The sequence below is a fragment of the Pholis gunnellus genome (assembly GCF_910591455.1).
Source record: "Pholis gunnellus genome assembly, chromosome: 15".
NCBI lineage: Eukaryota > Metazoa > Chordata > Actinopteri > Perciformes > Pholidae > Pholis > Pholis gunnellus.
The window spans coordinates 13,933,611-14,216,524 of NC_136542.1; the positions used below are offsets into that span (position 1 = coordinate 13,933,611).

A 282,914-nucleotide genomic window follows, 5' to 3' on the forward strand; every position below is an offset into this window, starting at 1 on the left:
TAAGCTGGAGTGTCATACAAAACTTCAGTTCATGTGCTTTAACAAGACATAGAAATTTCAAGTCTCAATATTTCATGGTTTGTCCACACTGAGTTTTGCACTAGTTTAAGATTTCAGTGAAATGATTCTGCCAACTGTCAGACCGAAGTGAAAAATCTGTCTGGTTGAAAAACAGAAGAATCAAATATATGACTGAAATATTTCCATAGGGGTCATTGAGATAATATTGATCTTGATGTTTATGTGATATTTTAAAATCCTCTTTTAAATACGAGGTTTGATTTTTGTTGTTCTTGTGCATCAGCTTTTTCATTTCAATCACTGGTATCTTCCCTGTTGATTTCAAAAATGAATTAATGAATGACGTTTTTCTTTTGTTTGGCTATAAAGCTTTAAATAAAACGTTTACGTCCGGTCTTTAGAGTTGGGCTGTGTAGTGCGCAACTTTCTCACAACTTTTTTTTCTGCCAAACTAACTGAACCAGAAGAATCAGAGGTAAATACAAAAAAAATGACAACATAGGCATTTGAAATCGCTGAATTGCTCGCGACAGACTAAACATATATTTAAGCGTATCATTAATGACACGTTACTGCATATAGATTACATCTGGTTCAATTCCCAGAGGATGCTTTAGCATGCGTTTTAAGCAGATCAAAATTCTAATTAACTGAATAACTTTGTAATGTCACGTAACTGAAACTATAAATACGCTTAAACGGACCTTGTAGAACTTTAATTGTAAGCTCCGCAAAGAGTTGGACAAACCGTATGCAACCAGGGCTTTTTCTTTCAAGCCAAAGTGCGCCCGCTGAGTCCTCCGCAGCTAGAGAATAAATCACGTTAGAAAGATACACTTTGAAACGCAAACTCTGCCAGTCCTCCAATTAGCAAAACAAATTGACTCGACACGTTTCCTACTGAATCGGTCACCAGTTGCTGACTCTGTTTTCTCTGCAGCGGACAGCGGTGGTTCACGCTGCACGCTCACGGTGTCCCCTCGACGCTCTCAAGCGCGCGCCTCCAAACGGCGAGCGACAACGCGGAGATGATACAGTGGGGTCTGCAGGGCTACCACAATGGGAGGAGTATGGAAGTTATCCTGAGCCCTGCCCACCAACAGCAAAACATATAAGAAGCTGGAGTGAAGCAAAACGCAGGCACTTAAGCCTTAAATCTTCATGAATAGACTGACTAAAGACAACAAAAACTTCACCTTTACTCACTTCTTTCACCAGTTACTTTAGGTTCTCATCTCTATGACCTCACTGGCTTTTGATTGAAATATCTTAACTATTTTTTTCTCATCTGATATGGATATTTTGATTCATTTCTTCTAAGCATACAACTGAACAACTCTCTCTCTCTTTTTTTGTGTGCAGAAAATTTTACAAAATGGCACTGGACACAGAGTTTGGTGTGAAGGGCAGCAGCATCATCAGGGAATGGAGTGGACAGGTCCAGCCTGCTCTGGTCGCCTCCTTTGTTTTCCTCTTCTGTCTGGAAGCCTGTCTGTGGGTCAGAAACCTCAGGCTTAAGAGAAGACTGCCGGGACCCTTCGCCTGGCCGGTGGTGGGCAACGCCATGCAGCTGGGCCAGATGCCTCACATCACCTTCGCCAAACTAGCCAAGAAATACGGCAACGTGTACCAGATACGGCTGGGCTGCAGCGACATTGTGGTTCTGAATGGAGACAAGGCGATACGAGAGGCTCTTATACAGCACAGCACTGAGTTTGCAGGCAGACCAAACTTTGTCTCTTTCCAGATGATCTCTGGAGGCAGGAGTTTGACATTTACTAATTACAGCAAACAGTGGAAAGCGCACAGGAAAATAGCCCAGTCCAGCCTCAGAGCCTTTTCCTCTGCAAACAGTCAGACCAAAAAAGCGTTTGAGCAACACATCATAGCCGAGGCCATGGAGCTGGTGCAGGTATTTTTGCGCCACAGCACTGATGGACGGTATTTTGACCCTGCTCCTGAATTTACAGTAGCTGCTGCGAATATCATGTGCGCTCTCTGCTTTGGGAGGCGATACGAACATGAAGACCTGGAGTTCAGGACCATGTTGAAAAAGTTGGACAAGTTTGGGGAGACAGTTGGGGCAGGTAGCTTGGTAGATGTCATGCCCTGGCTTCAGTCCTTCCCTAACCCAGTTCGCAGTGTCTATGAAAACTTCAAAAACCTCAACGAGGAGTTTTTCGCCTTTGTGAAAGACAAAGTGGTGCAGCATAGAGAGTCCTTCAACCCTGATGTGACCCGGGACATGAGTGACGCCATCATCAACACGATCGAGCACAAACAGGAAAGCGGACTGACCAAAGAGTTTGTCGAAGCAACGGTCGGAGATCTGATCGGAGCAGGTCAAGACACAATGTCAACTGTCATGCAGTGGATCATGCTGCTCTTGGCCAAATACCCAGACATGCAAGCCCAACTGCATGAGCTCATAGACAAAGTAGTAGGCCAAGACAGACTGCCATCAATCGAGGACAGGAGCAGCCTGGCCCACCTGGACGCCTTCATCTACGAGACCATGCGCTTCACCAGCTTCGTCCCCGTCACCATCCCCCACTCCACCACCTCAGACGTCACCATCGAGGGTCTCCACATCCCCAAAGACACGGTTGTATTCATCAATCAGTGGTCCGTCAACCATGACCCCCTGAAGTGGAAGGACCCTCACGTTTTTGACCCCGCACGCTTCCTTGCTGAAAACGGGGCCCTCAATAAGGACATAACCAGCGGTGTGATGATTTTTTCAACGGGTAAAAGACGCTGCATCGGCAACCAGATCGCCATGGTCGAGGTGTTTTTATTCACAGCCGTCCTGCTGCACCAGTGCAGCTTTGAGGGTGACCCCTCTGAGCCCCTCACTCTTGACTGCTCGTATGGGCTCACGCTGAAGCCCCTCCGATCCCGTGTCAGCGCCAAGCTCAGGGGGAAGCTGCTTGGCTTGGTTTCCCCAGCATGAACAGCGTGTCCCAATACTGTGACTCAAGGCCAGCAAACACTTTTCCACCAATGACGTTTAACAGTGAGTATCTCAATATCTGCACTAAATCCTACTGTTGTATGATTTTCATATTTAATAATGGTATTTAATGGCTATGCTAACATGGTCTGTATTTGAATTCTTGTTGGTGCAGGGCTGAGAATATGATGTCAAAGATGTAATATTAGCAACAGGTTGGATTCATGGTTGTGGAATGAGAGCATAGGTATTACATTTCTGCTTCACAAATTATTCTGTACTTGATCAGATTTTGTACATAACACCGAGTTGTGTGCTTGTATTACATCCACTATTGCGCATGTACATGTATGATGTGTTTGCAGGACATAGCTACATTCCTTAAATGTCAATTTAAACTAATATAACTGTATATGAAATGCTCGTGAATGTTGTAAAGTCACTTGATGACTTCTTGTTCTCCTTTGTAATATGTAAGAATATATTTCACCTATGCCACGTAAAGCAGTAACAAAATATTTTTTTATATCTCCAGATTTCAGATGTGACAATCAATGTAATGAAGTTTAATGTATTTCACTATCTACTGTACTTAAATCATATGAACACATTAAACAAAGAATGCCGATCAAAAGTGGAGGAAATGGGCTGGCACGTTTGTGAAGGAGGAAGTCTTTCATCACGGGGCATCCATCACAGTCTTCAGGATGAAGAAGAGACACGGCCATGAACCACGAACGCTTCACTAACTCTATGCACCCAGGGTTCAGACTTACTGTATAAGCACTGCAGCTACCCCGATCCAAACACACAAGTCTCACCAGTACAACAAAACCACATGTGCAGCAAATTTCGTTCACTTGTGAGGCATTCTCAAAAACATGTTTGTTTACAAAGTCACTTTTTTCAAAGCTATACATGGATGTCACTGCACTCTCTTTAAGCCTCTGCATTCAGGAAATGATGTGTTTCTCTGCCTTGAATGTTTAAGCGTTCCTCATAGAGGATATTATGTTATCAATATGTTGCTTTATATGGTGGAAAAGTGGAACAATAAGCTATACAGGAAAAATAATAAAGTGAATTGTCAATGGTCAGTGTGTCTGTTTAATTGTCACAAAATCTCACAATACACAAACTTGCTGAGCCAGGTGTTCATGTCGAACTAGAACTACATGTTCAGTCTCAAAGCGTTTTTTTTTAGCGAGTGTTGGCACTGTCAGATATGTGCAACTACTGTTTAGATGTCGGTCATTACTCATTGTTACAAAAATACAAATCTCTGGAATACTCAACTTGTGGCTGAACATCACTAAAACCAAAGCTGATTCTTCCTTTTGTTGCACAAGCACCCACATAAGCAGATTTACATGGAAACTGAACTCTCTTTAAAACTATTTTGACGCAGCCACAACTCTGCAGCTACATTATCTCGGTGACTTCTGTTTAAAGAGATATTATGCCAACAATAATGTTGTATATATGTTTTTATGGCGCATAATAAATCGTGCTGTTTGGATCTGTTCAGAGTTTGGATCTGAAGCCCTCAGCTTTCCTGGTGATATCACAGAGCCCTTTCCCCTGTATGGTTATAATTAACAGCTTGTCTGTAAATAACAGAAACCAAATCATGTTTAAAATGGCCACGGAAAGTCCAGTGCAAACAGCAAAGTCATCCAACCTCAGCAGGAAAAACAATCAACTCCAGCTTATTGTTCATTACTTAGACTGTGCGCTACCAGTTCCCTCAATCAATCAATTCCATCAAATAGCTAAACGTGCTTTTAACAACTTTATATAATACATTTCGTCACAAATACCTCTCAGGCCACACATGAGTAAAGTGTCATGGTAATCTCTATATATTTCTGTAGATTTAGTTATCTGCTCTCCTTTTCCATCATTCTACCAGCGACCCTGCTGGAAGGAGGCCTGAGTGAGAATAGGAGTCAGGTCTGCAGGCTGTGGTCAAAGTGGGAGGGGAGAGATAATAAAAAACCTGAGCTGCTGACTCCTCCCAACATGGAGATACATATAAGAAAGTGTTAAGGCTCAAACCTGATAAAGCCCTTCTCACTAGCTTCTGTGGCAGATGGGTGAGACAGCATGTGAGTGCTGCTTGCAGTAATTTTATTTTGGCTATTTCGTCAATCCATTTATAACATAGGTAGAACCAACATTAAGAATTTGTATTTTAACGTATGGAAGACTGCACAAAGAGGGACTACTGGAAATGGTGCTCCATTTTCAGTGAAAATTGCCGTTTTATTTGACGCAGTCGATGATGAGTGGACGATAAACTACAGGATAACAAAATGGCTCAAATGGACACAGAGTTCGGTGTGAAGGGCAGCAGCATCATCAGGGAATGGAGTGGACAGGTCCAGCCTGCTCTGGTCGCCTCCTTTGTTTTCCTCTTCTGTCTGGAAGCCTGTCTGTGGGTCAGAAACCTCAGGCTTAAGAGAAGACTGCCGGGACCCTTCGCCTGGCCGGTGGTGGGCAATGCCATGCAGCTGGGCCAGATGCCTCACATCACCTTCGCCAAACTCGCCAAGAAATACGGCAACGTGTACCAGATACGGCTGGGCTGCAGCGACATTGTGGTTCTGAATGGAGACAGGGCGATACGGGAGGCTCTCATACAGCACAGCACTGAGTTTGCAGGCAGACCAAACTTTGTCTCTTTTCAGGCTGTCTCAGGGGGGAAAAGTATGACTTTCAGCAATTACAGCAAACAGTGGAAGATGCACAGGAAAATTGCTCAATCAACGATCAGAGCATTCTCATCTGCCAACAGCCAGACCAAAAAAGCCTTTGAGCAGCAAATTGTTGCTGAAGCCACAGAGCTAGTGAAGATTTTCCTTAAACTCAGTGCTCACGGACAGTATTTCAACCCTGCTCATGAGCTGACAGTAGCTGCAGCTAATGTGATTTGTGCCTTGTGCTTTGGAAAGCGTTATGGACATGAGGATGTTGAGTTCAGAGCCTTGTTGGAGAAGGCAGATAAGTTTGGAGAGACGGTAGGGGCTGGCAGCTTGGTAGATGTGATGCCATGGCTTCAGTCTTTCCCCAATCCAGTCCGCAGCATGTTCAAGAGCTTCAAAGACCTGAATCAAGAGTTCTTTGGGTTTGTCCATAACAAGGTGGAGGAGCACAGAGAGACATTTGATCCAGAGTTAACGAGGGATATGAGCGATGCCATTATTGGCGTGATTGACAAGGCTGACAATGACAACGGGCTCACCAAAGGCCACACAGACGGGACCGTGTCCGATCTGATCGGTGCAGGTCTGGATACCATCTCCACTGCTCTCCACTGGATTGTTCTTCTGCTGGCTAAACACCCTGAAATGCAAACCAAACTCCATGAGCTCATTGATAAAGTGGTGGGGCGAAACAGGCTACCATCTGTCGAGGACAGAAGCAGCCTGGCACACCTGGACGCCTTCATCTACGAGACCATGCGCTTCACCAGCTTCGTCCCCGTCACCATCCCCCACTCCACCACCTCAGACGTCACCATCGAAGGTCTCCACATCCCCAAAGACACGGTGGTCTTCATCAATCAGTGGTCCGTCAATCACGACCCCTTGAAGTGGAAAGATCCACATATCTTTGACCCCTCGCGCTTCCTGGATGAAGAGGGCTCCCTAGATAAGGACCTCACCAACAATGTTATGATCTTCTCAGCAGGGAAGAGAAGATGTATTGGGGACCAGATTGCCAAAGTTGAGATGTTTTTGTTCTTTGCAATTCTACTCCACCAGTGTAGATTTGAGAAATGTGCCAACGAGGACCTGTCTTTAAACTGCTCCTATGGTTTAACGCTGAGGCCTTTACATTGCAAGATTGCTGCCAAACTCAGGGGAGAATTACTGGAAGGCGAATAGAACTCTTGTAAAACTGGTTTTCCAATTAAAGAACAGCAATGCAATATAAGGTATGTGTTCTAAAATAAATATCTATGGACGTTTTATGCAATAAGACTAAAACATGCAAAAGAGAAACTTTTTTTTACTTCTGCTGACATTTAAAATCGTGACACACAGACAATACATGTCACTCTTTTTCAAAATGTCTGCCAGTAAAAAGTATAAAAAGTCAGCAACTTGTAAATGGTATTGGAAAGCCTGAGTCATATCTGGACCCAACTGCAATTTTACTCCTCAGCTCTGAAAAACTGTGATTGACTGAAAACCTAAATATATCTGCAATGACTTATGTAAGCAGCAGAAACAAAATGTAATGAAAGTTTTGATGTGTTTGCCCTAAACCACAATTCATAATAAACCTTAAGAATGTATTGTTATTTAAATGAGGGTATTTAGTGGAGTTGCCCGAAATTGCAATATAAACTGGTGGTGGTGAATCAGTTTCACTTTAAGCATTTTGTTTTTCTCGCTGGAGGAATTATGTGCCAGCTGTGTGGTCTCAACTAAGCAGTTATTCACCCAGACACTAATTTATCTTCCCGTGTATTAAAGTTGTTCATATTTGAACTCAATACAAATACAGCATGCAAGCCATCTACATTCATGTACTCTTAATCATGCATAATGCTGTTGTATTCTGGAAATAACTCATGCCTCATATAACAAACTGTATGTCAAAAAACCTCGAATCTAATTGTCAGTTATACTGTCTCCTTCCTTTACTGCATTATACATCACTGTTCAACATCATTTGTTTGGCACATGACATTGTATGAATAATAAGCTGTGTAGAATAGCTAAATAGGGTTTTCATAATGAACCCAGTGTAATACAATATATACTCTTCGATGCACAATAAACATTTTGTATTGACTTTTTTAACTGAATCGGTCAGATTTATCCATCAGAGTAGCCAAAGTGTTGGGACAGTAGAGCGGTCAAAGAGATAATAATAGATCCTGATGTCTGGTGTCAGTACTATTGTGAAAGGTTAATATGGGTCACAGGCCCTGCATGCTCTTGTTCTCCGCCCCTTACAAGCTGTGAGTCGGTACATCAGCACAGGCAACAGTAAGAAGCCACAAGGTTCACTCGTCAATATTTAAGAGGGAGCGCGCTGTACTTTTGACGGCTGTCCTTTTTATCCCCTGAACAAACGCATTCAGTTCAAGCCAGCAGTGTTGTCTCTCATTTATCAATGAACTGAGCAGTTTGTTTTTTCTTTAACTGACATCGTAAGCAATAAAAAGTATGAAATAATAAAGAATAGAGATATAAAACATGCCAATGTGCGCATTAGGAAGGATTAACTAAATCAACATTGTCACAGAGGGTGTAATATTTTTTACTTTGAGTACTTTTGCTTATGGTACTTCTGTACTTACAGGTCCAATTTTGAATAAAAGACTTACACGTTATGGAGTATTTTTACATTGTTGTATTTCTACTTTTAAGATCTGAGTACCTTTTCCACAAATTAGGTAGTTGTCACACACAAACTCACATGAAAAAGTGATGATGACCAGACATTTTTCATGGCTTTCAAATGCTGCTTACTGGCATTCAACCTGACATGACCCACCTGTGTCTGCCATGAGGATTATTATGCTTCACATATACAGTATATGACCTTCAGTATCATAGGATTTACAAACAATTACCATCAAACACAGTCGACAACCTTTCGAAAATTCTTCCTCCTGACTCACTTTATTTATTTTGGAATAACCAAAACCACCCAATGCTCAACATTTATTTTTGCAGTAAGTATGGTCCATAAATATTAGTTTAGATGTGGGTTAGCAGCTTATCGTATCCCCCCCTCTTCCTTTTATCACCCCTTCCATGCCACATGGGAGCATTTCCTCAGTGTCTGGTCCTAGTCTACCTGCGTATTTGCAGAAGCAGCTGTGGCTGAACTCTGAGGGAGGCTTGTTTTCACTGAGGTTAATACAGAGCAGGCTGAAGACATTCTGTACTGCAACAGGCTCTCTCTCCCCTCTCTCTCTCTCTCTTTCCTTGCTCTGACACAGCGAGGACCCTAGAGGGGAGGAATGGGCCGCCTAAACTCCCCCGTTTCCATCACTGCTTCCCAAAACGTCCTTGAAATGTGTCCAGCTGAAAGACTCCCTTTCACCCCGAGTCGCCCCACTCTCCGCTCCGCATACCCCGCAGCCTTCGACCTGCCGAGTTTCACTCCTTAAAGGAAAACAGAAAAGTGTACAGGCCGAGCTTATTCACATTCTGCACGTACACGGAGCCACGGAGTGACCTCCCACAAGGTTCTCTCCGCTACCACCAAGACACAGCTCAGCACTAAAAAAAAAAAAAAAAAAAAACCCTCTCCTCTGCTCGAGGTTTGACATGCAAACTGCAGTCACTGTATGGTAGAGGACACAAAGTGAGGTAGAATTACTTGGAAGCAGACAAATACAATTCTCCAGAAAATCTCTTCCCCTGCCATCATCTGCTGCAACACAACAGAACATTGTGTCGGAGCTGGAAACGGCCTCATGCTCGTATTCAGCCAGACTTTCCCATAACGCCGCCCTCAACACCAACACACTGACCACTGCTACATTACTAATAATATAACCCACAGCATCATTAATCACTTGAACATTTTTATTTGAACAACCAGAACCAACAGCCGTTGTGGGGGAAAAAAGATGCTAATGCTTAGTAACTATGAATCAACTTTTTCCCAGAGAACACATTGGACGGACAAAGGTGACATTTCCAACAAGTCGAATAACCGTCTCTCCTCCGTCTGTTTACAGTAGCATATCTTTACAGCGTGATTTTCATAAGATATTTTTGCCACAGTTTATAGAAGCACTCTAATTGGAACCCAGAAGGGAAATTACATATTTTTCCTGACTCTTTAGTCATCCCATCTCTTCCTAGACTGAGGCGACATGTTTTGAAAGACTGTCATCCTGTCATCGGAGCACGTTGCAATGTGCAAAGCACTCCACGGTGTCCAAAACAAAATGGAAATAGCTGTAATTTGCATGCTGATTCAGTGTAATATATTCCACAGTATATGTGTGATGTTCCATTTCTTAGCTCAAAAAAAAAAAGTTTCCCCTCTTTTCAACCCCCCTGTGGAATTATGTCATAGACATAAACACTGAGCAGGGGTTATAATAATGTTCCAGTTGACATTATAATCAACTCATGCCACCTTCAAGCTTGGTATCCCGCTATACACTCTGTTTTAGCACATTACTGACATGGTGTGCAGCAATTAGTAGTCCTTCACTTTGAGTTTTGGAAAAACATAACCATAATAAATACATGTGAAGTGATCCTTTTCAATACACAATTACCCAACTCATTATTATAGGGCGGGACGGCTAGCGCTTGATGTTTTGTCCGTGCCGGGATAGTGTGTTGGAGCAGTGGAGAGGAGAGGACCTTTGATATTAAACAACACAATGTGCGGTACCATTTGCCATATTTCTTTCCATATAACAAACAATTATTTTCAGGAAGTGCAGGAGGAAGTGATCCGTGATGGTCAGTATGAGAACACGGCTAGCATGTGGTTTTTGTTCATGGGTGGGAGTGTACACCACGATCTGAGACAGTCACTCATATTAACTTTGTTTCAGTGCTCATTTTTGGTTGGTATGGAAACTGAGCAACCCTGTCCAGTTTGATTTACGTTAAATAGCAATATTTACTGCCAGCGCAGGAAGCACTGTGGTGTGATGTACATAGCGTGTAGTGAGACAAAACGGACGTTACTTTATTATCAACAACGGGATTTAACACAAGCAAACAAAAAAAAAACTCTTTACCTGCCAAACCAAGAGAAAATTAGAGTACTATAGTATGTATCCTGCAAATAGCTCATAATCTTATCTATCTCATGATAACCTCTGGTGGACCTTTCCGAGTGAGTATTTGGTAAGTAAGCCCCTGTAGGTCCAGCACCTTCAGGAGGCCATCAATCTTGTGCAGTGTCAGAGATATAGCGGTGTGTGCTCAGACGATAACAAGCCACTGGCACCACCCTTGTGTAATCCAGACTGGAAGATCTTTGAGATGCACATACAAGTATCTCTGAGAAGCAGACATAGCTGCTTTGTTTTGAAAAGGGAGGAAATAAATCAGATTATTGCTCTGTGTATTTGTTCAAGTAACATGAGAATGTTGGAAACACTCAACAGAGTGACATCGCATGCATGAGTGGGGGAGAGACTTACGATAACAAGAAGACGTGCAGATCAGTGTGACTTTTAACTTTTTTGGAAGAGAAATGATATTGATGATTTATTTGTTCCGATTAAAAAAGATTAATAGGAAGAAAATCTTGGAAAAGTTGAACTAAAACCTCAAACATTCTCTCTTTGAACAGTGAACTTTCTCACAACACAAGCATAAAAGAGGGAATAAATAAAATTGTATTTACAAGATGTTGGACCCTGGAGGCTGATGATGAGCAATAACGCCTGTTTCACAATCACCAATTCAACCCAAGGGTTTTGGATTGGGGTTTCGGGCGCGGTGTTCATTTGGTAAGTTATGGTCACATTTAGAGTAAAAAAAAGACAATAAAGCAAGGTATGCTTTAGGGTGTGGCTACCTTTTGATTGATAAATCACTACAGCGAGGAGTTGTCTGTGTTTTTGTCTGACAACTTTAACCCTTCCACAATGTGTTTTTAATTCATGAAAGTTAACTGTAACACTTTGGTTGCCAAACAATGCCTCGTTCAGCGTTCAGTTGTACTTAGCTACGCCCTCTCCAGTCACCTCTGGTTGCACAAAAAAGTAGATGGCAACGGCCAAAATGCCGAAATCTTCAAAACCGTAGTCCACAAACCAACGGGTGCCGTCATAGAAACTACATACACTTCTTATATACAGTCTATGGTTGGAAGCCACAATTGTCCAAAATATTAAATTCATTAAGATTTCCATTCATTTGAGCAATCGCAAAAGCAAAAAGCAAAAGTACACAGGAAGAATAAAAAGGCTGTCCATAAACTTTCGGCCACAAGGTGTACAACAGACAATAAATGGTTAATCTTAGACTGAACATCCTGAGTCAATACCAACCCAAGAGTCTGTGTCTGTGGTCTGAAACAGTGGCCTTTGGCACAGTGCAGAGGGTAATCATCTGAATCCACAATCAATATGCAATATTTTATATTCACTGGTAAGAAGAAAAGAGCAACATACTCCCATCATTGACATCGAGGCTAATCGAGGTGCGGTCGTTCATATCCACTGAGAGAAATGACAAGAGGAGTCTGGCAGAAGGTTCTCTGTGTAATCATCATTATTCTTGATGAACAATGGTGAATGAAGAAAGACTAATGACTCTATTATCTGTCATAATCTGCATAATAGCGTCTGTGTGTGAAATTCTAGCAGCTGTATTGGGATATGAAATGTCATGTAACCATCTCCCTGACATAAACAAAAAGGTCACATGCTCCTGTGTCAAACAAGCTACCCATAATTCCTCTCTCCGCTGCGGCAGAACCCTCGTCCTTCCATCTTTCGCTTTCACGCCATCCCACTTCAAGCCCTCTTCTTGGCAAAGCTTTACGCCAGACCAAAACAATTTAGCAATAAGCTATTTGCGTTCGGAGGGATTCATTTTCAGTTGTTTTTACATTCTCCTCTGATTGCCTGTCAGAGTTTCCCCACTCGCGTAGAGAAGAAGGGTTTGCTGGAGCTGACCACTCGGCTGAAAAGACTTGGATGCTTGGAGCATGTTGTCTGTTGTTATATTTCAGTTCCTGTTATCCTGAATGACAATTTCCCATATTCTACACTGAGAAAAAAATCTAAAAATGACGATGAGGACTCCACATTTCAACATTTTTAGGACTTTTTCCTGAACATTTTAAGTTGATGTGCTTATGCATAGGGTTGTTTTTGGTTTAGAATTGTATTTCTTTGCAACGGTCTAATAAAAAAAATCAGCCTTGATGATGCAGCTGACAAATCTGTCGCAGTCAGTATCTGGAGTTCAATTCTGTTCATGTGGACACGCACGTACAGACATGCTAAGACGCTGTGTACCCTATGCTTTATTTAGCACTCATTTGCTTCATGACAGTACACAGAGTACCAATACAGCAGTACATAAGCAGTACGTATGCACCGGGAGAGGCTGGTGTGTCTTTCCCAGCTCAGTGCTCTCAGAATCTGTTGATCATGTGTGTGTTGATGGGCCAAATAAGGGCTGCAACAACTAATCAATTAAACCGATTCAAAATCGATTAGAACTAGAGACCATCTTGCGGTGGGATCACACCAGTTGCGATACCAAATCGGGCCATGGTCGTAAAGATGGGGAGGTGGGGGGGCAATGGCCTTGGCCTTTCCCCACTTTCTACCCCCTCACTTCTGGCACCCTTCCTCAGACCACACCCATTTTCAAACTTTTTTGATCTCAACTAAACCTGTAAAGTTTTCATGACTGCATCGTGCACGGTTGCGATGCTATCGCATTGACAAAATCTGTCCACAGGCACACAGGCATTAAAACACCTGGCGAAGTACTCAAAACGGCTTCCGTGGTAATTCCAGCCAAAGGAGCAAGGTTGCCAACTCTTGCGCTTCTGGCATGACACACACATTTTCAAGCTCCGTCTCACACTCTCACTCTGCCAAGGCCCATCTCACGACAAATCATGCCACCACTGACGCCGGCTTTATGCTCCACGCAGTGTCCAGGGAAGGCGAGCTGGCGGATCGGATGAAGTCATCTGCTGTCACGCGTGCTCCGCAAGTTGTCACGCCACTTGGTCGGGGCACCTCCCATTGTGCGCAGGGGACAGAGGGAGAGATGGTAGCAGAGAAGGAAGCTGGAGAAAGGGCAGACACAGGTAACGTGGAGGAGGTCAGCTTGAATAAAAAAAAGACACAAAGTTACTGACAATCTCATACTTGCACCTGCTCATTCAGGGAACACAGGAAGAAGAGGAAGAAGGTGACAGCAGGGCAGGCACATACAAAGTCAGAGTGGTGAAAATAAGCTTAAAAGGGATTTTAACAAACAACAAACACAGTTGCACAAGAAAACCTTTTTCTCAGCACCTATAATTTCCTGAATGTTTGTGATGGAACTCTCAATTTTGACACAAGGTACCCTTATGTGTCGACTACAAATAGCAATGTTTCCAACATCCAGTTATATCAAATCATTTACAAATTGATGTCAAATACAAGGAGATCCATTGTAACAAATAGAATAGATGAAATGTGATGAGACAACAAAACAATTTCGCCAAGTGGTTCGCAAAGACCAAGAAGAACTCAGCAGTGGCTTTTTGGCCGGTAAAATAGGCTGGTTGGCAAAGAGTTAGTTGGGTCTAAGTCATGATGCGCAGCAACGTCTCCTAAAGTTGGTGCAGTAGGCCAGTCAATGCTGCGCCTTGACGAGTGAATTCTACTCTAATTTAATCTAATTCAATTTAGAAACAAAGACAGAAACACCTACCGTCTGAAGACGGCAGATGTATTAACGCTAATTGGCTGAAATTAGGGTGGAAAGACACTGTAGCTTTTGGAATATTTCATGCCATTAGTCAGAGACTTCTCAGTGCATTGTTGCATCCCCAAAGTCCATTTATTTATTTTCTTTTTTTTATTGCAGTAAAAGTGGATTGTAACAGAAGATGAGGAATAAGATTTGTTTGTTGAACAAAATCCTGGAAACAATAAATCTCTTCTTATTTCTGTTTCGCAGCCCGTCTTTTTGGGACACACAGGCCCAGCTAATACTCGGTTAGACAAGCATCCAACAATTCCTAGAAAACAGATGTCGAGAGGGTGTCAAATGTGTGGGTGAGGGTGACTCTCCTAGTCGCATCACACTATAGCTATCAACTGGTTTGCAGGACAATACATCCGGTGAACTCCACGCTGTAAACAGGCATCTGAGTGGGTGCAGGGGGCCACTCGGGACAGAGCGAGAGGTCCTGGAACACAGCTTGAGCTGGAGCGGAGGTGCGGATCATAAAGAATAACAGAGCGGGGATGAAGGGTGCTTATGGAAATGCTGGGGCTAAAACAAGGTTCCGGAGACACCGTTTACTCAGCCTGCCAGCGTTAGAGGACTTGGCCCGGCGGTTCCTCTCCGAACTCGATCCCACGTAGGGGGAAAAAACGGAGAGGACTCAGAAGCCGATCGTGTTCAGAGTGTTTGTCCGGTGGCATCGTGTCCACTCAGTATTCCAGAGAGAAATTACAAGTCAAAGTCATGGCAATATTTCGGACTTTTTGCATACCGGGACATCATCTCCAGCTCATCACTTGAAAGGATACTAAGTTCACTTGAGTGCAAATCCATGCAAAGCGACTGATGACAAGAAATACGAGTTACAGCATTACATCTTTGGTGGGTGATGTCATGGCGTTATGTAAGACAGCGGTGCCCGTGCCAGACCCTCAGACAGAGTGCAGGGGAGACATTCAGGTGCATGCCGTTGAGCACGCAGCTCTCTTCTTTGCCTGCCATACTTGGAAATATTTCTTTTTGAGCTTGCTCAACTTGTTTACCCCAATAACAGTCCCAAGCCAAGCCTTTTAAAGAGGTAGGGTAGTAAAATGTTTTTTTAAATAATTATAGCTTTCATGTTTAGAATAAAACAAAACCATAAATTGAAACAGTTTCAATAACAGAACTCTCATGCATCAGTGCAGCAGCTCCTGGTGAACTGAACCATAGTGGCTGTGGGACCTCTCACATAAAGGCTGCTTTCAAACACATTTACATATTTGTGCAATTTATAGCCACTTGTCCAAAAAAGCATTTGATTCTTCTTTCTTTAGATGAAGATAAATGACTTGGTTCGGAATCATAATAGCGTGATGGATGGTAAATTATGATTTTCCTCTCGTCGCTCGCACGAGCTAGAACACGGAAAAGGACTATGAAAATAAAGAAAGACATCTGGTGACAGTGAGAATTCTTACACCCGAGCACAACCAGACTGGAGTCCAAGTAGCAGCTTGGACAAGACAGGAAACAATTGACAGGAAATTTATGATTAAAACAGCTTCACCATGCGTGCTCTTCTTTACGCATAACGAACGGTGTCGCTCTGTAAACCCACCCCAGAAACAGCGACTGGCACGATGTGCTCTCATCTGGCTGCAAGTGCAGTTTCACTCAGGAGTTGTAAAGCTGGAATTAGAAAAGTGCCATTTGATGACTAAGAGGAAGGGGAAGCGCTGGTATGAATGACAGCCAGTGACTCAGATTGCTGCACACGCACATTGGTGGTTTTTTGTCAACCAGTGCCTGTGACTCGGAGACACCAGACAGAAGCATCCACAACCCCTCATCTCACCCCTCCACCACCATCCACATGCCAAGCTCCATCGCAGTAGGCAGAGCTGGCGAGACAGGAGTCGGGATGTCTGCTCTAATTCTCAAAACTAGGATCACATAGCAGAGGAGAGCCCATTAAGCGAGTCCTGGACTTTGGCTGACTCCCCAACAGCATAGGCCTCTCATCACACCCCCCCCCCAATTCTCTCTCCGCTTTTACTCCTCCCACGCACACTCCCACCCCCTGCCGGCTCGGGTGCCAGGAACTGAAGATGTATGGGCCTCTGCAGAGAACCGCCTCCAAGGTAGCACTTCTCTCCTCTGCCAGCAAAAATAAGACATTATGCTCTCTCTCGCCTTCTCTCCCTCCCGTCTCAGCAACACAAGTCCCCCCGCATCACAGTGGGCGAGAGAGCTGCCAGGAGCTGCAGCCAACAGCTACACTCTGCTTTGCCCTCTTTTTTTCTCCACGTATGGCTCTGAGGGAGATTTACTTTACTTAGCAAGAAAAATGTACGTCGATAACTGAATTTCGTTGTGCATCCCTGTGTTGCGTAGTGACAATGAATGCCCCTTGAATCCTGTCCATTTGAAAGGCAGTGCGTGTTCCCTGAGATGTGTTACTATACACAGGAGCAGACCACTAGTTGCATTTTTTGTTGTTCGCTTGGAAATAGGGTATTACATGGGCTGTAGAGTATCTGGACTTGGCCATATTTCAAAACAGATACAAATGTTGGTTGTGCAGATACACTTGGAGATGGACATGCACACACCCAAACTCAGTTGTGGGAACTTGCATTTGACTCGTGCTCATGCTGTAACCCCAGGCACTAATCGTAACCGTATCAATGACATGCTCTACAGTAATCCTTACCCTCGCTTTAACCCGGGTCTAATTATAACTCTGCTCCAAACCCCTAATCCCAGAGTGGCCCCTTTTCAAAATAATGACAAGACGTTCTAATTTTAGAGGTTATATTCTTTTTTTGGGAATGTGATCGCCGCACAGATTGGAAAAGAAGAGAAAGAACACATAAATGTCACTATGGTCGAAGCATTTGTTGTAAGGAGAAACACGGATGTCCTGCAACCCTGACAGTTCATTGCTTTTGCCTTTTGAATGATCTTAACAACCAAGTCTAGCCTATAATTAGTTCAGCGTCATGTCTTTTTATGTCTGAAAGTTTTACAGACTTTAACATCCAGTGAGCAAGTTTCTAATAAAAAATCTAAAAGCGCTTCGATATCAAATCGGTACCAACAAACGGACATGCATGCGTATTTGCCATCTGTCTTTGTGCTTGTGGTAGGTCACCATTATTGGGGCAGTCCAACTTGAATCTATCGTAGCGTAAATGTTCACTGACGTAATGGACACATCTGTATTTTAAGTCCAGTGCAAACATGTGGACATTTGAGTGCAAAGGGACGGCTGCCTGAGTCCTCCTGAGTGGACCAGCTGAGAAAACACTCCTCGCTACACACTGCGCAACATAAAAAACGTTAAATTCCATCGCTCACTTCCCACGGCACCCATTTGGTTTGGCCCGGTGCTGACATCACACCTACTCCTCATTTCATAACATACTACAGGGGAAGAGTTTAGCATGCAGTACATCACCGGCTGATTTATGACGAGTCATAAAAGGCAGGACAGATTCTGGTGCAGCGTTTGAGCTTTTGAGTGAGATAAGGAAGGACGTCAGGTGATTTTGCAGCAAAAGTATACTTAACACTTCAGTTCAGTCATATCCAACTCCATCATTTAAAGCGGATGACATGGGAAAATGCACTGCGGTGCTCTACCGCACAACCGATATCGGTTTTGAACTCAGCAACACATGACAGAAGAAACACAGCGATCTATTACTGGCCCACATTCATGATTCATTCTTCCCCACGGTTGGGGACAGTGCCCAGCCTGAAATGGTTCAGGATTTTTCTAATAAGTAAATATTGCTGCTGCACTTCAATCAATATATATTAATAACAATGGATCAAATGATTATGAGGAGTGTAATAACTGAACTTCATAAACACAGATGAAACCTGCCTAGCAGTTGTATGTGTTGCAAAGGAAACAAGCCTACCTGTATGAAGCATAGTAAGCTCGCAAAAATAACTTTGACTGGATGTTTGACCCGTTTGACTGGATTTTGTGCTTTCATTTGCGTGAAAACAAAGCGGCCAGTCCAGGATAGACATTAGAGCATTATTGTTAGCATACTGTATATAATGCTCTAATGGCTGTGGTGACTTGTGTGACCATGTCCCTACTCGTGAGGCTCGTGTGGTCACACAGTGGTTTTAATAGCATGACAGTGGTGTTAACCATTATCCCGTGACCTTATTAAAAAACTTTTTTAGCTTTTATGAAACACTCAATTGTGTTCTCTAACACACACACACACATCAAGTTCAACTTTAAGATTTCTCCAGACATTGTAAATACAATGAACAAAAGAATGACTCGAGTAGTACAAACAATGTAGACAACATAGTAACGTCAAATACTGTAGACTCAACAACAAATCTAAATTATTTAAAAAATAGGGCTTCAATTGCCTCGGGAAGTATTTTCACAGATTGTTTATTTTTCTTACAGTCCAGTATTTAGACTTGTGTTAATTTAGCCTATTTAGAAAAGATTAGTGGCTCAATGGGAGTGATGTAGTACAGACGAGCTGGAGAGAGAGCAAAAGCATCTCTGTGACTCACCGTTGTTACCTCCTGACCTTACACAGACAGTAAGCAGGGCATTCATTGAAGTATCGCGGTACAACGAGCAGCCTTCTTGATGACATCTGACATCTAGCGTAGATGGATCAGTTGGGTAATAATGCAGTGTTTTGCGACGTTGTTTCTTTCTTCAGAATGCACCAGAAATGGAGGATTTACAGAAGAGCAGGCTGAAGAAATGAATCAAAATAACAGACGAAGCCGTGAAAAGAATACAGTAAAAGGAGAGCCGGCACCATCCACAGCTTACAGTATTCTGGGAACTGCGCTCACTCATGCAAAAGCAGTGTTAATTTGTCAGCGTGCTAATTAGATGTAAGCAGACCTTGTTGCTCAGCATGCCAACTACAACACACATGGGAAACGGTGCACTCGCACCGAGGAAATGACTGAGCTGGATTGATGGAATTCCATAAAGGCCGAGGGCATTTATCACTGGTTGTAGAAGCTAAACACAAGAGCAGCTTGATGCCAGCAAGAATCATGTGCAGCCAAAACAATTGATTGAGTAGACATGGGTTTGTGGAACCGGATAGGGAAGTAACTCACTTGAAGGAAAGAAATAAAATCTTCAGGCATATTCAACTTTGGCAGGTCCTCACCTTGGTAATATAAGAACGGTGAACCAGCAGAAGAAATATGTTTGGTTTTCAAGAATCTGGCAACAAGTCCAACAGAGCTTTTGCTTGCATTTTCTTTGCATTTGGACTGAAATTCAAAATGCCTTGGATGCCACTCTTTAGCCGCTACATGCCATCTGATGTGGTGAAATAGCTGGCAATGAAAATATTGTGTGTGATTATCTTGACTTTAGCTTGTGTTGTATAGGACATTTTGAGGCATAACAAAGCAGAACCATATCTTTAGTACATTGCTTTACCTAAGCCTCACTGATGTGGGAAGGGGGAGCAGCAACTCTGACCCAATTTTCTGGATAAGCTCGTGACATCTCTTTCAGACGAGTGTTGGGAGGAAACAGATAAAGCTTTCCATGTGGCATGTTCTTTTTCTGGCTCATTCCGTTTGCCCGGCTGCCAGAGAATGGAGTTTAATGGAGGGGTACAAGGAAGACGAGGGGGAGTAAACGGAGGAACTTCGGGGGAGCACTAAACATGCGTGAAGGAAAATAGTCCTCCCAGATGACCGTAATGACTGGGACACAGAATGTGTACAGATCTAGGCGAGCGGCCAAGACAAACGGCCCGAGGGGGGCAAAGTGGAAGCCATAGCCAGGTGAGGGGGGGGGGGAGTTCAAATAAAGTATATGGAGGGTTGTACGGGACAAGGCGAGACAAATGCCATTACAGTGCAGAAAAGAAGAAAAAAAGCCAGGAGGGAACCTGGGAGTTGGAGGAGTGTTTCCTCCGAGGGAGGGGATCAGGGGTCTGGTTGCACAGCCGTACGGAGCCACCTGTTAAATGGTGCTTAACATGCACAAACATGCTGCATACACCAATGCGCTCGCCCTCGTGTGAAAACACACTACTGCACAGAGCGAGCGCTGTGTCTACTTGCTGCCTGTTCCCCTCATTCTCACATCCACACACTCGATGAGCTCCTGGACGCTGTGTTTTCTGCGCCGCCGCGGTATGTACGGCCAAGGCGCACAGCTTGAGCTGCAGGGAGGTCCAGAAACCCAGAGGGAGACGCTACGTGACAGAGCGCAAGGCTGTGTGTGTGTGTTTTGACACTTGTGTGCATGCCAGAATTTGTCAGAAAAGGCCCGAGAGAAAGACGGCACAATAAGACAAGAGGGCACAGCATCTGATATCCATATGTTCATTTGGCCAAAACCATTTTCATCACGTTTGTGGCTTGGTGGAGCCTAAGTAGCTGCCTGTGAAATAAAGAGTACAACAAGAGGCACACAACGTTCATACGACCGGTCACACGGCCTCTCTGCTGTATCCACACGTGTAGACGCTGCTGTGCCTGGCTCCCACCACGCAGCAGAGAGAGGGCATACGAGACTCATGCTGCATCGATTGCTTGCTCTAAACTCTGAAAGTGATTTTCTCACTGTATCTTGAGGAAATGAATCATTAGGCTGTGGCCCAGTTGGGATGGCTCTGACATGGAACAAGAAGCAGCCACCCACCCCATGGGGCATGGTGCACTCGGAGTGTGCACCGAGACGAAGGGGAAGATGGGAAGCAGCCCACGAGGGCCCCGTGACAGGAGGGGGGGGGGGGGATTCAAGATGGCAGGGAATGGATGCATGCGGAGGACTGGGAGGAAGGGAGAGCTGGAGGAGAGGAGGGTTGGAATGAAGGAGATAGGGAAGGAGATGGAGGGACGGGGAGGGGGAAAGGGGAGCCTCTCTGTGGCTTTTGAGTCAACAGTACAACAGCTCAGAGTCAAGCTCGTCTTTCCTGGAACACCACAGGAGCACTCAGCACGAGAGAGAATAATGCCTCGTACTAATCTTTCTGAGGTCATCTTGCACACATCTTTGTCAATTGTTCCTCGCCCAGAACTGCAGCACTTGGAAAACTAAGGCCAACAGAATGCTTCAGATGAGTATATTGCGGATTAATTCAGGATTCAAATCTGAAAATATTTAACAGAAATGCAGCCACTGACTGCAATCAGATGGCAGCACAGTTAGATGTTGCATCCATAGCTCTTCTTTGTAGTTTTGTCCCTTTGTTCTATTGTGTCACTTTGTCACTGATCAATCATATACAAGCTGATTTAACTTTACACTGTGTCTGACACGTCTAACTTGATTTGTGTGCAACATCGGAAGTTCCCTGTTGAATTTTCTGACCTCTCACCTCTGTGATCCCCGGTGTACGGGCGTAGAAGAAACATCCGTGCGATGTTGAACAGCTGCACTTCCTAACTACTTCCCACTTGTGATTATGCTTAGTTTTCCTTATTATGCTGCAAATTCAATTTAACAGTGTACTTTGAATAGCTTCAAATCACTTGTTACCATTCAGTAGTCAAAGCCCAGCGTGTCACTGTGTGCTGTTGTTTTTTTGTGAGTGATCAACTTTTGATTGATATATTTACTGATGCAGAAAATTAAATATGATGATAATATAATAAAACCAAACAGGAAGACCTTCCAACAACAATATGTCACATACATATGTGTCAGCAGGGCTACCCAACAGCGAGTGGTTAGGGCGCATACCACATGGGTGCACGTGTGTCAGCATGATGAAAGAAATGATGATTTCGCCTTAGTTGTGAAGATTTAGCTTCTTCTTAATGGTGTTAGTTAATATTCGCAGAACCCTGAGTTAAACGTCTCTACCACTAGAGACCATCTAGCGATGGGATCACACCAACAGCGATGTCGAATCAGGCCACGGATGTAAAATGGGGAGACAATGGCCACTTCTCCGCGTCCTACACCCTGTTCTTCCACGGCCTTGCTTGGACCACTCCCACCTAGTAGCGAACCCACCTCATCAACGGCCACGGCACCGCTGGTTGTGATGCCACATTTTTCCCTGATGACACACACACACACACACACACACAGACTCGCAAGGTGAAAACAGTTCCAGCCACACACTATCGCAGCTGGTAAACATCAAGTTGTATATGCTTGCGGAGGATTACAATGTGAAAGAAAGTGAAACATACTTCATCATCCCTTTTGGAAAGCAATATTATGCTGTTTTGCATAATTCATTAAACTGCGTCTATCAGTGAAATGATGGTTTTTGATACTGAATGGTGTTTCCATGACCATTTCTAAGTAGGCTGGGTCTGGGAAGCCAAATCGAGGAAACCGCCATCGCTCCAGATTTTCCAACAACCTAATTTACTGCTCTTGACTCGAAGGCAACATTTGAGTTATAATTCTGCAAAAGCTCCAAGCGTGTAACTCTTAACTCCCGTCTGCAAGTGTTCATGAGTTCATGAGCGACACAGGAGAATGCAAAGCTCCATCTGGGACATCCCAGCATCCGAAAGTGAGCCATGAACATGAGTGCTGATAGGAGATAAGGAGGATATGACTTATGTGGAATGCAATTTGGGTTAAGATGAAAAGAGGAGTGTTGAAGATAACCCAGGCTTTTCCAAGAAGCGGTTAGAAGGTAGGAGGAGTGAAAACAAAGAAGAGAACAAGCAAAGATAAGAAAGGGAGGTCTGGATTATATGTTAAGCCTCATTACTCAACCTCCCACACGGTTTAATACAGAGGGAGATAGAGACAGACAGAGAAATGGAGTGAAAATGCAAACATAAATAGCAAATATACTTGTGTGCGTGTGTAACAGTGTGGGTGTCCATGTCTCCCCCGTGACCCCGTGCTTTGGTCGACGCTTATAATAAAGCAGCAAATTATGAATTAGATAAGTGTCAGTGAGCTATTGGCCTGGGAACACAGCAACCATCCCAACCACGCTACATTTAAGAATGTGACTTTCTGCCCTCGACTCCATCGATCATCTAGTAAAACCATAACATTTCCACTTTCCACTGAGTCGAGACCATCTGAACGTACCTCAAAAACCCAGAAATCGTGTTTAAATGGTCAGATGTCGGATGGGTTCCCTTCAGAGCCGAGATGGTAATTTACTTGTTATCTGTCACAACAAGACAATAAAATCACACTGCCAGATGTGATTTTATTGTCGTCCCGCGTTGAAGTGGTGTTCTGCATGATTGCGGCAACGGCTTTTTTTTTTTTTTTTAATATAACTTGTTTTTACTGTTATGTCTGGGGTTTGCAAACGCTGCACGTGATTTGTACACGTCACCTGAACTCCCAATCACACTCAGCCTGAACACCCAGTTTGTGGTGTGAAGGACGCAGGGCACGGAGAATAGCAAGGGAACCCCATAAGACATATGGTCTTGATCAGAGCCAGTACTACCATGACATCACTGTCACATAATTGACTCTCATCGCCCGTTGCTCTCTTTCCCTCCCCCCCCCCTTTGTTGTCGGGGCAAGTGAAGGCCACAGCTCTTGAAGTTTTCCTCCTTCACGTGAGTATGCTCAGACCACTTTGCATCTGGATATTCTGTTCATACCGTTCTTTCCCGACCGGATATGTAGCAGACAGTCAGGCTCTTCATTTCAAGGTCCTCCTGATTTATTAATGGAAAAATCATTTCAGGGCTTTGAATTGGACAGCGTCATGTCTGCTTCTATAGCCGACGCGCGCTCGTTATGGATTTAACGGTCCTAATAAATCACAAACACTGCAGCCCTCGCATTAGGTCGAGTTTAACATTGGATAGCGATCACCAGAAGTCATTCCCAGGAAGTGGGTGACGAAAAAGACAGGAATATATGTTGATGTGAACCACTAAGTAAGGTACGCAGCTGTGGCACAACGGTATAGCTGAGGAGACGCGTTCCAGCTTAAATCAACTTCTCAGAGCTCCCTGTAGGATATAGGGGAACTGCCAGGGCAGCTTTTGTGCAGTCTGGCTGTTGTTGTTTTGTAATAAACAAAGTCAAGCTGTCCCTTCGCTCCTGCCAAGCTCATTGTCGTAGTTGTTTTTCTAGGAGCAGCCCATTCATCGTGGAGTGAGGCTGCGATGATACACTGAGCAGATTACCTCTGCCGGACTTGTTCATAAACAACAACCACATGCTGCAACATATAATAAAAAACATGATAATAACCACAGGCCTGATGGGAATCATGATGTGACTCAGTCCTAGCGGTATGCATCCATGTTGTCATTCCTCTCTCTCTCTCTCTCTCTCTCTCTCCCTCTGTATGATTATCCATCTCCCTGTCCTTCTATATTGCTTTACAGATGTACCGACATGCTGTGACGGTTAATAAACTGTCAGCCCTATTCAGATTAGGACTTGACGATGCACTGAGATTATGTATGTTGATGCCTGTGAAGTAATCACAATACAATTTTGAAATATAATTAATTCAAGGCCCCAAGCGTTAACGCCCTCTCTATCCATGCAAATCTCAGTGAACATTGAGCATAACTAATTTCTCAGACATACTCACAGTTGCACCTCAGACAGAAGCTCTACTGTATATAAAAGTGATTATTTAGGAAAAGGTGTGTTTAACTACTGTAAAATGTACTGAATTTAAGCCATAATTGACTGTTTTTTTAATAAAGCTTTTAGGCTATAAAAGTTTACAAGTATCAACATTGTTTACTTAGTTCCCTCTTTTAATTTCATGATATTCAAACAAATGTTTGACTTTGGGGGAGAGTTGGCAATAAACACTTTAATGATCTGGTAATAGCAGGAAATAAAACATAACGAATGAGCTGAAAAGTGGTGGTGAGGCTGGGTTCTTTAAAAGGGAATGGTTTAGATATTTAGGAAGCCTACCTAATTTCCGAAGAACTGAGCGCAAAAATAAATAAATAATATAAGTCATAAGTTTATAGCCACTGATTTGCTAATAAATCCCAAAGGATCTTGAACATTTGCTCCTTTAGCTTTCTGGGAAGACCGGAAATTACTCCGAGGTCAAAATGATTCACATTCACAAAGAGGATAATTGTTTCTTCTATTTGTCTAAAACATCCAGAGAAAGCTTTGTCTACTAAATGAACATTACTGTGGTCAAACTCCCTGGGATGCAACACAGATGAGGATGAGGAATGCTGAACCTCAAACTAGGCTGTATGGATACGTTCAAGCCGTCTGAAATCTCTCCTCTGTTCCTCTGTGTTTATAATGCATGATGTTGTTTCCTGTTACTAATAGTCCAATCGATCCCAGTCGTACAGCTGCCCATAGAGACACGCTCCTTGCACAAAATCAAGCTCTGAATCGAGGTGATGAGAGGAAAGGCCCACTGTGTAACGACGTGATGTTCCAAACCTTGATGATGACATTATTCTTAATCACTAGAGAGAAAGTCTCCCTAAACAAACCCTCCCAGTATGCACAACCGCTGAAACCGCATCCTGGTTTTTCTCAACAAAATGTTAACCTGGTGACAGCGTCCTGACATGTTTCACAGCGATGCGCGTATACCGCGATGTTGGGCTGTGTAATTCCTCGAGCCAGCGGTCTCATCTATCAGTCAGCGCAGCATGAAGAAGTAGGAGGAGAGGTGAGGCCGGGTGAAAAGAAGAGACAAAGAGCGCTAAGGCTGCGGGGTAATATCTCTGCAGCTTGCAGACACTTTATGTAAGCTGCTGGGTGCAATCTGGAAAACTGCAAAAGGAAAGGAGGTCAGTGATGTATCTACTTGCAGAGGAGGGACTGTGGAGCGCTGCAGAGGAGAACTGCACCTCACAGGCAGCCGCAGACACACTGAAGTATGAATGCAAACGTCTCGAGAAGAAATGCAGGGCCCAACAATACAGTGATTCATCACAATTAAGCAGATGTAAACCTATACAGAGTGTAAGCCTAACACCCAATCTATCAGAGAGCTGCCTGTTGTCTCTGCTCTCCCACAGTTTAAATCGCTCCGCTGAATAATGGAAATAATACTCCCAACACACACCTACAGTGAATCACCGTGCACACACACACACTGCCTGCTGTATAATTCATCCCCGTTCAGTCCCCACTAAGCGATTTAAAGCGATCGCTTTAGCAGCGCAGCTATCCTGTGCAGGTCTTCAGCAAAAAAATGCACATTCACAGCGAGTAAATCCATCAGACACATTTATCACAGGGAGCTCGATGTTGTGTGTGGGATATCTGTGGCCCGGGGATTTAGACACTGTGCTGATCTGACAATGATTTGTGTTTCTATGTCGAATAAATACCACATGTTAAATAGATTTAAATAATTGTTTTTCACTTTCTATTTTAATTTGTACGCTTACAACATACATTACAGGGTACGTAAAGACGGATATTTTAATCAATCCCGAACCTGTTGCAGGATAAGCTCCAGTTAAAGCTTTCATGTCAATAATTATATAATATAATATGAAATATTTTGCAGTATTTACAGTGCCACATTAATAGCTGCTATTGTATTTAGTTGTGGTATTTACATTATTATGACTATAGTGTAGTAGAGAACAAGTTACATGTTGAACCCCATAAGGTTTTATTTCTTAAATTGCACAAGATTCTTTGTACACTAGTAGCTCATTTGACGGAAGCGCTGCGGCAACACGCCATCACACTTGAGCCGCGAAGGTGAAGGCAAAGGCCTCATCAAAAGATCAAACTGCTTCCTGTGGACCCGCTAGGGATGTGCTCCACTGTCACCACAGGTCACGGAGGAGGTGACCCCGCACTTCAATAACTAGCAGCAGATGAGCCGGCACAGGAAGACACCGCTGGAGTCCAGGAAGTGGCTCGGGTATGAACAATGTTTGGAGAGAGTGTTCTTTTGGCAAGAGGGGGGTCTCTATAGTTTATTTTTGGGGCCTTGGCGACGACCCTGCTGCTTTCCTGTTTTCTTTTGCTGAAGCAGGTCTCAGGTTAGCGGGGACAGATAAAACAGTGGAAAAGCGGCATTCCAGAGGAAAACGCCTTTCTATTTTCACACCACGGAGGATTCAGATGGAAGCTCGTTCATCACTAAAGACCACCGAAAGCCAAAACAACAACTTGTTGATCAACATGTGGCAGTTTTTTACGAATTCAAATGTTCAGTAAGTGAACGTCTTTTTAATCGTGAAAGATGTGGTGGAAAAAAATCAAAGAGACAAGCAACACAAACTGGATGACAATCATCTTGGAAGCCAGTAGGTGGCAATCTTCTCAGCAATCCTCACCAAGCACCTGTGTCCCTCTGAGCGAAGGGGCCCCAGATTACAGGCTCTAGATCATCTCAGGCGGTAATGACACTGCCAGGGCAGACACATACTCGACACTCGAAAGTATTCAGTCGTTCTCACAATGCAGAGCTGTGTCAAATGTGGCAACAATATATGATAAAATCTAAAACATCGTATCTAATGGTAAACCACTTGGGTGAGGATGATGTGTTCACCATTGATACTTCACTACTGAACGGGCCCTGGTTTGCTCGGATTCATGTCTCACAACATCAAGCTGCGATCAGGCTTTAAATGACCCCGCTGAGCAGGACATGCAGAGCCTTGCTGGATGTCTGTCAAGCTCCTCTGGCATCAGTGGGACATCACATTCATATTGCTGATTTTATCAAAGGCCTCGCCATTGTTGTTTGCCCGCCTCACCTCTCAACAAGGCTGATCCAAAAATATTACTGTTTTGCTGAGGAGGAAATGAATAAATCTCTGAGGAGGAAATTAGAGTTCCAGACAGCGTGGGGGGGGGGGGTTCTTAGCAAAGGTATTGCGTAAACTGAATCCTCGTTAACTTATAGGCAGTGTGAGCCAAATTGTAATGTTTCAAAAATGTAAATATGTCTTTGCAAAAAGCCAGGCCTGGAATAAAAAGGAAAACGCTTCATGCAGGTGGCTGAGCTGTCATTTTGTAGACTCGAGCCTTCTGAAGCTTGCTTAAAAAGGACATCACGGCACTGCAGGTTAAAATACTAGACGACACATCTACTTTTATCGGCCACAGAATAATGATGAGATTGTACAAGGGACTGTGCGGAGGCCGTGTAATGGCTCAATAATGGGAACTCAGCATAAAAGGCATTTCCTCCGCTGCGCTTACATGCACACTGGCCAACATTTCTCAAGTCAACAAACAAAGTGATCGCATCAATTGAGCAAGACTTCAAGCACCGAGCGTGCAGCGCTGTTGACAGATGCCGCGAGGAGAGCTGCGATTGGTCCGTGGCGGTGGGTGTTTCCGCATTCCGGGAAGAGCTTTTCGTCAGGAGCGCATACCGGAGAGGGGACCGTCGCGTCTGTGAAGAAGCCTCCTCCTCAGTGATCCCCGGAGGAATAGCGGTCCGTCGCCAGGGAGCAGGGATGCCTTACATGTTCGTCAGTACGCAGATCCGACTGGTGTGTATCTCGCATCTGTAACCGACTCGTGTCGCGCTTTTAGAAGAGACGCGCTCGAGCCGGAGATTCAGGGATTTGTTTATTTGCCAGAGCAACGTGGCGCAAACCAGTACTCAATCAGATCGCAGTTCTGCAGTGTGCTGTAATATTCTGCTTGCTGGAAACAACAAACAGTCAAAGCTACAAGCGGAGAACGCAATGTGCGTAAGGTTTTTCTTTTGGGTTTTTTTTTTTGCCAGGGTGCCCTAAATCAAAAACACATGTTCCTCAGTTGTTGAGCCGTTCATTTAATTGAATATACGACTCGAGCAACCTAATTCTATAGCCTGATTATCTGGTGATCTATTTTTAGCCTGTCTAGTTCTTCGAGATTATGATCAGAGGGCTGCAGGTGAAGCCAGTGACACGCAGCCAGATAGACGCACACATAACATATATTGTTTTTTTTCCAACAGCATTCATATCTCAAATCAATCTTAAGCAAGCCATCAGAGTCAATGTACTTCATCACTTCTTACAGGAGACTGGTCCAACAAATGTGGGAGATGAATATTCGGATCCAGCTGTCATGAATTACCTGGGAGCAAGGAAAACAACCATGCTGGGGAACAATTTGTGAGTATTGCACACGGGGACATTCAGTAAACGGGGCAGGTAGCTAGTCAAATGTGGGCAATATCTGACGATAAAGAGTAAACGGAGAGATTTGTCGGCATTGTTTCGGCTCAGGGCGTCAGCCATAAAAGCACCAAGATTTAAATGTCTCACAGGATGAAGTCGTTCTATCCTGATTTGACCATTTTAATGAGAAAATCTCACAAACGGGGAGAGTAAGCTGTAATGGTCACACCATGTTTCCACATTTAGGCACTTAACACTGGTTTTTCTTTCATTTTGGCAGTTAACGTGTACATATTGATGACAGAACTGAGATCAGGTCACATGGAGGAGAAAAAAAACTATCCAATGTGGCTGAGAAAGGCTGCTGCTCTGCAGATTTAGAATAAACCGTTCAAGCTGATGTAATACAGATCAGGGAAGTGTTGTCATTGGCAATCTGATTCAAATGCTGCTGGGAAATGAACCAAGGTGTGGAAGGAAGTGAACAAGCACCAGAACAATTAACAGCATTCTACTTTCCAAGCAAAGTTTACTGAAACACAGAGAAATCCCACATCTGTGGAAAGTTGAATGACTTTGTGTTTATGCTCATTTAGTTCCGAGTACCATGTGGACGACCCGCCTCGCCTGGTGTTGGACAAGCTGGAGGAGATGGGCTTCCGCGTGCTGACGATGACGGGGGTGGGACAGACGCTGGTGTGGTGCCTCCACAAGGAGACGGAGTGATGGAGCGAGTATATCGACTGTATCGAAATGCCTCTAGAAGCCTTTAAAAGGATGAATGAATCATGCTGAAGGACTTCGTCAACCTCTGACAGCTATACACAATCAGCCTTTTGTCACAGTCAAAATAAAAGTCCTAAAATTGAGATTATCCCAGACGTAAGGTTTCAGATTACCTTCAATAGGTGACAGGTCACCAATTTCAAGGGAATACATTCCAGGGCATTTTACAAGGTCCTTTGCTCATATTGTTTGCTATTTACTAGTGGTGACCAAGTGATGAGAGAGTGAGGTCCAGTTTAACTGTTAATGTATCATTTGCCAGTAAAAGTTAAAGGAATGTCTCTAAATTCAGCCTTAGCAAAAGACCCACAATACGCCAGATAGAGGTATTTGTACTTAAAGCACTGTGTAAAGATGTTTTTGCAAGTGTATCGTATGCGTCTGATTAAATGATCTAATGAAGTGGACTGATTGTGTACTTATGAATAGAGGAAAACAATTTGAAATCCTGCTGCAAAGGATACTTCTGATCATCCGATTAAACCGACAAATGACTAAACATGCTTTTATTGGGAGCCCTCGCAGCTCCGTGGCACCTTACGGGGGATGCTGCACGCCCCAAGATGAGGCGCTAGCACTGCACGCACACCGAGTGCAGCAGTCAGCCTGTGAGAGCCAAAAAACACTGGGTGGTTTCAGTACAGCCCCCAGGTCTGTGAACACATGTCTGGGGCCAGCCCGGATCACTAACCCACAAACCAGAAACTTTTCCAGCCAGCTTACAGCCAAACTCTTACCAGTCCATGCTGCCTCACACATGACTTAGCTTCCACCTCCGTACGAATGATCAAAAGGCGCTGGTGCTTCCCAGTCCCGTGACCACGGAGATTCCATAATGCTGTTTGCGTACAAAGACGCGACAGCTTCTGACTCGAACGTAATAAGGAAAACGGGACGGAAGAAGACACTATGAAGATTCCAGGGCTGTGCAGTAATGTTGGTAGGACACGGCAGGGTTGGTGGTGAATGCGTTTCCGGTAATTGTATTTCCTCTGTTGTCATTTGGACAGAGTTTGTGTGTTCCTGGGCTCTTTTTTTTTTACATTGCCGGGATATGAAAAAAGGCTACGCATAAACAAAACCATGTGATGAGGGGATTTTGCAGGAGGAGAGGAGCAGATGTCTCCCACCACACCGCTCCGCTCCACAGCTGGACATTGTGTAACCGAGCCACGGCAAGGCAGTGCAGGAGCGGTAGAGAGATGGGATGACTGGGTTGGACGGTGCGGAGCTGCCATGTGGCTCCTAAATAACACAATGACAGGAGAAACACGGGCCCACAAACACAGACGCAGCGTTACGCCATAGCCCCCCCCCCCCCCCGAGGGACAGGAAAATGAGACTATTTGGATGGATAGATGTTCCACAGGCAGAAGACCATGCTGCAAAACAAAAACAGTGACCGCAACAGTTTGGCACTGTAGCGTCTGACTTAATGTGGGTCACAGAGCGGTAGCGTGACACTTCAGAGCGCATAAATAAGCAATGCAGAGTATGTCCTAGGCATCTGTTGCATAGGCCTATTGGAAAACAGCTTAGAATGATAGCCTGACTTTGAGACAATGTGTTTGTTGTTTTTGAAGCAGGAGGCGTGTTTTTAAATTAAAGATGGTCCACGACATGTGACGTGATCCATCAGGACCGAGGCTGGAGTGAAGTGAATGAAATGGAAACGCTGAGGTGGGTAGGTTGCCCCAAAAAACAAGCAAAACTATTGCTGCAAAATCACGTGCGACGGCTAAATGGAAGTTAATTTACTGCTCGTGCTTCGTGTAGCAGTTATCACAAGGTAAAAGAGCGTTTCAGGACTCCTTCAATGAAAGCCTTTCAGCTGGCGACCAAAGCAACAGTTATTTGCTGAGAGTTAGATGATAAAACCGCTACTACTCTCATGTCTGTCCGTTCAATCTCAAGCTGGAGCCAGATGTGGTCGTATGGGTTATGTGTCAAGACAATTGATTTGGCGCGAGCAGTGACTTCCTGGAGTCTCTGGCAGTTGCCTGGCAGTCTCACGGTGACAACAAGAAAAGTCACTTCTCCCTGCCAAGAAAAAGTTCAGCACATTGTCCCGTCAAACCGCAGCGTTTCGTTTTTTAGAGTTTGGTTTTTGAACTAAATAGACCAAATGTATTAATTAGTGATCTTTAAACGGTGCTGGGACTGTAGATGTCTTTTTTTACTCTCAGCTAAATGTTGATCTATTCCTTTAAGTCAAATTAGTCGAAGAAAGTTTTGCACAATACATTTTCTTGGGATAAATTAGGTTTTATCTTCATCTTTTTTAACAAGGGTCTTTTCTCCATCAGATACTGATGACCTACTTCAGGGGCTGCCAAACGTTTTGGCTTTGGGGTCCTTAAATGAAGCCATGCCTACTTGCTATTCCCTAATCACAGGTGTGCGATTAGTGCGATTGGTTTGAATCTGTCCCAGATTGTTTCATTTGAAGGGTTTTCAGAGAACTGAAGACGTAGTATCCAGTATTTCACAAAGGAAAGAAAAAAAATGTTGTGATCCAAAATGTGTTTTCTTTTATCATCCCTTTGAGTCTGGAGTAGAGTTAGATATATTGTATACAAAGCCTAGGAAACAACCATTTTAACCACCAGACCAACGACGCAGGGCCTTCAGGGTGTGTCTTTTCATCACGTGAGGCAACAAGAAGTCTTACAAAAGCCGATCTAGTGTTCCGACCTCTGAAAGCCTGATTACTGGTTTAACTTCCACGTATTCGCACGGTCTGTGGTTTGGAATGATACAACCGTTACTGAACGTGTATGCAGACAACCGAAAGGAAAGGTTACACTCGGCACCTGGCTACAATAAGGAAGGAAAGGAGGTGGTCACGTCTAGCCAGACAGATGCAAATGACATCATTATACAATCATTATCATGTATCATTATATATCTCCTCTGGCTCGTTCACAACATGACGAATAAAGACAAAATGCTCACTGGGTGCCTCGAATCTAGAACTAATTTATCAGTTCTCAGGGTTATTATAAATACTAATAAGACAGAAAAACTAATGAGACAATGTGGAAATTTAAATCAAATGAATTTGGATGAAATTTCTGTTCATCGCAGTTTATTGCAGCGAACAAAATAATCAAGTCATCAGACTAAATTTTGTATCCATCCGAAACGGATGGAACTGCAAACATACAGCACATAATGCAAACATGCACTGTTTATTTTGAACAAAACATTCAGTTTGGAAATAAAATATTGATCAATAATGACACGATATGTGACGCTGGATAGTGAGCAGCAACGAGTCACCCCTGCAGCCTCAGTGTTAGGACTCATACCTCTCTGTCCGCACTGCAGGAGCCCTCACTTCTTCTCTACTCTGCACCTCCCTCAGTCATCCTACGCTCTTAATACAAGGAAAAGACAGAACACGCCGATTAACACCACAGATCCCTTTTCAGTTAATAAAAAGATTTATTTTGCCACAGAGCGTATTGCATACAAAAACATCAATAAATGACAAAAGAGGCTTTATGAAACTAAAGCCCGAGACCGGTATTTCTTTAATAGGTGCAGCGTGGTACCGAGGCCGGTGCTGTGCTATGACCTGGCAGCCTCCTCATCATCCTCTCTCTGCATTTGTTCTATGAGCTTCTGACGTTCAGCGGCCTGCCTCATCCTCATCATCACCACGCTCTCATAGTCCCGCTCGTTTGACATGGCGCCCTGCAGGTGAGAGAGACAGACGTACAATGTTAAACAAGGTGACACAGGGAGGTTATTATAACGGTTATCTGAAAGCACATATTATAAGTTAGTCACAATTCATATCTGTAAATACAGACAAAATAAGACTTTACTGTAAGTATTTGAGCCCAAGAGTTCAGACTTCTTTCTTTGTACAAATAATTGGTGCACAAAGACATGAGCAGCAGAACATTTTCTACTATTTTGGTAATAGATTAATCACTCAGGTCATGTTTCATGCAAAAATATGTTTTACAACTGAATAACTTCTTTTTATTTGCGTTGTTGGTCGGCCAGCAATTGAAGACATCGGCTTGAACAGATCAACTAGATGTCTAAAATCAGCCAGCGTGGCCCTTTAATCAATATTCAAGAAACATTTCTAGTGAGCCGTCACACTGGAAGTCAAAACATGTCTGTGTTTCACATCATGACAACATCGACTCTGGCAGCGCACGGAGCGAATGACACCACTGTCCCCGTCCACTGTGTTGCTTTCACCACAGGGCCTGTGGGCGCACGGCGGAGGAGAGGGGGACTCCTACCGATGCCTTCATCTCGGTTACCATCAGCATGACGGCAGGGCGAACATGTATGAGACGGCAGCCCGCAGAGCCAACTGTGACAGGGTAATTCCGCTGCCTGAGGTCATTAAACCCCCAAAATGAGGGCTGGGATTAAGCCTGGCAGTCGCCCCGGCCTCTCACTGTGTGTGTTTTAGTTCTTTGAAGGGCTTGGCCTCGGACGACGATGGCGACATAGTCTCTTACTGCCGGGGGGAATCGGAGAGGGCAGCCACTGACTAATGGCTAATCAAGCAGGGTGGAACACAGGCCAGACGTCTAACACACACACACACACACACACACACAGGTCACAATCTGTGCGGTCACAAATGCCACACACATCCTCTAAATAAGCATGAGAAATTATATCAAATATATATATATATATATGTACCTAGGATGATGCCATTACTCATAATGCACTCGCAGAGACCGTCATCTAATTTTGAAGCGGAAGGGCACCATGTGTCCACAGAGTAAGCCATTGTTTTATAGGATTGTATCCAGGAAGTCTGCTGGGCCAAGGAAGTGTCTCTTTACCAAGACAGTGAGCGAGAAAGCGAGTGAGTGTGCGTATGAAGGGACTGGGCGAGTGAGAGCAATCTGAGGAGGAGAGGTAGATTTTTGTCAATGCGCTCGCTGAGCATCTGGAAAACATCACGAGGACTCCAGCATCCGTGTGCTAAGAGAACGAGGGTTAGCATGAAGGAAGACGAGAAGAGAGGGTCGGTGAGGGGGAAGTTACTCCTCCTCCACCCCAGGATTGAGGAAAGCTGCTATTATCATTCCAATAATGTGAGCTCAAGCCCTCGTCTGACACATAACTCTGAAATATCACGCAAACGCCATTAGGTAAATAAACAACCCTTGCATCTTCAAATCAAACCATACACAAGCAAGCGAGCTGGATAAAAAGGCTCCCTCTTCCTCAGCAGATATATCTCCACTCTACCCTGCCCTCTTCTGGCCACTACGCAGAAGTGCAGCGAGAAATTGGTCTGACCAACACTCGGTGTGGTCAAGGACGGACTGAGGCGGGCGGGGGGGGACTCTGAGCATTAGCAGGTGCTTTGTGGTCGTGTGACACATTCCTTCCCAGGATGAGGGATGTTTCCTTGCCTAGAGTGTTAATTTACAATGTACATGTTTAGCCAGTGCATCACTCTGTAACTAAACACTTGCTTGTGTACGGTGTGTGTGTGTGTGTGTGTGTGTGTGTGTGTGTGTGTGTGTGTGTGTGTGTGTGTGTGTGTGTGTGTGTGTGTGTGTGTGTGTGTGTGTGTGTGTGTGTGTGTGTGTGTGTGTGTGTGTGTGTGTGTGTGTGTTGCAGTAACCCTGGGGCCCAGGGTGAGTAGGAAACCACAGAACATAAACAATGGGCCTGCGTACAAAGCCACCGCAGAGGTAGGATGGTAGTAAAACACACACAAACAAGCTGAGCATTAGCTACGTGACATCAGCACATGGCTAGGCCTCCAACCAGCACACCCCAGCCCGACCTCGGGCCAGTAATGACATCATGAATACCACCAGCGCTGTGAGTCAGGCAGTGTAAAACACACACACACACACACACACACTCTCTTACACTCTTTCCCACACACACAGCAGGAGGCATCTCGCTGCGCAGGTGGCCACTGTGTTCCCCCGGCACAAGTTGTCGGATCAGCTGCACATTACACCATTCCTCCATGTGTGTTGGTGTGAGCTGTGTGTGTGAGTATGTAAGCTTGTGAGCACGAGTGAATGAAGACGTGAGGAAACGAGTGTGTGTGTGTGTGTGTGTGTGTATGCAATAGAGAAGGGAGAGCGTAGACTCTACTATAAGATTACACTATCGCTATAAAATGGAAAGAAAAATGAAAATAACTCAATGCATATGCAGACAAATGTCATGCAGTGTCTTAAGTAAGATGTTGGACTTCCTTGAGCCTCCAGTTTAGCTTCAGTGCTTCTTGGCACAGATTCTGCAAATCTCTGGAGCTCTACTGGAGGGAAAAACACAATATTCCTGTATGTTGTTTCGATGATGATGGTGGTGAAGATCAGGTCAAAAATCAACAAAAAATGTTAAGGCCATAGCATAATCTTCACATCATGTACTCGCCCCAACCATCCGGTGTCTTTCCGTGCCCTCCATCCATTATGTTTCCCCCGCTGTTTTATTCAGGTTTTCTACTTAATTTATTGCATAAACACAAAGATTACTACAGCGGACGTCCCCGTCCTTTGTTACCGAGCTCCATTGATGCGTCCAAATGGAAAACCACACCACGACTTTATTGCCAGAAAGGGGACGCACAAGAAGCAAGAAAATAAAAGCAGCTCTCTAAGAACATTTGGTTTAATTGTATTGCTCCAGGAACTGAAATGACACTGGAGTGACTTTTAAACCTTGCAGCCTGAGATTGGATTACTCATTAACACCGCCAGCCATCAGATATCTCTAACTAGACGGCCACAATGAGCCAAGAAGAGACTCGACAGACTTTGCTGCCAGGAGAAGAAATGACTTCTCCTTAACAAGCCTCCTCTGTGGGCCGGGCTGACATGTCTGCCTCTAACGCACTCTGGTAAAGTTAATCAAGGAACTATTTATCCCGAGCGTGTGTGGTGGCGTGGTGTGTGTGTTTCTATGTGTGTGTCGCAGACCTATGGAGTAGGTGATTTATGAGAGGTGAAGACCTATTTAGAAATCATTTGTGTTTGTGCGTGTGTGTGTGTGTGTGTGGGGGTGGGGGGGGGTTAGCACTCCTGCTAACTCAAACAAACAGGCAGTGGTACTGCACCACGCAACACTGGAGCCAAGGTGAAATTCCTCCGCAGCGAGAACTCAAGCTTTGTAAATGGTGAAGGATTAATCATCATTCGTTATAAGACTCGGCAGACATAAAGCCCTGAAGGGCTGGTCTATTATACTGTTTTTGTTAGTGAAGGACAAGCACTACACAGAGATTAAGGCCCAAATCTACTTCCTGTACTTAACCCTTTTAAGGCACATGTACTGCAAACATCTGGCTTTTGAATTGAACTCCAAGACAAGACCTCCTTATATTTGACAATGAAGGCCAAATGATGTGCGAGTTTTTTGGTGAATACATCTAGAGATCACCGACTGTGACAGTTATTGTACGTGCAAGCTGCACAATTTACAGCCATCCTTGAAATTACAACGGGAAAAAATATTTACAGCCATTCAAAATAATCTAAATCACAAAGTCGAGCCGCGGCCGTGACAAGAACCTTGAGATAAAAAGCCAAAGCTGATTTCTAAACCCTTTCACATCATCAGGTGCAAAGGAAGCTCTCGCGTTGGTTCAGTGACGACGACTATTCCTCTGCATGCTTAGGCCTGTCGTTTATTTCTCATGCATCCTGCCATCCACTCCTCTCATGAACACTCACTCACAATTTCCTTGCCGCCATTGTTATTGTCTGTCAATTGTGTTATCATGTGTTCTCATCAGCTGCTCACGTCTATGCAGCAGCAACAGCGACACACCCTACATTGTCAGCCTATCCCTCTTGCTGCTGTCTCTTTTTAAATAGGATTCTAAGCACCAAAGACCTTGTTATCACAGATAATCTGTTACTGTAAACAATTATCTTTACTACTATTATCTTTTCTTCATTCGCGTGTTTCTCCTGATGGAAATGCAGTGCAGTGCCTGAATGAACACTGTGCAGATAGTGGTGGTTGCGTGTGGACTGTAGATTTAGCCAATAACAATCAAAGGGAAAAAAAGGCAGCAGTGGATGTGAGGTATCGTTGGTGTGTGTGCGTGTGTGCGTGTGTGTGTGTGTGTGTGTGGACGTGTACGCATGTGGTTGTACGTGGTCACGGTATTGGACAGAAAAGAAGCCTGTTGGACGGAGATGGAGAGGGCCTTTGGAAACTGTTAAAGTTAAGGAAACAAACAGTGAAAAGAGAAATGGCAGCAAAGACCTGAACTCCTGGTGCCCTGGCATTTCTCTTTATGATGGATGAGCTCAGGGATCCTAGAATAGGGAGATGTGGGGGGCTTGGCCTCTTTAATATCCAACAATACATCGTTGTAAAAGCAAAATTATGTCTTTCACGTCCCGGGCCTTCCGGGAAAAAGCCCTCTGATTGCAACAGATTTCCCGTTAACCACAGGACTGGTAAGAATGCAGTCTGAGCCTTGGAGATGTCAAAAAGAATCCGGGCATTATGAGGGGAGAAAGAAATGAAGTCGAGGTTCCAAATATGAAATTTGAAATGTCTGTGCTTTCTGTACGGATGTGTTGCCATATTAACTCTTGAACTGTTTAATGTGCAGAACAAACTAGTGGGATGTATCCTCCTGTATACTGTTTACATCATATCTCCAGTCTTCAGATAAAACTCAATATCCCAAACATGATGTTATAATCATTCATGATTCAGCGCCAGGAGACACAGCTGTACATTCCCAGCTATCCCCGCCCGCCCACATTAACTGGAAAGAAATACTATGTTATGAGTTATGCATGTGTACATTATATATATTTTTTTTTTAACCGCGAAAAACTACATGGAGAGCTCTAAACACAGACGACATTTTATAAGTCTGCGGGCATTACAAAGTGATCAACACAAGCACAACATTTCAGTGACAGTTGAGAATGAGAGGAGAGGGGAGGACCAGGTTCAAACACAAGACATGGCTCCTCAATAATATGTGTTTTACATCCATAGCCCAATAGAATTCCCCTCTGATAGATAAAACTATGCTGAGATGTCTTGCTTTAAGTCTATTGTAGAACAATGGAGCTCATTTGTAAATGTTTAACAATGGATGATGGCGCAAGAAGGCAAAAACAGGCATCACACCTTTATGTCTGAAACATATATTACCTCATCAGAAATGCATGTTTCTTCATTATCATCCAGCCTAAGCTTCGTCATGTGGTAGTGAGTCGGCACTCGGTATTCAATGACTTGACACCTGGACTTTGGCTGGTGTCAGATCTCTGTCATGAGACAGTCATTGCCACTGAGTGACTGCGCTTCCTCTTAACAGCCTGCCAAGTTTCTGTTGAAGCGCGTCGTAAAAGCTTTGCAGACAAACGGTCATGACGACGGTTAGGGTGATGACGGACGCAAACTTGGATGTTCTCACCAGAATTGGGTGACAGCACATTACAAAGAGTAGCTCCTGGAAACTGCTTTAGAGACAGGACGGCACAATAAGTCCTAGGTTTGTCGTAATCGAAAAATTCATACGAAAGAATCTGTTTTTGCTGCAGATCTAGTCTAAATGCTGGCAGACTGAGGGCCTCGATACGGCGGAAGCTGGAGAACACACAACAAAGGACCAGAAGAATATCCACCAAAGCCTCAGTTTGGGCTTCTAGCGCCAGTCAAAGCAATATCTGGAAGCACTTTTTATCCTGCAACAACAGAAAACACGCAGCATCCCAGATTTCAGGCCCAGCATAGCTGCATCAAACCACACCGCCCGCTATGGTCAGGCCTTAGACAAGAAGCCTGTACAGAAATCCAGCTAGGGATTAACACATCAGCCCAGAGGCTACATAGCATGACAACCGAACTAAAAGAGTGAGCCGAACCGGGGTCAGACACGAGGTCTCGTGAGGTCACTCCAATAGCACTTCACCCTGACTGTCTCGTAGCATTAAAGCAGTTGTGTGGCTGTAAGTGGAAGAAGGAGGGGGTTTCTCAGAAGAGAAATGTTAAAAAATGTTCTGTTTCAGTCTTGAGTAAATGTTATGGTAATTTCATTTGCGTGAGTAATTGTGTCTGGTCTCGCAGACTGCTCTGGCGCTGGGGCGCAGAGCGGGAGAACAAAAGAGTATCAGGCGGCACGCCCTTTGTTTATTGGACCAATATGAAAGGACTGCAGGAGCAGTGAAAGATACGATTTGTCCATTTCATTCACATCATGCGTGTTCCAAGTTTAATGAGCAAGGAGGAGCGTTAAGACTCTGAACAAAGGGATCCACAGCCGTGACCTGGTTTCTGCTGGAACACAGTGTTCATTAGAAGACTTGGATGGCATGTTCGTCTTAATATATTATCTTTAAACCAAAGAGACGCAGGTCGTATACAGTTGAAAAAAAAAAAAGAGAAGAATCTCTCCAAACCATAAGACGACCAAAAGGGCATGATCAGCACAAGTACAAATGACTGCCTGTGAGAGCACAACAAAATGCTTTGAACCCTGCCATTTTTAGCACAAACAAATTCCACAGAGCAGAAAAAAAGTTTGCTGTTCTGACACAATTTCCATTCCTGTGTTGGTATAGCATTCCAAAAGGCAAAGACAACACGCTGAAGGCGTGAGAAGTGGAAACGCAACAAGTTATCTTTCTTGTGCAACCCAGCGTGCCTGTTCATACATGTCCGTTGGTGAGAGTGTGCTTTGACTGCACAGAGAAGCTATAGGCCTCCAGTCAGGCAGAAGGGCCCGGTGCAGTGGGCTCCACTCTGGGGGGCTTTAGACATGCCAACAGCAGGCAGGAAATCAGGAAATCGGCAGAGCACGGGGACAATGACATGGAGATTAGAGATCAGTTAACCCCCTCCTCTGAGAGGGCCGACCTGTTTGCTCACCGACTATGACTTCCTTTTAGACACAAGCACACAATCTATGAAACACACACACACACACACACAACCTGCTGTACACTCACTAACCTATTCAAACCCAACTTGTCTCACTCTTCCCCTCTCACAAACGGCTCTTGAAATGAGTTGGGTGCCTTCGTTTGTCCCACATTTCAATATCACAGGAATTAAATCAGCACCCACAGGTAATGGGTGCAGCCAACCAACCGGCAGGACTTATTTTAACACTTGTGGCTAAATGGCCAACTTGCATCGCAACCACGATGATGATGTCATCTGATGGCTGGCAACCGTTTCTTAAGGTGGGATGGCTGCAAATATAAAGTAAGAAAACAAATTCAAGAGACGCCTCCACCTAGGATGCCTTAACGCCTTTGTACTCTGACCTCACCTGGCTTATCTCTTCGACTAAGAAGAATTTCACCGGCAACACACCTGGAGAGCTCTGCGATGCAAGACGGAGTTGACACTGGGGAAGATTAGCAAAAAAAAAAAGAAAAGACGGATCAAATGTCCCAGAACTGAAAAACACTCACTGAAGCAACAGCATAGGACAAAGGTAAGAAACAACTGACGGTTAAATGCTACAGTTGAATGTAAGAGTTGACTTGGTTGTGACAGTAGGGGGAAAGTCGCTCACTCGGTCTCTGTCTCAAGGATGTGCAACGTAACCGTTGAACAAGCCCCATCACGTCAAGAGAGAGTTTGTCAGGGTGTGCAGGTAGACGCTGCCTAGTTTCCTGACAGAGACGTGTGTGCATGTGTTGGATTCAAACATCCTGTTATTTTCTCAGCCGGACAGGTAAGAACTAAATCGGTGTTTATCTGTGCTTTTGTATTTTTTTTATCCTACAAGACAAACGACTGCATGAAAAGGAAAAACCTTGTAACCAATTTCTTTTAACTAGTGGTTACCTTTTTCATCAGACAGATTCCTCATCTGTCTCAAAGATGGATTGTTTATGGCCGCATTTAGGAACACCATTTAAAAAGTGTTTCGTGGCCAATGTGTTTTAATGGGCTTCTTTAATTTATACGTGTTTCCTGAACATGATACTCGTGGCTGAAATCCTAAGACGCCTCCTCGGCCAAACTGACATGTTTGGAAAGGAATGCTGTTGTGTCCACGCTATCCAACCTCCCGCTGCTACTAAAGTGCCGATAAAACCTTTACGGGCCAACAAAACCTGTTTGCTGTAGTGGCGTACAAATTTACAGAGTGAGTGTTTCAAGTCACGAACACAGATCTAATGTGGGCAAAGCTGTTTGGGAGACCGTGAAATCACAGACACTGGGCAGATTATCTAATCGGTATGCCAGAGTTGATGAACTAAGTTCTGTTTTACTCAGTAAAATGATTACAGGTCACGGAACGCAAAATTACTGTTTTAAGACTTTCATTTGAAGTATTATTGTATCGTTTCATTTTGACTAAGAATGTTTCCTCTCAAGTTCTGCTGGTGGATGTAAAATTTGTAAAATATTAAATCCCCTAACTACACTGCAAAACAGATAACTTAGTAATGCCTACAGTGTGATTTATGGAATAAAATATTTAACTATTTTTCCATATCCAGAGTCACTGCATAACTCTCACACTACAGCAACATAAACTGACTGCATCCCGGCTATTTGTGTTTTTCACAAAATCAGAAACGTGTGTTCCAAAGTCAAGTTATCGCGATTTCTGACGGAAGTTACGGTAAAACCTCGTGAAAAAACAAAACGTGATGAGATATAATTCACAATTAGGCCAACAATTACCATTTGGGAATCTGGGAAAGCTTTTGTTACTGGAAGTCTCGTGTCGGCTGATGGACTTCCTTTAGAGGAAAGGCTGCAGACCACACCTGCATTTATGGGAAAAAAAAAACTGAGATTTAAAAAGTTAATATTTAGAAACGAACGCTTCAAAGCATTGTTGGAACATCCGTGTGCCGCAAAATGATATCGAATTTCAATAAATCAAAATCAAGTGGAGCAGGTGCAACCTCTGAACATTGGCTGCCGATTCACATGAAGCCGACTGATTCAGTGGAATACTTGGATCTGTTGCTCATTTAGAAGCGCAAGCACAGACCTGCTCTCTACTGAAGCATGGTGTGAGGGAAGCCTCGGTTATCAAAAAAGGGATTCGTAATGCAGCATTGTGAACGTGGTATTAGACTTGGATTGGCTGAACTATAACTTCTCTTTTCTTGTGTTTGATGCAGATGGAGTTATGTTCATAAGCTTCAGCCCTACCTGAGGATTCACTGTCGAACAAAGGAGGAAAAACGAAAGGATATAAAGACTGAGGATATATAAAAAAGGACAAACAGAAACATTTAGGTCTATCTCAACCAGATCTGCAGAGATGCCACTTAGATCATCGCTGCAGAGGAAGCCGTCCTCTGGCTCTGGTCGTTGGCTCAGCAGGAACACCAAGCGCCGGGAGGTGCTGTCCGTCAACATGATTAGCCTGCCACTGGCGGATTTCCGCCACATCTCGCATATTGGCAACGATGCCCACACAGACAGCTTTGGAGACCTGTCCTTCTTAAAGATGGGCCACAATATGCTTCTCCAGAGCTCCCAGAGTGAGCAGAACCTCTTCCTGGCCTGCTCTCCGCCGCCAAAGCCCCCCCGTCTGAACCTCGGCGAGGCCGAGGGCTGCGTGAGCCCCGACTGGAATGTGCGCCACAAGCACAACGCGTCGCAGAGGAGAAAGAAATGCAGCTCTATGCCGCTGCTGGACAGTGAGGAAGGGGAAGCAGAGATGGAAAAGGACGGGTTCCAAAGTGGGAATAATGTTGCTCCCAGTCTGCCTCGCAGGCTCGGACGGGGCAGCCTGAATTCAGACAAGGATGAGGACTCCACAGAGACCTGTGACAAAACTGTTGGACAGCATGAGGAGAAGGAGGAGGACAGTGGCTTTTCATTCAGCCTGGATCTGGGCCCTTCAATCCTGGATGATGTTCTCCAGGTGATGGACAAATGCCAGTAGCCAGGCGTTACAGGAAGGCTGTACTTAACGTTTGGAATATGGGGGAGAGCCACTTCCACGCACGCCTGATTTCATGGACAAGTTAATATCCTCAAGCTATATGGTTATCGTTGAAATAGATCCAGAGATATATGATTTTATGGTCCCTGGCTACCAAGTATAGACAAACAACCCTCGGGGAGAACTTGCCTCACCTACGTTTTAATGGAGGTAAACGACACTGATAAGGATGAGTCTTTGATGATTTCTGTAAATCATGTTACTTTTGAAAACTAAAAGCACAGCAGCTTCGCTTCACGTTTTATAGAGCACCAGATGTTTTGTCTATAGCACACTGTGGTCCACGGCATTTGTTAAAAAGTCAACATATTCTCCTTTAAAAAGGTTAAAAAAAACTGAACAAAGTTAATGTCCTCCTTAGATTCACCCCCTGTAGAGGTGGGTACAAAGTTAATAATAAGTTAATAATTGAACTTTGACTTTCCGCTGTTGCTATTGAAATTCCCCAAACCACGCAGCGCAGCACTGACGACGGCTGTTAAGACTTAAGAGTGTTGCGTTTAAGAAAAGAAAAGCTGCGGCTGGAGTCCAAGGTCCTCGAGCTGTGATGTCTTGGCTCTTGGCGTGCCTGCCAATCTATTGTGTGCAGAGGGCAATTTTTCCTCCGCACGCATCCCAGAGGCCCCACTCAAAGGTAGACCAAGGTACCCCCCATCTCTCATTCCCAACAATGCCGTGAAAACAAACACTTAGCCCTGCTTCCAATAAAAGCCAGCCAGTGGTGGCAGGTTGGGCTGCAGACCAAGCCAGGCCACAGGTCCAAGACCTCAGACAAAAAAAATAAAAAAGCCGAAGCAGGCTGTTTTCTTAGCTGCAAATCAGAGACTGATGCTCTGGTGAGTGGCGCACGAGAAGGAAAGTGGTAAAGGGTAACGTGATACTTCCACACATGCAGGGGGTGTCGAGGGAGGAGGACCAGAGACATCCATTACTGCAGCAAAAGTCCTGATGAGGGTTTAAACACTACCTTCTGACCAAACAGACACCCGACACGTGAAAACAGCTCGCTTGACTCTCACATACACACACACACATGCACTGCATGTACATGAAAGCATGCAGCGTCAACCTGAGATGTGTGCAGACAAGCGAGGTCCACTTTGCCCCCCCGGGAGAGTCAGGACAGAACCTCAGTCTGTGCCTTAGTGGGGGGGGGGGGGGGGGGGGGGTTGCCAGGAAAGGCTGTGGGGCAAACCCAGAACTGGTCGCATTCCTGCGCTCCCCACGGGTCATGCTGCAAAATATACGAACCACAAGTGTCCCACTTCCAGCGATAGATTTAGACTTCTATGTATGTCCAAACAGAAACGGCAATGTTTGTGGATACGTCTGCAGTGTATATCTGTTTTGCCATCTCCAATTATTGTCTCAGATTTCACTGACCATCTTTCTCGAATATGTTACGACAATAACACATTGTGAAACCTTGTGTGTGAAAAAATGTACTGTTTTGTATTTTTGGGGAAGTAAAGACAAATATCTTTCGCATTCCGAAGATTGGTGGTTTTTGTGGCGAGAACTGCTCTCGTCAACATTTCAATGGAGCTGTTTACACATCCTGATGGACAGACGTACGTTTGGCTTTTCAACCGTCAGAAGCCGCTGCGGTGCGGCAGTTAGCCTTGCCTAGCAGTTTCTAGAGAATGTACAGCCTTGGATTATCCACCCGCAACATAGAGCACAACACTATTTCAAGGTGGGGAGAAACACGAGCCCAAATCAGACCGGCATGACGAGCGGGATTTCATGTCGAGTCACAAAACGCTGCGTTCCGCTGAACTCCACTTTGAAGCAACTGCTGAGTTGTTATGTATTCCCAGCTCTGAGGCGCACCTGTATCACAAAAGAGGTGACATTCAATAGCTAACCAGGGTGTGTCGGCAATTTGTCACCCTTTTCCAGACAGGCTACCTTTTCCAGATAAGCAGGAGAGAGAGCTATCCAGTCATTGGACAGTCTGTAGACAATGGCCCTCAACAGTCACAGCTTCATGTGAGACAGACACTGTGGAAACAAATGATTGCGCTAATAAGGGTGAAACAAAAAAAAAAAAAAGGTATTTCATGCCATTCAAGTATAATTAATAAAGTAAACCACTGACACATTTTATGATATCCCGTACTTATTCATTATAATCTTCAAAATGTCTGACGCGAGACCTTGGCTGCTAGGACTCGTCTACACAAGCGCTCTCAGTGTGAAGAATCACATAAACCTAAGCTCAACAAGTGTTCAGCTACATGACTGATGTGAGAAGAAAGAGCCCATAATTGAAGACAAATTATCTTGTCTGCGCAGCACAAACTGACCGAGCTGTGAAGTATCCCCTTCCCATCTGGTAGCACTTCTCTTCCTCCAAAAAAAACTCAACTTGCCGTCATACAGAACACCAAGAAAGCCGGTCATCTCACTGAAGAGTAGCTCTTATGAGTTATTTATTGTGTCAGGTACCAGCTAAAAAACATTGTTTTGGCAAATGAGAGATGTGTCCGTCTACTGTAATTGTGTCTCCCAGTACAACCTGATGTTACTGAAATATACTGCATGGTTTCACACACACACACACACACACACACACACACACACACAAAAGGGGATTTTGTGAAACCGATATTGTTTGTGCTCTCTGTATCACGTCAGGATGTATTATCAAGCTATAGACGGTGAGGGCCAAGCCAACCCATAACAGCTATCCCCTCTCATGATATGCATGATGAATTGGGCGTAACACCATAATCATGAAATTCTGACCACAACATAATCACACCCGACTTTTCCTTTCGTGCCAAATGAGAAAATACGAAAGTGCGTTTATATATATTTCAAGCGACCCTAAACCTGTGTATCTTTTCTATAAACTGTCTGGTCTTCTGTTCCTTGAGGGTCCCATTTTACAGAGATGACTCATCACCAACGACTCCAACCTCGTGTGTTATGAGGTGCACCGCCTGTCTCTCTCGGTTTAACCCCCCCCCCCTCGCTCCCTGCAGTCTTCATCAGCTGGTCTACTGGCACCACCAGCCATCAACCTCATCACAATGGGTGCCAGGGCCACACATCGGCATACTGGACTCCTTTACAGACCTTAAAAGCTGTCCTTTTATATGGTGATATGAGACCGAAATGAGACTATATCTAGTCTTATATCACGATATCAATTGAATATTGATATTCTGCCAAGATTTATACTACAGTATTGAACTGTTAGAGACCCACATGACCCAGTTTTTGTCTTTTAAAAGGGGGGAAGGGGGATCTATAGGGGAAGACGGCAGGTCAACAGTAAATGTCACATAGACGTGGTGTACGTCATCTGAAAGCTGGGAACCCAAAGATGAATGAAAAGAAATTGTGAAAGTGTAAAAGTAGTAATTAAGTTGTTGCAGCAATTTTTGGGTTGATATCCTTTGTTACACAGATTTGGTGCTAAATTTTAAAAAATATATATTCCACTCAAAATACCAAATCAATACTTGATGAACATCATAGAAAAAACATTTGGAGATTTCTGCAGGAATTGCATTTTTGGGTGATTGGATGGTAAGTACTTGTGTTCTGAAAACTGCTCAGAAAGCCCTCATTGTCACTATACGTAGGAAAGCCACACATCTTCTAAATGCCCTTGGTGTCTAGTTTATAATCTAAAGTTTTATGAAGCTGCGATTATTCTAGAAGTCACAGCATTTTATTTTATACAGCGACGTCAATGTTCTCACTACATGAAATGTCTGCTATGGAGACTAACATCACCACATATTAATACAAACGGGCTCATTGATTCCACAAGAGTCTTTCCAGTCACACCTAATTCATGAAATATGCAAATCATCCAGTATTCAAATTCACCTTTTTAGAAAAGAAACACATCTACACTACATGCAAAAAACAGCCTGGGATTAGCAGTGGGCATGTCTGTCAAGGGGAGACTCGTGGGTACCCATGGAACCCATCTTCAGTCACATATCATGAGGTGAGAGGTCAAGGGACCCCTTCCAAAATTGCCATACTAGTTTTAACTGGCTAACCTCACTGAGCATTACTCAGTCACCTCACTCTCGCTTTAAGACCGTCGGCTTCAGAGTGTTAACTCATTGCTGAACCATGCTCTGTTGTTTATTGTACTGTATGATTCATTTCATCTTGAGTGCCATGAAAGGTGCTATTAAATCAAATTGATTATTATTTATCATCATAATTATTTATTATATCCGATCAAACCTGACACATAATATTAATATCAAGTTCTAACCAATAATAATAACATTATCATGTCCTCCTTTCGGGTCAGATCACAACAAAATACAGAAGCCCGGTGGTCTCCCTAAACAGAAGTCCCTTATCTCCAATCAGAGAGCGGTCTGACCGGGGTCGACTGTGCCAAAAGCACGGCAACACACAATGCTTCTCTTCCAGACTCGGGGGCTATTTTAGATGAGAGTGCACTTTTCGAGCACTAGCAAACCGGCGGGCTGGAAAAACAATCCCAGAATAGCTGATCTGCTGCATCTGGTTTGTCTCGTGACAAGCCTGTGATGACTCTCCAGCTCGAGATGGAAGAAGCAGAGCTGCAACGCTCAAATACAAATCCTTTATGATGGGTTCATGTTAAATAATATGGTATGTTAAACTGAGCAATAAACGGAATAATCTCTCCAGCGGCACAAAAACAAATGGTTGGATAGCGATTCCTTTAACCAAGACAGTCTGGAAGGCGAGTCGTGAATCATTAGTCAGACTCTGTGAAATCAAATATTGATACAGCAGCCATTTACAGCTCTCATTAAACACTGCACTTACATGTACAGTATATGAGCCCTGCAGTGTTTCTGTTAGCACACAGGCCACAATTATACGCCACAAAAAAAACAAGCGTTTATGTTCAGTCGGGCACCGTGACTCATTCAGAATTCACTGAGATTTGCAACCGTGCACAGAACAATAGTAAATGACCTCAGCACTTCTTTCATAAACATACCCATATCCCAATCTGTCACTTTGACAGTTTATTATGTCAAAGGGTAACGACACAACAAAATAACATCTAGAGATGAAACTAGATCCCAAAAGAGGGGTTCAAAATTGAAAGTCAGGAGCATGGGGAGCAATTCCACACGGTCTGGAAGATGGAAGATGTGGCCCTTTACTATTTACAAATTTGTTTAATTGGGCGCGAGTATAAATAGAGGAATGCAGTGGGGGGGCCTCATAATTCATGGACAAGGTCTCTGGACCCTGCGGGGGGGTCTTAAGGGGAACTTGTGCCCCCAGTAAACTGGAACTGAGGCTGAAGTCATACGTCTCCATCTCTGAGCTCCCTGTAGTGAGACCCTGACTCTCTGAGCTCCATGTTTGGATTGATGAGGTTAAAGAAGCAAGTCCTTGACCAAGCTGCTCCTTTGTGATTGCAGCTGGCTGGTGTGGGGTTGCAATGGAGGGATAGACAACAGGAGAGGAATCAGATTTTCAGATTTCAAATAGAGTCTGGGGAGAAGGACCTCCAAGGCTCTGGCTTCTTATAACCTCCATCACTCTTTCTCAAAAAAGGCCAGATGGGGGACAACATTACTAATATCTACACTGGTTCACCCATTATGTAATGTGGGGCCTCCTGAGCAAGAACTGTTCTCGCTGAGGGCTAATGTGAAAATTACCCGGCCAAAGGTGCAGGACAAAAAGAAAAAAAAAGTATGAAGCAATCAGCTTTGGATATCTGTAAGGCGACCCGGGTTACCATAATAACATTTAAAGAGATTAGTATGACAAGTCCCAGTGTGCAGGCCGAGTCTCACATGCTAGCCTTGACGAGGGGGTCTGAGACACCGCACCGAGTTTAGGGGTGAAACCCAGTTCAGCAGCAGCTCTGGAGACACAAACAAGTAGAAAGAGTCTACCGAGCTGAAGTCCCTCACAGGTAAAGATCATAACATCGGAGAGGTGAAATGGACACGGTGGGTAAAAAAAACATGACTTCATACTAATCGAATGACAACGAAGAAAAACGTTGGGAGATTCTCAGCGGATTCGGCTGAAATTAGATTATTCTCGAACAGGAAAAGAGTTGATGTGCCTCTGGTGTGTGAATGTGGCCTGGCAGCTGAAGACAAAATATCAGGCGTGCAAAATCAATTAAAAGAAGTTGAGGTTGCAGTACGGACTACTGTGATTTTCACTTTACAAGAAGCAACACTTACACATCAAAGGGAACGTGTTTTTGTCAGTGAAGCATTTTGGATTTGTGCAGCAAAATTAAAATCTAAAAAAAAAGAACTTATATTATGCTATATCAATATACAGACAAAGGCACCAATCACTTGGCACCAATGCGGACATTTGGTCAGACTCACGTGCCAGGCTACCATTATCGCACACTGCTTCTTCTGTGCCGCTATGTGAAGCGCAGCATTCCTGGGGTCACCCAGGTCAGGCCTGTTAATGAGTAGCCGACCGGGGGCTGTGGGCCAGTCCCAGGCCAGCGCCTCACCTCTCCAAATCAAATAAACTGAGGCCCATTTAACCAAACACTTTGTTCTAGAGCATGCAAGGGGAGTTGCAAGCACTGGTGCAAGACTCACACCACTGACACAAAAATAAAACCTCTAAAAAGGTTTGCATACTTCTCTTTGTGGGACAGTGTTTAGGCAATAGTATTGTTGTTGGAAGCTGTGTACATGCTTTACGAGAGAGAAAGAATGGTTGTACTGGTACCTGTGAGGACATGAACTGGCCAGGTTGAGATGCTGGAGCAATAACCTCGGGCTGTCCTTCGAGCCACGAAATCTTCAAAGGGTTTTTACTCAGGCCAATTTCATTTTTAGCTGCCAGCTCCTAAAAACACAAAAAAAGTTCTATGAGTGGATCTTTGAAGTTATGTTTCTCTATCGGTATTTTATTAGGACAAAAAAAACACTCTCCGTGTCCTGATAGCTGTAAGAAAGTGTGTTGTATCCTTCTTACACCTGGGTATTATATAAATATGAAGAACACATGTACACAAGGACAACGGTGGATTGTAACTGGGCCAACTCCCAGAGCAAGACTGGGACCTGGAGTTGGACAGACAGAAACCACAGAACCTGTGCCCAGATCCCTTTAGACTGGCAGGCATGCTCTCTGCAGGGAAACCACACGTTGTGGGGAGGAAACACCAACAAAATAGTACACCATCAAGACAAAGGGCCTGAGGATCCAGACAGTGTGGAACAATGAAGCGGCTCAAGTTCTTCCGTCCAATGGTTCCCATCAGCGCAGAGAACTCCACGCTACAGAATGACTGAAACATTAGTTTAGGTTGCAGAAACTGTCCTGCGGCTGGGAAATCTATGACAGGCGTCACTCTTCATAATAACCAAACTCAGCAGGTAACCAGAGACTTTGAGGAGAGTAAGTGTGTAAACAAATGTGGCTGCATGAAAATGTCTTGTTTTGAAGATGTCTAGAATTGAACAAACAGAATGAGGACACTGACCGGGGAAGAGTTGGGTACTTACAGCTGCTCTCACGGTCGCAAATTCAACCACAGCGCTTCCTCTCTTCTTACTCGATACGATCACATTCGAAACATCCCCATACTAGAGGTAAGAAACGGGAGAAGAAAAGAAAAGTCAACCGGAGGAAGAGGAGAGATGCAGAACATTCATATTAGTACTTCCTTTCACAGCGAAACCCATACGCATGAAAACATGAAGCATATGCAGACTGAAGAACTGAAAACACGGGTGAATATAAAAGACTTCTGGAATAAAAGTTAGGATTTAATGTGCGTTTGGTTATTAAAACTAAACTCTAATGATAGGGTTTGTGTGTTTGGGCCTGAGTTAGTAATACTGCAGTGAACATCATGTACAAAAGTGAGACAAGAGGCAATAATGGATCATTTTAGCTATTCCTTGTGCAATTGATGAAAGCTGAAAGTAGACGTGTCTCTCATCCAACTTCCTGCCACAAATCAAAACAGGAAGAAAAGGTTGGCCACAAAGGGGAGCCGGGCAAAGAGCATCTCAGGCATTCCCACATCTCTGTCCGAGAAGAGGAGGAAGAGTAGAAACCCGCTTTAGCAGGGGAGACAAAAACCTGATCCCTACTGAAGGCAGCCGATAGCAGAGCAACGTTGTTTTTTTTTAATCCCTCAGGGTTTTCTTCATCATTTATAACTGAGGCCTTTTGTCTGAAACCTCTCCCCGCCTAACGCAGGGCCTTGTGGGACAGGAGGAGGATGGACGTGGCCTTAGAGAATCTCATCCTGTAAAAATGTAGCTTTCTGGGAACGGGAAAGTCCAGGAATGCTAATATCTACGAAGGACATTCTGGAGCAAGCCAACAGTGACAAAAGAGATTCTCAGAAGGCCCGTTTCATAGAATAGAAATGATTTTAACATGTTTTGTTCCCCTTTAAATCAACAAATTATTTTTAGCCGCCAAAGTACACAAGTCTGGACACGTACGTACGCACGAGTACACACGTAGCACACTTTCCCACACAGCGGTGCTATTTTGACTTGCCCAAAACATTAACTGTCACTCACTGGAGCTTGCCATCTCAAACACAAGCTTTCCCCGAAATGTGCTCCCTATGCTTAAGAATTTAAAAAAGGAACAACAACACTTTTTTTTTTTTTTCTTCCACAGTATTTATGATGACACAGCCCTCCTGCCTGGAGCCATATTGATTGAGTTCGTGCAAAGGAGCAATTCATACGCCTTTTTACGGCCAGCTTGACGTCACTGACACTTGCCCTCTCCTCATTTCAGGCCAACCTATGCCCCCAACAAAAGCCCCCTGTGACGGATCAGAGCGTAAGGTGGTACTGGGTTGCATGAGAAGAGCACATTTCCTAATGCCTCCCTTGGCACTGCTCAATCACCTGGTAAGAGGGGCACAAACAATGGCGTGCATGGCTTTAAAAGGGCACTACAGCATTGCCCTCAGCACTTTCACAGCAACAAAACTTAATGGGCCTCGTTTAAGGGGAAGAATAAAACAATCTACAGCGCTGATGTCATGCAGACCTCAAATACGGCCGGACTCTGCAGGCAAGTTTGTTACTGCGGAGCTCTGCTTTGGTCGTTACACAATTCGTGGAATTTTATATTTCAATATTATTTATCCTTATATATTGAATTTCAAGAACATTTCATTGTCAGTCGATTATATTCCTCACATTTATACTTCATCACATTAATGCAGAATTCGTGTGAAGCAGTCTTGCTCATTAATTTAAAACTCTGCCTACAATGTCCTAAAACGGATATAATAAAGAGGTTATTTAATTATATTATTCAATCCAAAATGGTACCTTACTGATACTCTGTTGTGTGAGAGGATAGATGTTTTGCTGTAACATTGTGGAAGTACTTGTTTACATTTTTAGGATGTGTACCTTTTGTAGGAGTGTGAAAAGAATGTCTTGAGAGTAGCCTCCATTCGTCTCGTCGTCTTTTTTACACTTCCACTTTAACTAGAATGAGAAAGAAGACAAAAAGGAGAGGCCTTTATTAGTCACGAGGAAAAAAAAAGAAGTGCACGGTATGCAGTAGAGCACGATCGATTAGACTGATGAGACAAAGTACGCCAAGTAACCTTGGCAGTGATAACACACAGACTAGCATATCAGGACAGGCTGGAGCTATGGGAGAGAGACTTTGTTAAACTCTTGGAACATCACCCTGGCACCACCTGTGAAACCTGCAGTCAACTTCCATCCATACCAAAAGGTGACTGCTGGAAAGCTACAATGTTAAGAATCAACACACGGAGTCCTGGACCAAAAAACACAGGATGACCTGCTGAACTATAGCTCCACAGAATAAAGCACAACACCAAGAGTGACAATAATAAAGTCGGCTCCGATGAACAGCCTACGCAAAAGACAACAAGATTGTGTATCAAATTATTGTCTAATAGTCCCAGAGATGTGTTCAATCTAAAAATCAGGTTTAATCTTTAAAGGTGCAACATATGGGAAAGGGAGCATTTTGATTGCCTCTCAACAGCTCTCAACATGGCGACGGCGAGCTAGCAGCTCAAAGCTAAAAGGTGCTAACAGCGCTAACAACCGAGCAAGCCAGTGTGGCACGCCCACGTGCACTAATAGCGCCGCGGCTGGCTCCGGCTATGTCAACAAAGCTCGGAGCAGCTCGGACAAAACACACAGAGGGAGAGCGACCTCGTCCTCTGCTCAGGTAGACATATTACTCCACTAAACCTTTACATAGCAAACAGTAGTTTGCTGCTTTATTAATGTTGAGAATGTTAAATAATCTCCTGTAATGCCATATCATTTAGAATCGGGTTAAAGATACATTACTTTTACCGGACAGGAAAAACGTTGTTCTCAATCTGAGTGTAGAGACGACATAAGAACGTGACCCGTGATAACGTCAGTCTTACGGCTGCTGTTTGTTTTTCTAACTGAACACACAAATGTCGGGGAATACGCTGCTGCACTAGATGGCTATCAACTTTTAAAACCAGATTTAATGTCTAAACACATTAGCTAACATCCCCAGTGTCCGTTAATATGCACAGGCTCGGCCGTTTCCAGGAGGAAATATAATAAGCTCTCTCTTGGCATCGTTACAGGTCTCCTGAGGACGTCAGGCCGACTCTGGAGGAATGGGCGTCAGAACAGCCTGTGCGCTCAGTGGTGAGACAGCGTTTGTGGCCTCCAAAATAATGAATTACAAAATGTCTTAGGCTCTGTCAAAAACCCCCGTTGAGGTTCCGCCTGCACTTTCACTCAGATGGAGCCGTTCCTGTTTTTCCATCTCTCGGCGTTACTCTACGAGCTGCAACCCTCATCCTGACCTCTCCGTATCGTCCACTGACTAGAAGCCCATAGCCGCAAGCCTTACCTTCAATTTGGGGGTCAGATTGCTCTTAAAACATCTCTCCCCTCCTGAATCTGATGAAAGAAAAAGAACACGAGAGGGGAATAAGATAAGTGAAGTGAAAAGACAAGGAAACAATTGTTTTGTTGAGGAAAGAAACGCGGCACTCGAGATAGCCGTCAACTCAATCAGATCAGCACTTTCTGTCTGTCGTATGGTAGAGGTAAGGCCCCGAGTGCAGGCTGATGATCCACCGAGTGCCTCTCGAGAACAGACAGAGCACTGATCGAGTGGAGGGCTGGGGAGGCCTGACTGCGTGCAAATGGAGGAGACTCAAAAGACGAGCTGACGATGCATAAGTAATTGTCCAGCCACAAAAATGGATCGAAGTCCAGGGCCAAGAATCAGTACTTCCCCTTAAATACACACACTTCTATGGTCTTATTTTACAAGAGTCTCGCTTTTTTTTTTTTTTCATGTCTCCGAAATGGAGACACTCTCGCTTTAAAGCAAAAGTATTATCAGGCGGTTAGAAGTTAGATGGAAAACTGTGTGTGTGTGTGTGTGTGTGTGTGTGTGTGTGGTGCTTGGCATTGCTCTGTTACCAGTTTTCTTACTGCCAAGAAACTAAAATAGACCTCTTCAAAGTGCAAAACATAAATTCAAAAATACATTCAGTTATTTTTATTGTTTGGGAGCCTGGTGACTGCTGTGGTTTGACTGACAGTGTGACGGTCGGGAAACATAGGGGTTCACTCAGCGGAGGTTTTTCAGGATTGTGAGAGGACTTCACTGGATCAAACTGGATTCATCCGAGCAGAACGGGCCTGCGCTGAACCGGTTCGGTTAACCCGGACCCGGAGCAGACTTTGGCTCGGGTTAAATCTTGAAAGTGTACATACGTCCGTCTCCCGCTTGCTGCTGCTGTGCTTCTCTCTCTCTCTGGATCTGCTCCCTGATGAGCCTCTGTTCCTCCTCAAGCTGCCGGGATCCCTCCTCTCTCAAACGGGCTATCTGGTAGAAACACATGCGATATACAGTAACGTGCTCAGGCAGACACAGCGAGTTATGAATCTTTGTTCTTCTTCTTCTTCACTTATAATACACACTGTCTGCTATTCTGTGTTTCCAGGAAAGTGTGCAGACCATTTGATTTCTTCCATTAAGGCAACAATCCCTTGAGATGAGAAAGAAAATGGAACAGTGCCACCTACTGGTTACCTCCTCTCCCACAAGGCACGTGGCCACATATTTATATGCATTTAGCACATTAAGCACAGGCCATGACTCAACCTTCGAAGCATTCGCACCATTTTTTATTTATTATTGGCTTTCTGAACAAAGTGCACCAAGTCATGCAATATCACCTAATGGGTTTACTGATCATAGTGATATGGCAGTAATATATGCAGCCTTTGTTCCCGACCCAAGTCTTTGGAAGATTTCAACTAAATCAGAAGAGAGTATTCGACGAAGAACAGAATAAAAACACTTGGGCGCGCTTCAGAGATTCCTGGATGCACTGGAATACCTTGTTCCCAGTACACAGTGACATTTTGTATTTACATTTTTTCGACATCTTTCCCAGGTTATGTTTGGTGCATTTATCATTTATCATACGGTTTCTATAAATTCTCTTACCTCTTCTTCAAGTGTTCTAGTGTTTTGCACCTCATCCTGGCTCAGAGCGTCTGCTTGTTGCTCTCTGGTCTCCAAGTCTGTCAAAGCAACACACACACACACACACACACACACACACACACACACACACACACACACACACACACACACACACACACACACACACACACACACACACACACACACACACACACACACACACACACACACACACACACACACACACACACACACACACACAGTCAAGTGTGAAAACAGACAAAGCTGTGCAAAAAGCTGCTCTTCTTTAATTTCCTGCTGGACCAACCACGCTGTCAAAATATATTAGCCGGTGTTGTGTTAAACCTGGAATACGTCTGACAAAAAAATGATTTAATATAACCTTTTACAATCCCAACTGCTGTGTAATGAAAGCCTCGAGATGCTGTAGGAAAGGGACTCACCAAGCTTGATTTTCTTTCTCTTATCATCTAACTTCCTGTGTCTCTCTTCTGCTTGTTTCTTGGCAGCGATGATCTTGTCATAGGCAGCCTGACAACAGTATTAGACACCAGGATGAATCATGTCTCTGTGAGAGTGGGTATCAGCAGTTATGACTTGTTGGGAGCCATCAGTGGCCCTTACCTTGGCAGCAGCATCAGTTAACACCTCGAGAGCCTGGGACAACTGGTAGAAGAGCTCCACTATAAAAAAGAAAAGAAAAAGTGAAGACAATGAAAATTCAGCTACTGGATGCACGTGGAAACACTTTTTCTTTTTGCATTTCACACATGGATGTGTGGCTACAATTAACTGCCAATTGTTATACAAAAGAAGATGATGTGGCGTGAAGAAAGACAAGAGAACATTGCATCTAGAGGGGGCTGAGGCCAAAAGAGGCGTAGTGTGCTCAGCATTATATCTTTAAGCTGAAGCGTGGACACGGGGCTGAAACAAACTTTTTATGCTTTTAAAAAGGTGCCACGAAAACACTTTTCTCCAATGACACAGACGTGCATTCCGACGCGGACCCTTGGCCTCTCGGTCTATCTTTCATTAGAGCACCTCGAGGGGCCACTGCCGCAATCACCACACATGACTCTGACTCCCTTGTTGTCATCGAACACACACACACACACACACACACACAAATGTACGCAGGGAGACCACAAGCCCAGTCTCCATCATATAACCGCCGCACTACTGCACCATTCTAGACAGGCCTAATCATTCACTGATGGGAGGCCTACCGGACCGATACTGTTACTCCCTGTGGGGACTGGCAGTGCACACTAACAGGGGGCTCTGGAGAGGCCGGTTACCTACACGCACATAATGGGCTGGAATGAAATCCAACTGGGGGGGGAGGGGCCTGCCATGCCCACTAGGCAGCTCAGTGTGTCACAACATGGGGGGGTTGAGGAAAGTGAGGAAATATTATTGGTGGTGGGGGTGGTGGTGGGGGGGGTCTTCAGTCAGTGAGGAATCATGACCCCCCAGTCACCTCTTACATGAGTACAACCTTCCCCCGAGGAGCAGCAAATCCCAAGACTTGCTCGGCTCTCGTGCGATAGAGACGGAGTCTGTCCATGTGTGGGTTCAAGTGTTGAGGCCCTCCAAACCACTTCTTTTCCATTTCAGGGAAACCGACCCCCTGCCTCTGCATTATCCCTCTCAACCCACCAAACCAATTTCCCAGTTTTTTTTTCTCTTGACATAATCAGAAATTGAACTATCCAGAAACCACATAAACCTCACTTGAAAACACGCCTCATGACCAGTCCTTTGTCCAAGGTGCCTTTTCTTTTTCTTTTTTTTTACCCTCCCGACAAAAAAGAAAAGCTACATTGGGATTTCCTGCTCTAATTGTTGACATGCTGGTTGGCGACAGGCCGCAGAAGGACTCGAGCCAAAGAGGAATGGAGTGTGGAAAGGCTGGTGGTGGTGGTGGTGGTGTTTGGCTGGTCCCGTCTGGCTAGAAAGCCGGCAGCAGAGACGGCCGCTGGTTAGACGTCCTACAAAGTTCTGTGGCTGGGCCGTCTGGCAGGGTACGACTTGCAGAGAGCGCTTACTCGAGAGCATTCATTTTCTGGTTTTGGAGCACGATGGCCGCTCAAGTCAGACGATTAACGCCAATTCTTCAGAAAAACAACGCAGAGATTGCATAAGCAAATAACACATCTGGGAGACTGACAAGAGGTCAGTGGCTCAGAATGGAGAGACGGTGAACACACCAACGCGCTCACTCACCTGCTTTTGGGTCGTCTGGGTTCTTGTCCGGATGGCACGTCAAGGCTTTCTGTCGATAAGCTTTCTTGATCTAGGAGAACAACAGAAGAACCCCCAGAGTTATGTAGAGTGGAAAACGTTGATTAGGACCCAAAGACAACGAATCATCCACTCAAGCACAGATCTTGGCAACGTGAAATTTAAAATTCTTACTCTCGGTAGCAATTATCTTTATCCTGTCGTCCTTGGCCCAGAAAACCAAAGTCTGAATAAAGAAATGATGGCACAAATGGTAACGGTCTGACATGAAAGCACTGGGGGTGAAATGTGGTCTGCATTTACATTTTGTTTTAAAACCCAGATTGTATTGTGTGGATCAAATCAACACCTGAGCTGATCCTCTGCTTCGTGTCTGTCTGACATGTTGTTAATGGACTCTAACCACCTCGGCACAAACTCCACAGTGAATTACCCGCAAGCTATTCTCAGGCCCGCTGCCAGGGAGCAAGATGAATGCGACCCGGGTTGCAGCCTACTATTAGTCCACCTTTAATTCAAACTTTAAAAAATGTTACAATAACATGCACAAACAGAGTGCCATTGTCTATAACACATCGGAGAAGGCTGCCATTAATATCTTAGGCAGGCAGCCAAAACTGGGTTTTTTTCCGGGGGGGTTCAGAGAACCGACGTGGAAAAAACTAAACAATACTTCGGAGTATTGTAATGTCATATGAGGTTTTGGTTATAGCTGATTTTTTTTAACTCCAGGTCACTGCTTGGAATGTTAACCATTCATTGGTCCTTCTAGGGACCGGTTAATGACAAGGTGGTTTTCATTAGATCTCTGCTCCTCTGGAGAAAGAAGGGAAGCGGGGGAAACTTTCCGTGGAGAACCAGAGGGGGCTGAAGCCTCAAAAATAAAAAAGCGCACGCTCATATGCGTTGCATGCTAAAGGATTTGGCACACACACACACACATCCCCCCCCCCCCAAATATCCGAGCTCAGACACACCGACGTAATCTTTCTCACCGGTCTTAATCAGTCATGCCCGCTCTTCTGCACGCTCTCACATTTTTAGTCTCCGAGACGGTCGGCTCCGGCACATTGGGCTGAACGCCTGTTGTCCACGGTACCAGAGCTGAGACACCCAGCCTACAGTGAACCCTCTGGAGCCGACCATGGCTCAGATAGCTCCGAAATGTCACAAGTCCTTTCTTCTCTCTCTCTTGCTCAACATCGGGTTATTTTTCTGATAGTTCCAGTAAATGAGAACCTGGTTCATTGAGAGGGCTTTGAGGGACTAGAAATCCTTTTTAGATTTGTAGTCATGCGGCTTGGCGCACGGAGCCTTCCTACGGATCGAAACTGACACATGGGGCTGTGGACCGGAGCCAAACACGTAGAGTATATGCTTACTGTTGGCCTCCGAGCACTTCCCCTTTTTAGCCTCCGTGTCTCCTTCTCCCTTTTTCTTTTCTCTGTGCTCTCCATCACACTCTCAGGGCTTTGTCCAAATTTCTCCAAAAAGACTTTTTGGTGAGGTCGGTACAAGAAAGGAAACGAAAACTCAAGCTCAAGTTCTAAGGTATCGTCAACCATTGGTCTGTACCAGTGTGTTAAACTGTTTTAATTCTATGTACATTTCTTTGCTGACCATTTCCTAAAGAGTTCAGGGAGGATTTTCTTTCACGAACACTTCAAAATGTTCAATTACAATAAAATCCACCACAGTGAACAAGCCTGCATTATTTCTTACAGTCCTTTAAGTGCTATAACGCCGTGTCCTGGGTTCACACCCGCTCTACTTCTCATGCTCATCGTCACCTGAAGCCGGCTGATAAGATAAACACATCTCCACATCTGCTGGAGACACAGCAGATGTTTGACTTTGTCGGGACCAAAACGTCTGGCCGACAAGTACGACCTGTCATCATTGATGCTGTTCTGGTGGAGAGCGGCTATGCTGCATGTCATCACCTCTGTCTCACCGAGTTCAGCTCAGTTAAGGATCTAGTTGACATGTACTTTTCTATATTCCAGTTAATTATCCAACCTCCCTTTCCCTCCCCCTCCTCCTCCTCTCTTTTCTGTTTCGCTCCCTCTAGCATCCTTCACGACGTCTTGTCTCCGCTGCGCCTCCAGTGCCGTTTTGTTAAATAATACATGATTACTCCCATCGATGCCGTAACACGCAAGCCTTAATTGATGCTGGAAGACCCTGAAGCCCTTTGGTCCTACAAACTATAGAAGCCGAAGCGGGCCAACTTCTGAAGAGGTTAGCACATGTGCTGGATAAGAGCGCTCAGATTGAGTGGCATCTTCCTACAAGGACTAGTCAATTACTGTCGTTATTATCTTTGTGCAGTTCACCGTGAGCTTTTCGGGACCGTGTAAAGGGAAAACCACAGGAACCCAGATGCTGTCCATTGCCCCCTAATATGAGCAGACATGTTAGTATTTGATTCTGTTGTGACATCTATCTTTTTTTATATTCAAATTATTTAAGATTGTCACATGCCTTTGCAGAAATGTCAACTATTTCCCACGCTTTAGTTTGCAGGAGGAGCCAAGAAACCGAGGACAGAGTGATCACACAGCAGCACAGCAGCAGGCCTACAGTAGCCTGACGGTTAGTGCCCGGTGAAAAACAGACTCTCTGTACCCGCTTGATCCCCGCATGCACACATCTTGTCCTCATTACACCAATCTTTGGTGGCAATTATAGCTGACAAACTAGTCCTAGTGCAGCCTCAGCGCAGCCCCCTCGTCTGTGTGGCTGATGAGCTGCCTGACCTGCCACGGGCCCATCCTCCCTAATTACAAACGCTGCGCTATTTACAGGGACGCTATCAGCTGGAGGAAAATAATAAGAGGTGCAGCTGAGGGAAACGGAAGAGGGGGAACCAGAGACGGGGCAGAGATGATGTGACCACAAGTAATAAGAAAATGACGTAATGAAGAGAAACAGTGAGACTCTGTGATGGACTTTCCACGTGTTGGTGAACCTGACGAAACAAACTAAAAGTTCATCTTCACATCTTGATTCAAGACTAGATCACCATGTGCTGTCGTTCTAATGATTTCAACCACATTGCAACTGAAAACTAACACATTTGTGATTCTGGTTTTTGTTTACATCATATGTGAAATAGGTTTGTCTGGTATGTAATATCTGTAAGAACTGTGGAACACAGATCAATGCATTAAATCAAACCGTATACGCTGCAACACATCAGGTACACTACAATGCAAGTATAGCTGAATAAACCACAACACATTTTGTGTGGTCTTGACCGCTACCATCGTCTCATCAAGCAATCTGTGGTAGGTACACACACTTAGCAGTTATTACCCAAGTCCTGCTGATACGCATGAGAATGACTCTTTAACTGCTGGATAGCCTTCAGCGTCAGCTTCCCGCCGCACGGGGATAGAGCAGAACCCCCCCCCCGGTCATCCGTAGTCATTAAATCAGAGACTCCGACATGCCGGTTCCTCCAGCATGTATCAGCCAGCCACGCCCATAAGAAGGTCAGGAGCAGTGATAAGAGGAAAAGGATTGCTAAATAGAACCAGGAGGAGATGCAGAGCGTAAATCTCCTACGTCAAGACAGTGTTTTACAAGCTGTGGCAGAGCCCACATAAACAGGCTGTGGGATGCGCTTCTTCCCCTCAACAACATGCCCGATAGTGGTGGAGCAGCAGCGGGTAAAATAACTGGGATAAGTAGCCCATCTGATGACATCTGTCTTTACACACTTGATTGATTTTTGACTCTGTGCACTGCGCGCACACACACACACACACACACACACACACTCTTTCTCTCTCTCTCGCTATCGCTCTCGACCATCACCAGACCTCACAGAACCAGCCTTCTGCATTTTGGAGCCTCAGTTCTACCCAAGCCATAACCGCTAACTTCCTCCAGGATAATCCTCCGGGGAGGACAGGACTTTGAAATCCAATTAAGAAATTACATTCGTCCCTCATTCTGGGCCGCAATTTTAATTTCCCATTGGGCTTGTGGATTCTAGATGCTGGAAACTGTGATGAAAGGGGGTCGGGGGGGGGGGGGGGGGGGGGATTCAGAACATTATGGTAAACCACTCTGGACTGGGGAATGAAACACAGAGGAGTCGATTCAAAATCCATGCAGGCACTAAATGTCATTCAGGCTAAATTCTGCTTGTACTGTGCAGAGGTGAGCAGACCTGGGTTGTAGAGAAGGCCTCATATGTTTGTGATCAGACATGTTGGTTTAGTTTTAGATAAAGAACATACATTGACTTGGCAGACTACAAACCAAAAATGAATTTAGCATCCATGCATCCATGCATCCATTTATTAAGAGCTGACATAATTAGTCTATTAATCGATCGGTTGATCAAAGGGAAAATAATTGTCAACCGTTGTGATATTTAAAGATAAATGCCATACACTCCATATTTCTCATAATTTGCTGCTTTTCTCTGTTTAACAGTATTGTAAGTTGAATATCTTCGGGGTTCTGGACTATGGGTCATCCAAAACAAGCAATTTGGCGACGTATCCTTTACATGTGCAACAATTGTGACAGGCATCTTTTACTTAATTTAACATTTAATTAACCAATCAATTATTTATTTATTCGGAAAAATAACTGGCAGGGTACTTGATCAAAAGTGATTGCAGCACTAGAATTTAAGGCAAAGACTAAACTGATGCAACACCGCCACCATGTGGCCTTTTCGTGCATCACATCTGTGTCATTCAGTCATTCAGTCATTAGCCGGTGTTTATGTCTTTTTCTACATGTGTCTCATTCACTGGACCTAGAAATTCAGTCCTCGTTTTGCTTACTTGGCATTTCTGTTCACAGAAAGAAAATACCCATCTAGTTAATATGCACGAACACACACACACACACAAACACACACTCACACTGCTTTAAGCTCCATGGTAGCAAGCTAATATAGCCTCCAAACATGCCACACAGTCTCTCCTGCTGCAAACACAACTGCTGTGACATTCAACGTTCACTTAGCAGACAGTCCGGTAAGCTGTCTACTAAAATAACGTCCTCCAGTCTGTAATGCGCCTGTAAAATAGCGACTTTATATCTAGCTAACTAGCTTAACAGCTAGCTTATTTACACACCTCTTTCGATGTAGCAGTGATTTCAATGCCGAGTAAACCATACAGATCCATCTTCAGGATATCCTTGGCCTTTCCAGACATGTCTGCAAACAACGGGCAACGATACCAACACAGAAAAATAAGAAATGTCAACGTTTGGCGAATGCAGCTGTTTGTTGTTATTCCCCGGGTCCAGGCAGCATGTGTTTTACGTCTTCGACCTTTCAACTAGAGCGCGCACTGCAACCAGGGAAATGTAGTTTTTGCTCCGTTGTTCTGCTCTTCTTTTGGGTAAATGCAGAAACAACCTGGACATGTTTACCACATCTTGTACATCGAGAAGTAGGTTTTATCAGTCCTAATAGTGTTAACATTGTTGTTGTGTCTCGTGGGCTGAATCCTACTTTCACTGCACAGTTACTTTAGACTTCAAATGTATTCCAGCTGTGAAATGGTTTTACAGCATGTCATCACAAATAGATCGATTTGTAGAGCTATTGTAGTTTCAACAATGTATCTGTATTTTTTTGTTAACAAACTTTTTACAACATAACGATTCTTTGGTTTTTGAGGCTGTTACAAATATTCATATTTGGGAGTAAAAATGACAGTAAAGAATGTATTGGTCTTCATTATTTTCTCACATAAACCGATGCTCAAGGCTCCCTCAATTCTGTAAAGAGTTGTGACATTTGATATTTGATTAATTAAGTTATGTGTTAAACTTCTCTTGTTGTAATGAGTACAGAGTGCTCTCTGGTGGACAAATTGTGTAACAGCGACACTGTCCTCAAACTCATTCCAGTATTTTATCTATTACATTTAGTTATTGCACATTTGCCAACATAAACACCAATTCTTATACATAGATTGATATCAGTTTATAGCCTGGCGATGGATCAGTTTGGCTGTACAGGAATTATTACAACAGTTTACACCTTTGTTTTAATTTTGGGCAGCTGGGCTCCACCTTTGTTTACATTTGAATCAGTCTGCTTTTACTTTACCTGCATGACAACACCTTGTATCAATTGTTAAATGTAAATAGAGACCTCTGCTGTTTAGACCATTTCGTTTATTAATTTTTAGTTGTAAGTATGATTATGGCTTTTCTGGGACAGCCTCGGGTTGTCGGCTAATGTGGTGTCCAAACTGGGATCCATGTACTCTTGACTCTTGATGGGTGTTTGATAGCCACCAGGGGATCTCCAGTAAAAGGAGGAATTCTTAGTTAAATACTAATAATACTTTGATTTGAAAAAGAAAAAAAAGCAGCTGTTTTATCTTTTTCCACCACTCTTATCACTCACTACCCAAAAATCATATCAACATCTGGTAGCTTGCATGAGGGTCCTTGGGACAAAATGTATAGTATTTTGGACAGAATTAATTTTCTTTTAATAACCCTAATGAAACTTCTAAAAGAGGGATGAATTGTTTTTGTTTTCCAAATATGGGACTGTTGTTGTGTGGTTTAGTAATAACACAGCCACTGTTGGCACTATGGATCACACCACAGTGATGCAGTGGAACATGTCCAACAGCTCTCTTTATCTAAAATACAAATAAATTAAAGGTTATGAAAAAGCTACATGTTTTGTGCAAGCTGTTACCACAGGTTGTTCAAAAACATTCCCATCTCTCAGGATATTCATCCAGAAGAGCTTTGTTACAGCCTCCTGTTGAGCATTTTTAATGACGCTGTTCTGGGAAACCTTGGACGAACACATAGAACTAAATCCTATAATCACGGACACACCTTTATAGAGATCCTTGTGGTAAAAGGTTTGACAGCTAGTGAATTAAGAGTTAGTTTGTGCCTTGAATCATGGCTGAAAATCAAAATCACTCTAATGTGTAGGCCTATACATGTATACACAACAATAAATGATAATTATGTTGACTTTTGGGAGCTTGTTACCCACTGGGTTTCATGATCCTGTTCAACTAAGCAGGAGTGTTGTGGACTTTGATGAGTAGGCCTATAATATTTGCTCAATAGCTTTTGTTGTTCCATTCAAACAAAGTGTGGTCATTATTTCCCTGTGGCAGACTGATCCTGCTGATCCTGCTGATCAGCTATCCTGCATATTCTTTGATGTTGTAATTTAAGTACCCATGCTGCTGATTCAAGCCCCATTTTCTTCTGGATAAACAAAAACATCTTATGGTGCTGGCAATTTGGCTCAGGGGACCTAAAGCAGCATCATTTACCATATAGATACTTTTCTCTGAGGCAGTGAAACTCCAGCAAGCTCAATTGTCATTCTGACAGTGAAGGTTGTTCAATTCAGATACGGAATGAAAAAGTCTATTGAAGATGTCTTTGTACTTTGCAGAATTATATGCATACAAACAGTGACAAGAGACACTCAAAACACCAAATAATAATAATAAAAAGACTATAACACTATTCCTGTTCATCCCAACTTTACTGTCCTTAAGGATACATGCAAACACATTCAAGGCAGTTATTGATTTGATGAACTTCTTGTTATTCCAATGTTTTTAGTCACAGGAACATTTTGTTCATTAAAGCACATTTTGACTCCCAACTCCGAGATGATTAAGGAATTACTGAATTATCTCCATGCACTGTTGGTGCTGAATATGCTACAAGCTATAGCTCATGTCCTCTCATATCCTATTTCTATCAAGTAGTGGATCAAAACTTTGTGGGAGATTTTTACATTTCTAAACCCCTGGAGCCATGTAAACAAAATCATAGAGGAAAGATGTGGCCTCCACCTGGGTGTCTCCAGATTACGTCTGGATCCTGAATTCTGATTTAAATAATTCAAAGGATAATTTTGGATTAAGTTAAAAAGTAAAGAATGTTGGAGCATGTTGTGATAAGGCTCTTCAGGGCAGTCAGACTCAAACACCCCGAGGGTCGGACATTGTCTCTGCAATAAACAAAACGGTATTAATTCAGAATGATGCTGCTTCGTTACTGCAACAGGCATCTTGTACTGTCAACATTCGTTGACTGGCTTGGATTAACTCGGGTTAACTGTTCGCCTGAGGTCAAATCCAGTTGATGGGATGGGGAGTATGGGAGGAGGGCCCGCAACCACTGGCTGCATTCCGCATCGCAATCAGCTTCAAGCCAGAGAACGGCAGACCCACCAAGTCCGGAAATTAGGCAATTCTGCCTCCAAAATAAAACGCTGTACATGGAAACCTCTTTGAGTGTGAATATGCAACAAAAAGAAAGACATTTGAAAAAAAAATGCTTTGATTTAGGTAATTCCTCCAGCCGTTATTTTCAGTTGAATGCTCTAACCGTTAGTAACGTTAACCCATCACTTACATAGCAGTTGCAGTTCAACTGACATTGTTTCAGTTTTGTAAGTTGGGACCAAGTTAACGTGAACTGGTATATTAGCTTTATATCGAAATACCTTGGTTGGAGCCCTTTCTACAGGTAACGTTACTCCATTTATAATAACTTGTTCTTTGTTTGTATTTCATTAAGATTTTCTGTGATTAGTTTACTGCTTAAGTAGCCATACTAACGTTAACGGTTTTTTTGTAACCACAGTCTCTTCGAGTAACGTTATACATTTAAAGGGCTAAATCCTATCTTGAGCCCAGAACTGCGTAAAGCTTTTAAGCTTTTAATCCGTACCGCAGCCACTCTAACGTTACATACATGTTTTACTCTGATGGTTTCGACCGGATGTCAAAGCGGAGTAATGTAGTAAGTTTAGTTGTTTTGATGATGTCCGCCTCTCACAAGTAAATGAAAGCTCAGAGACCGTAACGTTTTGAAAACGGTGCCATCCGCACTCCACACAGGGTTTCACTTTGCCCCACAGCGCCGACATTTCCAGGGCTCCATGCTTATTTTTTGGTTCGATTAAAATGACCGGATGACTGCAAAGCGCTCCCTGATTTGAAAGCACATCAGAGGACGCGGTTCATCAAGTGTCTTCATATTGATGGAATAAAAGCAGGTAAGGTGTCATAGTCAGATTATAGGTGATCTATAACGATGCACTAAGGATGGGACATGTGCAGTGCTGACAGTAATCATAACGGTTAGGGTTTGTTTTCCGGTGTCAGTTACTAGTCCCGTTATGCCCCTTCTTGGTATGTGGGGATATAAATCGCAGCGCAAAGTAATGATGTTGCACCGTTAATGTTGCTACTAAGGTCCGTTTTGTTATCATAAAGGACCAATATTACAGATTGGCAAACTGGCAATTGCATTCTGCTATGAAAATATGTTCGATCCATGCTGGAGGTGGCAATCGTCTGTCTCCTATTTACCTCCTTTCCCCGGACAGGAGGAGGAGGAAGACGGCGGCGAGGAAAAAACTGTGTTGTCAAAATCCACTTGAACTGAGGATTCCAGTTTTGAGGCTGTGTGCTGGACCATATGGACTGTCTCTGTCAATGCGTTTGTCAATGTGCAGATGTTTAAATCAGTCTGGCAATTGCTGAAGGAATTCTGCAGAGAGTCTGGGAATACAGGAAACTACAACTAAAACATTTAAACTCCACAATGTGCTTGTGGACTTAGCAGGCATTTCGGTCACTCCCTTAAATAGCAGAGAGTAGAAGAGAAGGTTAGGACATCAGTTGAATGACTACCAGATGTTCTATGTTGTTATAATCACTCTGGGAATTCTGTAATAGAATTTACAGCATTGATGAAGCTTGAATAATTATCTACGATTATGCAATCTCCAAGCAACATAATGTGTGTTAGCTGTACCATGAAATCCACTATTATGTCAGTGCTCAAAAGGTAAAATATGACATTATGTATCCCCATTGTTTATTTCCAAACCAAATGCAGCGAGAGATACATGTTTCAACTGGCCCATGATGTTTATTCCTCCTGAAGCTTTTATTGTTATTTCTCATGTATTATGACTCACTTGCACCATTTATAGGAAAAAAAAGTAATCATGCAAACAAGCTTTGCATATGTCTAATAGGAAAAAAAATCTGGAGATGGAGATGTTCCTGCGTTTCCTGAAGTGTTGATGCTGTACAGTAGCAGTGGGCTGCTGTGTGTAGGCGGTGTAAGCAGAGGACAGATGAGTAGGTTTGTCCAGTGAGCAGTGAATCAGCCTGCTATTAGTGGTGCATGTGGGAGACCTGGCAGGCAAGGTCGGCGAATCAAATTTCCTTGGTATTTGAGGAGTGCAGAAAAAAATGGTGCAAAAGGTTTTTCCCATCACAGTTGATCTGTGACACTGCTTGCCATGTTTGCACATGAAAATGTACTTGAGTCATCGTCCACAACAACCAAACCGACGTTTCGTTCCAAAGAAGAACATAATCTGTCACACCCTCGTGCTTATCTCGAGCCAAGTTTCCTGTCCAGGGAAAGTCATTTCCTTCCTTATGAAACGTTCCCGAGCCGTGCTGCCTGAGTCCTGTTTCTGCACACACCATTTCCCTCGAACTGTCTTCGTTGTAACTACCGCTTTGCAGGACGTGAGTCCATTTCACAAGTGTTCCTCTCATCGTCAGCTTTTGTTCCTCACACTGAACATGAACGCCAAATGTACTCGAGAATCAGAAAGTGTTTAAGTGGTGTTCTGGCTATAACTTCCATTAGCCTGAAAGGGGCCAGGGAGCCATCCATCCATTTTGTGTCCACTGAACACTGAGCCCTTTGAAGAGTATTGAGAAAGCAGCCTGTTGTTGTAAAACACCATTGTCTGTCTGCTTGCTGCCACGGTAACACTCTCACACTGGCAGCAGGACTAAAACGCTGCAGTCAGAGTATGTGAGAAAAGAGAAAGACTCATTTTACCTTGATTATGCAGAGTGAATAGAAATCCAATATGTCTTCTGCGAATTACCTTTTGAAAAGAGAGAAATCCCCCATTTATCTTTCGCTGTGTTAAGTTTACTAATCTCCTAAAACACGTAGAATTCAAATGAAGCGTCACAAAAAGCAGGATTCCAGAGTATAGGGCCTCATATTGTCTAGATGGTCAAATAGAAGACTTGTAAAAGCTATAATTCCTTCCAGATTGGCTCTATGAATGACCTTTTTACAGAGCATTGTGTTTGTACATGCTCATCACTCAATGCCTCGTCTGTACATCTTATGTTTGTGTGAAATCAACAACATGAGACAGAAGGACCACTCACGCTTGTTCTTTTATTCTGGACCACCTCATATAACAACTCCAGCACACTGAGAGAAAGTATTTTTAGACTTCTGGAGAAATTTCTTTTCCCATTTTTGGCCCGAGCTCTTACTCTCGTTAATTTGATTAAATTGTGGGAACGTGTCTGTACTTGTAACATGCATTGCAGTGGATAGTTTGGAGAAGCTCGTGGGTGTGGCAGGCTCGTAAAAGAGGAGACTGTGCTCTGAGGTTATACCAGAACAAGGGCTCAATGTGTGCATTCATGTCACAGATATGTTGGTATAATGTTTGTAAAATGTTAGTCCTAGACAGTTGTCTCTATGTTTTAGCTTGTCACAAGTGTTCCTGTTTTCCAATGTTTATATCCCAGCAATGAGCTTGAAAACACATTCATGTACATGGTGAATTACGAAACACGCTGTCGTTGAGCCGGGCTTTCCAGAGAGTTTTGACAAGCTGACAACTAGTCTCTTTCCTTTTTTAAGCAGGATTAGATAGGAATGTTTGGCAGAGCTGGTGGTGACTGGACTGCTGACATATCTTTTAATCGCCCACAAAAATGCGGCGTTGTCGTTTCCTATTCTGCTTTCCTTTCTGAGAAGGCCTTATTTTGGCCTGCTTCTGCCTGTCTGGATAGCAATGACAACACTGTATACTGGACAAAATCTTCCGATATCGTTGCAAACAGACGGCATCCACAGTCCAAAACAGGCTGAATTTGTTTCCGAAAAATTATAGCTGAAAATTGTCTCTTGTCATCTGCACACATTGAAAAAAATCTGAGATCGTTTTCCCTTCTGTCCTCCACAGCCAACATGTCGGGGAAGTCAGATGGGAAAAAGAAGTGGGCGGCTGTCAGGGGTCGCCTCGGCTCCTCGCAGGACTCAGATACCCAGCTGGAGGCCAACCTGGAGAGTGCTGACCCAGAGCTGTGCATCAGACTGCTGCAAATTCCCACCGTGGTCAACTACTCGGGGCTGAAGCGTCGCCTGGAGGGCAGCGACCAGACATGGATGGTCCAGTTCCTGGAGCTGAGTGGGCTGGATCTCCTCCTGGAGGCCCTGGACCGACTTTCGGGGCGGGGATGCTCTCGCATTGCCGACGCCCTTCTGCAGCTCACGTGTGTCAGCTGCGTCAAGGCGGTCATGAACTCCTCTGCAGGGATCCACTTCATTATAGAGAACGAGGGATACATTCGGAAGCTCTCCCAAGGTTGACCATACCCTTTATTTTGGGAAAAATCATCACATCTACTGCACTCATCGTTCCATTTAGTGTCAAAGTAGTTTTTTTTTTATATATTATGTAAAAGTTTGAATTAAATGGGTCATAACTCTATGTGACTCACTGTGCTGAGCTGAATTTTCCGGCCTTGTACTCAGTGTTGTGCACACAAATTATTCAGTAAGGGTTGCTTCAGGACATTCCTAAAAATGTAGTATCACAGTGAGTTATCAATATTGGATTTTCCCACCTCCAGACACACACACACAGACACACACACACAAACACATGTTTATCTGCAGTACGACACAACATCATCAGGGGGCAAAGTTCAAGAGGAGTTGTTAAATACAGCATTTTTCTTGAGTCCACACTCAAGAGGGGATAAGCAGAGATAGAGGGGGTTTTGCTTTAAGAGAAACTGATGGAAACTATGAGAGCCCGACCTGTACTGATGTGTGTGATCACGATGCTCCGCAGCTTTGGACACTTCCAACACCATGGTGAAGAAGCAGGTGTTTGAGCTACTCGCTGCCCTCAGCGTGTTCTCTGAAGACGGACATCGGCTGGCACTGGATGCCCTGGACCACTACAAGGCAAGAAGATGTAGAAGTTGTACTTTCTTTATTTTTTCGAAAAATTCAAGCTGTTGTGGGATTGATACTGCGCTCTAAATGATGAAGTTAATTAATGAAGTATCTTAACGATGCCCTCTAGTGGTGTATTGCATGCACAAGCTTTATAATCCCGTGGATTCACACTGTTCCTCAATGATGTTGATGACTTACACTGACTGTGATTTCCCCTTCAGGGAGTGAAGACGCAGCAGTACCGCTTCAGTGTGATCATGAATGAGCTGCAGGCCACAGACAACGTCCCTTACATGGTGACACTCCTCAGTGTCGTCAACGCCCTCATCTTCGGGAGAGATGACCTCAGGCAGAGAGATAAGATGAGAAAGCAGTTTATCGGTAGGTTCTCCATTCAGCTGCTACTTAACAATGAATTGGGAGTCTAGGAGTCCCATCATGAGGAAGGTCACATGGTGGTGAACTACAACAGTGTCTCCTCTCTGGGCTGAATGTGAATGCAGATGGGAAAGCGGGCCATCAGCAGGAGCTCTGTTACAAATATGTCTGTCACTGGCGCTGTCTAAGAATAGGCTTAATGGCCTCATTCTCACTCACAAAACGCCCGAGAACCAAGCAAACCTCAGGTGTATAAAGCATTGTGTATTCATGCATTTTACACCAATAACATTGACTATCAACGATTTCAGTCTAGAGAACATGTCATCACTCTTACACTGATTAAATCACACTGACCTAATGTGATTTTTAATGATATATTGTGAGTGAAACGCCCTATCCATCCAGCCCTCCATCCATTTTTCTGTAGTGGATTCTTCTTTTTTTATGTGGAGTCTGTCCCAGCATATACTGGACAAAAACAGGGTTAACCTTGGACTGAAACCAGGAGCTTTTTTCAAAGAGGCGTTAAGCACTGAGCTACATCTGCCTGAAGATCACCACGGTCAAGATAGTTTGACAAATATGTCATAGATGCAGCAGCTATATAAAAAAAACATTCAAATGCCACCCACCACCTTTAACCAATCAGCCATTTGTATGGCCACTCCTCTTGTGTGATTGCTCACCTGTGACTTCCTGCCAATTTCCCCAAAGCTAACATATGCCACTGTGAATAGGTCAGTGACACTTTCTGGAGATAAACTTTCTTAAAATTCTGATGATTGAGTGTTGTGATACTCATGGATGTTTTTTATCGTTGTCTTGCAGGACTCCAGTTACTTGATATTCTGCCAAAGTTAAGGTGAGCTTTCTTTCTGTTGTTCTTACTTGATTTTGTCAGTCTCCAAGTCTCCAAAGCAGATTTTATGCAACAAAATAAGTTCAAATTTAGAGGTAATTTTAAAGTCCATAATCATTGAGTGTAAAATTGTGCTTTTGGGATGCGATGTTGCAGTTTGTATGCTTAAATAGGCAGTAATTTGAGGCCCTTGTCATTGCTTATTCAAAATTCAAAATGTCCTTTTTAAATGTGATGAAGTGTCCCTCACCACTGATCTGTATGAGTGTCGTGTGCAGGGACCAGGAGGATGAAGACTTGATTATTCAATGTGAAGCTTTTGAAGAGGCAATGGCTGAAGATGAGGAGGAGCTGCTGCGGGTCTATGGGGGCATTGACATGAGTGATCACCTGGAGGTTTTCACGACACTCTTTAACAAGGTGTGAGAGCTGACTGTTTGGCTTCATCATCAACCTGAAAGAACTAAGATAGTCCAATGAATAGGAGACAGAATGTTTTGTTACAGTAAAGAAAACCCCTCTTGTGGTCTCTCTGAGTAGAACAGTTTTATGTTGTTGTGGTGCTGGCACACATTATTAGACTTGGGTATGCAAACGTGACAAACTCACTTCATTTGTGCATATTTGTGTGCAGGTGAGCAGCTCTCCAGCCTCCCTCCAGCTGCTGTCCATCCTGCAGACGTTGTTGGTGCTGGAGCCGGGCCGCTCTGATATCTGGCTGGCTCTGGAGGCCATCACTAACAGAGCCATACTGCTGGCCCAGGACTGTGAGTCAGCACTGAGGCAGCATTACATTCACTTTAGGTCAAGTCTCCGGAGAAGCTAATGGGTAGCTAAAGGCCTCCTCTGTGATTCATGTGTGAAGGGGTGTGATTATCCAGGAAAAAAACATTCGTCGCAATGAAATGGAGGCAGCTGTTGACAGGATGGCTGGAAGCTTTTGTTTTAGTGAGAGGAGTGTCAAATGGGGTTGATGTGTGTTTGTTTGGATTTGTGCTTCAGCTCAGATGGAGTCCTGTGAGAATATCATGCAGCGGCTGATGTCCTCCAAAGGCAAGAGCTGTGAAGGTCATCATGAAGTGGACGGGCAGCGTGTGAGACTGGATAGGGCCGCGCAGACCGATCTGCATCATCAGGATGACGAGAAGTCGGACAAAAGCATCGCATCCTCTCAGAAGCCACTGTGTGCCTTCCCCCCACCACCACCACCACCTCCTCCTCCTCCTCCTCCTCCTCCTCCTCTACCCCCTGGCATGATGGGGCTCCTGCTCCAACCTTCTAACCAGTGCCCACCTCCACCTCCGCCCCCACCACCTCCGCTACCTGGAGGGTTTGGTGGACCACCACCACCTCCCCCCTTGCCCGGAATGCCACCACCACCGCCACCACCACCACTATTCGGCGGTCCAGGCATGCCACCCCCACCACCTCCGCCGCCCCTATCGGGGATGGGTGGTGGACCACCGCCACCACCTCCCTTACCTGGCATGCCAGCTCCACCACCTCCTCCCCCCGGCATGCTGTCGGCTCAGAGTAGCCAGGCTCTCGGGTACGCTGCACCCAAAAAGGCAAGCCGATGCCCCACCCCCACCCTGAGGATGAAAAAGCTCAACTGGCAGAAACTCCGCACTGTTACTGGTGAGTGGGTTAATCATTCTTTAACTGCAACTTCACAACTGCAGTCTGTCATTTATGTATAACGGCAGTAAACCCTGGCTGAATCTAATTTGAAGAGAATCATGAATATGCTAAATTACTTTTTTGCCTCTATCCGTCAAGATATCATTCACCCCTTCAGGCCATTTCTGAAATAGAACATTATTATGGGAAATGTGAGTGAAGACATTGGCAGAAGGCCTCTGTGTAGAGTATAGTTGCTGGGGATGGAACATTAATGACCAGAACCATTCTTCCAAATTTGGGTGGGTAAACGGAGTTTTAAAAAAACTGTAAAAACGAATTTTAGCCATGGCAGGATGTTGATACAAATGGAGCCACATGAGCTCATGACGGGTTCCTCTCTTCCTGCGCTCACACAGATGGTCACTCCATGTGGTCCGCGGTTCAGACAGAGCCTCCTCCTCGGGAGCCGGACTACGGCAGCATCGAGCAGCTGTTCTGTTTCCCGGTGACCGAGCACAAAGACAAGGGGGCAGCTGCTCCTGTCAAGAAGGAACCTAAAGAGGTGTGCTTGGTCAACACTCGACACTGTTCCTCAGCGCTGTAGTACTCGGAACAAACGCACCTGATTATCAAAGCTGAGTAATCAATATGCCTCTCTTAACGTCTCTTTTTATTCTGTAGATAACATTCATCGATCCAAAGAAAAACTTGAATTTGAACATATTCCTAAAGCAGTTCAAATGGTAAGAATTCGTACATTATTTAGATTTATTTTTATTTTTTAATGTTTTTTCCAGTCAAGTTTTTTTTTTCATTTTTCTCTTTCCAGCAAAAATGAGGACTTTGTAGCCATGATTCAGAATGGGGACCGTACTAGGTTGGATGTAGAGGTGCTAAAGCAGCTCATTAAGCTCCTACCAGAGAAACACGAGGTTTGTACTAACTATTCTCCATCCTTACCTAGTTTTATTTGCCCAAGTATCTCCTATCAAGGGCACACTTTGAAATGGCAAATGTCTGAGTCACTGTCTGGTGCTTTCTCGTAGATTGAAAATTTGAAGTCCTTCCAAGGAGAGAAAGAAAAGTTGGCAAATGTTGACCGCTTCTACACCTCCCTTCTCACTGTGCCATGGTAATTTATTACGCCAATTCTATTTTTCACTGTTCATGTGTTTGCTGCGTATTCTATACGCTCAAACTGGCCATCTTATTTATCTTTGCTTTCTGGCTCGTTTCTCCAGTTATCAGTTGAGGATTGACTGCATGTTGCTGTGTGAGGAGACGTCATCAGTGTTGGATATGCTGAAACCTAAAGTCAAGCTGGTGGAGGAGGCCTGCCAGTGTAAGGAAACCCTAGGCGTTCAGCTATATTCGTATGCACGCAGTTGTCATTCTTTCTCAAGATATATATATATATATTATAATGAAATTAACGCCATGTAACAAATCTCTCAGCTCTCAGGGCGAGCACGCTCATGCCCATTTTCTGCAGGCTCATCCTTGACGTTGGGAATTTTCTCAACTATGTAAGAACCTCTTCTGTCGCATGTATATTTTACTTTTAAGCTGACATTTAGACGGCGCTTGCATTTTTAATCACCGGTCTACTTCCAGGGAAGTCACACAGGGAACGCCGAGGGGTTCAAGATCAGCTCTCTGCTCAAGCTCACAGAGACCAAGGCCAACAAGAGCCGCATCACGCTGCTTCATCACATCCTGGAGGTACACAAAGTGGCTCACAGCGGCCATAACTTTTTTTTTCTTTTTTTTTTTTTTTCCTCTCAGTTATGAACCTGTTTAATTACTTAACTACCCACTGCGTGACTTGTTTTGCAAAGGAAGCAGATGCGAACCACCCAGAGCTGTTGGCGCTGCCAGATGATATAGAGATCTGTGAAAAAGCAGCAGGGTATAGAAACCTTTCACATCTACTTTTGCTCATGTGCTTCATTTTTTTTTTTTTAATTGCTTCTCTGTGGATTTGTAACAGTCTTATAAGAAATTGTTTTACACTTTGTCCTCAGAGTTAACGTGGACTCTGTTCAGTCAGAAGCCAGTGCCTTACTAAAACGACTAAATGAGGCGGCCAAGAAGGTCTCCGGCTCTGTCGAAGACCTGAAGGAGCAATATGAAAAAGTTCTTGAGGTAACGCGATGGTCTCTGCTTTGCCTGCAAATGGAGCCAACGTGTGATAACTCAATAATCCAAATCCCTCCATTTTCTCTGCTGCAGGAAAGTATTGTGGCATGTCAGGCTTTAGGTGAAAGGCTCGCTGCAGTAGAGAAGAAGAAGAGTGAGCTGGCTGTTTACTTATGTGAAGATGTCAATCAGCTGTCTCTTGAAGAACTCTTCGGAACCATCAGGACTTTCCGAGGACTTTTCATCAAGGCACTGAAGGTCAGGGAGGATTATTTGTTTACATTAGTGTATAAAATACTATAAATGCACAATCACAGGGAAAGTCATATAATAACTGTCTTTATGTTGTGTAGTTTTAAACCTAGAACTTCAGAACAACGTGCATGCTGTGCCGTTTGGGATATATATATCTCAATTGAACATGGGTGTTATTATGTACTGTGGAAAAACGGGAAAATGTTGCTATATCTCTTCCGAAATGATACAAAAACAAATTGCCACGTACATTTTGTACTTGGCAGTGACATCTTTACTTTTATGATAACAGGAAAACAAAACCAGAAGAGAGCTGGCAGCCAAGGCTGAGAAGAGGAAGAGGCAGCTGGCAGAGGAAGAGTCCAAGAGACAGAAGGGAGAGAATGGAAAAATCAGTAAGTTGTGAAAAGCCCTCCTTTTTGTTTACTGTGCCCTAGAAATTCCTGACCAAGATGTCATTTGAGTGGTGTGTTTTAAAGCCTTCTTTATGCCTCTCCGTTACCAGTCAAGAAAGGCTTTGTGCCACAGAACGATGACTGCATCATCGACCACCTCTTGGCGGATATCAGGAAAGGTTTCAGCCTCAGAAAGACCAGGCCAAGGTGCGATTCGGAAAGCCTCCCTTCTAGTGAAAAGCGTAGGGATACCTGCCCATCTGGTAAGGACAAGAAACTGTGGCTTCCATCCGCAGTTCCTCGCTCCACTCCTGAGCCACTTAACTGCAACACAGCTTTGCTGCTTTATCTATTTTATTTGTGCCTAAACACCACTGCCACCTTAAAATAGCTCCATCGCTTAGTTGCTTTGACAAGCTGTGTTTGCATGGAGAGCATTTTCTTTTTAATGCAGCTTGGCTCGCTGTAAAATATCAATCCATTTCAAAGATAATAATTGTCTTACCATCAACACTACCTACTTCTCCCCCCTCAGGATCAAGTGTGAAGCCTGTAAACGGAAAAGCCGGAGAATTAGCCGCCGTTTCATCTCCCACCAAACCTCAGCCAGAGGGTCACCAGTCCAGCACAGGAAAAATGAACGGCTTCATCAGCCCATCAGAAGATACTCTTCCAGCACCGCAGAGAGCGGTGCAGGACGGGCCAGCTCTACCTCCCAAGGCACTACCAGGAGAACCAGCCACAACGATGCAGGCACCCCTCGAAAAACCTGCTTCGCTGCAGGAGGGGCAACACCCAGAGAAGCCTGTAGTGTCTTCACCAGAAACGACACAACCTGAGCCTCAGGTTAAAGCAGAACATCAGCCGTGCCTCCCCACAAATGGCTTTTCATCGGATTCAACTGAGACGAGCGTCCTCAGCCCATCTTTCCCCTCAGAGTTCGACCTCCTAGAAGCTGTGTTCGATGGCACTTCCGGCATGGTATCTGAGAAGCTGATGCCTGAGGAGCCAGCGGACATTAGCGTTAATGTTCAGATAAAGGAAAGTCCTTCACCTTATATGGACAATGTGACACGGAGCAGTGAAAGCACTTTAATTGGAGATGGGAAAGGTGAAACTAGTGATAAAATAAGCCGCTCAGCAGAGACTGTTGAACAAGAAAAGGCTCGAGACGAGTGGAAATGCGTTATTGTTAAATCATCACTCAGTGAGGGCATCGAGGGGTGCGATGTCCCAGATGGACTGGAATCGGCAGATCTGCCATCAGTGTCTGAAGCAGTGCCTCCATCCCTTGAGCACAAACCAAAGACACAGAAGAGCATCTTCAAACGAAACAAAAAGAAGAGTACTCAAGGTAACCGATCTATTAACTTAAATAAAGATGTTTGGAATGCAAGTCGCTTGATGTGTCTTAAATGGAAATCCTTAGTTTTGTTTTTTACTGCTTTTAACATTTTATATTTTATGTATGTGCTATTGTAGTGTATAGTCATGTGTTTTGCATGACGACATGCATTTTAATTAAGAGTGTGGATGTATTTTATTTAAAAGTATGGATGCAGTGTGCACGTTGTGATTTGCTGATTTTAATATTGACTGAATTTGAATCTATGGACGGTTTGTTTGAATGCTCTGTTCTCGTTCTGACTCTCTGAAACACAAGGTAACAGTGGGAACGGACACACTAAACATAAAAAAGGCTGTGTGTTGCAGTGAGGTAGGTCGAATCAATGGGATGGCAAACTGTAAGCAGGAACATCATCCTAATGAACTCAATCACCGTCGACGCTTTGTCTCAATTAACACGTCATTTGTTGGTCTAACTGGTTAAATTCTGGATTTCATTTGTCTCTGTTGTCCAGCTTTTAACACGCGCTCTCTCTTTAAAACTTTTTCCAATTCTGTTATCAGGCCGAAATATTAACACCACTGACCAAAACGCAAATGTGTCTTGCGGTGATTTTAATGTCCATCAAACCTGGGGAAAACCCTAAATGTACAGCAATTAATCAGTGGTCAAGTAACCTCGCATCAGTTTTCTGATCTCAAACAGCCTTGCAAGTTTGTGGAGTCACTGTGACGTCATCGTGGACTGAGTTATTTCATGAAAGCCACCACTTTTGTGTCTTTCCTTCCATATTTTTTTGTCCATTACCCCAGGTCTGCAACTGGGACTGTTCAAACGTACTAACGCAGTCTTGTGTGCTTCCTGTAAACTGCTTTAATCTGATTTTGATGAAAAATGCTGTATGTGATGTAAATACATTAAAAATGTTTTCACCACAAAAAAAACTTACATTTTAAAGCCGATCTAATCATGCTTGCAAGCCGAAACGTGAATAGATTTCACAATGTGAAGTGTTATTGAGCAAATAGTTTTATCCCCATGTAAATATATAAACTATAGATGGTATTAAAATACTTTATTTGAATTTGGGTTTTTTTTACCACCTATTCATTTTAGTCTTTGTTTCCGTAGGTGACTCCAGAAAAAGGAACTCAAGAGGAAAAAGAAAATGTTAATTTCACACAGGAGTTGTAAACCAGAAGGAATACCATTTATTTTATATGAGCATTGACTCCTTCAAGAGGATGCAGAAGTCTTCCTTTTGCAATGATTTGTTTTTCAAGACCAAGAAGAGTAAACACATCTGAGGCTGTATGGATGTCAACATGTCACTTTATGTAAATTAGTTAGTTTTTGTGTATATTGGTTTGGATTCAGACCTATTCAAAAAAAAAAAAAAAAAGTTGAATAAGCTTTATATGTTTTGTATAACTGTTGTAATAAGCAGTGAATGTGTTTTTGCTATGTACTCTATTTACCTTTTCAGCACCAACAGAATGGAAGAAGATGCAGTGCTGTCGGTGCAAGATATTTAACTCATTAAAACCAAACTGCTGTTTATTTCTTTATATATTACCCAGATGATCTCTAACAGGGAAATATAAGAAAAGCATTTAACGGATTGTAACTTTTAATGTTAAATATATTTTAATAAAAGTGAATTTAGTGTTCAGCTGTTTGTTTTTAATCAACCAACTCATGGCGGTAATGTGGCAAACATACATTTGAAAAGCTCTTATGCAGGCTGCATACAATATATGTTATGAAGGGCTTTGACTTGGTGAATCTAACATCAATCATCCCTTCGAGTGCTGCGTAAAGGCTATTTTCTCGTTTCTCGAACAGCCCTGGAGACAAGTTGCCCGAGCACATGCTACGCACTTCTGTGCGTCTGGCTCTGACATCATCGGCTATGAAGTTACAGATATGGCAATGCCACTCTCGGAGACTGCTTAGTCTTCTTGAGACCGGGAGGCTCTAGCAACGCACAATCATGTCGCTCACCTGGTCTGCGAAAGACCACAAAAACATGACTCAACCCGCCGCGACCGGACAGAAGCGATCGCGCAACGACACTGGGAACAAAGTGGCGGTGGTGCTCGGTGCGCAATGGGGAGACGAGGGCAAAGGGAAAGTCGTCGATTTGTTGGCGACTGACGCTGACGTTGTCTGCAGATGTCAGGTAGATGTTTTGGATTCGTGATATCAGACGAGCATTCACAGGGTCGTGCTGTGAATGTCTTGCTAATATTGCTGAATGCCGTTTTTTTCCCTCCCGAGTTCTTTACGAAATCTGGCACAAACTGTGCAGCCTGTTAAAACGCAACCGGTGCTCAGAGTGAAAACACTTTTATTAGAGCTTTTTTGTCTATTACAGTTTAACCGTGTTGAGAATGCACTGTGGTTTCATAACTGCACTTATGGGTTTAAGTGATGGGATGGGAGAATTGTGACCGTTAAACAAAAAATTAAAATCATTTTACAGACTCTAAATGTCTTTACTGATCATTTTAGGAACAGGCAAGTACAATTTGCTAGCCTGACTGTTCTCTTAATTATTGCATTCACCTCTAAACCTGACTCATTCAGCTGATCACAAAGATGTTGATTTTCAGATGCATTGAATTAATAAAAACAACTCCATATAGGTCAGTTGCTATTCATTCATGCAAGACACATAACCCTCTGGTCAGATATCAGAGGTCACTCCAGCAACGGGGTCACACGGTGAAACCTGCCAACAGTTGCTGTGTTGTACTCTCTCCGCTGACAGGACTAGCACCCTGTGTTCTGGAGGCTTGAGAGCCCCACCCACCGGGCTAGAGAGAGGTCACATTCTCAGGGAGGCTTGATATGTGAGAAGGCCAGGACTTAGCCAGGCCGGACAGAGTGGTTGATCCACCAGCACCAGCCAAGTCTGTTAAAATAAGTGCTGGAGAAGCTCAGTGAATTGGAAAGAGGGGGGCTTATCACCGTCTCACGAAAATATAATGAGACGGGTGCATGTGGCTGGATGTTTTTTTGGTGGTCTTGTGTGTCAACGTCATACCGTATTTGATCACATCATCATTAAAACAAGACAGTGTAAACTATCACATCACAATATGGGCCCTGCTTGGATTTACAGGGGGGCAACAATGCAGGACACACGGTGGTAGTGGACGGAAAGGAGTATGACTTCCACCTTCTCCCCAGTGGAATCATCAACTCCAAAAGCATCTCCCTCATCGGTAATGGCTTAAATATTCAGCTTTGTTGAGACAGCATGGTTAAGAATATTAGTGCAGTTACATCTTCCTCTTCCTCTGCTCTTGTAGGCAATGGAGTGGTCATACATCTACCTGGCCTGTTTGAAGAAGGCGATAAAAATGAAAAGAAAGGTATTTTAAGAGAAAGAATGCCCTTTACACATAATGCACTCGTGTAAATTAGGATTAGTGTATACTCACATAGATGTCCTTTCGATTCTTTGACCAGGTCTGAAAGGCTGGGAGAAGAGACTAATTGTCTCAGACAGAGCTCACCTTGGTATGTATACATGATATGATATTGCTTAGAGTGGTTTACTTTAGTCAAATAAGTACAGCCTGAATAAATCATCAATCAATCGATACATTTTTAAGGGTGTGAGGCCTTGTTTGCCGTCTCTCCGCAGTGTTTGATTTCCACCAGGTAGTCGATGGTTTACAGGAGACTGAGAGGCAAGCACAAGAAGGAAAGAAGTAAGGATAGCAGAGCACAGACCTGCCAGCATTTTACACTATAGTCAGTACAAATCGACTTTGATTCCATACGTTGTTTTACATCCCTCCCTTGTGTTTCAGCATTGGAACAACCAAGAAAGGCATTGGACCCGCATACTCCAGCAAAGCAGCTCGCACCGGCCTACGTGTATGTGACCTCCTGGGTGACTTTAAGGACTTCTCTATGAGGTAGGGATCCTATTAATATGCCAAACACCCAAGACTAATTCTGCGATGAACAGTTGCGGCATGATTCGCGATTTCCTTTCCTTTCAGGTTCAAGAACCTTGTCCGCCAGCATCAGTCCATGTACCCAGCCTTAACAGTTGACGTTGAGGACCAATTGAAAAAACTCAAGGTAAACCGACTATTACGAAAGTCATGAATTATGGTCAATCCCAACATCAACTAATCATGTTTTTGGTTTTCCTTGTTTTGTGCAGGAATACTCTGAGAGATTGCGGCCGATGGTGAGAGACGGGGTCTATTACATGTATGAAGCTCTTCATGGATCTCCAAAGAAAATTTTGGTGGAAGGGGCCAATGCTGCTCTCCTTGACATTGACTTTGGTATTTTGATTTTAGTTTTTTCTAAATGCTTATGTGTTTCTTTTTGTTTATCTGGGAGGGAGTCAGTGACATAAACCTATACATTTTTTTTGTTCTAAAGGCACGTACCCTTTTGTGACATCATCAAACTGCACTGTGGGCGGGGCGTGCACTGGTCTTGGCATCCCTCCGCTGAATATCGGCGATGTTTTTGGAGTATCAAAGGCCTACACTACCAGAGTGGGAATCGGAGCCTTCCCCACAGAACAACTCAACGTAAGACCTTAATGTTACCGAAGGAAATCTGTGAGATTACTGGCACGTTGTCACACGTGCTTGCTTTCTCGGCCTTCGTATTTGTCCGAAGAAGAGACACATGACATGTTGTGTAACTCACTGATATTGAGCTTGACATGTACAGTTTGAATGTGATCGTGTTGCTCACACACAGGCAGCGGGGCTGGTGGAGGGGGAATGGGGGAGTTCTCTGGCTGAGTGCAGCTGTCAAGTTTTGTGAGACACGGGTTCAAACGCTCTTTACTTCTTATGCAGGTCACATGTTCACACGGATAAATTTAGGGCCAGAGTCCGGGTTCAGGATATATTTACTGTGTGAGCTGGGTTATGTTACCTGTCACGGGAGCTGAAAATACATACTTTAAAAAAAGACTAAACTTAATCCCCCCCCCCTCCAGTCCATATGGTGTTTTATTGTACTCAGCTGTGTTTAACTAGTGTAGTGATTGCACATTTTTAGGTTTCTGTAGAATTATGAAATGCCCAACATAGTTTAAGTTCATGAATAATAAAGTAACAAATAGGGCTGTTGTGCCCCCTGTATGCCGTAGGCAGTAGGAGAGCTGCTGCAGACGAGGGGTCATGAGGTGGGTGTAACCACAGGAAGGAAGCGGCGTTGCGGCTGGTTGGATCTTGTCATCGTGAGATACGCTCACATGATTAATGGCTTCACCGGGTGAGTGGCTGGAACAGTTTAAGCAAATCATCAGGTGTTTCGTGATCATTTCAATAGTGAAGGAAGCCTAAAATCATGTTATAATAATGACTAACGGCACGCATTAAACAGCTCTCCCATGACATGTTTCCCGTCCAACAGCATTGCTTTGACAAAACTTGACATTCTGGATGTGGTGGATGAAATTAAAGTCGGAGTCGCCTACAAAGTCAATGGAAAAAGAATTCCCCATTTCCCAGGTAATTTAACAGAAGAAACCATATGTAGAATAATTATCATAAACCCATTCTGCTTTCATTTAAAGATTGGTAATCATGTATTGCTTTCAATAATAGCCAACATGGACGTTTTGCACAAAGTGGAGGTTGAGTACGAGACCTTCCCCGGTTGGAAGACGGACACGTCTGCAGCCAGGAAGTGGAACGACCTCCCAGCCAAGGCACAAAACTACATCCACTTCATTGAGAACCACATTGGAGTTCCCAGTATGTTTGACACAAAATAACAAACTTACATATTTCAAGTTTTACTTTGCAGAGCACACAAACAAATAGAAAGTAGAGCAACTTCCCATGAAGGCCTCCAAATCAAAACAGAGAAGAAATGCAGAAACTGCATGATATCCTTTAGGTGGCACTGTTACACATGGCAAAAATAGCAATATGGTTTGTTATGATTTCTACAGTTTTGTCAACTTTTCTAATCGTTCTCTCTGTTTCTCTTTCTCTTTTAGTCAAGTGGGTTGGTGTTGGAAAGTCCAGGGAGTGCATGATCCAGATGTTCTAAAGGGAAACCTTTAGCTCCCCTTGACAGGAGCACAGAGGATGTGGCATCATTGCATCATCTAAACTGATTTTCTCCTTATTGGTTAATAAACAAAACATACATGTTACCTTTGAGCAGTGTTGTCTATGTTTGTTTAGTTACAATCAACTAGTCTTGTTATTTTACTATAACATTTATTAGAATGTATTTATAGTCGTTTGGGTCGTATCACCAATTAAACTAGCACAAATGTTAATTAATTGATTCATGGAAAACGTGATCAGTTGATGCAATAGCCCAGTCAAACCATGCACAGCTGGGACAGTGTTGATCATTACTTTAAGATCATAATTACTTTCAATATGAGGAAAAGAGTAGCACGCATTCTTTCAGACTTTTAATTACTTTCTGTCCTGGGTTGTAATCACGCTGTGCCCATTTACTGCACCGATCTCCAGCTTTTCGTTTCTGGGATTTAAAAGATAAAATACAAAATCCGTGGCCGCACATGAAGGCAGCACCGTGTGGATAAACTAATAGACAACCAAACATCACGTGACAGATTCATCGTTATCGGATTGGCTCGTAGCTTTCATGTGACCATAAAGGATGCGTGCGATTGGTTCGTTGACGTCTCCGTTTGCAGTTTTCCCGCAACAAACAAGTGTCGAAGTCAGTACTAGCACGTCGGGAGTTATTTGCAGAGAAAATGCCGAAGCGAGCTTGTCCTTTTCCGGAAACCTTCTCCTCTCAATACAAAATACACGTCGGACAACAGGAGCTGAATAATTATGGCGTGTTTGGGAACAAATACAGGCAAGAAATATACGGTGAGTGGCTGTTAGCTCGTGCTAGCTTCGTCGTTGCGCACATTGTGTTTGTTGTTTGCGTAGCAGGAATCACCTAACTGTATACACAACTATAAAACAGTCGCGGTGGCCACTTTTTGTGCATGTGTTCATGTTCCTGATCGCATTAGTTGGGCCTGTTGACGGTAAACACATTACGGTGAGTAACGTTGTAGCGGCTGCTAAATAAGATAATCATGGTTTTAGTGGCCGCTACTCCCAGCTGGCCTCTGAACTACCACAGCACAGTCCTACTGGCTTTAATGTACCGTGAAAATCAGCTTCTTGCGCGGTCACGTGTCATTTCACCTAAGAGTGGGTCCCATGTTTCACAGCAAAGACGAAGAACTTGCTCTTCAGCGGTGCCAAGGCTGTGATGGGCACACTGTGGACCGGAGAGGAGAGGTCCACTGAACCCACTGGAGAAGCGGAGACTCCTGCATGCAGCCAGTCTCTGCTGAGAGGACAGACATTGATTGGACACGATGGGAGACTGACGAGAGCAAACGCTGCACAAGGTGAGCCCAAACTGACGAGCAGGGGAAGGGATGGCTACACTCCAGGTGTATTTAGAGCAACATATGCTGTCACACCCAGCAATGACAACACTGAAAGATGATCTATTCTGATGTGTCAAATAACAGGATCTTATCATGTTTCTCACCTTTGGCCATGTGCGTGCGTGTGTGTGTGTGTGTCAACAATCAGACAGTAGTCAGCCAACAATTCATCCATCTATTTCAAGGATTTGTTCTTGTCATGTGTACAGGATTGCACAATGACATGTAGTTGTATCGGGTAGACGGACTTTGGCCTGTTCCACAGTCTATGACTGGGCAGACGGTCGTCACTGATATAAAACCTTCAGTAGTACTAGGTTGGTCCTCCAAAGCATGCTGACGCAAACCGATGATCGTGCATCGTTTGGAGCACCTGAAGCTCTCCCTGAACCTGCTCCTCTCTGAACAAGATCTCACAAAGTCCAGACCTGAGGGTGCATTCAGCAGGCTTCATGAGCTTTAACTATAGAAATGGTCAACCGTGTAAAGTAAAGGTTGTACCTGCTGACAAAATGGAAATCCCAAAGAGGACAAATATTCTTACAACTGAGTTTGTGCTACAGGTCTACTAATGCATAATGAACACATGGGATTGAGCTTAATACGATACTGATATTGAAAAAGTTGTTGGTGATCCCGTCCTTAAGCAATTAAAATGTATGTAATAGGGTACAAAACCCACAGTTGTTTTTCTGTGTACAAAAGATGGAGGGAGAGTAGTTGTACACGTAGCAAGGCTATCCGAAAAGGCCTCCACTCTTTCTCCCCGCCAAGTTAAATGATGACGTTTCAATCCTACTTCGATCTTCCTCAGGTCAGAATAAAAAAATATTTCCAAAGTTCAGCTGAAGCTAATATGATGCTTCAGCTGCATGAATAAGAAAAATCAAATGGGTATCTTACAGGATAGTACAAAAGTCCAACTGTTACGACCCCTACAACACCACTCGGCACAGAAACACTGTTTAGAGGAGCACAAAGAGGGAATTTAATCCTGAAATAACTAATTTTGGAAGAAACGCACTTGATTTGGATCTCTTTGTGGCCAGTATGAACAGGATAAAAGATTGCACCAAAACATGTGCGTATTATTCAAAGATGGGTTCACAGGCTGTCTGTTATTGACCACTCAAATGCATGCTAAATGTCATGTGTTCACATTTTCTCATTTTACTGGGTTACAAGTTTCTGTTGCATAATAATCGTTGGGTACTGAGGGCTGCAAAGCACATACGTTTTAGTTGATGTCAACTTCTTTTAAATCAGCAAGTTATCTGACCTTGAAGGTTATGGTTAAGTCAGTTCATGCTTTTCACCAGCAGATGTCAGGGTTTTGTCACAGATTTGGTTACTTTTTCTTGTTTGTTGCGTGTCTAGGTTCACCAGTGGCTCTCACGTGCTGCTGTGTGTGTCAGAAAAGCCAGGGCTCCAGGACGCCATGCTCCCAATGCGACCGCCTAGCCTGTCCCTCCTGCACACGTCAGTGCTCCTGCTGCTCCAGCCGCTGCTGCTCCATCTGCACCATCATAGAGTAAGTCCCAAAACCTGATTTCCTTTTCACTCAGCTTCTGTGTTATGGTTCATTAATATGCAACGTCACCATTGTCTTACGTAGGCAGGAAAATATTTGCCTTAAAGACATTTCAGGGCATCCCTAGCTGGAATCCAGCTGCAGTGTTTGTTTGTTTTCTTGTCCCAGCTTCAAAGAGCCTATAAAAGCAGAGACCGTTCACGCCGAGGTTAATTAGGTGTCACTTAAAAAAAATTAATTACTTCGACATTAAAAACATGTTGATATGAGGCGTGGGGTGCAGCTGTTTCTCATCTGTTCTGTGAAAGACATTCCTCAAGACTGCAGTACTGAAGGGTTGTGTGCATCAATGTCACTGGACTGAAAAAGTCCTGTGAATGTATTGTATTTGACAAAAATTAGATACTTTAATAACTTGTAGACTGGCCAAAACTCAACCCTGACCCTTGTTGTGTTCTAATCCGTTTTGGCCGGTTAAGAGCAGAGCTCTGAAAGGGGATTCGCTGGATGTTAAGATGTCAAAAAGCAACATAGGCAGGAAGGAAAACCGCTGCTTATTCATCTTTTAAGTCTGAAGAAACAATCTACGCACTTTTACAGCCACCGTACAAGCCAACACAATGAGTTTGCAGATTTGATGCTTAAAATAACTCCTAGAACTTTTGGTGGGCGACCTCGGTACAAGAGCTATTTGAGCAATCTGTTGAACGTTTTATATACCAGTGACTCATGTTGGCTGAGCAGGATCCAGCATCATTGCTTAAAATGTAGGCATACGTTTTCCATTGGTGAAATGGTTCACATCGTATTTTGCGGCCGTAGCTAAGGTGGTAGAGCAGGTCTGCCATCATTCAGAGTTGGTGGTTCAACATCCGGGTCCTCCTTTCCACCTTATGCCTTTTTTAATGAAAGTCTGAAACTAGACACGAGTGTGTAGAATGAGACAAAAAATATTAACCATTTTAATGTCATATTTTCTTTTGTGTTCCACAGTTACAGCGGGCAATACGATGAAGTACTGTGCTGCAGTTGCTCGACGTAGAGGAGGACCGGCGGAGGGATCAGGAGTTTACGCTTCAACATAATAGTTGCCTCACATGATTCTTCTAAGACTGCATTTTATACCTGTGATTTTTTTTTTTTTTTTCTTTTACATGTAATCCAAATGTTTTCTTGTGTATATATGTATTGCATTCTTAAAGTAACTGAAATAAACTTCAACACTTTCATATACAGTTGAATGTTGTCGTCCATTCAGTGCATCTTTAATACAGTCGCAGTATGAATTTTTATTAATTAAAGGGGCAGAGTAATAGTTTAATAAATGAATAATAGGCTGTTGAATAATGCAAGAATCGAAATTGCGTTGTCTGAACAGAAATCATCCAATTAGCTAAAAGGTTAGCCAACTGTCTTCATGTGTTGTAGACTCATCAGCAGGTGGCAGCACACTTCAAGGTCTCTGCTGTGAGGCGAGTTCCTTTCAGACTGGGCCACATTCAGCATCCTACTCGGACCCTGCGTCCTCGCTGCTGGAGGAACGCATTTGTCTCCGTATGCTAAAGAAGCACATTTTCAGCCTTGTAGCTGAAATATGGAAGTTTTGTCTTGGCAATGAAAACACAATTCCGATCCAGCCTCCCTGGACTGACCTTGAGGATCTGCTATCAAATATATTTATTGAAACAAGAAGACCCAGAGGTTGAGCGGAACCAGGGCTTTGCTGCAGACTGTTTGGCTGCAATTATCCCTCCTGGACACGACCTTGCGGCGCAGTCATCACTTTCTCTTGGCTGAGGCTCGTCACTGATGATGACTGGTTTCAGGGTCAGGCATTATACACTGTGAGTAATTGTTCTTGGTGGCAGAAGTCCTGAACACCGCCTCTATAGAAATCAATCACGTGAGCTGGTGTTGGGATATTGGCTTGGATGAGTGCACTTCCTGGAGCTCATTGCAAGTGTGCCTCGGAGCTTGTTGAGTCACATCCCCTGCTCAGCAGGCCAGTTGTGGCTCCGGTCTTTGGGGAGCTCTGCAGTTGGTGTTCGAGGGCACCGCTTGATTTCCGGCTGAATGAACAGACAGCTGCTGGCAGGAAAGGCGTCAAGTTGTCTGCACACTTCTTGATAAGGCTTTAAGGAAGTCTGAGGTGGACATAAATGACATTTATATATGTTTGTTGTGCTTTTATTGAAGATAAAAACAATCCTTGACTCATGAATATCAACCATGTCCATAACTCTGAAGCTAGAGGGAGTGTTTTGAGCCAATTAATAGTAATTCAAAAATCTATTTTCTTTGTCAATTGGCAAAATTAAGGGTTTCAGTAAAGTCAATTCTCAACATATTTGCAATTTACTGCTTCTTAAATATAAGAGTTTAACTTTTTATTTAAAATCAAATCAGCAAGTAAACCACAACTTTTCCAACAAAGTATATTATATGTATTGTACCGTTTGAAATATCTAATTATCTACGAAGCTGCGCAGCCTAATCATAATTTTTTTTTGATATAGAGCTAAGACAAGCACTTTTAAACTCACTGTAAATGTATTGTTTCGCTTAACAAACCTAGTACATTTCTTTAACGTGTTGTCCGTGGACACACCTATTGTTACCATTACAAAAGAGAAAAGAAAGTCACCTCTTGTCTCTCCTCCAATGCCGGAGCGAGCCTCCCCCTGGTCCTTCTTGACCTGCAAGATGAGTTTGTCTTAACCAGCTGAGTTAGGAATAATGAGTCAAAGTGACCCAAAAGTATCCAAAGCCCGGACTAAAGGTAACTTCATTACCCAGCTGTTTGAGCCAATTTCCTGTGATGCATCATTGCATCAAACCTCCCTTTAGTATGCTTATAGTAACCTAGAAGAAAGGAAGTGATGTAATACATGACGGTGGAGGGGGGCGGCGGGGTGTTGTCTGCAAAGAACACAATCTCATGATTCATTCACTATTCCCTCAGCTGTTGCCTCAATACTAATAACATTGGTGATACACTGTAGGCCTCGACTGTGTTGTATCAAAATATTACAGTGGTCACCTGAATATTACAGTGGTTTGGTCTGCCTGTCCAAAACATTTACTATATTCATTTCTATCTTGTTAGAGAGAAGGATGCTGAGGGGTAGTCCCCCTTCTCCCCGCTGCTCTCTGTTAACTCCATAATGATGTGTTTGTGTAGTGCAGCTGTCAAGGTTTTCAGCACATCCCCATCCGTGACATTCAAAGAAGAAGAAGAAGAAAAAAAAGGTCACAGTGTGCCCCCTTCCCTCCCTCCCTCCCTCCCATGCACGAATCCTCATCATCTCCTCCCTGGTGCATGTGTGGACTGGGTGTCTGCAAGGAGAAGGGGGCCACATAATCACCCACGGCGCTCCGGCGCTCCAGACAGGACCAACTGCAGTCGGCCAGCGGGAGCACGTGGCTTTGTCTTTCACCCATTCTTGTGGGGACCAGCTGTGGTCTGAGTGCGGCGAGCGTCAAGCCCAGTGATGCTGCTGCTATAAATATGCGTCAACGAGTGTGAGTAAGTGACAGCTGTACAGTGGACCAAGGACACACTGTCTTGGCTCTGTCGGGGCGAGCCACTCCAAAAAAGGCAAACCCAGTGTGAGAGCACTAGTTGATATGTATTTATGCACTTGTAGCAATTGATGTGTGGTATATAAACAGCTCAGATTGTAGCTTTAGGTGGTGGCTGAGAACACAAATGCTGCTTCAAATGTGGATGAAGCCTTAAAAGTTGGCAATAATGGTCGCTTATTACACCAGACTATGATATTATTAACTGGGAATTAAATTATTATTCTGAAAGTCAAAAGAATTGCTCCTCCAAAATTAAGTGGATGTTAACCATATGCATGTGTGTTCATACAGAGAGAGAAAAAGAAAACTGCCCACGTATGTGTGTGTGTGCGCGCATTGTCTGTACACAAGCGCATGTGTGACTGTGTTTGTGTGCCCTTTTCAAGTGTGACCACCTGTCTTTTGTTAAGAAATAAATAAATAAAAACAGGCCACACCAGCTGTCCCTGGCAGTCCGTCCCTTCAGAGGTCAAGGGCTCCCACCGCTGGCCTTGGTGGTGGACACTTACAACTTTCCTCTCAACTTCTCTCAAGTACCTCTAAACACACACACACACACACAAACAAAACCTCTCACAGCCAAATCAGCCAGGCTTTGAGCCTCTAAGAGAGGAATGTTTTATTACACCATCGAGTTACATAGCACATATCCCAGCTCGTCACCCTGCAGCTAAGCCCTATCACATGGCCCCTACTTTCCATGTGAAGGTTTGGGTCCATAAGAAAAGCACACACACCAGGCAGTCTTAAGCCCTCGATCCCGTTAGGCAGATGTGAGATGTTGGTGCCAGCGAGCGCTCTGAGGCCTGCTGCTGTGGATGTTTACAGTGCGAGGTGGCCACAGCGTTGCAGTGGGCCCTTATTTACTGTGAGCTGGCTGCTGCTGTTCAGGGTGTTTATGAATGATCTTGGGAGGACATTGTTTTCTTTATGTCGGAGCTGCCTGGCTAGCGCCGCTGTGTCGTCTGTTTGTGCATAAAGTACGTGCTGGGGAGCTGGGCCAGACAATAGCCTGGCTGAGCGACTACCCACGCACACAATAGAGTGGTGGGATGAGGCCGCGTTTTGGGGCCGCGGTTTTGGGGTCTGTGGGGGTGGAGGTAGGATGGATGGGGGCAGGGGCAGTTGGATGCGGCCCTTGTCTGTATGGCGTTCCCAGAATGGGTGAGCGGGGATTGGGGGGGGGGGGGGGGGGGAGGGCGGTGGGAACCCGAGCACATCCCCATTGGGATCACGTAGCAGAGCAGCTGGATTTCTTTCATGGTGCAGCGGGGAAATAATTAAAAGTTCTCGCCATTGTAAATGTCCAGTGAATTGGCATGAAGCTCTCAAGCTGACACATGTTTGGTTGGTTTGTTTACTTACAAATAGATGTGTGTGTGTGTGTGTCTGTGTGTGTGTGTGTGTGTGTGTGTGATATAAGGATATAAGGTTTTAGTTACAAAGTTAGCTGGCTTTGTTACCCGCGGTTTATCTTTTTTGGAGAGTATTGGCAACAGGTCAGGGACAATGGGAGCCCATCTTGAAATTGCTCCGTCCTTGGGCTGAGTTTATGGTTTCAGAGGGATAGGGCCTGTAAGACCAGCAGTATTATCACTTTCTGTTGTCTCTGTACACACTGCAGTGCTGCCCACACAATCGCTATCTGGCTGATTGTTGCTGCTGCTTGTCAGACGAGGGCTCTTCTACAAGGTTCTTTTGTTGTTAGTGTATCAGAGCTGACTTTACTTACTTTGACTGCTGTGTGAAAAGTAGTGTGAGTGCACAGAAAAAGTAAGAGTAAATGAATAAAATCCACACGAAGAGAGAAAGTTGTTCCATTTAATTCTATGCATAATCTTAAGAAAGACCTAAATCAAGATTGTCACATTTCCACAGCACACGCACACAAGCACACTCCAAAAGCGCAAACAAAGAAAATGCACAGACAGTTATAGATCAAAAGTAAATTGCCTCAATATCTAAGCAATGTCAATTCTGCATAAAGATTGTCCTCTAATCTCTACACCACTAACACTGAAGCAATCGATTACTATAAAATATACCTTTATTATTAAAAAATTATATTAAATTCTAATGGCACTTCTACAAATTCTATTAAAAAGAGTTTTCGTTCAACATTTAGAAGCTTTTTTTTTTTTTTTTTTTGAACCAAATTAAAACTGAGACAGTCAAATGTTGCACAAGAAGCAAATGCAATAATAAATATTTCTCATGATTATACACAATTTCACAGTTGTAACCTGCAGAGGACACAATTCCAGTATCAGTAAAGTCGTTTTTTTTTTAGACTTAAAGATCATACAGCATGAGTTAGGCAAACATAGCCCTCAATCAAGAGTAGCGCTGTTTCCACAGTAGTCAACAATCAAAATCTCAGTGTTTCACATTCAACAGTGACATTAACTAAAAGGAACAGACAGTTAGCTCCCAGTAGCATTGGCAACTAAAAACCAAATCACAAAAAAAAAAATGCTTCTCTTCAGTTTAACACCTTGAAAACGGATATAGTCACATAAACAGAAATGGTGAAAGTAATCTCAAATGTAATCTCTCGCAAAGCAGCAAAAAAATAAATGGACTTGAAACTTTTATTTTGTCAGATTTTTTTTGACATGATGGGAAAACAGGAACAACAGTTGTGAATCACTTCAGTGGGCGACTGTCGCTGTGATGTGAACTTTAGCCACAGTCGAGGGCAAAAAACGTACAGTATAGAAAATGGGCTTCTCCAGATGCAACACCTGTTCGTGTGTCTACAAGGCACGTTTGGTGATCATCCTGGAGGTATAAATAAAGACTGCAAACAATAAAAAGAAAAGAAAATCGTCACATAGTTGTTTTTTTCGACCTCTGTACACACGTACATTAGAGAATCAAGCAATTTAATTTGCACCACATAAGAAACGTACCTTATAAACAGTGACAAAAATCTACATTCCTGTGTGTTCTGATTGAAATGAACATTATTAACAGCTATGTATCTGAAATTGTTCTAGAGTGATTAAACTCTCAGGGCATGTGAACGGCAGGAAGGTTTGCACAAGTTTATAGGGAGCCATATCACATTTCTCGTAAAAATTACACACAAGCCTCATTCATTCATTCAAGCACCCATCGCTGACTTCAGGTCAGGGAGCAGGATGAAAACAGACTGCGGTAATTCTGAGAGAAATGCTTTGACTCGCACTTGACTCGAGCTCCTCCCGTTAGAAATGCGGACAAAAACCGTTTGCAAAATGCTGAGAAATCACCTGTGAATTCATTTCTGTGTCCTGAAAGAAGTCTTGGCGATTTAACGTGAAGGAAAAACAAACAAAAAAGAGAAACACCTTCGGGTGCGCCAACCTGCAATGGATACGCAACACCTACACATTTCACCTGTATCGTCACAGTTGCCAGACAGTCACCAACAGTTTTTCTAGATTTAGTACTTGGGAAAACAATACTGTGATAAATCTGATATTCTCTTGACGGATGTGCAATCAAATCACCGTGGTATCTCCTCCATGTCGAGGAACAATGAAGCATTTATCTACTGCATGTTGGGGTGGGGGTGGGGGTGGCTGTTCTTGGATGCCTTCAAACAATACACCTGTTTACAGTGTCCTTGGTCTCCCTTTGCTAAATACATTTCTCACATTCCAATGGCTCCATTCAAGACAGAAAAGTGCAAAGAGAGGCCTGCGCTGCCTTTTCTCCCCACAGCTAGCAGAGACATACACAATGATCCCTTGAGAACTACCTGGGATTTGGTGGTGTGGGAGGAAACAATGCCTGTATTGTCTCCTTTCTATAGGTAGCCACTAACCAATGCCCTACCGGTGGGGCCGTGCTTGTGAACAACCGTTTCCTGTGGCAGAACGGCAGCCTGAGCCGTATTAACTGTTCTGATTTGTAGTGAGTCCAATCAAGTCTTGAATATGGAGAAGGAACCAAGCTCCCTGGGGAAGACGTGACACTTTAAGAGACTGCAGCCTTAATAAGACACCCGGCTCTCTCCGCCTTACATGTGTTGTAACAACAAAACAGTTTGATAAATAGAATATATATTTACATTAAATATACATATAGTAAGAAATAGCAGCCTAGACAATAGTGTTGAAACTATATGCATGCTAAAAAAAAACAAAAAAACAAGTGCTTCTCTATGCTCCATGTGACAAACCTTGAACGCTCCGCAGAGATTTCTACACGGCATATTAAAATACAATTACAGTAACTCGATTTGCACAGAGAAAAAAAAATGAACAGACAGCCCCAACACCTGTTAATGAGTACCAAGATCGCTAGGCAAGACGCGACGTCTTTCAAGCTTATAGAAATAAAGTAGTACACCTACAGTAAACCCTGAACCAAGTCAAACTAATAAATATATTCGGATCAAGTCTTCTCAGGACAGATTAGACAAGTATTATGAACTTTTAGTGCTACACCCTCTGCTAAGAATCCAGATAGCATCTATGTGAACGGCCAGACGAAATCCATTTCCTTCCAGGACAGTATCACTAAAGGCTCCAGCTTCATCAGTAGTAACATATACACGTACAGTAAGAGGATATGATGATGTGACGAGGTTAATTCAAAAAGGAGGAAAAGTCAGTAGATTCAGCTGAATGGCACGTGGAGCACAGCTTTGATGATCAACCAGGTACTGAACAAGATCCACCCGTCTCTCTCTCTCTCCCTCCCTGCTGAGGGTGTGCCCTCAACACCATGTCAGTCAGTGTACCCTTTACGCCATACCAGGAAATAACAATGTAATTTACTGGCAACCGTTTGCTTTCAACCCAAACGAGTAAAGAAACATTTAATTGACGAGACCTTGATGTACGTACTTTAATCGCATTCTTGTAAAGTATTCAACTAAGGACACTCGTGGATTCCAGAGTAGATAATTACCTTTGTTACCACCTGGTATGTGGAGTTTAATCCAGATTCTTTTAAAAGGCCTGAAAACTCCCTCTTTTTTTTGTTTTTACAAGAAGGCATAGTGATATCTCATTCTTATTTAAGTAAGTACACTAGGTGAAGTGTTAAGAATTTCAGTAGGCACCAGTGTTACAGGCATTAGCTTTTAACTACTCTCCAGCCCTCCTATGATTATAGAACTTATTTTTTAAGTAGCAAATTAGAGGGCCATTCCATCGATATGTGCTCACTCACATTAACAACTAAAGAGCTGGTAGCTCAACCCCAGGCAAAAAAAAGAAATATGGTGATATGATGGTCTGCTTGCCTCTTGTTATAAACATAAATCTGAACCCAACTTCATTTCAACCAAACAAAAATTCTACTTCCATGAAAGAAAATAGTTATACTTCCAGTAGTCAAACTTCATTAGTTTTGCTGCCTTATGATAGTTTACTTGTTAAGGACTAGACAAATACCAAAAAATAAATAATAATAATAATAATAATGTGGGAGTTAAAAAAATCATATATTGCTACTTAAGGACGGTTCTGATCTCCCATGTGCACAAATAAAAATCTCACTCACATCTTACGATTGTATTAACATATGTTAGCATTAGCTAGCACCCATTTGCCCACTGCGTATGAACATGGGACGCTTTTTTTCTTTCAGCAAATAGACTCTTCAAATAAACTCAGATTGACACAAACAAGACCGAAACAAACAAGTGCATCATCTGATGTGTTCACCTTCGTTGACACGGATCCAGCTTGGGTTTCACAGCACCCATGTTTAGCCACCTTCACCTTTCTGCCTCTGACACAGTCCAGGCACAGAGAACAGCTCCAGTTTTAACGTAGCTACAACTTTTGACTTGAGAAAATGCCACGTGGGGTAGAATCCAAAGAGATGCGTCTCCAACAAACTGCCCAACATGTGTGTACTAATGTGGAAAGTGTTCAGTAGTAGTATTCAGTGTATGAAAAGACATTCGGTCTTATGTCCTGGCACTGGTGAGAGGCGTTTTATCCAATGGCGAGAGTCTTGACAAGGCCACAGTGAAACTTCCTGATGTGGCGGTAGAGGTCCCCAGACTGGGTGAAGCGCCGCTCGCACCACTTGCAAGCGTGAGGCTTCTCGCGTGTGTGAACTACAGCGTGCCGACTCAAGTTATGGGAGTACTGGAAGCTCTTGCCACACTGGCCACAGGTGTATGGCTTCTCGCCAGAGTGCGTGCGCTCGTGGCGCTTAAGGGTGTACATGCAGGAGAAGGTCTTGTTGCACTGCATGCAGGTGGGGACCGAGCCGTCGGGGGACAACTTGGAGCGAGCGCCGTCCTTCTCGCGGAAGTGGGAGCTGAGGTGCAGTTGCAGCACATGGGGGCTGGGGAAGACTTTGCTGCAGAGGGGGCACACACACACCTGTTGCCCCGGGGGCAGGAGCACCCCGCTGGAGGTGGAGATGTCTGAGGAGGCCAAGTCGTCCTCCTCCTCCTCCTCGCTGTCCCCCAGCAGCCTACCCCTCCTCTCCGCCACCTCCCTGCCCGGGGCGCCCTCCCTCCCTCGGCAGGCCTCCCCCTCCTCGTCCATCAGGTCCTCCTCCTGGGAGAGCAGGGCGGCTGTGGAGCCGTTGTTGCCTGGGAAGAGGGCAGCGAACCCTGTCACCACTGAGCTCCTGGCACTATTCCCAAAGCGCTGGCTCTCAGGGCTCATCGGCTCACTGTCCTCCTGCTCTGACAGCAAGTCGTGTTCGTCTTTAACAAGTGGCTCAGTGCCCTGCTGCTGGCTGTCGAGGGCCAGCTGTCCCGAGACGTAGGAGGGGTGTAAGGGATCTCTGCTAGACAGAGGCTTGAAAGACAAATCCAGCGCACAGTCCATGTCATCCGAAGCCCGGGACCTCTGGGACAGCGATACGGTGGAACTACTGACATCAGCTTTTGTTTTTCCAGCTGTTTGGACGCAGGGCTCGGCCTCTGCTGACAAATAATTGACACTTACAAGGTCCGGGGACCTGCCGGAGTGACCGTTTGCCTTCTGCCTGCTCCGCGCAGACCTATCACAATCTGTGACAGCCAGCCTGACTTCGCTGTTGTCCATGTCAAACTCAGCTGGCGGGGGGGCCCTGTGAAGCCCCTGAGACTGTGTCTGGGGCTGTCGCCGGATGAGCTGCTTACTGTGCAGCTTGCCTTCAGAGGAATTTTGCCTGTCCAGACAGCTGAGCCCCAGACCCTCGCTCATCTTTTCATCCAGAGACGAGAGTTCCTTATCTTTAAGCTTTCCTTTACACACTTTCACTATATCATACATGTGGAGGTAACTGGCTGCTGCCAGGACATCCTCCACCGGGAGAGAGCTGAATTCCAACTTCCCCTCATACATAAATTCAAGGAGCAGGCTGAAAGCCGGGGCTGTCACAATGTCACTGTTGAGATGCACAACGTCCCTTTTGTCCAGCTGGTCCCTGTAGAAGAGATGGAAGTACATGCTGCAGGAGGCCAGCACGGCTCTGTGCGCTTTGAATTTAGCCTCCCCGACAAGAACAGTGCAGTCACAGAGGAAACCTTGGTGACGCTGCTGACTCAGACACTGCAGCAACTGGCGGCTATGGTCTGGGAACTCCATTCTTCCTTCATAACCTGATGAAAAACAGGAAAAACAGGATAGTGGATAAACCAAATGAAGCCATTCAGAGGGCACCGCGGAGCTGCCGTCGCCTATCAGACACGACGTGGCCAAAAGCAGAGAAAGTGTGAGGAATAACTTCAGCCAAATTATTTAAAAAGTATATGATCAAAACATGCAAGACAATAAACCTGCGCGTGTTTTAAACATACAAGTTCATAAAAAGCATTTGCAATTCGTAAACTTTATTCGGAAAGATAGAAGTCCCCTAAAAGATCTACATCAACAACTTTGTCCAAGTTGAGAACAGAAATCCTGCATTCTCTCCAGTGGTGCAGGACACGCTACGCTGCGCTCACCCACCCATGTATGTATCACGGAGCAAACGGATCCGCTCTCCAGATCAACCGAAGGACTTTCGGGTTGGTAGTAGTCAGCGTACTTCTCGAGCTTCCTAAATTTGCGAGAGGGAAAAAAAAAAAAAAAGTGGCGCACCGGCGCGTTTCCGATCGCACACTTAAAACAGCGGTGTTTACAGAACACGCGAGCGGCACCGCGGCAATGCTAGCAACTCGTCCATCGGGGGAAGGAGGCTAACGTGAAAAAATAAGAGCAGTGCAGAGTGAGTAAACTGGTGCTCTGTTTGCTAATTACACTGCAAGCTGTGGAGTCAGCTGCTCTGACATCACCGCAATGGAAACGTTACCTCCAGCTGTGCTCCCCTTTTATGCCATATGTTAACTCTGGGCGACGCAGCCCAAACTACACACACAACTTGTAAAATAAAGAAGAAGAAGAAGAAAAAAGTGGATTAATAAGTGTCACAGGATTACATTTCTAACTTTTTTTATTCATCGGGTAATTTATCACCAAAAGAAAAAAACTGCAGCCGACAACCGCGGTGGATAATAAAAAAACGCTTACGCACTCATGATCAGACACACGCGCACAACTGTGAGATATTTGTTTAAAATGGTTAATCCGAAACAGAAAAGGGCAGATTGTACGAAAAAAAAAAAAAAAAAAACTCAAGTGAATTGGATGTTAAAGTTTGATGCTGCCGAGAAGAATGTGCATGAGTATCGGCTATAATGTCGTGCGCAGTAGTTATATTCTAATAAGAGACATAAACGTGTAGAGGATACAGGAGAGCCAAGGGCGCAGTAAACTGAGCTCCATGTCCGTGTTGGGAAACGCATTGCTAGGAGCCTTTTAAACAGCAGAGGAACTCAACTGCGCTGAACGAAGCGGCGAGGGGACACTCTTTAACTTTGGCTTTCTCCGTTTCAAAGCACAAAAACGCCGTACTTACATTTATTTCCGCCCGGTTCGTCGTGTTCTTTCCTAGAAGCCCCGACGTCCTTTCATGATGTGCGGCCAGATGTTCGCTTCTCCTTGTCGTTTCTTGAGCTTCAGTCCGACCCTGGCAAGGCAGGCTGCACTCAGCGCTGCTGTGTGTCAAGCAGGTTGATAATGGCACAAGTCTCGCGATATCGCGCGGCCACAATAAGTTCTGTACTACTCCGTGAATTCACACAGCGGCAGCAAGTAGCAGAGTACACTGGGAACATCAATTGGCTTGTCTTATTTAAACACCTGTCCCATGAACGGAACTTTCAGTGTGATAAATCCGGAAGAATCGAAACGCATACATCTATATCTACATACATATATATATAGGCCTATACTGTATATCCAAATATATATATACTTATATATATATATACATATATATATATATATATATATTAATCCAGAATGTAAATGTGCAAGCTGAAAATGTTGCCTGTGGTTTTATGCCTGCTGTGGATGAAAGAAGCTGGTGTCTGTGAAAGTAAACTGATGCAGAGAATTATGAATCATGCTTTGTTAATTTGGAGGGTCAGTGGACTATTGGGAACTTTCTAAGAGCCGTTCTCTCTAATCCCGGGTTGTGGAATTCCCTGGCACCAACATCACCCAGCGCCTTTGTTTTCTGAGATCACACTGTGGTCCTGGCTGTGACTTATTTAGCCTTAATTGTCCGAAGACAGGTAGGATGCTGATTTATGTGGACCACGTTTGGGGAAAAAAAGTCACACATTTGTGTTGAGTATGTCAAAAAAAAAAACACAGTCTCTGGAGTCTGTTCTGTAATTGTTAAAGCTATATGGTGGCACAGCGGAGACACAGGGGCTCGAGGTTGCAGCTGCTCATCTCGTGCCCCCCCCTCCTGTCCCTCGCTGTGCTCCCCCAACTGCTTTGGTCACCTTTGCCCTGTGTTCCAGCTGCCGTGTGTTTTGAAAAGGCCATTTGCAGCTCCTCACAGCCTTCTGACACAGAGGGGAATGAGCAATGTGACGGGAGGCGGCAGCCACTGGTCGGAAGGGGCCACCGGCTAGATTCTTATCCACTTACCGCTTTATTCCATTTTTAGTTTGGCTGTTACTGTTACAGAGGGTGGGTATCTGCACTCTGGTCATGTCCAGATGATCACAAATGAGAGAGTGTCATGCTCTCTAAATAACAACTCTCTTTATTTGGTCTAAACGCATACATTTGCTGTTCCGCAAAAACAAACAAAATGATGAATAACTTCTTAGTTGTGACAAAACACCAGTAAGATAAATGTTTGTACTGAAGCATCAGATGAGTGTGCCACATGAAAAACAATTTGCCATTCAGCACACACACACGCGCACACACACACACACACACCCACACACACACACCATCAATGCAGGAGCAGCGATGTGGATAAGAATAGGAGCAGTGGCCCTGTGTTTCCCTGGCAAACGTAGGCACCCAGTAGAGGAGGGGTGTGTGTTCACAAGGCAAGACAAAGCAGTGGTTGTGCCTGGGGACCGCGGCCTCAGAGAGAGAGGCTCGGCACGGTGAAGGTTCTCACACACAGAAAAAGATAGAGACAGAGAGACAGAGAGGGAGAGAGAATGAGAGTGGGAGAGTGGGGGAGCAGGGAGAGAGAGAGAACACTTCCTGGAGGTTCATTCTTCCTCTCTGCAATCATCAATGGCATTCTCCCCCTGACCCACTCCTCTCTCAGACAAACAAAAGACCCCGCATTCCAGTGTAGCCTGACCGGCCAACCAGCCACAGTTGAACCACATCCACTCCCCACTGGACCAAAGTCTCACCATAGGGGTGGGCTTGAGTTGTGTTTCAGATGTCTGTCTGAGGATGCTGCTAATGTATCCTTATGCATTGAAAATCATCTTGAAACAGCTCAACATATAATTCATCCATTGTTATTATCCGCTAAGTCATAATATTCTACACCGTATGACTGCATTGTGTGTGTGTTTTTTTTTTTACAGCTGCACCATTCCAACAGTTGGAAATCTCCTTGACGTGGTGAAAGGAGATTTTATGAGTTTGAACAATATTTGGCACATCATGAGGTTTTAATGACTGACAGACAGTCAATCTTCAACAAGATAGGTTGAATTACCACAACAGCTGTATCCCTTTATATTTGTCCTTGTGATTTGTTTTTGTATTTTACATGCTTTTACACACACAGACTTCATTTGAGATGACTTTCAGGTTTTCTGCAAGCAAGCTGGGAAACCCATCAGACAATGCAAGAAATTCTCTGCTCGTTCAATCTTTGAATCTTGAATCTTTGGCACCGTAGCCAAAGCTGCATAACAGGTGGACAATACATCGAGGAAAATAATGTGACAGTTGCAGCAACATTGCACTGCTGTTGCCAGGAGATGCCGTATTGGTCAGACCCCCCACCACTTCCTCCCTGTTATGGCCCTCCTGCCCTTCTGTGTCTAATTGTTGCTGCCGCATGTTATCTGCTCTCCTTCAACAGCCCATTAAGTTCTGTTCTGTTTGTTATAATCTCTGAACAGACACTGCAAGCTGACAAGAAAAGAGATCAGATGAGTCTCGAACAGGAAAGACATTATTAACTCACTTTGACTCTTTCATCTGGCTACTTTTGCTTTGAACCTGCAAAACAACAGGGTAGGCATTCCCATCACCGGACCAGAGACAGCCGAGGAGGAGGAAGAGGAGGAGGAGGAGGAGGAAGAGGAGGAGGAGGAGGAGGAGGAGGAAGAGGAGGAGGAGGAGGAGGAAGAGGAGGAGGAGGAGGAGGGCACCACTGAATAACAGCAGCAGAAAATATGGGATACCCTCACTCAGCTCCGTTTGTATGACAGGAACAGCTTGGCAAGGCTGACACATGGTAGCAGTGAGGAACACATTACAGTGTAAATGACAAATAAAGGAAATGACAACAGAGGAGGCTGAGAGACCGAGGGCAGAGGCCAATACGTTTTTTTTTATCACAGAGGGAACGTTGGCTGCTGTCCCTGCTATCCTGTTCATGTGACGTTATTTATCAGTTAATTGCACAACCTTTCAAAAGCACGGTCTTGCATTTTAATATCAAACACATTTGTAGTTCACTGCACTTGTGCCAAAGCTGATAAAGAAGACTATGTTGTGCATACAGATACAAATGTGTCTTCATAAGAAATATTAAACTGCAAAAATAGGTCAAATATAACTGTATATAAAGCAATAATATCATAAGAACTGGTATGGAGAGAGGTTTTCTAAACATTCAAATGGGAATTTAAAGATATATTAGACTAAGTCATATGAGAGCTTCACTGGATTCAGAGGATCCCTGACTTCTTTTGCGTGTGACTGAGCTGGCCTGTCTGTACCTGTCCCAAACTGGTTTAACTCCTACCTCTCTGGAAGGCAGTTTTGTTGTGGATGTAGATGAGAGTTTATGCAAAACCAATGTGCTATAACATTAAGGGGTATCATTTGATACAACCTCACATTTATAATGCTTTTACATTTCCCTTTAATGTTTCATCAGGACAAGTGCAATGGTCTTTCATATCTGTCCCGATGTTGTGTAACTTTATGGATCTGCATCTCCTGTTGACACAACTAATGCCATTCTTAAATATCAAACACGAGTAGTCTTGATGATGGAAATAATACTTTGACAAAACAAAGGCAAATCAAAGTCCACTTACTAGCTTTTAAAAGTGGATGAAGCATTTATCATAAACATGACTCTGCAAGGTTAATATTTGTTAATATTTCACTCCATCCACTAATAAAGACCATGTGATGCAGTTGAAAGCTCCAGTAAAAAACATGTTCACATCTCAACCAGGATGCAGCCAATGTGCTGGGATGCCAAAATAAATAACGGCTGTGAAAGTGCCTTCAGTAGGATTTATCCCTGGCCACAAAGACATCTAAAGGTTATATTGGAACCTGAACTTAAATGCATGGCTGATGGCCTTTTATTGGAAATGTCAATGGCACTTTCCACTTCACAGCAACTCAGAGTGAAGGAATGTCTTCTTTAGCATGATGACTGTAATTTTATCCAATCAGGTGCATCCAAAAATAAGGCCTAAATCAAATACCAGAAGAAAGCTGCTTGAGCCGACAAGCAACAGAAGGACAGTAGCATCACACCAATCGCAACACTGTCTACAATGGTTACAGTACCTGCTAATTTAAAAAAAAGGTTTTAAATCATTTCAGCTTCATGTCTGAAATGATTTTAAGCATCAAAGCCAGGTCCTGTGGGAGCAGCGATGTGAGTAAAAAAAAACTCTGCTCTGAATAGAGTTCAGAAGTCACCTTTAGAATGTTTTACTTTTTACTTGTTATTTTTATTGCTTTATCCATTACTTTGAGTTTTAATCTTATATATATTTTCATTATTTTCTCAAAAAGTGGTTAGCCACGCAAATAAAGCTTTGAAAGCAGAAAAGCACAAAAATGGCATTATGCAGTGTGTACAGGGGCATTCACCAAACTATAGCCACTGCATAAACACCATTTCTACTCATGGTGGAACATTCTATTTGTTTGTTTATCTAAATGAGCATATCATTTAGTACAGTTTTAAGAATTCTTTGCTGCTTGTAGTACTTTTACATCACTGCTTTTACATTATTAAATTAAATTCTACAAGAATAACTTTGACTTATATTTTGTTATAATATCATTTTAAGGGGTATTAAACAACTGTCTACAGCCTCACAGAGAAATGATTTTAAATTGATTTGGATGAGCCTAAATTGACTGCTTCCAGCTCCTGAAATATGAATATTTGCTGGTTTTCATAGTCTTCTATTGTAGTAACGTGAACTTTTTGTGGTTTGATCATTATTTATAATATAAATAAAACTAGGCCAACTTGTGCAATTGAAGATTGTCCATTTTACATCATTTTCTGACATTATAAAGGCCAAACGATAAATCAAGAAAGTAATCTGCAAACTATTCAATAATTAAAATAAACAATCAACATTTGCAGCCCTACAACAGCTCATTGTACAGCAGGTGGCAAAGTACAAACATTTAATCACTAATGAACAGCTGTTAAAAAAAAAAAGTGGGTCTTGTACATTATCTCGTGCGATTGTTTCAGGAAGTGAAAAACAGATGCCTCATTGTACTAAAGATCCCCTGGAAATCTTACAGGGGCCTCTGTAGAACCCCGGACCCTATATTGGAAAACAACAACACAGATAATACAACGCAGAGTTCAGCGAGGCCATGCAGCCCATAATAAGCCCCCGTAGACACATTGCAGGGTTTTTTCAATGGGACGGCTGACAGCCTACCACTCCTCCTCTGAGTGGGACTCTTAAAGCAACCGGCTTTAGGACCCGGGAGAGCAGGCTGCCACAGAGGCATTGCAGACAGCGCGTTTGGGAGGTGTAGTGGAAGAAAGGCAAAGAAACGGAGTAAATGAGAGCACTTTTGTCCACATTGTTGAAGGACTTATCAACTTAATATACCGCCGAAACAGCTCACTATAATGAGACGGACACATTGTTGAATTCCTGTCCAGGTAAATGTCCGCGTTTCCTTCGCATGGTTAACTACAAGAGGTCGACAGCTCGACAGGGTAGGTCCCCATTGTACTTACATGGGATGCGGTTATTCTCACCCAAGCTGCCCTGCTAGGCCCCATATCCTTTCTATCGCTAAATGCAAACCTCAAATGAGGTACTTTCCTGACTCCACGTCGCTGTGGAAGTTATTTAGCTGTAAAGTCAACGGCCGTATACACGTCTGAGTGTATAACGCGTTGTTGTTTTTCTACAAACGGCGAGTCACTCTGCAGTTAACCATTCATTTCTTTTGACAATGACCACTTTTGAGACACAGCCCTCAGGCCAAAATATCTGCAGTCATGTTACTTTAAACGGTTCACCTCTACGAGAAAGTTGTTTTCGCTTGTACTTTACGGCCCGGGGGAGGCCAACGAAAACAAATGAGCTCAACGAGAGAGCAGCTCATTCATTGTTACGAGCTACCACTGCGTTTGTTTACTTGTTGGAGTGAGACAATAGCGGTGCAGTTACTCGTTAGCTTTGCTAGCTTGTTGCTGTTCTGTTGTAACATTGGTGCATTCACGTTCAGGTACACAAAGTAGTACATCTTTGTTGTGACTAGATGCCATCCTTGTAGTTGTTCTCGATAGTGGTCCCAAGGACCTTTTTTTTTTAGGTCCACGATTTGCTCACCAGGGAAGTCCTAAAGGAGAGGTATAATAGAGTTGTATTCACATTGTCCTCCCTTGTAATCAGTATAATTGCTAAATGCATGTGGGTGGTTGTTTTGGTGTTTCTACTGTCCCCACTGTTGACATCCCACCTACAATGATGACAGTTATGCATTTCTCCACAAAATCATTGTTTACGACAGGAATTTTGTCAAGAAGGGTTTATTTGTTTTAAGTGTCCATGATGTGAAGCATTAACGTTACTGGGTGTGATGGAGTGTCTGAGCAGCACCATTTTAATGGACATGCAGGATGCAAAGATTAAATATCCAACTTGAGACAAATGTCACTTTACTTATGTTACTGTCAGATTGCCTCCCACAGGTCACTTGTATGTATGTGCAGCCTGGAAAGAGAACATGTTGTACCTTTAACGCATTTAGTGTCAGAATGTTTTTACCGGTCATGAGACCACGTCTGTCCAAGTGTGTCTATGCAGGGGGGACTTGGCATGTGACTTGGGGAGGACGCAACAAGCTGGCGTAATGATGCAGCCAGTGGCTCTCTCTCTCTCCCTGCTCCATTTAGAAAATACCAGTCACATCCCACCCAATCCCCTCGAAGCCCCGTTGACGCAAATATGACACCGGTTGCATGCAGAATCTGGGGAATGTTGCTTGATATTTTGCCCTTGTGCACAGGCAAACTTAATGTGCGCCACAGGAGTTTAGATGCATTACATCTGAGGAAGGATACGCTTCTAATGATGGTAGCCCACCATCGGGATCACATGACGGCTCTCTGTGTCACAAACTGAGAACACTGCGGCCTAACATACTTTTCCTCTTCGTTCATCTTGTTTACTGGTTGCTCACATCAACAACCAGGTCATTTGGTTTTGCAACAAACCAAATATACCATCCATGTACCGTTTGATCTTATCCTGTGTGTTTTGCAGATTATTTCTTTTAAAGGACAGAACAAGTATCCATTTTGATCCGTCACTAATTTAGTTCATGGCTTGTCTCGGCAGCATGACAATGAATACATTTTCTACATGAGTCATAAAGGGGTTGCTGTTCATGTCATCACAAGATTAAAGCAGTGAGTCTACGAGGCTTTCAAGACTACAGTAGCTGTGGTTTGGTATTCCGCTTCACCTACTCACTATTCTTATCATTAGTGATCTGCTTTCAGGGAACTTGATAGAGGAACTTGGTACTGTGAAGTAGATCGTACTGGTTTCATTATGGCATTTGAACTCGCACCAAGTGTCGCTTCAGGGACTGTTTTCCAGCAGCAGGTGGGCAAATTCAATGTTCACATTTCGTTGTTTCATTTTATATATTTGAGCGTAATGTTCTATCTTTTGCAAACGTAAATCAGCCGCTGACTCTCGTATTCACCCGAGCGGCGGCGGCAGCAGGAAAATGGAGCAAAACCAGATTTGTATCGATCTGTGATGCAGGAAGTAGCGCGGCGGTGATGTTGGCCTGATTTTCTGCTTCCTGCCGTAAACGCATGGGACTGCCCTCTGTGGCCCAGTGACCGGCTCGGTGTGTGTTGCGTCTTTGCTGCATGGGACTGATTTGCATTGAATGGGATGGCCCCTAGCCCCAGAGCCAAAAAAGATGAATGATTGAAAGCTGCACTGACAGCAGGGCAGGCAGGCAGGCGGTGGCCCAGAGGCCCGAGGACCATGTGACCCGCTGTCAGGGTACTGGGTTCATTCAGTGGCTGCTAGCTGCAGCGCTGGCAGCAGCCCAGCTTTTCCACACAGGCCGCAGTAGCAACAGGTCGCTCCCATTAAAACAGCAGTGCTCTGTTGTGGCTCCGGAGCCGGTCTTGTGCATGTTTTTTGCTTTTTTGGCTATGGTGTGTGTTTGTGTGTGTGTGCGCGTGTGTGCTCAAGTTTGTTTGTGTGATGTATCCAAATGTGTATATAATGTGTGCGTGCCTGTGTCACAGAGTACACACTGAGATGCCGGAGAGATCCAATGGTTTGTGTGATCCCTAGCTTGAATAGCACTCAGTGTGCCTTTTTTTCAAATCCCTCTCCAAGATCCTCCCAACATCGACTGTGTGACACAAGCACCACAACCCCAGTGCAATAAACAAAAACACTGGGCAAAAATAAACCGTGCTTCCACAAACTCACTTTGGCTCATTGATGGAAGTGAGCAGAACGGCAGTAAAAAGGCGTGTTGATCGCACATTCGCATGCATTCGAGCCTGGGGCTGTACTGATATGACTCAAAGTCTGTCAATAGTCACATCCACTTCCTGTTGTTGTCCCCACCAGTAAGCTAGATGAGGCCACTCAAACAGAGCTCTCTTTTGATGGCCTTACTCTGGCTGAGCAGCAGCAGCAGCAGCAGGCAATTGATTTCAGTCGATGGTCAGAGATCGCCTGGTGCAGTATGTGACATTTGTGTGAACAAGCATGGTAATTGATCATTCTCTTGCTACTGCCCTGCATTCAAAGCAGTCTTTATGTAACAAAAATAAGTACTGCATAAATCAAAAGGTCGAGTGTTTGGTTACGGTAGCCTGCAGGTTTTTTTTGTGTACAATGTTGATGGATGACTGATACGTCTGTGATGGAATTCAGCCCGTTATCAGATAAATCTGATGACTGTCAATACAGTGTTCTCCTGTTTGCTATCACACGGGGTAAGATTATCGTTGTATCTTTACACATGCTCCACTTGTTTACTTAAACATCTTTCTGAAGCGTTACATATTTTACAGCTGGTGTCACATTGTTCTGCGTAGATGTGACGGCAGTTTCATGCCGGCTTCACGTGTGGCTAGGTGCCCACATGTTGTAAACATCAGCCTGGCAGCTTGCCTTGCCAGAACCTTGTAACACTTCTGCAGTGTAAACTGGTCAGGTGTGAATACAAACGGCAACACTCACAGATGCAGTGCACCGTCACCGTCACCTCAACTCGAGGCCCGTTCAGTAGCTCTTCCAGGAGCTTTTGATCATGTCACATGAACTTCATTAGCAGATGGAGTTTGCCTAGTTGTCAATGCAATTTTGGGGGAAAAAAATAATTTTTTCATCCTATTTTGATCAGGTGATGAACATTTGATTATGTAGGATTGAAAAACATAAATGGTTGTGTGTGTGAACCGCATGGAGTTTTCCAATAGAGGGGAAGACTTCATTGTGAATGCCAAAAAAGCACGGCGGTACACAGCTATTTGAACCTTGCAGTGCTGCAGGTTCCACATGTGAAAGGGACTGCGCTGTGGTTTGAGCACATCCTCCACTAACCGGGCCATAAAACACTCGGGTCCTCTCCATTCCACTGCCTCCCCTCTGCTATGTTGACCCGAGGGTTAATATTCAGACAAGTGGAACAATCTTTCACCTCAATATGGGGCTAATTTTTACTCTTCTTCAACTAATAGGTAACCACCATTGAGAGAGGGCGGCTGTAAACCCCAGGACCTCGTCTCCAGGCTCCTGCACAGAGCCGAGTGAAGGAAACAAAGCGGTGTCTCTGCCTGCGGGAAACCTGGATCCTCCACCCTGCCCACCAACATGACCAATGTGGTGATTGTCAAGGAGGGATGGCTGCATAAACGAGGTGAATGCAAAGATAGTTTGTAGTATGTAGTTTGATTTTATTTTTGATTCAGTTATAAATGCAACTCCACAGATTGCACTTTATGGTTTGTTTTGTGTATTTTTTTACAATTCAATCAGCATGTAGTTTACTGTAGTTATCATCACCTCGTGTACTAGAAACCAACTGTGCAGGCTTGTCTGTTAACCAAGCTAGCGACATTATGCAAATATTTCAAAATCCCTTGATTTATGGATACACCTTTAACCTGCAAAACAAGTACTTTGTTTCATGAATACCTGCACATGGACGTTTTTTTATGTACTCATAAACTACATTGCATTTTGGGTCATAAAAGGTGCACACTTTAATAATGTTTATTTTTACTCTAAATGGTTTCCCAAATCCACATTACCTTCATTCCTGAGGTACTTGGATTAGCGAGAGTTTACTATGGTGCACTGTTGACAGATTTGTCTTCTTAATGCTGCAGAAATGCCTGAACTGAATGACACATGTGCAGGGTGATTGATCACCGGGTAACAGTATTTAAACGGGATTTACGCAAGATCTGATGCAAAGAGCCCTCCAGTTGCAGAGTCCCTGGTGGGCCCCATTTAGCTGCTCTGACAGTGCTGCGCGGCGTGGCACGGCTCCGTGTCGGGCGTGAGTCCTGTTGTTTGGACGAAGACGCATTCCTCACATACCTGCTGGCTTTGAGCAGCTTTATGTGTGCATACTAACTCTGCCTTCAAACTGCAGCTGCCTCACGGAGCCCACTCCACCACCGCCTACACCACCAGGGGCAAAATAGGATAAGGAACTTCTCCAAAACCACTGAAGCCTCCCAGGCCCAGTGCCAAGGAACCAGGCTTTTACTGGAAAAGAGGAAAGTCTCTGACTCAGGGGACAAGGTGATGGGAGCAGGTCACAAGGAGAGTTCCTGGGACTCTTGGGGTGGGGGGACACAGTGTGCCGCTGTAGTGTGTTAGCCCATGCTCCCCCTCCTCAAGGCTCGGGCTCGGAGCATAACAGGCTGCTGTTTTAGGAAAGAGTCCGCCTGGTTCGGCTCAGTTGGTCTCAGGCGGACACACCCGGGTCCTTCCAGTGAGGGAGAGGATAACATGTTGGATGCTGTTAGTGGTCCATTTGCAGATGCTCTGTTGAATAGTTATGAAGTAGATGACAAGAACATAGTTTTATCCAAAGCCACAAAAAAAAGGAATTCCTACAAATCTTCATAAAAGTCGACAAAGCTAAATTTGTATGTAATTACGTAGCTTTCTGACATGTGTCGGATGCTTCAGGGGCAAACTGCCCCTTTCTTTGGCCTGACAGCCAAAAGTTTGGGCTGAAGTGTCATTCAGTCTGTAAATTTGTATTTGTTCCTTTCTCTGTATATTCTCTGTGCACAGGTACGTTTTTTCATACCTCCAGCAGTACTGACAAAAATGGAATATTGTGACGGAGAGCCGGTGTAAAATGTAACTATAATAGTAGTAAATTAGTGACTAGTAGAATAACATGAGGCAGGTGACACACACAGAGTTATAGCATTGACAACCTTCTACTTGTTACACACACACACACACACACACACACACACACACACACACACACACACACACACACACACACACACACACACACACACACACACACACACACACACACACACACACACACTAAACAAACAACCCTTCAGGAATAGTGAGTTGGCATGCTGTCACAGCCCAGCAGCTGTGCCCTGTGAAATGTCACCCAGAGCCTCTGTGTTTTGATTGGAGAGCGTCCACCTGCCTCCTTGACAGGAAGGCTTTTAGTGTCGCGTCACTGTCATGCAGTCTTTGCCCCCAGAGCCACTGCACAGAAGGTGAACCTGCCGTAGCCTTGTCTCGCTGTCCGTCACCTCAGCCAAGAAGCTCAGCCACCACCATCCCATGTTGCACCTTGAGTGTAGCTTTAGTGTGTGGTGGCGCCACCCAAGTGACTCACATCTCCACGTGGGCGTCATAATAAATGGCTTACGCCACTTCCAAGTGTGTTGAGCATGCTCATTACTCCCATGTGTGCACTCAAAACACCAATTTAATGTTTTGCAAAAGATAGCCCTCCATATTTCCATCAACATTGTGTGTGTGTGTGTGTGTTCCACGGACACCATCGAGCATCTAACTACGTTCATATTAGACTCGGCAAAAGGAGGAACGGTTAAAATGTGGCCTTTTCCTCCAGTAATGCCCATTCAATGGTGCTACACGATGAATGGATTTTACGGCGGGTCGGTCACATGCACAGAGCGCGGCAGCTTGGACACGGTCATCTGAACACATCCGTGTCACTCACTCCCATTATTCCTGTTCAGCATGCACGTGTAGACTCTGTGGAGGCTCCTGAATGAAAGTAGAGCGAGCGTTGTGCCTTCGTACCCTGTAAACCCCCCCCCCTCCAGTGGAGCTAATCTGTCATTAGAGCTGCAGATTCTCAGCCTTGAGGTGCTCTGCACATTTGTTCCAGACAGGCTGCGCTCAGTGAAATGATCTCATTCTGAAGGACACACCTTCCGACTTTCTCCCTAAGCCTTGTGCTGCAGCAATGTGTCTGGATTGTGGACGCTGCCTGGGATGCGTTGTTGTGGCTGTCTGTTTTCGGAAGGACAGCGTTGGAATGCGAGACAAAGCAGCCGAGTAGGACGGGAGTGGGTTGTACGTACGTCTGGACATGCATATGCAAATGTGTGAGTGTATGGACGGTGTGAAGCATATTTATTCAGAAGTTACGCTGCCAGCAGGACATTACCCGCTGCCCTTATGCACAGACCGCATCACAAGTACAGGCTTGCTAAAACACTGTAACTTTGTTACTATCATAACCAGTTGTTATGCGTCCCCAAATGGTACTTCCCTTTTAGAATCCTTCACAGAGTGCACCCACACACTCTGAATGTGCCTACGGCCTCTAGTGGCCACAGAGACCGAGCAGCATGTTATTTCTTTTTGCAAGTGTGTTTTTCCAAAAGTTTCCATCAAAGCCAGAGCATCATCAGACATCAAAGAGGCAGATTGTGGGTTCCCTAGTTTCCAGGGAAGTGCTGCGGCCAAGAACCCAGTCAAGCTCAACAGAACAGCGCTCGCTTGTCCTCCCCTCTTCCCTGGCCCTTGTTTGTTTGACTCATTTGCTCCCTGACAAGTATAAAGAGTCGGCCCCTTCGTTAGGCTAACGAAGGCCGCAACAACTGTTGGATTTGGGTATCACGCTCAGCTGGCTCCGACTCATGAGAGGAGAGGAGGGTGAGAGAGAGGGAGGAGAGGAGAGGCAGAGGGCACACCAGTGGAGATAGCGAGGGAAACATAAAGAGAGCGAGTGAGACAGAAGTTGAGCAGAATCTTTGTGATGTTCCCAGAACATTGCTCAGTGAACCCAGTCGGCCCCAGGAGAGCGGATGGATGTTGTGTGCGACATGCCACACGGAGCCTCTCAGCGGTTTCGGAGCTCATCAGCTGATTGGCTCCTTTGCCGGTCATGCGGCTGAAGGACGGCCATGAGCTGCTTCTCCAAGCGTGACCTTGTTGGTGGTCCAGGACATTGCATGAGACACACACTGGGAACAAGAAGGGGGGGGGGGGGGGGAGATGGGAGAAAAGCATGCATGGGTTCTGTGAAATACCGGACACAGTAGTGTCGATGAAACATTATTTTTTTTCATCTTTTGCACGTCTGAGTCTGATGCATCTGGTGAACAGGCGTCTGATAATTCAGCCAGCATTCTTTAACATTCATTTTCCTCTCTGTATTTGTGATCTCGGTGAGGGAATGTGGTGTTCCCTGCTCAGTTAAATGCTCTTCAAAGGAGCGGGCCCACCTGATTTAAGAATGTCTCATGATGCTGCAATGCTGACTGGCTGCCAGCGCTGCTGCTCCTACACATCCCCTCATTATGGCCGTCATGGGCCACACACTGCTGCTGCAGCACACACACAAACACACACACACCGTAAGTACTGCAGAACCGGAGCGATACCTCTTCTAATTGGCAAATATACGCCTATATTGTGAGGCTTTTACACACAACAAACAAGTCTCGAGTGCACTTAAAGTTGCTAAGTCCTTATTAAGTGGATCCCAAAGTGTTTATCTTGAAGCTTGTGGATAATATGTCATGGTGATAAAGTCAGAAACAAAGTTATGCAATGTTCTTCTACTTACTTAAGTAATGTGATTGGATTATTTATACAGTTTAAAGTTAGATGCATAGTTAAACTTATTGTGTATCTGCATTTGTTAAGTACAAATTAAAGAAAGAAGAAGCTGTAAGGAGCTGAGAGGTCGAAGCCTGAGGCTCCTACAATATTTATTATAATCAGTGAACAATGTGTGTGAAAAACCAATCATAGAAGCTACGGGAGAGATAATGGGGATTTTTGCAGAGGGACACACTGTGAGTAAACTGGGGGACGTAATTCTGTGACGAGTGGTTTGACTCAAACTAATAGCATGTGTAACTTTAAATAACTTTTAGCAAATAACAAAACAACCGATAACCCAAGTTTTGGTAGATTTGATATCCAGACACTAGCAAGTTGATCGCCAGCCGGAGTGCCAGGCCGGTGTAGATGGGGAGCGCATGTAGGTGGGGTCCAGCAGCAGAGGGTGTCACACCGGGACGCCGGCGCGCTGGCCGGGGGTCTGGCCGTCAGCGCGGACCCCCTGCTCGGGGTAATGGGAAGCAGTCTTGCTGCTAAATGTGGTGGAGAGAAGTAAATTACTGGGGTGCAGCTGTCGGCAGACAGGCTGGCTGGCATGCTGGGGTGGGGGACCAGGAGGCTGAGGGAGGTGGCACCTCCACCGCTCGCCTCGTCTCACGGCGAGCCCGCTGTGTGCTTACTTTGCTGTGTAAAGTCCGCCTGCTCGCCACAGCCGTGGTGCTCGGCAGCGCACTCAGTCTCTGTTACTCTCTTCCCCTCTTTGTCTCTGTTGTTTCCTCGCTTTCCTCCCGTCTGTCCTTCCTCCTTGCTCTCTTCCTTTCTTAATCCCACATTCTTCCTCTTCTCCTTGTTTCTTCTAAGTCCCCTCTTTTCTCTCTGCCTCTGTCCGCCCCCCCCCCCCCCCCCCCCGCCCCCCCCACTTGGTCCTCCCACTTCCAGCGCACACACTCCTCACCCACAGCTCCACCATCCTGTTGCTAGGATAATGACCCTGCTGACAACTCGGACCCATGGCGGAAGCGGCTATGGACCAGCAGAAAGCTCCCAGTCTCCGACATCAATCACATCACTGGCACCTCTCTCCAGTTGAGGGAGGGCAGGGGAGACGAGAGATAAAGGGGATGCTCAGCTGTCTGCAGACGCTCGGATATGTCCCCACATCCTCCACATCAGCTAGTCGTGTCACTCAGAACATGTTTTACAAGTTATTCAGAGGCCTTATAGAAAGGGTTTATCATACTTTTAGAATTAAGTTGTTCTTGACAATTTTCCAACGGATCCTCTGGAGTAACTCCGTGGTCGTTTGAGGGTATTTGATCTTACGCTGGTCATTGGGAGTTCATTGGCCCTAATTTGCTCTAAATAATGTGTGTTTATTTGTTTGCCATGCAGTAACCCAGTTAACTAATCCATGGACTGCTTGTTTACCCAGGGAGAGGGGGCAAATCTCAGCCCCAGTGTGGCAGGGGGGGAACTTCCCACAGTGTCTCTATGGTAATCAGCAGGTGTCACTCACCACGGAGAAGAAGTGAGGGCTTTCTTACGAGCGTGAGAAAGAGGGGCAGCCTCCATCGCACAACCCCCCATCCCCCGTGCTTTTTTTTTTTTTTTTTTTTCCTGTTTGGGTAGCAGCGGCAACCGCAGTGACAGAGAGAAAGAGAGAGGGATCAGGGGACGAGACAGAGAGGGCTACATTGGAGGCCGGGGTGGCCCTTCCTCGCAACCTGTTGATGCTGCTGCCAAAGCCCTGGCAATGGAGTCCCCCATCCAGCTGCATGGGAGAGAGAGAGAGAGAGACAGAGAGGGGCCAACAAAAGAGGTTTGGAGAGGAGGGGGATGTCAGGAAGACATAAAGAGAAGGGCCCATACTCCTGGACAGTTTAGGATGGCATATCAGCCTGGTGCTGCCTTATATGGTCACAGGGAGAGAGAGAGAGGCAAATGGGGTAGACGGGTGTCCGGGCAGCACGAGAAGCCCGTCCCAGAGCTCTGCGGCTCGGAGCAGCGGATGGTGTGGGGCGGAGTCTGTGGTTGCTGGGGCTCTCAGTGGTGACCCCTGCATCAGGGAGCCCCGTCTCCTCTGGAGCGGGGCGGCCCGTGGCTCATTGAGATGCAGGGCACAGGGTGGCAGGCCGCAGCTGCAGCCTACAGGCAGAACTCGGCAGAAAAGGGCCGAAGGGATGGCGGGGGCGGCTGAGGAAAAACCAACAAAAGGCGCAGCCCGCTCCCTCCTCCTCCCTCGCTTTGGAGTTCTAATTCCCTAATCCTCAACCTCCGCCTAACCCCCCCCCCCCCCCCCCCCCCTTTTCTCATCCGATTCTCACCACTCAAACACATACACATGCACAGTTCATGCAGTTACCACTGGCTCCCTCCCTTCCATCCCCAAGCCATGAATGGCCAGACGGGGACAAAACCCAACAGCAGCCCCCTCAGGAAGTCCAACCACTGGGTGTGGGCACTGAGAGGCGCATTTTGTCTGACCCTCCCTTGGTTCCTCTCACTGTGTGTGTGAGTGCTTACATTCAATCACGTGTGTGTGTGTGTGTGTGTGTGTGTGTGTGTGTGTGTGTGTGTGTGTGTGTGTGTGTGTGTGTGTGTGTGTGTGTGTGTGTGTGTGTGTGTGTGTGTGTGTGTGTGTGTGTGTGTGTTTACATTCAATCACATGTCGTGTGTGTGTGTGTGTGCATAGTTTATCTAGTGGCAAATGATTGAGGTGGGCCTCTTTATTTATATTCTTGTTCTTGAAATTTTATTAAATTCCTTTTGAAGTAGAAAGAAACGGACGGAGAGAAAGGGGTGACGCGCCACAGAGCTGTTAGTCTGGACACATTGTAAAGACACTGTGGCCCCTCCTTTTTGGGGGCCGCACGATGAATGCTGCATGATGTGTCTTATTAAAAGCCAACAAGCCACAGCAGCTGGGACCTCAACATTCCTGTCGCTGTCACTTGGAGACGGACAGAACAGGACGCTCCTCACTAACCTCTGTCACTCTCTCTCTCTCGCTCTCTCTCTCTCCCCCTTCTGTCTAAAGCCGTCCACATTTTATCTTTTATTTATTGACCCCCTCAGTGAGTCTGCCTGACCAGCCCTTACTGTTAAGGCCTCTGAAGCCGAAGTTCACCCGCAAATGGCTTTCAGAGCCACAAGATAACACAAATGTAAAGTTGAATCCCTGTGGGTCCAAACAAGATGATGCTCCACCATGTACAGCTGTGGCTCTACCTTGTTGGTGTGTGTGTGTGTGTGTGGGGGGGGGGGGGTATAGAGGGCGTGGCGGTGACAGGCTGGAGCTGTCCACACAAAGGGCCATGCAGCAGTTGGCAAATAAAGATGAATTCTGTTGTGTTTGGCAGCGGTTCTCCGTTCATTATTTTCCACTTTGCCCAGCGCGCATCCCAGACCTCAGCAGCTGCTTGTCATGTAAAGACACTCTATCAGGCCCTGACAGCTCCTCCCATGCACACACGTGCACACACAGACAGGACGCATGGCTCATACACACTTCACTTGAGCTCACAGTCCTGCATATGTGGGGAACATATGTAGTGATCTGTCTCACTACCACTCTTTGCGCACTGCGTTGCTTTTTTTTTTTTTTTTTTTCATCCCCTCTAGTTCTCTCATCTCTCATCTGGTGTCGACTCCTCCCCCCCTAATTTGATTGAGTTCAGCCACATGTCTGCTGTCACACTTGACTTTTATTAGCAACGCTTTGATTCTGGGACGCAGATCGTCAGTGGATTTCCTCACAGCGAAGTGCGTCTCGGCAGTTACAGTGAGACCGGACACTCGGAAGGAGGTTCTAGCTTATCTAGGTTGTGGTCAGTCTGCCTGTTGGCCGGTTTCCTGTTTTCAAGAACGTGTTGACATCAAAAGGGTTTAGTGTACATCAGTGATGATGAACTGACTTAAAAGCAGAAGGCCCTCCAGTGTAGTGAATCCCATTGTCTTTTGTCAGCAGTCTGCACTTGTCTCACTGTACACAGGATGTGTTTGGGGTCTACTCTGCAAAACTATTGAAGTCAAGTCATATCAAATATTGAAAGCAGGGATGCGGGTCGATTTATTTGCTGGTGTATATTACAGTTTTAATATAATACAATGCTTTCTTCCACATTTACTGTCCTAACAGCTGTCAGTTTCACTTTCTCATCATGCCGGTGCCACAGAAGAAAGGCCACAGTGTGGAAAGTAGAACTGAATAAAAGTAGAAGGGGAAATGGGTGTAAATAGGAAGCTGACAAGGGTCATCTTTGTTGTTTACGCTCTGAGCGCAGACTGTGTGAGGCGTTGCAATGTGGTACACACACACACACACACACACACACACACACACACACACACACACACACACACACACACACACACACACACACACACACACACACACACACACACACACACAGAGACAGACAACCGGGTATAGCTGCTTCCACTGTTGTCATGTGACCAGGTTTGTGGTCACAGACGAGGAAGTCCTGTCTACAAAGAGCGTGAAGGATGTGCATTGCAGATGTGGAGTTACTTCATTTCTTGGTCTCGCATCTCTGTGTCGGTCCTTTGTGAAAGATGTGTGTGTTAGTGTGTTAAGTGATGACAAAAGCCTCACAAACATTTTCCTTTTTTATCTACATCCACCCAGGAAATGTGTGATTGAAGAGTTTTAGCAGTTACAGTCTCACAGTAGCTGTCATTAATCTCGGGAAGGGTTCGGACCTGGAGTGTCACGTTCCTTCTCGAGCTTGTTTTCCTCTTAGTGTGCTCTGTGTGGCCTCGCCCCAGTGACCATGCAGACTTGTCATGTCCTTCATATTACAGCGCCACAATTCAAGAAAGTGACAGTTGTTTGAAGAGTCTAGTGACTAAGAGCGGTGAGCTGGCATCGCCGTCTTCCCGACAGCCATGTGACCGAGGCCACCTCAGCGACGGAGAATGTCTAGCGAGCCGACACACGCCGTGCCGTGCGCTGCTGCGTCACGGATGCCCACCCGTGCTACCGCTGGTGGGTGCTGTGCGTCAGCGGTGCTGGCAGGAAAAAGCTCAGAGCCTTCCAAAAACTGGATGTTGTTGTAATCTTTTAGCACACAAATACCTTTCGCTCACAGGGCAGCGTACCGGGAAAAATGTATTTACACACAAGCACATGCATGCGTACACATAAACACCTGTCTCTACCCAGCGGGTATCTGAGGACTATAATGTATAAAAGGTCTTCACTCACTCTGGAAGGGATTAGCTGCATTGCTGCTGCCAAACTATAACTTCTACACTGAAAGTTTAGTCTCCACAGGCAAGACAAGCATGCACCTTTTTTTTGTCTGGTGTCAGGTAGGAGGCTGATTATTCTGCCTCTGCATTGTGCACATACTGTCCTCGCTGTGGGCTGGCAGGGACTATAGCCGGGGGATGTGGGTCAGCCAAAACCTGACCACAGAACGAGGCACCAGCTGGGGCCCAGCTGAGGAAAACAAGGATCGGTATGGAAGGCTCGGGAGACTTTCTGGCTGCAGTGTAAAAGATTTAGGCAACTTGTGTTCGTGTGGAACAGCCTCTCGGTTCAAGTCACAGCTCATGCTTGTATGGCTACATATACTCCTACATGGCACCTTTTTTTTTCTGCGCTTTAATTATTTAGATTTTATGCTGAAGTAAGGGAGTCTGGTTGTCTTGAAGGCCTATGATAAATAACGCTACGCATGTGGATTCTCTGGAGGCCAGCTTGCACGTGACGTGGGTGACTGATGTGGAAGTTGATTGGTGCGGCTTGTAGTTTGAAACGGACAAACGACTCATCACGGTAATTGTGTTTGCATTGAAACGGGCATGAGGGAAATCCACTAAACTGATTCTGGCCGGTGTGTATTTTAATGAGGACGGCGCATCCAGTGCGAGTGGCTTTGGTTGGAAGGCGGCAAGAATGGCTCGAGCTAATTTCTAAATGAGCTATATGTTTGGTGTAAAAATACTTACTCTGCAATAAAAAAACCTGCTCCTGTGCCATGATGAAAAATGTGATAACATATTGGACATCTGCTGTGGATTGAAGACTTCAGTATATTGTGCTCTGGGGCAGATGTTTCCCCCACTGTTGTGATTGGTGCCACCAGTTTGCCAGTGGGAGTAAATCAGGTGTTCTTGGATGTTTTGCTTTGGGGTAAATGGCTCGATGCTCGGCTGGAAGGTGATGCAAAGACGGCCTCATCCTGCTGTATGAGGTCAACTAGACTGTGCGTCTCTAAAGTGTCCTTTTCCTGTCCCGCTCACCTTTTAATGCTGACGGAGGAAAAACATATGGAAAATGTCCTATTTAGGTTTGCAAAGGCTCCAGAAAGTTTCTGGAAAATTTCCAAAGGAAGTTTAACAACAGATAACTTTTCACTTTCTTAGTTCAGTCTCAAGATCCTCAGTGTCGTTATTAGTTATTATTTATATATACACACACACACACTCATTTTGACGGTGTCCAAAGTTACAAATCCTAAATAGTAACATTCAGCCGGTGTTGTAAATGAATTGTCCTCTCCCTAAATATTTTATCAGGACGACGCTAAACAGTGGAGACATTACTAGCTGCTGTTTTGGTCTGCGCCGTCTCGGACTGACGTGTTATCGGTTTCATCAGTCAGAGGTGTGGGTTTGAAGGATGATAACAGAAGCTCATATTGACAGATCTCCTGCCTCCCCCCTGCCTCCCCCCTGCAGACACACTCACACCCTCTCTCACCCACACACGCCACACTTCTGTGTTAGAGGAAATGGGGCAATTAAGGACAGCTTGCTACTGCTCTGCATGGGGTTAATATGTGGCTCCGTAATTAAAAATAAATTACACTTTTCCTGTATAAATATTCAAGTCCCTCCACTGTGTGCCGCTGCCTTGTTATGGTATGTAAGCTATTTTTTCCCCTCATCTGCACAACATCTGGCGCAACATTTCCTGAAGCATCACCGGAATAAATTGAGTTTTGTCTGCCTACGAGAGATTAATTTGTGTGACGCTAGTGTGTCTGAGTGAGTGGGACGCACGCGCATGGCCTGAAGTTCTGGGTGTTGTCCAGAAAATTGGAATTGTGGAAAGTTTTTATTTGAAAATCAAATTGAGGCTTTGGGAAACGTGATGCTGGTGTTCCAAAATGATTGCTGGAAAAGAGGCAAATATCGATACCCCAACTGTAAATGTAAAGGAGAACCCCACCGATTCTTTAGCTACGCTAGATTTGATAGATTGCATCAGTGTTGGTTTGCGCGGATGGCTGCAAATTTGAAAACGAAAGAAATGTGGGTGACTGGAGTTGGAGAGACGGGAGACTGTCGCTCGCTCCCCTTATCTTCTTTAGGCCTGCACAACGAGGCTACGTTAACCGCTACTAGCATAACGTAACTGAATCCCCAGCTGAACTGTTGACCGTCAAGTTGCATTGTGGGTAATGTAGGTGCCAGGCTTCAACAAGAAGAACGTGTGGAATAAAAAAAGACATCTCTGGTTTTGCTGATACTTGCTGATACACTACTAACAGTGTTCTAGGAGTGCAGGGATAAATTGGCAGAGTACTCTGAAGTATACGCTATATTAACTATAAGTTGATTTAGTAGACTGATAACCTTTTTTTTCGAACATAGCTGAGAGCCTAAATTTAACATGCCAGTTCATGGACACGGTAGGAGCGCAGAAAGTTTTTGGACCGTTTGAATTTTCACTTAGAGTCTATATTGCAAGTGGGTGCTGGAAAGGGGACAGACGGGGCGGGGGAGAGGGTCCTGACTCCTCCTAAAACCACCATTTGTCCCACAGCTGACCTACACTTAAAGAGAAACGGGGACAAGGTGGTCATTTTAGGGAGCACTAGTGAACGGCACAGTAATTAGATTGCAGGAAATGGGTTGCACCTCTGGGAATTAAAACGTAAAGAGAAAGGACGACACTATTTCGTCATTAATCATGAAACCACAATGTAAACAAAAGGGTTGTGCATTAGTCAGCATTTCTTTGGAATGTGAAAAGCATGTGATGTCTGTGAGCAGAAGCCCTCTGAAGAGTGTGTTTTTAGTCTCCTGTACAGTAAACTCAACAGTGCTTTTCAATCTCTTTCTCATATCAGGAGAATACATCAAAACCTGGAGGCCAAGGTATTTCCTCCTGAAGAGCGATGGTACATTCATCGGCTACAAAGAGCGGCCGCAAGATGTCGACCAGCTGGAAACCCCCTTAAATAACTTCTCTGTCGCACGTGAGTATCTACTTCAGAGAAACCATTGCATTCCCCCCCCTCTGTCCCTTGGCAGCTTTTGTTTCTGCTCTGTCCCTTTCTTGCATTATTGTAACAGATATGTTCACATTCTTTTTTTGGTGTAGTGATTATTAACAGGAACACAAATGTTTATCAACGCATGCCCAAGTGCCTGTGAGGTTACAGTATGAAAGTGAGTCCTCTCTAATATTATAAGCAGATTTACCTTTTACCATCGCGTGTCACCGTAAATGATTATGAATAGAGACATTAGCAAATTGGATGTAGTCTCATCTCAACAGCTTCACTGCTAGTTTCTTTCAACAAGAGCACTGCTCCAGGGCAAAGCTAGCTTTGTGACTGAACGTGCTGCATGCAAGATGTCTGGCTCCTTACGGTAATATATCAGATGCCATTCCTCGTGTGTGTGTGTGTGTGTGTGTGTGTGTGTGTGTGTGTGTGTGTGTGTGTGTGTGTGTGTGTGTGTGTGTGTGTGTGTGTGTGTGTGTGTGTGTGTGTGTGTGTGTGTGTGTGTGTGTGTGTGTGTGTGTGTGTGTGTGTGTGTCCCAAACTCTCAGTTTTTAAACTGTGACAGAAAATACAGCAGCCCTGCCCGCTCCATCCTCGCATCAGAGAAAGTTGCTGTGATAAGCTGTGCAGATGAGTGAACACAGCAATTAGACAGCATACTGTTTGTTTAACAAAATACTTCCTCTCCGACACTCTTGAGTTATCGTGGCTATTAGCCGCCTGATTTCAAGTATTTATCTGGGCGCCGCTCTGAGGCTCTGTCTCCATCAGCGGCTTTTTGTTTTTTTTTGTCACCACTGTCACGACCCCACCGCGGAGGACACATGGTGCGCCGCTGCTGACGGGGCGGCTGCAGCTGGATTACATATTCAGGCTGATGGAGCCATGTTGGATCTCAGTGGTGGTCCACTCCCCTGTCCTCCATCTATCAGACAGAGGCCATTTCGTGTCACGTTCTGACATATTTGCTGACATGTTTCATTTGGGAACAGATGTTGATTTGAAGGAGGTGCAGATGGAAATCTCTGCCTTCTAAATTCAGTTAATAGACATTTGTGAGTAATTGTTTTTTGCAAACTGCTTACCAGACAATTATTTTGCTGCAAAAGTGTGAGAATTGAGCGTAACGTAGGGAAAGGATGTGAAGATATGCTTTTTAATAAATCCTTTATGAGAATAAGTTAAATGTATCTCGCCAATATATGACACGCTCTCTTCCACTGTTCACTCTCAATTTAATATCTTTGTGTTTGGAGAAAACAAACACTCTGTAGACGTCACCGTGGGTTCTGGGATATTATAAATCAATAATGAAAATATATGTATATACACATTAGCTGGAGCTCAACCAATAAGAAATATATTCATAAATCCTTAAACACTTTTTTTTCTTCAAATATACAGTGTTTAATTGTATTAGAATTTGTATTTATTGATATATTCATTCATTCTAGGGAGTTCTGGATTGTATGTAATACTACACAGATTCCAAATTATAGTCAAAACCTGTCGTAGCAAAGTTTTAACGGGGCTGACAAGTTAAGGATCGGAGTTGTTATCCTCCACCAAAATGCACCTGTTCTTTTCCAAATTGGCCGGCAGTGTCTGTTCAGGTGGCGATAAAGATAAATGGCTATAACTGTGGGTCTGTCTCTCCCCTCTGCTCCCCTACACGCTGGCCCTTCTCGCCATCTCCTTCCCCTCCCTTCCTCCCTCCCTCCCTCCCTCCCTGGCTGTGGTCAGAGTGCCAGCTGATGAAGACGGAACGGCCCAAGCCCAACACATTTATCATCCGCTGCCTGCAGTGGACCACTGTCATCGAGCGCACCTTCCACGTGGAGACCCCCGAGGAGAGGCAAGCGAGAAGCACACACACGTCTCAGCTCACGGAGCAGTAAAACACAAATCATTTACATGCAGTGAATTTGCCCCTGTTGCTAGAAAGCAGTTTAACAGCTCTGTTTTTTTTCCGAACATGTCGAAGCACTCCCAAACATACACATTTAATCTTGTTACGCACGTACGTAAGGTCCACTGGCTAGAAGTCAAACTTGAAATTGCCTTCCTGTTGATAAGAAGACAATTAGACGATTGGGCTGCGGGGCTTGCATGATGGTAAATGGGCTGATTGTAATCTCTCTGCTGCCTGTGCCTCCCTCAGGGAAGAATGGACTAAGGCCATCCAAGCAGTGGCTGAAGGCCTGCAGAAACAAGAGGAGGAGATGATGGACTCCTCTCCGGACCCCATGGACATGGAGGTCTACCTGACCAAACCCAGACAGAAAGTGGTATGTCCACTTCGCTGCTGTGTATCTGCTTCTTGACAAACCGCAGTGTCCATTACCATAAACATTTAAGTCAACCACCTTTTTGTTCTTCCCGACCCTGAGTCCGTTCCAAGTTGACCATTACTATTCTCCTTATTTGCACTTACGCCACTTAAGCCCACCTTCCTTCACCCCTCCCAACATCAGCCGTGGGTGGCTTAGCACCAGATAGTGTGTCCTCCAGGTTTCACAACCCCCACATGTGTCATGACATGAAGGTCCAAGGCCACCGGATTGGATGTCCCTCACATAACCATTTTCAGCATTCTTCTTAGTACCGGGGTCAGAGGTTAACTGAGACACAACCACATATAGGCCAAAGCAATAGAGGAGTGGAAATTGCATGGTGGGTGAAATAGTGCCTTAACTGCTTCTGTGTTGTTCTGTGGCTAGTTAAGAGTTTTTTTTTGTTAATGCTTCTGCTCGTAACCAGATGCCACTTTCTCTCCCCTGGCTCTACAGACTATGCACGACTTTGAATACCTCAAACTCCTGGGAAAAGGCACTTTTGGCAAAGTTATCCTGGTAAAGGAGAAGGCCACAGGACGCTACTACGCCATGAAGATCCTGAAGAAGGAGGTGATCGTAGCAAAAGTGAGTGGAAGTAAAGGGGGGAGACGACGCTAAGGGGAGGGCAGTGGAGCAATGACTTGATACCTAAATGGGTAGCCATTGTGAGAGTTGCACAAACACTCTTTGTGGCTTTTTTTTTTTCAGGATGAAGTGGCGCACACACTCACAGAGAACAGAGTCCTCCAGAATTCAAAGCATCCGTTCTTGACAGTAAGGAGCCCCTCCATATACCTAAACCAAACCTTATTTTAACTCACAGAGATCCTCTGGAGCCTCTTCAATCCAACACAGCAGCATCCTTTCAGAAAAAAAAAAGGGGCAGTTTTACCAGGAATGTTTTGAAGAGCCGTTCTTACAAAGGCTGCAGTCGAGCTGGGCCTTTTAAAGCAACACTGGACGTTCTTTCTTTCTTTTTATCCGTGAACTTTTTCTCTGTAAGTCTGAGGTGGGTTGTAGTGAAAAGCTCCCCCAAAATGTTAGGTCCAAGTGGTTGGTGGAGGCAACACACAATGCGATGTGCTCAGTGCAATGAATGGGACCAATGTTTGCCACACAACAGTTGTTGAAAAGGCTCAAATCACTGGATACACTTTGCTGCAGTTTTATTTATTTATTTTTATTTTTTCACTTGACATTTGTGTTTTAAAAATGTACAGTAGCTGCAACATGCATTGTGATGTTTCATGTAACAACCGGCTGTTTTAAATGTCAGCTTCCTCTTGAATTCACTGGAAACATCACCAAGTTCTGCTTTGAGCGTTCTCGTTCTCTGTCCGCAGGGACTGAAATACTCCTTCCAGACACATGACCGCTTGTGCTTTGTCATGGAGTATGCAAACGGGGGCGAGGTAAACCATTTTCACCGTCACAAAATCTGAACCTGAATCAGAATTCTTTTGAACGGCGTCACTGTTACTATTTTCAGTGTTCTAAACAACTTTCTCTTCCTCTGTCCTCTGCCCCCTCACTGTCGATGTTCCCCTGCTTCCCCTCAGCTTTTCTTCCATCTGTCAAGGGACCGTGTATTCTCAGAAGAGCGGGCCCGGTTCTACGGTGCAGAGATAGTGTCGGCGCTGGACTACCTGCACGCTGAAAGAAACGTGGTCTATCGAGATCTAAAGGTAGATGTGGACACAAGTCTTCACTTTCTGTCTTTCTCTTTCTCCTTTCCTTAATTTCTCCCCTGGCAGGATATTTATAGGGTTTTCCCTCTATCGAGAGCAGTGGCAGTGCCCAGGGTTTATTGATCTGCCGCCCCCCCAGATCAGTCTCCAGACCTCACTGCAGCTGGAGGGAGGCTCGGTCCATACGCTTACTGCAGCTAGACAGAAATAACTCTCTTTGAACACACTGCCACCGCCTCTCGTATTAGCATGCGCACAGTGTTCTTGGAGAGTGATTTTTGTGAGACTTTATGCGTAGTTGTCATTTGATATGCTGGCAGTACAGCACTATTTAATAACAAAGAGAAAATGTCCATCATCCTGAAGTAAAGATGCTTTCATACCGGTGTTTAAAAGCTACACAAACGTCTAAAGACTGGCCCAGAGATGGATTGGGTTTAGTAGGGCTGTGGGGGGTTATCGGTGTTGCAGTGGACACATCTAGCTATACTACTTCCAACTGATAAAGCTATAGCAGCCAGGTCAGCACAGCACTCTCTCCCTCCCTCCCTCCCTACATCTCCCTTGGGTTTATGAGGCAGGCTCCCAGCCTGCTTGGGTTCTCCTGAAAGTGCCAGGGTAGCAGGATTGGAGGATGTGCTGACTCTGGCCCGGCGCTGCTGGCCACGTGTGAGCTACAGCTGCCAGGTGACTTTAACTGAGAGAGAGACAGAGAGGGAGGGAGGACACAATATTAAAAGGCCACGCAGCCTCAAGTCATGACACTGCATGATGCACAATTAGTCAATCTACTTGAACATGTGATCACAAACAATATATGGTATGTTACCATTAACCCAATTTTCAACTTTTGCATAAAAGTTTTTATACTTTATACTTGGTTGAAATTAGAGAAGATACAAATAAAGGCTGATAGAAACATTTAGTCATTATGATTCCGTCCGTTTATTCTACTGTAGAAAAGGCATTAACGACATGCTGCCATTCATCATTACATGCCTCCGCTTCACTAGACAGCCCATAAATATAAGGAACTTGGGTGTGGAGGGTTACCACAACGTTGCTGATTCAGTTCAAGATAGGGGGGCCCTTTTAACATCTCACCTCTTTCTATCACCATAGCAGCAGATTGATTCATTCATTTAAACAAAAAGAGGGATGACATAACTGATAACATGAGTGGTAGGCAGCAGGGAAATGTCATCAAAGTTACTGGCGTTATCTTTGCATAAAGGTAGTTTTTGGAAACGGGCCCTGATTGAGATTTTTCTTTTGCCAAAATTTCAGAAATTCACTCAATACTTTTACAATATTTTAGTGGAACCATAACTAACACAGATGCACGTCTTTTTGTACATTTATGAAATACTATTCCCGTCTCCTCCCTCCTTGCTTGTTAACCTAAACAGTGAGTCCTTTTACGATGATGCTAACATCTGTCTTATTTCTATTTCCCCCCCTCAGCTGGAAAACCTTATGCTGGACAAAGACGGACACATAAAGATCACAGATTTTGGCCTGTGTAAGGAGGGGATCACAGATGGCGCCACCATGAAAACCTTCTGCGGGACGCCAGAGTACCTGGCGCCTGAGGTAACCACTACAGGGATTCAGTCTACCTGAAATATTGACGTCACCCTTTCTTGCAACAAAGCGATTTTTATGTTGGCGCGTACAGATGGATGACAAATTAAAGGAAAAACAAACATGAAGTAACCTTTCAGGTCACTTTAGAGCCGCCAGAAGAAAACTTCAAAGTCTCTGAATCCCTATGGTGGGATGAACACTACGACGAGGACGGCGCTGTCTTACGTCGGACTTTGAATTGAAAAAGATCAAACCATTCAGTGACCATTTGTGTCCTTCAAGGAAGCATGTGCATTCGATAGGTTTCCTTTCCTACCCGGCTATAGTGTCACCTAATAAACAAACCTGAGATAATTTTGAGTAGATTCTGGACAAAAATGCAACGTGTGTTGTTGGGTATCATTGGATGAGAAGCATGTAGAAGATAGGGCAGCTGTCCCAAAAATGCCTTTCTAATCTCCAGCTGAAGTCTGTGAGTTAATGAGTGTGCCGTGTGCCCAGGGCAGGGCAGCCTGCTCTCATATTTGCTGTGTGGGGAGGGGTGTGGCTACTCCCTATTCCGTGCAGGTATGACAAGTGTTGGAGTAGGCTGTGTAACCCGATATTGCATTGTGAGTGTTGGCAGTGTGTGTGTGTGTGTGTGTGTGTGTGTGTGTGTGTGTGTGTGTGTGTGTGTGTGTGTGTGTGTGTGTGTGTGTGTGTGTGTGTGTGTGTGTGTGTGAGTAAGTACATGAGTGTTTGCGCTATAGCCCCCTTGCCTGTTGCCATAAAAATGTTTTCCGGGAGAGGGGTGTCCATGTTGACACAGTTGCCGTATCGTTGTTTTTAGCCTTCAATTGGAATTTTCTGGTTGGGGGAGCCGGGGGGGGGGGGGGGTGACGGGCGGGGTGATTGGCTGGCAGTGCCTCAGGAAACGTGAGCTTCCGCCCTGGAGAAAGAAAAAAAAAGATCACATTGGCTACAGCTGTTGTGTGTCACCAGGGGAGCCACTTGCACCACTGCTGCCCTGGATGCCTCGCCTGACCCGGACAGAGCCGGAGCGATCCCACAATGCTTCAGACGGCCTCGTAGGAACATATAGCTGTTGTTTACATCAAGGCAAAGGGCTGAGCTAGCGTGTGAATGTTTACTCCTTCACGCCGGGACAAACGTTAAAAGAAAATGTTTATTTTCTATACCTCCAATAAACCTATATATATATATATATATATATATAGAGTTTTCCCCACTCCGTCCATCCTAAGCTGTCGCTCCTCCACAGGGTAGCTCAGTCTGTGACGGCTCTGGCAGCAGGGAGACATCGGGGGGGGGGGGGCATTGCCATGGCAACAGGGTCGCTGGCGAGTGTCTCCATGGAGTGTGGGGCGGGCAGTGTTACAGGTTGTTCTGCAGTAAACAATGACCTTGTTGTGTGTGCTGCACAGGAATGCTGTAACGTCTGGGAATATTCCACCCAGAGCGGGGGGGGGGGGGGGGGGGGGGGGTGAGAGGGAGGAGAGACCAGTCCGTCTCTGGAGTAAAGAGTGGTACAAACTCACTTTGTCACTTTTATTAAGTAGTTACAAGAACAAAACCGTTATTGGCGGAGGGAATTTGCTTTTAGGGAATATCTACAAAGAACAATGAGGACAGGTTTAATCCAGCCACTGAAAGGGGTCTGGATTCAGTCTTGGAAGATTAATGGCCATCAGCGAGGAACTTTGTGAGCATAAAAAGTGTACAGAGGAGAGGTTCAGAGCAGCAGCAAGTGTTGGTGCTTTTATCCGCTCTCTCCTCCCCCTGTCTGTGCTCCTTTGGGGCGGTGTAACAGTATTAGATTGGGGCTGGGGCCCAAGCAGGCAGGCAGTCCTGGTTACGTATATGAGGGATGAGCTTGGCTCCTGCGCTCCTGGCAGCTTCACAGCTGTGGCGCTCTTCTACATATATGGGGCAGCTGCGGGCCCAGCTGTCGCACGGTGTGAATCACACGACAGCGGCGCTGGAAATAGAGACGGCCCAGTAATCCTAGCCCCGCACCGGCTTCACGTTACTCCCCCTGCCCTCCCAATCCTCCTCCTCGATGCTCACCGCTCACCGCAGCGCCAGGCGGAGTGCCCACAGCCACATGCGCGGCGTACACACACACACACACAGACACACACACGCACACACACGCAGTAGTTTTGTTCCTTTTACGGACACATCCGTCCATCTGTTTTCCAGGACCCTCTCTCTGTCCATATCTAATTCTATTAATCCGCCCACGTCTTTTTTACCGAAGTTTCTATTCTTAGGTCTGAATCGGCCAGCATCACGCTGCTCGAGGTTTAAGAGAACAGACTGTTCTCCTTGTCTTGATTTCACCTTCAACATCCGCCTGGCGAGGTATAATCCAGTACATGTCCCCGCAGACCTTGGAACAACTCCGCTCAGCAGCGCATTAGTCATGCAACAGGTTGCGCTGTTCAGTTGAGCACAACACTGGAGGATTTTGGTCTCATTAAGAACTGTCGTGAAAAGTCATCCTTTTGGAAATAATAGGACTAAATATTTCCCTGTTTCTGGCTGGACTCTGGTTGTGCTCATTGAGCGGTTTGTTTTGTAGGACTGCTCTGTGTTTGTTGCCACACGTTTGCTTATTTAAGCGAACCGCACCTCTGCTGCTTGTTGATCTGTACGTGTGTGTGTGTTTGTGTGGCAGGTCCTGTGGTGATTAAATATGCAGGGCTCCAGGGGAAACTCTAGCCATGCTCCTAATGTGAGATGTGAGTCAGTGCTGGCTGGGGCTGCCTCAAAAGACCAGGCCAGGGGGGGGGGGGGGGGGGGAGCAGGTGATTTTGGTGTGGGGGGGGGGGGGGGGTGATGGAGAGTTGCTTTAGGGTCGGTATATTCAGCCTAAAGAGCTGCTGTCTTCACAGCCTTCTGATGTCCAAACTCACCTCAAAGCCATGCCAACTCAACATTTTCTTTAGCTTCTTGTACAAATATTCTGTGAAAAAGGAAGATAAAATCTATATTTATTTACTATATTATTAAGACAGCAGTGAATATGATACCTACGTACTACAACCCCTCCCCGAGCAGTTAAAATGGCTCCTGAGCATCCCAACAGCTGCATTAAATAAACTTTTACACCCCTCTGCATCCCCAAGGTGCTAGAAGACAACGACTACGGCCGTGCTGTGGACTGGTGGGGTCTGGGGGTGGTGATGTACGAGATGATGTGCGGCAGACTGCCTTTCTACAACCAGGACCACGAGAAGCTGTTCGAGCTCATCCTCATGGAAGACATCCGCTTCCCTCGGACTCTCGGCCCCGAGGCCCGCTCGCTGCTCTCCGGCCTTCTTAAGAAGGAACCAATGCAGAGGTAACGGGGGCCTCTGCTGCATCTAGTACATCCAATGGTTTATGATTCAACACATGTATTGCTGATGTGAGCTTTAAGCTTTGCTTATGATAAAATGAATGGAAAAGTGAAAAGAATAGTATTAGAAGCAGCAATGAAATGATCAGCGGCTTCACATCCTGATTCGTCCTTTTGGTTCTCGTCTTCCAGGTTAGGTGGAGGGCCGGACGATGCCAAGGAAATCATGCAGCACAAGTTCTTCGCAGGAATCGAATGGCAAGACGTGTATGAGAAGAAGGTCAGTTGCTTTGTTTCAACCTCATTCTCTTGAAATTGTCGTCGCTGAAAGGACACCAAGCTCAGAAAAACACCGCCTCCCCCCCCGGGGATCAATAAAGTGGCGTCACTTCAAGTGAAGATGTGGCCCGCCTTCAGGAGGACAACTGTTCCCAAACTGACTGACGCCCCTGATGTGCCGATATATTTGTATCTCTTCTCCTCTCCTAACAGCTGGTCCCGCCGTTTAAGCCCCAAGTTACCTCGGAGACGGACACTCGATATTTTGACGAGGAGTTCACAGCACAGACCATCACTATTACGCCTCCCGGACAAGGTACCACCAAACCAGACACACCCACGCAAACAGCACACTTATCACCACTTTACCTATGCGTTAGAACACAAAGTCAGACATTCCTTATTGTGAAGCTTTAGTGTTTGAGTGTGACAGTAAGGCAGATGTGAGCTGAGCACTGTGCAAGAGAAGATACATTTCCCTCCACGTCTTGTGAGACTATATTAAGAATGAGGAATTACACTTTCAACTCACTCCAGATGAAAGCAGACTTTTATTCCCGTGGGTTACCAAATTACTAATCCTTAACAAAGTGGTTCCTAACTCGGTGTCCCTGAATTAGTTTTCATGTGAAAACCCTAAAATATATGTCCCCGTTTCCTTTAATTTTGAGTTTTATATTAAAATGTAAGCCGTCAGGTTCATAAGAGAGCAAATTCATTCGGCCGTGTTTTCCTCTGTACAGACCTTTTTGAGATGCTTTCTTGGTGTGAGGCTTGAGTTAGTTTTGAGGAGTTCATAAACGGGAGAAAAGAAAACATTCTGCAGGCGTACAAAGCTCCCCTGAGAGGAGCCTCCCCTCTCCTGGAGAGCCAGTGCCATTAAAACCGAGTGTCATGCCTCACGAAGTCATCAAATGCATGTGAAAGCAGAGACGACACAGTATAAATAAAATAGATTAATATGTACTTTTACTAGGAGTAGGTGATATAGTTCAAATCCACAGTCCCACTACGATCTATATACTTATATATCCATCATCCCAGTACACAGCATTTACTGCAATATTGATTGATAGATAAAATAACCAATCTCCCACCCCTGAGTTTGACAGTTAAATAAGCAGTTGTTTGTCCTCTATCCTCAGAAGACAGTATGGAGTCATTCGACAGCGAGCGGAGACCCCACTTCCCCCAGTTCTCCTACTCTGCCAGTGGGACGGCCTAAAGGACTCTCAGTGATTCCTTTGGTCCGACCATCTCCCCTCACCCCACCCGACTGCACTCTCAAAAGACCGGGGCCCCACAGCCCCATCCTCCCTGCATTGTCTGCAGATGCCGTTGGTGGATGTAACACTTACAAATCTGCAAGTTGTGTTTTCCAGGAAGGAGGAAATTCAAGACGAAACAAAGATACCTGTGGTTGTTCTGTGAGGCCTTTTTGAAGACTGACCACGGAGAGAGTTAACACTACCCTGCATCTCCTAGTTGTTATGTTGTATACTGAGCAGGCATCCATACACCATAATGAATGGGGAAATGTAGTTATGTTATGCACAAATTAGGCCACTGATGTGAATTTTGTATTGAAAATATACAAGTGAATACGAATCAACCATTTCAAGTAGAAATATGAATACTGTGGACCAAAAAGATCATTTGAGCAGAGAGTGTGTCGTTTGTTGAGTGGGTAATAAATCCATGTTTTCTTCTCTAAGACTTCTGAACAATTCAAATACCATTCAGACTTTGAGACATTTTTGGCTTCTAAAGTGAATGTACCGTATCAAATAAAGTCAATCATTCTGCATACGTACGTGTTGTAACACATGGCTGACTCTGCTAAGACTGAAACACCATCTTCTGGAGGTTTTTTTTTAATTTTTTATCACTTCTCTACTACCCTGATGCAAAAACTGTCTGTTGTATTATCATGCGACACCACAATGAGTCTGACGAATCAATTGTGCTATACGGTCTGATGGCAGACATGCAAAAAAAACACACAAAAAACACACAAAAATGTGATTAATCATTAAATTAAAAGCTGTCCTGCGATGGATTCCTCGTGACTGTTTTCACACCAGTCACTGAGAGAGCCCCGGGTTTCCTGTTCAGGATAATAACTAGCTCCTCCAGTCCCCTTGAAGTAAGTGCTTCTAGTTCCTGATGCCTTCCTATCTCGACGCTGTGCTGCAGACAACCTCCTGGTTTTCCTTCTGATCAGGGTCGGTCACTGCCGACCCGTCAGAAACTCTTCTCTCCTCCGGGCTTTTTCCTCCATGTACAGTACAGTATTGGGTGTTTTCCACCCGGTGCATTCACTGCAGCCTCAATGAGGTCACTTTAACATAATACACTTCTTTAGGAATACTTTGCAAAAAATACCGGGCTTCAGGGGGAAAACACAAAGAGTCATCTTTCATTTGCTACTTGAGGGCCCTTTTGTCCCTTCACAAGTTATTTATATGAGACCAGCATTGACTAAATTGAGTTTTTAACTGTGCCAATGATATGCACTTTGCTGCCCCACAATGATTGTATTTGGAATCTTATTTGTTTACTTTATGGTTGGTAAAAGACTAAATTAGCTTCTTTTTATAATGTAAGTTCAAATGTTGTGGATACAAATAAAACGAGAGTTGCTTGTGTGAATGATTACTCCCCTTTTACAGACCGCTGAGGCTAAACTGGGACTCTTGGGAACTGAAAGTCCCGTTTTCAAAGTGTACTAAGAAGTTTTCAAAAGCGCCTCAGTCATTTTTTTGACAGATAATCATTTATCAAAATCGCATCATACGTTATTGAATGTAATGGTTTTTATGATATTGTTTTCACTTCAATCATTTGCAAACCTTTTGTTCAGTTTCTGATTGTTACTTATTCCTATGCACGCTCACCCTTTTGCTGTCACCTTCTGAAAATAGGGAAATTAATTTTATACTTTTTTTTTTTTTTTATTTCAACTTCTTTTGTACCTGCCCTCCCATATTCCTGAGACTGAGGACACCAGCTTTAGTAAACAAATAATATAAACTTTGTACACAGTTTTTACTTGTTTTCTTTCAAATTGATGAAATAAAAGGTCTTAACAAAAAGCTGTGTAGACTTTTATTGTGAAATATTTGAGCTCTGACCTAGAAGACAAATGAACACAAGAAATGACTCAGATTTGGCTAAACAAACTCATTATGAAATATTGATTATTTCTAGACATTCCCACAGCTAATTAACAGGAATACAAATATTGAGAGGAGTCTTTAAGAAAAGAAAAGCAGTTTTCATTGTTTTCCATCCTATTGCATTGTTTTCCCCACAAATGTCCTTTGGAATCTTTCTATTTTAACCTGATCAGTTCTTTCACGCCTTGTCTTTTTCCATTGTTTCTTTATCTTTCACTTTTCATAGAAGGTTACCTAAGTTTCATGAAAATGTACAACATCCATTAGGATTTTAAAATGGCCATCTCTGACCTCTGAGTTCCTTTTGAGTTGCAATAGCTCCATCAGTGGGCTGCACCTTTACTCTGCCAGCAAATAGGAATGTTGTTGTCATCTAAACCTCGCTGTGATTGCACCCAACAGATAAAACACAGCTAAGTGTGTGAGACAAATGTTCCAGCAATGCAGCGGCTCTGGCTGTGTCTTGGCCGTGTTCTCTGCCTCTGCAGGACCGCTCAGGTCCACGTCTGGGGCTCTGCAGCTGGTCTGAGACAGGGAGAGGTGCTCCCCCCGGGCCTCGGGCAGATGGTACAGTCTCCGGAGCAGATGTTGACAGCCAGGGCTCACAGTCTGTCTTTTGGCCAGCTGCAATACACGGCGCCACACAGCGAGACCGAGGCTTGGCCCAGTGTGGCGCTCACCTGACAACCATCCCTCACCTGACTCGAGCTGCACAGCCCAAAACAGACCGCAGAGCCGGGGCTGCGGCTCCGCCACGGGCCTCCCCTGGGTGGTGTAGTGTTGTGCTGCATGAGGAAAGTGTCACTCACACGGCCTGCAAGCCAGAGCTCCGCTCTTCTTTGTGCTACAGACGAAAACGTTTGCTCTTAAATGTCAAAGACATAGAGCCAGTAGAGGCTGGCATTGATGTACACTAAACGTATGCAATATTAGGAAGTGTGTCTGAGAGGATCTCAGGTAAAAGATACTCTACCATATTGCTTTTTCTTTTAGAAGCTATAGAAATTAAGAATGAGAAGTTGCAGCAGGGAGACAGATATGTTTTTGAAGCTGCAACTCAAAATCAAGAGGATGTGACGTCTATTTTCTACTTACAATGTTATACACTAAAGCCATTTAGCCCATTTTTACTTGATCAAAGTCTCAGTATAACATACTTCACTGGAAACTACTTTGTAATGTACCTTAATGTCTCAGCAGTGAGAGTGCGAGATCAGCTGCATGCGGCTTGAACTTGCATTCTCCTCACTGACTGCACTGTGCTGCTGCAGCAGCTGCAGCAGCAGCACACAAACCAACATGACAAAACACATAAGAAACGGAAGGAGGTGAAAGCAGGAGGAGAACACACGACAAGCCAAGTACATTTTATTTACAATGCCCAATAACACATATCACAAATGTGCCTCAATGGGCTTTACAATCTGTACATCATACCATACCCTCTGCCCTTAGACCCCACACACACACACGGGGAGAGAGAGAGAGAGAGAGAGAGAGAGAGAGAGAGAGAGAGAGAGAGAGAGAGAGAGAGAATATAAGGCTGGATCTCCTGGAGGACAAAGATCCAGATCTAAACATCTGGAATGAGGCACCATCAGCCAGGAGAGAGAGAGAGAGAGAGAGAGAGAGAGAGAGAGAGAGAGAGAGAGAGAGAGAGGGGGGGGGGGAGACAAAGCTTAGGCTCATGTGCTTGTTGTGGGACAGGGTTGGAGAGATGTAGTGGTTTTCAGGAAGTTACAGTTGTCGTTATGACCAACATGGACTATAAATACTAGGCGTAACAAATTGTTTTAAGTAGGAAAATAACAGTTGTAACTACTAACATCAACTTTGTCTCCGTTCTATTCAAGTCTCCCAGTAAGCCATGACAGTGTTAACAGTCGTCCACCATCCACTGTACCAGGACCCTGACACTGAAGCAGCTAAATGGAATTCAGCCATCATTAATTTGATTATTTAAACCTGTACTTTACTGTGACTTTAAAACGACCCTGTCTCGTGAAGCTTGGTGGACGGAACTGGCGTCATGATTTGGTGAAAGACAGAGGTCAGGAAACTGGTTTAACCTGTTGACTACAAGCCACTTCATATCAACACTAAGAGCAGGGGGGCAGAGGAGGGGAAACACACCCAACGTAGAGTAACCTTCTAATTTGTATTAAAAAAAGGGTGCTACTTCTTTTTTAGAGTGACATAGTCATAAATAATAGTTGACAGTCTTATATGAGTTGTAAGCAGAATAAAATCCATGTTATGTGTATGAAGATTATTTGAACACATTGTCGAGAGGCCTTTCCTCACAAACACACTGACTGGAGGTTCTCATTCTCCTCCTTTTTACTCACACTGAGAGCAACATAAATGTGTAATAATAAAAAAAAAAATTCATGAATGAAGATGGTTTATTATATCTACAGGGAAACATCGTGATTTTGTGGCTCCATGAAATTGCTCTTAACATCCTGAATTTATCTTGTGGCAAAAAATGAAGATTTCCTTGGAGATCAATACGTTAAATTGGGACTACAGCGCCATCTAGTGGGTATTGGGTTCATGTAAAAGGTATTTCAGTTGGATTAATATTCCATGTCTACAAATAATCACCAGAGGTTTTGTTCCATTATAATCAAAAGCAAATAACTATGTAGACTCCGTACTACAAATTTGATTTAATTTGGGGTATGATTTTTTAATGTAATTATTACTTGTGTCACATAGGTTCCACACACTTCAACAACAATAATAAATCAACATGATCTGAAACTCAAATCCACTCTATTCTCTGACGCAGCAGGTGCCGTTTCAATATTAGCTCGTTAACAGAACAAAGCAATCATCTTCTTTTACTTCGAGCCGATATATTTTCCTTTCTGTTGTCTCCAGCGTGAGACACTAGATAAACAAAGTGCTACGTCTGTGAATAAAGGCGAAGATCGTCTCTGCTGACGATGACTCACCAGAGGAATAAAACTCTAACCCGGTCTGCAAAAATGGCCCTTAATCCATATGTATCCAATTTAGCAATTTTATTTTTTCAAAGAAATTACATGAATTCCTACTGGAGCTCCCTAGAATGGATGTTTTCAGATATTGTAATATTAATTAATAAAGATTTATAAGATATTCACTTGAAAAAAGATATAGGACGGATGTCTAGGAGTTGACATACGGTGATACCCATATTTGGGCCTTACATATTTGATCAATATATCAGTAGTTAGTTATTTAAAAAAATATATAAATACATAAATAAATATGGATCCCATTTTTCCTTTATTTGTGACCAACATACATACATACATTTTACAGTTGAAAAATAAACTTGTCAGTTCTCTCAGGTGAACAAACAACGTCAAACATATGTTGGTATTTCTGTAGTTCTATTTATTGTTATTTATTGAGAGACATATATACACATACAGGTATATCTGAAATAAGGCCATAACGGCTGATATATCTGCCTGGTTGATTTATTAATATGCTCTATACCTCTACTTCAACATTAAAATGACGCTTACATGTTAATCCATCCGTGATAATAATCCAGTAAAATAATGTCTATTATATATCACTCTGAAATAACCCATTATTTATACTGACTGCTTATTCCTTTTTATTTTTTTATTTAAGTACATTTTGATTAAAATATTGAATACAGGACATTTAAATGTAATGGAGTACTTTTATAGTGTGACATTGCTACTTTTACTTTAGTAAAGGATATACTTGTTATATTGCTTTCGAAACACTTAAATCACGAATTTGCAGAAAAACAATGCAGCATAATCTTGTAACAATGCAGCATAATCTTGTCTTTAGTCCATGTTTCTATTTAACATAGTTATCCCTCATTTCATTAGCTTTGTGTGTGTTGAATTGGAGAGCCTCTGTGTTGCATGTCTTGTTAGTACTTGACAATGTAGTACAAGAGTCTCCTGAATGATTATACTACTTATATTTACATTCTCACTTCTGTCATTGTTTCTGCACACTTTGTAAAGGGTCAATATTACATAATTTAGTCTCATCTTCATGTTTTTAGGTTTACTTTGTAACATATGCCTATTGGGACTACAGATGAAAAATACCCTCATTTACAGCAATGTTGTTGTTAATGTGCACTGTCCCTTATCAAATAAACCAATAAATAAAATAAATGCTCAAAACAAGCGAAAAAATGTAATGTATGTTCACACAACAATTTGTAACATAAAACAATATTTTTTATCATAGATATATATATAAAATAAATAATACTTATACTAAATAATACGAACATTTAATTATGCTAAACTGCAAGAGGCCGTTGAGTTTTTCTGCACCCGGAAACGCAACAGAGTGAGAGCTCTCACCTCCTCCACCTCTGAGCGTCTGACGGACTTGTCACACTACGTCACCGGGTCGGCAGGAGAGGCGTTGGAGGAGAGTTTCGCCTGATTGTCACTCCCCAGAGGAAGAAGAAGAAGAAGAGGGTGTGATCGAGCGTTACCTGTCCAGTCTCACCTGGTGCGCTTTGTTGTACATGTCGGTCGTCGACTCATTCCATCTGCTGTCGGACATTAAACACTGGCTTCACTTTGGAGCAAGACGGAGAAGGCGTTAAAGGTAACGTGACGTCCTTGTGGGATCAAATCATTGGAAAAAGGCTCGTTTCTGTGTAGCCGGATGCTCACTAACGTTAGCTAAACAACCTGTTCCCCAACGGGCTCCAATACGCAGAGCTTTTAATTTAAGATAACACTAGTATTGCCATATATTACACATTACATAGATTGTAGTCAAGGTATTAATGCTACTCGTGTCTAATATTTATCTGGCAGTAATGTTTAGAAAGCTGAGGTTACAGGAAGTAAAAAACATCAACCGAGCACCTGAAGTTTTGAGTAGTTCGATGACGTTACTCAACCGGCGCCACTTTGCAACAGGTTTCCCAGCATGCTCAGTGGAACAGACTCTGCTTTTGTAGGAGGTAATACTTGCTCTGTCTTTAATTTAGAGGAGAACAACTGAGTCGTTAGGGACATGCTGAATTCTGACTCATGGGAACCTGTCTACTTCTAACAAGGCACACATTATTATCTCAGTAGTAACACAGCCAGACTGCAATTAGTCTGATAAACAGGTCAAACTTGGGCAAGATGATATATTCTCCTCAGTAATCTCTACACTGAAGCATGCTTTCACAACAGCAGTCATATTTAGGACATCGTTCAGGGACACAGGTATTGGATTTTGATCAAGCCTCCTGAGTGTCATTCAATAAACATGTTGTCATTTAGTCTTTGTGTGTGTGTGTGTGTGTGTGTGTGTGTGTGTGTGTGTGTGTGCGCGTGCTTGTCTCTTCCCAGGATGCTAAGACGATCCTGACCCGTGGCCCCAACATGAGTGTGACGTCATGGTTCTTGGTCAGCAGCTCTGGCACGCGCCACCGCTTGCCACGAGAGATGATCTTTGTTGGCAGGGACGACTGCGAGCTAATGCTGCAGGTGTGTGACTTTGTATGTTTAAGAGTGTGTGTTTGTGTCTGTGATGACATTGTGGGTAAGTTCGTGTTTACACGGCAAACACCAGCAGCCTGTCAAATGAACCCCTAACTGGTCTTCATTCTAGTCCGTCTAAAATGATTTGTATTGCTGTTCAGTGACAGCTAGTCACAGAGAGATGTGAAACAGCAGTGGGAGGCTCCCGACAGGCTTGTGTGCATTTCTGAATGCGTAACCCGGTGACGGTGCCGCCACACGCTCTTTCAAACAATGACTTAAAACGCTGCTAAAGCATTCCACTGTTGTTTTTTTTGTTTGTTTCCCCATGCAGTGTTTGTCATAAACACAATTTTCTTTTGTGTTTTGTTCGTCAAATACTCTCTCTCTCTCCCGTTTTCTCCCCACTCTGCGTTTAGTCCAGCGAAAGAGGAACGTTGCCTCAGAAGCAGTTGTTTATACTTTACTCAGTCAGAAAAACCACAGACGCTGGTTAGATTGAAAAGTTGCTCATGTCCACATTTAGGCGTCGCCGGATCCAAAAAAGAAAAATGAAAACCAACCTCAGCCTCTCCCAGTCTGAGATGATACAGACTTTTCTGTTGCTCAGCTTAAGCGCTCAGGACTGCTTCCTGCCCTGGCACACAGTCAGTTTCTGCCCCATATTGTCTTTAAAGCCCTGACCTTTTGTTTTAAGCTCAATGCATTTTTTCACTTTCAAATCACAGTTAAATGTCCGTAACGTGAGAATCCTGTTTGACGTGAAAACCAGGGACTGAGTGTCGGTGAAGTCCTATCGCATAGCACAGCCGAGGGCCTCGACTTGATGTTTTGAATTCTCCCGTGACAACTGGTGTCGGATCGATGTCTGTATCTCCATGACCAGCAATTAGACCGTACGCGTCCTGTAATAGCAGTGACTGCATTTAGCCTGGTCCAGTGATGCAGCTACGGTCTCCTAGCTACGGAGCAAACAATTTCTCTGTGATAAGAGAGTCAAAGGGTCGAAGTAGGAACGTGGGCTTCTTAGTGATTTGATAAAATCATATTTATACGCAGTACAGTATTTAAAGTTACTTTAAGTGATTTGCAGGTCCACTGAGTGAATAGGCCACACAGACAGTACATCCAACCTGTTTATTCCAGTTAGTAGGTGGTGTGGAAGAGTTCATTTCAGCCCTGCAGATGGTCCTTTTGTGACTGAGTTTGGCAATCACCCTCAATCTTTGTGATTGTTTTTGTGACATGGAGGCCCAGAGTCTCTCATGATTAGAGAAGAGAGAGTCAGCCGGAATCACTTCTACAGTTTGCCCATAATTGATGGAAAGCACATTCAGATACCAGCACATCTCTCCTCTGATGGCTCATGTGCACACGTCACGGACGTGAGCTACGCCGGAAGTTTGTGTTCGGTAATGAGGACCATCTATTAGTGTAATCTACAGCAACGGCCGGTTTGTGGTGCATTCAAGGGATCGGACTCTGTGTAGCAGTGATAATGACGAATAATGATTGTTGTCCTTATGGATTAATCTACCAATTATTTGCTCGGTTAGTTCATGGAATGTCAAGACGGTCCCACAGTCTCCCAGAACCCAAAGTGATATCTTAAACATCGCTCCACTGATCATTTCGTCTCTTAACGACTTTTCGCTAAACTTTTGTTGCAGTCTCGCAGCGTGGACAAGCAGCACGCTGTGCTCAACTACGACCCGGACACAGACGAGCACATGGTGAAGGACCTGGGCAGCTTGAACGGGGTGAGTGAGTCCAGCTCTTGTGTCGGACTACCTGTGATGGAGGAGACCGGAGCTCTGGGCTCCCTGAAGGCAATTACCAGAGCACAAAATCCCTCTCTTTTGTGTTTCCCGGAGACGGGGACGGTTGGTAGAACCGTGGTTCTCAGGAGACTGGATTTTCCTGCCGGCCTAGACCCCCTTTTTTCCCTCCCATCCTTTCCCCCTCCTTCCCCCCCCCCCCCTCTCTCTCTCCCTTCACTGCTCTCTTAACACTTCACTGCACCACATTATCCCAGTGAAATCCAGAGAAACCGTTCATTGTTCTCAGAGAGTGTTTCTTTTGGCCGTTGTAACTGCAGCCAAACTAATCAGAGCAGAACAGTGCAAGGACCTGTAACTGAAATCCAACAGTGCTGTGTTTCCCCCTCCCCTCAATAATCTTCATTTGGACTGTACAGGATAAGATATGCTGAATATTGATAGATTGTCTTTTCTGCACGCGTCCAGAATTCTCATTCTTGACAGTTAGTGATCTGAGGACAAACTGTTTCCACCTGGCCATTAAGCATTCTACAAAATCCGAGACAGCCATTGCATAACAGCATAATCTCATCAGAGTTTTAATGTGCCTCTGGATTAACTTTCAATGGGAAAAGGGCCAATTGCAAAGCACCTTACAGTATCTGGAAGCGTGCCACACGGAATTAGAGAGCCTGTCACCTGTGAGTCAACTCGTTTACCTCATGAACGGCCAGTGAAAGATATTTAAGCGTGATGTTTTCCTTTTCTTTAATTTTGCAGACGTTTGTGAACGACCTAAGAATCCCAGACCAGACGTACATCACCCTCAAGCTCTCTGATGTCATACGTTTTGGCTATGATATCCTTTTTTTTATTATCTTATTCATTCAAATGTTAGTCTCGTGTTTGGTTGAACTTTGGGACCTGTGTGATTTATGTAATGTAAGTCACACATTTTTGACGTTCCGCTTCCATCGGCATGTTAATCTCCTGTGGTTTTTCAGTCAGGGGTTTTAGATTATGGTCAATCTCCTGCACCCTTTAACCTCCACAACAGGAAAGAATGGTGAAACTTAGGTAAGATAGCATGGGGCCGGTTTAGCGTATAGACGCATATATCAATGTTTGTGGCCATTGTGTGGCATGTGCTGTTGCATGTTTCAAGGAGTGAGTCGTTAAAGAAGCTTTTTGAAGTGCAGCAGGTCTGTACTGCTTATCTCTTTTCCTCTTCCTTGCAGTAGAAGAACGTACCTTTGACCTCCTTGTGGGGTTAGAGTGAAAACAATCAGTAAAAGAGAATCACACTAACTGCACATGCTCTAAACTTTAGGTTGAGGGTTTGTAGGTTTTTCTTCAGGTCCCTGAACATCCTTCTGGAGAGCCAGATACTCAACTGTGAATATATATGTGTATATATATATAGATGCGTTATCCAATGTGTGTGTACTTTAACTCCTCCTGCACATGCTCATGTCTATATCCTGGAGAGAAGTCAACACAAGGTCCCAGAGGAAGCTCTTAAAGTAAGTAGTACTGACACTGTATACATATATAGGCTAGCAGTGCGGATACGCTTGCTGTGGGTCCTTCAATGATAAAGTGAAGTGCTCATCTATTATTATTATTTCCATTATCAATTAATCTGTTGGTTATTTTTTCCAATTTTCACACAACCAATTAATGATCAGAAAGGATTACATATGGACTAAACTGAACAATATGCAGCTTTTCCATTAGAGCCGGGCCATGTGACCTAATGTGGGCGTGGCCTTAGTTGGTCAGCTTCCTGTGCCAACAGTTGTCAGTCATCATGATGAGCTCTGTGCGTTGAAACAAATCATAAACAGGCATATACTTATTATGAATTATCACCTATTGATCTGGCATTTTAAAGCATGATTAAAATTGTAACTTTAGAATGTAAACATGGTTTTCTACCAGATGAAACATGCACATCTTTTTTTAGAAACATCTGGAATGATTGTTGGCCGAGGTTTTCTCACATCCTGCTTCCCCCCCCTTGTCTCTTTTGTGCAGCATGAGAAGTACACCAACCAGTTGCATCTTAGTATAAAAGCCCTGCAGGCGAAGGCGAAGGAAAAACAGCAGCTCCAGAGCTCAGAGAAGAGCAAAGTTCCTGTTTCCAAACTGCTGGAGAAGGCCGAGCGAAAAGCCCAATCTCTCACAGGTAAACTACGTCAACACATGCTCCACCGTAACACGCATAGCAGGAAGGCAGCAGGTTCTATTTAAACAGAAGTAAGTGAATTGTTCTAGCCAAAGTGGATTTGAACACCATGCTCACACACACACACACACACACACGTGAGGATGTTTTTGGCTGTAGATCGCTCGATAAGGCGGCGGTTGCGTCTTTTATTAAGAGCTCCCCTGGTGTGAGATTAGGCCTGCCGCGTGAGCTGAGAGGCCGAGGCCACAATCCCTTATGATGTCAGGAAAGACGTAGATCTCGACATCCCAGAGTTGGCCGAATGAGCGTGCAGGAGTTGCAGAATGAGGGCTTGCCAGACAAGTGCAGGGGTGAAGAGTTAAGGACAAGCAGTCTTATCTCTCACGGCCATTCCTGACAGCTGAGAAGAGGCGGGGTGCAGCGATAGCTTAACATGTGTGGCAGAAGAATTAGAAAGGTGTGCAAGTTGACACTTCTCTCCGTGTAGCTGATGGCGGACTTGTTGCTGCTTGTGCTTCCAGTTGCTTTTATGCCCTCTCTGCCCTGAGCTGTACTGGAGTAGATCTAGTTGTACAGTATACAGGCAACAGTGGAACAGTCAGACAATTCTTAGTTCGTTTTTGTGAATGAAGCTCATTCACACTGACAAAACGTTTTCCAGCTGCTGTTGATTTAGCAATTCCCGTGCTTTCTGTTCCACAAACGCCCCATGTGAGCTACAACTGGTGCTTAAAATAGGACTTTTCCAGCACTAGGCTCATATCCCACTGAGTGCCATACAGATAAATCATTGAACTGCACAACTTTGGAAAACATTTTGTTAGCTAAAACAATGGTAAGTAATGGGAGTGCGGTCGTATCACCTGCAGCTATAAGCTGACTACAGTGATCCTGTGAACCCGTGACTGTGTGCTCTTTGTTCAGCATGCTCACTGAAGCCCTGTTTACTGGGGGCCATGCAGTACAGCAGACAGCGCTGTGCTGTTGTGACCCGATCCACCGGTGACATAACAAAACGGGCATCCTCTGTCTCCCTAAATGTACCGTCGCAATAAGACGAGGATAGGATTTCATCGTCTGAGAACAAAACCGCACACATGAAGAAAAGCTGACTGCTATTTTTCTCACAGTGATAAATGTCCTCCATGTTACTGCACCAACTGAGCCCGCTTATCTATGTTGACTTCATGCAAATAGATTCATTTTGGCTGAATTAGTTTGACTGGAGAACTCGTTGTAATGTTGGTTCTTTTGGTTTACTCTGGACTGGATGTTTCAGTTTGTTTTTTTGAGTACAATTCTGTGTGCTGTTGCTGGTTTTCCCATGCAGCTGCACAGGATGTGGAGTGTGTCCAATCCTCCAGCTGTCCGGAATCTAGTAGTTATTAAGGAAATACAACTTTTCATGTAGCCACATATTCAGTATAAACATTAAATAGGATTTTGGCAAATTTAAGGTTATTCTGGGTCTGCTTTCTAACGACTGAGCTATGCTCCGTCCACTTCAGTTGTGTCACTCACCCGTGTTTCCTTTAGCTAAAAGGAGATGATCGGGTAAGGGGAAAGGAATTAGTAACATGCTCCTCTCGTCACTGTGTTGATGTCTTATTGTGCGTGTCCAAGGCAACAGTGGTGAAGAGCTGTTGATGCTTAGAATTGTGAAGCTCCCACATTAAAACCCAGAGAGCTTGTTTAGCCCATGTATCAGGCCGGCGGGCGGCTTCTGGATTATCTGATTAGTGCCGTATAGGCTGGCTGGACTGAGTGGACCGGCAAACCAGCGGCGAAGCACCAGTTCAGAAGCAGCATCTCGGAAATCATCCTCATCCCCTCCGTTGTATGCAACGGTTAATATGCTAACAGTGAGTGCCACCGCTCACAAGAAGCCTCACTTTTAGATAAAGATCTTGTATTATATAGCTTGTTTTTTTTTATTGAAGATTAGGATTAGCTTTGTCCCGATTCGCACAAGAAGGATTATGTTTTGGTGGTTTGTGTGATGCAGCTCGTATCACAGTTGGACCCTCGCTAAACTCTGTGTCATGGGGATGTGGGAGAATTGTAAAAAAAAAAAAAAAAAAGCCCAAAGGCTTCATTTTGTTGTTGCAGGACTGAACTCAGACACAACATTGTTTCATCGTATGACTAACATAAACGCATGGCCTTATAAATAGAAGAGGTGTGTATTCATTCAGTTCTTTGTCTGACTCTTTCCTGCCCGAGTATATCTATGTGCCTAATGGTGTGTGTTTGGTCTGTTAGCTGCCACAGATGCTCCGATATCCAAGCCTACTCCTCTCTATGGTCAACCATCCTGGTGGGGGGAGGATGAGGAGGCAGCCAACAAAAAGAAGAACAGAGATGGGAAATCGCCAGAACAGGAGTCTCCAGGTCAGAGAATGTGTCTCTTATTTTTTTACTAACGTGTGCCAACTGCAGACTTCATCATGGTGTTTGTACTGAAGTGTTTATAACTTTTTAAAGCGTGATCAGTACTATAATTGCATTGGCTCTTCCCACATCTGTGAATTAGATCCTGATTTGAAAGGATCAGGATCTAATCCTTGACATGTGTATGAGACATGTGTATCTATGGCACTTCTATCTAATGCCCTTTGTGGGTTACTGGAGATGGATGGTGTGAAGCCCAAGGCAGGTCTCTGGCCGCTGGCTGTGGACTGTTAGCCAGGCCACTCCGTGCCAGGCCAGTGTGGGCATTGCCTTTCTGCCTCGTGATGGATTATGACCCTCTAAGCTTCTGGGGGAGGGAAGGGTGATCGTTTGCCTCACGGTGCCCAGGCCGAAACAGATTATTCCCACTCAGCTACCCTCCGTCGGACTCTGAGCTGCTAAAGTGATATTTGGCCGTGTCGAACTGGCACCCAAAGACCAACTGGTGGATTTGTTTTCTCAGTCTAACTGCTGGAATCTTTGTGTTATTTGTGGCTCCTCCTTTCAGGGATTGTGCGACAACGACATCCCAGTCGTCACAATCACTTTTCTTAGCCGTACCAATGAAGTTTGAGTTACTTAGCTGTAATTGTGAGCTTGAGGAGGAACCTCAAACATACAAAGTATGTAGTATGTGGAACCAGCACTAATGCTTGCTGTGTATCTGTGTGTTTGCTGTCCTCAACCATCCTAATTTCTAACAGAGCCGGCTAAAGACGTGTCCAGATACGAGGTCAACGGTTCTCTGTCCGACAATCAAGTCCAGTCCATCTTCTCCTACCGCCGGGAGCCCAGCTACTTTGAGATCCCAACAAAGGAATTACACCAGCGACCTGCCAAGAAACCTGAGTCGCAGGTCCACGAGGTTCCCACAAAAGACACTCCAGATCCCACTCCGGTTGTCTCTTCCACACCTCCCGTGGTCCAAAGCCATGCCTCCTTCACCATCGAATTTGACGACTGCACGCCGGGTAAAATGAAGATCAAGGACCACGTGACCAAGTTTTCTTTCCGCCAGCAGCAGAAGCTGCCTTCCACAGAGCCCGTCACCACACCCACTGAGGTGATGTCGGCAGAAAGCAAAGTTGCTGATTGGCTGGTCCAGAGTAATGCCAGCATGATGGGGAAGAGGTCACAGGCTGACGACACGTATAGCACAAACAGTGACCCGTCTCTCCTGAAGTTCACCAAGAGTGAGTGACTTGTGGAATTTCACCAACACTTTCTTTAATTGCAATAATGTGCTAGATCTTAACTCACTTGTGGTCTTTTCATCACCAGCAAACCACCTTGAGGACGGCACTCACAGTGATTCAGAGGATCCTGCAATCAATGGAAGTGATCTCCTGGAATCAGAACCTCAGATTGGGTACCAAGTGTCTCCACAACCCTTGAGAGCCTCCCCGCCACAACGCTTTGCCTCCCCCGACCCCGAGGAGCCCTCGTCCTACTCTCCGCCAGAATCTCAGTCCCTATCCAGTCTTAGCAAGGCTGAGCCTCACCAAGCCTTTGTTATTGAATTCTTTGAAGACAACCTAAGAAAGAAACGCTCCCAGTCCTTTACTAATAACACATCTCCACCTGAGCCCTCGGGCCTAAGGGTCCAGCTGGAGAAGGCAAGGAAGGGCTCGAGCCCAACTGGGGAGAGACGAGTCCCATCTCCAGCCTCCACCGCTCCTCCAACTCAACAATACACTGTCCCCCTGAAGGGCCCCGCTTCCACAGGCTTCCAGAGAGCTGGCTCTCTACGAAGGGAGAAGACGGAGGACCGACTCAGCACCGGCTTTTCCTCTCGCTCTTCTTCATCTGTGTCTGTAAGACCCTTTAGCAGTGTGGGCCGGAGGTCCAAACTCGCCCAGGAATTTACTGCTGAATTCCTCAAACAAGCAAAGCAGTCCTCCTCTGCCAGCTGGGAGAAAAATAAATCTAGTCCCCCTACAACAGCTAAAACGGAGACAGTGGTCGCATCCCAGACTAGTCCCCCTCCCTCTAAAGCTTCCTACCAGCCACAGACTTCCTCTCCTATCCACCACCCTGTTCCCCTCAAGGCCCCCACGATGCTCGAGCCGTATCAGGGTATGGAGTTCAAGAGCCCTCATGTTGGCCCCAAGAATGAAGAGGAGGACAGTCTGAGTGACGCAGGAACCTACACCATTGAAGCAGATGTTCAAGATAAAGAGCTAGAAGAGGCACGGAGCAAGATTGACCAGGCAAGTTCCTTTCGCCGTTTCATTTATGTAAATTTGGCTGCTAATGGCAACATATTGCTGAAAGGAAATATGTCTGCTTTTCCATTCTCCAGTGTCTTGGGGTCTCAGAATGAGCCATGGACATTGGCTGTCCCACTTTACTGCAATGATCAACTTGCACTGCTTTGTTCCTGACAGGTGTTTGGTGTTTTTGAGATTCCAGAGCGAACCAACCAGAGTGAAGCAGAAACATCAGCAGCATTTAGGCCTGTTAATGTTGAGAGCAGGGAGCAGCATAGGCAGAGTAGCAGTGGGGAGGTGAGGCCAGCTCCAGAACAGGGACAGAGTCTGGTGAAGGTAACCCTTCCTGCTCAGAGTGTGTTCAATGATTGGAATAATTGTATTGCCAACTCTAAGGACAGTTAATTCATGTGTTTGGTCAGTATACCATAATGTTTGAGCGTATCTTGATTTGCCTTCTTGGGATTTCTTCTATTTGTTGCTGTATCTCTCTATTGACTTCTAGATCCGGCTCATCTTTCCTCACATGTTCCGGGTTCTTTGTTGTTTAGTTTTTTTCTTTCTAACCAAATATAAGGGAAAAATACAGGTTTTATTATCACAATTAACCTTGTTTGTTTTGTTTACTAAGAAAATCATACAATTTAAAAACGGCACTTTTTTTTTTTGTAAAGATATTGACTGACTGTGTGTTATCTTGTGCAGGTCCAGCCAGCAGGTGCGGTGTTACAGGGGGCTCCTAAGTGGATGTCTTGCTGGGCCAGCTTGGCAGACAGCTACACAGAATCTGGCCCTTCGTCTGGCCTCTTTGACGTCTCTTCCCAGATGGAGCTGTCAGGAGGGGGTAAATAACACCTGACGAGACATGAATTTATTTGAAATTTTAATGAGACGCCCTGATGAATATGAATGATATTCCGTTTAAGTGTGTGCGTGTGGTTAATATGCATTAAAACTGTTTCACTTCAGCACGGGGTACAATCATCCACAAGGCCACGCTCAGCCGACACCACGACAGCACCGACTCTGATGGTTCAAGAGCTCGGCGCGTCCTGCCCCAGCTACCACTGGGCGAGAAGAGTGACGTTCCGACTCCCAGCATTCATGTTCATTATAACCCGCATTCAACGTTTGATGTAGGAGGGAGTAGCATGGTTTCCCCCAGGTCTCAGGATAGCCTTCACAGGTTATCAGTGCATGACGACGTAGAGCCCGACAGCCTGAGTGATGCCAGCAAGTCAGATGATGGTTCCATCGTAGAGCAAAAGAGGAGGCCGCTGTCAGACAGAGAAGCGAGGAAGAAAGAGGACAGATCGTTCTACATTGGGTCAGCGGAGGCTGAGTCCCAACCTGAACTTGGGGGCTCAAACCCCAGCACTCCTGAGAATGAAATACAACACGCAACCAAAATCTTCTCAACAGCAACTCTGACCAAACCAAGAGGTAACCAGGACTCTGGAAAGGTCAAGCCCAGTGTGTCGGCTCCAGTCCTGAGCCCAGAGTCCAAAGAGAGCACTGTGGCCGCATTATTCAGACAAGAGAGCTTCACCAAGGAGCGGCCAAGCAATGCCAGATTGCCCAATATCTCTAGCCTGCAGGTTCAGAGGGGTATGGACCCTGAGTCATTCCAGGGAGCCTGTAACCAGGACACTCATTCTTACCTCAAAGAGACGGAGGATGTTCTGGCGGTTCTTGAGGCCAAACTCCAAGCAGTACAATCGGGAACAACACCGTCTCCGATAACGGACTCTCTTTCTGCGGAGTCTGATGTCGATACCTCCAGCACAGTCAGCCAACACAGCAATAAGACCAGGCCAAACATACTGCCTAAAACCCCCTCTGTTAGTGGCTTCCTTAGGGAGAAGTCTTCAGCCAGTATAGCTAGTCAGGACCCAAGTCGCCACTCCACAACATCAGAAAATCGGCGCTCCCAGGGAGAAGACGGCAACAATAAGACGGAGTCTGTCAGGAGACCGGTTGGACTGAGACGTAGTGTCGGGAGATGTGGCTCCACAGACCTAAGCGACGACCCTCAGAGCTTACCTTACTCTGACCAGGAATCTAACAACCACCAATCCCGCAGAAAATACACGGTGCCCCTTCAGAAGGAGGACGCCAAGACCTCGAGAGCATCCCAGGCCTTGAGTCGTGCCAGCAGCTTTTCAGCCCCAAGACCCACCAGAGCGTCCATGCTCCGCCGCGCTCGCCTGGGAGAAGCTTCGGACAATGAGGGCACGGAGACAGACAGGCTGTCCCAGGAGGCGGGCAATGCCCTAGCGCAGCAACCCCAAGAAACCAAGAAACTCTCCAGGCTGGATATGCTGGCGATGCCTCGTAAGCGGACAAGCTCATTCAACACACCCAGCGACACTGAGGCCTCGTCCACCGGCAGCTCAGTTCGGAGGGCTTCTGCATCGGGGGGGAAGCCTGTAGAAAAGCCACAGAAAGCATCGGTCAACAAGACGCCAATCACTCGCGGACGTTCGAGCAGTGCCAAATATTCTGGAAGCACTTCAAGTGAGTATAATACAGAACCTTGTTTCATTGAGTGCAACATATCTTGTCTGGTATATCCACTTACTTCTGTCTCAGTCAAACCGAGTAAACACATTGCTTTGTCATGGTCTGTTGATCAAACACCGTGGTGAATTGGTTTGATACAATCAGTACTCCGTTTATATGCTGTGTGTTTCAGTAAATAACACCTGGGTTCTATACAGCAGCTTTTTTATTTTGAAGGGGAATTGACTTTTTGGACTTTCACTTGCACCAATAACACTAACATTACATTTTTTATGTGGCGGCGCAACGGCCGGCGCAAAAAAAAAAAAAAGCACTCTGGCCGTTTTGTATTTTCCTGACCTTGAAATCCACTTTGCCCGTCTGTGTGATATGTTGGCGCCAGTGCACAGGTGGAAGGAGCAAACGGGAGCAATTAAAAAAGGGCCCTCATGGAACAAGAGCTTTTTATATTCACTTTGATCTACCTTCATCTGCACGGTGTTCTCAGGCAGTTTATGGTAATCCATGAGGATTCTAATTCTAGCCATGTACCAAATGGTTTATGCTAAACAACCCAGTCTTCACTATGTGGTACTTGTCTGGTACTCTGCTGTGGAAATCAAGTACTCATTTCAGTTTGTGAATGATTCTAAATCTGAAAAATCTTTCATCTTTCTGCTTACAATTTAGCTGAACAAATGAGCACTTCCACAGCAACTCTTCTGTCTCTTGTTCTGGGGAGGATTTTTGGTGACATCTAATATTCTCTGTGGTGTTTTTCTTGGCTGTATTCTTTGATGGTGTCTTCTCTCTGTCCTCATCCTCCATAACTCAAACCAATTCACAACGTCAAGGCTCCAGGAGACGACACAAAGGCTCTGACTATACCTCTACCTCAGACGAGGAGTACGACTCAAACCAGAGCACCCCTAAACACAAACGCTCCCAACCTTCCTCAGCTTCCCATAGTCCGCGGACTCAGTCGGTGGTCGCCCTGCGGCCGAAACCCCGCAGCAGAGATTCTGAAGAGGAGAACCACAGTTGGTCCAACCACAGCTCTGAGATTGCACGGTAAGGAATATTTTCGAGTGGACATGCTAATATAATCTCCTAAATTGATGTGTTACTGTAGCCTAACTGACGCCAAAGATGGTTTCACACGTGCAGCCTCTAGCATTTTATTTACTGCATTTCCCATTAAAGAGATCAAAGATTTCACTTTTTGCAGAATAATGGAAATATAATCCAAAATTCTTATTCCTGTCAGACATCTTTCTGACACATGTCCCTTGCCTGCTAGGTTGAGTCAAGACCTGGCTAAAGACCTTGCTATCTTGGCCAGAGAGATCCATGACGTGGCAGGTGATGGCGATCCACAAATCCCTGGAGTGGCGAGCAGTGCGCCTGTCTCCACAGTGACCGCTCACGAACAGGTAAACGCATTCTCAGGGCTGTTGCAGCTTTATCCAACACACTGAAGCATCAAATCTATTTCATCAACTGACTAAAACTGAAGATGACTATTATTTGTCTTCCATGACAAACTATGCGTGGTGGTCGTTTTTTTATCTTTATCACTTAATAGTTATACTATACATTATGGTTCTATCGCCTTGCCTTGTTAAACAAATCAGCCAAAGGAGACAGTCCGTCTCTTTTTACTGTAACACTTGAGTCTGATTGTGTTGCAGCTGGTTCATCGTATCCCAGAGGCTGGATTAAACTACCAGAGGGTCCCACCAAGTTCCACATCTTCAAGGGAAGCTGACCAGAGTGACCACGAACAGAACACCAGGCGGCGAGCTCAGAGCAGAGATGAGGTCTCACACAAAATGCCGCTTCATCTCATTTCTTTACAAGCCTCTGTGACGCCAGCACTGGGGGGGTCATTACAAAGTATTTGTTTTGTTTTTCTTCAGGTCATTGTGGACAATCTGATGCTGAATCCAGTGTCACAGATCACCATGGCCATCAGAGAAAACACTGAGCAACTTGCTGAAAAAATGAAGTACGGTGTTACTTGAACATCCTCATTATTATTCCCATGCTTCGTCTGCGTTTGATGAAAAACTATTGATGCTGTCTGACAAACAGACGCCACTGAGCCAATAATCTTATTAAACTAGAGTAACTGAGTGAGTCAGCACTGACAATGTGGGACTGAGATGTAATCTTCTGAACAGATGAGATGCAGATAAAACAGTTGGTGTTTAAATGTTTCCATTGTGAGATGAACCACAGTTTGCCACAAGATGTCGTAGAAGAAACATTTATTTTGGTATTTATTGGATTTAGTTCCGCTAAGTCACCACAATCAGAAGAAAGCCCGGCGCTCAGTTTTCCAGACTAAATCAACAACGTTTTGGACACAGAAATGTAGATTGTCCCGTTTAAAGAGAGCAGTAAGAGGCAAACAGTTTAACAAGTGTGTTTGGGCATTATGCACGCAGGGTAATGTTCCAGGACAGGATGGATATCTGGGAAGAGATTGAGGCCAAGGTTAACTCTGACAATGATGTTCCTGTTATCAAAACCTCCAACAAGGTTGGTGACTTCTGTTTGTCAATGTTCAAGTTGAATTCATGCTGGTTGATTGTTTGAGATAAGTTGGACATCTGTATTTCAGGAAATCACATCTATCTTGAAAGAACTCAGGAGGGTTCAACGGCAACTTGAGGGTGAGTCAACCTGACCCTTTATAAACAATATGACATAAATAATCTTCATAAAACATTTGTATTGTGAAGCCAATTTCATGTTATTTTCCCCTTCAGTCTTTAACACACTCATGGAGCCCAGTAGGCAGTTTGACAATCCCTCGGCCTCGGCCTCTGTGGTCTCCTCCTCATCTGGAGTTCGGCCCTCCAGACCTCCCGCCTCACGAGATTGGAGAACGATCCACTCCATCTCCAAACGTGGCGGCGGCCCGAGGCCCAGTGAGAGTGTCAGGAGAGCAGCTGTGACACCAGACGACCAAAGAGCGGGATATATGGTCTGAAATGTGACGAAAAACACGCAGGTTCCACCAGTGCTGAACTTGTGCTGTGACTCCACAATCACAGGTGTCACCACAATGAAACTGAGAGGGGGGGGGGGGGAGAGAGAGTGAGACTGAGACTGTAAACACATCTGTCGTCTCCTGTGCATCCAAACATACACACTAACGCACTATGAGCACTACACACCCACACAGTGGTGTAACTCACGGTGAAGCCTGCACTGTGGTTGAAGATTTAAGGAAGTACCAAAATACTTCAATAAACCTCACCTCTCGGACAGGCTTCTAAACTATACTTGATTCTCTTTGTTAGAGGTTGACCTCGTTATTTGCCAATGATACGACCAACATTGCTGATTTTAAGAGCTCATTGTATTTACTTGGTTTATTTGAGAACCAGACTGAGAATAATCATCTCAGGAAAATCATATTTTCGAGGAAAATATTACTTCATTGATATTTGTTTTGGGTAGAAAGAACGACAATAACACCAGCAGATCTTAGTGTACTGTGTACTTGTATCCTCAGTAAACTTATTGCTTTTCCTCATGTGTTTCTATGTATTTCTCTTTGTTTGCCACTTTTATCTTTGTGGACAAGATATATCGCAGAATGTAAAAATAATTTATTAGGGGTCTTTAGTGAGACCCTGTATCCGAGACAACATGACTTTGGGAGAGTTAGTGGATTCTAGTGCCAGACCAATTAACGCTGTGTTACACAGTTGCTATCAACCAATTTCTTGAGTATTTATTCTGTTAACATTTCCCTTTTGTATCGACTCTGTCCAGGCCTTCTGGAATGTGTGGTCTGACTGGTAGGAGGGACTCAGTTCAGTCACCTGGCAACACAAACTCAAGTGGCTATAAAACAAAGAGTTTTCAAGCATTCCTGGCTTCTCTGCCTTCTGAAAATTTGTATTTGTGTCAAGCACACTTTGGGACTTGAAACTAGTTTTTGTTGTGAGCCCAGTCAAAGACGATCAAAAAACTACTGACAGGAATGAGTCTCCTTTTATCCCGGTTTGTGCTGAGCTCATCACACCACCACACCTATAGCGTCATATGCTCACGAGATCTCAGATCTCTGTGGTAAGATTTGATATTTCCTCTCGAGTCACAAGGTCACTTCTGATGGGTCCTCACATGACAGGAGAAGTAATGTCATTTGAACATGGAAGTTGACAAAGTCAATCTTGTGAAGCTGTAAATCTGACGATTAGTTTGTGACATTCTGTTCACTATGTAAATATATCTTGATACAAATGACCTCTCAGTCCTGTCTTTTGCACTTATGTAGTACAACATTGTCCCCTCGACTTGATATGCTGCAAGCTTGATGCTGTTGAACTTGCAGCAGGAAAGAAGGCGACCCGGTTCACCAGCTGTTTGCTGTTTCCCCCTTTTCCCTGTCCAGATTGTACATGCGATTGTAATTGGGACGTACCTATAAGTGCCACAGAGCTGTGTGGGACAGTGGTTGTTTACAAACTCAAGCTAAATTGAATGTTCGTCCTCTTGACATCACTTGCTTGAAGTGTTGCTGCTATTCTTCTTCTGTGGGATAGTATTTCCCCTTTGCTTTACTCCATCTAAGTCAAAGCTACAGCAGGTTTGAGAGCTGAAATGTAATTCTTGTTTGTCAAATTTGTGTCCCTTTTTTGATATTCAATGTATGTCTCCCCTCCCTTTACCTGTGTTGATTAGGTTGTAATCTTGCTGTCTTGTTAGCTGGTATTTATTATTATTTTTTTTGTTTGTTTAATTTGACGATGATTGCAGATTTTTCAAATAAATTTGATTAGTAAAGCTGTATTTTGTGACTACTTTCATTTACTCACTACACTTTTGTTAAGTCCCAAACAAATCCATATCTCAAAACCTGAAATGAAACTGAAAACAGGAACTGTGCTATGAGCTACTTGGTAGCAGATGTATCTCTGCAGATCAGTTTGGGGTGAAAGCTAGAGGGGAAGCAGCAAGTCTGTTGTGAGCTCTTTCTAGTGGAAAAGTATCTGCATCTGCTTTGGGTAAGTCTCTTTTGCTTTCAATACTTTGGAAACCAAACTTAGCTGAGATTCAAGTAATTTAAAATGCAAATAGTTTAGTTCTGTCATCGTGTGGTCAGATGTTGTCGTGTGTTTATTTAATATCTGAGAAGACAATTTCCTGTTTTTGAACATTAATAGGCGAGGACCACATGAAGTGAAAAAATGCCCTCTATGTATAGCAGGCTCCATGACAGTTATGTTTCAAACAAAGGGGTAAGACTGCGTCAAATATTTCCCCAAGTTATTCCCTCTGGTTTTCATGACGCATTGTTGTGACTCCTGCACTTGTTTTTCTATCAAACTTCATGTTGTTAGAGGACGACCAGCTGTGTGACATTAGCTCTGGTTTTGGGCTGTCTGACGGTCATCGGGATCCTGCTGGCCATCGCGGTGCTGAAAAGACCACCAGCCCCCAAAGATCATGAGACTCTTCCTCAGGAAACAGGTGGGAGCAATTCCTCTACGGACCAGTGCAGGTAATAATCCCTCTGAAGATGTGTATATGTGTATATATATCTGCTAGTTTATTAGATAACTACATCTGCTTCTACTTAACATAATGTTAAACTGTGGATCAAAGTACATTTGATACCAGTTACAGTTAGAGACTTAACTGAACAATAACTTTATTAATAGTAGGCCTAATGGTTATTTTTATACCGATGTAATGATACAACATAGATCTCTATCATACAACAGTAGAATAATGAATTAACGTGTTCCTTTATAACTTTATTTACACCTATTAACTTAATGATTCTGAAATAGTTTCTCTAAATTATGATATTCACTAGTTCAGTTTCCAAAGAACTCCCTCAGCAGATGTCTTTGTTTGTCTGTTAGCATGGCGCTGGTGGAGAGCATCCCTCTACAAGTGAAATACAGAACCAACGAAACGTTTGGGATCCCTCTGGAAGATGTCTGGAAGGATCTTATCGCCATGGCAAAGGACCACGTTGAAGTGGCCTCTTTCTACTGGACTTTAACTGGGGAAGACATTAACGTTAATTCTTCCTCTGACATACCTGTGAGTAACTGAAATGGAGAGAAACATACACATTAACTGTTGTTTTTATTGTAAAATGCCTATATTACTGAGAGTCTGTCCTCTGCAGGGAAGGGACATCCTGAAAGCACTTGAAGAACTGCCCTCCAGGAACGTATCCGTCCGAGTGGTGACCAGTGTTCCAACCGTTAAAACAAACTCCACAGATTTAGAGATCTTGAAACGGAAAGGTTTGGAAGCGACCGTTCTTGTTCTCGACGTTCACTGCAGTATGTGATGATTTGTGATGCATTGTTTGCACCAACTTCCCCTTAACTGCAGTTCCCTCTTTGGCTGTCCGTAGGAGTTCAGGTGAGGAAGGTGAATTTTGGACGCTTGACAAGGGGCGTCCTCCACAGCAAGTTCTGGATAGTTGACAGAAAACATGTGTTTATTGGAAGCGCCAACATGGACTGGAGGGCTTTCACACAGGTAACACTTAAAATCTATAATTACAGACGCTTATGTGACACCTTAAAGCACCTCAAAATTATTTCATAATTCACTTTTAGGTGAAGGAACTGGGAGTAGTTGTCTACAACTGCTCCAGTCTAGCAAAGGACCTCCATAAGATTTTCCAGTCCTACTGGGTAATGGGACAATCCCACAGCTCCCTGCCGCAGCCCTGGCCTTCAAAGTATGACACGGCCATCAACAAACAGCACCCCCTGCTGGTGAGAACTGAGGAGGTCTCCAGCAGGCTGTACCTCACAGTGAGTTCCTTAGGTTTCATTTCCTTTTCACAGGACAGTTATTCTGATGGATAAAGGGCTGTCTCTATTTAAACAGAAGTCACCGTACGGTGTGCGCGTATTACAGTTTCAACCACCTCTAAACCTCAAACTGTTACCATGGCAGTCAGGTTGTATGCGTCGAATGTTTTTGTTGGTATTATTATTAAATGTTTGTTTCACCCCAGGGTTCTCCACCATCATTCTGTCCTCCATCGAGGACTCAGGACCTGGAGGCTATTCTCTCCATCATCTCAGAGGCCCAACACTATGTCGATGTAGCCGTCATGGAGTACTTCCCCACCACACTCTTTGAAAAGCCTCAGAGGTGACACTCGAAAAGAAACCATTTGCTTCCATCAAACTATTCGCCTCTTTGTCTTTATTTCCTCTCTGTTTTTCTTTTAATTGAACAGATACTGGCCTTTCATTGACGACGCCATCAGGACTGCTGCATTCGAGAGAAGGGTTAAGATGCGGATGCTGATCAGCTGTGGGCGGGACTCTAATCCAACCATGCTGCCCTTCCTAAAGTCTCTAGCCTCAATGGACAGCCCTCACCAGGATGTCAGCATCCAAATAGTAAGACAACAGCATGAAAAAAATAGATCTGCTGGGTAAAAATGCCGATCTTTGCCTCTGAATTTTCTTCTTTTTTTTTTTTGCACATCGTTCGCTTTTCAGAAACTGTACATTGTGCCTGTGGGAAACCAGTCTGATATTCCATATACCAGAGTCAACCACAATAAATACATGGTGACTGATAAAGTAGCCTACATTGGTGAGTGACAGATTGTCTTCAGGATTATTATTATTCCCACACATTTACTGTCGAGGTTAAACATTTATGCGTTGAGGAGTCGGTCTGTTGCCTGTGAATTGGTTAATATTTGAACAGATAATGTTGTGCTGTCCTTTAGGTACCTCCAATTGGTCAGGTGACTACTTTCTGACCACAGCTGGAGTGGGTCTGGTGATTTCCCAGCATGCTTCTCACCCTGTACGGAAGACCCTGCATGGTCAGCTCAGGGCAGTCTTTGACAGAGACTGGTACTCTGAGTTTGCTGTGGACCTTGATGACCTGGGGCACCACCCAGATTGTGCATTATCAAGATGACAGAAACCTCTTTATGAAAGTTCAATGTAAGTAAGATAAATCATATTCACTGTAGTGGCATAGTGGTGCAAATTCTTATGTCATCATCATTCTCTTCTTTTCTCCAAGCGCAGATTTCCGGACCAAAACTGAGGATGACAGAGTTTCTTCACTTCGTCCACGTCATCCATCGTCTTTTATTGGCTACTGTATCAAGTCCAAGGTATTGGTGGGGTAACACCCCATGTAGGGTTGGCCCTCAGATCATCAAGCTGCTGGATTTGTGCAACATTAATTCAAAAGTGAACAGCCCAATTGTGAAGCTCTTAGAATTGTTGTTTCTTCCAGCAATGCTCTCTGGGACTTGTTGTTGACTTTTACAGTTATTTGTTTAACTTTTTATTAACTTAAATGTTTTATTAAGGGGTTTTTTTGTAGCAAAGAAAAACAAATCCCAAACAAGTAAAGGAATAATAATAGTGAATCATGCACCTGGCAAAGAAAGACCAGGAAGAACAATTAAATTAAACATAAATAGATAAATCAGAGAAAAACAAAATACATCAAAACAACCATGCAACACGCCGACGACGTTGTTCGTCACTTGTGTCAACCATAATTTCAGCCCAACATCAGATATCAAAAATATATATTCGAAGGGTTCTATACACAGCATTATTTATGCTAGGAATAAAGTGACTTGCATGTGAATAGGATCTGCTGGCCAAGAATATGCTGCTTAATTCTCCAAATGTTTTGCCAGAATGTTTGTATCTTGGGGCAGCACCAGAAGATATGGTGGTGGTTTGCACAGCCCTCCCCACAATTTCTCCAGCATGTGTGGTTTATTGTGGTTAATGTCTTCATTTGTTTAACTTTTTAAAGCCAAAATGTCTGATCTTGCAGACTGACTGTGTGTATAATCATCTTTTTTAACTCAACTCAGATTGAATAAAAACTGAAACGTCTTTGTACAATGTGTGCAATCCTGTTGTGATCCAGTGTTTATTTAATAAAAGCTATACAAATTGATTGTATATCTGTATTTTTGTAGCTTCTACGATTTTGTATGAATGATTTGTTTGGAGATAAAATCAGGACAATAGAATATGATTATATCCTCTCGTTTGTGCTATGATTTTTTTATGACTTTATTTTGACATAATATGCTATGACTTTATTATGACTTTTCTCAACATACTGTATTTTGACTTTTTTATTACTGTTTCAACATATTACTTTTTTATTATTACTTTGGACAGTCTCTACTCACTTTTTTAATGATTTTATTTTTCTAAATACAATACTATCACTTTATTATGACTTTTTTTGATGTGCTATACTACGACATTTTAATGACTTTTTTCAACTTACTATATATGACTATACTACTTGTTTCTACATGCTATACTATTACTTCTTTTAACGTTCTATACTATGACTTTTTTCTACATCAAATAATGACTTTTTTCTACATAAAATAATATGACTTTGTTCTACATAATATACTATTACTTTTTTCAACATACTATTCTATGACTTTATGGACTTTTTCGACATACTACACTAACATTTTTCGATTACTATAATATGAGTTTTTATGACTTACTATACTATGACATTTTCATTACTCTAATCCACATACTATACTCAAACTATATTACTATTTTTTAACCCTTTTCTTTCTATGACTTTCGAGACACTATACTATGACTTTTTCAATACATTTTTTCGACATATTAAATTATAATTTATTTGACATGCTATAACATGACTTTTTCTGACTTGTTTTGACATGCTATACTATTACTTTTTTCGACAAACTATACAATGATTTTTTTCAACATGCTATACTTGACATTTCTATGCCATACTATATTATTATGGCATACTATACGTTCATATTTTATGACTATTTTACGACAACAATACTACCATTTCAATTCCGACCTTGGAGTTGTCCGGAACACAAAGAGCTGCTTTCATTTGGATCAAACAGTAATGACGTGAAAATAGTTAACTTATATGAAAATGTAGGTATATAATGTAGATATACATTTATATCTATTTTTTTATAAATTGCGTGTTTAATCAAAGAAATTATTGGAAAATATCTATGTACAAATGTTTCCTTCAGCAGTTGTATGTGTTTGTTTGATTGATTGGTTTTACTACTGACGGGATCTTTGTATGTTATTCCCCTCCCCGGCCATAGGAGGCGCTGTCACTGAAACCCTGTTTCCGCAGTGTAGGCGCAGGGCGGGGCTCCGGCTGGAGTACGTAGTACGTGTGCTTTACAGCCTTCACAGTGGTTAGCCAACGCTAAAGCTGGAGTTAGAGTCATGGTGCTGCTTGAAAATGATTCGGTAAGATTAAGAGCATATTGCTAATTATTTCATCTGTCGACGTTATTAATCATAAACTATAAATTGACCCTGTCTGCATTAGTTTAGCTGTCTAGTTAACAGGCAGCCACAACGTTAGTCAAGCTAACGTTAGTCGGACCCATTAGCCAGCATGCTATCATTTGATTGAAGCTAACGTTTGGTTTCGTGTTAAGCTTTAAGCTGGCACATGTAGTTATTGCACTTTATAGCATTTTAATCTTACGCAGACTTTGGTCACGTAGATATCTGTTGAACTGCTCATATTTTTGTACATAGACGCCAATCTAGCGTAACGGATCATTTCAAGACAACTAACGCTAAGTTATACGTTTCCTGAAGCAGACTAAAGTAACGTCAAACAACGAATACGTTTCCATTTGTAAAGCCAATCAAAAATGTAACGTTATATGTTAACGTTACATTTGAGGCAGTCAAATTAAACACTACCACAACCTTCCAACATGTCTCCGAAGGGGATTAAACCCCCCAACAGTTGATTTTAGATGCATATTTAATGATAGCCTTCGTAAAGATTGTTTTTTGTAGGTATGTTGTATAAGACTGCAATAGTTTAGGCAAGGTGTAGCTAATAAACTGAGTGTATAATCAGTCAACGTCTGTGGAATCGTTTCATGATAAATCTTCGTGCTGGAGCCCCAAACAGTATTGGTCATTCTTACAGGACTCGCGTTAATCTTTGTTTTTGCTCCGTTGTACAGTTTCTCACAGAGCTCACGCGACTGTTCCAGAAGTGCAGAACATCTGGCAGTGTTGTCATCACGTTAAAGAAGTGTAAGCACCTCTTGAGTTTCCTTCAAGTTTAACCTGTAAATAATGCCACAAGTTTCCCCTTTCATCGTCTAATGGGATGTGTTTCTCGTCTCCAGATGACGGGAGGACCAAGCCAGCAGCCCGAAAGGGCCACACGGAGTCATTTGAACCAGCAGACAACAAATGTCTCGTCAGGGCGTCTGATGGCAAGAAGAAAATTAGCACAGTGGTGAGCTTACTGTGTTTCCAATGTGTCTGTTTGATCAAATAGATCTCTGATATTTTGCTGTTTTTGTACACGCTGTTAATGCTGACTTTTCATTTTTTGCTATTTCAGGTTAACACCAAAGAAGTAATCAAGTTTCAAATGGTAGGTTGAGCTCATTTTGTGTTTATTTCAATGGCATTTTGAAGCTATGGCCACTGGTCACTGTATGCAGATTGTCTTGATTGGGTGTCCTTGATATTATTAAAATGATCTTGATATTAGTCTGTCTTTGAGAATGGAGCTGTGAGAACTTAATCGTGAACCTGGAACACCTCTTTGCAGGCATACTCTAATCTCCTTAGAGCTCACATGGATGGACTTAAGAAGAAAGATAAGAAAAGCAAAAGCAAGAAAACCAAAGCCACCCAATGAGAGACAGACTCTGTAACATAACCATGGGTACCCGAACTGGCCTGTGCGATCCTAGGGAACGGCAAAGGCCTTCACCTGGTCTGTCGCCGCACCCCGCTTTCGACCCGTTCACCCGAAGCCTCAGACTCGCTGTTCATCCACCCGGTGACCGCTTTGATATTGTGCCATTGTTTGCATGGTAATGTCTCATCCCTGGCATTTCGGTGCCATTGGAACCTGAGGATTTCTCGTACAGGACGAAGCAAGTCAACTTTACTGAATCGCCACCATTTCTGCTTCGGAACCGGGTCATCAACAGCTGCGTCAACCCCTGGAGCCTAATCCACGGAGCCCAATGATTACCTGCCCTTCATACTATTTAATTGTTACAGTCCATATTATGTTGTATTTACGGCTGACCTGTGAGCTCTGCTGCCGTGTTTCAATTTGACCTTTTATCTTAAGAAGAATTCATTGACATTTGTATCTTTTTTTTTCCTTAAATAATTGAATAAGCAATGACTTTACTGCCAAGTTGCTTCAAACACGACTAAATCAGAGCAGATTTGATTTTTTTTTTTTTTAAACCAGTTTTACTGTATTGGACTTGATATCGGAGATGAACATTTACTTTATTCAATGATCTTATTTTACCTCCCGAAGCACACTGAATATGAATATTTTTGTTTTGATTCAGTTTCATACCAAGCTATAAAACCGGCCATCTTAAAATGTTGAACCTGAACAAAATATGTAGTTTGAGTTAATGTGGGTAATTCTGAAGTATGACATGACAAGAAATGTTAAACGTTGATTTTTATTGAAAGGCATGTTTGTTATGAATACAGAGACAATGCTTTGTCTAATTCTAAATAACGTCATTTCCGTTCATCACAATTGCTCGGCAGGTTGAACTACAGCTGGTATATATTGTCAGACATTTGTATCGTGCTCTGGGTCCTGATCTCATGGAAGAGGAGAAGTTAAGTTCAGAAATAAAGTGCTCTGTTGAAAGTCACTGCAAGTTTGCTTTTGTCCATTTAGAGTAAGTGGCAAACAATGACTGCGCTAAATGAGTGATGTAGAAAAAGGAGACAGTAAATACACTATATACATTTACACCTTTCTGTGCTGTACTGGTAAAAGCAGTCCGGCCTGTGATTGAAAGAAGAAGCCCCTCATAGCGCCGTGTTCTTCTTGTCCGGCCTGTCCTTCGGGGAGAGTGCTAGGAGGCGCTGCCTGTCGCTCTCCTCTTGGTATCCCTGCTTCATTAGGCTGGTCACAAACTGAAACATGGTCTGGATCACAAAAGATACATATTGAGCTGGGTCAGGGTCCCCATGGGTGAAGGACATTCATTCTTTCAAGTATGATTTTGTATGTAGACAACATTGCTGCACTATCACCATCTTATGTATGTGTCCTGGGCTTGATTTTCCACACAGGGCCTTAGAAATACTAGTTAGTAGTACGTTGTCTGTGTGAATTCGTGCAAAACAGTGCTGTTAAATATTGTTTGGCTGTCCACACATATGCACCAAATTTGGAGGATTTGCAGGAAGATGTGTGGCTCAGTTATGGAATCAAATAATTTTCTCTTAATGAAAGGTGTTCAGTGTTCATATATAAAACATTTTAATTAACCAGTTACTTAAAGAAAAGGTGAGCGTTGAGGAAAAAGGCTTTTTATTAGATTAAATTTAAGGCTTGTAGCAGTTATCAGTGCTCAATTTACTATATTTTTGAATGACTATTGATGTACAAAATAATATTGTATATGTGATATATTTTTTTTATGTTTGATAAGTAATGGTGTCTAGTAATCCCAAGTAGGATGAGCCAAATGTTTGGCATGACATAGAAATAAAATTAAAACGGACTAAATTCAACCACTAGAGGGCCGTAGAGGCCATTCATTGAAGCAGAATTGTAAACTGAAATTAAATGTTAAATGTAAATATATAGAGATATAACATGAAACTGCAGACACACTGTTTCTAAAATAAGCGCACATAAGTTTACATTAAAGTTGATTTTTTTATTCTTAGCTATGTCTTTGGCCACAAGTGAATAATGTTTTAAACCCGCTGAAATGTATTGACGCATCTGCGGTCCAATACCAGAAAGCTCCACACTAAAACTAACTTCCCTGAAGGAAAGAGATGTCTCCATTGTGTATAAACACAGAGTAGGAACACACATTACTCGAGTGTCCCGGTATTAATAACACAGGCGATCTTGAAGTGACATAACATGATGTGACAGAGCCATGTTCCATTTCCTCCGTATGCTCATGTTTGGTTCAGTGACATGTAAATTACTCATCAGTCAGGCTTGTGTTGCACTGGTTCCCTTTTTTTTTGACATGTTACATGATCTCATTGAAGCGACGTGAAGAACTGACGCTGATGCAGGCCGGTGGTCGCACACATCAAGCAGCTGTTTCACACGGCGTTCACCCAGAACGGGTCGCTGTAAAGGTCTCTCTCATGTAACACTCACATAAAGAGACACACAGGTCCCTCAATGGCACTACTTACCTTCCATGCCTCCTCAAGCTCAGACGTCCACCTCTCCTTCAGGATGGGCTGCACGGCACAGATGAATTCTGCTTGGACGTACTGTAAAACAAAAAAATGATGGGATAGATACTTAACTGATACGCTGTGGTAACTAGGATGATATCCAGTTGGTGTGTCACTGCTATCATTGTTATTTGCAAGAGTAAGTTGTGTGTCCATTTTGCAGTTTTTGGGTGAATTCATTCAGCTGCTTTAGTTTAGATTTGGTCTCAGTATAATGGTGAGTCTGATAAAGAGCTGCTGTGTTAGTTGAAATTAGAATATGTGTAGTCCTCTATTTAAAAAAAAACACAGCGTCACAAAGACACACTGTGCTACGCAGCGTTGGGATCACTGCTCTTACACTGTAGTACTTAGGCGGGGCGTTGTAATGATAATGGCTCTTTCCCAACTCCAGAGCCAGAGCTTCCAGTCTCTCCAGCTGGTCCAGTCGAGCCACGCTTTTCTCGATAAAAGACATAACCCTGAAAAGAGATGGAGAAAAAACGACACCCCGTTGATCGTGAATTAGCAGCGGACGACTATCGGCTGAAACAACACTACTGTACGTACACACCTGTTGAAAGACTGCATGATGACATTTTCAGTTTCGTAAACTCATGTGCCGAGAAAGATACAAAGATCAAACACAATTGATTTCATATCATTTCAATCCAGCTCACACTTGGTGACGCAAAATTGCACCGTAGGCTACTTTATCCCCCTAGAAAACACGTTTTATTCCCCCGGCACCAAAACACGACAGGATCAATTTTCTTTGTTGCTTTTGCAGGTGTTTTCCATCACCGAGGAGAGTGTGCGTGACACTTTTGAAGATGAATACAGAACAATGGGTTTGACTTGGTTTATCTCTCTTCCCTCAGTCTCATTACCACCATGGACATATATATCCCTGAGTGCGGTTGAAGGGTCATTTGGCCTTATCACTGAATTTGAGAGCAGCAGCAGTTTCATGCTGGGATGCGTAACACATTTAGTCCGTGCGCCATAATTGGCTTCTTTGGCCTTGTGCATCGAGCAACACACAGAGGCCCGATGCTCCTTGGAAACAACAGACAAGTGGCTGTAATAGATGCTGCAAGCTCTGTCTGCAGCAGAGTGGTAGCAGCGTTGTAATGATACGACTACCTGAGGCATTTTGCCCTGACACTTATCTTACGATTTGTGTATTACACTGCACTGTGTGCAACATGGTTTTATCATGTATTGTTAAAAAAGATGAGTCCGGTGATGTTCTGTATTTTTTCCCATAAAAAGACCAAAACAACTATGCATTGATTCCAGTATCGAGTATTGCCTGTAGCCTTAAGCCTGGTTTTTCTGGGTGCCATGTAGCTCCCTTGTCTTCCAAAAGCTATTAAAAGAAATGTATGAGCCACACTGTTGCAATTGTTTTATTTGGAGTCAGTCGCACACACTCCGTCCTGCTGCCGCAAATACTCACTAGAGCAGTGGTTCCCAACCAGGGGTAATTGTACCCTTCTCCCAAGCGGTACATGAAATATTTGTGGAGTGGCTCTGATGATTTGAAAAAGCAGAAATTGTTTTGGTAAGAGTATACATGAATTAGGATTACAAATTGGTGAAATCTAAAAGGGTTGGTAATCACTGCACAAGAGCACCAAACGTGTTTCCATCGGCTGAAAATATATATATTTTTAAAAGCACAAAACTGAGGAAATTACTGAGCCTTATTTAAAAATGAAAATAAATATGTGTACACCGTTTTTAAAGATGTACTTCTTTAACCAATGGGTGACAGGTTGCCTCATACACATTAGGGAAGTGCATTAGGTTTGGTCTGAGTCTTTTCATGGGATTTGTTGACGAGAAAATGTATAACAATACCAGCCATGTCCTATTTTACATAGCAACTGGGATGTTCATCATCCTGAAAGAAGCCAATGAATGAATGACACACTTTGATCTTTTAGAGTAGGCAAGACAAGAGGGTGCTGGATATTAATCTGCTCTCCTGCCCAGCGTATACCATGCAGTTCTCTGCTATGCTATCGTTGGCTGGTTTGTTCAGTTTTGCTGTGGATGATGCCGATGTGTTAAGTGCAGCGTTGGTGACTGACCGTAGGCCGTGTGCCCTCAGCTCCCGGCTGGTCCGCAACCTCTCCAGGTCCTCCACGTCTCGGAACAGGAAGAAGACGTCCTTGCATTCAGGATGGGTCTCAAACAACCTGTCACCAAGACAACAACAGTACACGTCTCCTGTCATATTAAATCCCAGAAAACAACTGTAACCCTCTATCCACAGTGCCGAGTGTGAATTTGCTACTTTCAGCTCATCAACATTCGTTTGGAGGCTTCTAATTCTCTTCTTATCATCACTGCCCTCCGCTCTGTTTTTTTGTTTTTTTTACACCTAACAGCTGCAATCAGTCACAGGCCATGGTGGATCTGTGAGTTTGGTAGCCAGACCAATTCATGCCCTCATTTCCACCCGGAGCTGTGATGAGCCACCCTGCCCCCTCAGAGCTGGAGTCCTCCGTTAAATGGAGCCACTGATCTTGATGGAGTTTGACTTTTCTTTTTTTTAACCTCAATCAATTTCCTTGACCAGATGCCTTTATGCATCCTGCCATCCAATCAGAGTTCTTCCTCCTTCAGCTGAGATACCTGTAAAATAGTCACGCTGCCAGAATTGTTGTGCTCACAATGAGATGCAAGGCTTACGCTAACTCTGGTTTTTCAGAATGCAGTCGTGGGACGGAAAGGAAAAGAAGATAATTACCATGAGCACTTGTGGGTGCGGCAGGTCAAACCAAAGCTTATTCTACAAAAAAACGTGAATTTCTAAAGCTGAAATATATAACAGAGTTCTTATGATTAAATGCATTAGATGTCTAAAACATGTGCTCCCATAGATAGACTGATGAATAGAGTAGGTGGGGGAGGTGTTAGAAATGTGATGGTGCAAAACATGAGTAGCTCTGCGCCCTTTGACGAGCAGATAATACCACAGAGAGGTAATATATTGACAAAACAAAATGTCGGTGAGTGTCTACCGTACAGGCCCCTTGATGTTTTTGAGTGACCGACTAAAAAAACCTGCATGTTTTCATATGTCTACTATTGTACAACAAACTATCGTCTTATCGTTTTAAATATAGTGCAACTCCATAGTTTGGCTCATTACTTTCAAAGGATAATCTTACTGTGTTACAACTGGTAGTGCAGGCATTTTAAAATGGAAAGGGTCTGGGCTTATAGTTACATTAAATGAGAAATATTCAGGCTCTACTCACTATAAAGCATTAAGAATTCACTCTTGATTAATTGACTCAATAATAAACTCATTGTGTAATGCTACAATGTTTGCACTCCAATGTAAGTGGCTTGGAAATGCATACCTCCTGCTCACCAGCTTTATTTCCACTGTTCACACAGCATTGTATGCTCTTTTGTGGCGCACATGCAAGAGCTCATATGCAGACAATGTAGCGCTATATAGCTCGAGTGGAATTTTAATTGTCGCTGTTCAGAGGTTGTTGTAACTATTTTGGCACTGACGAATGGGTCCCATCTCAGTCTTAAGAGGATCTTATTTAGTTTAAATTGGGGGATCGTCCCCTTGCCAAAGAAAAAGGTCTGTTAAATTAAGAGCAAGAACACAATAAAAACGGGTGATTCTGTTATTTGCTGTTTTGGTGTAACAATTACTGTTCAGTCATGACACACAAACCCTGACAGCCGGGGGCCCTGACCCACAAGTGGCCCATGAATTTCCAGGCTAACACGCTAAGGTCATCTCTTCAATTGTTAAGGTCACCCAGGGGACACAGGGCATGAATTGAACTTCTAGCCATGTGCCCCGCCCGTAGTCTCCTTAATGTAAATGTTGCAGCCTGAATGTCCACCGCTCTTTATCACCTTCATTATCTCATACACTTTCATTTGTTTCATTTAATGTATTGTCATAAGTCAGAGATGTTTTCCCAGACGCAGGTCGTCAACCTAATTGATAAAATGCCTTTGTCCTGATGGCTCAAGCCTTTAATTGTATAGCACTATGGCAGACCCGTGGCTGTGTATCATTACATAATGTTGTTAAGATGTGATATGAAGTGATGAGAGGGGAGGAGGGGTAGACTGCTCTGAGCTCTAAATGAAAAGCCGTGGGCCAGAGGGAAGAACGGAGGGATGTGCTGGAGGTGGTGGGGAGCTCGATGTTCACTTTCCGGCTTGTATGAAAAGGTCACAGGCATAATGTCATTATCAAAGTGAGACAGAAGACCTTCTGAACACCTTTGTCTTTTGGGCCAGCAGGCCAGAACACAGGTTGAACTAAGCTGTCTGAAAAGATTGAACTGATAAGTTGCTCCTTTGCTGTGCGTTATGATGATCACGAGTATGAGCCTTTGAGACACACATGATACAGAAAATACCATTTGTTGTTGGACCATGTTGTGTTTCTTTTGACTACAAAATCCACAATATTTAGGCTACCTATATTAAATTCAAATTATAAAAAAAAAAAAAAGGAATTAGTGTTTATACTTGGCTTGACTTGATGGTGACACTATAATATTCCTGATCCTATGGCTTTACATTTTCAAATAGCTTCAGCCTACTAGACGAATTATCTCTTTAATTGTGAGTTATTGACATGCAAACAACACTGAAAAAGTACAGAAGAGGTTTAACCGTTTTACCTGACGAACATAATAATCCCAACTTTGGCAATATCGTCCCGGATAACTTTCCATGAATCCTTGATCATCTGAATCTGATCCTCGCTGGGACACGCAGCAGCAGCAGCAGCAGCAGCATCATCATCCTCTGTAGTCCTTTCACCAAACTCTGCCTTTGCTGTCAGACCTGATATTGCGCAGCCCATTCTTCACAGACAAAACAAAAAATATGTATACAATTATATATTTGCGCCAGTCCAGAAAGAAAAAAACAAGGGTTAATTGATTTTGTGCCAGAGGAAATCTGATGTCGCTGGCATTTGCGCCTCGAACTGCGCCTTTGGACCACACGCCTCTGGCCGGTATATCGGACTGGTGTCAAGTTAGTAAACAGACAGACCAGCTGCAAGTTCTGGTCAATGGTTCAAAATAAAACCCCTCGTCGATGAGAACAGATTACACGCGGTACTGAGGAGCATTTGCGCTTTTATGTTGAAGGATTGCCCTGATGATTTCCGGTGTACGTCTGTCTATTCATGGCTGACTTGAAGCAGCTTATGATGCAAAGATCAATCAGCTGGGAGGGAAACAGCGCGCTGAGCCCCGAGAGGCACAAAAGCTGAGCCGTGCAGTCAATTTAAATAAAAGACAGATGATAAGTTATTACATTAATAAAGACTCACGCAGTGCCCACTTTATACTGCTTTTAGCTGTTTCAGACGGATTCTGATAGCAAATTAAGTACACTGATTAAATCTCTCACCTGTAAATAATTAGTAATTAAATCAAGTAAACATATGAAGTAGCAACCCCTCCTTTTGCCACAAACTGTAATATGATAAAGAAGAAAAAATACGGAAGGAAATATTTCATATAGGCATAATGTATAATAATGTGTAATTGTCTGTAGCAGACTTCTGAAACATGCAATTCTCATAAAATTAGGGAAAGAAATAATAAAAGCTGATATGTTTTTGAGGACCCAGGGTCTCCAGACATTGATTAGATGTTATTTATGTTATTTGATAAATGTTATTCATGATTAGATTAATCGTATTTATCTAATCAACTTAGTCACATATGCATCAATAACTTCAGAGCAAGCCATTTCATCATTGCAGATGCCGTTTAGTTGCGTGGTGCTGCTTGATCCTCATTTCAAAAGAATGATGTCGATAAGATCCACATGCTTCCACATGCTATGCATCCCGCACATTCATGCAATAGTCTTAATTCTCATCTTCTAAAAACAGACAGACTGTCTCAGTCTTATATTAACATGGAAGCATTCTTCAATCCATTTAACCAGTGGATCGTGGAAGTTGTAGATTTCCCTATGGGATGGATATACTGTATTTGAGATGCATGACAGCGTAAAGAGGGGTATGAGGACATTTACCATTTCTGTTTTTATTGAAAATATGGGAAACTTCAAGTATGAAATGATATATGTTCTGGAATGGAAAAGTAAAAAGGGCTGCTACGGGTCAGTATTTACATGAGGCCAATCTCTCCCAAATATACAGTTTCATAAATAATATTACAGAAAATATACAGCTTATTGAGAAAAATAAAGCTCCAGTGATAGTTGGTGAAACATGTTTAGAAGCAGCTACAGTAAACGTGGAAGCAAATTACTGTTGTGAACACATGCATTAAAGTCAACAAATGTTAAAAGGAAACCCTCTTTGGCGTACGGTTAGAGACTTTGCCAACAACAGAGGCCTCTCGTCAATGACACTTCAGCTCCTTTTTGCTTTCCCCTCAAACTCTAGCGGACAGTTTAGACGGTTAAATGATAATAGTGCTATAGTTATAGCAAGAATCACCAACAGTGGGTGGAAACCAAATTGATGCAAATAATAATAAAGTAGAACTTAATCCTTAATTACTAGGGACTATATACAAATCTTTACAAAAACTTGTATTGTACAGTGCAGACAAATACTAATGTACAAATATTGCAATACACCTTTTTAAAGACAATATGCTTTCTCCTCATGGCCCTCACCAATGACCAATAATATCCCTTTATGTTTCACTGGTGCAGAAATCATCACCGTGTATACTGAAAACAATGTGCAGACAACAAGTTGCATTTTTTTGAGGGAAAAGAGGACGTTGAGAAGCATAAAGGTAAATGGTTTCCACGTGATAGTCCCTGATAAAAATTACATAATTCACATGTTCACGAGCTTGTGGTTAAGCTCTGGAACTTCTCTCGTAAGCTTTTCACTAGATTACTTTCCGCCATCTTCCCTGAACCCGGGGCAGCAGACTTTGTGGTACAGTCTAGGTCCTCCTGGAGAACGTTGTCCCCGCCTTTGCCAGTTTCTCTCGTTATCAGAGGCACCTGACTTGCTGTGAAGCAGGTCCGCACAGGTTCCTGAAAGTTCTGTACTTTATGGAGGGGAAGAGACCCAAGCATGTGGTCCAAGGACCTCCACCTGCACAGCAGGGGCTGAAGCTCGGGCTGGGCCCAGTCCTCTACCACATCACACATTTCTTTGTATGCCGTTTCAGACTCTGTCCTTGGACCGTCTGTCAGAGCTTTAGGAAGGTCAGAGGAGCTATTGTACTTGAGTGAGCACCCATTACACCTGTTTGTACAGCACTCCAGCACCCCGTTTGGGACTGTGCAGCTACGAGTTAGTTTCGAGGAGTGGGAGGTGTCTGTGTATTTGGTGCGCAGCTCCTGTACGTCAGGCCAGTGGAAGATCACCGTCTCCGACGGTGGGCTTTGTGGGCATGTAACTGTGCTATGGGAGCTGGGTCCAGAGCTGGGTCCAGAGCAGGGTCCAGAGCTGGGGGTCTGGACCGGGCTTGGAGAACGCTCTTCATGGACGACTGACTGATCGCAAGTGTTCAAGGGCAACCTCAGGTTGGGTTTACCTGCACACATACACAAAAAAGACAAAAAAAATCTTTTCAGTTTTCTCCATACATGAGCTTAAGAGGAAAGTTACTGCAAAAGAAAGCAGCAAGCATCCTATTTACCCTTTTTCCTCAATTGCATCTTCTCCTCACGGACAGCAGGCAAAATCTTGAAGCCCTGTTGATTCGCTCTTTCTCGGTTCCTCGGCCAGACTATTGGCCTGTTGCTTTTAATGCGCTGACTGTACTGACGTGCCAGCTGGAACACCTTGTTCTTCATCTTGCCCATGTCGTTTAGGATCTGGTCCTCATCCATACTTGTTCGGAAGCTAATTATCTTGGATAGTTGGCCATGGTTGACGCGGCCCTTGTCTTGAGACGTAGAGTCCTGACAGGATCCCCCTTCCACTGCTGGAAAGGTTGTGGTGGGAGATGAGATGGAGGAGCCATCTGAGGCAGTGCTTTTTTCAGACTCTTCTAAAATAGGAGGTGGTTGCTTCCTGGTTTTAACATTTAAAGTGTCTGAGCTGACATCCCATGTTGTTTCTAATCGTGAGTCTTTATGTTTCTCCTCTGTAATTTGCAGGATGTCCTGGCTGTCCTCCTCTATTTCCATGTGTTGCCAAACCTTGAGCATGTCTGATGAGGTTCTAAACTCTTCCTCTGTGGTAGAGGCATCTGTGATGCTCTGAGATCTAGCCTTAGCTTCCACTGGTCTCTGTGGTTTAGTCTTTTGATGAGTGTCCGTGTTTCGACTTTTTTCCAAGCCAGGAAGGTCAAACACTGACCAGGAAGTGGGACGGTTCCGAGAGAGGCCTTTCTTATGAACTGGGACGGCCTGCTCCTGAGGATTACTGTTTAGCTGTCGGCTCAGGTGGCGGACCAGACCTGCTGGGATGTAGGAGAGACTCTCCCGGCGCTTGATGCTAAAGGTAGCATCTTGGTGCTCAGCGTGTTTGTAGTATCTTCTGATCTTGCGGATGAGGAGGCGATCTTGTTTAGAGAGAGTGGACCTGAGTTCCTCTTCAAAGAGGGCGTTGAGTGCGGGATCGGGTGCAGGCGTCGACAGATCAACCTCGGAGATCACCTGTGGCTCTGGAGAAGAGCTGGCCAGCATTTGAGTCTGTTGCTCTAAATCCATGCAAGCTGAGGAGCTTTTGAAGACTTCATTATCTATTGAGGGTGAGGGGCACGCGAGGGACCCCAAGTCCTCTGACACCAGACTGCTCCGTCTCGAAAGGCTGCTGATGAAGCGCTCAGCTATCACACTTGCCTGGTCCAACACAGAGGAAGGTAGGATGCTTTTATTGTCTGAAAGCCCCTCTTCGTCTTCTTCTGAGAGCTCCCCATTTGTCAGTACACTCGTCTCCTCCACTTGGAGAACAGAGGAATCACTCTCCCCTTCTTCCTCCTCTGCAGCTTCTCTCGAGTTATCCTGAGATTCTGGTGTGTCGGATCCTTGTTGCAAAGGGTAGACCGGAGACTCAGGGCACTGGGAGTAATGCATCTCCAGCGGATGGCTGTTTCTTGCTTGAGAGACACAGTCTAGAGGGCACGGCTCCTGAAATATGATAGGAGTGTTTGCAAAGTGGGATTTAATGAGTAAAACAGACATCACGATGGCAAGCACTCTCCGTTACCCATTAATGTAATGGACCCGGGCAGTGTAATCTAAAGCATCCACAATTTATGATGCATGTTTTATTTCTTATGAGGCCCACTTTATTACAGGGACCAATCTGTAATTGTCAATGCCATTGTGATTTGCTGCTTGGTTACTAAAGACTCCCTTGTTGTCTCATTTCTGTTACCCCATAGTGAGTTCAACCGTGAGCATTGCGATTGTGCAAGTTACCGTGAAAATCAGGTAAGAACTGCTCTAAAATACAATGTTACAATGTAACAATGTAATGCTGACCACAGTGTGTGTGTGTGGCATTTTCATTTCCAGGACCATATATAAACATCAGGCACTAATACAGCTCCGGGCATGTTTTCAAATACACCTAGAGAAATGCTCTGCTCATAGCAAAGGGCACTTATAACTGAAATGCTTATTGCAGTATTGAATACGCCTACTCTCATTCACCGATAGACTATATAACAACAGCAAATAGACAGAAAGTGTGTCATTCAAAACATACAAAGGCTAGAAAATATGCTTTAGAACAAACCATGCAATACTAAGTGCATGAGGATAGATGGTCATTCTTTAACACAGTGAATAAATGTCAGAAGTGGCCTCAGAGACACGAGTGAAAATGAATGGATGGGCGTACACATCTATGCAATTCTTTATCAAATCACCTGTGTGGAAAGAGTTTCTTTCACAGCCACATCCACATGTTTGTCCTCCTGCCTGTGAGGTTTTACCTCCTCTGTTGGTGTAGTTTTCCATTCAGCCGTATCTCCGATCTGATCATCCTGAAAGAGCAGAGTGCGCCATTAAGCTTAGTTTGTATTCTAAATCATCCTAGAGATCATGCAGTGACTCAGCGTGCAGCAGAAGAATCTGTCACAGTGGGCAGACATTTCCAAGAGACTTAATGTGTCGTAAGGTCAGCTTTCAAAAATCCACTACAATGGTTACGATAAAAGTCTTTATTATTACTATTATTTAAGTATGAATTCATATTCAGAAACAATACTAGTATAACAATTAACCTTAACAAAGACTTGAATATTCAGAGGGGAAATGTGGTGAGGCAATATGATTATCAAAGTGCAAGGCTTTTGCTATTATAATGATCAGTTAATTAGATGGCTACGCTAACCTTTGAAGTCAAACAACATTTAACAGGGCGCATTAGGCCACTGGTTCTAATGCAAATTCAGACATGGTTTCAACAGGATAATCGTCAGCATCAATCACGTCCAACAAAACAAAACACAATCATGAAACATGGCACACTGTAACTACACAGACGAGGAAAAACATCCATCAGAGGAGAACAGTGCATGCACAGGGTGATGACGTCCAACTCCAAAGCAAAACAATAAAAGCAAAAGGCATGCACCCAGATTGACTTTCACCCATTTTAGAATTCACCGTTAGCAGTTTGGGAGAACTTCAGTCCATGCACTTCAATAGAAGGAATTCAACCTGAGGCATTCAATGTGCACAGTGCAAATGGTAGCAGGTGTTAGTTTGTTCTATTTATGAAGAAAAAAAAAACAGGGAGAGGGGCAAGAGCCAGCATGGGAGAAAAGAGTGGCGGAGAGTATTGGTAAGCCAGTGGAATGGAGCGAGAAATAGGAAACCCGTGGGTGGCAGAAACCCTCACCGTTGTGAAGTGAGTGGAAAGCAAAGCCCTGGCTCTATAGTGCCAGCAGGAGATGGCTGCCAGCACTGAGCTGGCAAAGTCGGCTACCTGGTCGTCTCCCATCAGTATATCTTCCTTGTAACTCTCCCCCTCCTCCTCTTCCTTTGCCTCCTCTGTCTTCTCCAGCTCCAGCACCCCCTCACTGGGTGGAGAGTCCAGTTTCGGGTCACTGTCAGAAGGACTTAGCTGCTCCTGAGAGTCCCTTCTGGGGATTAGATCCTCCACACATGGCCTCTCAGCCTGGGACTCGCTTAGACTGGAGGCCAGCGTACTGACACTAGTGGCAGGCTGAAGGGAGCACCTCTCCCCCAGCAGTGCACCCTCACTGTCTGCATGCTGTAGCGTGAAGTCATAGACATGTGGTTTGTTATTGCAAGGCCAGTGCTAGAGCCATGATGTGATAGCAAGGCTGGAAATGGGATGGAATCATCAATAAAGCTGCTTCAGCTTTAGGTGAGAAGTGATTTTTGCAATCCGGGGTAAGTCAAAGTATGTTCTGGGAAGATAAGGTTCGTACTTTCTAATTTTTGGTTTGAGTTCTTTTTCCAATTTGAATAGAAAGTTTGAACTGCTGAGTCAAAACTGAATAAACCATATCTCACCACAGCACACTGACCTAAAAAACGCTTTTATACAATAGAATGAAAAAAGCTTATCAAGGTTTAATAAAAGACAACATTTGAATTTCAGCACTTACCTTCAAAACAGCTGCAAGCAGAACAAAGACAAAGAAGAACAAAAGAGAATGTCAACATGTATGAAATAAAGCGTGCTCAAGTCAAATATTACATGACAAAATAACCTGAATACGACATGCATGCATGTACAATAATGGTCAGGACACAATCTCTGCCTACACAAGCATAGATTGAGTGAGGCAGAAGTTAGTCTGTCCCAGACTTAAGGGAGGCCTTGTGATTAGATTAATACCAATTAGAAACATATTCCTCCCAGAGGCCGAAACAGGAGATGATGCAATTAGCCAGGATGTGATGACCTACTCCCTCACGGAGATGGAATGGTTGACATGAAAATGGCTTCTTCATTACATTGCTTCGGAAAATGAATCTGGACTGGGAGCAAAAGATAACTGGGGACACACATACAGAGGTTTCTCTTTCATAATGGCCAATTAGAATAGATAAGAGCAGGGAGATGGGATCTGAAGGCAAGGCTGAATTTGACTATTGAAAAGAGCTTGTGTATGACAAAGCCGTCCACCAATGTTGCATATAATTAACTTCATTATGAGTGTGTCTTTTGATCTGTTTTCCGGATGTCTTTGAGGGAGAACAAAGCGGCAGTGCAACAGAGATGTGGGCTGCTCCTGTTCGACAGACCCAAAATAACCTAGGTAGGGGGGGCTGTGGGGCCGCCGGGCCACTGGACAGCACCCAGAACGTGGATCAACTGACCCACTGTTTATGACCTTGTAGCTGCCAAAATCTTAGTGAACATCCAGTGAACATAAACAAATAACTCATCAAGGTGTACCAACCTTTTGTGCTCCATATGATCTGTTTTGCAGGCTCTGAAAAGAAGAATAAAAGGTTTAAGTGACAACTAATCATCAGCAATGTTATTCTATAATACTATTTGAATAATAGACACAAATAGATAGAGTGAGTAGTTTTTGTTTTAACCTGATCTCCTTCTCTCATTCCGGCCTCCAAGATGGAAGTCATCAGCTTGGCAGGACTCTGCTTTCTTCAGCCGCTCAGGACTATAGTGGTACTTCCCTGGATCTGAGCAACACAGGGATACGTCACTACACTCAGACGCAATTTAAAAAACAATGTTCTGCTCATAGACCGTTGGGTTATGGGCTACGCCTTCCTGGTTAATTCACCAGCATTCTACATTTTCCACTTAAAATGAAACACCCTCCTGTTTTGTTGGCAGCATCTTTGGTTGCAAAACAGTTCAATTGACATAAGTAACCGTTTATGTAACACTTACAGATAGAATTGTCCAGGATGGCTTCTTTTGCCTTTGAAGAAAAAATACGATTGTAATTAAATATGAGGCAATTCTTGAGTAGCAGAGAAGAATAAAAATCCTCCATGAGGGGCGGTGTTTGTTACCTTCTGTGGGACGATGGTGTTGTGGTTCTCAAGAATGAGTCTCTTAATGTGATGGGCCCAGAGACGCTTCTCTTCTACTGACTTGGCCTGAAACAACAAGCACTTGTCATTTAGTAAAGAGTCATTGATGTTAATAAAGATGCACCAGATAAGATACACGGATGCAGAATAAAGACATACAGTGCAAACCACTGGCTGTTAAAAGGTTTTGTTAACACAACAATTATTATTATTAATACTATTATTACATTATCTAAATCATTATTCTAAGACTACAAGAAACACAGAAAAAACAGCAGGTGTTTTGTGATATTTCTGCACGATTGATGCAACATTAAGTTTTCTGTAATTGTGCAGCAGAAGGACAGGTTGACATTAATGCTGCATTGATATGGAATCAGGCAGACGGACAACACCTCCTGGATGGGAGGGGGAAAACAACCAAACAACAAAAAGAAACATGCATGATTATATGTTGCTATGGTGATGGAATAAAATATATTAATTAAAATAATTTTGCATCTATTATTCTAGTAATGCATGTAGCAATAAAATGCTGCTTTCTCTTAATATTCTATTGCAAACTTAAACAACTTTCTCCTTGTTGGATGGAGCTAAAATGTTTTAATATTTTAACTTTGGACAGCGGTGCCATCCATCGTTACCGTTATTCTCTGCCGGCGTCACCTCATTTTACCGTCCTGCTCTCGTCCACGAGCATGATATCCGGTTTGCAACCTACCATCTGCCTAATTCCATGTGAATGCAGCTTAACCGGTGTTCCCAGTTACTATTTACCATTTACCTGCACTGTATGAGGTTGCTTGGGATGCTTAAAATGGATAACACTGAAGAGCAGGGGATCCTTGGCACTGTCGAGGAGCATTAGGGTGGAGCACTGCAACAACAATGAATGTAGTGATGTACTTAAGGCTTCATCCAATTTACTACCTTCATAAAAAGTTATTAACGATGTAAATCTTGCGTCATTTAACTAGAAATCCGATCTATTAAATCACTAATCGATGAAAAAATGTCAAAAACCATACCGAGATGTGGATCTTGTAGACGTAGTGTTCTCCTCTTTTCTTGGTAATGAGAAGCATCCTCTCGAAGAGGAAGAGTGTACGGGTGTTCTTCGCCCTCAGGACATGAAAGGTGCCCTCCAGCACCAGCTCTCCATAGGTGGTCAGGTCAGGACCCTTCCAGTTGATGAGAAGAGACTGTATCTCCTGCAGATGCACATGAAAGCACACCCCCCCCACACACATACACGGTCAGCCATGTTCCTCCAGCATGAAAGAAAATAAATGTCAGCCATATGTCAGAGCTCATTTATAATCCTTATTAAAACACCAGGAAGAGAAACCGAGCCAATCAGTCAAGGATTCAAAGTAAGGAAATCCTTTATAAGCTGTAGCTCTCACTTTAACTGGACTACAGTATTGTATAGGCCAAAACCATATTGTGACGGTTCATGGATTTGCTTTGTGCAAAATCTGCTTTGAAATACTTGAGATTTAAAATACTTCTTTATGCTTGAGAAGCATAAAAGAAAGAAGCAAATATCTGGAATAAATCATTGAAAGAAATGTGTTTGGGCCCTCCAGACCCCAAAAGAGGGGAAAGAGTTTCTGGACAACAGAGGTACGTGAGAAAAACAGAGCTGCTGATCTTGCAAATGAACCTTGACTGAGTACACCTTTTATTCTCTGAAAGCACTGCATGGCAATGACATAAATATACCTTTTCAAGAGGATGTTGCATACATGCATGGTATTTTGTTCTGACCTGCACTCTGACAGCATGTTCATGTTTCCTCTTCATATCGTTGATGTACCAGGCCACGCCGGTCATGGTGTCTATGGCCTCCTGAATGACCTCATAGCCCTCCTCGTCTGAGTCAAAGTGCTTCGCAATTTCCTTCACAAGAGATTAGGGAGAGTTACAATATCTGACAATGTCCGCCCTACAGGGAGCTAGTGAAATCCTTCCCCAAACAAAGAAAGATGCATGTCCAAATAAATCTTTTTGATTGATACCAAAAAATACCAAATATCCTTTAGCCTTAAGGCTCTTTATAATTAATCAAATCAAAAGGTTGAACAGGCAATGTGCTGCAAAATAAACAGTTATAAAATGACACAGGGTTGAGAACTATTAGTGAATAGTAAACAATAACAGAACCACAAATCTACCACAGCCTGCAGGATGCATTTGGAAGAAATGTTGTGTTGAAACAAAATGACTACGGAGGACGTTCTGTACCTGAAGCAGCAGGTGATACTTCAGGATCCTCTGGACCGGCTTTAGCAGATAGGAGCCCAGAGGGAGGGAGCGGTTCAGAGCAGCCTGTCGATCCCCAAAGAACGTGGCCAAAGTTTTACTCCTCATGCAGTCGGTCAGTGCTGCCACTGAGCTGGAGGACGAAAGAGAATCATATTAATCGTGTACAATTTGTCTCTCAAAGAAAATACTACAGCAAAGATGTAATTAAAAACGAATATGTTTTAGCTACTTACTTGGGATAGTTGGTGCAATACTGAGTGTATATTTCAAAGTATTCACTCTGAGGAAACAAAAGTCAGACAGACACATCACTAGTGTTTATTTATGTGAGAAACTGATGTCACTGTAAATCAGCGTGAGCAAGATGGTTCCTCTCACCTTATCTACAAAGCATCGAGCAATGGCCACAGGGTCATTCTCACACATGTCTAAGGACTGCAGCAGTTCACTGGAATGCAGAACACAACAGAGAGAGAAAGTTGAGAGGTAATGGACTTGCTCAGTAATTTCTTTGTCTAGGAAGGAATAAAAAAACAAAACAGAAGTAACTCCAAAGTCCAAAGGAAGGACTGACGATGAGTGGCAAAGTAAATCCATAGCAATACTTTTAGATTTAAACACAGTTGTGAAAGATCTCCACTAGATGGCGGCATACACTGTTAAACATGAACATTGTCTCATGCTCAGATTGAGCGTGAGATTCTTGACTTGGAATTCTCCATGCCCACAGTCCCATCGAAAACAAGCTTTATTCAGAGCTTGGGAAACCAAAACATGAGAGTTGTAAGGTATTTTAATGCGTTACACGGTGGGACCTCAGCATCACTAAAGAAGGATACATGAAGGGAGGGTTCACTGTGGAAAAATACCACTGCACAAAAAAACCTAAACATCACAAGTGCTCTGCACGAAAGCTGCACGAAAGATGTTATGCATACCATAACTTGGATCAAAGACGATGTGGCTTTACAAAACTGACTACAAGCAAATGTGTCAACATGTTCTTGTTCATACCACATGATTACTTTGTCAATATTTAAGGATGGAAGGATGGGTTCAGTGTAACTGAATAAAAGAAAAGTCGTTTATCAGTTTATCAATTAATGTTCACGTCAATTGTAAGTTAATGACACACCAAGATAGAAATCTCCAGATGTCAACAGTTGATAACAAATCCCAGCATAGATTTTTCTATTGTGTTCCTCAAGCTCTTGTTGTCTTAATGTGGTATTTTGGAGGGATTTTAGACTATTTTTTAGCAATTCTTGAAATGGTAAAAAATGGTTTAATTTAACACCAAAGCAGTGTAACAAATGTTATTAACCCAATCAAGATTGCTGGTCCGATTTATGAAACATAATTGAGAATGGGATATTTATCATATATTTACAACATACCGTTCTGAGCCCTTATACATTCAATACTTTCAACATTTGAACAGGTGCCTAACCAAAACCCAATGTTTATTACAGATTCATGACAAGAACAACTTGACACACAATGCACTGTTGAGATGCATCTCTAAATAATCCCGTCTTTCAAATTACGTATACCTCTTCTATGTGGCACATACTGTTGACCCGGTATCTCCCCCTATAGACACCATGTCCCCCCTAAAATAGATTAAAATGGTTCTATGGTAAAGAGGGATCTATGGTAAAGAGAGGTCTATGGTAAAGAGGGGTCTATGGTAAAGAGGTTTCTATGGTAAAGAGGGTTCTATGGTAAAGAGGGTTCTATGGTAAAGAGGGGTCTATGGTAAAGAGGGTTCTATGGTAAAGAGGGGTCTATGGTAAAGAGGGGTGGCGAAGAAGAGGGTTAAAGAAAACAAGGCCCTCCAGTGCAATATGACAAGAAGAAAAGCCGTATCTCCAGAGAATGGCAACACATGGAACCTTTGGATCTAAAAAACCTGTCAGAATCTGTTTTGTACAGCTGGTTGGAATTCCAGTAGAGAGTAATAAGAATCAAATCATCCCCATTCGCGGCCCAGAGCGTTACAATAGCCTTGGCCTTACCGGGGGAGGCTCCTCGATGTGAGAAGAGAGAGGAATGTTAATGTGTGTTTTGGCAAGCAGTGTGGTCAGCAATAAGTACTCGCTGACATAAATGTGAAGCTAGCAGCACCACCAATTCCCTGGTGTTCTGATGTTTGCAAAAGTGTGTTTAGGGTAGAGCCAGTGTGTCGCTCCTTTGTTTCTCATTGCATTCCTTTTGTGTCAGGGAAAGAAATGTGAACGGCAAGTGAAACAAAAGCATACATTCATCATATCACATAGATATGAAAGTATATGAAAACACTCAAAGATTATCCTATACTTTTGATTGTTGTGACCATTTTTAGTGAGATATATTTCGGCATTATTATACTTTTTGTTCGTGACTTACCTGTTGAACTCATAGATGTCCTCTATGTTTCCAAACAGACCACACACTTGCTCTGGCTGTATGGGAAGGTTACTCATATCGATAATGTGAGCCAAGTAGTCCTGGAAAAACAGTAGAGACGGAGTTATACATAAAAGATGGAATGTGATGGAAAAGGTCAGTATTTGGTGACATATCAAGTCAAGCGTCACACAGGCACTTCCAAATTCTTCCCAATAGAGGGAGCATTTATGTAGAAAAAGCTATTTTCTCCTTGTGTTCCTCTGTGAACCTTTTATTTGGTTTGTCCAACTGATTGCTGCAGATGTTGTTGTGCTACAGTGTTTGACATACCATCCAAATGTGTTGCATCACGATTTCAAGGCTTTTCTGTGTTTAAAAAGCAGGATCACAGTAATTCACAACACAACTGATGTGATCTTGAAAGAATCCTTTTAAGGATTTGTTCCATTGACCAGAAGTCAGTGTGTCTGGATGAGGTTCTGCGATACCCGAACCACAAACATCAGCACAGCCTGTTCCCCTCCCCGGATCCGAATTCTCCTGGACCCAAGGAATACTCAGAAGTAGATAAGAACGATCTAAAAACACAGTAGCCAAATATGCCAACATCTGGAGGATTATCCTGCCTCTTAGTCAATTACACACTCAAGTGGCAGACAAACAACTCCAAACGAGTGGAGGAGTAAGATGACGAGAGACAAACGGGCACACATGGCAGCGACTACTTATAGAGCAAAGCAGTAAACAGCTTGTACACACACCCAGCCTCCCAGACAGTGTGGTGCAAATATACACACACACACACACACACACACACACACACTCTTAGCAGGCCTGCCGAGCAGCCCAGATTAAGAGTAGAGTCATCACATCGCAGTACTGAATGAACTGCAGCCGGTCATGGATGGAGAATTCCAGTGCAGTGAGAGCAATGCTGACTTGCAGTCAGCAGGGCGTCTCATAGTCTCCTATAGAAAACTCGCCCCCGGTGTTAATGCAGACATGTGACCTTTAGTGGAGTGTGAGTGATTTAGTGCTACGTGTGTAGACGCTAGTTTACAGTGCTACTAGCGGTGCTTTATTAAAGAATAAGAAGAGTTTCTTTTAATAAATGCTCTGATTGTGCAATTTAATGTTCAATCAAAACCCAATATAGAAAGTTGTTTAAAAAAAAAAGAATAAGAAGGGCTGTTTTGTCCTTTTAAATACTGTCATGGGTCAAATCAGAAATCCTATGAAGTAAAGAATAACACTACTCATATGTTAGTCTAGGTCTTTCTGAATCCCATAATCACTGACCACATTCGTGTTTCAACAATGTTGAGCATAATTATTCTGTGTGTTCAGGTGTTGGGGTTGTATTTAGACATGTGACCAACTGCTGGGTCACACGGCTGTTCTCATGGACAGTTGAGAGTGAGATTTGAGAGCAAGATCTAAAAGGCAGAGTGGACACAGCTTCAACAGCTGCTCGGGAGTTCAGTGTCAATATCTAGTGTACGCTTTGAATTCGTTTGCTGAGGAAACAATGCCAACATGAGGAGTTTCACACGTCTGTCCGATTCAAGGTCCTGGTGTGAAATTAAAATGAGCTACATGCAATCAGTTTGATGGAAGCCATACTATTATCTTAAAAGGATAACGGACACATCTGTACTCGACTGTGTTCCCACACTGTGGAATACATAAAAGCCAATTATCATTTCATCTGTGTTATTTCTCCAGTTGGTGCAAAGATGGAGGTGTTTGCGTTGGCTGGGAGGGTCTGAGCGCTCAGGCTATAGGCTGGAGCTGTGTGACCGGAGCCAGAGCAGGCTGCTTGACGGACTGCTGTGCTCCCGTTAACTGAAATAGTTAGAAGTCCTGGAAGTGTTTGTCAGGAGCAAGTCCTTACTCGAGCAGCACTCCCTCCCACAGCAACTGCCAGACACCAGCACAGTCTGAGACAAGTTGAGGAGATGTGCTTGCTGGTTTACAGTCAGTCTGAGAAATGCCTCACATGTTAAAGACATTACCATCAATTCTGTGGAGGTTGTTTGACAGGAGAGGGCTCCTGTTTCTATGCAGGACTCGGGAAAGATTGAGGACCAGAGAGATCTCTTGGTCTGGAAGTTGTTTCCAGACTACAAAAAGTAGAACATGTGATAAGATGTAAATGGTCTGTTGGGTGGTAAAATCATCCCGGGCTCATTTTTTTCATCCTTTCTGCTATCTTTGGCTAAGAGCACAAAGCCCATCATTTCTGCCATGAAAGACCTGCACTGTGTCCCAGTTTTTACTGTGTGTTTGAACTCCAGATATGAGTCCACAATCCCAGGCTACAGGCTGTAAACTTTCACTGCACTGTAAATATACAGAATGGTTTGTATACAACGCTGGGACCAGATCATGAACTGCTCCGCAGGCTTCATCTCTATGAACTAGAAATCTATAAACAGAGCACACAATTGCCAGATGTGAGGCATGCATTTTTGTCAACTAACCGATTTGTTTAGAAAGCAGGAATTCACAATGAATCCGTGTAATGAAAAGGAAAGTAACATCTCATGGATGTTTAACTCATTTGTGGCCACAAACAGCTGCTTAAAGTTGAAACACAGCAGATATTATTTGTTCTCAACGGCAGTTTAGTCCGATTCCCCTATTTTGGCTCCCCCTGGACAAATTCAGTAAATCACCTTCCAAAGAGTGCGGCAGACATGAAGTCATAGCTGCACATTAATCCAAGTCAAACACGCGCCTTAAACACACATAGTATTGATGATTTACTCTCTCAAATGGTTGGCTCACAGTGAATACTTGGCTGAAAGTTGGGAAAAAAACACCAACTGTAGCAGAATATTCAATTTCGGTAAAGTCAGCATAGCCTTGACATCCACTCACCTCCACGATGCTGCGCAGGTCCTTGACGTACATGCGCTCCGTCTCAATGATCTCCATGACAACACGGTCCAGATAGGTCAGCTTTGGGTTGGGCGCCATGGCGTGCGTGACGACAGGCGAGGCGGGGATGTGAGGTATTCCGCCGCTTGCCTTCCTGTAGGACGTGGCGTTGTTGTTCCACTGGTTGCTGATCACCCGCCGTTCCAGCCAGCGGCCCCTGGAGCATTTGAGGGTGGGACTCTGGTCCGCTGGCCGATCTCCAGTGCTTTCAGCTGGGCTCAGCTCAAGGTCTATGTCCTCCTCGCTCTGTATGGGTGGGGTGGTGGAGGAAGGAAGGGCTACGGTGCTTCCAAAGAGGCTGCGACTGTCACGGGATGAGCCAGAGGAAAGGGTGGACACCAGGCTCACTGGACGTTCGCCTTCTCCGTCCAGTAGCTCCACACACAGCCGGCTGTAGTCTGGGCCCAAGTCATTGTTTGCCCGGTCATGTTCACTGGTGGAGAGGGGCGAGGACAACTGAGGAGATTCTGGGACAGGTGAGAGAGACAGAGGGTAGGTGTCAGGATTTGAGAAGGTTCATATTTCAAAAACATATTTCGGCTTTTGGATCACTTTAACACACCTGCCACTTAATGGGTTTGATTTCAGTTTTATACTATTTTGAGGAAAACTCACTAAGCCTGCTCTTTCCCAACAATCGAATTAATCATATTTACTTTTTTTGCGTACCTGGCACCCACCCCGTACCCGGGCGTCTAAAAATGCCAACATTAACATTAAGTAGGGTAACGCTGTTATAAACCAGATGCACTCTCAAACCGTTTGTAGCGATCACTTCTCGCACCAAGTAGATAATTAACGGCTGCATTAAAACACTGTCTGGGACAACTTCAGATACATAGAACAGCGACATTGAACAGACTACCATTCACAAATCAATAAAAGACAGCTCAGAGCTCTGCGTTTTTACTCCCAGACTCTGAGACACAGAGTGGTTTACAGTAAAACGCCTCGCTCAAATCATTACTGACATGGCCTAATTCAAACACTGCCTGTTCTATGGAAAACCCAGCCATTTCCTCTTGTTCTCCTGACTGCTGAAGGCTGAAGCTTGGAAAAACAGAGAGAGGGGGGAAACTGATGGGAAGAGAGAGAAAAAAATAGAAGAAATGGGACCAGCAGCTTTGTTTGTATGTCTTTATTGAACTACGTTTGAATATAGGAGACATGGAATCCATATTCAGTTTCACATCCTTCCTGGACATATGGGGAATTTTCCCTCACAACTGTTTCCTAAATATATGAAGTCATGGTGGTGTGAGAATGGAGCACTGAGAAGCCACTGTGCAGAGAGCTCCATTTCCTTAAATATTTGCAGGGCAATGGGGTCAAAACCATTTTGCCAAGCTAAAGAAATGAAGCTTTGTCGCGTAGTTTGACTTTAGCCTAATAAAGGGAAATCTATGAGGAACAAACCATCATTAAGCAAAACATTAAAAGATATTGCCTGGTGGGGATGGAGGGCATAATTTGGTTTTGATAGCCCGCAGATGTAGCCTGAAATACACTCTCTTTCACCAGTGTTGACAAGTTGTAACATAAATATGTTCATCATTAGAGCAGCATTGGTCAGCCGCCCATAGCTGATATAATAAAAACATGATGTTGAACGTATTTCGTCAATCTGCAACCAAAATGATTCACGATTAACAAGCGTATACTCAATTGATTTATCTTACATGTAATGTACAGTTTTATAGAGAACATACAGTATTTTACATGTCTCCCTGGAATTAAGTACATCAAACTAGAGAAGTATTTCACATGAGAACATCGGAAGTGCCCGAGGTTTGTGATTTATGAAGCCTTGAAAAAAAACGCAATATGCAGCTGGATGATGGGCTTCACGAGAGGAATCAAAAAGCCTTTCAGTTCATTCAGACGCACGGACGCACGCACCTTCTGGCATCCTCAAACTTTCCATGAGTCAGTACTGAGCTCATGAGAGTCTCGTCCCCCTGCACAACTTGCTCCACACTCCACGCCGAGTCGTCCCAACAACACAGTTCCCATGCACAACCTCACTGGGAGCTGGCCACGAAAGAAAAACTCTGTTTACCCACTGTGACAAAGCACAGGGTTGATGGTGTAAAGGGAGTGAAGGGGTGAGCTATTACACTCACTACGCCACTACAAATTACATCGAGGCATCTACTTCCTTAATCGCTTCTGTCTGTACATTTGGTTTCGAGCTTTGCTGCGTCTGGCATGCAAAACTCACTTCCTCCTCCCTTCTCTTCCTCACAGCAAATATCCCCCTATCATAAAGCTGCTGTACTGCAAACTGCAGTCAATGCCAAGTTAAAGGGAGGGGAATGAACAGCACAAATCAACAACATGTGTCTGCCGTCTCCACTCTTCTAGTTATTACATAACTGCGCAGATTCAAAACTACATCTCCTGCAGTGGTAGTGTAAACTAGCTGACTTATCTTAAGACTCGAGCACACACACTTGACTCCAGCACCAGCTCAGCTTTAGATACTGACTCTACAGTTAGGCATTATCTGTGTCCGATACCATACACCACAGGTTTCAGGGAAAACAGCAGCGGTGGACCACTCGCTGATTTTGTTGAAACAGGCCGTGCGAAAGAATGCAAATGATCCGATGAACATACTGATCTAAGGAAGGCCGAGTGTCTGTTCCTGCGCGATGTAGTGCAAAGTGTTTCCATTCTGCCTGTCGCTCCGGACAAATAAGACTCCGCAGTGTGGCCTGTGACCCCTCAGAGAAGAATATGCATCCATGTGGTTGTTTTTCCACCAGTTATGATGCAGTTATTCTAAATATACTAAATATTTAGCAACCATTATTGGACACACTTTTCTTTTCAGCATCTGCAAATGTTTGTTTCGGGGGCAACTGTGGCTAAGTGGAGAGCAGGGCCGTCCTTCAATCAGAGGATTAGCGGTTCGATCCCCGGGCTCTGCTAGTCGCATGCCGATGTGTCCTTGAGCAAGACACTTAACCCCAAAAGATTGCTCCCGTAGTTGTGCCTACGGTGTATGAATGTGATAGAATCTGAATTGTAAGTCACTTTGGATAAAAGCATCTGCTGAATGACTGTAATATAATGTAATTTATTACTAATCTCTGAAAGATCTGTAGCCACAATGTGCCGCCCTGTTGTCAGACTGTTAAATATCCAGTATAAAATGTAGCATTTTAAAAACATGTATACACATTTTCACCTAAAGAAAGCATGATTAGGCTGTTTTTACATGTTATTTGTTACTAGCATCTTATATTTGAATGTGATCTGTGTATATATAGTATGCATTTCTATGTGTCAGCTGTGACATGGTTTGTCTGTATTTTTTGGCTGTACAAGTGTTGATGCATTTGCAGTGTTTAAGCCATTGCCTTGATGCTTAACATCTGGAAAATGAATAAACAATACATAATAAATTAAATTGCCACATTTTCCCTGCAGCGACTGAGACTGATCAAAGATAAGCACAGCTCTCTGGTTGCTTTAAGACCACATTTGTTAGCATTAACTTTATTGGTAGGGAAAATGGTTCTTGGAATTCATCCTTTAAAGCCCAAATGCCAAAGACGTTTTGGCAATAACTGCAGCGAAAGGTCTATAAAAAGTAACCACCGTACAAGGGGCAGTGAGCAGCACAGACTAGTCCAAACCATCTGTTCTCTACTAAACTGGCTCGTCAAATATAACATCCGCACACAAATGTACCCTTTTTGAACATGTTTTTACAATTCGCCTGTCAGCGTTAAATTAATTTCTATAAATAGATTGTGCATTCAGACTCTGTAGGCAACGGGACAAGGTGTTGGTATTGGAAGAGTTCTTGTTTCCGTTTGAAGTCAGTGTAGTATTAACTAATCACGTTTAAGCAGGCTTTGGTTAAATGCAGCTAAATGGTCCGTGTAGACAGCAAAAGAGGCGGAACACATCGGCTATCGTCTGACGATGATTTAGCTTTTTCTTTTAAAAATAGCCTATAAACTGGCTACTTGTCACGTCTCTCAACTCCAACTCCAGTCTCGCATCTCAAGGAATGCGCAAAACTGGAAGCCCAGAAATGTAGCCCCTTGCTTATCTGTCGTCGGACTGATTGGTTAAGAGATCGGTGTAGAATTAGTCTTAACTGTTACTGAACATGTAAGTTTAAACTATTGTCTAAACACTTGAGAAAATTTGGAAAATGCACAATATAGCAAACTGATCCAAGCAACAACAGCAGCTAAAACGAAAGAACAGCCGTGAAGACGGTCAGTGCTTCAGGTTTTCAATTAATTTACTGAATAAAAACTTCAAGCCAGGGAATGATTGCTTCATATCTACATAGTTTCAAACACTTTGAAGTGTAATTTGTAAGCAGCGTATTTCTATCTTTTTACAAATATTTTCTCAACGGCTCTGTGGGCAGACCTGTTGAAACGTAACTTACACATCGTGGTTGCATAGTTAAGTATATAGTCCAGCACAACATTTCCATTACAGTCAAGCCATAGATTTTTACATATACACGTCACAATTTCACAAAGTACACCCCCGCAACAAAACACAACACTCTCCTTTGTTTCAGCGCTGCATCAATACAGTTGTTAACTCAGACATAACCATTAACCAAGTCAAGGCTAGAGAGAGAGAGTATAGTATTTGGACTACATTTCAGGCAGCATATAAACCTCAATAACTCACAGTTTTTCCAGGTCCATTTAGTTTCAACAAAGTCACGAGCAAGACTGCTAACTAATGGATTACATGATGTCAGCTGCTTGTGTGTGTGTCTGTGAACAGATTACTAATGTTGTTGCTGAGAAAAATGTCTGGAATTCCAGATTAAAAAAAACTCCCACACCCCTCATAGTAACTCTTTGAATTCTAGTTTTCCTCCGCTAAGCCAAGGTTACCAGACAAAAGGTGTGTTGATGCTACAAGCATGACCTTTCCTTCTCTTTTGTTGCTTCCCTGAATCCAAAACAGCAGCTTATTCTAACGCAGCGCTGGCGTATGCTAATGCCACATGTAGCCAAATAACCGTGTTAAGTTAACGTAGTCGTTTATGTTCAGAAAAAGTCAAACAAAACAGCTTACCGGTCCGGGACCCTTTACTTGATGAATAAAACGAGTGAGTTTGAGGGGCATGACATGATAAAGAGATGGGCGTCAGGGATGACAGGTTGGTTTAGGGCGAATGCTTCTGTTTCATCGCTGAAAGCAGACAGGACATTCATTCACCGAGGGGCTCGATGACTAATCAGTCTCGCACTAATAATGCAAAGTCTACACTTGTTTCCATTTCAGGCTGAGCTAATCATGCAGCTAACAAAGCAGACAGTTCATAAACTTGTCCGCCTCTGACATCATGGTTACATGAATGACATGCAGTACCTAATAAGGTGGTGCAGAAGGTGAATAGAAACATTGAAAAGAATAGCCCAGCACCTGGTTATTAACTTTTCTAAAAGACTACATACACATGTGCGACAGAGATGATCTGTATCTGTCTGACGTTCTTGGGGCACAAAGCATTCCTTTATGAAGAAGATTCTCTGGCTTGCGTAAAAAACCCCATCTCAGCATGCTTGAGTAAGGGCAGACTTGTTTAAAAAGCAGCCTCCACTGACATGATCATATCACAGCAACACATTTTCCAGGTAAAGTATTACCACCTTCTCTGAGAACATGATAACCCACGGCATACAGCTATGACGTTGGTGTTTTGTTGCAGAACCCTGTGATGATGACGATGTGACTCAAATTGCATCAGTTCATGCAAACCAGCCTCTATGCAAATTCTACCCAGGAGAAGCTAGAGTTTTCTTTCCTCCAAAGACTAAAACTGCCCCGTCCACGTACCTGGCTAGCTTCTGTTTTCCACTCACGACAGGATGACAGCAAATACATCTTTGTGTACAGCACATTGCATAACACAATGTCTACTTGACTTACGTTATTAGGAAACAAACTAGAGACAAACAAGGTTAATAATAACAATGTCAGTCTAAAAATGATGGCGCACGCTGGAAAATGTTCAGCATCAACAACAGTAATAATTATGTCAAGTTGAACTACATGTTTTCCACAGAGCAAAACTATATATTATATATAAATACTCAAGATTATCGTAATTCCTACATGTTTGAATGCATACCTAAAAGTGCTGAGATCCATCCACCAAAGCAACAAACCTGAAAGACCAAGGTGTCCCGGATGATTTCTAAGTCACCTTCTCCAATCCCTGCAACTCCTGTGACCACACTTTGAACGTGAATGAATGATGGGTGTGCACTGCACAGTCAGAGAAAAGGTGTCTCAAGAGAAATACACACCTTAATGACTATTTCAGATGAGTCAAATATTTAATCCCAGAGTTTGTGCTAAAGTTCCTCCTGTGCTGTTGTGTCTGCCTTGTGGCCTCTTGTTTTCTAACCAAATCAGGGGCAAAGAAACAGGAACAACTCAGACTACATCTATGTTCCGCATGCAAATGCCTATCCTAAAGCAGCAGGAACAGACTCTCTCTCGTCACTGGAAAGCTTTTAGCAGATCATAGCCAGTCATAGTTGCATCAGTGTTCAGTCTTTTTCTGAGCATAGAAAACTGTAAGAAAGCCCTGTGGAAAAGAACATCCCACAAAAAGCAAGCCCCTGCCTGTTCTGTTGGTAATACTTCACACAGCCCTTCCTGCTTGATTCATTCTGACTCATCATTATCAAAAGGTGATGAATTTCAACCCAGCGGACAACGAATGACATCTTGAACCCTCTTGAGATATGTCTCTGAACCCAAACTTGATTGTACCTGCAACTCCATGATCAACGACGTTAACACTGTCAAATATTGGAAACTTCAGGGCTCAGTTTCATCTGGGAAGAGCATTCCTTGTTTCCTGTCTTGGCAGCTTCACACATTACTTCACTCCCCTTAGGATAAAAGGTGTTTGGTGCTGGTACCAATGCAGGTCTCATGAGTTAGTTGCAACACACACTTATCTTGCTAGACAAAAAAAAACAGAACATAGTTACGGTTGTTTTTCTAGCACAGTGCTATCACAGAGTAATAACTATTTTGGGGAGATTACTATGGCCATAAAGAAAAACTTTCACCGCCCGTGTAACAAGGTGGACATTCTTTGTTGCTAATTGGCTGATTTGTATGTTCGCTCACAAGCAAAGAAAAAAAACAACTTTCAAACTGGCTCTTGAGGCGACTGCTAATCTGCTCACTCTTTCAGAGCCAAGTGCACAGTGTGTGACCCCGTTTCCCCTCGGAGGATAAAGAGGGCATCGTGTTTTGCAATACATCTACAGTATAAAGCCCTCAAAAGCCACTCTGAACTCCCATCTTCAACACCCCTCCACAACTCCTCCCCCGGTGGCTGTTGGGATGCAGGGAGGTCGTCCCACACTGATCCCCTTGGGAAAAACTCCTCCCCACCTGGCAACGGTGAATGGCTGCCCCCCCCCCGGGAGGGCAGGAGGACCGAGCACGCGGGGTGCCTCCGAGGATTAGTCCCTGAGTCTTCACAGACCATTATCAAACAGCATGAGTCAGACGACTGGCGATTAGACAGTGAGACCGATGGCCTGGATAGGTTTCCTATCCCTTGATGGAGGAAAGACTTTAGGTCACTTCATCTAAAACAGTCCTTTATATGTACAGGATGGTTTCATGTACACCTGCCTTGGGCCTCACAAGGAGCTTTTAATGCTGTGTTAATAATTAGCCTGAAGGTTGGCAAATAAACCGCGGTGGACAACAGAGGCTGAGTACACACACGAAAAACTGAACCTGCATTCCAGACGGACTGTCAAGGTCAAAGCGTTATGCTGGGAAGCTTTAGGGGAATTCTGCTGTTTAAAAGTGAAACTAACTGTGCTTTGCGTGGTCTACAAAATTCACTCATTGACAGAGCAAAGTGAAAAATCAAGATGCTTTTGTTGGATTTTTTTAGAATCCTGAAATTCGTATGTAAAAAAAAAAAAACTTACTCTTGCATCTGACAACCAAAAGGTTACTAAGAAAAGCTCAGATTAAAAGAAATGTTTACATGCTTGTGGATTTGACCTTTTTACACCAATATAAAACAAGATGGGAGAAAGGACAAAATATCTTCACCAGCATTAAAGAGGGACATGTTTCCGCGAGATGTTTGATTCTTCAAGTACCAAAAAGACCAAAAAGCTCAAATTTAATCCTGTAAACCTCGCCGGCGCTGGATGCTGGATATTAAAGGATCCAGCTGTGCCAGCTGACCTCAGTGCATAGGCATGTGATGATCCACTTAGGAAACTCCTCCATCAACAAGCCCCCCCTTTAAGAGCCCCTTCAGGCAGGAACACACTTCAGCTTTGGCTCCATTCAAAACTTACATTTCCTCTGGACAACACAGACCATCTGGGCCCTGAGGTGTGAGTCCATTGTAAACTTTACCACCAATTTGACAGCCTACAACCAAACTGCTGTCTTATTAGCACCTTTCTGCAGAGTCCACACAGGCTGGTGGCAGGACGGCTGTGTGAAGTGTGGAGGGGAGAAGGTCAGGCAGGGACACTTCATTTCATTCACATCAAGCTGTTTATTACATGCATCATAATTAAGGCTGTGACGCCATTTCTCCTGTGGTTAGACCTTTAATAACACTTACTGTACACAGCAGTCAAAATCAACTTTGCTTTGGCACTTACTTCCTTGTCTGTTGCGTGCATTATTAAACGGATATGGTTTTGTTATGCTATAATAAATTACAAGAAGCAGCTTTAATTACATGAACGAACTTTTACAATAACACGCAATTGACATTACTAAACCATCATTGTGTTTAGCGTCATATCTGCAGTGTCACTTAAAGATTCCTTTGCGCCTGCTTAATGCAACGTCAACTGAATGAAAGTGTTGTGGAGAATTATTGTATTGATTCAAATGAGTTTCTAAGAGGCCATCTAACAGCAACACCCAAAGCAGAGAGCCTGTAACTAATGTGTGGGTAATCCACCGGAAGAACTCTGTAGGAGGAATGCCATTGTAGGAGGCTGTATAACAATTTACATTGAAATACATTCTTTTGTTAGGGTTACGAGGAACCTGAGCCAAACAATGTAGAATCTTATAACAATAGCAGCAATGTCACGTAATGATTTACATAAAGTTACACTAGTAAGTTGCTGTGGACATACGTGATAAGGGGCTACCGGGAGTTTCAGTGAGTGTGCCAGTGCATGACTTGAAAACCTGAACAGGAGTTGCTGCTGGCTAACCTGAGGCTGTCTGTGATTAACGCTACAGGCAATTAAGCAGAGAAAGAGTTCCCGTCCACGAGCTCCAGTGACCAGCCCACTCAAAGACGCAGCCATCCCTGCCATCATACATCTATATCCACAACCCTATGCCCACTGGTCTGGAAAAGCTGCAGTGAATGGAGATGATCCGTCCGTCCCCCAGAATCCCTTTAAAGCTGTACATTCTGCACACACAGCTACATTCCTGTCTGGGGTTAAGTAGGTCACAGGGAGCCCTTATCTTTGAAAGAGATGCCTCATGCTGCCTCAGGTCTGTTGATGCCCCTGGATGTAATTGGATTGACAGGAGAGACTTTTTTTAACCTGATATATTTCACATGTGGTGATGACAACTTAGCTTAGCTTAGGTGGAAGATATGAGGGGTCTTAGGTATGTTCATCCAATTCTTCTGGAAAGAGAATTCAAAGTGCAGAATAAAAAAAAAAAAGAAGAAGAATGCATGATAATGTATAGTGCCATCCAAAGGCCGCTGGTGGTGAAAAGTATCGACATAGCTTCTTTTCACTTCAAAACTCTTTGAAGCTTTATGGAATTGGAGCTTGATAGGCACCACAACCTTTTTATTGTTTTCCTTGACCAGACAGGGAGGCTTGCTCTCACCATGTGCATTCCTCCTGCCTGTTAACCACATCCACTCAGCACCTCACACAGATCGCGCACTACCAGCAGCCCTGCCCCTTAATTACCATCCATCCATTCACAGCAGGGGGGGGGGGTCAGTCACACTTTAACTCGAACAAAATCAGTCTGAAAATGTTTGAACTGCAGGTTGGGAGTTCTGTCGTGGCAAAATCATTTCTTACAGGATATCTGAGCCGCAAAATGAGCTGTGAGAACGTGCAGTCGGTGCAGAGTGGCCTTTTGAGGAAATAGAGACACACATTTTCACGAGGGCGGCACACGTCTCCCCCAGCCAAAAAGCCTCCTCTCGCCAAAGCTCAACCAAAAGGGACAAGCGAGGAGGAAAAAGGGAACCATTGACACACTGGTATTCTTCAGCCAAAGTGGAGGCCCAGCGCAAAATGTGTTCAGTAGAGAAGAGCGGAGGCGTTGGGGGCGCGGGGGGGGGGGTTTCAGGGACAGAGCAGGCAACCAGATACAAAGAGGCCCTGTGTAAATGCAGTGGCTCTGTGACTGAAGATAATCAACACTAAAATAATATGTAACTCGAGTGGTCCCCAGCATACAAGGTCAGCACCGCTGGCTCGACCGACCATCTTGGCTGTCGGGGATTCTGACACATTCTGGGTTGATGTGCGAGCGCTCGGGGGTTTCAGCTGTATGGAAGGGGTTGGCCGAGCTCCACCGCCACACAAAGAGCCTCTCTGCCAGTCTGGACTGTAGGAGGGGAGTTCACTGCTCTCTCAGCTCAAGCCTCTACATTTCCTCTATTCCTCCAGTTCCAGCATTTTTTTTCCGTTTACCTCTGCTGTACTTCTGTGTTATGTTAGTACACCGATACACCATTAGGAATAACCCGACTTATTAAAACTCCATGTTATAATACTGGTCGATTCACGGGCAGCAATTACAGCAGCATGGGTCATACTCAATATAATTGCATTGATCTCACCTTCCCCCATTGGGTCCTGGTGGAGAGCAGAATGGGACCCCTCTGGCATGGCACTCAGGCCTCTGGAGCTGACAAAACAAAACATGAAGGGTCAAACAGGATTCAGGCACTTCATGTCCGGGCTTACAGTACAGATCACGTGGCAATGTTTTTCTTTCTTTGGTGGGTTGTTATTGAAGAACACCTAATGTTTCTTTACTTTATGTTAGTCTTCCTGAGTTTGTATTTTTTTTTGTCAAGTGAGCCCTGCTCGGCGTTGGCTCATGCTAGCTACTTGCAAATACAGTGGAAACCTGTTATAGTGATCACGTCTGTCTGGGTCAAATTGAACACTATAAGAAGATGATTATTAAAAACATTTGTGTGTTTTTCTTCATTTCTCGTGCAGATTATAATCTAATTGACTTTCTTATATTTATTACATTAATTTTATAGTTTAAATTGTATTGATTGTTTTAAAATACAGTAGAGCCGTTTCAAACGCTTTCGCAAATTACTGCACACATTAACACCAAAATATAGTTTACAGAAGTTAAAATTATAATCAGGCTATAGCCTGAAACAGTATTTTGCCAGTTTTTTTGCCATCAATCGTGCAAATTGGCTCCTACGCCACAGCTTGACAATGGTTTCAATGCATTTCTAAATATTTAATTAACTGGCCGGAAAATCAACTGTAGGCTATCAATGGCTAATTGGTAGCATCAGTATCATAATACAGTTAAATGGGAGTCAAATCAAAACATATGTTGTTACGTATGAAAAGACCCCAACTGAACATTGTAAGCGGACTAATTGATTACTATAAGCAAATTATTTAAACAGCAATGATTGTGTCCCAAGCTGTTTGATCCATGTAAGCGGTTGATCACTGTAACCGCGATCGCCATAATCGCTTTCCACAAAGCCGGGGCTGAAGTACGTATGCAAAGTGGAGGCAACAGCGACATGAGCTCATACTAATCCGTAGAGAAAGGGCCGGAGGGTTAGGCAACAGTCTAACTTAACATGGTAAAGATTTGACACTGAAGAACCTGCCTATTGAGCTATATACACATCAATTATGCATCTTCAATTGATGTGTTTCTCAAAAACAGCAAGACAAATTGATTTACGCAAAGCCACTACAATAAATATGAATGTTTATGTTTTCATAAATGTTACAAATAAATCCATGTCGCATCAAAACAAGTCTCTCGTCATCGATGTAACGGTCCGGTGAGAGTACAGGTTCACCCCGGGTGGCAAGTCTTTTTCTAATCCCTCATGCCAGGCTGCGGTGCCGTTAATGATGCGGTGCGTCCCTTCAGAGTCACCGTGCTGCCAGTTTCTCACATCACTGCCTCTCTGGCTCCTTACAACAAATTAACATGAAAGACTGCGCATGAGAACGTCTCTCCCTGTGATTCCTGGTGAGCCTCCAGCCTTTTAAACATTACATTCTCCAGCCAGCTAGATCAGAGGAGCAGGAATTCTTCGGGGATTAGGATGGGCATTGTTCACAGTGCGTTTGCTGGCCACTGTGCCGAGCTGACAGCCGGGCAAGCCGAGGCCAAGCTAAGACCACTGCCGGGAGGTTCGCCAATTAAGATGTGCAGGAATGCAAGGAGGAAAGTCACAGAGCTGGATCCACACATTAAGATCACTGCTTCACTGTAGGGTCCGCCGACTCAAGTAGCGCTTGTTTACTGGACAAGAAAGTCAGCAGCCATAGAAATTTAGTTTGTCGCAAAGAAAATCGTATCCACAAAATGAATGCAGTTTCTTCTTTGGACTCATAAGTCCTCATTAATTTCTATAGTTTCATGATATTTACAGTTATTTACTGACATCTATAACCATTTGAGAGCAAACAAATGGTGTAAGATACACAGATTTGTGCTCAGTCAATGCAGCACGGCTACAACAACATTCCTCTAGAATGAAGCCTCCTCAAACAGCCGTTGACCAATTGATTTTCAAGCGGTGAGCTAGTTTGTGAAGCCTGCAGGAGTAGTATTCATGTCGAGGGTCAGGCTCTGAACTTGTTTCAGTGAACAGCGAACTAAAAAAAAAAAAATCCTCTGTTAATCCCACTTACTATGACCTTATGAGCTAACCCCACTTTATGACCAGACCAAAACTAATCTGTCTCTGGTCAATGAGCCTAGGAATAATGGGCTCAAAACCTAGACGGGTGGAGAAGGTGAAAATGTCTAGCAGTGTAACCCACAATATTAACACATCTGGACAGAATTCAACAATCGTAACTCATTACCTTTCACCTCCTGTTTGCTGACATATGGCAATTCCAAATCCTTGTTTTTCTAGGGAGGGGGTACAGCCAGATTTCAAATCCTAAAGAAAACACTACCTACAGGCTAACATTCATGCCAAGCTGACCACCTGTCCTTGAAATAGCAGCCATTTCACTCAAATGGAGAGCATTTGGTTCCCACAGCTGACGACTGCGTTACCCGCAGCATGAACTGGCCGCATGGGAATCTGCAACTTGCCCCTTAATTGAAGACAGATGCTAAGAGCCAATCTGATGGTTATTAAAAGAAAGACCTGCAATGGATCACTTCTTCAGATGGGCTGATAAACATCCTTGTTCCTCTAATCGCCAGGCTTGACACTGATCCAGGCAGTCAAAGCCTGAATTCCTTTCTTTAAAACACAGCAAAGTGATAATTAAGTGAGGCAGATGCTGGCCAAGATACAGCACTCATACAAAAAGAAAAAGAAAAGGAGAACGTTTATACTGAGTCATCTCCACAAACGTGTTAAAAGCCTCACGCTGGGATAATACGCACAGACAAACATACCTTGAATCAAGACTGTAGGCCTAACATGTTAAAGGAGAAGAGTCCTTGGGGGGGATGATGACTATCTGGAGCATTTTTCACCATCGGCAGCCTGTCGCGGTTACGAGAGAAGTGAAACCACTGAAGCAAAGAGGAAACCAGACTTATGCCACTTTCTCTGTCTCTTCAGGAAGGATTATCGGGGGCACAGACAAGTCAGTGAGGATTGTGACATCATATTTCACCAAATAAAAGCTTTATTGAAGGCAGATATATGGACTGCATTTACATTTAAATCTTGCTGCCCTACCGCCAACTGTTGATGCTCACAACTGATAGCATGCCGTTTTGATCCAGCGTCTGAATCCCCAAAAGGGAAATGAATCAGCCGCCTGTGCAACAGTCAACAGCTCAGATTGATGTCTCCTCATGCGGAGCAAGTTGATGGGAGGAGAAGCTAAAAATAGTCCAGAGAATTCCGGCTGCGCTTCGCTCTCACATTCGGAGACCTACCGGATCACGTTGCATTCACCGTCTGGCCCGACTAGGCCCACGGGAATCTGGAAGTATGACATAAGCCCCCTGGGATGTCATCAGTCAGACACAGTGGTGCGGGTTTCTTCAAGACGCCATCACTCAGGACGGATGTTTACGCTCAGAACAAATAAGACTCAACCTGGCACGGCAGGCAGATGTTTCAGGGTCCTACAGGCTGATTGAAATAGAGACTTTTTTATTATTTCAGCACTGGTGCTATGTTTATCTTGCAAGACCGCTCTCTCTCTCTCTCTCTCTCTCTCACCCTCTCACCCCGGCAGAAAATATCCCCTGACAAACAGCCTTTCTGTTGTTGCCCTCTTTCCCACATTACTCCTGCAGCTTGTCCCCTGACACACAGGCCTCAAGAGACCAACAGCTTTTCATTCACTGGGGACAACAATAAACCCTTACGGTCTCTCTTCACCTCAATCAAATCCACAGCTTCCACAAAAGAGCCGTCCTAACGCGTGACTTCCCCCAGACACACAACATATGAGCCTCTCATTTTAGTGCGCTGCGTTTCTGAGCATGCTGCTTATATGTGGCGATAAGAGATCCATCCAAATGAACAGCCACAGGGCACTTGTGAGGAGTATTGTCCATATGGTGCACGTACAACCCGGCCAAAATAGCCCTTAATGGGGGGAAATAATCATTCCCCGCTGTGCTGAAAAAGGAGAAAAAGTCATTTTCACCTTCCAGTCAATGACCTATAACCACACAGAATGCATACCTGGCAAATAAGGTTGGAAAGTGCCATCTTAAGTGGCAAATGACAAGCGAAGACTTCCAGCTCTTCGCAATTATAAATGGTAGACGACCAGAGGGTAAGTAGTCCTCCATAATGTCCTGCAGTGTTTTGAGGGGAGAGTAGAGGGCTGCTGGGTAAAATACGACGGCAAGTCTTCAAATAGAATTGGAGTGTACCCATTTAAAGGTGCATTACACCACATCTGCAGGCAAACGGCTCCCCTGTGCCTTTGTGGGGGCTTGTCAAGATGGTAATAACAAAAACATAGGGTCTGGCCTTGCTTGAGAGTCTGGAATGTTAAATCACTTATAGCACAAACTCGTCAATTTCAAACAAACACAAAGTTGTCAGGTCTTGCTTAACTCTCACAACGTAATCCTAGCTGGAACTTGTAAAAGCTGGAACTTTATGGTCCCATGAGATGTAAATCTACCCTCTCAATAAGCTCTCAACCACTAAATGACAAAGGAGGTGACTAATGAAAAGCTCAAAAGCAGGTTTTGAAAAAGTCATAAGATCTCCATCGATGAAACCAGGTCTGCATTCAGCAGCTCTGGTGATTTTTACACAGCTTCAGCATACCAAGACTAGGGAAGAAAGGAAGAAAGTGCCAGCTCTGAGATCCAATACACACATGGGCAGTTTCCTGTCTGGACCACCTAAGAGAGCGCCGTTCATCGCATTGAGGCAACATTTATCTCAAATTATGTTGAGACGTTATTGTCTCAAAGGTCAAGTGAGGTCAAAGGAGTGGAAGATGGAACTTTTCACTGGTAACTGATTGATTCTGTCCCATTCTTCTCCAACAGCTGGTGGGGAAAGTCATTGACCTATGAACAGCCTGCATTTGAAACCTCACTGTGTCTCACTGGGGTGCTCATTAGAAAAAAAACAATTAGGATTATATGGGGCACCATAGGAGGGGGGGGGGGCAATGGGATGCAGAGAAAGAGGAAGTGACAAATGATTCAACGGGAGCATAGTCTCGCAAGTTAAATCTGACATCGATGCTTCAGTGGAAAAAAATCTAACTCTTTAAAAAAAAACAAAAAAAAAACAGAGTCACCAGCAGCTGATCAAAGTTCACTCAGCTGAGTGTTCCGTTTCAAAGACAAACACTACTTATCTGACTGAAACTCCTGCCCACTTCAGGGCTCGCAGTATATCTCGCAGGTTGTGAAATGCACCGAATATCTGTATGCAACACCTCCAGGTAATGCAACGTGAAAAGGCAGAGGAGTTCATCACCAGGAATGTGTTGAAGTGTTTTACTTGTGTTGAACTCAAAACGGTCTCTTGGCTGAAATTCATAAGCCCGATTACACGCATACAGATGTTTTGTAGTTGACACTCTCTGTGGGGCTGTTTCATTGGTTCGTTCCGCTGAAATGGAGCAATGTTATTGCTGGTATAAGTTGGTCAACTCAAGCCCGTGTTCCGTTTTCTTGCGACGGATCAACACGCGCCTGACAAGGCGAACAAAATGCCCTTAAAAACAAACTATCAACATCAACATGATAAACACAGAAAGATGCATTCTTGTCACGTGTAGCTTAACTGGCGTCACAGCTAAAGTAGAGTTTGATAAGATTTGGTAAAGTTGTCCAAAGCAGTTCACGTACCGAATTCGCCAACTTCTTTCCTCCCGACGACTTTTGTCCCCGGTAAAAACTTCTCTCTGCAATTCCTTAGTGTAAATCTTGAAGTCGCTCTGATAGTAGTTGTTTTCTCACATGTTAAAATCCGCTCAGACACACACGTCCCAGCGCAGGTCATCAGCTTGTACTGCGTCCAACTCCCAAACACTGCTGCATCTCTGCAAAACTGCGAAGAACGGATGCTGCGTTCAAGACCCGTCGGAAATATTGTAATTGCCCCGCTACACCGCAACACCAATGAGAATATCCTCTGGTTCTGGCTCTCATGTCAGCTGCAGGTGATAACAAAATGTTTGTTATTGCCCAATGTGAGCCTCCAAGTGAATTAAAAATATTGGTCACATTAAAACTGCAGTTGCTATAGGGTGCATTTTGTTGTTTGGTTCACAGTTGTCACTTCCCAACAAAATTAACAAAAGTGCACAAAATGAGTACTTCTAAAACACTTTGTATATACCATATAGTCGTATATATGTAGTTGTTTATTTTTAGAAGGCTTGTTTTAAGATGAGCAAGAAAACTATCAATGAAAGACGAAAGGTCTTAAGAGTTTGTAATTTACGAGGAGTACTTGAATGTAACAAAGGCCCGCCTGTTTTTGACAGGCCAGTGTCTGTTTGGTGAGTGTCAGAGAGGTATTCCCACACATCTTAACATCTGGCCTGCACAGTTTCGTCATTTCTTTCGGTATTAGACAGTTTTAAAATGGCTAAAACAACCAGATTGTTTTCTCTTTACGGTTTCTTTACTTCCACTCGTGGACGAATATGTTTCCAATCCAATGACAGGCGTGTGAAAGGACATAACCAATTGTAACTCCGCCAATTACATTTATGACGGTCAGGTCAGTCGACTGGGGGTCTGACAAAGGATGGCTTCAGTGAATCAATTGGGTGGTTGCTAATTTATGTGTGGATGATTAAATAGAGAGGGGCGCGTTTGCTTTGCACAACCCCCTCTCTGCCCCCATAAAGGCTGTGAAGAAGAAAGCAATATGCTGGACGACTTCACAGAAAGAGTCAACACAATGTGAAAATGCAGCTCCTATTGTCATATATAGGCTACAGTCTGATAAAATGAACTCACTCCAGTAGGCCTACAATGTGCAGCTTTATTTCCTCAAAGCTGCGCTATCCCAAATGATTTTAATTCAGAAAATGATTTCAAAATCAAATAAATAAGAGATTATGGAGCCCATATTAAACTGATTTATCTGCAAAGTGCTGCCGAGTTGAATATATAATAAACCAATGTCGCCACCTGCTGGTAATAAAGAGCAATGTCTCTGCCCAGTGTGTAGGCAACACTGGATTATACATCTAGAAAGAATGGCATTTGGAAAATGTCTCTAACTGTATTTTCAAAACTTTAAGGATGTTACAGTGCATGATCATTTCTTATTCAGAGATGATACAACTATAACAGGTATAGGCATAATATTTTGTATATTGTAGAACGTCATAATACAAGATCACAGAGATTACAATCACTATATGGCTCTTAGACCCCATTGTTGTGTCCTCAGAGGCTGCAGTTTAAACAGCACGTTGGGTTTAGTCAAACCCTCTCTTTAGAGATCACCTAACTGCCACCAGGGACCACTGTATCTGAAGCTTAACTTAAACTTGCTGTGGATGGTTCGGTACACGGGGAGCTTTGAATTGGATTCATGTAATTGATCACAAATGGTGTGATCTTTATATTAAGTTAATTATGGAGAGAATTATTATTCTAGGTGCAAAATGATAATATTAATGTATATAATAAAATATTCTGTAAAAGCTTAACCTGAAATTAAAAATATAACTGACGTATCATATGGCCTATGAGGAGCTTGGACAGTAGCTGTGTTACAGAAACAATATGGAGGTTGGTTAAAAAGTCAGAAAAAAAAAACAACCACTACCAAGTATATTTTGATTTCATATATTTATTTAGTATAAACAATATGATATTGCTAAAGTTACATAAACCTATATAATGTCATGTACAAACACACAGCAAGGAGTATTTTTAAAAGGTATTAATGAGTATTATTTAAAGAAGGCATTGTGCTTATTCTGAAAACATGTCATTGACAAAATAACTTTCTCAAGTAAAATATTACTTTCTCAAAATTCTAAGATTATGTACAACATTACGCATGCATGTGTAATCCAACGTAACAATGGTTTATAAACAGGATAAAAATACATCATTTGACAGAGTGAAGAAGCTGGCAGGGCAGGATTTTAGGACGTTGAAGGGATCTCCTTCTAACATTACATATCCACAAACATCCCCACAGCTCTTAAAAAGGGACAGGAAGCTAGACTCTTACTTTTAAGTAACGGACCAATGTGGACCTAGTGACAATTCAGGATCTAACTTTTGAAATGACTTTCTTTCAAAAAGAGCCGTTCACTAAGAACAATCAGATGCAAAAGCAAATAAAACAAAAGTAGTTCTACTTCTAACCTGAGTACAAACTGATATACAACCATTCATTTTAACAGGCCACTGCATTAAAAACAAGCTAAAAGTCAAAATATAACCCCTCACATTTCATCATCACTGAAGACGTTCTGCCTTCTATGTACATCACCCTTACAAATTAAAAACACATCCCCTCCAGCATTCAAACTCAGTCAATGGACATTGTTTGTTCGGTGTACAACAACTGTCTCCAGCAACTAGTGTAACTCACAACCAAAACGGTGGTCAAAGGTGAGGACTGAAGGATCATATGGGCTTGGTGGTGCTGTTGTAGACCAGGCGCTCTCTGTCCTCCAAGCTGACCGGCACAGTGTTGACGGGCACACGCTGGTGCTGTGAAGACTTCTTCTTTCCCTTCATGAGGCAGTACACCAGGAGGCATAGTAAGACGAAGATAGCGACACCCAAGAGGGCAGCTATAGCTATAATACCTGTTGAATAAAAAAAATGTTAAAAGGCAATTGAGAACACTACGTGAAAGGCTGCCTCACAAAAGAAAATGGTGCTCTCAGCAACTCGGTGAACTGGAAAAGTGCTCTGGAGGAGACTGAAGCTTTGACAATACTGCTGAATAGCAAGAAAAGGGAGGTCAAAGCTGACGGAGCTGCATGTTTTTTTTTTTATAGGTAGGTATTATTTAAACTTCTTTTTTAGTCTAGAATGAAACAATAGAAGGAGAACATACCTGTATGGCCTTCAGACACTCTTTTATCAACTCTTCCAAACATGTCCTTATCTGAAATAAAGATAAAGATGGGATATGGTTTTAGACTTCTTATGTTGTATGTGACATAAACAAAACCTGAAATGTTTCTTAAACAGAAATCTGGACTCTTGCTGTGAGGGGAAATAATACAGGCAATAACGTTTTTGGCCACTTGAGGGCAGCAGAAACAAGCCATGAACACAACACTGCCTCACTTTAACTCCAGCGTTTTCACATTATACTCTAAAACATTGTAGAACTCACAATGGACTGTAAAAATAACAATAAAAGATTAAATATGAAAATTGAGGAAGTATTTTATTCTTCTTTCTTGGCAAAACCCGGCGCCTACTTTAACCACAATGCAAAGTGACCGCAGAGAGTTCGTTGAGGTGTGTTCAGGTGTGTTTTCTGGCTCTTCAGCAGCTGAACGCTACAATGCTTTCACCTTCACCAGCCAGTTTAAAAAATGGCCTTCTGCCATTGGCATATGCTGGCCAAGGAGTGTACAGATCTGAGCTTTTCCTGAAAACAGCTGCCTGCGGGGACTGAGAGGTGAGATTAAATCAAACAGTAAAATCCGGTTTCCTATTAGATGTAGTCATTTTCTCCCCATTTATTGAAATTTAAGCAGTGTGCAAAATACAAGGGGGCTTGGACCCCCCGAGAACTCTTGATTGAGACTTGAGACCCCCTAAAAGCCTGAACAGCTAAATTCGTTTTTAAATTATTTGTCACTAAAATGTCTTTTAAAAGCTTAATATACTATGTCCAGCAGTATTCATTATTCAAATGAAAACATTTATTCACAAATATTAATAGGAAGTGCGAGAAAACGTGCGAGTAACCATCACATTTTAAAAGGTTGTAGTAGTTTCATTTCAGTTTTGGACATTAACAAAAGTAGCAGAACTTTCTAATAAATGAAAAACTCAAAGTTCTCATTTATATTTGTTCCCAACAATCTGAGGCTGAGGAAGGTGCTGGAAACCAGTTAGACAGCAGTAACAGAGATTGGCTCGTGACTGTGTGAAAGATATCTGGGATGTGCAGTGTTCCGTGATTTTGTACGATGTATATCTTAGTTGTACAAAAAGGATGTTATTCTACCAATATGCAAATATCTGTAAACATCTTAATGTTAGTAACAACCCACCCGTTACCCCACGGCAATATTTAACACAGGAGTCCTTAGTGTCAAATTTGTTGTCATTTCCGTGGCAGCCACCGTAGTTGAAGCGGAAGCAGCTCTGTTGGAGGGGGTCGTAGTACCACCTGGTGAGACTGTCCCTGCAGTTTCCGGTGTCAGGAAGCTCTGTGCAGTGCACTGTGGACGACAATAAATGGGCAGGTGAGGTGAGATTGTAGGTATTAACAGATGGCAAGAGCATACAATAAAAAAATTCTAAGTGACAAAAATCACCATGCCCAAAGTTTTGGAAAGCATAAAAAACTAAAAAAGAATAAAAAAAAAATAACCTTTTTGTTCATTCACTGGAATCGTCTGCAGAATCCTAAAAGCGTTGCTCACTAATAAGCACACAGGACATAATTTAAGTTAGAATATCTTTCATTTTTTTTAATCATTGCTGCATTTATATTTGCATGAGCCTGTATGAAAGCGACGCTTAGTTTGAATAGTCACTGCTCACATCGCTCGCATTTCTGCTCATCCGAGCCGTCGCTACACTGTGGAGTCGAGTCACATTCCAGACCCGGAGGCAAACAGCAGCCGTTCGCACAGGTGAATTCCCTCTCTGCACATGTAGCACCGCATTTTTCTCCTGTGGCCCACAAACACAGACGGAAATGTCCCCTTTGAAATATCAACTGTTTAATGGAGTAGAGGAAATTGCGTCAGACGGTAAAATACTTGGCAGAGTTCACCTACCTTGAGGAATGGGCAAACCTCTGCCTTTACCACCAGGTTTGTCTGAAAGAAAAACAACCAAATTAGATTAAAATTCAATCACTTTTTGAAGATGAATTGAAGACTCAAGGAAGTTACTGGCCTAGCGAAGAGGTGGTCTCATACATAACCCCCTAAAAAAGTAAAAGGTGTTGTTTTGTTCAGATTGAATCAAGACACTTCAAGTATAAAAGCTCATAGCACAGATACCTAAGCCGGAGCAGGCGTTGATGCACTCCTCCTTGGTGAGATAGTTGTTTAAATTCTCATTGCAGCCCCCAAATATGAACTCCTCGCACTGTGTAGAGGCAGCATTGTAATGCCAGCGAGGGTAGGAACCACGACACCACCCGACCTTCTTCGGAGCCATACAGTGGTCTGGTGGGAAACAAAAGAAAGGATTAGGTTGGATTCACAGTTCACAATAGTCACTTGAGTAAGTAAGAAGTTCCTCCACCACTGTGAGAAATGTAAGTTTGAGAGTTAATGATTTAACCCCCCCCCCCACACACACACACACACACACACACACACACACACACACACACACACACTGTGATGTCCCATACACAGTTTAGTTAGCGGAGCAACAACTACGCTTCAGTGAAGTGAGCTCTCTCGCCGCGGTTAACTACTCCAGCACAGTAATCACCCCAAAGGCTGGAGAAAACAGATTTAATGTATAAGATGACTTCATGAGACCCATAACAATGTAACACTTGTGATCGTCTCATAGCCGCCACCACTTCCTACTTTTGGTGTCCGTCTCGTGAGCAGACAGACACATAATTACACACGCAGCCGTCTTTGATAGAGGAGGGCGGAGGAAGAGTTGCTGTGTTTCCATAGACACTGAGGTTAGAGAAGTTGTCTGCATGTGGTCTATGAAACATATTCGAAGTCTAACCAGAGTGCTCATGTGCATTACAGTCATGTCAAGACATTACATGCTGACTGCAGAATTAAACCAGGAACTGTAAGCTACACCTTCATTACCAGGTTCTCATGTCTGATCGTCACTCATGAATGGGTTTAGTTGCTATTCAATCCATTCATTCATTATTGTGGCAGCATTGACATGTAGTCTCTGCCAAGGCCCCATGCATAATCCACCAAAGCACATTTACTCAAACTATTCAGGACACGAGCTGTTAATCAGTAACTGAGCCACTGAAAGGTTAAAAGTGTTTTCTTGTCCTTCAGTCGATCAACCAACAAGCTGCACATAGACAGCCATTAGTTTAAAGAACATTTGATTGAGAAATCTCGCCATCAATACAGAGAAGGATTACAGAGGTGGTTGAAATGTTGTTTGTGTAACACAAGCTGAAACCAGACAGACGGGTTTTGATGAGTCGGGGGTGGAGAGAGTGGGACGGTTCCAGGGAAGCAGTAAGAGCCACCTGCACTACTCACTTCCGTTTTCCGGAGAAACAAAATGTTCCAAGAGAGCTTCACTGCGGATTTCTCTGTTGAGTTTAAAGGGAAGCGACACCGATACTCGAAGTGACAGAAACTGATTTTTACTAAAATGCCTTGCCACAACATGGATGACTTTATTCCATATTTCTGTGGTTTGCTACCAACGGTTTCACCCTTACAGGAAACTAATCTGGTCTAATCTTCTAATAACATGCGCCTTTATCTCTCTATCTTCACGCTGTGTCGTCATTCGGTTCCATAGGAATTAGGTGAGCGTGCTGTGACATGTTTGATCAGCAACCAAACCGCAAACAATGCCTTGAGTTACTTTGAAAAAGAAACTGCTAAAACTCAGCAATGACATAACACAAGGTCACAACCGTTTATTTTAGATTTGATTGTGTAAATAACGCCACATCAATAATTGGATTAAAATGTAAAGGTTTATGGAATTTAACAATCCAAGAACCATCCTCTCTTAACCGTAGAAAACTAGGACTAAAACAGATGTCCCTTATGAAGGAATATGTTCAGATCGTGCTGAGGCTCAGTCTAGATACTCACGCTCAGACTGGTCAGGAGTCAGGACCAGCACGGTGACCTTGATTGAGTCTGACTGGCCGCTGGCGTCTGTGACCGTTAGCTGGAACTTGTACACCCCAGATGTCAGATTGGACACGCTAATCTGGTCGTCAAAGTTGGTTTTCTACACGCCATGAATAGACAGAGTTTTCTTATTATCCACAAATATGATCAGTTGACTTTCAATTTAGTGACGGGCACAGATAAATAGCATTACAGTGGACATTTAAAAGGAATATCAGATACACCAAAGCAGGATTACTAACAGTTCAAGAGTATGTCAAACTCTTACAAAGAACTTAGGCGAGATCATGTTTGCATTACTGTGTGTTTACTCACCTCAGTGATAGCATACGGATAACTGGTCAGCATTTGCCACTTGAAAGATACAATCCCGTGGTCATCTTTGCTCTGAAAGCCGTTCAATGTCACGGGGTCCTGAGGCTGGACTACAATATCCGGGCCTCCATCGGCCACCGGGGGACGGTCGCCTTCATCTGGAGAGAGAACATGGGATAGGTGAGCAAATATTACACATCCAAATACAGTTGGAGTCACACCTGGACTGACTAAACCTAAATCTGTACTCAGGGGGCCATAATGACCTGGCGTGTGTAAACATGCATACTGAGGCCATGAGCCTATGGACTCACAAATCCACATTACAAACTATGTTTTAAAAAAGTGAGTTATTTCTCTTTGTAGATGTAAGCCCAAAGGAAGAATGCAGGACATAATGACTACATTCATCACACTGTATGATCCATGTCATAATGTAAGGGGCCCAAACTGTAACATGCATCTCTACATGGATATTTGTTATTTTTAAAAAGAGTTTTTCGTCTTACTTCGGGAAACATCCAATGCAAGATGGCTCTCATAAACGGAGTCCAGGATGTAACTGATGTATCCCGTCTTCCTGACGAAGCGGCAGGCGTATTTCTTCTTGTACAGACAATCGAATAGAAAGCAGGATTTGACCCTGCCTTCCTCGGGTTCTCTCTCCATGAAGGCGACATTGCACTTCGGGTCTTTGCAGCAGGAGGCCACGCAGTCCTTGTATCGATCCAGTTCAGGCGACGAAATGAACGTCGCTCCGCCTTTCACGGACTCGTCGACATCGAGCACAAAATCCTCCTGACCCTTCTTGAATCGGGCTATGCACGTCTCCCCAAACTGGCCGCAAGTGGAGTCGAGTAGCACCAGGAGCAGGAGCGCACACGCTCCCAGCTGTCCTTTAAGGGGTAAAGTCATTGTATACGTCCTGTGAAGATTTCCACACAATATAATAAAAAATCCAGAGATCGCCTGATACGACAGTAGCGAATACAACCACCAACAACAAAGGCAGTGTTTTTCCCCCAATGAGTTGTTAGGCCGCAAAGTGGCAAAACACTTTGTTTCTTCTCTAGAAAAAACCTTCAGCTCCTGCTGCGCATCCAGAAAACGGTTCAGAGCTTTTCACAGACGCTCTCCAGGCAAATGTGATCCTTTCCTGTTCTGAAACTCACACGTTTGATGTCGACAAAAAAAAAACGAGCGATCGACGACATTGCCCAGGTGACTCACCTGAGAGATGCAGGAAGTGAAATGCCACTCCCTTCTGGCAGTGAAATGATCTCCAAACAAAACAAGGACAGCGCTTTGTGAGTGTGAATGTAAAGCACTGCACTGTCACACATGGAGTCATTTACCACGTTAGGATTGTTTCATATTGTCACAGGGGGGGGGGGGGGGGGGGTTGTATGGCCTTTTATAGAGAGTGAACTGCTCGCACACACTCTTCTTTAATCTTATACTTCCTTATCTTTGACATGAATTCAGAACATGCTGGCCGCAGTGTGCTTTTTGCTGACGTTTTTCTCTGGTACGGACATACATTTCTTTAACTTGTAACTGTGACGCACTCTGAGAGCCCAGGTTTTGTGTTTTTTTAATGGTTGATAAACTTTTTGTATTTGTGTACCCCAAAAACTGGGACAACTTTCATCTTTTTAGGGAGTGCACTGAAGGTAATTTACGAAATTCTACATTGAGCAACGAACTCTCTAATTTAGATGTTGTCATAATGGAATTCCCCCATGAACAAGTAATCCTTCAAAATCCTGAGGAAATAGTACAAATGACACTAGCAGCAGTCATACAGCTGCTAGAGGACAATGGGAATCTTTTACTCACTATAGTGTAACACATAGTGTACAATAAGCTTACTAAATACAATATGATCATGTTGAATTATGTAAATGAATGATTTACTTTAGTATTAGAATAAATTCTCTCCCTTTTTAATGTTTACAAATAAAATAAATGATTCTATGTGTGACAGAAATGAAATACACTCGCATGTTACATCATAAAAAAACATAAAACCATCAATAAGATAAAAAAAAAATCAAAATCAAATGCACAGAAATTAAAGAATAGCAACAAGAGAAAAGACAAGCTAAAAAAGAAAGTGAGTCTTGTAAAAAGTCCCCTCTTTCTGTCCTTGACTTCATCTGTCAAATTCTCACGCTTTACTCCAGAAGGTGGCAGTATGATCCCATCTACAGCTGAAGAAGCAGCTGAAGGTGAACACTCTCAAAACATTGTAAAAACTGCTTTCTGGCAGATTCTTTTCCTCCACTTACGGTACAATCATGAACACGACTCATGGTTCAAACTAACATAGACCCCCAGTCGCCTTTTCGTAATTGTAGTGGTAGGCTACTGATGATTCATGCAGTGAGTCACCCAAGTACAGTATGTGATGAGTCATGAAGTCAACAATTTAGATTACAGGAAGCAGGAAATGATTGTTCAAATTATGAAATGCAGCTGAATGATTGTGACTCAAACATAACTTCAGGCATATTTAGCAGCAGGATAATGGATTTTTGAAAAAAAAACAAAAAACAAAGACAACAACAACTGTAGTATCCATAAAGTCTACACAGCTTCCTGCCAATGAGATCTTACATCTTCATCAAACAGTGACGATTAAACACTAAAGGTCAAGCTCATTCACTGGCCCTGCTTTCCGTCTCTCCCACATAGAAAGCGTCACCTGGCCAGGTACAGAGTGAGAAGGCCTGTACCTGCCCCCCCCCCCCCCCCCCCCCCCCCCCCCCTTTTTTTTTAGACAACCCAACAGTGCAGAGCCAAGCACCATAAGAAGAGATGAATGAATTTGTTTGTCTGGAAAGGTGAGCTGCTAGAAGCACTCAATAATTCAGTGTTTGTAACAGACGGTGCATCAGTGGGTGAACATGCGCACCTACGGCTGATTGATAGTCGCTGCCAAAACAAAAAACTGAACCCCATTATTCATATCGTAATAGGATCTGTGGAAACTCTGCAGCCCATTGTCTCCGTGGTCCCAGCCAATAATTTGGCACCCGAAGGTACAAACTATGAATTTCTGACCGTGGGTTCATGTGCTGCTATGCTGATATTTGACTTCGCTAACGATGATGGTTTCACAACTTGTTTTCTGGACATTTGACTTCTAGACAGCCATAAATAGTGCTTTCCTACTCATCCATTATTTATGGGTGTGTAACCAAGGATGCCAATTTGGCTTCAAGGCTTATTAAACGTACACCTGATGATGCCTGTTATAAAGGGCAAGGCAGCTATCACACTGGAGGAACCCTGGCTCACCTGTCAGGGGGACCCAGCTTTTGTTGGAAGTGTTTGCAAACACAAGAGCAAATAACCAAATACTTTGGATACTCTTACTGAGTGAATATTAGGAAATGTGTGTGTTGGCACGTAGATGTTTCTGATCATATAGGTATACCTACAAATCATATGATCGGAGATCAAATAAAAAGACCTATTTCTATATTTTTGTGATGTCAGTAACACCTGCGGCATGTCAGCCAGAGTGACACTCCTAACTTGAAAGTTGTGGATGCCCTCTCACCCTTTCTCCAGTTTATATTGCTGCAATTGAACTGTGCTCTCTCACCTGCCATAACACCGGGAAAGAGAGCAAAAAGCAAACACACGCCTTATAAAGTGCACGTGCACACACACACAAACGCATGCACAGACTCACACACGCACGCACACCGAGGCATATCTCATTACCATCCTCCTGATAGTGCAGCCAGTGGGTGTTGCAAGAGGAGGAGGGAAGGAGAGCAAGACAGTGAGCCTCAGAGAGGGAGAGAGAGGACGAGGACAGGCAGAGAGCCAGAGCCAGAGCGTGATAGAGAGGGAGAGCACAAACACTCAACGAGATAATAGGAGATACGTGTGGGAACGGCAACACACTGGATAGAGACAGAGCAGGGTGTGTAAAAGGAACGTGTCCGAGCCTGTGGGTCTGTATCCGTGTGTGTGTGTGTGTGTGGGTGTGTGTGTGTGAGCTTGTGTTTCCACGGTTTCCCTGAGGCCGTGGCAGCCATGGCGTCAGACCCCAGCACCCAGTCCAGGGTGATGTTCCAGGCAGCGGACAAAACAGAGGAGCCGGCGCACCGCAAGCTGGGCAAGCTGACAGTCAAATACAACCGCAAGGACCTGCAGAGGAGGCTGGATATCGAGGAGTGGATCGACGGGCAGCTGCACCTGCTGTTTGACTGTGAGGTAGGGTAGGGCTGGCTCACACAGACACACACTCAGGGCGCACATCGTGTTGGGTGCCTGAGGATGAGGTGAGGGAAAGGAGCAAGGGGGAAACTGAGCTGCTCATGAGGGCCTGTGGTGGGCTATCCGTCATGTATGAGAGATTACAACGACCTAAAAGAGGAGTGGGAGGCATTAGCTCTGCTTAATAGCGGCAATTTCTGGCACTCAAGCCCTCATGTGTCATCAACCTGACTGCTATATCAGCTGTGCGGTGTGCTCCGCGGTCTTCTACCATAGTTTTTTTCCAAGATATGTCAACCCTGACAATGCAACACCTAGATCACTTTAAACATGGTTGCCATATGGCTACATTTGTGATTTAGATGTTCAGAGGTTTTTCCACAGTGTGAAGTAGAATAGATTCAAGGATCAGTGACATCAGAAGCAAACAGTATTGAGGAGCAACAGAGTAAAAGCACCACAACAAATATCCCTGTGACTCTGTGATAAAGTAATAATAAAGTGCCGGAGGAAGCATACAAAAATGAAAGTCAAGGGTATTTTTACATTTTGAAATGCACTCCAAGTGTTGCCGTTTTTATGTTCTGCTATTATGGTGAGATCCAGGACATTATGTCATCATTTTAGTGTCGCTGTGTGTCCTGTCTCTGTTTGTAGACACATTTTCAATAGCTATATGCACGATAGAAACTACATACTTGGATCGCCCCTATATGGATGATGATTAATGATGACAATGATTAGACATTGGGGACACTTTGCAGGCTTTATTCCACCAAAAACATTCAAAATATGCAAGTTATATTAAGACAGTTGTGTTATGTAAAAACAACATATTTAATGTGGAAATGTGTGCTCATTATTTCACAGTAGTGGGCTTAATCAATGGCCTCATTGCATAGATGGTGTTTTTTGTGGCGACATCAGCCAGCTCTCTCTCTCTCACACACACACACACACACACACACAGCAACACAACGTTCATAACTGCTCCTGTACGGTGGGATGCAATCCAATTATGTCAGAGGCTCCATATTGATTTGCTTGGCATCCTCTGAGGGGAAACCATGGCAACAGATGTCTCATCGCCCACACGAGGCAGCATAGCACCGTGGAATTAGGGGTGTCTCTCAAGGAGCATGAGCTTCCTCATGACCACGCAGATCTGATGACAAAACCGCCTCCGTTTCATGCCAGAGACGACAGAGACAAACTGTTTCTTGTTTAATTCTTGAACCACACAGAGACCCCCTTGGCTGCAGCCACCTCTCTGCTGGCATCCCCTTACACTGGGGACCTTTGCATATGGCATATATACGAATGCTGCAGAATGTGAGCCTGCTTCCACGTCCATCTGACTGGCTGGCTGACATGGAAGTTTATAGCAAATCTATGTGATAGACAATTATCCTCTCCAGTTATCTCTTTTTTCTAGACCAGTAGATTATAAAGGTTAAGCCTGGCTGGGCACAGTTTAATACACTTTAGTTGCATGTGACTGCTAGGCATATTTAATATTGTGCAACAATATTTCTCATCCCAACACTTACTTCATGCGCTTTATTCCATTTACATCCCAAGCCTTCTTCCCTGAGGTAATATATGATAATATGCTTGTAACGCAGAGGGTGGAATAAATTACATTAGTTGAAACCAGGACATGTGAAAACATTATTTCACATGATTTGCAGTAATTGGCCTTTCATGTTCTGGTTCTAACATAATCTAATATAAGGATAAATGCTCCGCACAGATAGTGCACGTGCACTATTCAGGTGAATGATTGGATCTCAGTATGATTGATGAGACAATGAAAGCTACAAATGCCTTTGATCCCATCATGATAGTGGTTGACTTCTTGAATTTGAGTAAAGAGAAGTTCCTCTTCTAACTTTCCCAATTATAGTCGACATCCTCGCTATACGTAAATGAGTGCTTTACTTTGTAGTTAGATAGACTGGATATTTGCATAAGCCACTTGTATGGAATCAGTCGTGGCTTGTCCATGTGCACTGGCTAGTGTCATGAATTTTGCATGGGCTCAGGGGAAGGTAACTCTGTTGCTTCTCAGAGTCTTCCACGTGGAAGCATTTACCATCAGTCCCCTGTGTGACAACCTAAATAATTTAGCCGCATCTCTAATTCATACAAGTGCTGCCTCGGTCTGGAGTGGCCCCCTTCGTTTTCTAACTTCACACCTTTTGAGAAATGATAAAGTAAAAAAGAGGTGTGACAAACACTTGAAAATGTTGAGCAATGTTTACGCTTGTGTGTGTGTTTAGTAACCCAGATCAGTCTTTTCCTGCACTGACCACTGTCAGGACTTTTCAGTGAATGTCTGTTTCATATAAATCAATAGACAGTGAAAGAATTTTTTTATTGACACAAATTAATTCATGTATTATATAAGATTGATGCTTTAAGTTTTGATTCTTATTTAGAAATTGGCCCACTCTTATATATAAATGGACAACAGGATTTACACTCAGTTTTCCCTCTTTAAACTGTGTCACGACTCAGTCTGTGAAGTTAATGGATATTTTGATCTGTGTGCAGCTCGTGCCTCTGCCAGGAAAAAGGAAGGGTCTGATAAGTTAAACATGCACAGGCATCTTCTCCAAACAGCTAGATTTCCTGGGCACGGTTTCCTTAACATTATCATCCCAAACACATGCTTGTGTAATGGAACCACAGATGTTTGTTTGTTTAGTGTTTTCCAACGCCATAGGTCAGTGCATATCCTTTCATAACACTGCCATGTAATGAACACGTAGAAAACTACAGGACTCTAGCTGTAAACAACATTTAAACGAATAGTTCAACATTTTGAGAAATTCATTCATTAGCTCTCTGGATGACAAAAATGTTTCCTTTAAAAAAGGATCAAAACATTTAAATGATCATGCTTGCCTATGCCACTGAAATTTGAGTTCCAAACCAAAGAAGTCATGACAGGAAAAAACAGGTGACCTCATGATGATGATGAAACATTCCTGATTCTGAATCCTAAATTCCAGTGGAGGTCATCTTATCTCCACAAAATCCAACTGCTTATCCAGAGTGCATCTGTATTGCCCTTCTGAAACTGCAATCCCCCGGGAACCGCTTTGATGTTCATGAATTCCGATATTAGTGCCAACATTTACTTTAGCTTCAGTCCATTGCTTTTAACCTTAAAAAAGTGCTGCTGAGAGATTTCTGCCCAGAGGCCTCATTAAAAATCAATTTTCCTCCGACAATGAAGGAAACTCTCAACAAGCTAAAAAATGCGACTGCGTACACAATATGAAATTGTGAAAAGTTAGTAGAAGGGTCATCGTATTTCATCATGATGAATGCACACTGGTATTCAGTGGTGCTCATGGTCCAGCAGTCGTAAAGGACCAGTTCAGAATTATATACGGTATGTACACTCATCGCTTGCGCTTTACATTTGGTAGGTTTCATTTTCACATTAATCCTTGACTCAAGATAGTAATTTAAAGCAATGAATGGGAATATATTATTAATCCTTGTTCAGTGCAAATAAATACTTCTAAACATCAATCAAAGCTAGCATCTATTACAGCAAATTTGGTTATCCCCAAGATGGATAGAGAATATACCTAATTATACTGAATAAAAACAACATTTAACATTTGAAAAAACTACTCACATTCATTATGTGGGCTGCTCTAGCGTCATGTTAGCTCCGGACTACCAGAGTGTAGATGTCAAGCTAAAGCTGCACGTTAAGGAAAAAATAAAAACATTGGATTGCTGAAAAAATCGGACCCATACAACATGAGCAGAGACTTAAACAAGGCAATACCAAACTGTTTAAGTATTTGGCCTTACCATCACAAACATCCCCAGCCTAACACAGTAAACCTGGTAAAGCAAAGCCCAAACAATACAGAAATGTACAGCATGGACTAAAACAAAAAAGCATCCAGACCTGCGTGTGTCGTGCAGACATCAGCAGAATCACACAGGGTCCAAACTGGCAGCATTTATCAATTAGAGCGGGGCACCGGGGACTCTGAAGGTGGGCCCATCTATTCTGCCACTCAGCACTTCCACATTGATTAGCTCTCTCCTCATCCAGAAAGCTGTACGAGCCCCATCCTCACAAGCCATGAAAACTCCCCAACCGGAAAATATCCCTCTTAAAAGGAGGCCCCACTTGTCAAAATTGATTGTACACCTGCTGACTCTAGATATCTTAGCGTCCATGATTCCTCCAGTGAGCACTGTTCTTTCCCTCTGAAAATGTAGTTAAACGGTGAGGATAAGAGCTTGTGATCAAATGTGATTACTTTGCTATATTTGCTTTTTATAACTGGTGACTCTGTGCCCTTTTTTTTTTACAATCTTTACATGAGGTTGGCATCGATCTTTCTCTGTGCTGCCAACCATTGTTTAGTTAAGGCTAACATTTTAGAAAAAGGGGTTTGTATGGATTTAGTTCGACCTCAAGTTAATATATTACAGTGTATTCTGCCCTTCGGTTGGTATTTTAACTGACACTGTGGGACAACCTATAGCTGAAATGAATATATTCTTTTGGAGAACATTTAAACTGGAAATAATCTCTCAGTAACGGCTGAGATAAATGCTAGCTGGCTAAACCATCCATAAAAGTGTCATGTTGTATAGTATAGCCCCCCGGAGCCTTTTTGCCTTCATGCCTCAGTGCTCTGCAGCATTGCTTTTTCTGTGCACCACATCATCAGTCCTATCATTGTTATGAAAAATGATTACGGGAGAAAAGTGTTCCTTATTCTTATTACAACACAGACAACATTAACTTGGGCGATCCTCTTCCTATAAAAGCATGGCGCCAACTCTTGAAAACCGACCACACAACAACTTCTATAAAATCCTTGCCACGTTGCATCACATCTTACACTTTATTTTCCTTCTGCATGACTCTGCTGTGGTGTGGTTAGTCCTACCACTGCGAGTGAAAGGATGGCAAGAGGCCCACGTTATACAGTGTTCGCAAGAGCTTTTGCAGCATGCAGAAATACAAGTGTGGGCGATACAGAGAGAGAGGAATACTGCCTTAGACATTTGTTTCTCTCTGCTTTCACAGGAGGAAGAGATTCCAGAGTTAGAGATTGACATAGATGAGCTCCTGGAGTTGACAGGCGAGGGACAGAGAACCCGTCTGCAGGTAAGATTGTGCAAATTAATGTAAAAACAATGACATGTTTAGCCACTATTCACATTGCATCTCTAGTTATTTCTATATTCAATAATTTATTGCTTCATGGAAATGGTACCTAGAACTGCAGTTCTACAATCTGAGTCCAAGGAATCCAACAATCAGGCCAAAGAGTTTGAACATTTCAACACCATGATACCTAACTATTTGCAATGTGGGGTAATAGCTTAACAAGCACTTGACTCTTGCAGGAACCCAATGTTGCAATGTTTGCACTGAAAAAGTAATGCCCAATGTTGTTACTGAGCCTATATGTTTCTTTTCTTTTCTTTGTTAGGAGCTGTTGCAGGAATGCGGAAAGCCAAAAGAGGTGAGACAAAAAATAACCAAACACAAGCATATAAAGATTTAAACTATTTAACAAAAAGTGTATTGCTTGTTTACTGTTACTGTTGCAGTGTGTAATAGGTACTCCATCTTCCCTTTAGGATTTTATCAACGGGCTGCTCTACAGGATAAAGGGTCTACGCAAAATGTCAGGTCCCTTGAAGAAATGATTATAGGTCAAATAAAGAAATGAGACAATGTGGAGCCTCTTATCTTCCCATCTCCCATGCATTAAGTGTAACATGTGAGTGGGACTCTTCCTGCCGTCTGCCCCCCTTCTTGGGGCAGCAACAGTCTTAACACCAGAGCAGTCGGCTTTTGAATGGATTTTTTAAAAATTATTTCACTTTAAATTGACCGACTGCTGTAACATTTTGTCTCCCATAAACATACCAATAGCGCACATGTGATAAAAGTTGTACTCAGAAGGACTGCTTTTTTGTGTAAGACTGTACATTTTCGGTTGCCTATTTATGTACATAAATATTTTTGTTCTGATAACAGTGTTGTATGTCAAAATAAAATGGAACATTTTCAAGAGAAGGCTGTTGATGACTTCTGATTCTAACAAGGGGAGCGATCAACAGTCTGGCATCATCAGGTATTATTCATTCCACACATACAAATACATATTGACATGTCCATTACACCCATCAATTTAAAGTACCAATTAAACTGTTAGCGTCGTTGCTCTTTATTACTGCTCTAAAACCCTTATTTCCCTTTAAAGAGATTATTATGTCCTACTGTCCAGAGACAATTGTAAGACTTAACTGTAGCGCGGCTGTCAGCATGTCATTCCCAGAATACAAGCTTCCATTTTCTGGCATAAATCTTTCAACAGAGGGATGGAAACAAAGGAGTGTTGACATGTCAAATCTCGGAGTAAACACAGTGAAATCAGCAGCAGGAAGGTCCATTAAGTATGCATCCATTATCCTCGTCCATTTCCTGTCTGTGGTGCGTGTATGACATGGCCAAACACAGTAACGGCCTCCATGCAAACCTTAATGGAGCAAGCCCCCCAGAGGAAAGTGTAATTACGGTTTCTCCTCAGTTCGCTTGACAGTAATGCACACTGATGAAACCGCACTCCGGCCTTCTCTCGGTCATACGCAGAGGGTCTTTCGGCCGAGGGCTCCATTACAGTAATTTGCTTGGTTCGCCCCCCCCCACTTCCACTTCCACTCTTGCTTCTCTGACACAGAAGCCATCTATAGTGTAAGACTGCACTTCTAACAAGGCCTGCCAGCCTGGGACATTTTTGTCAGTTGATGATATCAGTGATTGAGTGTTAAAAATGTAACTACAGAAATGTGACATAACCAATAAAACGGTTGTATCCTTTATATTGGAATTGTACACAAGGACAAGAAAGGCAACAATCATGTCACACTTGCCGCCAAACGTAGATTACATGAGTGACTGCAGTGTCTGCCAAAGAAAACAACGCCCTCAGTAATCCTTTTATACTGACTCCTCTGTACTTGATCAGTCCAGAGCTGACAGTAGTCTGGGGTTGTACATCGTACCAGATGAGCTTGTGGTGTGGCTGCTTTCTGTGTGTGCAAAGAGCGTGTCTAAGATGAGCCTTTGTTGCCTTTGGAAAGTAGAACGAGTGATAATAGAAAACACTTAAAAGCTTCTTATTCGTTTAAACAGTTTGTATGCAGAAGCTGTGCAATTTTACTAAAATACCAAAAAAAAGAGAGCTTTTTTTTATATTATACATATTGCATTACTTTAAAATGTATGTCTATTTGTAGGCTTTGCTTAGCTATAAATATTACCCATTGTTTTTGTCTATCCCTGTTAACAATTACAGAAAGAAGATGCTGCTTTTCCTGGGGTGTACGCAGACACATGTTTAGAGCCACTTCGGGCAGATTGGAGTACATTACAGTCATTTAGCAGACGCTTTTATCCAAAGCGACTTACAATTCAGATTCTATCACACCGTAGGCACAGCTACGGGAGCAATTATTTGGGGGGTTAAGGGGTCCTGGATTGTTTAGATAACAGGTAGTGTTTAAATCTTCTATGATACTGTTTTATTAACAATAATAGGTCACTTAAGTCTAAAGCACAAGTCTAACAGTGATGACTGACCAGAGCCTGATAAGGCAAACACCTACAGCACAATCTCACTATCAAGTCTTCCTCTTCTTCTTTGGCGCAGTGTAGTTAGTGGTGCGGTGCTCCTTCCTGTCATATTTATCATGGCCTTCCCTGGGGAGATAATGGAGAGTGGATTGATAATTCAACACAATAAATACTTTATATCCATGCTGCTCAACCGTATGGCAAACAGCCTGGCTAGAATATATCTGGGTCATGGTATGAATTCCAAATCATAGCCATCTTTCTTGAGCATCAGAGCAAAGATTTTCATGCAAAGCTCTACTATGAAGCCAAAACCAGAATTCCTATTGCGCTTCTTATAATGAATGTCTGTTAAGCTACCTGAAGCAGCGGTTGCAGTATAGGTCTCCATCACAGGTGTGACAGCGAATAGTGGCATCGTGGTCACAGATGCAGCACCATGGAAGCTCCTCCTCATCACTGTCTGATGGCTGATGTGCAACAGCAGCGGTTAAAATCCTACTCTTGGGTGCTGGAGCCTGGGTCTTTAAAAGAGACAGTTCAACAAGGGATTAAATGTTATTCCCTATAATAACTCGAAAATGTTCTGAATTTGTATTTTGGTCGTTGCTTAGTACCGGTTTCTTTGACTGTTTTTTCATTTCCGTGTTCTTTGGTCCACTGTGTTCCAAAGGTATGTTGTAGCCACTTGCCGCATCCAATGCAGCCTCTTCAGAGAGCTGGAACCAAAATACAGGAATTTCAAAACATGTCCTCCAATTCTCATTACAAATGATCAAAATGGCAAAATAGCAGCCTCTTGTGGCCAAACAAACTGATCCAGATCAATGATATGCACTCAGTAGTAACAAGTTTATCAGGTAAAATGTAATATAATCTACATTACAGTATACCAGACCTGTTTTAACACTCTCTTCACAGCTTCTTCCTCAGTTTCCTCCTCACTGTCAGGATGCTGAAAGTCCTCCATAGTAACTAGAAGTGACATGAACAATACAATGATGACATACACGCTTCTGTCATCGCCACGATGTTTACAGTTGCAGCTCTTGACTTTCCGACGTGAAAGTAAGGATAACCAATAAGAAAGCGGTACACAGAGATCTTTGCGTGTGACGTACCTTTGTCTGGGTCCTGCCCCTTCAGCTGCGCCATCCTCTTGGCCATGTGGAGGATCTGATCCTGGGAATGGTGCTCCTTCCTCAGCTCCTCCATGGCCTCCTCCATGACTCGAGCCTTGTCATCCTCCAGCTGCTTGTCCCCCTCCTGGTTCTCCTCCAAATTCTCATCCAATGTTCCCCCCTCCCCCTTGTTTAGATCATTCATACGGCCATCTACACCTGCAGAGGGATCAATAGGTCTGAGCATATTTGTAGCTGAAGTCAGCTTTTGGTGTCAGAATGTAGTTGTGATATAATTATTATGACCGTGGGAAACTATTATATGACTGTAATTATTTATTGAAAGAAATCGATGAGATAAATAATTACTGCATTCAGGATTTGATTGCTGGTCGTCTATGGCAACTTCTTCTGACATCTGAGTAATCAGGTCATTGGCTTGTTCAGTCTGAGTCCTGTTATCTGGGGGCTGGTGCACCTGCACAGATGAGCACACAAGCACATACTGGTAAGCAATCATAGCAAGGCTGTAAGGCCCGAGATTTTAATAACAAGTGGGAAGAAGTTTATCTCACAGGTGGAGGAGCTTGGGATGATGGAGTCTGACCCCGTAGAACTGCCAGGCGGTCCTCCATCGCTTCTGCAGAAGGCACTGGCCGGCTGGGAGTTTTCAGAGCAGCAAGGCGCGACTCTAGCTCTTTCTCAGAGGGGACGGACTCTGTAGAAGATACCAAGACAAAAGATATTATTATGTGTCAGATTCAAGCCAAATGGCAGCTGCTATAAATAATGTTCATTACTTGGTGCAGTATCCTCCTTCAGCTTTTGAAGTTTTTCAGCAATAGCTTGATCTTCTTTATTCAGGCCTTTGGTTGGTAGACGGCCTGCTTTACCGTTTCTGCTGCCTCCTTGTGCTGGAGGCTGTGTCGACTGTCCCTGCTGTTTGGCCTCAAATGCAGCAACCCGTCTGTGGAAGAAACAGGAAAGTTTGAATATCATGAATCTGCTATTGACAAAGTATCATCTTTCCTAAATTTGATCATCTACTAACTTTTTGTAATTTTCGGGAGGAGACCATTTTCCAGCACTGTTTGGAGATTCTCCGCTAAAAATTGAAGAAAAGACAATGAGCAACAGCGTTTACTTTAACTAATTTATATTCACATTCATGTCATAATGCACGGTTTGGCCTTTACCTTGTCAGATTACCGTGGCACTGTTTACAGACCTTCTGCTGTGTGTTGCCACAGCGAGGCACCACAGCACTGAAAGTCAAACAGCTGGAGCAGAAGGAGCGGCCGCAGCTCTTACAGCCCAGCTGTGAGGATATTGAAACGTAAATTAGACCGTTTACTTTCCTTACTATGTTTAAGATGTATAACTATGAATACGTATTCATATGCTATGCTAATAATATAAGCCAGGAATGTCTTACCTCCTTCTTGAATAGACTGAACTTTGATGCACAACAATAACAACGGTTGTCCATGCCGACACGTGTGGATAATCATGAGACAGGCTGTTTAAAGTTGGCAGATATTTCTCTAGCTGGTAAATATGGGAAGAAAACGGACTCTATTAACAATAAGTTCCGAGCTAGCTACCCATTTTCAACCTTTCAACGTTGCTGTAATCAAAACAGGAACAATTCCGGAAAACACGATGTGACGTCGATTTGCGTTTTCCGGTTTCTGGTTCCTCCAATCAGCTTGCTCCAAAGTGTCTCGCGGTCCTTGTTTGAAACACAGAACCGACGACTGACCAGTGTTCCTGTTACAACGATATAACGTTAGCTGTAACGTATATAACCTGGAAAGAGACAGAGGAGGACTGTAATCGGTATGAAAAGCCACTACTTTGTAGATCAAATGTTTTGCATTTATATTTGACTGGTACATGTTGCTGATAGGGCGAACGACGACAAAAACGATCGAGCTAAAGCTAATGTTAGCTAGACAGCTAGCGTGTTAGCCCCCCCCCTCGTCATGCACTCAACGTTAGAAAACAAACTATTAAATTAGCTAACGTCAGGGCACTGGAAACGTCAGTTATAACAGTTTGCTAACGGGACTCTAGCTACTCGTTAATGTTAAGATGTCTATTCATATTCATAACGTTGTATGATGATGTAGGATCATAGTCGCGTATTGTTATATTTTTTACGTTACTTACATCTCCTTTACGGCAGTAGTCCATCGCTCCTGTGATATGATTCACGTGTTTTGAATTATTTTATCAGTTTGAACACTCATGAACCAACTTACGCCCTCAATGGTGATAAGAAGTATAATTATATTGAGCATAATAAACTATTTATATGGGACAGTTCAGACATTAACATGTATTACAGGGGTTTACATCCACAATTAACTTAAAGCTGTAAGAAGCTAAACGTCAAAGGACAGGACTACAATGCAGGATACATTTTCTAAGCATAACGTTAGTAAAACTCTATTTGAATAGTTACTAAAACTACTTCAGAAGCCTTTGAATCTATTGGGAGGCTACAACAAGGTCTAATGGGATAATGTGTAAAACAATTTTTGTGACTAACGATCGTGTTATTTATCAGTTAATCTGTAAATTATTTTCTAGATTAAATTGATTAGTTCATATTAGGAAATGGCAGAACACAGTAATAGAAAGCTCAAGGTGACCTGTTCAAATGTCTTCTTTTGTCCAACCAACAGTCCAAAATCCCCAAATATACAGTTTACAATTCTATAAAACTGAGAAAAGCTGTACATTTTTAAATCAGAAAGGTTGGAACCATAGATTGTTTAGCATCTTTCCTTCATAAATGGCTTAATTGATAAATCTTTCATCAAAATTGTAAGTAGGAGCAAATAAACCTAAAAGATCATCAGTCTAGACCAGAGCAGGTGCAAAAGAGGTTTACATATTAGTGTTATTCTCTGCAGAAACAACTATTATGGAGAATTTGGGCATTAATTCCACTAACTCTCACAGCTGTCTACCATTTAGGCTAACTGCCTAGTTATAGAGTATGCGTATTTGACAGACGTCAACATTTTTTTTTTGTGTGACTACGTTGCCTAATGGACAAGGCATCTGACTTCAGATCAGGAGGTTGGGAGTTTGAAAGCTCCAGCTTGATTTGCAGAAACTTGGTCAAAGCATGTTTTCTGCCAACTTGAGCCCTACAATGGTGTACGTTTAAACATTTTGAGTAACTGATACGTTTGTGTCTGTAGGCATCCAGTTGTTTTAATTGCCACCATGGCTGAAGGAGGAGATGTGGAATGGGAGCTAAGCAAAGAAAACATCCAGCCACTGCGGCGGGGCAGAGCCATATCAGCCTTACATCAGGCGCTCAGTCAACAACAGGATGGACTGAGCTCTGCCATCAACCAGCAGAGACAGTATGGTTAATCTATTTAAAACATTTGCCCCGGTTGGGTGAAAGCAAATTCTGTTAAACTCTTTTTCCCAGCAGTTGTCTCCCGATGATGGAGGTTTCTGGCTTTTTGTTTCTCCAGGGCCTTTGAGTCTGAACTGCGAATGTATGACGGCGATGATCCACTTGACGTTTGGGATCGGTAAGTTAAATATGTAAACAGTAAAGTGTATTCATATGCGTTGCTCTTAAATCTGAGATTTTTTTAATCCTCACATGGTTCTGTCTTTTACAGGTATATTAAGTGGACAGAGCAAACCTTCCCTCAGGGAGGAAAGGAGAGCAACCTCACCATGCTATTGGAACGGGCCGTGACCAGATTCACAGAGGAAAATAAATATCACGAAGACCCTCGCTATGTTGAACTCTGGATCAAATTTGTACGTTTAATATTTAAAGACTAGGTCTGCTACTTTGACAAACTGATGCAGCAGTAATAACTTTTGCTTTACATGTGTACTGTGTGTCATTAGGCGGAGCACTGCCCGGAGCCCTTGGACACATACAGGTACATGCAGGCTCAGGGAATAGGAGTGACACAGGCATCCCTCTACATCGCTTGGTCTGAAGAACATGAGAATCAGGGCAACTGTCGCAAAGCAGATCTGGTCTACCAGGAGGGATTCAAGAAGTGTGCGGAGCCACATGATAAGCTCATGCAGTTTCATAAGTACGAATGTATCCGGTCAAGTTTGAGATATAGTTAGAAAATGCTTTATATCGGCACAATCACAGTCTTCTGTATTGTTATCCTCAGGGCTTTGCAGGCACGCGTGTCCCGACAGGTAATGATGAATGTGGAGGAGGACGACAGCGATGATGAGCCGAAACAACCTGAGAGAAATTCTCTCGCCGACCTCAAACGCAGAGGGAAGAAAAAGGCCATCGCCCCCATCAACAGAGTTGGGTCTTCAATCAGAAGTAAGCATGTGAATAACCTGCAAATATCAGTGTTATCTTTATAATAAAAAAAAATGGATTAATTTTAACATCTGGTGTGTTTTGTAAACAGGTATTTCTGGAGGTCTGCAGTCAATTGGTGCCCCTGTCCTCGGCAATGCTTCAAACAGTCGGTTGGTGGTCTTTGATGAGAACAGGACTCAAAGTGCTGGCCCTTCAGAGCCTAAGTTGGAGTCTTGGGCGGCCCCTCCCACTTCCAGGGCAAAGGAGAACGAGCAGAATCCGGAAAAATGGTCTGATGTCAAGGTATGAGACAAGCATGTGTTCTGTTAGTTGGTTTAAATGTGTGAAGTGCAACCCACTGATGTTAATTTAAGGTGTCTGCACCACAGATCCCCCAGAAATCCAAATTCGGACATGCTGTTATGGCCCCACCGCCTCCAAAACCCGCGTTCCAACCTTTTGTTGAGGAGTCAGACCAGCCGCCAACAATGTGAGTGACAAGAATCTAACCTTTTATCTGCAGTTTGTATTTGTTGCTTTACTTTGCTGAACATTTCATTTACATCACACATTTGGGGTTCATGATAATAAGAAGCAATATATTCTTAAAATGAATGACTATCACTGAAATGAATAAATCAACAATGTTGATCATAAAGTAAAGCACATCCTGTTACAACCTCTCAGTTATTTAAAATCATCAATTCTTTATAAGAAAGTGTTCAGAACAATATAATTGGTTAAAAAATAATGAACAGATTATTCAATAGTTAAAAAGTTGTAAGTCGAAGCCCTAATCATGACTTATTTCCAAGTAAAGTGATTTGAGTTTGGCATCTTCCTTCTCCCGCCTCAGGACTCCTTGTAAGATAAACCCGGCAGTGAACACAGTTTTATCAGCACGGAAACCCTGCAGAGAGGAAACTCCTCTAAAGAGACTACAGGAGCACCATCAGCAACAGAAGGAAGCCGAATCAGGGAAACGGCAGGAGCAGAGCATGTACTGTAAAGAGCTGCTGCTCAGCGGCGCCACTGAATTCTCCTTTGAGGAGCTGCGTGCTGATCGCTACTTTAAAAAGATGACCCAGGAAGACGGAGGTAAAAAGGATCCAGCTAGTGCTTCAAACTGATGCATCTAAGAAGACTGACATTTGTAGTGCTCTTTTTTTAATGGATTTGTATCATGTAGTTGATGCTATGTATTGTTTATCCTGCTGTATATATGTTGTTCCTAGAGATCTAGTTACTCAGAGAAGTAAAAAGACACTTTTTAAAAAAAATTTTTTAGAAACACTTTGAACTGATGGCACAGTCGTTTAGTTGTGTGGCGGGACCAAATAATGGGAACACTCGTTCAATGTGATTGAAACCAAAATACCCAAAACTGTTAACAGCTCGGATAATCTTTTACACAATTTTAACAAAAAAAAGAAATAACATGTGCGTCACGGTAGTATTTAAAGCCTTACTGGATTTGTTGTATTGTTATATGTCTACTCCTTGTAAATACTAAACAGATGTGTTCCCCACAGCTCTGCTGCAGACATACTAGTCACACTTATCCCATATTCCTGCTTACTCCATTCGTCTATTTTTCTGAATTGCTTTCTTCTTAAAAGCAGTTTTTGTATGTGCTGCCTTTTTAAGTTGATCCGTCTTGTTCAGTATTTCTTGGGCAGATGTTTCACTACAATTTAAAAAAAGTCGAAAGATGGCTTCAGTGAGGTGATTCCTCTGGGTTTAATGTCTCAGTGAAATGTCCCCTCATGTATCATCGGTGTTCAATAAACTTGTTAAAACGTCTGGCTGATGACTAATTTGTTTTTCTTTTAGACAGAGGGGGTTAGTAATGCACTGTCAGCAGGAGACATGCAAGGGAAAGCAGGAATTGTTTTCTTGGTAATGGTATTCGGATTACTAATGGGGAGCAAGAACAATTTAGCGCTGCCTGTAATCTTGCAGCAGTGTAAAGAGTCAACACTGGTGGGCATGAATAAAAACAGACGCAATCCGCGTGTAGATAGTCATAAATGTCATTATTGCTACTTATTCTAATGAAGTGACTTCATTTAACATCCTCACTGCAGGGTATCCTTGTGTTCTTTTCAGAAATCCCGACACCAGGCATAAGATCATGAATTCAGCGAACCAAATGTTAATCATTGTCCAGGAGAGGTTACCCAGAAGCCCGCTGACTAAAATGATGGGTGTAAACCTAATCTACTGCGATGATGGGGTGTACTTCACACACGGGCAGCTCGCTGGGCAGACTTTGATGAATGGCTAGAAGATAGGTGGTTGGCTCATTAGCAAGTGAAATCCACCCTTTGCAGTTGTGGACAGAGCAGGCCTCGCTTATCCCCCGGAGGTCACTACCCTGATGTACTGTGGAACAGAGTGTTGCTGCTCTTACATGCTCATGGAGCACTGGAGGAACAGACTTTAATCTCATTTTGGAAATATGACACTTCCAGCCAAGATCCCCTCAACTGGTGAGTTCCCAAACTGTCTACTTTAAATTTTGGCTTAGCACTGAGAGCAGCTGAAATTCTGCGATAAATGATACGCAACACGATGCACTCCCATCATAACAACACAGCATAACCACATCATAATGCATCCTCTATGGTTCGCTCTTTGGCAGGACTTATTAAAAGCTCATCTCATGAAAGCATGCAGCCAGTGACTCCGATAGCGTCTCAGACAGAAAATCCATAGCTCTCCCTTACTGCAGTGGACAGATGGTACAAGCAAGCTACCTTTCCTTAATGCGCTTTGGACAGGCCCTCAGAGAAGAGCTTTTGTCCAGCACTGTTACTTTGACAGACAAGAACACTCATGGCCCATACACGCTCTGTATGGGCCATGTTTTACAGTCGGAGCTCTTAACCTATTTGCACGGTTTGCCTTTGCATGCACCAGTTCACAGGAAGCTGTCTGCCCGAGCCTCTACAGTACCTCACTTAGAAGCGAGTAGACACTGTGCATCAAGATGAACTGCACTTGGCTCGCCAGGCATGGGGAGGGGAGAGCCTCCGAAAGTGCTGCAGCAAATCACCAGACCAATTTATTGAAGAAAAAGCATGGAGGCCAGGAAAATGGAAAAAAAGTTATTCATGATGAAAATAACTCATAGTAGCTCATCATTTTTACTTAGAAACCCATAATGTTGACCTACTATATCAACATTTTTCAAATTTATGATTTACCATCTCAGCATTTTGACTTAGTAAGTCATAATTGTGACGTTTTGTGTATGACTTACAGTACCATGAGCATTTTTGCTTCTATTATGACTTACTTGAGCAAGCAGGAGAATGACGCAAGCGTTGTCTTAATAACTACTATCTTATAAAATTTAAATGGATTTATAGGTCATCTGGAAATGTCAATGGATTTTGACAAGAAATTACGTTTGCTTTAAGTGTATGAACCCTGATAACCCCTGGTGTAATCCTTACAGATTCATCCTAAACAATAGAACAAATTGAAATGCAAACAATTAAGGCAGTATCACTTATACACCCCCCAGGCTTTCATTTTAATGACAATGTGGTTTAAGACTGCTCTTGTCACTGTAAGCCCCTTTTTTACATCACAAGCTGTTGTTTTCAGGAGATCCTTTAGCAAGGTCATGAAGTCCGGCAGTGAAGGTGACAAATACATTTGAATCCAACAGAAATCGTAGTTACCATTAGAATGTCTCTCCGTCGAGACATGCAAACAAAAGAATGATCAAATAATGTGTAATTAAAAAGACAAAATACTATATAAGTCACATATCTTGCACATGCAAAACAATTATAAATGTATTAATTTACAATTTTCTTGTAATCATTAAGCTTCCTTTGCATATTTGAGATTATGCACCCTGATTAACAAATGAAAAAGCACAAAAGTCAAACTTTCTTTTGTCTTCAAATCAAAAATACATTTCTTAGCCAATGGTTCAACAGTATTTAGGTCAAGAGGGACAAAAAACATGTTCTTCTTTTTAACAAAATGAACTCTTTGACTAATGTATTTTACTGTCCTGTCAGGTTCAGTAAACCAGATCATGGAAGCAGAAGTGTGTCATTAATTTACCCTTTGACCCATTCAGTTTCCCTTCACACTGACCAAGCAGATATAGCAACCAGGACTGTTTTTGTGATAACTACCATTTCTTGCATAAAGACAACTATTACAAGATGGCTGTTCTCAGCTCTGAGCTCAAAAGAAGTCGTGCAAAGCAGTAAAAAATAGCCAAGCAAAAAAATATCTGTGACAATAATGCTGACAAGTAAGAGTGGAAGAGAGGGAGGGGTCGTGTCTGCTATGCCCCCAACAGGCAAATCTGTCTTTGTCATGCAGATTGGTTCAGTGGAGCCTTTTTTTTCCATTTGAGTTCATTTGATGTGTGAGGAGGAACATCGTCATTTAAGCTTGTTATAGTGCCTTTGCAAGCAATTCATCATATCGAAAAACCCCATGTATAACATATATGCCCCAAATCTGGCTCACTCTGCAAGCAATTTCTGCATGACTTGACCCTAATACATTTTCCTGCTTTGTGTCTGGTTGCATAAATAATTCAGGAAATGATTGTGGTGAAGAGAGAGAGGGGAATGCTTCAGTCAAATAATGGAGATGCTAGACTGGGGCAGTGTTGTAACTACAGTTTCTTCATACACAATGATTTTTGGGTCACAATGGACTCCAAAGAGATTGTGAGCATGATGATTGCACCCTCAACCCCCCCCCCCCCCCTCCTACTTAACGCACACAGATACAACCCCTCCCGCCATCTGCCATCCCTGACCCTGTCATTCAATGGATAATGCATTTGACTGAACAGCAGCACACTGGGCGAACGCAGCGGCACCCACGTGTTCTCGTGTCACCCACGTTGCGTGCAGAGGAGGCAGAGGGAGAGACGCAAGGCGGGGAGGTGGGTGAAAGGTATCCCAGGTGATGAGGTGTAGTGGAGCGCTCCTCTCCTTACAGTCACTGGAAACCAGCTTAAAAACACACACATGCGCACGCTGCTATCAATTCTTTTGCAGCCCAATGAGGGAGTGGGAGGAGGTAGAGAAGGAGGGAAGTGATAAAGAGAGAGGGAGGGAAAGGGAGGAGGGAGTGTGTGTGTGTGTGTGTGAGAGAGAAAGAAAGAGAGCGATAGCGAGCCAGAGACGGAGAGGGAGAGGGGGGGATGGAAGGAGCTGTATGGGGCCGTGATAGTCTCTCCTCCTGGATGCTGCCTTTTCCCTTCATGGCGTTGTCCCTCCTTTGTACGGTCACCCTGTGTCCCCAGGAGCAGGCACCGGCACACGGACCAGCACTCAGCCACGGAGCCGGGGATGAATCAGCCCCAACAAAGAGCCTTTGAGATGGCAGCGTGTGCTTCTGCCTGGAGGGAGGAACGCGTCAGGCTTTCCCAGGCAAGCGGCAGCCTGCAGTGTGCGCTTGCTTAAGAGCCAGCACTCCTCGTCGTTGTATGAGAGAGAGAGAGGGAGAGCATCTATGTCCATGTGTGAGTGTATGTGTGTGAATGTGAGTGTATAATAGTGTATGTGAGTGTGTGTGTGTGCGCACTCCCGCTTCCAATCCTTCCTGAAGGAGAGAGGCTCTCCTCTTCACTAGACGGCAAGGTAAGGGAGAAGCCTTATTTTTTTTCTCCTCTTCTAGCAATGATTTATCCCCTTCAGAGCCCGTTTCCTCTTTCCACAGTGAGGAGAGTGGGGTAAAGAGGGGGAGGTGGGGGGGGGGGGGGGGGGAAGAGGCTTAACGTCATTGATGAAGAGCAGGCTATAGTGTGCCGTCGGTTGGCATCAGCCTTGGTGGAGGAAGAGAAGAAGGAGGTGGAAAGGCTGTGAACGGAATGCAGTGCAGCCAGGTGCTGATGTGGAGGAGAAATGGAGTAAAAAAAGGGAAGACAGAGAGGGTTGCTGGATGTATTCAGTGATGGACTGCATCTCAAAAGAGCCTTCACCTTATGCTCACCCCTCCTCTAAATCCCCACATCCCCTTTCTCCCTCCCGAGTCCTGCCTCTTCTGTCCTCAACCTCTATTTCAAGTAAAAGGATACAACAATCTCATCGAGATGGATCGCACTTGACAAATACAGACTGTGCCATTGCTATGGGCACTGTGGACAGAAGCTTCCTGTTTTTCTTTACCATTGTGTATTCTAGCATGCGTGCGTGAAGGCTGAGTTCTCAGCTGATCTTTCCGGTCCTACCAGTGCATAAGGATTCAAGCTTCAAGCTGTATGCATACTCACATCCGTAGCTGGATGCTGTGGCAAAGCAGGCACAGAGGAGACTGATCATTTTTTAATAGCATTTACTTTCATACTGAAATGTAGAAAACCTGTTGTGTGACAGCTTGCATGAACGTGGGAGAACTGTGCTTGTGTTTGACTCTGAATTTGAGACATTAAGAAACAAGGAATCTGCTCTTGTTGAAAACAGGTTGTTAAGCCTTTCTTTTAGTCGCTCTATTAGATGTGAAATCCTCAGTGAAAATCAATCTAAGGCTAAGGTGCTTTAAAGAAGTGTATAGATTTTAGTTTCCGTGGGGCGCTTTAGCATCCCCTTTGCACTCATTCTTATCGACAGAACTGCAACATTCATGCACTTGCTAAGGAGTTGCGACTGCAGACATATGCTGTACGGGATCACCACAAAGGACAAAACTGTATTCTCTGTATTTGTGTTTTTAGTAGTGCAGTTCATAAGTGTGACGATGATGTAACTGAGGCTCTGCACTTCTTAAACTACCATGTGTTTGTGTCTCAGGTTACTCATTGATATTCAAGAAGGAGGAGGGAAAGGGTAGAGGAGGTGACAGAGAAGGTCTCTTTGGAGTAGGCACACACACACACACACACACACACACACAGCTGGACATCTGCTTCACTGAGGACGATGTGTACACTCCGAAGTCTGAAGTCGTTTAGAAGTTTTTTGGAGGCCGTCTCATGTCGCCCATCTTGCTTTTTCGCTCTCAGTCCAACTCAAAACCAGCAGCACAGACTCTACTGCATGTACCGGGACACTGACTGAACACAACACACAGGTGTAGGTACATCCTCGTCATGTGCCCCGCTGTGTTCATGGTTGTTTTAAGGAACGCTTGTGTCATGGTCATGTCAGCCGAAGGAGGGGACAGCGAGCATTAGCAGCTAAGCGTCGCCACCGGCCGCAAGACGTCAAGCACTAAGGATTAAAACAGAGTCCAAATCAGGACAGCGTGCCTTGATTCCCCCTCTCTGGGCTGAAACAGCACCCATGCTGGGTGACAGAGGAGTGCAGCCGAGTCGGTGCAGATTGATACCACGAAGGAATCGGAGGTTAAAAATGGCTGGTGGTTTGTTCCTGGGAGAGACATGCTGAGGCGTGGGCTAAAAAAATATAAATCAAAGCTTTCATAAGCTCATGCGCGTACAGTAAAGCTTGCACAGAGTACTGGCGCATCAATAAATTAGACCCAAGAGAGAAGAGTTGGGCTCGTACCATTGGTCCAGGCCGATCATACGTCTCTATCACCACAGCGTCAAATTGTTCAAAGCACTTGTGAGAGCCAAGAGGATCTTTAATTAAACAGAGTGTTGGTCAGTGCTGCATTTCCGTACTATCCTGCCGAGCCCTTAGCACACGCATTGTTATACAGAATGGAGAAGCATACTTCACGAGTTAAGAGTTTGTTTTTCTAGTGATGTGTCAGCATCCCATAAAAGCCCCAGGACACTAGAAGTGTTGCTTTTACAATGTCATTATGTTGAGGTGTTTGGAGTAGATGGAGATCGTGCATTTACGTCCACACTCCTCGCTGCGGGGGCACAACAAACTCGTTTTCTTGTCCATTATCTGGTCCGGGAGAATCAGTGCCAACATGTCAGGTGACAGAGTGACGTACGTGCTCTGTTGATGTAAGTGTTCTGTCCTCCGTTCCCCTTTACTGTGGCTTGTTTACTGCGGCCAAAGCTGCTCAAGACGACGGAGAAAAGACATTACATCTTCAAACCGGAGATTGCTGCTCTCCACAAAACGGTGCCACTAAATTGGACAACAAAAATACGTGTGAAGATGTAAATCGATGTCATCCTAATCCGCGTCTTTGTTCTCTTCATTTCTGTCGTCTCTCTCGCTTTCTTCTCTATTCCATCTCTTTTTCAGTCACAGCGTCTTGAGTGTCCAGACGCTCCTTTCCTCCCTCACTCTTTCTCCTCCTGTCTTGACCTCTCATTTCTTGTCTCGTCCTGTCAATATTAACACAAGACTAATGTGCACTCCTGCGCAGATGTCTGCCCTTGAAAAACTGACATCCCACGTTGTTGGGCACATATTTTGCTATACACTTCCAATCCTGAGGCCCTTTTCTTACTCATTCAGTGCACAAGACAATGACAGACACACTCTTTGATTGTTTACTTTCTCAGAATGGCAGTGCTCTGAGACTTCAAACCATTTCCGACTTGAACTACTTCATACAGAGGTTTGAGTGAAGGCCTACCCATGACGCATCGCTGCGAGTTATGTGACATTTGAAATACCCCGAGATATGTCACTATCAATGAACTCTCTGTGTGAATATGGGTCATCTCTGCTTAACGACCAATTTCACAAACTGAAATGTAAAGGCAAAATATGGATATGGTTTCGTTGATTACTATTTTCCTCTGACATTTTTTTCAACCATAATTTGCACACTCTGCACTTTATCCGTGCTTCACTTTTCATAAACTATATGCTGAAAATAGTCCATAACGTTCACTTCGCATGCTCTACATCGTGTCCTTACTCCCGAGTGGAGCTTTTATCAGAAATACTTCGAGGAGGACAGGTAAAAGTTGTTGTTTGACCGCTTTAGAAAAACCTGGCCCACATCTTCACCTGTGTTTTCTCTTTGCTGCTGACCCTTTAGAATGGCTCCTTCGATGTCAAGATCCTTGTCCAAGAGTCTAAAGTCATGCTCGTGGCTCTGTGGGGCTGTACTTTGGCACAGCAGTGGAAGCATGCTAACATGCTCCCAATGACAATGCTGACATGCTGATGCTATTCAGGTATCATGTTTATTATCACCATCTCAGAACATTTGTTAATTAGCAGAAAACAAAAAGTGCAGCTGCATGTATTTGGTCTTAAACCTAAATTTAGGACAGATGGAAAGTCGGGGGGACCATCAAAAGTTGTGCATTTCATCCTTTGCTATTTGTGTAGCGAATTCAAGGCAATCCACCCACTAATTGTTGAGACATTTTACTAAAAATAACAAACATGGACCTCACAGTGGTGCTAGAGGAAATGTCAGTGAATCACCAAAGTTGTTGGGATTCATCCTCTGTAGACCTCATGGCAATCCATCCCATAATTGCTGAGCTATTTCAGACTGGACCAAAATGGTCAACCGAGCAACCAACCGACATTGACATCTCTAACCGCTAGCAGGGCTAAAAAAAAAAGAAAAAAGCTAAACTATGCTCACAGCCATAGCCAGATTTGCACAATGGGCAACTTTACAGAGGCAGTAGGTGTGTGACATCCTCCAACAGTCCTTGTATTCCAAGTGCTTTGTCGTGCATGATATGTTAGACCTCTAGCATGAAATATGCAAGAAAGCGATTTGTTATTCCATGTCATTGAGTGCAGTTTATTACATCACTTGTCGTCTCCTATTGACAATCCTTCCATGTCTGCAGAGGTGACTTCAAAGAGAAAGCAGACATCAACTTAAATCATAAACACTGCTATTGTACTGTCCGGTCACGTCCAGCGCTTGTGTACCTTTTTCATGCCCTCAGATGGCGTGTGTGTAAATGTGTGTGTATGTGTGTGTGTAACAAAGCAAAAGGAAAAGGAAGAGATGACCAACCAAGACCCCCTTCCTCCCTCTTGAGAGGCAGTCTCATTACACTCAAAGGGCAGAACGGTCATCATAATGAAGCTGATAGAGAAGCAATCTCTAAGCCCCCCAACCCTGCACTGCAGAGTCAAAAACAGCATATAAGACCTTGATGCTATCTTTACCACTATGAAATAGATGTAGCCCCCTGTAATTTAGCATAGCTGGATTATGCTTGTACGTGCAACGACAAACACAAAAAGAGGATTACCTGTTCTCCATCGTTTCCCACCCTCACCTCGTTATTTGACATGAATCCTGTAGAAAATAAACAGGCGTCTGGTGATAGGGAGGAGGGGTGGTGGGAGGCATGATGTGTCCTAAAATTAGATCAGTGAAGGACTGAACACCATACTAATCCTGCTAGCGCGGTCACCTGCACACTCACTACATTTCTGCATGCATGCCAACAAAAACAAAAAAGAAGATACAAGCAGAAATCAGGGCAAATAGAAAAAAAAAAATCATTCAACAGAGCTCGGAGCACTAACATCGAGCAAATCCAATACCTCTCTTATCTCTCGATCCCCTCCCACTCATCCACAACACAACCTGCTCGGGGTGATTTGAACATGAGAGGAATGCGAGCATGCCCTCTCCTCTTCTGTCATGTTGTCTGTGGGAAACGTATGGATTGCCTGCTTGCATTTCTGTATGGCATGAAAGGCCCGGGCCGCTCTGTCAGGTGAAGACGCGCTATCAGTTGGGGGGTAAGTCTGAGATTAATTTGAGCTTGGAAAAGGGATGTATGGCTGTGATTAAGTGGTGGTTCTGCAGAGAAAATGGGATCTATTCGAGTGTTTTACCCAATCTGCATGCTCCGTCATCTTTTTCAGTTGTTTTTTTAAGGGTTTGTGTTTAGTCAGACTTTACAAGCAGACTTGCTTCAAACATCTTCATCCTCATGTGATTTTCTGTGAGTGAGATTTTAGTTCTTACCGATTTGTGGATTTTCAGGTCGCGTATTTGGATCTATTTAAGTTTTTTTGCTCCTGCACACAGTTGTTGAGATGGAAATACCTAATGTAGCACAATTTTGGAGTGACCTCATCCTCTTTGTCTCTTCGTATCTCTGACAGCAGCCGGCTGAGTTTTGCCTCAGCACTTTGAGAGATTCTAGACAAGCCACTGAGGCATAGGGTCAAGTCCCTACAGTTTAGAGAGATGTGACCAGAAAGCGTGATTATGCACTGTGCAAGTTCAGCTCTGTGCATACATACTGTCCGGCGAGCTTACAAATCAATAGAATATTGTTACAATAAGCTTGGCGGGGTAACAGGGTTCAATAGAAAGCCAGTTGCATGTGATTAAAGCGTGTAAATCAATAAATGCATCAACTTGTAATTCATTTTGCCCAAGCATGAATCAACATGTGTGTTGTGAATGTGTGTGTTTCTGCTTGCCTCTAATATCTCAGTCAGTGGATAGAAAAATGAGAATAAATAATGAATGCTGTGATATGTTATGAAGCTTGATGAAGCTCTATAGCAGCCGTCCTATTTGTGCTATTATCACCACATTATAGCCGGCAGTGGAGTACTGTAGCAGTTTGCATTTGACTCATGAGTAAATATTGATCGATCTGCTTGTAAAAGGATACATGAGCGCTATGTGTAAATATTGGTTCAGGAAATGCCAACATCTGCGCGCTGAACAGCTATCTAAGCAGATAGTCTCTTGTGCAGCGGAAAAACAAAATAGCAGAAATTGCAATCTTCTGTTTTTCAGCTTGTTTTCTCAAGCGTTCGTTATTCAAAAAGCAGCCACAATTGGTGCTTAAAAGCCTTTCTGTGTCTGCAGGAGGGAAACTAAGTCCCTGTCTCTCTAATACATCTAGGTCTGACTCTAATCTTGGCCCCGACTCCTATCTCCCCCCCTCCTGAGAGCCCTGGCAACATAATGTCCCTGTCACATGGAATTAAAGTCCTTCCCAGCGCCACATTATGCACATAGGGAGGCACAGTGATGTACTTATGCAACACTTAGCATATTAGCCTTGTGATGGAATTACCCTTGGATGGGGACACCCCCCTATCCTTACCCCACCTTCCTTTAATCAAGCAGGTTTGGCTGACGTGACCAGTGGGCCTGACCTCCTTTTACCCTCCGGTGATGAGACGGGGCGAGTGGAGTATAGTCACCGATACAGCTCGTAACAGGCGTCGTCGATGCAGATTAGAGCCGCACTGGTCCGAGGGCGGAGGTGGAGAAGGGGGGCGGGGGCCAGCGTGATCTCCTGCTGAGCTGCGGACGAGTGCAAAACTCATTTCCTCTACTCCCACCATTTCCCAGTGTATGATGAGAGATTGTATCTGATGTTCAAGGGGCACCTTGTAGATGTTGCTGAAATAAACAAGACTAGGAGTCCACAGTCATGCAGTGCTAACATTCTCACAATGCTAGCATGTTCATGTTAAGCAGGTATAGTGTTTAGTTGAGATATATTTGCAACTGACAGACCAGCATTGACATCCCTAGAGCCACACAGCTAGCATGGCTAGCCGGAACGTCCTCAACACTGAGAGCCACATGAAACAGTATTAATACTAATCATGAGACTTAAATGTGAGTGATTATCTCCCAGTAGGCCTACAGCTGTGCAGCTGAGGAAATGAGATGTAATGTATTTAATTATATCCCAACACATGAATGACAAATAAAGCTTAACATACACAAAACCAGAGTTAGTGGCTCACCAAACTCATGGCCATCCGTCCAAGGATTAAATGGTTACCCTCCCTGCAATCAAGGGCACACAGCCTACTAATTAGGACGGGATATGAAAGAGGTTTATGAAGGATAGCCTGCCATAGTATTCGCATACGTGCATGTGCGTGTGTTTTTGTCTGCGTGTTGTACGCGTCCTGCTAATGCACTGAAAGCCTGTGGGCGCCGGCCAGCTCGGCCACGTGCTCATCAGTGAAATGGCACAAAGAATGAATAAGCCTTGATTGACCAGATATCCTTCATTACACATGTGCTTACAAATCCATCCACTCTCCTTGGAGCCATTCTCACAGGCACAAGTTTGTGACAGCCAAAAAGACAGTCCAGGGACATACACAACCCAGACATGGAACAGCTTTTAGATGAACCATTTGAATATTTTCTCCCACGTGGAAAGATCCTCTGTTGTCCGATTGTATTTGAATACACTTGGTCCGAGAGTAGATCATAATGGAGAGTGGTCAGTCAGTGGCAACATCGATTTGATCACTGGGGCAGAAGAGATTTGCCAAAATTTCAAATGTCAAGATTACAGTTACTTTAATTTTTTCCCCCTACAGGGTCATTTTGAAGCAGGCAAGCTGTCGCCCTCGAGGACCTGAGGATGTTCCGCAAGAAGAAAAAGAAGAGGCCTGAGATATCAGCGCCCAAGAACTTTGAGCACCGTGTCCACACCTCATTTGACTCCAAGCGCGGCTGCTTTGTGGGCCTGCCGACGCAATGGCAGAGCCTGATAGAGAACCTGCGCAGACCCAAACCCATGGTGGACCCTTCCAGGATCACAGAGGTGGAGCTGAGGCCAAAGAAGGTACACCACCACACCTTCCACTCAGCTCTTCATTGCTCTTCTGACCTGACCTTTAACTGATCACTAATAACTAGCACACCATTCAACCAGGCACTCATTAAGCTAAAATCTCAGAGAGACTGATGCATAAAGATATGCTGCCATGTTGTATTGAGGCAGAAGTGACCTTCAGTGCTGCGAAGGAATCCTGATGTCTCAGAAAATGCCACAATCCTCTGATGACAACGTGAAAGAAAGGCATGCTCCCCTCCGCATCTTTTTGCTTTCATATCTATCATGGGGCTGGGCTGATGACCCTGCTGTGTATACCGACCGTACAATGTTGAATACTCAGAGGGGCCACAAGATTTATTACTCCACGCAGGCAATTATGACAGTATAAGAGTGCCTTCCCACAGATGTCAAACAGAAGGGATGAAAAAGTGCAGGTACAGCAAAGGAAATACCAGCCAGTGATAAAGCCTGCAAATCTAAGGATTTCTGTGCTTCACGTAGCAAACATTCGATTCTGTTTGTCACCCTCCAGATAATAAATAAACATTTTAATTTAATTGATGCCCTGACGTGATTAGTGCTGCTCAAAATGAGAACCATCATGTCAGCATTTAGGTCAGATTTGTGGTTTTAGGAGCGTTATCAAGAGGAGTGTGGTGTTACCCACAATAACTTTATAATGCAAAAAACAAAACATTTGGTTGAAAATATAGATTATTACTCTGAGGAAAAGAGGAAATGCGATGTGAGATTTGAAAAATGATGTTGTTTCAACTATTATTACAACATCTTCTAGAATAGGATATCTCACCAGGGCCATTATCACCTGCCATTCTCTCCTCTCAGAGAGGTGCTGCAGTAGGTGAGATGTCATCTGACCTCTGCCCCCTGTGCAGAAGTATTGGCACCGAACCAGGGAAACAGGAGAGGCTGTTGACTGGCTGTGAACTGAACATGACTCTACCCTGAGAGTGACTGATGAGCTACCACACACTCTCGCATGCAGTTGCTACAATCTCACTATTCTGGCAAAAGATCTTAAGTTTGTCTGATCCTTTTCTGTCAGGGCAGGTTTGCCTTCGCATGCCTGCTATCTATGCATACCATCTGAAAGGTCATAGGAACAGTTATCTGTCTTTTCTGAATTTTGCAACATAGGAACAGTTGTGACTTTATAGTGCATCTCCCGATACATTTGCTTGGTATATTTAACAGTGTATTGTCAGAATGAGCCACTGGAGAAATGATTTAAGTCGTTGTGTCTGAAGAATGACAAAGATGTCAGATTACAGATTCTCAAGTCTAAATTTAACTCGCCTCTGAGCAATGATTATGTCACTCTCATTATTCCTTTCAGTCCAAATTCTTTCTATAATGTGATCATGGCAAGTGCAGTGTGATAAAAGATAAACGCCTCTCCTCTTTCAGACCATTGTGCGGGGGAGCATGATCGGTCACGGAGACTACATCGCAGCCATGATCAATGATATGAACCGCCTGTCTGTGACCAGTTCTAACTCTTTGAGGAAGAGCAGCCCCTCAGCCAGGAAGAGGGCCCAGTCACTGGGAAGGCTGGGGGAAGTGAACGAGGGAGACACTTACCAGTACGAGGGCCTGACCCAGGATGATGATGAAGACGACGAGGGTGCGGGTCAAGACCAGTGGAGGGACAGGGCCAGGAACATCCACAGTGAAACCAACACCCCCTACTTGGGCATGAAAAGGAGCGTCACTCTGCATCCAAATGGGATCTTGCCAAAGGCCAGATCTACATATGAAGTCAGCGTCAGCTCTCTGGAAGGACCCTCGCAACCGGTTCCGTCCCAGAACATCCCGGTGCTGAGTCACGGAGCTTATATGAGCGGTGAGGTGGGCAGCCCTCAGGAGAGAGTGATATGGAAGAGAGAGTTCCAGCTTCCCAGGGGAGTGCCACCAAATCAGAGACCTATAGCTTGTTTTTACAGCCCGGCTATGACTGCACAGCAGCCTCATAGCGATCAAGCGACAGTCACCACGGAGTTTCGGCCCAACGTACCGATGTACATGCACCCACAGAACAGCCCCGGGAGGCCGTTCTCCTCTTATGACCTGAAAGTAAGTCTGACATTACAGCAGCACATCTTTGTGGCCATTAAGTGCACAGATAATACATTATTCATAGAATACACAATTTATGCACATTTTTGCTAACGTTATGCACATCATATTACTAGGACTAGTTTGTGCATAAGCTCTGAATCCATTGAATACTAGTTTTTTTGTCAAGCAATCATTTTCAAGCTGAGGTTGTAGAAACTTTAGCGAGGCATCATATTGATTGGATTTACTCTAAAGGTGATTAAAGCTCTGGGTTTGACTATTTTATTTTGATTCTAGTTCAAATGTGAAATGTGGGTTTAAAGTGCCAGTGGGGTTATAAAAGTTGAGAGATGGTGTGTTTGGCAAGATCTCAGCGGGACACTTGGGTTCTATAGCACCATCTTTACATGGGTCACATCAGGTGAAGAGGATGCAGAGTCAGAGGGAAGGACTTGATTTACATTCACTTCTAAAGCAGGTCTTGAACCCCAGGCAGGCGGCCAACTCTCTTTCAGCTCCCTGCCTTAATGTTCACCCTTTTCTCTTTTATCGTTCAGGCAGAGTCGGTAGGGAGGTACCTCTCCGGCTTCCTGCCCACTGGCAATAGCAGTCCTCTTGTCGGCGGCATCAGACCTCAGCGTACTGTGCGCTCCTCGGCTAGCTACACGCTGGGACTGTCTCCTAACATGGGGCTGAGGCCCAATGGGCCTGACCCCTTCCTCAGACACTCTGGATGCCTCAATCCTCCCTACCGGCAAGACAGCCCTTCCCAGCCTCGACCCTCCCCTACGGGCTCACTAGCCACCAGTCCTCCAGGCACATGCTCCCCTGCTTTCAGGCCCCCACAACATCCTTCGCCCAGACCACCACCAGACCCACCAAAGGTGACCCATGAACAGTTTAAGGCGGCCCTGCAGATGGTGGTAGACAAGGGGGATCCACGGTCCTACCTGGAGAACTTTGTGAAGATTGGGGAGGGCTCGACGGGGGTAGTGTGTATCGCTACAGAGAAGCACAGCGGCAGGCAGGTGGCGGTGAAGATGATGGACTTGCGGCGGCAGCAGAGGAGAGAGTTGCTCTTTAATGAGGTACAATATCCAAATACGTACAAAGTGATTCCCAAAAACAAACTGCACAAATCTCCAACAAACAATGCATTCAAGGTTACAGCAACACATTTGAGGATTCATGTTTGCTATTCTTTGTGGTCTAGCACGTAAGGGATAATTTAAGTTTATTTCAACTCAGTGTGGCTCTATGGCTTGTGCTTACTTCGCACTCGCCACCTTCGTTGTAGAGATTCAGGAAAACAAGGACTTGCACTGAACAACATATCTTGAAACAAGCTGTGTGAGCCTCCTACAGCTTTTCCATTAAACATGATTTTAGTATTCAACTTTTTAAATGCTCGTCTCCACCTGGAGCATTGATGTTGGCTTTTTTCCCTAAATCTCTACAACACAGAAGTGCCAAATTAGCATGACCCATTGAGTCATAATAGCCACATTATTGAGAGGGAGTGAGGTTGAAATAAACCGGACCTTTCCTTAAATGCTTACTCAGAGGGGTACTTGATTTGACACATTTACACACTTTAGTTTGCCAGTCTACTGCTTAGCTTGTACAGTTGTAAAATGTCTTCTGTGGCTCTGGAGGGAGCTAAAGTTTGTGAAAATAACCCCTGATTATGCTATCTGGGATATCTCGGCTTAGGCTCGGAGAAATTGAAAGATTTGGGTGTTTGCCAAACAGAATTAGAGCCTGATCAATACTAAAGAGTAAAAGTCAGGATATTTTTCACTCTGCAGTACCAACTTTGTCTCCTAACTTTATAAAAGCTCCACACTAAAATGTCTCTAAAGATGTTGGTTCTATAGTGAATGTTTTTCTTGTTGCAGGTGGTCATCATGAGGGACTATCAGCACAGGAATGTGGTGGAGATGTTTAAGTCAGCCCTGGTGGAGGAGGAGCTGTGGGTTATCATGGAGTACCTGCAAGGTGGAGCACTGACCAACATTGTGTCGGAAACCAGGTAAAGGCACCAAAAGATCAAAATGAAAGCTGCACTGGTGCATTTCTGCTTGGTTGTGATATCATCTTTTGTGAACCACAAGGGGGTAGTGTGGTATCGACTGCTGAGTGATCAGTGTTGATACTAGCGGCACCAAGACTCAAAAAGATTGTCACTCATCCCTCTCTCTCACCCGATGTCTGCTGCTTTCCTTTTAGGAAAAGTAATAATTCAATGACATAATTGAATATATGCATGTGAAGATGCCATGTGGAAAGTCAATTGTGGTTGAGAATTTGATCCCTTGATGCCGTCACATTTTCCAGTAGTGCATGCATCAAAAAAAAAGGAAAACATATCGAGCAGGAGCAGGGAGTAGGATTTTGTCAGGCCGTATTTCTTTGTGCCGTCAATGTATTTTATGTTATTAACAGATGGCTGGCACGATCTCCATGGGATGACAGCAGGGTTAGATCGCTTGACTTAAAAGGGATGAAAAAATGTCTCTCAAGCAAGATGACATATAAAATGAGCCAACTGTCACAGCCACCGTTTGTCAAAGATAACCAGTATATTGACAGGACAATCAGGAATAAGGGGTACTTTACCTCTGTTTTCCCTGGACACAGTCTGGTGTCAAATGATCTATTTAGACTCATTAAAGTCTCCCTAAATAAAAGAAGAAGACTTACTGCTTAAATTACTGCTGGAAGTATACAGCACTCTGTTAGGTAAACCTTACCTTGTGTTTTCAGTGGGCACATGACCTTGCTTGCCGTTTGAAAATGTATTTTCTGTATGTCTTTATGCTGCGCTTGTAAAATATCAAAGTCGCATTAACACTGTAGAGGAATGAACATGTTTTGTTGGTCATTCTGCTGTGTGGGAGTTGTTGTTTTGAACCTTCCCCGCTTTATCGTTGCCTTTAATGCACGGTGATTCATGGGTTTCAACTTTCTCAGCTGTTGATTTGTCGTAACTCTTAATGGAAAAGTGTGAAATGTTAATGTAAAATCTGTCTGCGTGTGCGTTATCCTGCAGGCTGAGTGAAGAGCAGATTGCCACAGTGTGTGAAGCTGTTCTGCAAGCCCTGGCCTATCTGCATTCACAGGGAGTCATCCACAGAGACATCAAGAGTGATTCTATACTACTCACATTAGACGGAAGGGTAAGATATTTTGTTACTCTTTCTTTCTTTTCTGTTTTTCGCTATCTTGATAGTAAGGTCTTTCTCTTGTTCTCCCCAGGTCAAGCTGTCAGACTTTGGCTTCTGTGCTCAGATCAGCAAGGACATCCCTAAAAGGAAATCTTTAGTGGGAACACCCTATTGGATGGCTCCAGAGGTCATCTCCAAATCACCATATGGCACTGAGGTGAGGAGGCCCACATTCAAATGCACTCATGCTGAATAACAACGGTGATCTCGCTCATGTGGCGTAAATGCCAACAGAGGCAATCTCTGCTGTGAGATCTGTAACATAATTGACGTGTGTGATCCTGCACCAGGTGGATGTTTGGTCGATGGGTATCATGGTGGTGGAGATGGTGGATGGAGAGCCCCCGTACTTCAGTGAAACCCCTGTAGCAGCTATGAAGAGACTGAGGGATGAGCTGGCTCCTACTGTGCGAAATGTCAGCCAGGTACAAGAACAGACAGACATACCTGCAAAACTAGTAATATTCATCCTCAGCTGTGCTTGTACACTGTACACTGGGTTTAGTGCTAATAAGCAAACGTTAGCATGCTGATATACCAAATTAGGACTGTGGACCTGCCAAACATTATCGTGATACAACATTATCAACAACAATATCTGATACGACGCTCACATTTTCATTGTGAGGCATGTTAGCATATCGCTGTACCTAAGCACAGTCTCACAGAGCCAGTAGTTTAATTATTGTAACAAATAACTACCGCAGCAATTCATTGGTGTTGAATTATATGTACCTATTGCTCTCTGGTCCAGATCTCCCCCGTTCTAAAGGACTTCCTGGACCGTATGCTGACTCGGGACCCCTTTGAGCGGGCCAGCGCCACTGACCTGCTGGAGCACCCCTTCCTGCTGCAGAGCGGCTCACCTCAGTGCCTGGTTCCACTGGTGGAGCAGTACCGCAAGCGCATGTCCCGTTGCTGACCCCGTGGGGCTCCCGCTACCCAACACCCACCTTCAGTCTGACCTGAACAGGCGAGGACCAGCACCGGGGTCCAACTCTAGCACCCTAGCCAACGGGAGATCAGCTCCAGGGAAAGCAGACCCAGACAGCATGTTGCTGCCAGAGTGATGGTGGCAGGACGGCAAGTTTGGTTGACAGACACCGCATGGTCTCAGGCATGAGAGAAGCACTTTAGGAGTGAGATAAAGGCAGCATGCAGTTCCTCACCTCTCAACCGAATATTGATTGGCTTACTGTTACATTCAGTGGGATTCAACGCAACACAACATGGTGCATATCAGCTGAGAGCAAAAATCAATATTCCATGTAACTATATGTAATGAACATGCACTACTCTAAAGATCCTTTCTAGTGTTCATAGTGGGCATTATTGCTAGCAGTGTAAAGCTTATGAAGCGGTTAGGCTCCAAACCACAGTAGCTCATTGTGACATTATTAAGGAAGAATAAAGTTACCTCTGCACACACACTGTTGTGGAAACATGACAACAACCTGGTCAGTACACTCTACAAACACTGATGGTGGACTATTTGCATGGCCAAATGGAGGCACACCTGGCCTGATGTGAATGCTTGAATATGTACCAAACTGGGACGTGAAAGACAATTCTCCGTTATTAACATAATAAATGGGTAGATGAAAGCCCAGCTGCTACTATTGGGCTATTGGAACATCACCAGTACCATATTTCTCTTTTTCATATTTATTCTTTATTTCCAAAAGGTGTTGTGGGTTGTTTGTATGATGTGAATTGCAAATAAGGTTTAATTATTAAGTATGGACTTGAAACATACGCAGATAAATTAATAATGTAAATAAAAATACTGAATATTAGGTCATTGTACCTGCTGATCTACTGCAGTAAATTATATGAGATGAATTTAAAATTCTACTTTTCTTTACTGAAATGTGAGTGTATAGTTGTATGTATGTGTGCATGTGTGTGTGAGCACATGAGCACATGGATGTGTGTGAGGTGACATCTCAGTGTTCTCTTCTGATACAACCCTCTTTGTATTGTGACGGACTTTTTAAAAATCACAAGACGTGTGTGTTGCTCCTCCAGAAGATGTGTATGACTGTATTTGCATTTGTTTGCCTAGATAAAGCACACAGGCCTGGCATGTGATGCTGCAGGACGTTCACCTGCTGAGAAACACTTTGCACATAGTCTTTGTATTCTGACACGGATACATGTTGACGTGTTTCATGTATTTCTATCTCTGTGTGGATCATTCATGAAAAAGAGAATTACACATTTTAATTTTGTATAAATCAATAAATGATGCATATTGATTCGGAATTCATATTATCTTGTATTTTCCATCACTCACACACACACACACACACACATACGCATGCATGAACACTGGTGTTTTCAAGTATTTATTAGGTATTCAGCTTGAATCAGCACAATCAGTGAATATGTTTAAGCAAAATACATACAATATTTCTTATAAACACATAAGCAATATCAAATACATTTAATTCCATACAATATAAATCGTATATATATACATATGTGAAACAAAAATAATAATTTTCAGTAGCTCACAGACTGATGATCTCTTAATTCATAAATTATTTAAAATATAGATTAGCAAAATTGTATGTATGTGTTGAACACGTAGCTTTAAAACCTCTTGATTTTATTGATAAACACTGAACAAATTAATGAACTGCAACATAAGCAAAAGATTAGTATTTCTTTGAATGAATAAAACATATCACCAAGCGATCAAACTGCATTGTCAGAATTTTTTTAGCGCTGTAAAAACGTCCCGATTAGCCAGACATTGTGTTATTCTAATCGAGGGCGGACTGAGATGAGCAGCTTTCAAACTCACACTTCACACCACTGATGCTGTCAACGCTCGGCTGGCTGTTGACCTGCTGGTGTGTGTGAGAGAGAGGGAAAGTTTCGGAGCGGGAAATCCGCCCTCGGCCGTTTGAGGAGCCAGCCGAACAGTCTATCACCAACCTCATGAACTCTGGTGCGGTAAAGCGACGCAGCAGTCTGGTCCCAAGGCCCATGAACCCCGGCGTACGGTTTGGGATCTTCCCGGTCTCCATCTCCCCTCTGGCAAACAGCAGTTTGTTGTGTCTGCCGGTCGAGCCAAAGCTTCCCCTCTTCTGCTGCTCTCTTCTGCTTGATGTAGCTATGTCATTAGTCTCTTCTCTCTGTGATTTGACATTCTCATCGAGTGCTCTCACGGGATGACTCTTTCCGTTTAAAAGAGGTTTTGGCGCTGAGACCTTTTTGTCAGCATCATTTGTCAGGCCCCGGGTGTTCCCTTGACATTCCACCTTGTCTATCAGGCATCTCTCATCCTGTAGCGAGGCTCTCTTTAATTTTCTGGCTGACAGGTTGATGTCGCATACATCACCCTGATAGGACTGCTTTCTGCTGCTCAGAAGGTCCAGGTTAAATGACTTTGCTTTTCCCCAGAGAGGAAAACTTACTGGTGTTTGCTCCTGGAGTCCAATGTCTCGGCTGACATCTTTCTGGCTTGGCTCAAGCTGAGAGTTCAGTGTTTTAGGTCTTAGCTCTCTAAGCTGGCAGTTCTGTAGTTGTTTGGCAGTGAAGAGATTGCTGTGATCCTCCTCAATCTTGCTTTTCTCTATCTGAGGAGGCAGAGCCCAGCGATGGTTGTCGTCTTGAGACTGGCTCCTGGGGCATCTGAAGCGGTTCCAAAGCCCACGGCTGTCTCCAATCTTCAGCTGTCTCTGAAATACCCCAGGCAGTTGGTCTTCATTGTTACTCAGCTGCTTGGAGAACCTCTCCAGAACATGCCTTGGGAGCCTGTTAGGCAGCCGGCACCCTCCTTCACCGATGGTACCTGAATCAGCAAGTGGATCATCTGTGCCAACACCCCTCCTGCAAGGAAAGTTCAGAATCTGCACACACTGGTTGTGTCCAAAAAATGTGGCCACCTCGATGGCGGAATGACCAGCATTATTGGTTCTGTCCAGCCTCAGTCCCAGTCTTTTGAAAGCCCGGACCAGGAACTCCAGAACCTGGTTGTGCCCAGAAAAGGCAGCATACATCAGAGCGCTGTTACCCCAGGCATCAAAGACCTCTGGGTCAGCATTGAACTGCACTAGAAGCTTGACCATGTCCAGGTGACCCATCTCACAGGCATGGCTCAGGGCAGTCCGACCGTCCTCATCCTGGCAGTTAACATCAGCACCTTTCTCCAGCAGAAGCCGGGTGAACTTGGCCCTTGTACCGGGGTCTTGCAGGCAAACCGCGTACATGAGCGGGGTGCGGCTGTTTTCTGTCTTAGAGTTGATGATCCGTCCGTCCAAGGCGTCCAGGATGAAGCGTGCAAGGTGAACTTTACCACCGTGCATGGCCTCCAGGAAGGTCTTGGTGCCAGAGCCCTGGCGTAAATCTTTCGGCCGCATCATTCTTGAACAGCTACGTGCGGAGCTGAGCCAAGACAGAAGGTGACAAATCTGGAGAGAAAGTGTGTAGCAAGTTCTCAGAGATCCTCCGTGTTGACAGTGAGTGCATTTACCTCAGAGTAAGACTCAGAGAGGAGCTGCCAGTGTTTTTATACCTCCCTCTCCACATGCCCTCCCCACGTTGCCTAGGAAACAAACGTCTGAGGACCATTATGCAGTGGCAGCATCCATTCAGCCCAAGCACTCTCTGCCTGGAGAGACATATATGCTATTTGAACAGAATAATTACTCAAAGAGAAAAACATGGCCATGATTTTTCTGTGAGGTCTGAAAGGTTAACTCAAATGCCCCACTTTTGCTTTTCTTTGATGCAAATTAGCTTAATTAACAAATTCCTGCTGCTAAGATTATAATAATGATAGAAATCCAATATAGAAAATGACAGTCCAGCATTTTAGGAAACCTATGAACAGGTCATTATGTTGAGTCTCATTCAAGACGATACTGTTATCAGGACTCTCACCAAAGGTTAGAGGGAAGATTAAAGGCTTTGAGAACGTGCTTCATAGGAAAAGAAGGAAAATTAACGTTTTGATTTTGTTTCTTGTCAATATGCCTCTTGACTGCAGCATCCGTCCTCCACCCTGTGGTTCTGCTTGCATTTTGCTTCAACCACAAATCATAATCCAGTGCAAATTCGAATTATGCTAATCTATTGTGCCTCATGGTTTCATAATAATGACTTTGACGGAAGGTCCTTTCTTTGTCATGGGAAATGGTAAATCTCCACTAGGAAAATGCCGTGAAAGTCTTCTTTTACTAGCTTGTGTAATGTAATGAACAAGTCGGCTGTTGTTATGAGGATATCAGCATGATTATCTGTTGCTTTCTGAGGTAGCACTGGAAATAAATGTCAAATGCTCTTGTGATCTGTTTGTGATAGTATTAAGAGTATACCTATCATGTATAGCCTTGTTAAGCATATTAATTAAATAATTCATTTATTTTCGAAATTAGTCCTCATACTTACTGAATTTACCACTATTAACGTCAAAAGCATCAAATGTAAACAGTTGTTTCTTGCATCTTTTGCCAAGGCTTGTGTGCACAAAAGCGAAAAGGACCCCTTTAGACAGCTGTTTCTCCTCCACAAGACCAGCATTTCATTTTAATTGCTAATATAAATCTCAGCAGGGCTAAATCTGTGCCAAACAGCAGAGGTGAGAGAAACATTGCCGGGGTTCAACCTTTCTCACTGTTCACCATCCGGCTTCATCAAACCCTCAGCGGGTCCTTTATGCAGCACCGGGAGCCATTCAGTCATCTAAACATGGCTGATATTCATCAACAGAACGACACTTCCTCCTGGGCGTCTTACAGTCTATTCTGGGCTAGTCTGTACTGACATATCTTTTTTATCATAAAGAAATATCTCAGCCACATCTTTTTATAATAAGGTCATATAATGGCTACATCTCAATAGGCTTAAATTCTCATAATGCCAGAGATGCCACTCTAGATTTAGCTTCACAATGCCTGGATCCACAGCTGTTATGTGCTCAGGATTAATTATCTGCCTTCAAAGCATATATATATATATATATATATATATATATATATATATACACACACACAGGTGCATCTCAATGAATTAGAATATCATCGAAAAGTTAATTTATTTCAGTAATTCAATTCAAAAAGTGAAACTCATATATTATATAGATTCATTACACACAGGGTGATATATTTCAAGTATTTATTTCTTTTAATTTGGATGATTATGGCTTACAGCTAATGAAAACCCCAAATTCAGTATCTCAGAAAATTAGAATACTACATAAGACCAATTAAAAAAGGATTTTTAATACAGAAATGTTGGCCTACTGAAAAGTATGTCCATGTACAGTATACAGTATGCACTCAATACTTGGTCAGGGCTCCTTTTGCATGAATTACTGCATCAATGCAGCGTGGCATGGAGGCGATGAGACTGTGGCACTGCTGAGGTGTTATGGAAGCCCAAGTTGCTTTGATAGGGGCCTTCAGCTCGTCTGCATTGTTGGGTCTCTCATCTTCCTCTTGACAATACCCCATAGATTCTCTATGCGACTGCTACCAAGGTACCTGCTTAGTACGTCTGCATTAAGGTGCACTGTGATTGGTCAGTGGTCTAGCGCGCGACTAATGTGAAATTTAAGGAAGCTGGCAGAAGTTAGTTGGAGTAGTAAGAGTTCAAATTGAAAGATATGGAAGAAATTATAACATTTTTAGGGTTTTGCTTGGTGTAGTTTATTTATATTTATGAACGGTGTTCCGATAACTTCTACTATCACAGTAGATTATTACAACATTGTGAGGATTTATGTCTAACCTGTATATATATATATATATATATACATACATACATACATATATCTTTTTATCAAATCTTTTTGCTTCATATTTTTTAAATCTTCCTGTAAAACAAAATATAACGTGTGCTCACTAGTACCGACCAATTCCAAACAATAATATCATGACATCCATCCATCGATCAATCTGCAACCTTTAGCGACAAAGAAGGTGTGTGTGTGGTGTCACAGTCCTCCTTCAATGGGCAACTCTGTAGGAACACTACCACCAGAAAAGAGTGGTCCAGGAAACAGTAGGCGATAGCATGATATTGAATGACTTTTTTACCTTAGTTTAAATCAGTAACGAATCAACAGTAAAAAAAAATGAAAAGTATGCCTCTATGCACGTCATAAAACCACTTTTGCATCCATTCACTGAATGTGAAAAAAATGGACCAAACTGAAATTTATGCAATGTGGATGAAATATTCAGGATGTGAATGAGTTGGTGCCATGAGACTTGTTAATTGGTCAGATGTATGCAATAAAGCAGAGATGTCATGGTAAATACCTGATCTCCCATTCATTGCGGGCCTGGCCCAAGCAGGAGCCACTTTGAATGCCTGATCAGATATTAAAACTGGTGTCAAGTTAAGGTGTTATCCGCAGCCCTAAATGTCTTAATTAGCCACTGGGGAGAATGCACCTTCAGTGACACAAAATCAACAGGCTCTTTCCAGAAACAATTGTAAATGGAAACAAAACACTGAGCTGAACACCCTTGGTAACTCCACTTAGCGCCGAACACCTGGGACTAAATTAGTGTATGAGGAGAGGGTAGGAAATGGAGTTCATTTGGGAGACTAGATTTAACAAGGCCCATTCATTGTAACTAAAAAGGATGTCTCAGACGTCCCAGTAATAAAACGTGTCACTGGTTTCCTGTTGAACAACAGGACTTGTTTTTTCCTACCAGTGACTCAACATGCCCGTCATCCTCCGTGGACTACCTCATCTTCTGCCTGCTAATTGAGCACACCTGAGAACGACATGGTTTAGGCTCTCACCTGCTTTGCACTGTGAAAAACAGGATGCAACTGTGACATTTGTTTTCAATGCCCTGCACACATTTATCAAGTAAAAAATATTGGCAGCTGAGGTAAAAGTTACTCAATCAAGTTTGAATCTCTAACCTGATAAGATGATACTTCGCTAGAACATTTCACCATAATTACAGACCTTTTTTTACAGACTTCTTGTTTCTGTCTTATGTCCACATTTCAAATCACAACAAAAGACAATCTGACTTTGTTTCCTTACAGTCATGTATCATCTCAACGCAGGTAGCGCTGTCATTTGAGCAGTGGGGGATAACAGCTCCTGCTGGGGCAATAGCACTGAGTTGATGCATTCGTATTCAGCCAGAACAATCATGAGTCTGTGTGTCCATTCAGTTTCTCTAATGCCCTTTGATTTGATACAAGGACACAGTGGTCTTCAGTTGAACGGGGATTTCGCACGCCTTCCCTTCCAGGAAAGAGGCAGCAGCTGGCCCGCTGTCACTGTGTAGCCATGGTGTGCTTGTATCATCTCTAAGGTGGATGCGAGGTCACTGTCGCTGCCCCATAGCGGAGAGCAAACGTCATGTCTAACAGCTGTATCATTTTACACAAACTTCCAGCCTTAATGAAAGACACTTTGCTGTTGTTTGTTGTTTGTTTCCTGGTAAAAAAATGTGTCAAAGGCAGACATTGTTAGATGTTTTATTTCTGTCACAAGACCAAGGACAGATATTGAGGCAGAGCTGGAGTGAGGACAATTACAGAGAGTTACAGGGTTGCAGCTGAAGACCCTGACAGCACACCAGGAGCTGCCACTCACAGGGGCCACTGATACGTTATTGGCCATGAGGCGGGGCCCTCGGCGCCTTTGCTTTCTCTGCTCTCATCAATTATAGCCCTTACTCAGGCTTTCCAGGCTGCCACAACCAGATGGTAAACAGTATGCAGTTCCTTCAGCCTTTGGATTAAGGGGGCTCTAATATCAGCTCTCAGACTGAGACATTTTGGACAACAGAGAATTAGCACCTACAGGATGACTGGCCTGAGTTCTTCTGCCATGGCAAGGAGGGGGGGGGGGGGGTGATAATAGTTCAAGAGGGAAAGCGGCACAGCAGAAGGGAAGTGCAAAATGCAAATACAGACAGAATCTTTCGTCATTTTACATAGATGAGCTAATAGATTATTTATCTAAAGAAACACAAATGGTATCTACACACTGCTTAAGATGTCACAACTTTGCAGCAACGCTAGCAGCATGTCTCTCAGGATGGCGGTCGGTGGGTCGGTCCACCACTCTGGCCTTCACAAGAATATCTTTGCTGGATGGATTGTCATTAAATATTCTACGGTCATTCATGTTCCCTTCAGGATGAATTGCAACAACTTCCTCTGGCACCATAATCAAGTCAAAATTTCCATTTTGATATTTTCATATATATTATGATCAGTCTGCAAACCTAATACCATTCCCATTAGCCTAATACGTACATTGTGTTTAGTGCTAAATGTTAGCATGCTAATACACTAAACTGAGATGGTGACCATGGTAAACATACCTGCGAAATATCACATTTTGGGAAATACACTTACTGAGAGTTAGATGAGAATATGCATACCAGCTAGACCTGGGAGTTGACTAGCCTAGATTAGCATAACAACTATAAGCAGGAGGAAACAGCTAGTCTGTCTCTCTGAATTCTTTAAAAAGTCGCAATCATTGTGAACCTTTTAGCAAGCTTATTAGCATGTAGCTCAAAGCACAGCTGCACGAACACATTTTCTGACTGCTGAAGATTCTGCTAGGTTAAAACGTCACTTGGCCTAAATACAATTACAATACATTTGCATCCAACTATCTTCCTGCACAATCAATATTCATATCATTTTAGCTTAAAATCAGGTTTAATATATGCATATACAGCAACACATTTCCTGATAAAGCAGACTTGTCAGCAACAGTTCTTTATGTTTATCCAAATATACACACTAACAGACAAAGGATGTCTCAGACGTCCCAGTAATAAAACGTGTCACTGGTTTCCTGTTGAACAACAGGACTTGAATCTGTGTCAACAATATGTTTTTCCTCGCTGAGCCTCGGTGCTGTTTCCAATGAGCCACCTGTACCCCCTCCTTAATCTATCAGGTCTGACGGAAATTCCTTTCCTGCAATGATGCGGAAGAGATGGAGGGCCAGAGAGTTCCCTCTCCATCTCCCACCTGACAGGCCCTATTTGTGGCCTTGCGGGCCCGCTCACCTCTGACAGCTCAATAAATTGCACAAATGGATAACAAATGTATTTGTTTGATGGCCACATTGTGCGGAGATTGGTAACACTCAGCGGCACCCGGAGTAAAGGTCTGCCACGCAGTTACAGCCACAAAGGATGTAGCAGCAAATGAAAAGTTTGGCTGGGTCAGAGGAGAAAACAGAAAACACGCACCTGGAGGCTTTAAGACAATAACAGACGCCAGGTTTCATTGTGAACTGGAGCTTCAAATGAACTAATGGCCCTGAGGCCCACGACTATCCATTCTGCACCACATGCTCTGCAACTCTGTTCAACGTTTACCTTCTATCTGCTCCACACCAAGCATTCCTGCAGTTGCTGCCCCATCGAGCAGAAACGCAAAAAAAACCTGAGAAATGAAGTGGCAAAATGAACTGATGATTATGGCATTCCTGAGCTGACATGAGGTCATCAAACAGACAGAGAAAGCCACCATGTGCGTGGACTCAAGAATGGAGAGGCTGTTTGGTTAACTGCATGCCTTTCCAAACTTTATTCTAGTCCCTGCAGTCAAATATGTGTTTTGCCTATTGTTACTTCCCTTGCATGTCTGACCTTCATTGGGTAAAATGATTTATGTGCAGTATTTGACACTATGATGTTGAAGTGTTTTCACAGCTTCTGAAGGGGAAAACATTTTCTGTGCTCACCATAGAGTTGTTGCCTGAAACTTTCCTTTGTGGAAAAACCTTATTAGCAGAGGTGGACACAAGTAAAACAAGTAGAACAACATCAACAACAAGTCCCTTTCTGTCCAAACCAACAGATGGGCACTCTGCAGCCTGTGCAGCTAATTATCAATTATGTAAATGTAGCGAAGTACGATACTTGTGATAAATCAAAACTACAGAGTCTTTAAAGATACTCCAAAAGTACAAGTAACATTACATGAAAAAAACGACTTTGATACAGTAACCCCTGCATATTAGACACAAGATATCTTCAAAGCAGGGTATTTTGTATGTCCTCATTCTGGATCTTTGTCCATTCAGAGCGTTTGTCTCCTTAGCTAGCCTGGCATGTCATTTTACACTTCTTCTTTTTCATTCTTTTACAGGAATCAAACAAATGAGATGTTAATAACTGAGCTTTAGAGGCACTGGTAAATTGATTGTTTTTCCCCCTGTTTTCAGTTGTGTGCTAAGCTAAGCCAAATGGCTGGCTGTAGCTTCATAACGTTTAGCAAGAAAACCAATAAGTGATTTTTCCTGAAGGTCGAACTATTCCTCTGAAAGTGTGCCAGTAAACGAAGGTCCAGGAACTGATTTTTATAGTTTGGCTCTTTTTCTATAGATTTAATGTGATTTGAGTACTTGAAACGTTTTTTTTTTATAGATTGCATTTAATGCCAAATAAAAATGTTTGACATTGACTTAAACCGTTAAACCTATGACTGATTCAATTGATTTATTATACAGGCCTTTGTTTATTTTTTCTAAATTCAAATGCCAGCACCTTTTTTACTCTGATGCCATGAAGTCAACAATGTTTCAAATCAATTCATGTCCATAACCGATTACTACTGCAGAAACAGGCAGACAGTGCAGATCATTATGTACAGTCATTTACAGTTCAAATCAGGCATCTTTACACTTACATAACAGTGCTGCCAGCTGCCGGGGTTCTGAAATGACTCTTGAGTCTCGGCCCTTAACTCACAGTGAGACAGATGCTCTCACCTCAGAGAGGCTGGGACAGCAGTGGAGATATCACCAGGCAACTGGGTATTCAAATTGTGCAAAGAGCCAGAGCAACAGCAGAATAAATCACCCGACTTTGGCCTGATGGCATGAATTTTAGCTCAAGCCTGAGGAGTATATTCGAATTCAAGTAGCCATGAGAGTGCTGTCTGGCACCGGCTTACAGCATGTGGGTGTCTATGTGTGTGTGATTGTAGGAGTATGCGCGTTTGTCGAAATGTAACCACCGTATCCTCAACACACATTGGAAGTTCAAATTTGCATCTCTGAGAAGGTTGAGGTGCCTCTCACAGGCCCTCGATGCTCATGTGACACACGGGAGAAGGTGACTGACTGCAGGGAGATGAGCCTCCTGGAATATTCATTAGTCTGCTAATCCCATGCCATAACCATGATTTGAATGGGATGTTGTAAAGTATCCTGGAACAAAAAACAACCTCCTGCAGCATGGTGAAAGAATGCATGCAAATCATGTACCTGTATAAGGGAATCAGTATTTCACAGCAATCTCCTCTCCTGGCAATCAATTTTCAGCTCTTTAAAGTCAGCGTAAGTGAATGCAGCCCACACAATGATCCAACACACACACACACACACACACACGCAGCCTGTGACGGTGCAGCTTCAGCAGGTGGTGTGTACGTGGGTGGTGTGGGTTCTTGATATTCATCTAGGATGGCATCCACTTCAAGATGGACTATAGATCATGAGTCTCCACCTCCTGTGGGTCAGGCCGGCTCCTTCACACAGGAAACAACAAGAGGAAACAACAAGAGGACAGAAAAAGTAGTTCACTCTTCTCATGTGCTCGACAGTGTCCTCATTCTTTGTGCTTCTCCAAAAATACACCGTTTCTATTCTTTGCTAATGTTGTTTTAATCTTGCATTTTGGAACATTGTGCTGAACTGAGTCTTTAAATTGCAGGGGGGTTTTTCTCAGTTGTTCCAGAGTTCAAATAGACAGGCTGCTAAAGAGAAAAGCTACTGTAGTACTGTGTTTTCAGCCACTGCCAATTTTCAGTATGGACTGCACTGATGGCTGGTGTTAGCAGCGTTCATGCTTTTCATTTGTGATCTTTTGTATAAATAAATTCATTTAGACAAAATTGATCAAACCGCTTTTAGGTAAAATACTAGATACTAGTTACAGTTGTTTGAGATCTGCAGACACCAAAACATGCATTTCATGTTTCATTCCATAATCTAATCTGTGAGGCATTTCTTCTGCATGTAAACCGCTATACAAGGATTCTGCTAGATTATCTCTTTTATCCTGCACTTTTACCTTCCCCAACTTTTTAAGTTAACATTTCTGTCTGAACATGCATGCACTGGGAATTCTAGCAACCAATATCCCATTTTTCATCTTAACATCTGCTCCGGTCGGTAAATGTTTTGTGTGTGTGATCAGGAGCACTTCCTTCCTTCTATTGGCTCTCCGTCCAGTGTTAGCGAGCAGCTAAGTGTTGCCTGGTGGCAAAGCTCCTGCTCAGGCCTTCCCTCTCCAGCTGGTATGAGACAGAGCTGCCTGAGTTGTCTTCGTCTTATGTAAGATTATCAGCCCGCTGATTCACGGCTGACTGGTTTCACACTCCAAACCTCACAGTTCATCTGTGTTGTGCATGAGGTGGCAGGACTCTCAGGCACAAGCTGTGTCTCCCAGAAGTCGTTTGTCCAGATCTTCCACTTTTAAATGTCATTCATGTTATTTGATTTAGAAGACGGGTGTCACACCGAAAAGGAAATAAGAAGTACGGACAGATTGCTTTGGGCAGTGAGTCAGGGGGAAGCTGTGTTCATTAACAAATGCATGCACGTGAGTGTAAACACTAGAAGAAACAAGTGGCTCTAATTAATATGACAGATTGCCCCAATCTTTGTCATTTGATGTGGAGCTGTAATAGAGTTGGAACATTTTTTCCAAATTTTTCTCGTTCGCATTCTCTCCAGTCCACGTGCCTTAATTTTGGCTCTGTTTTTTTAAAAAGAGCACTTTATCCAGCACAGTTCTTATAGTAGTTAGAGAGAAATGGCATCGCAATTATGCGGTATCATGAATAACAATTATGAATCATTAGGGCCATAATGTGCCATATTACTGTGGCTGGTGTAGAGGTTTGAGACTATGCACAGAGACAGAAAGAGAGAGAGAGAGAGAGAGAGAGAGAGAGAGAGAGAGAGAGAGAGAGAGAGAGAGAGAGAGAGAGAGAGAGATATGCTCCATGGCGGCCATCACCTTCCCACCGCTGATTGAACCACTGGACTCTGACAGTCTAATTACAAATAGCACAGTTGTCTTTAGATTGTGCTTCTCTTGTGCTCCCATCCACTGCACTTATGTGAATATTAGAAGGGAGGAACATTGAGATAAACAGTTTGTTGAGCTAATTCTGTCAGGAGCCAGGTGTCAAATTTTGTTTTTATCGATACTTTTTGCAATATTTCTGTCGTTCCCACTCAGGTTTTAAAGTGCAAATTGAAAATGTGCACAACAACAGATGGATAGAAACACACTTACTGGTCTAAAGGTGAGAGAAACATGTTTGTAAGCGAAAGGTTGCCAGTTTGATCCCTGGACCAGCAGAAAATGTAAGTGTAAGAGCAGCTCCACTTCCATCATTTCCAGTGCTTTTGAGCAAGGCCAACAGATTAGGCTGTGGTGACACAGGGCAGCTTTGCAGGTGTGAATGTGGATAACTGTGTGAACGTGAACCTAAAAAAGACAACATTTCTCTCAGTAAGTACTACATGCAGATTAGCATCCTGCCTATGATCAGGTTTTGGGTGAATACCAATTACATTTTGTACATGTACATATTACATGCTGGTGTCAGACACCTGGACATGCTAGCTGGAATGCTCTCGTGGAAAATGGGATGCTGTGGCATGTAACCACCTTATTCAGGTTACTGATCATTCTCTGCCATGCACAATATGAACAAATATGAGAATAAACAACAATAGTATACTGAAAGTTTGCTGATAGTACAGAATGAGGCACCTTACTCTGATGCAGAGGAACAGAAACCTGGACACGGTCCTATCGATGGCCAGATTTCTGTAAGTTTCATGTATACGTGACTAATATGATCAAAACCAGACAAAAGACTGGATTGTAAACATTGTTAGTAAAACAGAAAAATAAAAGTAATACACACAAGTACAGTGCAAAGTTTATTTATAACTATTCATCACAAGAACAAATGATGCAGAGGGAAAATCGATGTACTGGTGTTGCCTGTTGTGTACAGTATTTTCATCGTCATCAGACCTTTGTTCCAGTTAAAGAGTAAATGCAGTTTTTGTTTTTTAAAAACCTTCTTCACAACCGCAAAACACCTAAATCTCAGAGTGAATGTTTTGCTGTGGCTGCATGTGCTGAAGCGTGACAGATGGAGTCATTGTCTCGATTCAGCCTGCAGACTGTGATAAACCATTTTTGCCGCTACATTTTTCTTGCTACATTTATTTCTACTTTTGATCTCATTAAGAGAACAGAAAGAAGACTGTGGGCACCAAACGAAAGCTTTCAGGGGATGGCCTTTCATCTCGAAGATATTTGTATTAGGCTTTTTTTTATGGGTGAAAAGCAACAGAAAGAAACAGTTGAAAGAAAATAATTTCCAATTGATCAAACTCTTGGTATACGTGACATCCACAAAAACATCATTATGGCTTAATGACTCCCCAAATAGCTCTCTCTATGACTAGCACCTCTAAAGTCAAATATTTCACGCAGAGCTAATTTAATCTTCTACTATTCCACAGTTATGCTCAGACTATAGGTTATGTAACAGTGTAAAAATATGTGTTACACTGGAGGGTCAGGGATCAAAAGGCTCATCTAACCCAGGAAGACGTCTCCATAGAAGCCCGCTCCCTCCACCTTCGTGTCTCCAGCCTGGTCGACCAGTTCGGGAAAGTGAGCCCCCACACAGACATTGACGGCCTCCTTCACCTCTGCAGGCAGAGACCTCAGTTTCTGATTGTGCTCCTTCAGGGCCTCCTGATTGAGCTGCCAACAAAGAGACCAAATCTTAGTTAGAGGTTACAGGCGAAAGGACACATTGACATTTTGATTGATTCTTTTCTCTGCCAGATTCTTTTCTCTGCCAGGTTCTCGTCGTAATCTTGAGGGAAGGGATTTGTGTATTGGCACAAGTCAAAAAAAAGATCACTGCTAACCTCAAGCTTGGGAACTGGCTTGAACCCAAGTGGACTGATTTTTAACAAGAGTGATGATGAGCTATTTTCAGGATATTTAATAACGAGACAATGTTCCTGCAATAAGGGAAAATGTCTCAATACTCAATCAATGATGTTAAATACATACAGCGAAGATTAGCTTGCATGTTGAAAGAAAGACATTATCCTCATTTGTCCCTTAATCTCCTAAATTCCTCCCACTGCTTCACTCAATATCAAAAACTGTATTTGTAAGCTAATACTATTGGTGAGACATAAAAACACACCATCCATCTGGCGTTCACGCGTCAATGTCTAAACTATCCAACACCTCTTTTCTCAATAATAACTGCCAACATTTGACCAATTCAAAGCAACGCATTGTCATAAAATTGCTCTGACGTCATTTGCAGCGGTGGGAGCTTGGTTTGTACGTTCTCAATCGCCTAAACTAGATGTGTCACCCTTAAACATTACGTATGATCACTGAGTGGACAGATGGCCGTGGTTGACAATGAATTTAAAAAAGCGGGGATTTGTTGCTGGTATTGCTTGATCACATATTAATCACCGTGTGGGGATACACCCAGGGCACCTCAGGTCCAGGCAGTCGAATCATTTATACATCCTTCTTATACCTGTAATCCTAATTAAATATGATTTTTCCCATATTCATGCAGGGAAAATTGTATTTTGATTTCAGACAGCCCTAAAGTAAGCCATTCCATTTTTTTATTGCTGAACATTTGCTGACTGGTAAAACTGTCATCGGTCTAATTTGCCGAGCCGTCACAGATCTTCAGATACCTTGAAAACACAAACAGGAATCCGCGAAATACATTTAGGTCCTAGTTTAGCTCCTGAATGCCATAGTTCTTTTTTTCAAAAAGGGTTACAAGTCAGTGCAACCACCTCCTAAGTGATTCTGTGTGTCCTGGTGTCAGTGTGTTTACCTGATTAGTCAGTGTCTTGATCTCCTCCAGCGTAGCAGCCTGTTTCTTCATCAGAGCCATTTGCTGTGGGCTGTAATCTGAAGACTGTCACAGTACAACAGAGCACATCACAACATGTATCTACTGTAAAACACGATCAATCTGTGGTTTGAGTCTTTAGGAGTGTGTGTGAAAGCGGTATCAAGTGAGTGAGAGATAAAGACGGTTTGCATGTCGAGAAGCAGTTCTGCTCATGTTTCTAGAGAGGAATGCACCCATGGGATGCAACCTGAGCAAGACAATCAATACAGTCAAGTCACAACAGCTTGGACTTGACCAGCTCGGTTACACAGTCCTTATTCAATACTGAGGCCTTGCTGATTAAGCTCGGGATTGTGTTAAAAATTGTTTCCGTAATAAATGGGCAAAGGCTCATTAAGTGAATCAAAATGAGCTGCAATGGGGCCTTAAAGTGCAGAGGTGTGAGTGGGGTTTGCTACTTTCCAGATGAAGTCGATGCGAGAGGAGCAAAGTGAAATGGCCGTGTATTTAGCCCAGATACAACAGGTCTGACTCTTGATGAGCCAACAGCGGAGCCCAGTGAGTCATTGACCACACATGGATTAGTCTGCTCCCTGTAAACAGCCTCTGAGTAATAGACAAGCCTGGCCTATGGTCAGGGCCAACTGCACTTTCCTCAGTGGGTACAAGGGTGTGTGCGTTTGTCTATGTGGGTGGTTTGCGGGTGAATAGGTGTGCATGGTCACGTGTCTGTGAGTGTACTTACAGTTCAACATTGTGTGTCTGTAAGAAAACACGGGGGTGTATGTGAACATGTGTTCAGATGAAAGGGAAGTGCGGTAATATGCCCATTTCTTACACATTTGAGTCAATTCTTTAGATGCTTGCCTTTCTTTTCGTAACCATAGTCACATGGTTTAATACGTGTTAAACAAGCCAGATATTAAGTGTGAGCTATGACATGGATACTGTTGAAGGTACATGTGCAGTGATGCATGTGAGTGTGTAGCCTCAGACTTGCTATTTCCTTTTAAAGAATAGTTTGACATTTTGAGATGTATGTTTATTCGCTCTCTGGCCAAGAGTTAGGCGAAAAGGTGGATACCACTCTCATTCTGTCTTGTTGCTTGGTGGATTGTGTCACCTGTGGAATGATCCAGACCAGGTGTTTCCCCCAGGTTTCCTGTCTTTATGCTAAGCTAAGCTAACCAGCTGCTAGCTCGAGCTTGATACTTTCTGCGCAGACACTGAGATTGGTATCAATCTTTTCATCAAACGCTTGGCCCAAAAGCAAATAAGGACATTTCCAAAAAATCCCAAACTACTTTTTTAATTGTACATACATGCTCAAAAAGCTTGCTACTTTCAATGAATTTAAAAGATTACTTACTGCACCGTCAGACTGACTAGGCTCATCCAACAGCTCTGTGCTCATTGCCCTTTTCAGCCTAAAAGAGGATAGTTATCATTTTAAATTAAAGCTCTTGTACATACTGTTAAAAATGAATCAAATCAAGCCAGACTTAATGTAATGGCATGTAGCAGACGGGTAAGCACATGTGCCTTCTTATATTTCTTTTCATTTTGGACAAGAAGCTGTAACACAGTGAGAGGAACGGCAATGAATGGAAACACACAAAATGACTGAAGGCAAGGTCATGCTGTGAACTCACTTTGCTTTCTGTGAGGATGAACATTTTAGGAGTGTCTTCTTCTTATTCTCTTTGGTTTCACTGCAGACCAAGGAAAAGACAAAATAAAGTGAGGACTCTTGCTTGAGTAAAATTCTAAAAATGTCCTTCAAACTAAGCTGCTGGGCTGTGTGTCTCTGAGGTGACCTTTTCTTTACAGTGACTGGAGGCTTAAATATGATGCTATAGTGTCAGTGTGGACAGGTAGATTACCAAGGCTGCCTTCACTTCCCTGCTGTTGGATAATGCTTGTCCTGAGATAACCATCTGCCAGCTGGGGACTTGGGATAACACCCACATACACATCCAGGACACCTCAAGCCAGCCAAGGACATTGGAAGACACACACATTGAGGTTATTTATTCATTGTTTGATGGTATTGTCTTTGCAAAATGTCAAATGTTTCACCTCAGATGACACACTCACACAGTGTCACATCAAAATCTCAAAGCACAGATTGGACAGACTCAGCAAAGCCCTCTGCACTCTCAGTGTGTACAGCATGTCCCAAAATGTGTTGTATGTGTGCTCACACCTCTCCAGGGTCTTCATTTCAATGGTGTGCCTCTCTGTGGCCATCTCCAACAGTTTGGCCAGCCTCTGTTACAATGTAAGAAAGAAGTGGCACAATCGCAGTCAAGACAGAGCTAGAAATGAGACTTGAGTCGCTCTAAATAACAATGTCCGTGTTGTGTGTGATTAAAGTCTCTCTTCAAACAAAAGTTTCAGCCCTCTGTAGTTAATTTGCATGAACTTTATCTTTAACTTTAATGAGAACACTTGGTCCAAGACCTGTGGGATGCTAACCTTACTCCACAGCACTCCTGCAGCACGGTCTATCTACACTCAGTCTAATGAGGTGGCAACCCTTAAAAAACACCTGATTGACTCTTCAGTTTCATACAGATCCAGAGACACTTCAGAACAGAGGCACCCCACTGAGAGTCAGCTTCCTGTGTCTGTGTTGCGTGGGTTTCGCAGATGCCCCGCCCCCTTAGGAGCCTAGGGGCAGGTCCTGAGTCTATTAACTCTGATGGGAGAAGTGAACAGATTATTTCGCTCCATAGTCACCGAAATAAATATAGGACCTATTTTTTGAGTCACATTTCTTCCGAACATTCTGACCCTGACAGACGAATCGGGAGAAAATGTACTTTGTTTGAGCTCTTTCTTTGTCTCAGCATCACACTCTCGCACAATCTGGTAACCAACGTTCCTGGTGTTCGTCTAGCTAATTATTTTTAGTAATGCTAAATATGTCTGTTAGCTGTGTAAATATCTAATGTTAGCAGAAGAACATATAAATACAACAAGGAAACATAACCCAAGCGACGCCTTTCACATTACACATAGTCAATTGACCCCTTCTTAATACAAGAATATTGATTAGTGCAGTTTTAAGTACTTTAGTAAATGAACTGATTTACTTTCCATCACAATTGTCTTTTCTTTCATTTGAAATGGGGAAACAGAATTATTAATGATGCAACTTTTTGTGGAGTTTTAAAGATAAACCTGTACTTTACTCACCTCTGTTGCACACTGCTCTCTCCTCTTCTTCAACTGTTCACACTCCTCCGTCCACAGAGCTTGCAGCTCAACCTGCATTCTTTCCTTCTGCTCCTGCACCCGCTCCGTCTTCACACAGGATTCAGACGTGTTTCCCCCTCCCCTGGAGGAAACATAACATGATACAACATGACAGGACATATGCAAGGGGAATAGAGTTTATTGACTAACAGCTATAATCCTTCCACGTATACGGAACTTAAAATACAACTGTGTGGTTACTGGAAATCCTTTACAGTGATGCTCATATGGCCTCGAATAACATATTTTGTCCTGAAAGATTAGCGCGGAGGGCTGTGCACCAAAGGCAATGCAGCCAATATTCATTTAGTTGTTCTCTTCATCCTCTAATATTTAGCTTCAGCCGGAAAAACACATTAGCCGAGGAATATTCTCCGTAAATATAATCTCATTAATGACACTGACCAAAACAACAACAACTTCATTAGTGGGTAAGTATTAATACGCTGTTGGATTCACTGCTACTTCGTAGGAAACTGACCAGTCTTTGCTGAGTGACTAAACATAAACAATTGGACAGATCGATCTTATTACATGACACCCCTCCTCCCACCATCAGGTAGAAACTGACTCGGAAAAAGAAAAAAAACAGAAAGAATATAAAATCGACTCACTCTTTTTTCTTCACAGAGGCCTTCTTCTTGATGGCCTTGAACGTGTCAGAGTATTTCTGAATCACATCCTCTCCTTTTTTCTGATACTTCTTTTCTCCCTCTTTAATGTCTCTCTCCTGACGCTTGATGACCTTCAGATAGTTCTTGTGCTCTGTCAGTTCTTCAGTAGGCACAGTTGAAGGCTCTGCAGCATAAACACACAAGGTTTTGTTTTAAGAATCCTGCACTAGGCAGTGGATATGCATTTCTGAAAGTTTTGTTCAACAAAAAAAAGGCTAAATTGGTCTAAATTTTCCTCTACACCTACATTGCAATGATAAAATGGAAATGGTGATGAGTGCAGCACATGAAGCACTTCGGTGTTACCTTCGCTGGATGTCGGCGGCTCAGATGAGTCACCTGATCCGGCAGACTCGGGCGATGCACTTGCTGGACAGGGCAAGGCCTCAGCAACAGGCTCCTCAGCAACAGGCTCTTCAGCAGCGCTGGCAGCTTCTGTGTCTGGTGTATCATCTGAAGCAGGCTCAGGGTTTGTACTGGAATCGTTCACCGGCTCCTCTTTAGTTTCAGAAGACTCCTCTGGCTCTTGAACTGCTTCCTTCTCAGGGGCTGCCTCCTCCGGCGAAAGAGAAGATTCGGGAAGGGTTTCAGGCGTGTCGCTTCCCGGGTCCGGGGCTGGATCTTCAGCAACAGTGTTGTCAGGATTTTGAGGAGGTTCTGCTGCAGGTTGTTGAGTGTCTGACTTGCTCTCAGTCTCTTCTTTAGCTTCTTCTGAGCTTGCCTCTGGAGCAGACTTTGGTGATTGGTCATTGGTGTCAACTAGTGGTGTAGGTTCGGATGCTACCATTTCTACTGAGAGGAAAGCATTTAAATACAGCTTCTTAATTCAGCACTAAAGAACTACTACAAGAGCAAAATTGAAGCTCCGTATATGTAAAAATCAAACTTTGAACTGTGAAAGCTTCATTACCTGCAGCAGGGGCCTCGCTTTCCTTAGCTTTGTCTGTGGGGTTTTGGACCACAAGAGGCTTCTCATAGGGAGAAATGTAGTCAGAGGATGACTGTGTGGGCACAAAGAGGACAAGAAGATCACAATCTAACTACACTGGTCATCTTCCAGGAAGGGAATTAGTGCTGTCGAGGATTCAAGGAAGAACTGAGGACATTACTGATGTGTCAATTTTAGTAGATGATGGCTGAATTAAGTTCCCTCTGGCTGCTTTTTGTTACCTCCTTTGGGGCCTTTGTGGTCTTCTCTGCTCCCTTTGTTGGATTGAAAAGGGCATCTGTGAAATCTGAGGTAGAATCAAATACGTCAATAATTCACTCTTTAACCAAAAATAAATGCCAAAGAAACCTTAATGCTACTGAGCTTGACTGTCAGAGTAACAATCAAATTGCAGCTTTTTCTTTTTCTTTTGCAAAAACCCAAAGCAAAAATCCAAGCACCTGCGAAGGCTGCAGGGATGTAGTCCTTGACCTCGATGTACACAAAGAGAGCAGGCAGAGTGAGCGGCATGTTGCTTTCACTGCGCAGGCAGATGTGATGGAAACCTGCAGGCCATAAATCAAACCTCTGTGAATTAAAAACAAGGCAGCTGATCCTCTTGATCCGCAAACATTCTGAGGCCTTGGATGACTGAGTGGTGTTGCATGTAGTGAGGTGGGTTTTTCTTCTTCTCAGTTCCACTGACCTGACTGGATGGCATCAAGCGGGATGATCCTGTGTCCCAAGAATTTACCGTTCTCCTCATGAACTACAATTCTTAGAGAAGCCATTTCTGGGAGCAGGATCTATGCATCATGACAACAACAGATATATTAAGACCCCCCAACAGCAGCAGCAACACAGTGCGTTACAATGGCTGAGCTCATGGCTGAGTTTGATTACTGACACACACCTTCTCAAAAACAAAAGGCTCCTCATTCCACACTGGGTTGATGGCGTTGGGTGTGGTGGACCATTTGGTGCGATATTTCTTCTTGGGGTCTCCCGGCAGCCCAATCACCTCCACCTCGACTCCCGTTTTCACGTTCTTGTCGGACAGAAACTGGCCTGAGTAGATCTAGTGAGGCGGGCGAATAATAATAATATAATAACATACATGGATGTAGCAGCTATGAGTATGGATGCTGTTGTGTGGACCCGTTTTCAGGACACAGTGGGTATAAATATAGCTTAGGTTTGTACTCAAGCAGAGACTGCTGAATACCAGGAACCATATATCAGTCTCAGCAGGAAGCTTGTATTATTACTGGATATTCATCCACACACAGACGCAGACTTCCCGAGGCCATTGAGGCTAATTAAATGCTCAATTTAGAAAAGCAAAAACAGCTCCCAGCGATACACATATCACATCAGTTTCCCTGCAATGCAACACCATAAATGATGCCGCTTTAGAGTATGACATTTACTAAATGTTGATGTTAGTTTGCACAGATATTATACACCACAGTGATGTTTAAAGTGAGAGAAGAAGAATAACAACAAGGCTGTGAACCTGCCTTTATGGTCAGTGTGCTTGCCACAACCGTGTCAATCCTGTCACAGAAAGGGTCAAACTTCTTGTCACTGCGACGCAGAACGTCGTGCTTGAGCATGTAGCCAGTTCTGCCGTTGAATTCAAAAAGAGCCATGTTCAGCTGCATGGGGAAATCTGAAAATAGACACAAAACAGCCTATTCATGCCCCCTCTGTGCCGCACAGGGATGAGCAGTGAGCATTTGGGATGCAAAGCACAGCAGAGGCCCGCACAGCACAATGAGGTGCAACACTGACATGCTGTGGTGAAAAATAGAAGCTCAGGTTTAAAAATATAGCAAGAGCATGACATTTAAAACATGTCAGACTCAAGTGAAGATTAAAGAGAAACAGTGATTGGTTACATCTCCTTGTGTAGTGCAGCACATTTTAAGTGGTTATCTGTGTATAGTGTGTTCATTTCTACCCATCGTCTGGTAGTTGAGCGCCACCATCTGGCAGCCTACATTCCAAAAAGGCTGTGGGCTGTAGTTGGATGAGTCCATTCTTGTTCCTTTTGGGTAAATCCTGCTCATCTGCCTCTTATTGTATCTGAGAGATATGGCTTAGGAAGTGTTATATCTCTGTAGTTTACCTGAACCAGGAGACTCTTGAGGCAGCATAGAGAAATGTATTTTTGTCCAATTTTGTGCCATTTAAAAAATATCTAATTCAGCCCATCAAATACAGTTTTCCACATTTTCATATTTATATCTGCAGCACTCCTAAAGGATACTCAACAAACTCGACAGCAGTCTTGGAAATCATTGCCTCCCCTCTGGTCTCCACAAAAGATGAGATGACGTAACTCTTGTTTTTCTCTGTGAAGAAAGAAGAGAATTGGAAAAACTCACTCTGACTTTGATTTGTTTACCTGTGCAGTATGTTATAAAATCTAAATTCGTCAGCGTTTGGGTTTAATTTACGCAGCAAAGACATACTTCTGGCGTTGTCAAAAGACATGAATTTATTGGGCTGGATGTAGTTGACCAGGGATGACATCGCCTCATAGGCTGTGACTTCTTGTCCAGCTGTGCCCTGTGGGGGATTGACAGGAAGTTAACTGATGCTTGAGCTGTTTTAGTTGGCCACAGATGATGTATGGCAATAAATCTGTCATCGTAACCGCTCACTCTACCTCATCTGACGTCTTCATTTTCTCCTCATCCTGTTCCTCTGTCTCCTCTTGTTCCTCAGTGTCCTCCACAGCTGCGTCCACCTCTGGTTAAACATATCAAAATAATGTCAGTGACACCTAAAAATGAACTAAACACGCCTATTTTTGAAATGTCATCTGATTTGACTTGAGGTTCATCTCCACCTTGGTTCTCCTGGGCGCAGGGTGCCGGGTTGGCGGGATCCTGGGAGGTGGAGTTTGGGTCCTGGGTGGGTGAAGCGGTGGTTGTGGTCTGGTCAGTTGCTGCTGCGCTGGTTTTCTTAGTTTGCGTTGGCTTTTCATGGCTGCCCTTCTTGTTCTTGATGAGGATCTTACCCATGAGCTCAGAAGGGCTGGGGATCTGCTGGCCCGGCTTCAGCTGCATGGTTCAGATAAACAGAAAGAATCCTAAAACTAACTTGTAAACAGTGAAAATACAGCACTGTCGTACAAAACAAGGTCATGTCCTCAGTACTGTCTTTGGGAATGTGAAGAAATTGAAGGAAAAGTTTTTGGTTTTAATCTTCTTATCTGGCTCTTTAGAGAATAACTATTTCTCTGAAGGCATTTACATTGGATTCCACATATGGAAGGTACATTTTTTGTTTTGTTTCCCTACATTATTTCCAAAAAGCCTCACTGAAGGGGGATCATGACAGGATTAAAAACATAAACATACCTTGTTAAACTGTTTTTAGGCAAAATAAATAATTGAAATCTTATTAAGGGATTTGCTGTTTGTCTTGCAGAATTATAGTCCTGTCGGTGTAGAAGGGGCTTTAATTAAAGGTGTATTAAGATCATCATGTCAAGTGCTGGAGGGGCTGCGGCCTGGTGGGAGACCACGCACACATATTATTGGCAAATCATACAAAATGAAATTAAGATATACAACTGCTGTTAAGTCCATCTTACTTTTTATTAGGAATGTAACCACAAAAGTTAGAAGACAACAATCAGACATTATTACTGAGAGTCCTTCTAATCACAGTCTGCTGGCTGAGGCCACAACCCGCCCACAATAACACAATAGAGGGAGAAAGGTAGTTGTTTACAACATATGTATACGTGTCTCTGAGGAGATGACTGCACTGTATGATTGCACTTCATAAAATGAAATTAAAAGAAGTAAATAAAATTGAAAGTTAAACATGTCGTCTCTTTGACTCAGGAATACAAACACACGAACACCACCGCAAACACACACACACAGCTAAGAGGAGGTGAACAGGCATTGGCTGTTGCTATGAGTCAGTTAGATGGGTATCGGAGCCTATGAGGGTCATGTCTAGCAGAGATAAGGAGGACCTTTCCATTTATTGCCTTCATGACACAGACACATACGGTACGATTATCCATTATCTAATTTATCAAACAAAGTGTTCTGTTTGGCAGAACCCCCATTTATAAACTTTATCTAACTATTATTTTGACAGCGAGCTGTGGTGCAGCGGCGTACTCACAGGGTATTTGTCCAGCGAATCTGTTAGAAGGGCATCACCAAATATGGTTTTGCAGTAGTTGGCCATCTTCTCCTGCTGTTTCACCCTGGAACAAAACGGAGTAACACCTGTTACTGTCTGCTGTTACTGCCAGAACGAAAGGTACAATCACACCCTCAGTATGTTCCATCAATATTCCATTTGTGATAACGGCATCCGGACATTATTACATTGTGTTAATAACATTACATGGCAAGAGCTCATGTAAAAGCTCAGGTCTTACGAGTCGACGTGGTTCTCGAATGAGAGGATAACAGGATACTGTGAGGTCTTGAAGGCGCTCTCTGCGATGGCCTCAATCACATCCTGTCATCAGAAAGAAGACAGGCGTTTTTGTTTTTTAGGGATTGAGGTCGATTTTAATTTGAATTACGTTAAGATTCAATTTGCAAGAGAGTTATAGAAAGCTGATAACACAGCAAACACCGAAAAACATTGATACAAATATATTAAAATCATGGAAGTAGCAGAAAAGCATGAGATCAACAGACTGAGCCAATAATGACAATTCTCCACAAAACACGAAGAGAGAAAACATGACAAACTGCATATCTATTGCTTCCATGGAGCAGCACTGAAGTCAGCTCCAACCCTATCACATCTAGAGGCTGACAGTAAACTGAACTGAGGTGTTGTGTCCGGGACGCTGAGACTGTGGAGCTCCGGCTGCCCTTAAATGGAAGTGTTGAGAGTGAGAGGATGACGAGCTCGCCTGCCTGTGTGTGTGTGTGTGTGTGTGTGTTTCAGTGTTACTGTGTACGTTTAAGCCTTCACACTCTTTTACTCTTTAATGTGCACCTGGACATGAATAAAAGGTAATCAGTGAATTTAAAGGCTTTAGTTTAATTTATAGACACACTGTGGCACTATTTGGTCAAGAACAGCTTCAGGCAAATATATTCACGAAGATGTCGTACTGAAACAATTTAAACTGTGCTCACAGGAAACTAGAAAAGGCCCAAGACTTATGATAGACAACAGAGAGGAACTACTGGACGTGGGATGGACAAAAGTAGTTTGGTATGATCTATGCTGCTTCATTTTCTGGGTTCAATAGTATTCTACTATAGGTATATGTGTATAAGTCCACAAAATATAAAATAATATTCTAACCATGTACCTAAATTAATTCAATAAATAAGTTTGTATTTGTAACCCGTCTTGAAAAAGGAGTCTAAATAAATGTTTGACTGTTTATTGTCCTAACGGCCATGTTGCATGATTTGCCTTAAAAAATGAGATGACGCTAAAATTGGTTTGAAGAGTCTATGATATCAATGTAAAGTGTGTAGAAGAAAAAACGACCTTTAAAGCTAACTGGCCTACAATGTATATTGCACAAATGTATTTTCTTTCGAGGACGATGTGCATGCAAAGAGGAGGTACGGACAAAAATAAAGTTGGTTTTATGTATGAATGGAAAAAAAAGAAAAGAAAAATATTGACAAAAAACTCTGAATAGCTCTCTTGGCTATTTGCCATGCACTTTTGAGATGGTCCACAATGTGAGCTGTTCAGCTTCCTGTCTACAGTCAAGTTGAGAGAGTTGTGAGATGTACGGCTTCACTATCTGTTCACAAGGTACAAATCTGTTCAGACCACATTTTCTGTTGATATCCGAATGGCGTCGTATTCCTTTACGGCCCTATTGATTAGAGAGAGAGAGACCAGAGGTACGCCCAAAACTATGTTTAACCACCTTGAAGAGTATCTCAGTTGTCATGGTGAAGCCGTGAGTAATGATGGGCTCTTCATCTGGAGGTTTGCCCTTCCAGCAGTCCAGCTCCAAACAGCGGCAGCCGGACAGCAGACACTGACGGTACATCTCTGGAGAGGACACGCCTGAGAACTGACCGGCTGCAGGGTGACAGACAGAAAAATACCCCCTTAATGACCCTCAGGTGTTGAGTTGATCAGTCGGAGCTAAAATCAAAGTGGTGCGAGTGACCTGTCAGGTATGTGTTGTGGGAGGACTTGATAAAGTAGTGGGGTATCGGTTGAGTCATGTCCTGACTCATGGCCAGCGTGTCCTGCATGACAACTGACGTCTCGGGACCCATCAGGAAGAACAAGAAACCCTCTGGAGAAATCAGACCTGCAGGTGAAATAGACACGTTGAAGTATTAAAAACAAAAGTAGAACATGACCCAGCCTCCATACAACAAACCTATCATCAGTGAATCTCACTTCTGTTTGTATTGGCGGAGGTGGGTTCATATTTGTCCATCAGAGCCTTGATCTGGTCCTGTCGCAGACGTGGAAACAGCTCCTCGTTGTGCCGAGAGTCCCTCTGTTTCTCGTTGAGGAACCTGGTGAAATTCTCCTTCGTCATGGTAGGTTTGTTGGAGCTGCAGGGCACAGTGAGGCGCGGCAATCAGATGAGCGCCGCACAAAATGTTGTTCCTGCCAATCACGGCCCAACACCTGCGTCCGGAGCCCGCGCCAGGTAACTGGAGGCTCGCTGGCGAATCATTGGAATCATTGGTTTACTAAATTAGAATATGTAAAGAAGCTTTGAAGCTTTTAGTTATGAAGCCACAAAGACGTTTGTGGCTTCATAACTAGCTGAGGCATTTAGAAGAGGAGTATTTAGATGTCAGATGAAATGGTTTCCCACAAAGAGCAAAATGATGATGATAAAGAAAATCATGACAAAACTTTGTGGAAGTCTCATAAACGTAAATGCAAGATAAAATGTATTATTAGAATAATATACGATAGTCATTACAATAGGTGTGTATTTGTAAAACATCCACGATGTAACATGACAACTGGAGACTTATCCAGTGATTTTAGTAGATAACCAGTGAAGCACGGGAGAGGTCGACTCACTAAGAAGTGAAGATCTCATAGAGCTCAGGCCGAGGGCAGAGGTTTGACAGAAAGGCCTTGAAGGCAGACTCAGTAAAGACATCAGGCTTTATGTTGTCATACTGAAAAGTAAAAACATGTTATCTACATGATTTTAAAACATATTGGTATCTTATTATTCAAATATCAGTCAAAATCCAAAACAAACACCAAGACATTATGGGGAGCGGTTACAAAAAAATGCAGTAAAACAATCTTGAAAGATAATGTCTACATTGTCTAACCTTTCCTTTAGGGAGCTGTGCTGACGCTAAGGCACTTTCCACCCTCTTCTTATCTGCAGGGAACATCTTGTAAATACTGGGAAAAAAACACACACACAGGGAAACATTGAGTAAGAAATGTGGAAATCTCCTGTACAAACTAACTTCAGCGTGCCATCCTCTCATGAACTGTGACCTACTTTTTCACTGGGATCTTGCCGTCCTTGTTGGTGTGAAGAGAAATGCGGGTATATCTAAGATTGAGCACAATTGCTTAGCTTTACCACATGATTCGGTGTCATAAAAGGAGAAATGAAATGGTGTCGTGTTCACTCAGCAACAATACAACGAAAGATGACACAATGTTCACTTACATCTTTTCCAGGAAGACCTGTCTGCACGCATTGTTTCTTGCAGCATTGTAGGCGATTGCCAGGATGTCATTTGCCCAGTTCTGATGTGCATTTAATTACAAAACAAACCGGGATATGACGTTTAATGTCAACATTTATTATTTTGGAAATATCATTATAGTGTATTTTGAAAGGACACAAAGTCACCACTAGAGGGCATTAACATAATAGTACCTCAGGAAATGAGAGTAGTGCATGTTGCATTTGAACAAAGCACAAATTTCATTACAGTTAATTAAATCCGGAAATTGGAGACATGACGTCTAATTAAGACTAACGGGGAGACAGAGGGCGCCTTATTGGGGGGAAGCAAAGGCTCATTGTGTGGCTAATGGTCGTGTTTGAACAATCAGAGTAGGAGGATTGTAAACAGCTAAAGGACACAGTGCCAATAACACATACAGGCAGTGCATAGACATTACCTGTGTCACTTTGTCCTTAGAGGCAAAGAAGTTATGGTAGGTCAGATTCACTGTGTCGGGTCCTGAGACGATGGTCAGAGTTTTGGCGAGATAGTTGCTGTCTGGGAAGTCCATGTTGAACACGTTGCGAACCTTAGTGTGCTGTGAAAGGCAAATGATGGCAGAATATGTTTTCATAGCCAATTAGCATTAGTTGGCTCAAAATATATGGTGCCATTTTTAAGCTGATTATTTATTCATCTGTTCACTTAAAGAAGTCAAATCATGTCTGCAGCTCTTGTTCTCCGGGAGCTTGTTCAACACATGCAAATTTGCTGACGAAGGCATGCAAACATATGCACACACACACTGAGACACACTCACACGTTCATGTACAACACAAACAGCAGCAAGAAGACCAGTGTATTAGTTACTCCCTTCCTCCTCCGTCTGCTAGTCTACAATCGATCACTTCTCTGCTACTTTCAGAAGTGCAGAGCACGTCAGCACTGGAGCCTAAACGGACCCAAAGAGGAAGATGTGCTTGCAACAGCAACCCAGCTGGGATGATGCAGTGCTCTGTGCTCTCCCTGAGGGGAACAGTTTTCAGATTTCACATTTGAACCCTCTGTGAGGGATGACGACGGTCGCATACTGCAACTCTCTGTGGAGGCCAGCGAGGAAAAAGCACTACAGCTGTCAGATTTGGGCTAAAAAAACCAGGCAAGCTCACTCACAGAAATCTCAGATCATGACTCAGTGTGTGGTACGGTGTGCGTTTACTTTTGTGTAGGTGTGTTTCTGTAGTGGGGGAGTAGCCTGGGTGCATGTGTCCACTGCTGTTTTTGCAATGCAAATATGCCTCTAATGGCCAAACTAAGGGCTTGACAGTATTTGCATGCCTGCAGAGAGTCTCACATAACAAACACACCACTTTGACCTAATTGGACCAGAGAGCAGGGTACTACATTCAATAATAATACTTTACTCACTTTGGGAAGTTTTGCATATTTCCCTGTTCTGGTATCTCTGACAGTGGCAACATCCAGAAACGTTGTCTCCTAGAAACAAGAAGCAGAGAATCATCTCAATTCAACATGTAGGCACCAGTCCAAATATGGATTGAGATACAAGTCATCCCTTGGCAAGGTGCAACAACTATGGGATCTGCTGTGTTTGTTCGGAGAATTTCTAAACTGCAATGTCTGGAGACATCAAGTAGGAAAATGCTTTTTCATTTAAAATTCCCGCTTTAAAGTGCAACAAAGTGTGTGTGTGTGTGTGTGTGTGTGTGTGTGTGAGAGAGAGAGAGAGAGAGAGAGAGAGAGAGAGAGAGAGAGAGATAAAGCAGTCCTCTACATCAAGTGCATCACAGTTCGGCTGCACAGTGGTGAGCCCACATCAGCACCAATCAATAATCTCCACAAGCCGCTTGGACCGGAATGCAGCTATCCCACATCTTTGGCAGATCTCAATGTAATGCACATTACACTCTGGATGTGAGTCATACATGACCACCTCTATTCCACATGTGCTTTCATCTGTCAGGTTGTGTTTGTCTGATGCACAAAAAGCCATTTTATTTCTATTTGCCACTGAATGAGAGTCAACATTTCCCCTCTCCTCTGACATGTAGTACAGGGGATTTGTTTTTCTTTTCCCGAATCTCGGTATTGATTACCTTGCTTTGGTTGATCCAGTACACGTAAAAACCTTTCGGATCCATCTTCATGGTGACAGGAACAGTCTTTGTGGAGTCCTGGATGGAGACAAGGGAAGTAGCTTTCACACATTCTGGACATATATCGAGTTTAAACCTCTGGAACAGAGATGTTTGATGATGATATGTTGATAATAATAATTACATAATGAATGCTGTAGGACTACTTATATTTCCCAGAACGTCATTAATTCAACGTCATTGTTACTACAATGTGGCATTCAAATTAAACTTCCATGTCTCTCATCAGGCAATGAAAAATAAAAACGCACCGCTAGAGTTGCACAAATTTGCACGTGTACTTATATTTCATGTTGGCTGGTATTTAATGATACAGCTGAGATACTATTGAAATATCCACTCACCTCTGACCACTTGGTAAATCTCTCTCCTTTGACCAGGTAGTCTTTGACCTCTGGAGTCTCCAGAAAGTGTCTTTTCTTATTCATTTTGCCCTTCTAGGGTGACCTCTGTGACAGCTCATATATATCACAATAACTACAACTGAAATATATCCTCCATGGTCAACGCCGTTGACTAGCTGATCCCTCCATCTGAATCCACACGACACACTGAATGGAAGTTTAGTGCATAGCCTCTGACTGTACTCACGACACACCCCGGGAAATATGCCTTGCAAATTTTGCTTGCAAAAACACAAACACGTAACTTGACTACAGGTGAAAGTGACGCTTCCAATCTACCTCAAATCAGAACTCTAGAACGAGCAATATACTTGAAATGATGTCGAAGGGTAAATTCACCCAAATTTCACAAAGACACATTTTATTGCTGTAATTGTATCTTCTCTAGTTGTAAGCTGCCTGTGTGTGATATTTCTGCAGCCACCCCAGGGCAAGGGAGTTGAAACAATTTTAGTTTGTGGTGCTTACAGAATTGTAAACAGTAGGCCTATAATAAATTATATAAAAGAAACAACTCTTCTAGTCCACAGAGAAGTGTTGACACTGTGCTCTGTGGCTTGAGTAACAGAGACACTGTTTCTGTTAAGATGTGCTTCTGTTGAATTTGTAAACCGTGTATTTTATATAATAATAATAAATATATATATATAGATTATTGTTATTTTGTGAGCATCAGACACAAAATTCAATTTGCCTCCACTGTGTTGGGGTGAAGCCAGAAATCTCACACACCTCAAAACCTGGGAAGTATATTCAAAAGTAAAAACTGGCGAGATACCACATGCAGGGATAAGTGAGAACATGTTTTTCTTGTAGTTGGGAGAACTGAACCTATAATAAGTGATTTTCACAGTTATGTTGAGTTGCTATTTGCTATCAGCATATTGATTTTTATTTACAGTATGACGCATAAATGTGTGTTGGTCTTGGGGGTTTTTTTTTTCACTAAAAAAACCATCATGATCTTAAATAAGCTGAGTCTGTGGTGGTTTATCAAATGACACTCCTTCGGTCCCTGACTGGCTGAACGTTTGCATTAGATAGTGCACGAACTTAAGGTTTATTTGAATGATATCCAAATGACCGGGAGATCTTTTGTTGAAACAGCAGTCAGTGTCCTGCCTCCTGTAATAAATGACACTACATTATGACCCTGGACAGGTGGTTGTGGCATGATTTGATGAAATAATAAGCTAATGAGTAAAGCAATTCAACGTAATTAGTTGTAAATGTAGGATATGATACTGTATGTGGAGCTGCAAGCAGCCAATTGTTTACATAAAACATCAGTCAAAAGAACAGTCTGCTCTTAAGACTGCGTTACATCCTGTTCCCTCCATTTCTAGTGTGATTGTTTCAATGTTTTATGTTGCAGCCATACTGTAAAACCCCACATTACAGTTGATCATCATCCTCCATAAAACATGGTAATGAAAACAATCAATCATATAAACACCTGTGTGTGTGTGTGTATTTGGTTCTGTGGGAGGACTGCTTGTCTCACCTGTCGCATACTAAGCACCTTGCTCCACAGAAATACCTGTAACAGTGTCTGCACTGTTGAAAAGACTCTATTTGTATGACAGACAGTTAAAACAACACACTTTATCTGCAGCCGGTCACCATGTGGCTGTTGCAACACACTTCTGTTTATCATAATTGTACTTTTGTCAACATGACACAAAATGATCCAGTGTTTATAAATGGCTGGATGTTAGATGCAGGAAAGTAATGAAGGGTAAAATCAACTGAAAATCCGTTTTGTGGTTATTTTGTGGTTATGACATAGCTGATATGAGCCAAAGTAATATAGGTTTTTTTGCAGTTTATGTTGATTACCAACTGGAAAACAACACTTTTTTTAATTTGGCTCAGCAAATGCTGTTGCTGCTGTCCTTCACCTATTTCACCTCTGCAGCTTCACATGAGACATGCGCAATGACAAATCTGGGCGCTGTCCATTGTGCTGAAATGCCGTTGGTTGTGCTTATTGTTTATCAGTGAATTGGATACGCGTTATATAATTCTTAAATTCCGGTGAAATTGTATGAATCAACACTTTATTGGCTCATTGCGCATATCTGAGAGACATATCGTTCCCACTTAGGTGCGCACATTGTAAGATAAACACTTTGCAGCGTCACTCGGACTGGTGTTCACCCCCACTACATCATCCTGATCTCCATGTGCGGCACAAGCGACCTGATATGATGTGTGTGTGTGTGTGTGTGTGTGTGTGTGTGTGTGTGTGTGTGTGTGTGTGTGTGTGTGTGTGTGTGTGTGTGTGTGTGTGTGTGTGTGTGTGTGTGTGTGTGTGTGTGTGTGTGTGTGTGTGTGTGTGTGATTTTTGTGGTTTCTTCTCGGCTGCTGCTTCTTTAAGAGCCATCGCCCGCCCCTTCTCCTGTATTTTTAGCTGAGCCAGCCACTTCATTTACTGGATAAGACAGACAGTTGTGTACCGTATGATCTCACTTAATCGTTGAATACATCAAATCTTATACTGCGTAGCCTGTTTTGTCGTGGGGCCTACAGCCAGCTGTTCCCTGGAAACGTCATATAGAGGAGACATTTGTCCCGCCGCTGTCGGATGCTGAAACGCGCAATCAGCCTGTGGATGCTTGATGTCCATCATGAAACGCAATGCTGCACTGGGTACCGAGTGTTAGGCACAGCGCGTTTGCGATCAAATGAATTACAAGAAATCAATTTAGCTGCCAGATATTCCTGTGGTGCGGACGGTTGAAGGTGGTCCTTCTCCTCAGCAATCTGCTTCCTGTCTTCTCTTGGATTGTGGATAACAAGAAGCCTTCAAGACGGAGGGGGTGGTGGAGCATCGAGGGAAAAATAGGGGCAATATGAGAGAGCGGGACTTCATGCCCAATATGGAGAGGGGCAAACCTGCTACTTATACGGGGGACAAAAAGGCTAAGATGGCTGCGAAGACGAACAAGAAGTGGGTGAGACTAGCCACTGTTTTTGCCTATGTATTGTCCGTGTCTTTAGCAGCCATTATCCTGGCGATTTACTACAGCCTAATCTGGAAGCCAACCAGTGCATCCTCATCTGCGGGGAAGCCAGGAGTGCCCGGGGAGGTCACCCCCACCGCAAACATCTCAACTAACATTTCCACAAGCAACAATGTCTCAGAGTGGAACTCTACACAGAGCGGAGTGTTGTCTCTCAACCAGACCAGGCAGGTCACAACCCCGTACAGTCATGCGTTTCAATGGGATGACAGAGCCGAGAGTGTGGCCGTGTCTGGAGCAGAAATTGCGCACTCGCAGCAGGAGGAAGGACTCTACGCGTCTTCCCGCGGCCACACGAGCACCGATAGATCGGACAAGTTGGAGAGGCAGACGCACGCATCTCCAAGCGACACCCCGCCAAGCACCGGGGAGCCTGAGGGCGAGGAGGAGATGGAGGCGCACAGACTGGGCGAGGGGGCGAGTGACAAAAGCGACCCCGACCAGGCGGCTGCAGATGCTGCCACTGTTCCCTCAACATCCGCGAAGAGCCGAGCTGTTCCGGGAGGAGACTGATCGGGCCGCATATCCCTTCCACCACAACCCCCCTCTCCCACACACATAAACAACCCTTCAAGGAGTATGTTTTTTTTTCAGAATCAGTGCCGCAGGTCGGATTACACACAGGTCTTCACTTCACTTTGAACTCATTTCGCAGAGCCTCTTATGGAGGCTTAACTGCACATATTAACTGACATCTTGCTCTGGAAAAGAGGAGACGTCGCTTCCTCGGTGAACACTGTTTCCCCTCCAACACTAACTATGCGTTTTTGTTATTATTTTAGGCCATCTGTATGCCTTAAATCAATGTGTGTCTACTTTACCTCGGACACTGACCTGCCTGTGCGCGTGGACGACACTGGTGTATGTTTTGTTAAACTAATAGGACACGGGCTCCAGAGATGCGTTTGGTTTTGCAGGGCATCAATATTTGTCACAGGCAAACAGCGCTTAACACCACTGCCATTCATCGGCTAGTCTAAATCAATACTGCATTTTTGCATTTTAACATATAGGCTGTACTGTCTTTTTCATGGATCAAATCCGGATTTGGAGTAGAAGAACCTGCATTATTGAGTTATGCTCAGGTATGTGCATATAACCATGTAAATGTATTGTGTATTTGGTTATGTACATATAGAGCAGGCATACATCTTTTGGGCCTGTAATTAGATGATTTTTATTAAAGGTACAGTATGTAAAATAGGTATAACTATATCACAAGGTACAAATAAACATCCTTAATTATTCATTTGGTTTTGTAATAGATCTATGTAAATCACGAAATAATCGCTGACATTAACCTGTATGATAGATATTTTATTCATTCACAAACCAGAATGGATAATATATATTCAAATAAATGTTAGGTTTTTCCTAACATCTTTCCAACAATCGTTTTATTGCAAAAATGAAGGCCGATGGCTTTAAATTAACTGGTTCACTTAAGGCTATTAGTCAAGTAAAGTATAAGGTGCAAAACCCACATCTATAGATTAATATAAAGAAC

The 282,914-nt window shown here is 43.5% G+C and overlaps 23 protein-coding genes across 33 annotated transcripts; 15 read left to right on the top strand and 8 right to left on the bottom strand.

Annotated features, from left to right (window-relative positions):
* Nucleotides 1-1,190: 1,190 nt before the first annotated feature.
* On the top strand, nt 1,191-4,035 carry cyp1c1 (cytochrome P450, family 1, subfamily C, polypeptide 1). The gene has a single exon (XM_079174398.1). The coding sequence runs from the start codon at nt 1,397-1,399 to the stop codon at nt 2,972-2,974; it is 1,578 nt and encodes a 525-aa protein (XP_079030524.1). The 5' UTR covers nt 1,191-1,396; the 3' UTR covers nt 2,975-4,035.
* A 1,081-nt stretch (nt 4,036-5,116) lies between these two features.
* Nucleotides 5,117-8,291, top strand: LOC306707092 (cytochrome P450 1B1-like). The gene has a single exon (XM_079174399.1). It carries the CDS (start codon nt 5,290-5,292, stop codon nt 6,862-6,864), a length of 1,575 nt encoding a protein of 524 aa, XP_079030525.1. The 5' UTR covers nt 5,117-5,289; the 3' UTR covers nt 6,865-8,291.
* Nucleotides 8,292-28,638: 20,347 nt separating this feature from the next.
* On the top strand, nt 28,639-30,568 carry gchfr (GTP cyclohydrolase I feedback regulator). The gene is made up of 3 exons (XM_079174408.1): nt 28,639-28,776; nt 29,297-29,391; nt 29,994-30,568. Exons 1-3 carry the CDS (start codon nt 28,741-28,743, stop codon nt 30,121-30,123), a joined length of 261 nt encoding a protein of 86 aa, XP_079030534.1. The 5' UTR covers nt 28,639-28,740; the 3' UTR covers nt 30,124-30,568.
* Nucleotides 30,569-33,623: 3,055 nt separating this feature from the next.
* dnajc17 (DnaJ (Hsp40) homolog, subfamily C, member 17) lies at nt 33,624-64,113 on the bottom strand. The gene is made up of 11 exons (XM_079174401.1): nt 63,928-64,113; nt 58,805-58,874; nt 57,200-57,258; nt 57,019-57,106; nt 56,576-56,652; nt 55,837-55,948; nt 54,959-55,008; nt 53,485-53,562; nt 51,595-51,675; nt 50,813-50,932; nt 33,624-33,882 (listed from the first exon to the last, which is right to left on the bottom strand). Exons 1-11 carry the CDS (start codon nt 64,006-64,008, stop codon nt 33,757-33,759), a joined length of 942 nt encoding a protein of 313 aa, XP_079030527.1. The 5' UTR covers nt 64,009-64,113; the 3' UTR covers nt 33,624-33,756.
* On the top strand, nt 41,491-45,253 carry LOC306707095 (cdc42 effector protein 3). 3 transcript variants are annotated; one of them, XM_079174402.1, is made up of 2 exons: nt 41,491-41,620; nt 43,275-45,253. In XM_079174402.1, the coding sequence occupies exon 2, from the start codon at nt 43,418-43,420 to the stop codon at nt 44,045-44,047; it is 630 nt and encodes a 209-aa protein (XP_079030528.1). In that variant the 5' UTR covers nt 41,491-41,620; nt 43,275-43,417; the 3' UTR covers nt 44,048-45,253. The 3 variants fall into 3 exon arrangements, with proteins under 3 accessions (XP_079030528.1, XP_079030529.1, XP_079030530.1); XM_079174403.1 differs by lacking the exon at nt 41,491-41,620 and adding an exon at nt 41,779-41,863; XM_079174404.1 differs by lacking the exon at nt 41,491-41,620 and adding an exon at nt 42,140-42,280.
* Nucleotides 64,114-67,674: 3,561 nt separating the features above from the next.
* LOC306707087 (inverted formin-2) lies at nt 67,675-80,540 on the top strand. Of its 4 annotated transcripts, XM_079174390.1 has the most exons (23): nt 67,675-67,865; nt 70,839-71,240; nt 71,733-71,848; nt 72,064-72,223; nt 73,052-73,085; nt 73,361-73,502; nt 73,717-73,849; nt 74,085-74,720; nt 75,122-75,267; nt 75,387-75,448; nt 75,535-75,637; nt 75,752-75,837; nt 75,947-76,047; nt 76,161-76,231; nt 76,320-76,427; nt 76,544-76,614; nt 76,730-76,850; nt 76,938-77,102; nt 77,392-77,494; nt 77,605-77,757; nt 78,030-78,848; nt 79,158-79,211; nt 79,974-80,540. In XM_079174390.1, exons 2-22 carry the CDS (start codon nt 70,844-70,846, stop codon nt 79,208-79,210), a joined length of 3,780 nt encoding a protein of 1,259 aa, XP_079030516.1. In that variant the 5' UTR covers nt 67,675-67,865; nt 70,839-70,843; the 3' UTR covers nt 79,211; nt 79,974-80,540. The 4 variants fall into 4 exon arrangements, 3 of the variants coding, with proteins under 3 accessions (XP_079030516.1, XP_079030517.1, XP_079030515.1); XR_013767412.1 differs by having other exon boundaries at nt 78,030-79,211; XM_079174391.1 differs by lacking the exon at nt 79,158-79,211.
* A 295-nt stretch (nt 80,541-80,835) lies between these two features.
* Nucleotides 80,836-84,999, top strand: adss1 (adenylosuccinate synthase 1; the record flags this gene model as incomplete). The annotated part of the gene is made up of 13 exons (XM_079174400.1): nt 80,836-81,024; nt 81,970-82,072; nt 82,160-82,222; nt 82,320-82,370; nt 82,498-82,564; nt 82,667-82,774; nt 82,862-82,943; nt 83,029-83,155; nt 83,256-83,410; nt 83,983-84,107; nt 84,249-84,346; nt 84,443-84,592; nt 84,841-84,999. 13 exons carry the CDS (start codon nt 80,836-80,838, stop codon nt 84,891-84,893), a joined length of 1,371 nt encoding a protein of 456 aa, XP_079030526.1. The 3' UTR covers nt 84,894-84,999.
* Nucleotides 85,000-85,523: 524 nt separating this feature from the next.
* Nucleotides 85,524-89,047, top strand: siva1 (SIVA1, apoptosis-inducing factor). Its single transcript, XM_079174984.1, has 4 exons — nt 85,524-85,702; nt 86,056-86,238; nt 87,658-87,811; nt 88,805-89,047. Exons 1-4 carry the CDS (start codon nt 85,582-85,584, stop codon nt 88,851-88,853), a joined length of 507 nt encoding a protein of 168 aa, XP_079031110.1. The 5' UTR covers nt 85,524-85,581; the 3' UTR covers nt 88,854-89,047.
* Nucleotides 89,048-93,488: 4,441 nt separating this feature from the next.
* zbtb42 (zinc finger and BTB domain containing 42) lies at nt 93,489-100,351 on the bottom strand. The gene is made up of 2 exons (XM_079174314.1): nt 100,244-100,351; nt 93,489-98,945 (listed from the first exon to the last, which is right to left on the bottom strand). Exon 2 carries the CDS (start codon nt 98,929-98,931, stop codon nt 97,336-97,338), a length of 1,596 nt encoding a protein of 531 aa, XP_079030440.1. The 5' UTR covers nt 98,932-98,945; nt 100,244-100,351; the 3' UTR covers nt 93,489-97,335.
* Nucleotides 100,352-105,651: 5,300 nt separating this feature from the next.
* On the top strand, nt 105,652-133,089 carry akt1 (v-akt murine thymoma viral oncogene homolog 1). 3 transcript variants are annotated; one of them, XM_079174316.1, is made up of 14 exons: nt 105,652-105,784; nt 109,862-110,040; nt 122,330-122,458; nt 124,232-124,343; nt 124,650-124,776; nt 125,278-125,409; nt 125,533-125,598; nt 126,168-126,236; nt 126,384-126,509; nt 127,977-128,105; nt 131,231-131,445; nt 131,635-131,722; nt 131,935-132,037; nt 132,867-133,089. In XM_079174316.1, exons 2-14 carry the CDS (start codon nt 109,995-109,997, stop codon nt 132,944-132,946), a joined length of 1,422 nt encoding a protein of 473 aa, XP_079030442.1. In that variant the 5' UTR covers nt 105,652-105,784; nt 109,862-109,994; the 3' UTR covers nt 132,947-133,089. The 3 variants fall into 3 exon arrangements, with proteins under 3 accessions (XP_079030442.1, XP_079030443.1, XP_079030444.1); XM_079174317.1 differs by having other exon boundaries at nt 105,694-105,841; XM_079174318.1 differs by lacking the exon at nt 105,652-105,784 and adding an exon at nt 107,730-107,744.
* Nucleotides 133,090-139,372: 6,283 nt separating this feature from the next.
* Nucleotides 139,373-156,309, top strand: cep170ba (centrosomal protein 170Ba). 4 transcript variants are annotated; one of them, XM_079174551.1, is made up of 18 exons: nt 139,373-139,508; nt 140,252-140,389; nt 142,054-142,143; nt 142,924-143,002; nt 143,608-143,666; nt 144,181-144,331; nt 146,597-146,725; nt 147,490-147,978; nt 148,067-148,995; nt 149,701-149,839; nt 149,965-151,512; nt 152,352-152,568; nt 152,765-152,930; nt 153,189-153,317; nt 153,417-153,505; nt 153,948-154,041; nt 154,124-154,175; nt 154,272-156,309. In XM_079174551.1, exons 2-18 carry the CDS (start codon nt 140,285-140,287, stop codon nt 154,493-154,495), a joined length of 4,689 nt encoding a protein of 1,562 aa, XP_079030677.1. In that variant the 5' UTR covers nt 139,373-139,508; nt 140,252-140,284; the 3' UTR covers nt 154,496-156,309. The 4 variants fall into 4 exon arrangements, with proteins under 4 accessions (XP_079030677.1, XP_079030678.1, XP_079030679.1 ...); XM_079174552.1 differs by having other exon boundaries at nt 152,798-152,930; XM_079174553.1 differs by having other exon boundaries at nt 152,457-152,568.
* A 147-nt stretch (nt 156,310-156,456) lies between these two features.
* pld4 (phospholipase D family member 4) lies at nt 156,457-160,448 on the top strand. Its single transcript, XM_079175294.1, has 12 exons — nt 156,457-156,524; nt 156,684-156,758; nt 156,861-157,021; nt 157,389-157,572; nt 157,661-157,781; nt 157,895-158,022; nt 158,103-158,303; nt 158,510-158,649; nt 158,738-158,903; nt 159,006-159,102; nt 159,242-159,464; nt 159,552-160,448. The coding sequence occupies exons 2-11, from the start codon at nt 156,708-156,710 to the stop codon at nt 159,436-159,438; spliced, it is 1,446 nt and encodes a 481-aa protein (XP_079031420.1). The 5' UTR covers nt 156,457-156,524; nt 156,684-156,707; the 3' UTR covers nt 159,439-159,464; nt 159,552-160,448.
* A 1,242-nt stretch (nt 160,449-161,690) lies between these two features.
* On the top strand, nt 161,691-164,212 carry srp14 (signal recognition particle 14). Its single transcript, XM_079174431.1, has 5 exons — nt 161,691-161,783; nt 162,524-162,596; nt 162,692-162,804; nt 162,913-162,945; nt 163,126-164,212. The coding sequence occupies exons 1-5, from the start codon at nt 161,760-161,762 to the stop codon at nt 163,213-163,215; spliced, it is 333 nt and encodes a 110-aa protein (XP_079030557.1). The 5' UTR covers nt 161,691-161,759; the 3' UTR covers nt 163,216-164,212.
* A 160-nt stretch (nt 164,213-164,372) lies between these two features.
* On the bottom strand, nt 164,373-170,625 carry xgb (x globin; the record flags this gene model as incomplete). The annotated part of the gene is made up of 5 exons (XM_079174711.1): nt 164,373-164,492; nt 165,735-165,815; nt 166,120-166,240; nt 167,858-167,965; nt 170,441-170,625. 5 exons carry the CDS (start codon nt 170,623-170,625, stop codon nt 164,373-164,375), a joined length of 615 nt encoding a protein of 204 aa, XP_079030837.1.
* Nucleotides 170,626-171,847: 1,222 nt separating this feature from the next.
* LOC306707319 (pleckstrin homology domain-containing family G member 3-like) lies at nt 171,848-201,347 on the bottom strand. Its single transcript, XM_079174712.1, has 19 exons — nt 201,232-201,347; nt 197,173-197,240; nt 186,264-186,790; nt 183,378-183,478; nt 181,368-181,437; nt 181,223-181,269; nt 180,969-181,119; nt 180,492-180,623; nt 179,750-179,932; nt 179,506-179,598; nt 178,701-178,787; nt 178,576-178,606; nt 178,260-178,361; nt 178,115-178,147; nt 177,314-177,324; nt 176,665-176,952; nt 175,601-175,717; nt 173,417-174,854; nt 171,848-173,311 (listed from the first exon to the last, which is right to left on the bottom strand). Exons 1-19 carry the CDS (start codon nt 201,339-201,341, stop codon nt 172,608-172,610), a joined length of 4,293 nt encoding a protein of 1,430 aa, XP_079030838.1. The 5' UTR covers nt 201,342-201,347; the 3' UTR covers nt 171,848-172,607.
* Nucleotides 201,348-204,821: 3,474 nt separating this feature from the next.
* spint1a (serine peptidase inhibitor, Kunitz type 1 a) lies at nt 204,822-211,661 on the bottom strand. The gene is made up of 10 exons (XM_079174140.1): nt 210,850-211,661; nt 210,341-210,498; nt 209,984-210,125; nt 208,208-208,375; nt 207,980-208,021; nt 207,741-207,872; nt 207,568-207,618; nt 207,245-207,415; nt 206,068-206,118; nt 204,822-205,813 (listed from the first exon to the last, which is right to left on the bottom strand). The coding sequence occupies exons 1-10, from the start codon at nt 211,253-211,255 to the stop codon at nt 205,629-205,631; spliced, it is 1,506 nt and encodes a 501-aa protein (XP_079030266.1). The 5' UTR covers nt 211,256-211,661; the 3' UTR covers nt 204,822-205,628.
* A 2,524-nt stretch (nt 211,662-214,185) lies between these two features.
* Nucleotides 214,186-221,718, top strand: ppp1r14d (protein phosphatase 1 regulatory inhibitor subunit 14D). The gene is made up of 4 exons (XM_079174231.1): nt 214,186-214,573; nt 219,654-219,734; nt 220,063-220,095; nt 220,214-221,718. The coding sequence occupies exons 1-4, from the start codon at nt 214,394-214,396 to the stop codon at nt 220,280-220,282; spliced, it is 363 nt and encodes a 120-aa protein (XP_079030357.1). The 5' UTR covers nt 214,186-214,393; the 3' UTR covers nt 220,283-221,718.
* A 147-nt stretch (nt 221,719-221,865) lies between these two features.
* Nucleotides 221,866-224,960, bottom strand: zfyve19 (zinc finger, FYVE domain containing 19). Its single transcript, XM_079174230.1, has 11 exons — nt 224,772-224,960; nt 224,533-224,654; nt 224,388-224,441; nt 224,137-224,303; nt 223,912-224,054; nt 223,706-223,814; nt 223,337-223,555; nt 223,114-223,190; nt 222,833-222,934; nt 222,576-222,739; nt 221,866-222,341 (listed from the first exon to the last, which is right to left on the bottom strand). Exons 1-11 carry the CDS (start codon nt 224,823-224,825, stop codon nt 222,263-222,265), a joined length of 1,290 nt encoding a protein of 429 aa, XP_079030356.1. The 5' UTR covers nt 224,826-224,960; the 3' UTR covers nt 221,866-222,262.
* A 117-nt stretch (nt 224,961-225,077) lies between these two features.
* On the top strand, nt 225,078-229,452 carry bub1bb (BUB1 mitotic checkpoint serine/threonine kinase Bb). Its single transcript, XM_079174138.1, has 9 exons — nt 225,078-225,175; nt 226,552-226,719; nt 226,837-226,896; nt 226,990-227,134; nt 227,228-227,424; nt 227,512-227,675; nt 227,767-227,960; nt 228,047-228,147; nt 228,514-229,452. The coding sequence occupies exons 2-9, from the start codon at nt 226,577-226,579 to the stop codon at nt 228,785-228,787; spliced, it is 1,278 nt and encodes a 425-aa protein (XP_079030264.1). The 5' UTR covers nt 225,078-225,175; nt 226,552-226,576; the 3' UTR covers nt 228,788-229,452.
* A 3,743-nt stretch (nt 229,453-233,195) lies between these two features.
* On the top strand, nt 233,196-248,548 carry pak6 (p21 (RAC1) activated kinase 6). The gene is made up of 9 exons (XM_079174993.1): nt 233,196-233,287; nt 240,830-241,077; nt 242,500-243,165; nt 243,708-244,238; nt 245,049-245,182; nt 246,203-246,329; nt 246,409-246,534; nt 246,668-246,802; nt 247,132-248,548. Exons 2-9 carry the CDS (start codon nt 240,874-240,876, stop codon nt 247,297-247,299), a joined length of 2,091 nt encoding a protein of 696 aa, XP_079031119.1. The 5' UTR covers nt 233,196-233,287; nt 240,830-240,873; the 3' UTR covers nt 247,300-248,548.
* Nucleotides 248,549-249,145: 597 nt separating this feature from the next.
* ankrd63 (ankyrin repeat domain 63) lies at nt 249,146-250,750 on the bottom strand (the record flags this gene model as incomplete). Its single annotated transcript, XM_079174713.1, has 1 exon — nt 249,146-250,750. One exon carries the CDS (start codon nt 250,748-250,750, stop codon nt 249,146-249,148), a length of 1,605 nt encoding a protein of 534 aa, XP_079030839.1.
* Nucleotides 250,751-261,495: 10,745 nt separating this feature from the next.
* Nucleotides 261,496-278,405, bottom strand: plcb2 (phospholipase C, beta 2; the record flags this gene model as incomplete). Its single annotated transcript, XM_079174714.1, has 32 exons — nt 261,496-262,147; nt 263,271-263,354; nt 264,661-264,718; nt 264,944-265,003; nt 265,498-265,562; nt 266,493-266,634; nt 267,167-267,350; nt 267,533-268,018; nt 268,137-268,227; nt 268,397-268,461; nt 268,616-268,720; nt 268,861-268,960; nt 269,068-269,232; nt 269,675-269,826; nt 270,118-270,242; nt 270,427-270,511; nt 270,632-270,728; nt 270,829-270,911; nt 271,012-271,225; nt 272,310-272,394; nt 272,572-272,654; nt 274,048-274,205; nt 274,297-274,443; nt 274,536-274,696; nt 275,181-275,281; nt 275,444-275,519; nt 275,623-275,676; nt 275,797-275,876; nt 276,258-276,398; nt 277,229-277,297; nt 277,918-277,995; nt 278,322-278,405. The coding sequence occupies 32 exons, from the start codon at nt 278,403-278,405 to the stop codon at nt 261,977-261,979; spliced, it is 3,849 nt and encodes a 1,282-aa protein (XP_079030840.1). The 3' UTR covers nt 261,496-261,976.
* A 2,824-nt stretch (nt 278,406-281,229) lies between these two features.
* LOC306707604 (uncharacterized protein) lies at nt 281,230-282,606 on the top strand. The gene has a single exon (XM_079175119.1). The coding sequence runs from the start codon at nt 281,237-281,239 to the stop codon at nt 281,918-281,920; it is 684 nt and encodes a 227-aa protein (XP_079031245.1). The 5' UTR covers nt 281,230-281,236; the 3' UTR covers nt 281,921-282,606.
* The last annotated feature ends 308 nt before the right edge of the window (nt 282,607-282,914 follow it).

What these genes read in the sequence shown, in the direction of transcription:
- cyp1c1 (XM_079174398.1), top strand. Translation starts at nt 1,397, where the DNA reads ATGGCACTGGACACAGAGTTTGGTGTGAAGGGCAGCAGCATCATCAGG.
- LOC306707092 (XM_079174399.1), top strand. Translation starts at nt 5,290, where the DNA reads ATGGCTCAAATGGACACAGAGTTCGGTGTGAAGGGCAGCAGCATCATC.
- gchfr (XM_079174408.1), top strand. Translation starts at nt 28,741, where the DNA reads ATGCCTTACATGTTCGTCAGTACGCAGATCCGACTG. An exon ending in TCAGTACGCAGATCCGACTG is followed by an intron (nt 28,777 to 29,296) that starts GTGTGTATCTCG and finishes CACTTCTTACAG; the next exon opens with GAGACTGGTCCAACAAATGT. An exon ending in ACCATGCTGGGGAACAATTT is followed by an intron (nt 29,392 to 29,993) that starts GTGAGTATTGCA and finishes ATGCTCATTTAG; the next exon opens with TTCCGAGTACCATGTGGACG.
- LOC306707095 (XM_079174402.1), top strand. Translation starts at nt 43,418, where the DNA reads ATGCCACTTAGATCATCGCTGCAGAGGAAGCCGTCCTCTGGCTCTGGT.
- dnajc17 (XM_079174401.1), bottom strand. Translation starts at nt 64,008, where the DNA reads ATGTCTGGAAAGGCCAAGGATATCCTGAAGATGGATCTGTATGGTTTA. An exon ending in TCACTGCTACATCGAAAGAG is followed by an intron (nt 58,875 to 63,927) that starts GTGTGTAAATAA and finishes TTGTTCTCCTAG; the next exon opens with ATCAAGAAAGCTTATCGACA. An exon ending in GAGAAAGAAAATCAAGCTTG is followed by an intron (nt 56,653 to 57,018) that starts GTGAGTCCCTTT and finishes TTGCTTTGACAG; the next exon opens with ACTTGGAGACCAGAGAGCAA.
- LOC306707087 (XM_079174389.1), top strand. Translation starts at nt 70,844, where the DNA reads ATGTCGGGGAAGTCAGATGGGAAAAAGAAGTGGGCGGCTGTCAGGGGT. An exon ending in GAAACTCCGCACTGTTACTG is followed by an intron (nt 74,721 to 75,121) that starts GTGAGTGGGTTA and finishes GCGCTCACACAG; the next exon opens with ATGGTCACTCCATGTGGTCC. An exon ending in AATATGAAAAAGTTCTTGAG is followed by an intron (nt 76,851 to 76,937) that starts GTAACGCGATGG and finishes TCTCTGCTGCAG; the next exon opens with GAAAGTATTGTGGCATGTCA.
- siva1 (XM_079174984.1), top strand. Translation starts at nt 85,582, where the DNA reads ATGCCGAAGCGAGCTTGTCCTTTTCCGGAAACCTTCTCCTCTCAATAC. An exon ending in ATACAGGCAAGAAATATACG is followed by an intron (nt 85,703 to 86,055) that starts GTGAGTGGCTGT and finishes CATGTTTCACAG; the next exon opens with CAAAGACGAAGAACTTGCTC. An exon ending in TCCATCTGCACCATCATAGA is followed by an intron (nt 87,812 to 88,804) that starts GTAAGTCCCAAA and finishes TGTGTTCCACAG; the next exon opens with TTACAGCGGGCAATACGATG.
- zbtb42 (XM_079174314.1), bottom strand. Translation starts at nt 98,931, where the DNA reads ATGGAGTTCCCAGACCATAGCCGCCAGTTGCTGCAGTGTCTGAGTCAG.
- akt1 (XM_079174316.1), top strand. Translation starts at nt 109,995, where the DNA reads ATGACCAATGTGGTGATTGTCAAGGAGGGATGGCTGCATAAACGAG. An exon ending in GTGGAGACCCCCGAGGAGAG is followed by an intron (nt 124,344 to 124,649) that starts GCAAGCGAGAAG and finishes TGCCTCCCTCAG; the next exon opens with GGAAGAATGGACTAAGGCCA. An exon ending in CAAAGCATCCGTTCTTGACA is followed by an intron (nt 125,599 to 126,167) that starts GTAAGGAGCCCC and finishes CTCTGTCCGCAG; the next exon opens with GGACTGAAATACTCCTTCCA.
- cep170ba (XM_079174551.1), top strand. Translation starts at nt 140,285, where the DNA reads ATGAGTGTGACGTCATGGTTCTTGGTCAGCAGCTCTGGCACGCGCCAC. An exon ending in GCCAGAACAGGAGTCTCCAG is followed by an intron (nt 146,726 to 147,489) that starts GTCAGAGAATGT and finishes AATTTCTAACAG; the next exon opens with AGCCGGCTAAAGACGTGTCC. An exon ending in GGTTCAACGGCAACTTGAGG is followed by an intron (nt 154,176 to 154,271) that starts GTGAGTCAACCT and finishes TTTCCCCTTCAG; the next exon opens with TCTTTAACACACTCATGGAG.
- pld4 (XM_079175294.1), top strand. Translation starts at nt 156,708, where the DNA reads ATGCCCTCTATGTATAGCAGGCTCCATGACAGTTATGTTTCAAACAAA. An exon ending in ATTCTTCCTCTGACATACCT is followed by an intron (nt 157,573 to 157,660) that starts GTGAGTAACTGA and finishes TGTCCTCTGCAG; the next exon opens with GGAAGGGACATCCTGAAAGC. An exon ending in CTCTTTGAAAAGCCTCAGAG is followed by an intron (nt 158,650 to 158,737) that starts GTGACACTCGAA and finishes TTAATTGAACAG; the next exon opens with ATACTGGCCTTTCATTGACG.
- srp14 (XM_079174431.1), top strand. Translation starts at nt 161,760, where the DNA reads ATGGTGCTGCTTGAAAATGATTCG. An exon ending in AGAAGAAAATTAGCACAGTG is followed by an intron (nt 162,805 to 162,912) that starts GTGAGCTTACTG and finishes TTGCTATTTCAG; the next exon opens with GTTAACACCAAAGAAGTAAT. An exon ending in AAGTAATCAAGTTTCAAATG is followed by an intron (nt 162,946 to 163,125) that starts GTAGGTTGAGCT and finishes ACCTCTTTGCAG; the next exon opens with GCATACTCTAATCTCCTTAG.
- LOC306707319 (XM_079174712.1), bottom strand. Translation starts at nt 201,341, where the DNA reads ATGGAGGACTACTTACCCTCTGGTCGTCTACCATTTATAATTGCGAAG. An exon ending in GACATCTATGAGTTCAACAG is followed by an intron (nt 181,438 to 183,377) that starts GTAAGTCACGAA and finishes TCTGCATTCCAG; the next exon opens with TGAACTGCTGCAGTCCTTAG. An exon ending in CTCGATGCTTTGTAGATAAG is followed by an intron (nt 181,270 to 181,367) that starts GTGAGAGGAACC and finishes TTGTTTCCTCAG; the next exon opens with AGTGAATACTTTGAAATATA.
- spint1a (XM_079174140.1), bottom strand. Translation starts at nt 211,255, where the DNA reads ATGACTTTACCCCTTAAAGGACAGCTGGGAGCGTGTGCGCTCCTGCTC. An exon ending in TGCATTGGATGTTTCCCGAA is followed by an intron (nt 210,499 to 210,849) that starts GTAAGACGAAAA and finishes TTCTCTCTCCAG; the next exon opens with ATGAAGGCGACCGTCCCCCG. An exon ending in TCCAGTGAATGAACAAAAAG is followed by an intron (nt 207,416 to 207,567) that starts GTTATTTTTTTT and finishes TGTCGTCCACAG; the next exon opens with TGCACTGCACAGAGCTTCCT.
- ppp1r14d (XM_079174231.1), top strand. Translation starts at nt 214,394, where the DNA reads ATGGCGTCAGACCCCAGCACCCAGTCCAGGGTGATGTTCCAGGCAGCG. An exon ending in ACCTGCTGTTTGACTGTGAG is followed by an intron (nt 214,574 to 219,653) that starts GTAGGGTAGGGC and finishes CTGCTTTCACAG; the next exon opens with GAGGAAGAGATTCCAGAGTT. An exon ending in GACAGAGAACCCGTCTGCAG is followed by an intron (nt 219,735 to 220,062) that starts GTAAGATTGTGC and finishes TTTCTTTGTTAG; the next exon opens with GAGCTGTTGCAGGAATGCGG.
- zfyve19 (XM_079174230.1), bottom strand. Translation starts at nt 224,825, where the DNA reads ATGGACAACCGTTGTTATTGTTGTGCATCAAAGTTCAGTCTATTCAAG. An exon ending in TCAGTCTATTCAAGAAGGAG is followed by an intron (nt 224,655 to 224,771) that starts GTAAGACATTCC and finishes ATATCCTCACAG; the next exon opens with CTGGGCTGTAAGAGCTGCGG. An exon ending in TGAAGAGAGTGTTAAAACAG is followed by an intron (nt 222,935 to 223,113) that starts GTCTGGTATACT and finishes TTTTGGTTCCAG; the next exon opens with CTCTCTGAAGAGGCTGCATT.
- bub1bb (XM_079174138.1), top strand. Translation starts at nt 226,577, where the DNA reads ATGGCTGAAGGAGGAGATGTGGAATGGGAGCTAAGCAAAGAAAACATC. An exon ending in TTGAACTCTGGATCAAATTT is followed by an intron (nt 227,135 to 227,227) that starts GTACGTTTAATA and finishes GTGTGTCATTAG; the next exon opens with GCGGAGCACTGCCCGGAGCC. An exon ending in AGTTGGGTCTTCAATCAGAA is followed by an intron (nt 227,676 to 227,766) that starts GTAAGCATGTGA and finishes TTTTGTAAACAG; the next exon opens with GTATTTCTGGAGGTCTGCAG.
- pak6 (XM_079174993.1), top strand. Translation starts at nt 240,874, where the DNA reads ATGTTCCGCAAGAAGAAAAAGAAGAGGCCTGAGATATCAGCGCCCAAG. An exon ending in GAGAGTTGCTCTTTAATGAG is followed by an intron (nt 244,239 to 245,048) that starts GTACAATATCCA and finishes TTCTTGTTGCAG; the next exon opens with GTGGTCATCATGAGGGACTA. An exon ending in TACTCACATTAGACGGAAGG is followed by an intron (nt 246,330 to 246,408) that starts GTAAGATATTTT and finishes TGTTCTCCCCAG; the next exon opens with GTCAAGCTGTCAGACTTTGG.
- LOC306707604 (XM_079175119.1), top strand. Translation starts at nt 281,237, where the DNA reads ATGAGAGAGCGGGACTTCATGCCCAATATGGAGAGGGGCAAACCTGCT.